Source organism: Xiphophorus maculatus, chromosome 17 (genome assembly GCF_002775205.1).
Source record: "Xiphophorus maculatus strain JP 163 A chromosome 17, X_maculatus-5.0-male, whole genome shotgun sequence".
Taxonomy (NCBI): domain Eukaryota; kingdom Metazoa; phylum Chordata; class Actinopteri; order Cyprinodontiformes; family Poeciliidae; genus Xiphophorus; species Xiphophorus maculatus.
The window spans coordinates 8,570,171-8,791,097 of NC_036459.1; the positions used below are offsets into that span (position 1 = coordinate 8,570,171).

A 220,927-nucleotide genomic window follows, 5' to 3' on the forward strand; every position below is an offset into this window, starting at 1 on the left:
TTACTGCTCATGTCTTTTCTGCAAATAGTTTTCCTTCAAAAGTCTAAAACAAATATTAATAGGCTGATATCAGAATGTCATGGCAGGATGATCTAGAGTAAGGGTGCTATTCTACAAGAATCTTACTGTGTTCCAGGAAACCTGAAATTTGTGGTTGTCTTCTAAGCAAAGTGAGAATGTAAAAGCCTTTTTTCAGTCAGCTGACAAACCATGTAGTTATGGGAAAAATCCTGTGAATTAAACACACTTCCTGGCATCTCATTAAAATGAGTTTAGAAACAGTATGACAAAAAACTGAAATTTTTCCCATCTTAGTATCTCTTCATACCAGTAACCGATCCATGCCTGGCACAGTTCTTTTTTCTGTCTCCTTGACAACTCTGTGACTGACTGACGAGTTGCCTCCAGAGTGCGCCGTGCCTCTTACTGGGTGACAGCTGGAGTAGGCTTCAACCTTCCCATGACCAACAGTGGGACAAAGCCGGAGGAAAAACAGGTGACTTAAGCTCATGCTGAATCTTCCCTCTTTACGGCATGATTTGATTGCTAAACGCTGAGAACGTTCTGCTTGTCACCGTCTACATATTTTCCATGTTTAAAATTTCAGACTTTTTAAAAAATATACACACAATATTTTACATTTCAGGTAACTATTTTTTGCATTTTTATTTTAAATAAGGAACTTGGAAAAACAAGAGGGTGCAATGTTTAGAAAGGTTAAAAGGGAGGATGAAAACAAGATTGGAGGAAAAAATAAGAAGGAAGGAAATGGACATACATTGAATTCCATATTTTTCAAGATTATGCATAAACCCAGAGATAATGAATGTAAGATCAGCTTCTAGGTGTTTCATTTTTTCCTGTTGAGACTGAACAGAATGAGATAAGGTAGTAAAGGGTTAAACTGCCTCCTCGCTCTATCTGACTCCACCTTCTGGGGTGACTCAGCACAACAGGAAGCAGGAAGTGCTTACAGTCAGACTCGTACTTCTGTCAGTTTTTCCTTTTTCTTGATTTGTTTTTGCCTGTTTGTGAATCTTCATTTTCTCTGTAAGGGCTACTGCCTCTGACGTAGCTTCATCTCTTCTCCCTGCAGACAGCTAACACTTTGCAGCTGCTGCCTCTGACTCTCCTGTGTTTGATCACTTTCTACACCTTTGCCCTACTTTCTCTTTCAGGGTAAACAAGGAGTAGAGAGTCAGAATGGCAGGCAGGCTGTCTCTGCCCGAGGAGGACCTGACCTGTCCCATATGCTGCGCCATCTTCAGGGACCCGGTGGTCCTCAAGTGCACCCACAGCTTCTGTGCTCCCTGCCTGCAACAGTACTGGACTGGAAGGGGACGAAGACGGGACTGCCCACTGTGCAGAACCCAGAACCTGGACGACCCCGTGCCCAGTCTGACCCTGAAGAACCTGTGTGAGTCGTGTGTGCAGGAGGAGAGCCTCCCTGTGGAGGAGACAGGAGGGGAGTTGTACTGTGATCCAGGAGAGATGTGCCCTGCCCACAATGAGAAGCTCAAGCTGTATTGCTTGTTGGACAAAGAGCCCATCTGTGTGGTCTGCCACACCTCAAGGAAACACAAGCAGCACGACTGCTGTCCTATCAGCGAAGCAGTTCTGGATGTGAAGGTAAATACTGGCTTTAGGTTCCACTGCAAACATGTTTCCTCCTAATATTATAAGGTATTGCTTAAGGAACATTAGAAGCTTATTATTGCTATTTTAATTATTCATGCAGGAGAAAATGAAGACGGCTATTAGCTCACTGCAGGAGAAGAGGGAAGCATTTGACAAAATGAAGAAAAACTGTGAGGACACAGTCACACACATTCAGGTGCAGTACCTCATCTTCCCAGCTGAAGATATTCTCTCAGCACGATGCTGCCACCACCATGATATGATAATTTCATGCATTAACATGATATGATAATGCACATTTTTAGTTTTCCTCCATGTAAAGTTTTGCATATATCCTATCTGGGTTGTGGTAAATTACCAATGGGTTTCTTTAAATAACTACTTCTTGCAATTCTTCCTTAGAGGTCAGATTTCTACTTTTGATTAACAAAATTGGTTGTACTGGTGTCAGGCTAACTGTATATAGATATTTTTGATTTTTTTTGAAAAACAAAAAATCCAAAACTATATAGAAGCCCCAAATTACACTCAAGCTTGTGGTTGTAGAGTGAAAATGTAAAAAACCTTTTTAAGTACTTGTGCCGCTGTAGTGACGGAATATTTTCTTTCAGGTTCAGGCTCGATTCGTGGAAAGACGGACTCATGAAGAGTTTGAAAAACTCCACAACTTTCTTCGTGTGGAGGAGGAATCCCGGATGGAGATGCTGCGGAGGGAGGAAGAGCAGAAGACAGGACAGATGAGGCAGATGATGGAGGAAATCGAGAGAAGTATATCGTCCATGTCTGAAACTATCAGAGTTTTGGAGGAGGAGATGGCTCTGGAAGACCTCTCTGTCCTTCATGTAAGCTAGTTTATGATAAGAATGGGTGTGCAGGCATGCATGCGTATTGCTTACAAATCCTAAATGACTTTTTTTCTTTTTTCAGAAATGCAAACGTACACTTGCAAGGTAAAAAGAAACATTTTCTACTTAAATGTTTCCCTTTCTGTTATTGCACTACATTCGCATAAAAAAACAACAACTATTTCTAATTGTATCTTTTGCAGGGCAAATGTTCCAGTAGAAGAGCCAATCATGGCTCCAGCAGCACTAATAGATGTGGCCAAATACGTCGGCTCTTTAACATTCCAGGTGTGGGAGAAGATGCATAAAATCGCCAAGTACAGTGAGTCTATGCAGATGTATTAAACCATTCTGACACTACTCTTGGAAAAGCAGCTTCCTTTGGATATATTCCTGAGGTGGGACTATTACCTGAACTCTGCCATGTTCTCTTCAGCTCCAGTCACCCTGGATCCCAACACGGCGGCCCCATGGCTTGTCCTGTCAGATGACCTCACCACCGTCCATGACAGTGATGAGAAACAGAAGCTGCCCAACAATCCGGAGAGGTTCGACCCGGACACCGCCGTTCTAGGCCGAAACGGCCTGACCTCAGGCAAACACGCCTGGGAGGTGAACGTGGGAGACAACACGGCGTGGGTCGTCGGCGTTGCAAAAGAGTTCATCAAAAGGAAGGAGAAAGTGTCTTCAGTCCTGAACAATGGCTACCTGTGTGTGTACTTTTACCACAAAATGTACTTTGCCGGTACTTCTCCTTTGACTCGGCTGAATCTGAAAAGAAATCCGCAGAGGATCAGAGTGCAGCTGGATTGTGAAAAGGGCAAAGTGTCGTTCTATGACCCGCATAACAACACACACATCTACACCTTCAAACACACCATCACTGAGGCGGTGTTTCCTTACCTCTGGGTAGGCTGTCAGAAGTGCCCTTTGACGGTTGAACCAGTGGATGTTTTCCTGAAACTTGCTGATTTTTGTTAAGATCTCAACTTAGGTGACAGTTTCTTTAACTCTAACTTTTGTTGATCTAAACTGTCTGTCATCCAGCTTAATGTTTTCAGGGTAAATTTACTCAAAAAACTAATTTCGTAACAGTGTTTTCAAAGAAACGATGATTTGGATTTCTCTTTCTAACGATGGTGATAGTGTCATGTGGAAATAAATCACCTGAAAGATTACAGTTCATGTATGTATGACTGAAATGTAATTATGCTACCATTAGTCAGATGGGCTGCAAAATCATATTTGGGTTTGTGTTAACGCCAATCAAACTTCATTTGCAAATGCTAATCATATATTTATCAATAAAATTCTTAAAATAATACTGCTTTATTTGATGTTGCATTTACTTTTAAAGGGAAAACTGAATAAAGTTAGTAAATGTTTATTATTAAGGAGGTTGGAAATTTTTTACTTTATAATGACCAACAAATAAAATGCAAGTAAATTACCTATTCTGTGTCTAAATTTGGATAAATAAAAATTTTAATTATTTTTTATTTTATTTTCAAAATAATAAAAATAATCACATTTAAAAGAAAAATAAAAATGGGCCCTTTTTAAAGAAATTATCTCAGGCAGTGACCTAATTCTATGGCAGACATGCAATATGAACGTAGGAGGCGCATTTTCTTATATAAAAATCTCTTCTATAGAACATGCTGAGGTTTTAAGAGTCTATATTTAATGACTTTTTGCCGGCAATTTTGTGTTTTTATTCTGATTTCAACTCTAAAAACCAAACTCAAAATAAACTTAAGTGCCTTCCCAACAGTTTGATAACACAAAAAAGAAAAACAACGTGTATTTCCATGCTTTACTTTTACTTTATATTTTGAAACAAAAACAAACCCACAACTTGTTCTTTTTTTGTTGTTGTTTTTCATTACACGTACTGAAAAATTTAATTACCACAACGCGCAGATAATAATTTCTAATTTTCCACCGTTTCATATTATTTTGTAGACTTGTTTATTTTACGTCTTTTTTGTGAAAACGTTTTTCCATACTTGCCTGATTAGAATAAAGGTCGTCGTCATTAACCTTCTGGAAAGTTACCTCTCAACAGTAAAAACCTCGGGAGTTTTTTCTTAACAGAGACGCGCTGACTTCTCAATACTTCATCCACGACAAGGTGCTAACGGTAGGTTAATTAATTATTACCGCGTGTGTACCTTATTTAGCTATCTCCAGCAACAGCTCGTGCTACATTGTAGCTATTAGCTTAATTAGAAATTAGTGCAGCTCATACATTTATTTAGCTGATGCTACATTTATATTATTTCATGAGCTAACTCGAAGTCATTCACTGCAAAACAAGATAAAAATGTGTTTTATATTTATCCAAGAACTCTTCCTACATTATTCATCACATCTTTTAACTGTTTCCACTGTTTATTCCAAAATGAATTTCTCCAGTGTCAAATAGGAAATCCAAGATGACTGATGTTTCAAGTGGAAGAAGAAAGAAAAGAAAGTTGGCACCCAAAGCCCCAAAGGGCCCATCTGACAGTCCCAAAGCCATAATGCTCAATTCATCCCTTCTCCTCCTGGAAGTACCTGCAGATACCAACACCAGCCTCCCGGTGTGGGATGCCCTGAGATCCCTGAAAGTCGGCGTCACCTGGACGGTCAAACCTTATGGCATCAGTATCAACATAACACCTCTTACTGTGAAGCAGGAAGACATCACCGCTTCCTGTGAGAGAGAAAACACATCCAGCGTGGCGGAAACCTCCAGCCTTCAGCCACAGATCCAGAACACCTCCTGTGCATTGCTGACTTTCTTCCACAACTCCCTGCCAACACTGCCCCACACATATCAACCAAACCAGAGTCTTGTCAACCCGATTTCTGTGTCACTGCCTCTCATCATCACTCATTCTCCACAAGGATATCAGCCTGGCACCATGGCAACCATAAAGCTCCCACCTGCTGTCCAAGCACCTGCAAGTGTTTCCGGTGACCTAGATGTTGAACCCAAGAAACCTAATCTCTCATCATTTCACACAAAGGTCTCCCATGACATCCTCATCTGTGACAACTTCCTTCTGGGTACATGTGATGCAGGGGTAAAGTGTAAGATGCACCACACACCTTACCCATTTCACTGGCAGCTGCGGTCTATAAAGACCCACCAATGGATCGACCTATCACCTCGTGCTCAAGTCTTACTAGAGAGGAGCTACTGTTGTGCTGAACAGAGCAATGTTACCCTCATAGACAAGTGAGTTTTAGTTCATACTTCCATCCATCCATTTTCTGTACACCTTTATCCCTTAGAGGGGTCGGGAAGGGTGCTGGTGCCTTTCTCCAGCTAACATTCAACAACAGGTCGCCAGTCTGTCGCAGAGTTTTAGTTCAATTATCAATAATTAAGACATCAATTTATGGATTCTAATGAATGTGATTGTTTTGAATTTCCTTTTAGGCAAACATGCTGCGTCCTGGACTTTGATACAATGGACTTGGATGATCTCTCAGAGTATGATGCAGTTAGGCGACTTACTAACTCGGAGAGCATAGAAAAAAATCCTCACTTTCCGAGCAGGAGCAAAATCTACTGGTGTGAGGGCATCAACTACAAAGAGTACAGTGCGGTAACTTTTGCTTTATTTGTTTCATTAATTCTCATTTGATTTAAGTTTGCAGTGAATCAAAACCACATTGATACAGTAGACTTTCAAACAGTTAATGGCTGTCCAAAACAGCTGTGCATGAGGTAGGGAAACGTTGAGCTGCCATTCATTTACCTCTGAAGTCGCAACTTGGATGTGGGAATGATTCTTATTTTACAAGTAACTGGTAAAATAAACATGTATTTGTCACAGCTTGCTGTAGTTGAAGTGACAATTTGTGGATTGATCAATATGAGGAACCCACTTTGGAAGATAAAATCCTCATTAAAGGAGCTACAGCATAAGGTTAGCAGAGAAGGACACTAACCACTCAAGTTAGAAGACTGGCTTCCTGAAGATTGCGACATTAATTTCCATTCAGTATTTGTCTTTTTAAAGTCAGCTTTTCAAGATTTTGAATGCAATTTTATTCATTTACAGAGGGATATAAATTTGAAAGTCCTCAACAAGAAAATGAAAAGAAACATACTTAAAAAAAATTACACCAGGAGTAGAGTATATCCAGAAAACCCAAAGGGCCTAAAATAGAATCCTGAGGGATGTCATGTTGTAATCCAACTGCTGCTGAAAAGCACTGACTTATACATACGTACACAGATATGATTGGACGCTCTTAAGAGCAGAACATTTAAAGCATAGCATCAGGTTTTTCTGCTGTAGATTTTCACCACTGACCTGCTCCAGGTTTGAGTTACAGCTATTTCAACTACAGCTTAATTTCCCCGTCGCTGTGTGAATTACTGAACTTGAAGTATGCTCATGTTCCTCTCTTTCTAGGATTTGTCTGCCCTACTCCTGAAAAAGATGAGTGAAAAGGAGCTAAAATGTTTCTTCAACATCGGTGTGCAGAAGTACGAGGTGGACTTCACCAATATGACCCAGACCAGAATCATCTCTGGCTACCAGAGACAAATTTGTTGCAGGCCTGCCTACCGCTCACCAGAGTCCATGTATCCTCACCTAAAGTTTGTATTTTGGATCCTTCCCTTTCCGTCTACGGCATCTTTGTTTTTTCAGACACAGCATTACATTTGATTTAAAAATACCAGCAAAATACAAGCTAAAATGGAGATGAGTTTGGAAGTACTTTCTTATACGTGTCTTACTATATTTTACTGTTTCACAGATGTAGAAACAAATTAATGCAACAATTAGAGTTAAGAAGGAACCATAAATGTAGTAATTCTTCCTGTATACTTGCCATTCGTAAGTTTCCACTTAATTTTCCAAACACTAAATATTTCAGCACGAAATCTTTACAACCTTCTGCATGTTCCACAAATCCTAAAACACATTGCTTGGTCTCTGATTTGACAAAATGATAAATGATGATAAAAATGGCCTTCTTAAAACAATGTTTTTTGATCGGTAATGCTATTGAGTTTAAGGAAAAGTGCTTTTTCTCATAGATCCAGATTGTCTATGATACGAAAAAGTATTAATTGTTCCCAATAAGGAAATTTAAGTGTAAAAAAAAAGTTGATTTACTGATCAAAACTGGTTAAAGATCAGAGAATCCTCCTGGTGCTTAGCTCCGCTTGCCATCATGTCTGTTTTGAAAATTCCAGGAGCTGAAAGTAAGGAAATTTGACATATATTTATATTTTCCAAATCTTTTCTTGCTTTTAGGAGTGGAATCCAGTCTGACTTTGCTAATTGTGACCCCAACGCTGCTGCAGCTAACTTCACCATAGATCCTCTACAGGAGTTCAGCTCCTGGTACCCTCCGGTCTGGCTTCAAGGCTCAGAGGAGGATTACCGCCTGGTTGATGTTCCGGCCGGGACTCAGGCTTACCGGAGCATCAAAAAGTTCTTCCACGAAAACCTGCCAGAGACCAAGATCGACATCATCAGCCTCCAGCAGATCCAGAACCTGCTGCACTGGGACAAGTACCAAAGGTACTGATCAAAACTGTACTCAATTAATATTTAAATAAAAAAATAACAAACCTGCGTTGTCATCACAGACAGAAAACACACATGCAGAAACACAGCAAAGCCGAGGGACCTCTGGAGAGACATCTCTTCCATGGGACCAGGAAGGTCGCCTCAGAGAGCATCTGCCTCCACGGGTTTGACCCCCGAGTGGCCGGCCTCAACGGACACTCTCACGGGTTTGGCTCTTACTTCGCTACCAACGCGCTCATGTCCCACGAGTACACAGAAGCAAACGAGTCCGATGAGGTTGGTTACATGTTTCTGGCCAAAGTCCTGGTGGGAAGAGTTTGCTTGGGAAAACATTACTACCGGCGACCACCCAACACCAAGGTCAGTCTCTACGATGCCTGCGTCGACAACAAGCAAAGCCCTCGGATGTTTATAGTGTTTGACAACTGCCAGTGCTACCCATACTACCTGATCAAGTACAAAAAGTTATCTGAAGAGATTAATATTTATGACTGATGACAATTAAATCAGAGATAGTCTGTCAGAAAGTGTCCATGATAATATGCAGCATTTTGAAATGTTAGAAAATGTTCTGGTTAACATACAATATACAGTTCTGCAATGAAGTTTTCACCAAAAAGGATTGACAAAAAGCATCTTTAGAAACCTTTGATTTGTTTTTACAAGTTCTTTATTTTGTCTTCTTTAAAAGACCGTACATCAGTGGAAATAAGCACTTTTGAGTTTCCTTTTCAAATTCTCCAGAATCAAATTGAAATGTTTCTGAAAAGTTTTCAGTCAATAAAATTCTTTTTCACACATAATTAAATATAAAAACAGGAATTGAGCAATTGTTATATTTGCATTGGTTCTAATAAAACTGTATATCTGACTGCGTTTGTCAAATATTTCAGACTGGAAAATGTTTCACTAAACTCACTTTGCAGGAACAGAGAAACATGATTGTAAATTTTTATGGAAATCTATATTCTTCCAACAGTTTATTGCACAATCCACCATTTAGAGAGTTTGGACAAAAGGGATTTTTGAAATATTTGTAACAAACTATGTAGCACATGAGGAGTGTAAAAGGTGGAGAGTTCCAGTAGGCCATTTGAGACATTATTTCAGGAGAGAATAATACAATATAGACCTAACATTTTTTAAACAAATAATTAAAGTTTGAACTTCTTAAAAAGTCTTCTGTGGTCCACGATTAAAATTGTAAATATATGCTCAAATATAACTGTACACCCCAATAATATTAGCTAAATTAGTATTGTCTAATTAGCCATTTAAAGTAAACTTAAAATTCTGCTGAGCAGAGCGGTCAAATATGAAGTCGAGATGTATGTATATATTTGAGCCTGTATGTGTAGTTTCGATAATCTTTGTGGATTTGTGTGAAATTCTTATTTCTTTTTCAGAAATAAGTGAGGCACCTACACATGGCTGATTGCCATGTAGAGAGAAATTATATATGGGCAGTAGAAATTTTCATTTAACTTCTGTTTGGCTTTTCTAATTAATACAAAATAAAAAAAATCACAGTTTGTGCATCTGTTCACCAAAATAACAGCTCACCAGTGTTTTAACAGGAATAATAAAAAAAATATAGTCTTTATAGTCTATTCTGTTTAAAGGTGTAAATCAATCCCAAAAAAAACAACACAAAAACTATTCATGTGTATTGTATGTTTTAAAATGTGCAATGTTGCATTTAGGTGTTTGTGACGCCAAGACTAACATTTCAGTCACAAAAATAAAACATCCATGCGTAAAAATGCACTTTAGACACAATGGGGGGGGGAGATTAAAATAGGTGGTAATAATAAGGTTAATTATAATGTTTGAATTTGTAAACAATATAAAAGCAAACAAAAAATAACTGACCACTCTTCTATTTAGGGGATTAAACTTTGTACCTGCAGATGGCGCCAGAGGAAACATGATTAAATAGAGTAAAACAGAACCAGAAACGAAAGATCAGTTCATATATCTTTACATGAGGTTATAAGCATGACATCAGCTCTTCTTGTACATGGTGTCTCATAAGATGGAATGAGTTTTCTCCTGTAGCCTGTACATTTTTTACATATTAACAGCAGCTGAACACAGATGGCTCAAATCATATGAAACTACCCGTGTAAAGCTATTTTACAGCATGAAAAACAAAAAGAAAGACGAGTGAAACAGACCAGGTGGTTTGCTTGCAGGACACCCTCCCATTACTCACAGGCCAGCTTGTTGTCAAAGCTCGACAGACCAATGGCAAAAGCTTGAAGAGCACACATGGGATAGTTGTAGTCAAGGGTGAAGATGTCTTCGGCAACTCTTCCAAACTGCATAATGATGTAGTCAGCTGTGGTTAGAGGAAACAACGTGTTCAGTCGACGGTCACAAAAAACGACTCAACAGCGATGTCATGTATTGAAGTAAACACTCACGGTCGTTGTCGTGTACTATCTGGAAGTTTTTCACTGAAGCTTGTGTTACGCGACCGTGGAAGTTCAGAACATAAGACTGGGTGTCTTCGTTCCAAACGGGGGCCTTGTTGTGCAACTCAATCAGGTTTTCCATCACGTTGCTCTGCCACCTGTTCACCAGGCTCTCTTGTTCCTGCCACACAAACACAAACATGCTTCAGAGTCTTAGAAAATATGCATACCCCTCACTATCATAAATTAATAAATAATATCCTGTGCAACAATTTGTCTTTAGAAGACATCTAATCAGCAAATTGTTCTAGAATTGCACCGTTCATGGTTGCAGCCTGGTGGCAACGTAACAGAACTCCTTTAGGTAGTTCATTCTGATCTGTTCTTTTTGGTTGAGGCGTTGCTTTAATGGGCAGTTATTTCCTCAGTTTCGGATGCTGGATGAAAGAATTGTTGCTCTCACTTTTTTTTTTTACTTTCAGACAGTTGTCATAATGCATATCCATGGTAACAAGTGTTTTTAAAAGTGGGAGCAGCTGGTTCAAATGTTAAAAGCAGTATTATAAAACAACATCCTCAATTCAGTATGTATGACACAACTGCAAATTTAGTAAGATACTTTAGGTGGTCGTCCACCTAAAGTAACAGGTCAGGCGAGGAGAATTGAAGATGATTAACAACACAGCCAACACTTCAGAGTTCAGAGGAAATACTTTTTTCTGTTGGACTCACATTTTGAGGCCTTACAGGGATCCGCTCATGGTTCATGTTCATCCCTGGAAGGACAACGGTCATTTTCCGTGGCCCCTTGAATCCCAGCAGGTTGGTATCCTGACACAAAAAAAGATTGGAAAAAGAATGTGATAATTTCACCATAAAGGACACGCTCAACAGCATCTTGGTTTTTTGCCACTGGCTTACATAGCAGATTGCAGCCAGCTCCTGTCGTGTGTTGCTTTCTTCCAGCAGCGTCCCGAGGTTTTTGCCAGGATTGATGCCGTTGTCGTACACTGTGAATTTAGTGCCCGTGTAGTTGGACCTGATTAAGGAGAAAACACACACATATATATGCAACTTTTATGAATGTTTGCAGGTTTACTTCTTATATTTTAAAACTATTCCTGTTAAACCAACATGCCCACATTTAAAAAAAAAAATTTTTTGTAACATTGTCTTCATGTTCTGGTCTCATCCTCCCTCATTCATTTTATTGTTTAGACCTTCCCTACTTCTCCCTCTATGTTACAGCTTTTTCATCACACTTGTTTCAGATCAATACTAAAAGCAGTTGCATGTGGTGTAACGCTTTTATCATATCAGTCCACATAATATTTTCCCTAAAGTGTCAAGGATCATCAAGATGTTGTGATGCAGTGGTTCTAGCCTTGAAACTTTCCCGTGGCGGCCATTTTGCCCAGTTGCTCTTTTATTGTTAGATCATGAACTCTGACCTTAACTTTAGAGCTTTGGATGTTATTCTGGGATGTTTTGAGACTTCCTGGTAAAATTGTTTATGTGCTTTTGGAGCATTTAATTGTTGACTCAATTGCTAAAGGGTGATTTCACCTTTATAAGAAATCAGGACTGCAGTTGTGCATTCACAGAGAACAAACCTGAACAGAATGATTCCCAATTTTTTTAGAAATTTTTTTAAATTCATTCCCTCTTAATTCCAAATCAATAAGCAGCATCTTAAAATTAAATGGACTAAAAAAAACACATACCTGTCTTTCATCAATCTACATCTATTTGGCTATCTTAGAAACAATTTAAAACTATATACTCTATTTGTGAAAACTAAGAAAAAGAATGCGGCTCACCTCAGTTTGCCGATGAAGCTCTCTCCGTCTCGTGACAGATCCGTGGCATCCACTGAAATCAAGTAGTTGGATGTTTTGCTCTTCTTTCTCTTTCTTCCAGCCAACAAAAACGCCTGCAGAGACAAAGACATTGTAAGATTAAAAATAGGGACCCGACTTCATGAGTAACAGAAATAAGCAAATTTGTCTGGATTTCACCTTTCTTTCTTCGTCTCGCTCCATGTGCATATAGTAGGTGGGGTAGAGGCCGCGGTCCATGCCCTTCTTGTCCCGAGTAATCCTGCATTTAAAGATGACGCCACGAGGAGCCGGCAGCAGCACAAACTCCTCCAGGTTGGCAGCATCTGCAAGGACACTTTCTGCAGAAAGTGATCCGGGGATTACTGTCTCCTGGGATAAAAAGGGAGCAATGCAGCACTTAAATTTCCTGGAATTATCTGAATGAGATGGTAAGTGAGTGGTATAAGTTGGTGAAAAATTCACAGGAATGTTTTTGCCACTGGAAGCCGATGCGGGTCTGAGTGCGTCGGCGTTGGAGAACAGAGAACCCGTCCGTTCCTCATTTGCCTCGTCTCCGGGTTCGCTGGCTTCATCAAAGTTCATGCTTCCACACAGACCTGTTGAACGACATGAGGGAAAAAGCATCAGCACAAATCGGTAAAACGGGAATTCCTATTGGGAAGCTTTTTCACCCAAGACATGAAGGCAGAAAATGTGGTGAAAATCCTCCAGCACAAGATTTATTTTTAAATAAATCTCTGGAGAGGATTAAAGAAGACAGTTCGTTCTGCTCTTCGATATATAAAAAAATATTTCTATGTATTATGCAACACTTGGGAAATGACTGACTTGTTTCTCTGGAATGATCTACTGGGCATTTCTTCTTCCACAGAGAGATGGCTGCCTGCTCTTCTATGCAAAAAAAAATCTAAAAATTCAAATAATTACTGAATCATTTCAAATCACAAACAGGATGAATATGACTCAGCTCTGCTTACTCTGCAAATGCCAGAGTTTTTTGTTATGAGGCTTAACACTGGGAGCCAGGCAGTCATGCAGATGTAAAATGATTCCAGCAGACGGAAGGCCTCAGGCATCTGTCTGCTCATTCATAATTGGATTTATCAGCCAAGATGTAGCTCTTGGCTACTTCTAGACCCAACTTTAATTCACTGCTAGAAAGAAGTGGTGGTCCACTGGTGCTAAAGCATCTCAGGAAAGGACAGAAATTATAATACAGACAGATACAGCACTTGTAGCTCAGCGAATATTCTAACTCGCTATAGCATTACAAAGTGATAAATAAGTTTGCTCAATTCAGTTCAAAAATATCTTATTTATCCCAAAGGGAAATTAAATGTCATAATTTATATAATCAAAGAAGCTATAAAGAATCTTTGTGGATTTGGGCTGGAAGGGTCTGTAGTAGCAGTCTGTCTTCCAACAAATCTGAAGAATCCTCTGACTGCTGCTGTATGGCGGAGAAGCATTGGAGTCTGGGATACGATCTGGTTAATGGAAGACCTGGTTCAAGGATCACTTCTAAACACTGGCTATGAGTTCAGATTGAAACATCATACACAAAGAGCTAACAACGTAAAAAAATATATAATAGTTCAAATCTTTCAAAAAAGTAACCAACCAAACAAAATCCATTGTTTTACTGAGAAAACTGAATGAAAGGAGACCTTTTGGCACCAAGCTGACCTTCTTTCTGTAGCAGCTGGTGGATGTCTGTCTTGGGCTCCAGCAGAGTGGCGGTGTCGCCGTCTTGTTCCGTTTCTTCGGCTGCAGGACTCTGCAGCTGAGGCGGAGACTGATGGCGGGGCTGTGGCGACGAGGGCTTGCTCACTGACCGAACTTGGATTTTCGTTCCCAGATCGCCGGCTTCTGATCCCAGGAAGGCTGCCGGTCCATCAATACCTACAACAGGGGAACGTTATTATTATTCTGTTATCTTTACATCGAGAGACTCTATTCTCTGCTCTATTCTCTGCTTATAGAGAATAGAGGGAAACTCTATTCTCTGTTTTCCATTAATCATTGATTAATGGAAACTAGCATTAATCAATGATTAAAAGATAACTTTTCACTGGACTTCTTGATTCGATCAATTGGAATATATGTGTGATTATACAAATAAATTGAATTAATCTAACCAATAATCTCCAGGTCAAATACTAAAAAACGGTTCATTTATTTTTTTAATGCATCAAAACAGAAACTGGACAATCGTACTGGCATCAACAACCAGTACGAACATCACTTTATTTTGTATTTATTGATGAATGACAGGGTTATTTTGTAATCCTTTCATTTTATATTGGATTTAAAGAACCTGCAAGATTTATTTTCTTTTGACATTTGGAATCTGCATTCGTTGAATTACAATAAAACTAACGAAATTGAGTTTGGAATGTGGCGTAGTCCTTAGGAAAAAATAATCTGAATCATCAAGTCGGCGCATGTAAATATAAAATGGAAGCTAGCATAACTTTATGTCCTTAATGATTGAATAGCTTGAAAGAAGTTTATGTAATTTATGCTGCTTTTTATTTCAAAAAACGCTCTTATGCGACACTGACCACATAAAAACGTCATTTAAGAGATTCCTGCGTTTCATTCTCTCACCATCAAGGATGACATCGTTGCTGACGCTGAGTTGAGACTCCACCAGTGGGTCCTGCTCATCGCAGTGCAGCGTCCTGTTGCGGCGGTGCCGATTCTCGGTGTTGGGCTGGACCATCATGGGCTCCTGTCGTTTCCGCCGCTGCTTCTGCTCCAGCAGCGCCCGCTGTGAACGCAAGGCATCACGGAACCTCAGGCTTTCAGATAACGTTCAGCATGACCTTCCCCAAACAGCTGATCACGTGCTCATAAAAAAAAAAAAAAAACCAACTAATTATTCAATGTTTGATGTGAAGAGGTTGAATGCAGTTGTGGTGGAAAACATTACACAGTGGAAGGTAATTACATCTACATGCATGATGAGATGCAACCTGTGTCTCTCAGTAAGTGCTGCAAATAGCCTGCCTAATAAAAAAAAATTAAAACTGGTCTGCATTGCACCTGCTACTTGTCTGTGATGGAAAATAGAGATATTTAATGCAGAGTGCTCCTGAAAACTCCTTGTGGTTATGATGTACATACGGAACCTCTGCTCTCCTAACCCAACTGTGATCAGAGCAGCCAATGGGATTACGCAAGCAGATTAATTAGTGTGCCAAACGCACAACAACACATCCTGATGAGGGATGCTGTTCAGTGAGCTGGACGACACCAGGAAGCCTCGTGTCAGATTTGGCTAACCAAAAACAGGGCTTTCATAATTCATCAGTCAAAAACTAGACGACATCTGTTTAACCGTTTTTCCTTTTAGTGAACTAAAAAGGCATCAGTTACACATCTCACGTGTCCATTAGGGTAACAAAATTATAAAATTTAATAATAAAATTTCATTTAGAATAAATCTACAGAAGCATTTTATTAGTTTGTACAGACTTATAAAAATTATAGTTTTTTCAGCCACTGGCCACTATAGGCTGGGGGATTCAAGTTTATTTCGGCACTACGAACAATTCGATAGGATTTTAAAGGAAGTAAAAAGAAACTGCCAAATTTCACTGAGAACTACTAAAATATTGGAATCACCAATATTTCCTAAATACATTTTACACACCAGGTACCAACAAAGTTGTTCATAACGGTTTGTGATGTTTTGTTACTTTAGCACAGTTACATTCAAAAAATGTTTTTAAATGTGTGGAAGATCTTACCTCCTCATAAGATCCTCTTACTACAGAAAATGTCAAGGATTCTACAGTTTATTTAAGAAATCAATATGAAAATAAATCTCAAAAACTATTATTATAAATCAATCTGTCGCTGTGCTTGTTATTCAACAACAGTAAAGCGTTTTAAAGACGCGATGAAGACTCAGTAGTTTATTTTGCCATTCTGGAGCTATTTTGAACTAATCCATTGTGAGGTTCAATTCTTTTGTCATGACTCAGAACTGGGCATTTACAGATCAGGAAGTGACTTAAGGCGTTCACAGTCGTCCCTGTGCGAATCAAAACATCAGGAAAATGAAAGCACTGGACAGAGTTTAAAGCAGATACTGAGCATGAGTTTAGTTTTTTTTTTTTTTTTAAGTCCAATTCAAGGAACACACTTGCCTAAACTTTTCTGGATAAAAGAGGAGACTGTTCAAAACCCCACAATGAAACACTAAAGTAATGTTGGTAAAATTGCTGCCTGCAAAGCGCAGCCTTCTCCTGTTTGACACAGATAAGCAAAAACAAAGATTAAATGTACAAACCTGTTCCATTGTGCCAAACTTATTGATCCTTTAGAGCAAAAAATGACACAAAGTCCATTTTTTTCCAGAAGGTCAGACAATAAAGGAAGGAGACCAAATGAATGCTGGCTTTTCTTTGTCTCCTTTTCTGAAGCTCACAATCGAAAAGTTGATGGCCTCGTCTGCATAATGTGCTCCTCTGACAGAAAAGGCCTATCTCACTATGACAAGCAGCAGAGTGTGTCTGTGCAGTCACCGTTGCTAACTGAATGAGCGGTCATTAGGGTTGGAAGGAGGGGACAGATAAAGGGGGCTCTGAGTGAAAAATGCTTTCTTAGTTTTGTCTATATGAAAATGGATTCAGGACTTTTTCACATAACATGTATCTGACAAGTACCTATATATTTTTTTACATATCATTCATTTATCATAATTTTCATGTATTCACATTTAAGCAAAGCAGTTCATATGTTTCCTTATACAAGTCTGTAGACCAGAACTGGTCTGCAGTGGGTCAATGAAATGAAATCCTTCATTCGTTTTGAACTGTATGCTCAGGGCAAAGTCTGAGAAAGCAGAGAGCAGATTCCGTGTTAAATAAAATCTCTGAACTGTAACTTTACAGTTTGGTTTGTTATGACGACTTTTGCAGTGGCTCATAAGGGAAAGAAGAAAAAGGAATAGTTACATTTGTATGAAATGTTTGTGAAGGGACACAATGCATTGCCAGGAATGAGGAAGCATTAAAAGTTTAAAGAAACAAAGTGAAATATCTCAAAGTAAGAAAATTATTGTAAAGCATGATAATATGCTTTACCATATTCAATACAGTATTACAGAACACAGGAAGGCAATCTCTGCCAGTCGAAAACGTTGTTCTAAAGAGAACGTGCAGAGGATGAATCCAATCATTTTCCACACAGTAAAGAACTGAGTGAACTCTCTTAACATTCCCACAATCCCTAAATATGTAGGAAAAGGTTTTGTGATATTTGTGAAACAAAAGAAAATCTTTCCTTAGCCACCAAAAGCCGTGTTTTTATCTAACATTTCTTGCCAAACAACTGACACAGAAAACATTCCTTCAAAAGAAGAAGCTAACACACGACGGATAGGCTGCCACCAGTAATGCCACAGTGAGCAGAAAGCTCTGGTGGAGTTAGTCTGTGGGCAATAAAGTGTTTCAAGTGGGAAATGTGTCACTTTCTATTTGCCCTTTGTAACTACAGCATTTCTGCTGACGTTTAGGTAATGCATAAAACTGTAAATCAGTTATCCTAGCGAGACAGTTGTTTGAGAAATGAGAGCTCTGATCAAACCTGTTCACATCAGAGCACAGCTTTGTGAGTCACAATGCTGGTCAGAACCAGATCAGAAATCACAACGTCACACAACGTCAACCTGAATGCTGCCAGAATCTCTTTTTCTACTCAGCTAGAATCACAGCCACAATCAAAGCGACATACAATATGAGCTACACTGCAAGAAAACAACAAACAGAAATCATGTGACTGGTCAATCGTTGTTATTTTATGAAGAAAATTCCAGTTCTCACCTGTCTTTCCAGCTTCTGTTGCATTAAACTGCTGCCGTCATCGTCAATGCCGCTGTAGAAGAAAAGCAAACATGAAAGATTTACACATTTTTCAACAGAAAAAGAATTAATGTAATGTCCTACTTCAGCAGCTTTTTTTTTGCAAAGTAAGACTTACTTTTATTAATTAAGCATTATTTAAAATAACTGAGCAGAAAGACATTTATCATGTTCTGAAAAATCTAATCCTGAAAAGAGGAATCTGTATGAAGAGAAAGTGAGGACAACCTGCAATGTAGGAGCTGGTGTGCATTTACATTCAGCACCTTTCTAAAGGGACATGTTGCTAAGCTACAGTGGTGAGAGAGCAGAACAATAGTAGAAGTCACTATTGTCAACCCCAACTCTAAGACCTAAACAGACCCAAATCAAAACTCAGTCAAACTCACAAGAGTGATTCACAAATCAGGCTGATGTCCTATGACGCTCATTTCTCTTTCATCTGTTCCTGTTGAGTAAACCTTTAAATATCACACGTTCTTGTGGAGTGAAATGACTTTGTTCGTAGAGAGGGATCAAAGCCACATGTTCAAATACAGCATGATGTGTACTCATCAGATACACTGAATTTCCAACTATTTTTGTTATTTTCATATATTTCCTCCCGCTGCAGATTTCAGCTGATGACTGACATCACAGAAGGGCTCTGGATGGCCATTTCTGAACGCACAAAACAGACATGAGTGCTTTGATGAGGCTGTCTCCCTCAGCACAACGTGGAGCCTCGTCAGCACAGGCATGACTCATACAGTCATTATGCTACCCTTTGCCAAAATTGATCATCTTGCACAAGTGAGTGCCATGTATTGACTAATAAATCCCTCAGTGTTGTTACAGGTAAGCAGATGGGTCACCTGGGAGGTCCATCTGGCATCTGAGACGGAGGGAAGGGAGTGGAGACTGATAGTAGTTCTTAATTACACATATGAGAATACTATTTAAAGGGAAGGAGTCGGGATTAAGACCTGCAAGCAGACAAAGTAGTGAGATGTTGGCCAACTCATTAGCAAGTCATTACAACTGTCTGTGAAACTTGTTTCCTGTAGTAAAAACGAGTATTAACAAATTTCTGGGTTCCAAATGTGTAATTCGATATCTCTGAAGAGAATTTTAAGTGGTTTCTAATATTATATGCTCTGATACTTTTTCAGCTTTTGACCTACAAAACAGTAGAAGTGTCACGTAATAATAATTACTAAAGGTTAGATTTTAAAAAACACAGTTTTCACAACAAATTTAATTGCTCAATCCATTTAGGCCAACAAATTTTTCTCTTCTAACAATTACGGCAAAACATTATTTGGAGTAATTTCTCAAGTTATTTTGATTTCTGGAAAGAACCAAAAACGTTTAGCCATGTCTGCTCTGGATATCCATAATCCTAATTTCTTGTTTCATACTGAAAGCTGTTAAAGATAAAGGCTTATGTTAAAAGTTTGCCATGTGGATTGTGGTTTACCTGGATGTGGAGTTGGAAGAGAAGCTGGTAGAGCTGGAAGGTCTTCAGCGAAAAAGGGAAGAAAGGATTATGTGAAGAGAAAAATACACAAGTCAGTTCAACAACATAGTAAAATATAATTCTAGAGAAGTGAATAAAAGGCCAAATTCACAAAGTAATTGGCATTAAATGAGTCTAACTCTCCTAAAGGACACTACCTGGCAAACACTTAAATGTGTTGTGCGTATAATTAGAGGAAAATACTCTATGAGTATATTTATATCTGTCAAACAGAGCAAAGACCATTCCATTTTGAAAGACTAGGACTATTTGTGATAATCTGTGAAATCGATACGTCTGCTAAAACTGGTCATTTTGATGAAGGAGCAAAGGGGAAAAGGGAAAGGAGATAATGACTAAATACACAAAACAGTAAATATCATACGTTTTATCTTTAATTCAATCATTTAAAGACATACATCCTGTTACATGCCGTGGTGGCTGCATGTAGGATTTACCCCCCAATTCAGGTTGCTGCTGAGCTCCGGCGGGTTAAGCAGGCCCAGCTGGTTTCACGCTGCCTCTTGATTAGCAGAGTATGAGCCTAGCTGGGAAACTGACTTTCAGGGCCTCTTGGCCTATTGGGCAGCATGTGTGCTGCAGCTTTGTGGTGCTGTGATAGAGGATTTGTCTGCTAGAAACCCTGTTTTTTGTTGTTATTCTCCCCTTTCTTTTCTTTTAGGTTCTCATTTTCACCTTTGAGACTTCTTCCGATCCCACTTAAAGAATAAACCTTTAACTTTATCCTCCTGGTTTTGTCTCTTCATTTTTCCCTGGTTTATCTATTGTTACAGCCCCCCTCCAAAACCCCTAGACTTCGTTGGGGATGTAACACATTCTTTCACTGTTTTACAATTTTAAAAAAATATTAATTTAGAAATGTCTTTCCAAAAAGGCCAAGAAGCACAACCTTCCTCAGCATTGTTTTTATTACAAGTTAAACTGGTTGACATTTAGTAAAAATTTCTTATCCATACAAAGTCAGACGGAGCCTCATCAGCGCGGGAAGTGATCAATGTTTCATTAGTCTCTCACAGCTTGGGTGACAGGAGAAGGACAAGCAACTCTTGTACCTTCATCATGTGTCAGACCACGGTAACCTTGGAGATTGTAGCTCCATCAGCAGAACACCTCCAGCAGCATTGACAAAAACCTCAGGTCACATCTTGTACTTTACAGTAATTGGAGGCCTTTAGCACTTTGCTGTAAAGACTTACAGACTTGAGTTGTGAGGATGTGTCCAGAAATGAAACGCGTAACCAGGCAACCTGTAGCAAGACGACTTTTAATTAAATATTAAATGTAAACAAATGGCATTGAGAGTGAAGTCTGGAAATATATCTTTAACAAACTGGTAAATAAACATGTAATCTAAATAGGGGTGTGCAATTCACTGCACTGTCTAATAGACAAATAAATGCATAATTGATTTTCTTCAGAAATTTCTAGCAGTACTTGCACCCATTTCCATATGCTGTCACCACAGACTGTGACTGTGGACTAGAAAAATGTGATATAAAATCTTTCCCCACATGAAAAGCAAAGTAGTTTAATACAAGCAGTCTAAATTGCTGTGAACAAAGATGTCACATAATCTTTGCTGCATTACTAGCATCCACCATTTCTTTGAAGACACATTTAAAGGTCACTGAGGATGTTGTTAGTTACATGCCTGTTCAAACCAGCCAGCCAACAGCACACACACACACACACACACACACACACGCACACGCACACGCACACACACACACACACACCGACGACTGGACAGACACAAATCACCAACTCTAGTTACAACAAGCACAGTCACAAGCTGATGCTTTGAATAAGTAACGACATGGTGGCAGAAACACGAGCAAGAAGTACAAGAGCGAACTGCAAGGTGCTCTGACCACCTGCCAGCTGATTGGTCAGGAAGATAAGGCAACGCATGGATAAAACAATGCTTTAGCTCTGTTAAAGGCTACTTTGTATTCTAGTCGTCTGTTACAAAAGACAGAAAACAAATTAGTTGGACAGGAGAGTGGTTAGAATGTCACTTCTACCACATCTCTATAGAAACAGAAATTTCAAATGGAAAACAAAGCTAAGAGTCGCTCTTTTATCTGTCAGTATGAGCAGCTACCTGTACGACCAGCGGCTGTAGACCGGATGAGATTCTTCAGTCTTCATAGACTCCATGGTGGCAAATGTCTGAATGCTAATTCAGGTATTTTCCTCCAATGGTGAAGAAACTTTCCCTCAAACTTGTGGTTAAACTTTCTGCTCTGCCCAACCCGCATACACACACACACACACACACTCGACCTCCACGCTCCGAGATCTCTGGCAGATATTACAAAGAAACAGCAGCTCTGCTATCTTCCACCCATGGGAGTGACAGTTACCCAGCACTAAGGTAGACTGAGGTTGTGAGGCTTGTGCTGTTACCATGGCTTCACACTTCAGACAATGCACAAGAAGCCAAGACGGAATTTGTACAGAAGTGACAGCGCTAAATGTCAATGTACTGAAAAAAACCCATAAAAGATAGAAAGTGCCTCAGCAAAATTCTTTCAAGTATAGATGCCTATAAAAAGATAAAAACATAAATTAGCTTATAATTGTGAAGAGAAAGGAAAAGTATAGATACTGTTAGTTTCTGACAGATTCTAGTGCATCTATCAAAGAACAGATTCTGAGTCTGTCTGGCATCTTTTAAAAATGCTATATTTGAAAGTCGGGCTGGAACAATTAATTGCATGAATCATGATTAATTGATTACTGAAATATTTGTCAACTAATTTAGTGATCAAGTAATCATTAACTGGATTATAAAAACTCTGAAAACATGGAATTTGCTTAAAGTTCGACACATGACCAACCCATACTAGAGGAATGCTAAATTATTTGCATTTTAGGAAGCAAAACATTTATTTTCTTATTTAAATAAGGAATTGAAATTAGCATTTTTAATCCTTTACAAAATAAGCTTTGGTGGTTTAAAGAAAAATCTGCAGAAATTGATCATTTTTTATCCAGTCAATCGTCAGAATAAATTGATTAACTGCAGCACTATTGAAAAGTTGTGGCACTTTAAAACTACAAATGTCTCCAAAAAATGTTTCCCCTTTTAATATTTTTATAGCTCAACTGCCTGCAGAAGGTTTTCAGGTCGGTCATTGTGACGCTGGAAAAGTGCATGCATGGTTTTTAAAGGGAATGCAACTGACAGATTCCCCTTTTCTAAAAAACATGATGTATAACCATAATCTAGTTGCTAGGAAACCAGAGTCTCCCTATTTTGACATCTATTTACCAAAGTAAGAAAATGGGAGTACGTTGTGTGTGTTTGTCTAAAACTGTATATACATCTAGTGATGATAAGCGTGGGACTCTTTCACCAGAGGGAGTAATTATTGAGCTCCAAACAAACGATGGAAAGAAGCTGCAAGAGCTGATAGAAATACCGGTTCCCACGGGAACCCAGAAGCATCACCTTCCACCACCGACTCTCCAGCAGCGATCCTTTGCTGCGTTTCAGCGAAACCCAAGAAATGTAAGCTGCTGATTACCGACGGCGCTCTTTGCAAAGTCCTTCCTGGAACAGTGACTCACCGCGGCAGGGAACCAAAAATGTTTAACAAAATTTACATAGTTTTCCAGCAGTATGCATAAGAAAAATACCCCAAATTTACACAACTCCCCAGGCATTTGATAATGAGCTTCGTCGGTTAAATGTGTGTGGGGTTTGCATAAATAAACCACTCGACCACAAGTCATAGCTCCAGCTGCCGAGGTACACCACTGTTCGAGTTCAGATATTTCAAAATGATTTACACAGTGGTGCAGTTTAAATTTTGAGGATAAATGGAAGAAACTGTTCAGGATTCAATGCAGAGGCCTTTTTACTTCTTTTTTTTTTTCTTAAACTGCAATCTAACCAACAACACAAACAAACTATACCAACCTTCCACTTTCTTCTCTTGACTGATGTAAGAGATGCATAGGCATGCTGTTATGAAAACTGTCGCTCTTTAACCAGCTCATACCAGCATGCACAGCGTGGGATCTGTAACAGCAGAAAATCTGCCAAGTTTCTCAGCATTCAGCAGCTTAAACGCAAGAACCCCAGATTCAGAGTCAAATATTTCACACTGAATATCAGAGAACCATCGATGGCGCGCTTGTTTTGAGACTCTATGACTGGTATGCAAGAGTTGGAATGAAAAGCAACATCCATCCTCTTCTTCTGGAAATACTGAATCAGCAATTTGTGAATCATCACACAAGCTGACTAGTTTGGGTGAGTCCGCAGAGCGGTGTGACGCTCTGAGCGATCCAGCTGGTATGCTGATGGAATGCAAAAAACAGAAAATAATATCCAAGATGGTAGCCTCTGTATGTCAGGCATATAGCAAAAGTATTCCTGAAGAGATTCAATTACAAACTTGTTTGAATCCTAAACTGGACTGGCATTGCAACAGAAAACGATTTGAAATTACTTTGATTTCTATCAGGAAAATAAAAGATGTGAGACTTGTGCTCCACAGCTTTAATTGCATACAGCTCTCAAAACAAAACCAAGCTCTCATCACAAACTTTCTAACTCATCCCAAAACTTCCCTTCAATCTGATCAGGTTCATATTAGAACTGCACAATAATTTTAATCAAAACCATCACAGTATCAATCTGTGCATTATCATCACAACTGCAAAGGAGTCCTTGGATGCGATATTTATTAGATTTTAACATTTCAGATGCCTTGCATTCAAACTTGTCTAGCCAATAATATATTTAGCCAGTTGAATGAACTTTCAATGACCTTTATGCCCACATCTGATAGACTTCACCAACAGAGATGCCAAAAACTCAGCAAGAGTTTGTGGACATCGAAACAATGGAAAGGAAAGGGAGGAGGGAAAAAAATGTGGCTTAAATGTAAACAATATTATCAATGTAGTGTTTAGCAATCATATTGTGCAGCCTAATTAATCCTGATTAAATAATTTTAATATCAACCATACAAACTATCAAAACAAAATTGACCTAGATAATAATTTGTGAATTTAACAGCTTACTGTTGTTTACAACAAAGAAAAAAAAAACTAAGAAAAACCCTGCTGTACTCAGAGGCATGTTCAGACATGACAAGATTCTTTTCTCTCGAAATCAAAGCTATGCAGAACTTTGAGGATGTTTTCATATCATCTCTTGTAAAATGCATTTACACGCAGTAGGTAATCAGAAAGTGACTGAAATATGAAGCTGTGAATCAAAATTTCTTCCCAAAAATAAAAAATAGATCCTCTCTTTGGTTTAAACAGACTAGTAAGAACATTCTTGCTTTTTTACTTTTGTCAAGTAATTCAACAATCAAAACACAATGTACAGTAGGGTATGTACCACAATGTTTGCACTTTTTATAGTTCTTCCTTCATTTTGTACAATAACGAGGTTTGTTTTTCTTCTCTTCTTTCTTGTCAATAATGCTACAGGAGCGATTTTACGGGTAAATATTGCTACGGTTCACTCACTCGGCAAAAATATCCCTCTATTGACTACAACTATTGATTAAAATAAGATATATTCACACAGAAAAAAAAACGCGACTGTCTTAAAAAGCCAGTGACAGGATGTTAGATATTGCTGGTTACCGTTACAAGCTAACGTTAGCTGTTTCTGTCTCCACTATACGCGGTGCTGTTTATGGAAAAGTTGAAGGCGACTGTTAAGTTTTTTGTGCCGATGCAAATGTGTTACCAATACTCGGATTCAGATCTTACATTTGAAAACACGTCAGGCCTCCGAACACCAACCCGAAAGCAACATTATGAATTCTGCTCACCTTATACTGTAGTAACTCATGTTTGAGCACTGTTGCTAAGGGAAGACCATCCGGAGAAACTGCACTTTTTCTTGGACGCTGTTGTCGAGAGCAGTTACCCTGTCCTTAGTTACCGACCATAACAAGAACCTGCCTTCTTATTGGTCCGCGCTTTCTTTAGGTGGGATTTAATTGGATGACATTCTGAAGAGGGGCGCAACGTCACGCCTGGTTTCTTATTTTGATTTTATTATGAAATATTCGACAGACAAGTCAAAGGTGAGTCACGAACTCAAAAAACCGAAGATGTCTCCTAAGGAAATGATCATTTTAGCGTGAGTTGGGTTGTTGGAGGAACAAGTGCAGTTTTAAAAACTTCATCTCTGAAATGTTTACAAAATCGTTAGACTACAAGCATACATTAGAATAACCAAATAACAGCCAGATTAATAATTTGGGATCATTCAAAAATAAGTAACAATTTTATCCGTACTTTTGAAAACAATGAGTAGAATTTTATTCGTATCAAAACTGTATATTTCATACCGATTTTAATACTGTAGCTTTGCACAAGGTTGCACATTTAATAGCCGTTATAATGCATTTTAAATCAACAATGCCTTAAATAAAATATATATTTTATATAATTAAAATCATAATTAATTTAATAATGATACATTGCCTAAAATGGAAAATAAAGCTGTGTCTTTCACTTGTACCCCTTTATTTTATATTCTGTTCTGCAACAGTTGAATAAGATTAATGACAGTCACCGAAGAAAAATGTTCTTTAAAAAATTATGTATTATGAGTTATATTTGGAGTGGGCAAAATATTGGTATATTTGACAGTAAAATGTGAAAGTAAACATAGTTATATGTAGATAATAGATTTAATCAGTGCTGTGTGTATTTTGCAGTTTGTAAAATAAGAGTATGCTTTATCTTGATTTATTACAGTAATATACAACAGTAATCTATACAATAAATCAGAATGTATTAAAAAAATGACAAAAAAATTTATCAATGAATTAGTACATCTGAGTCAGAAAGGAGTCCCCTTTCTTTTAACATCAACATCAGCCCTTTTCTCCTCCTCCATGTCACCTTCACCCCATAGTCCCTCTGTGGTGTGTCAGCCACCAAGGTTTCAGGTGGGCCGCTGCATGGTGATGTACATGGCTGAGCAAACAGTAAAAATCTAGGGGAAGAAGAGGAACGGTTTACCTCTTCCCACATCCTTTCCGTAGTGTCCACATCAGGTGGTGGGCAAACACTGTTGACTTCTGTGGTTATCAACTTGGTGGAGGTAGGTATTGAAGCTCCCTCTGCTGGAATTCTGCATCTACTTGTCACTTCTTTAGATTGAATTCCAAGCTTATCCAAACTTCTACTGTGGGAGGCAGTGCCATCAGGACATGCTTCAGCATTCCTTTTTCCAGCTGTGACCAACTGCCTTTTTGGACTGTCTGAGTAAGCCGAATTTGCAGTCGTTTTGCTGTGGCAAACGGATGCAGGAGGCTGACTTTTGACTTTTGATACTGCACCTTTTGTTGTGGTTGTGGTCCTTGACTGTTTCTGAGACTGGTCCTTTAACCGAATGCAAAATGACAATGAGGGGTATTTGCGTGTGTTGTTTTTTCTGGACAACTGACTACATCGGTCAAGTAAACTTGAGGTTTTCTGCCCGTTTCTCCTCCCTCGTCTCTTTGGAGGTGCAGCTGCAGATGAGCAGTCAAACTGTGGGTTTACCTGAAATTTTGAAACACCAAGTTAAATGAATGATACAATAAGAGTTGCAGTAATCTTATACAGCTAGTACTAACGTGGCCATGGGTTCCACATCAAAATTCTGTGCCCAAACTCAAATTACCAGAGAACCAAGTTCACTATGAATTCATGGTGGATATTTCAGCAGTGATGAAGATTTAAATATGAAAACTTATTAAAAAAACGTGTCTAGATCTAAAATATCCCAGACTTTTCCATACCTGTGCAGGCAATGTAAAAACCCAGGCAGCTATAAATATCTTTTGTTTTATTTTGCCATCTCCAGGATCAATCTGCTTTTTATATTGATTTAACAAACCAAATCCCCTGTGGCCCCATATGATCATTTGTAGTTACACAAAATGAATTGTTTAACTACAAACTATGCAGAGAAAAAAAAAGTGATATTAGTGAGAGTTCATAACAAAGCAATTGACTTTGATTTGGATTCACTTTTTCCATCACAAAAAGTGCATCTTTTAAAAGAATAAACAACAGAACTTACCCACGAATTAAGATCTGAGCTGTTATGTGTTAGTGACTCCGGAATAAATCCCTTGGGGTTGACTGCAGCTCGGACTTCAGGCGCATGTTGAAGTTTGCTTCCTCCTACAGGCCGTTCGATAAATTGCAGGGCAGGCTTATCCGCCTTTATGGCTTTGCGGGGCATTAATATAAATCATTCCTGAACATCTGGAGGAAGATATGTCACAGAAAGTAAGCCCGAGTAAAAGTCCACACGGAAATACCGAAAGTTAACGTTTTAGAGTATCAATTAAGAAGTATACATTCAAATGTTTTCATTTCAAGCGCCTACTTTCTATAGTCTTCTTTCTGTCACGTTGTTCTTTGCGTAGGACATCGTCTTCATAATTAACATATGCAAATAAACCTCAGTTATACAATTTATCTGTCCTGCTCTTTTTTCTTGTTGTCTTGATAGGCATTGTTGTATTTCCCGGTTTTCTTCTTTTTCTTCCTCTGGTTCGATTAGAACGCCAACCTGCAGTTACATTACTGCCACCTAGCGATGGTATCCCCTGGCTCCTTATTGGTCAATATTTACCACGTGATCAAAGTGACGGAAGGAGGCAGCGCCCACAGCGCCAAAATTCAAAAACGTCTCTAAAACGAGCTGAAGATATGTAAATAACACTTCATTATATGGTTTTGTATCAGTTACAGTGGATTAATCAAAAACAACAAGTCTGAACGCAATGTTTCAGCTTCGACTCGGGGTTCAGCCAAGTGGGATCGCCTGAGACTTTGCAGTAATATGAAGGTTTGGATTCATTTTATGAAAATAGCCTATTTAATGCTCCGCTACCCTGGAAGTTGTGATAATCGGTGCTTTAAAAAGAGACATATCCTCCGAAAATTTAATTGTATGTGCATAAACTATTAACTAATGAACATAAACTTTAAATGTATTCCAATTAAACGGTAAAAAAATGTGAAATTAAGGAACGGCTGTTCTAGAAGGCGCAGGTCGCTAAGGAAACAGCGATTGCAACTGAGCAGTTATTGAGCGACTGAGTGAACATAGCGACAAAAGGGGTTTGAATTTCACACAAAAAACACATATGTTGTTTAATTATTGTGACTCCTAGCGTATTTACGAAAGTGCTTTTGTTTTTTGTTTTTTTGTTTTATTAATGTGGAACGGTTATTGAACTAAGCCCACTGACTACCTCGATGTTGTCAGTTTTCTTCCGGTAGTATTGAACGTTGATCTAGCGGTGATTTTAGGTAGGAGTAATATTAAAAAAATGAAATGTTTATTTTTAGAAAACATACTGATCGTGTTTTATGTATGTTTTTATTGACATGTCTAATTTACTGTGTGCTGCTTTTGCACAGCAATCCTGTGAAGGGTAATTTTAGCGATCTGACCATGAGACGGAGCCCAAGGAGACCCCTGATTCTGAAAAGAAGAAAACTTCCATTTCTGCAAAATGAACCAACTCAGGCTGACAAGCAAACCCAGCACTGTGCAGCAGGCACCGGGGAGCCGACTAAACCAGCAGCCAGCCAGTGCCTCCCTCATGGCATCCCCATCATGAATCACCCCTCCATGTCTGACACTCAGGTGGTTGTCATCCCTAAAGAGGCAGATCTGCAAAGCATCATCGGTGTGCTCACTGCAAAGGGCAAAGAGAGTGGCGTCCAAGGCCCAAACAAGTTCATCCTTCTCAGTGAGAGTGGCAGCAGGGGCAATGGATCTTTCTGCCAGGCTACTGTCAAAGAGGAGTCATCTCCTGCAGAAAGTACAGCTACACAACCAGTGAAGTCAGATACTATCCACAATATGCAAGATGCTAAACCTCTCACTGGAAATCAGTCAAGTATGTATGAATTAAGAGCTGTAGCTTCACCCTCATCAATAGCTCCCCCCCACCCCCCATTAATATTCCATTTTAAGGTGTCAATTACGTAAAGCATTCTCTCTCCTTTACGCATCAATGAACATAGGTGCAAGTTGCAGTCCTCTAGATGACAGCCTCACCAATATCCAGTGGCTGGGCAAAATGAATACCAGTGCCTTGGAGCCACACCTTGCAAATCAGACAATTGACAAGGAGAAGAAGCTTCAAGCACCGCAGATTTTACAGGTCAGCCTTGTTTCTGTTATTTACTTTTTCACTGTTGAAGTGCAAACCGAGCAATTGTTAGGAAACCTAGATGTAAAAGCACATAAGTCAAATGCCACAAAACACAAATGTGATTATCTTTGACTTGCTAAGGTTTTTAACTAAGCTTATAAGTTTATTTTTATTCATACTGGTCTTTAAAAGACTTCAAAATGTCTTACATTTTTAGAAACTTGCAAAAGCAACACATCTGTGTAATTAAAAATATTTTTACTATGACTTATACTATATAACTACAGGATCAAGGTCCAGATTATGGTGTTTGATTTGCAATTCATTTTAAATTTTGATTTTAGTTGCATTTCATTAGAGCTGCACAACATACCAAATTGCAAACATCGATCTGACATCGGTGAATGCAATATCGTCATCACAAAAAACAGTCTGGAAGTATATGAGTGTATTTTTAGTGGCTGAGAGGTTCAAGCTCACAAATTAGCCGCTAAGTATCTTCAATAAATGGACATAAACCTTTGCAAAAGGAATATCCTGCACAGACGAACAGCTTAAACTACTGATCTGGTCCTTTTACTAATAAGAAAAGCCAAGATCTTTTGGGATTTTTTGGGATTGCATTCTGAATTTCATCCTTTCACATTCTGGTTTTTCGCACAACATGTTCATTTTAAAACTTAGCAACAACAATCAATGTTTTTATTAAAGTCTTAACAATATGACAAAAATGGACTCAAATGTACATGTTTAAGTCTGGAATTATTATCCTTCAGTAGTTATTGGATCTGTCTATCACTCTCTTTGCCTTCTTCCAGACCCACAATACAAATTCAAACCCAGAAGGTTCTCATCAGCCCACGTTACAGAGACCGCCGTACTCCTACACGGCCATGATCCAGTTCGCCATCAACAGCAGGAAGAACCGAGGCATGACGCTGAAAGAAATTTACACATGGATCGAGGACCATTTCCCTTATTACAGAGAAGTGGCCAAACCAGGATGGAAGGTGATTCAGAAAACTAACAGAGTAAATTAGATTGGATCTCAAAGCAAAACTATGAAGGATTTCACTGGTTTTGTTCCTTTGCAGAATTCAATCCGCCACAATCTTTCTCTGCACGACATGTTCATCCGTGAGCGGTCGCCAGATGGTAAAACCTCTTTCTGGACAATTCGACCAGATATCAATCGATGCCTGACCCTTGATCAGGTTTACAGGGTGAGCATCGCTATTTTCACGTACATGTTGATTTTATTAAATACATAATGCTCTTTTTCTCATCTTCCTTTGCCTTTTTTCTTCTTTCCTCATAGTCCTCTGTGATTTTGTAATACGACTGCTGTCTGATTCGTTGAGTTTCTGTTCTTTCTGTAGCCTTGTTGTGATCCGGGGACCGTTTCTTCTCCTGTGCCGTTGCTTCCATGTCCCCACCAAGTAAGACCGATTCACCTCTTGTTGAAGAACTATTTTCATCCCACAGTTAGGCCGCAGAGGGCTAAACAGCATGGAAAGTCAAATGTTTAATATCTTCTGAGACCTGATTAACAACTTGTGTTTTTAGGTTCAAAGTATAGCTGCAGCTGAAGAACTGAGATCTTGTTTTATAGGCAGAAGAAAAAACTGAAGTCATCTGAACACTTCATGTTTTGTCTTGTTACCATGACATACCTCTATATTTTATTGTCCTAGACCAAAATTAAGTACTGTTTGATAGACATGTTGAAGGACAGATGGTTTTCAACATTTATTACCAATAAATCTCTGAAAAATGTGGCATGCATTTGAAAAAAGCCCTTTTAAAATGCAGAACTGTGTACTCTGGCTGCTCAGTAAAGAAATGCATGCCACACTTTTCAGATATGTTGTTCTGTCATAAAAAAAAATTCGAACACATTTCATAGATATTCGTAGTTGTGATGTGACAAACTGAAAAAGTTCAAGAGATCTTAAAGCTTTTGTGAGGCGCTGCATGCACCGATTGAAATGTTGAGTGTTTTTCTGTCAAACTAAAGCTGTATTGTCTAAAGTGATCCTCTGTGTTGCTTTCGCAGCATGAAAAGAAGAATATATCTGCTGTAAGAAAAGTGCCAGCTTCCACTGGTGAGTTCCACACAACTGAACAGAAATGTTTGTTTTTTAGTGTAACTGTATGTTTCTTAAAGTGTTTTTCTGTTTGTTTTCAGAGAGGAGGATAAAACCACTGCTGCCCCGTACAGACTCTTACTTGGTTCCTATCCAGCTGCCCATTGCCTCCTCTGCGTATCTGCCGTCGTTGTCTGGTTCTTATTGCCCATCTGGCTCCAAGCACAAACAAAATGCTTCACGCGGGACCAAGAGAGTCCGCATTGCCCCCAAGGTACACATTCAGTCAGGTGTAGCTACTGAAAAACTACTTCAAGTCATGCTGAACATAGATACTGGACCATATCACTTAAAAATAACATTTCAGGTTTTTAATGCCAAATTTGATCTCCAATTTTAAGTAATTGTTTTTTTCTTTGCTTTTTTTCTTAAAAAAATACAAATGATAGAATATATCTTTAAAAAACTGACTTTTATTTGAATAATTTCTTCTGGATTTTCCTTAATTCCTTCCCTTTTTTTCCTTACATTCACAGTAAACTATAGTTGAAACGTCTTCTACATAAAAAATGTGACATAGCTAATTTTTCACGTGAAAAGTTTGGGATTCTTCTACTGTTCTTGTCGTCTCCCAGGTGACGGAGGGCGACAGTCCAGCCGTGGCTCTGGCTCCTCATGTCGACCTGAAGGTCGAACCCGTAAATGTTCCGACAAAACGCGAGACACGTAAACCTCCTCCGAAGAGGCAGTCCAGCAGCTCCCGCCGTAAGCAGAGCCTGGTGAACTCTCTGCAGGACGAGCCCATCCTCCTCTGCCCCGACAACAGCTTCTTTGACTCTGGCGTCGTCTCGGACGCGTCCACCTCCCAGGACGTGAGAGAAGCTGACAGCACAGAGCAGCAGCAGCACTTCCAGGGCAGCCCTGAGCGGGAACTCTACTTCAAGACGCCCATAAAGAGTCATAGCCACTTGAGCTCCTCCACGCCGAGCAAGCCACCTCCCAACGTCACACTTGAACCCTGGAAGGTGACGCCCGTCGGCAAAGACAGCCAAAGCGTCCTGGACTTCAGTCCTATCCGCACGCCGGGCGGTCCCGTTGTCACGCCCCGACAGGAGTACACCACCTTCAGCTTCAGCAGCACTCCCTTCAAAGAGCTGCCGCTGTTCAGCTCCCCCAGGGAGCTGCTCACACCGGCCCCCTGCAGAGCCCCGTCGACAGATTCCCCCACCGAGGCGCAGCTGGCAGATGCGCCCGCCGCTTCGCCGTCCAACCGCTCCATCACGGAGGGCCTCATCCTGGACACCATGAATGACAGCCTGAGCAAGATTCTGGTGGACATCAGCTTCTCCGCGCTGGACGACGAAGACCTGGGCATCGCTAACATCAGCCTGTCAGAGTTCCTCGGTCAGTTCATGTAGCCCGAAGGCTAAAACGCTAGAAATCCGTTGTTGAACACTAAAGCACGCACGCACCAACTCAGCAAAACAGACATATTTCTCGTCTGGTCATGATCCACCTGTTGTGTGTTTTTGATGGTTATTGCTGGAGGTGTGTGATCAATCTCAGTTTGTGGTTAGTTTGATTTCTGTCTGAATATAATTTATTAATTTCACTCCAGCACAAATAACAAAGTAGGATATTCAGAAGGCTTCACCAAGGTCTCACATGATGCTTTAATTGGCAAAGAGACTGTACTCATTCATCTTCCACTTTGTATTTGCCTGGGTTTTTTTTGTAACTTTCTCATGTTTGCACTTGCTTTTACTGTTCTGTGTCAAATTCTTCTCTTGCATGTGGCTCTCCTCTTTTGTCTCATCTTTCAGCCGCTCTGCATCGCTGTCATTTATAGGAGCTGCATGAGAAGAGAAATATTTAAGTGTATACATATGTTGATTTGCACATTATAATATATGACTTACAGTTGTACAATAGATTATTTGATCACTTGGTAAACTCTGTTGTCGGGTCCCAAAGTCTTACTAGCAATTAAAAAAAAAAGTATTACAAGTAGCACTAACAGCAATAGGATTTTCTGATTGTAAAACTGTTTTCAAAAATCTTCACTGTAATTATTGGATGTGCCGTTGTCAACTGAAGGGCACTTTATCTGAACAGAGGAATTTTTGCGAACTGTTCTTTTTACCTCTTAAGGCAGAAAATACAGAATATTTAGTATATGTCTTCAGTAAGAAAGATTATTTGCAGTATCATCTTTGAGGCTGAGATGTGACCTATTTCTGTACCACTGAATAATGTGTGTTTTTAAGAACAGGTCCTTCTGTTGTCTCAGCTTTTTAATCTCAGCACTATGAATCCATCTGTTTATGAAGAAAGGTTGTTTTCTGAAGTAAGACTACAATAAATTCCTTAGATCCTCATAAAATTGAAGGATTTTTCTATTTAATTTTATTGCTGTAACTGTGTGGTCTTTATAACATGGCATTTGCAAGGTGTGGATGGATAACCTTTGTTTTAAATACAACTCTTTGTGTAACCTAAGCTTTATTTCATGTTGTAGAAATGTAAAACATTGCCATCTTGGGCAAGATGTTTTTTAAAGATACGCCATTGTTTTATTACTAATTCTAAGGTCAGCAAAGGTTTTTGTTTGGCTTACCGTGCTTATAAAATTCTGCAAATTTTTGATTTCAGCATAAACATTTTTTAAGATTTCTTAGGGGTTGTTGATGCTTTTTCAATGTTCTTCATACTGGAAGAAAATGTATCTTGGTAAAGCAGCAGACAAATGCACATATCTGTTACAAATATTCTTTTTAATGTTTTCTTGTACAAAAAGAAGTATTTTAGTTAGTTAGTTTGGACTCTCTCAGAAAGGTGTAATCCACAAAGATTGTCAGTGGAAACTTAAATGTCTTGACTGTCTTCAGTATGTCTGGACGTCTTGTTGAGCCACTTCCAGTAGGATCTGCAGCTGCTTACTGCAATAATCTGGGAAAATTAGACATATGCACCAGTCAGATCTTTTTTATTAAAGTCTGACATGCTAAACACTCTTATTTCAAGTCACATATATTCAAAGTTGAGTCACTGTGACCTACAAATGGCATAACTTACTGAAAATGTGCGTTAATCTATGTGGCACCCGAAAGCGATGGACAGTCATGTAGTAAACTGGAACTCCTGTTAGAGTGAGGGCACAGCTCCGCCCCGTGTTCCAGGGGTCCGAATAAAGCGAGAAACCCACAATGAAGAAGCAAACCACTGTGAAGGTGACCGCAATGACCAAAGGGACCTTAAGGTGGGTGAGCAAGCAGGATAGATGATCAGAGTCATGTAATGTGAAAGAAGAAAAGCTGAAAGACTCAGAAAAACACACTAACCTTGAAGGGCCTTGGGTGGTGGGGGAAGCGGTATCGATGGATGAGCATGCCCAAGGTTGCCAGGGCGATGAAGAACCAGCGTGAAAAAGAGGCAAAGTTGATGAGCTGGTAGATTTCCCCAGTGATTAACATCACCACCACCAATGGATACTGGAGACACACACAATGCAGCTTCAATCGCATGCTGCTACAGCGGCCATCACACAAACACTGTCAGCAACCCAGCTTTCTACAGCTTTCTGGGATGCACTTCTTTTTTCCAGACCCTTCACATGTTCCTACTCCAGTTTAGTACAAACCTTCACAATGGTTTAGTGAAATATCTTAGGTGCTGAGACACTAACATTGAGTCTGCCTTTGTTTTTAGAGAAAATAGATCAGAGGTCTTCTAGAGGGAGATTGTAAAGCCACACTGTAGCTGTGTGTTGATAGGAGGATAAAGCTGCCAGGCCAAGACAAGCATACAACACCAATGGTGATTCAGTTCTAAGTGCTCTGTCCAGGATGTGCAGATGGCGCAATGAAGCATGCATATTAATGCAAACTGTCTTTCTTTGTTGACAGGAAAGGAAAAAAGTTTTACTTATTTAAAAAATATATCCTTTTTGCTTCAGCAGATGCAGAATGAACTAATAAAAATTCCAAATCAGAGACACTTAAGTATTTGGAGGAGAAGGAGTTTTACAACTGGAGAGACTCAAGATGAGCTTACATTGTAACATGTTAATTGGAGCAAAGTGTTGTAAAACAACAGGAAATAAGTCAAAAAACATGTCACTAATAATAAGAAAAAATCAATCAAATCTCATTTTAAGCTTGACAAAAAACGACGTGTAAATAAATGTCACATTGTGTGTATATTGGCTGATGACGATTAATAAATTAAAATGAGATTCATTCTAAAAGCATCACACCAAGAAATATAACAAGACTTTTCAGAGTAAAAGAAATAGAAGAATGATAATAGGCAGTTGTTGCTGTTCATCATCTGTTATGGTGGAACAGTTTTGTGTGATTTGTGGTCTTTGGACGGTACTGACCAGGAGGAGCACTGCAGGTAAAGGTGTGTGTTGTCGGATATGAATCATGGAAAAGATCGGCGGCCAGTGGCCTTCTCTGGCACCCACAAACAGCATCCTGCAGCCACAAATCTCATAAGTTCAGAATTGCACAGAAAGCATTAAGAACAGCCAGCATTTGCTCTCATAATACCTGGGTGACCCGAAGAAGCCGCCATTGAGAGCTCCAAGGCAAGATAGAGCGACCAGAATGGGAATCACTGAGGCCAGGCCCTGAAGAGCACAGTTTGCAAACGTCTGCAGGCAAACAAACGTCACATCAGAACACAGCTGTGCTAACATATTCTCTCTACATTCTTCGTCTGTGGAACATTTTGCTCTTTGCTGACCACAGCCACTGCATCAGACAGCAGCAGCTCAGCGGGCGTCATCACGGTGTAGTAGGCCACATTTACAAGCACGTAAAACACTGTCACCGTCACCATGGAGCAGATTATTGCCAAAGGGATGTTTCTGAAAGCATATGATTCACACAGAACATATGAACGTTTACTTTTCAACTCACTCAAAGGAATTATCTCAATCTGAGGCAAATATACAAAATACCTATTTGGATTTATTACTTCTTCTGTGACAAAGTTCAGATAAAACCTAGGAGAAGGAGGAGAAACTGAACTTTACTCTGATACCCCTAAAGAAAAACTACTACAGTCAACCATTATTTGTGCACCACATAAATCTGGCCTTTAAAGCGACAAGAAGAAAACCATTGCTGGAAGAAACCCACCCATGTTTTCTCACAGGCCATGCAGCAAACATGCGGAAGACATTGCTTCGATCAAATGAGAGCAAAATTTTATTGTTTGTTATGTGTGGTGGAAAACTACTTTGGCACTTCACCCTCAACACATTCACTGCAGGTTGAAACATAGTGTTGGCAGTATCATGCTGTGGGAAAGTTTTTTTTTTCAGCAGGGGGAGTATATGCAGGGTTAATAGGAAAACAGATGGAGGAAATGCAGAGCAATCCTGAAAGAAACACATCACAGTTATGTGCTATTTTCTGTCAGTCCAACCCATAAAATCCCATCAAATATGTTAACATTTGTATATATAACTTGACAAAATATAAACTGTGCTGACTTACCATCCACCGTATGCATATAAACCATTATAGAAAGCCAGTGGAAGCCTGTCCAGAGTTATGGACTCCAACTCAAATCCATTCTGGAAATTTTCTGTCTTTCCTGCAAAGACCAGCTGAAAAGTTGAAATGTTCCCAGGAACTCCATCTTATTCAGTATTACTGCTTCCATCTTCATACCTTTTGCTAGAGCTATGACCCCAGGAATAATTATGAGTACCAGCGCAAACATCTTAATGAAGGTCAAGGTGACCTGAGTGCGGGAGGCCATGCTTACACTCCAGCAGTTAACGGCAACAACAAACGCTACAGAAACACAAATCACAAATTATGTCTCTACTGAATGGGAAATAATGATCCAAATATAAAGTAGACAAGAAGGCGTGGAATACCACTCACTCACTCACTCCGAGGATACTGACAAGTTTGATTAGCGCTGAAGGAGCAGGACAAGGTGCAAATAAAGGTTCAACAACGTAACGTCCAAAAGCTAGAGAGACATAGGACGCCACAGCTGGTCTGAAAAAAAAAAAAAAAAAGAGTACTTATACTTTAAAGGCGTCTGTTATTCTGATTTTTCTTCAGTTACCCCAAGAAAGCAAAAAAAAACTTATACCTTATAAAGAGGAACTCAACCCAGAGTCTTAAGAAGGCCGGTAGGGGCCCCAGTGTCTCCAGCAGATAAGTGTAGTGACCTCCGGATTTTGTGAAAGTGGTTCCTAGTTCAGCATAACATAAGGCCCCTGAGAGGAAACAGGAAAACAAAGATTCATATTTACTTGTAGTTCATTTAATCTTTTCTTTTTTTTTTTTTTTTTTTAGAAAGAATAGATTTTAAAATACTTGTGTTAGTTTATAAATCACTGAACGCTTCAGCACCAAAATATATGAAAGATCTGCTGATCTTTTACTCAAGCCTTCTGGTTCTGCTCTACCCTGGATCCCAGAACCAGAACCAAACATAGAGAAGCTGCATTCAGCTTCTATCCTCCACTAGTCTGGAACAAACCTCCAGAAAACTGCAAAACAGCTGAAACACTGAGCTCCTTTAAATCAGTGCTTAAAACCCACCTGTTTAGAGTTGCCTTTGACTAGTAGTAAGTGGAACATCGATCAGCATATTTCATATTTAATTTGATCATTTCAATGATGACATTTGACAAAATGCAATATTGATTGACTGTTAACCGATGACTGTATGGTGTTTTTGTGATGTAAAGAACTTTGAACTGCCTTGTTGCTGAAATGTTCTATATTGTAGATATTTTGATATCTTGCTCTGCTGCTTGTTTCCCTGCTATAAATGACTTTTGTCCCACTGAAAATATAAACTGCTGATTAATTCAGCTCCTTCAAAATTTCATATGACTTGTAAAATGCAGACAAAATTACTAGTGCAAAGGACAAGCAGGACAATATGACATTAGATATTATTTGGCATGCAAAGACGAACAATTTCGGATACAAAAAAATATTACAATACACCTTAACTTTCATGCAATAGTTTCCTTATAGGTATATTATTATAGATATAGAAGAGCATGGTCTTACCAAACAGGGACAGGATGCCACACAGCGCCCACACCAGCAGAGACAGCCCCACGCTGCCACTGTTCATCAACACTCCCTTCGGAGCGATAAAGATCCCACTGCCAACCACCGTCCCGATGATGAAGGACACAGCAGGCAGCAGCCCAATCTCCCTCCGAAGGCGCACCGCCTCCTCCTCCGTCTTCCCCTTATCTTGCTCTTTCTTTATCGGTGTCCTCTCCATTTTTGTGTGTGTCTGTAGGTCACTGAGCGAAACTGTAGTGGGAGCACACTGTGTAGGCCAGAACTTTTCCCACTCTCCCCCCCTCGTTCTTCTCTCATTGGCTCTTGGCTCACCCGCCCCGGGTGCAGAAAACAAAGCCGGCACTCTTCCAAGCTCCAGGAATTATTTAAAGCGGTTCAAGTGCTTGACACTTTTCTGTAGAGTAATGTTTGTCTGGGTAAATATGCTTTAACGTGGGTGTGCACTTTTGGACTCTGAGAAAAAAAGGTGTAAAAACAACTGCACATATAGCAGGAGAGCCAATTCTTACAGCATTCACACCGTGTGACATTTTCCTAATTCAAAAAAGTGTTTTAAAGCTGATTTCATTTATGCCATTACTTTCTTTCCCCTGACAAACTCTAAAAATACAATGCAGATTTCATGTCGAGGCCTCAGAACAGCTCAGCTGGTAAACAAAAACAAACAGAAGCCACGTGATTAGCTTGTTTTTGCCTCTTTTCACTCGATTGAACACTGTATGGATGTCAGCTTCATCTCATCAACAGGAGGCCCGCTTGTTAAAATTCCTGCACAGTATGAACCTAGAGGCTCCTTCAGAGGAGGGAATGCTATCTGCTATTTGAACATGAAAGCAACAAGAGTGAAAAAGACGATATACTGTCATGGTGGGATACATAGCTTAGCCGTTTTATTGAATTCAAAGTGATATAAAACAAAGTACTTATTCTGACAAAGGGAGTTTTCTGACCTTTCATTTGAAAACGTATAAGTCTTCAAGTATAATGTCAGACACTTGGCTTTCTGAAAGCATAGTGCACATTTAGCCCCCTATAATGTTAATACCCCTAAATAAAATCTAGTGCAACCAATAGAGAAGAATAAATGAAAAATCTCATTTGAAGTTTGAGAAAGTCATGCAACAAAGACAAGACCAAAGTTGAACCTATTGGGTTACATTTAAAATGCAAATGAGTTATTTTTTGGTCCATGTTCCTGCACTTTTGTCATTTTCCACTCCTTGCTGTGGCAGAGCAACATGAAACAAGATACCATTTGTATTTATTTCATTCTATTTTTTTAAAGTGCTATAAAATGAGAATTCAAAATGATTTAGTCACTTATTGTATTGCATCTTTAGAGAATTTTCTATCAAATTACTGTTACTCTTTCTCTCTTTGACCAGCAGATGGAGCTAAAGTCTCATCTAAGAAATGTTGCCATGTTCAGAATTGCCATGTTGCCATACACATATACAGTATATATATATATATATATATATATATATATATATATATATATATATATATATATAAAGCTGTAGTTCTGTGACCATGAAGCCTGGTGACATATTTGGTATCTCAGTGTGAAATCCCAGGACAGCTCTCAGTTGAGCCTCTCTTTTTCTCTTTTTACTTTGAAACAAGCAGACATCCTACAAAGTGAATGAAAATCCATCTCCACCTTGTGTTTCTTCAGATGTCTTGGCATGTCAAGGCCAAACCGGTCTTAACCTTTCCTTAGAGTCTATGTCTCCCATAAGCTAAACCTGCACGGAACATAACAAAAAGTGAATGAAATAGTATTCCCCATGAGGCATTCGCATGAAACTGAAGATGTAAAAGAAAAACTAAGCAACAGAAATATTTTAAAAAAGAACAGAAACAATAACACGATAAAACTGATTTTGATAAATTTTGTATTTTTTTGTTTTTTTAATTTAGTGTTTCGATTCAGAATTTTCCTTAAAATAGAGTTGATTATTATATTATTATATAGGAAAGTCATACTCCACGTAGCCGTCATAGAAACATCGCCCTTGGCAACCAGCTGAGGTCTTTGCATGCGCGGTACAAGATCTGGCAGCTTGAATCCCCCATTTACAAACCTATTATTATGAAAGGCCTGTTTATGTGTGTGTGCTGCTGTCCTGGGAATTAATTAACCTTCACACACAGATGCGCACATATACCACATAAGGGTGTAATATCCACGCATAAACAAGTGCATGTTTACTCAAAATACACACATCAGGTAGCGCACAGACCAAGGTGGGAACAAGTTGGGGAAGATAAGATGGATCATTTGAATTTTAAATAGACAAGAAAACAAAAAGAGTATCTAAACGAGATTACAAATTAACTTACAGGTTTAGTCAACACTCACTCGATTTGAACGATGTATTTAGCTGCTGCAAAGGAATCGACTAATTTACATAAGGCTCCTAAGGAGACTGGAAAAAGTCTGAAATTTGATATGAAGGCTTCATTTGATCCAGTAGAAGGATGAGATTTTGTACGCAAACTTTTATTGAGATCATTTGAAACTTCAGTCTGGAAATGTATGGTATTTGTACATGAAAAATGTGTGGAAAGTCCATTAGCCTTTCCCAATACAGATCCTCAAAGCTCAAAGCAGTAACTCTTTATACTTTAAAAATGGATTCTTGCAGTAGATTATGATCAGTAAAAGATGTTACTGGCAGAAGATAAGGTACTCCATTTGCATCTTGAGTTTGATTAAATATGCATTCAGAAGCTACTTTTATCTTTTCTTTTTACCTTGATATTTTTTTAAACTGTTTACAGCTATTCACACTTCATTATTTGCAGATTCACCTCTGTACTGAATTCTTTTGTGGAACTCAGAATTCCAAAATATTTATGGAAAATTAAACTATTCATGGATTTTTTTTTTTTCACAGAACATATCTAAAATATTCAACTGTGTGTATTCCTTCATGTGTATTAATGCATATTAATTGTACATTTGATGTTTGAACTACTAAAACAGGAAGTTATTTGACTGATTTTGCTAATAATTCCGCAAACTAATGTGAAGCTCTCTGATATCTACTTAACTACAAGGTGGACATGATTCAAATGAAACTGGAGAGATTTGTTTTCACAACAATTGTTCATTAGAGTTCATTATATAATTCTATCAAACTTATTCCATGCTAAAGTCACCCAAATTTGATTTTAGCCAGCCTATAACTGTTGATGGAACAGTCTTTAGCAGAGGTCTGTTCAGTATATATCAATATTTATAAAAATGACTAATCACATCCTCACTTTTTTTTTGTTTGAATATATAAAAAAAGCTGTCAGGGTTCACAATAAATAACTTTTCATTTGCATTTAGATCAGATCTGACCTTAGTGACCTTTACCATTGACTCTGACCCACCTGAGAAAGAAACACACACTAAAACCCACAGAGCCGTTCAACCATGACTCGTGCAGCAGGTTCCAGCAAGATCATTACATGAGATGAAAATCCAGTGAACTACACTTGATGTATAGTGGTGGTTGATACTACATGGATAAACCCAATCGACAGGTAACGGCAGAGTGCTCAAGCATGCAGTTTGATTGAGTGTCTTACGGCCCATTCTCAGATTACATGTCTGCTCCTGAGAGGAAGACATCCATTCATAGGAATGTGGAAGAGGCCAAATGCAACTATGATGCCATGGGGTTTTTCTCTACTCGGAGGATCTCAAAGCCTTTGGGATTTGAGGTATTAAGACTATTTGAAGTGTAAATAAACAATCCCGGCTCTGCAGCTTGATGATACAGACCCTACTGTCTGGAAGCCAAGACACACAAAAAACCCTGCTTTAAAAGAAAGCGGGCATGGAGGGGAGAGCAATGCGTCATGCTAGTCTGACTCAGGATCTCCCAGAAGACAATGTCTGCTGCTCTGAATTTTTTCTCTGTTTATTCTTTACTTCTTCCCTTTATTTTAGGGCATACAGACACATTCTAGATCTGTAGAGTCTTAGACATTCACAAACTGAATTTAAAAATGTTAAATAATTTTTAAATTCAATTATTTAAAAACTGTCTATTTGAAGCAAATTTAAAGGAGACCTAATTTGAGTGAAGCTGTAATTCTTGTTACTTTAAAGTAACAAGAGCAAAGTGACAAGGGTCAAAATAGTTATTCAGTTTGTTAATAGTGATGTTAAAACTAGCAATGATATATTTTTCCAAATATACTGTGATAGAACCTCACTAAGGCTTCAGCTGTGTAAGATTATTTTTAACAGGTCTCTGAATCTTCCCATGTGCATTACATTGTACATTGTAGAAAAACATATGCATTCACCCACAATTATTGGATTGTGATTATACCAGTGATTATTTACTGCTGTGAACACAATAGAAGTTTTTTGCAACATTTCTCTGTGAAGCAGTATCAGCATCTTTCAGTCACTGATTAAGCAACAATCTCCAGAATGTAACTGGAGTGGACTGCAATCAGTGTGCATCAAACATAATGAGTACAAACAGCAGTTAATCACATTCACAATCTGCAATTATTTCCAGGGAACATCCACCATCAATTATGCATTTACTTGTGTCAGTGTTTGCTCTGTTTTGAGCCACCGTCAGCCTGTTTAATCAGTCAAGACACTATAGTATGACACTGACAGCTGTTCAGGATCATTTTGTACTGACATATCGGTGGAGCCAACCCTAGCATTCAACAGGCGAGTGGCAGGGCATATCACAGGAACAATACAGACAGCATGAGCTCTCACAGTAAAATTGATGATGACGCAGTGTTATAAATAGAAAAAGAAAGATCATCAAAAATATTTCACAATTAAAAGGATACTTTCAGCAGCCACTCTTCTCAGTGTGCGCTTTAAGGCTTCTGTTATGCCACCACAACCTGCAAATATACAAAACCTTAAAACCCTTTCCATTACAGCGCTTTAGAACATCATTAGCTATGTACGGTCAACTTATCATAAAACACTTTTTTTTTTTTTAAAGAAATACAGCCTTCTTTTCATTTGGAGTTTTACATTTACTAGAGTTTCACAAATTCCTACGTATTCATTAACTGCATTTCAATGGACCGTATATACCTGCGCAATTTGATGTTCCAAGAATAAATGGAAACACGCCATTTTTGAAACACTTTTCATTTTAAAAAGTTTTTGCGCTAGGATGAAGTGATGTTTTTAGCCGTATCTATTTTTGCAAAACTACAACGGTAACACTTTTTTTTCCACATCATACAAGTCACATGATCAACAACCGGATGTTGCAATTAGCGCAAACCACGAAGAAGAAGAAGACAACAGGAAGTAGTTGGAGGATCTTGGCTCTTCGTGTTTTTAATTTCTTATCTGCGAACAAACCTGTTCACGGCTGCTTTTAATTGAGTCTCCTATTTATTGTAAACACCGCGATTGTTGTTAGCGGAACATTAACAAAGTTTTATGCACATTTGAAATAGAAACAGAGTTATTTACGGAAGGGAAACCCAGTCTTCTTGGTTCTGTAGCTTCTCATTTCCCCCACAGCTGTTAGTAATCATTTACCTGGTTTGCGTTCCAATAATTAACATTCCCAGCCTCTCTATTCAGCCGGTCGTTCCCTTGTCAGACCCTTCCGTTGTCAAGCCTCTTGCTTCAAGCATCTGCAGAACTTGCTGATGCAATCACACCTGGTTCTAAGTTTTCTGTGGATTTGTTGCTGCTGCTCTTCAACTCACACTGGTAAGTTTTGTTTTCGTACATCAAAACGAGTTTAGTGGAACAAACGGTCTGCCTTTCGGCAATTTGGTCTTCATCTAACCTAAATGTCAAAACAAAACCGAGCCAAATTTACATGTATTTGAGGGTATTTTTTTTCCTTATTTGGTCTTTGGCTCCATATTAAAAAATAAGTACCGTATTTTCTGGATTATAAGTCGCACCAGCCATAAAATGCATCATAAAGAAGGAAAAGACATATATAAGCCGCATTTTTGGGGGAAACTCACGGAAACTGTCGACCTTGACTTGGAAGTCTGCTGGCAGTTTTTGGGGACATAGAGAGGCGACTGGTTGCATGAAGCGATAATACCAAGAAGGTCCTCCTGCAAAGTCATTTATATTCATCTCCTTGGCAAATACCTGGGCGTGGAGACGCGACTGCGCTGTTGACCAGCCTCTCCCGGCAGCACGTTGTTCAAGCACCCATGTGCGAACTCCTTCCTCTAGCTGGAGCCACCTAGCTTTTAGCCCGCGATTGGCTTTGTTTGTTTTCTTCATTTCAGTAAGAGTAACCTCCGCTTTTCGCCAGTCCCTTATAAGTTTCTCGCTAACTCCAAACTTTCTTTCTGCTGCTCGATTACCGTTTTCGGATGCATATTTTACTACTTTCTGCTTGTAATCTACAGAATATGAGTTTCTTTTTGGTGCCATTTTTGTTAAGCCCTTCTCAGTTGTTTTTATTAGTTACTGTATATTATCAACACAGGCCTAGAGCGCCCTCTTGCGGTTTAGTGTGAAAATAACATGTGGTATGATATACCGCAATAATGTGTTAATAATTTCACACATAAGTCGCTCCAGAGTACAAGTCGCACCCCCGGCCAAACTATGAAAAAAAACTGCGATTTATAATCCGGAAAATACGGTAATGTAAATGAATTTTGTGAATGTTTATGTTGTTAGAAATTAACGATTCATTTGGCTTCTTTAACAACTTAAGAAACTGCTAAGTCAAAAATATACAACATGAGTGAAGATGGGTCTAATTGTACTTTACTGCTTTTACTAAATGTTGTCAGTCTTTAAAGTATTTCTCATAAGACTACTTAATTACTCTACAAGAGCATTTTAAAAGCAACTGTGAACCCACAGTGACTATTTCATTACAGCACAATAAATGGCTCATTCAGCAGATATTGATTTAGTCTAAGGGAAGCATTAATGGTAATGTATTAACCTACATTGTAATAAAATGTGGGGAGCTGCAAGAGTAAAATGTAGTAATAAAAACTGACTCAAAGTGTAAGCAGTGTTTTTAGAGAGGAAAGGTAAAGGTTAGGAAACCAAGAAATCCAAAGTTCATGCTTTTATTTTTTGAGAAGCTGAAATTGGTGGAAACAATCTAGTTACCCATTATGGGGATGTACTATACATATATATATATATATATATGAAAGCTTCACTCCATTGTCTTGCATACCTGATAGTGCATACCTATATTCTAAAGTTAACTGTACATGGGTTAATACTAGCATTATACTAGGTACTACCCTCTTCTCTATTCCCGTTTAACAATTAAACATGGAAGTTGGATGTTCTGCAGTTTGTTGTTCGTACATTATGAACTGAACTGGACAAGAAAGCTTTTAGAATAAGTAATAATTTAAGCTCCAACTTCAAATCCTTGATGCTTTAAAGTTTCAAAAAATGTGTTATTATTGCAGTTTATGTTGTCTGTGGACGAGTCTTTTCTGTGTGAAAACCCGCAGAAAAACCGTATTTTTGATTTTCAAAACTATGTGCTACTATATTTCTTTTCTGCATCCCTAAGAAAAGATTAAATTAGTCCCTCTTCCATTTCTTTTCAGTGTGTGTACGTGAACATTTTGTTGAATCTGTCTGTAAAAGGAAGAAAATAGAATCTTTATCCTTCCCACTAAAATCAAAAATTTAAATAAAATTGTAGCTGCATTATCTGCGTGTTAAGTACTATCCTCCTCAGTTTGGATGTGCCGAGTTGGACTGACTCCTTTTCGATTTCTGCTTAGATTACATGTAGAAAAACTGTCTACAAGTTTAAAACAAAATATTGCTGTAATGTAAATTCAGCAAAAATAATGACCTGAAACTACAAGTCAAGCAGTAACTTTCTCTAGCCAGACACAAACCATCATCTCTAGAGTGAAAATCTAAAAGTTATTTTCAATAGCTGCTATTTAGCATCTTTATGAGCACTCTCTCACTTGCTCTATTGATATTAGAATAAAAAGTGGATTTTGATAACATATCGAGCTCTTCTATGAGATTCAAATGGTGTTTTATAACTGAACCTCATCAAAGACATCGGATGTGTATTTTCCATTATTGCTCAATGAAGCTCTGCATCCTATCTTCCTCAAACATAGGTCAATTTTCCCAACCTCAGCCCTCCATCCTCGCATCCATTCCCCCCAGGCTTTGTATTCCTCTCATTTTGCATAGGCCAACTCATCAGTGGACAGCTTGTTGAGGAACCTGCTGGATAGGTCGAGGTGGCAGGAATACAGCTGCACTGAGAGTCTGATGGGTGATTGACTGTGGCACTTTATTACCTAAAGGGGCGTGCTCTGCTCATCTCTGTATGCTCAATCAATGTAAATCTGTCCAGCTAGGGAATTTATGTCCCCCATGATGAAGTGCTTTTCTTTACTGCTCTGCATTAATTTGTCAGGGCTATGATGTAGTCAGCGACACCATTTTCACCATCAAGAAGTGAGACATAAGTCATTCCAAATTACTTTGTCCAGTGTTTCTGTTGCCAATTGTTGTACTTGGAAGGTCTAATGCTGATCTTATTATGCCTTTCAAAAACGCTCGATTTATACCCAACTAACTATACACGCATACTTCCCCACACACACACCGGTGAAATTAATCTCTGTTTTATGTTAGTTCATAAATCTATCACCATGCTGTGCCAAGTTACTCTACTACTCCGCAAAACTCTAGCTGGCAAAATTCTGTAGAGAAAAAATGCAGTTGCAGTTGCTAGGATACAGCATCTCCCTGCCCACTGGGTACCTGGAGTGTCCATTGTAAAAATGTGAGTGTGTGTATAGTAATTTGACAGATTTGGTTTAATTTCGTGTGCTGAAACCCACCTGGTGTTAAATGTGTTAATTTAACAGCTTGCTATTTTCCTTTTCATATCTTTCCAAAAAAGACTGTGGAACATTGAGTGGAGGGCCCTGACATGTAGTCACTAAAGCAAGTTCTAGTTCTGCCTAGAGTTAAGTGAAATGTGATCAGAAACATTTCCTTGTGAATGATCTTTGCTGACTTGTGTTGATGTAGAAGACCAGCAGTGCTACTGCTGTACCTATAATCAGACTAAAGCTAAAGTTTGAGCTGAAGTAGCTGTGTGTTCAACATGCACCCAAAGGGTATCAAGATTATTCCTCCAATCAGTGGAGTATTTTCCATCAGTTTTCAAAAGACAACAAGTTGAGAGAAATGTCGTTTTAAATTATTTATGCTTTTCATTTTAATTCTGATCATTCTTCTACATGTGGGGAAAAAACATGAAACGTAAAAATTAACCATAAAATGTAGGTTGAACAATGTCACCCAAGGATTTTGTAAACATAAGGTCATTTATATAGCTGTATAAATAATTTATTTGAGCATGCTAGTATGAGTTGGCTTACTCCTGTAGCCCATTTTGTTTTAAGAAAATTGAGGTTGTAATTGAAGCAACAACTGAAATCCTGCATGTTTGTTTCTTTCATTTTGTCAATAAGAGCCCACAGAGAAACTCTACATCCTGATTGGGACTTTACCAACCACTGGGGAAGAAACAAGATGAAAAGGATTAAAGGCACAGCTGAGAGAGGATCAGGTATGACTTTACATTCAAATAAACATCAAATTTAATGATTTATGTTCTGTAATAATTCATAAATGTATGACAGCATAATCTTTTTTTTCCTGACGTGTTCTCAGTCTGCAAAAAAATCTGCCAATTAAAAATGCCAGATCAATATCTAATTAAATTGTGTTTCTTTTTAACCTCTGTACCAGTGGAGTTAATGAAGCATCTAAATATTAGTGTAAATAATCAGAGGTTCTTTCTTCATGACATTTTTCCAATCTTTGAAGGGTGAACGTGCAGCTATGGTTGACTTACGCTTTTAAAAGCATCATTGGTTTAAGATTTAAGGTGGATCTCTTCACCTCAGGACACTGAAGGCATCACCTATTTCGTTGACTAATCTGACCAGGTAATTATCTGACCAGTTGTGAGAACTCATAGAGCACCAATTTATAATTATTTTTTTTCAAATGTTAGTTGATCTTTTACTATTAAAAAAAGAAATTAAACAAGGTGTGGATGTCACAGAAAATCAGTTTATCTGGTAGATAAACAGATTTTTTTTTCCCTCTGTGGTGACCTTGCTCCCTCCATGTCTTCACCTTTCCTGAGGTCAAGACCAGGTACACAGCCTCAGTTTCTGTTTGTGAACAGTAAGGCTACCTTTTGTTCTGCTGCTGATCTCTGCAGAATGAACTGTAATAAAGGTTTTCCTGCAGCCAGAACAGTTTAAAGTGATCTTGCCTGAAGAAAGTGTGGGCAGAGGGAGGAGACGCATGTGGGCAGTTAATGTTGAATTCAGTAAGTGACCTCTTGAGTCATTCCCTGCCCATAAAGAACCAAGAGCAGTCTTCCTTTGCAATTTGCAGGCAATTATAATGATGTCACGCCTGAGATGAAGAAGTGATTTAATTACTTTATATTCTGAATTGAGGGCAACAGTTTAAGGCTAAAACTACACAAAGCCACATGTGAATAAACAAGAAAAAGATTTGACACAAGTTCTGCGTGGCTTCTATATCATATTGCAGGTATAGACAGCATATTTACATTCTGATGTAATTTGCAAGTTGTAATATTTTGGTGAGAGAGGTGGCCGAAGAGCACTCTGCTTGTTTCATGTTTCATTATTGAGTTACAATCGGTTTCCCTGCTGAAGAGAAATCATCACTTTTTTTGCTAACATGCTATTAATATCAGGTGATCAGTGGGATGAGAGAAGTTGGTCTTTACGTCAAACATGACGTTATTCTTTGTTCCCCCCCCCCCCCCACGAACAGTCAAGGCAAGTATATTTATTCTGATTTAGAAAATAAACCACTTGCTACAGCATGAGCATTTCTCTGGTAGATCTTTTGAGTTTGGTGCAGAAGACTCAGCAGGAAAATAGTGAGTCAGGTTTTGACTCAGGTTTGTTTCTATATATGATGTGTATTCTAAAGGGAGGATAGTGATCTGTGAAAGGAAGGTGACACACTCAAGTGTGAATGTGTGACAGACTTAGGAGGATGAGGAAGCATCATTTGTATTCATGTTTTATCTTTCTTTAAAGCACATTATTACATGTTTCTGTGTGTGCTAGAAACTACTTTACAACACCAGATTTAAGACGTTTTAGAGGAAAGCTGATTTTGTTGCTCAAGAAAAACTTCAAAAACCTTTTGTTATTATTAGGTTCAATTGGATTTCTATAAAGATTAAATGGTGAAAAAACAAATCAAAGTTGAGTAAATGAAGATGTGAGTTGAGAGGAACTTGACTAATTGTGATAGACTCTACATACTATAACACTCTTTAATGTGAAAGTGTAAATGTTTCAGTTCCTCACCTTAATGTAATTAAATAAGACTTGCAGAAGGCTGAGGTCCTTCCTCAAAGCAGCCTTTAACCACCTGGTGGTCGTACAGACTGACCATCCGTCATTGATCTGTTTCAGATCGATAGCAGTGTTGAACTTCATCGCTGTCTTCCTGACCAACGTCCTGCCACTGCACTCATTACTGAAAATATTCGCAACAGATTTAAAATGTGAACAGGTTGTCTTTCAGGAACTGAATTATTTAATATTAAACCAAATGGCCTGCTTTACTTTTTTTATATATATAATAAAAAAAATAAAATAAAATACAGCCCCATAGCATAAAATAATGATTCGCTTTTTGTTTGTGATGATTTACAATAATTTTCCAGCACATTCAGGGTCAGGTTGCCAAATTTGCCAAAATGCAGCAACTCTATGTGATTAACAAAGTTATGGAGAAAAACAACAATTACTTCATGTTCAATTTCAAATCTCCTTCAATCCACTCTTCTATTATTATGGGATGGACACATTTTGTTTTCTTGTAAAAACTGTTAAAATGCTTGTTCAACCTTATTGATAACCCGCAAAACTAAGTAATACACAGGAATGAAAAAGAGAATATATTTTCGTTTGGAGAGATTTTTATTTGATTCTCTTCCAGGCATATCTATGAAGATGCTCAAAACAGCAAGAAGTCATGAATAAACCATTGGGCAGCAAGGCATGAAAAGAAAATCGAAATGAGGACTTGAATATCTACAGGTGAGCAGAAACCTCTAGATCTTCTTCTATGGTACGCTCACAGAAGACTTTGAGCACAGAATATTGATCTTCCTAAAAACCACCATGTTTTGTTCTGGTTTCTTCAATGGGCTCAGCTGGTTAGATAGTTTCCTCTGGGACCGAATTTGTCTTTTCACTCATTCTTATGCTATATATGTTTTTGTTTTGCTGTTTTTGTTGGTAATACTGAATTGTTCTGCTGGCAGCTTTATGCTGATAGATTGTCAGTCAAATTGGTGGCAACAGCTGACCTTTGCTGCTCCATATGTTATTCTAGTTTTAATGAGAAGGAAGTCGATTTTTAGCTCATTTGTTTTCATATGATGAGCTGTGATCTCTGCACACAACTATGGAGATATGATGTGCAAACCAACAAGAAAATAAAAAAAATTGAAGACATGAATCCTTCATACAGATGCTTATTTAGATTAGCTTAATTTAAGCATTGAAACAAAAATATTTTTGTTTAAGTGTAACACTAGGTTACACTTAAAACATTTTAGAACTACTTAAAAAACATGTCATTTTTTTAGGGCTGTTTATAAATTCAATATAAAACATATGCAGAGAGTAAGAGACTGTCACTTTTTGCCAAATGTCCACATCTATTGTGAGCATGTGAGCAGTTTACTAACAAGATGCTGATAGCAGCTCACTAAATGGTTCACATTCTCATTAAAAACAGATTTTCTGATAGACACACTCCTAATGTAATGAATTTTGTAATTAAGTCATTACTCAGTATTTTTCCTTTGTTTTTTTCACTTCCTAGTGCTTTCAGTTGGCTTATTTCAAAGATTTATGTCTTGACCCTTCTTTGAAAACCATTCTCAATTGTCCCTTAGAAAAATAAAGAGACTCAATTTCAGAGGTTCAGTTAGAAAACGCCTTTCATCAGAATGCTGCTCAAAGTTCCTCGCAGCGCTCTCAATCATGTACTGGAAATCCTTTTGTTGAGTACATTTTGTATTTGTTAGCAAAGCTTTCTATCATGCTTTGTTTTACCACCAAGTTTCAACTAGAAATACAGCCTTTACTGCACTAAGGTAGCATAACATGTCTCCCCCTTTTCTGTAGTTTAGCTTCCTAATAACCAACCAAGCATTGGTACTTTTTGTTTGTTTAGATATTTTTTAGGGGGAGTTTCCAATCATCCAATAAGTATTCAGCTCTTGCAACCATGTCTCTAAATTATTAATGCCTTCTGCCTGTTTGGCCCCTCAGCAAAGCTTAGGCACTTGGCCCAGGAAATATAAAGAAAAGAACCTTCAGGAAGAAATGATACAATACTGCAGGATGGTAGCGGTTTTAAAATGAAAATCAATTGTATATCAGCTGAATTTGTAACGTCTTTCTGAATAAAAAATTATACACGTACAACTCAGAAATGTACCATCCAACTTTAGTAGGACAAAATGTTTCTTCCATATCATATTTCCATTCAGAAGCAGACATTTCTTCTCCAGTGGTTGCCATAGCAAAGTGTAATAAGGGTCTTCCTCCTCCCTGGAAGTTAGTTTACAGGTGAGAACAGGACACCTGCAGGGCTTTTGGTCGTTGATTTTAACTTAGCTTCTTTAGCCACAGTTGTCCTAATTCCTCATCTGATTGCAGGTATAACCACGGTGTCTCTTTGTGTATCAACAAACTCAACCTGCTGCCAAAGATTAAATTTTGTCTGATAAATGGTGAAACAGGAAACAAGCTCTGGAAGTAATAATTTCAGGATATGTTGAAGCTTCAAAAGGACATGTCCTTTAATGTGTGATTACTATAAAATACAAGCTAGACCAGTTATTTAAAAAATACAGATTACTATGACTGAATACTAAAACATACAGCTTTACTGCAGCTGCCAATTTCATACCTGGCATACCTGATATGATCTATCAGCACCACTGACAGGAATAACATAGATAACTGGTACTTTACGTATCATCATATACTGATATGTTGACCACATCACTGGATACGTTGCTGCAGTAAAGTTATTGAAGTGACAGTGCTTTACGGAAAAATAAAGATTTTTTTTACATTCATAAACAGAAATGTGAAAAGTGTTGTGCATTTTTATTCAGCCCCCTTTACTATGGTAGGCATGTGTTTATCAAGTACAAACTGACAAACACAGCATTTAAAATCTTGAATAAAGAGCAGTTTGGAGAGAGATGCAACCTTTGCTTTGGTAGTATCGCAGCCAGGCGGAGCAACCAGTTGCTTCTACAGCTCAGCTCAGCGGAGTTGTTCCACTGGCAGCACATTAGCTGCTCAACTGCTCAGCAGAGAGACATTGTGAAGCTACATTAAGAGCGAATAAGTGGTCCATTTCATGAGGGAGCTCCAAAATGTGCGAAAGCAACATGTAGAGCAGGAAGACTACATGCTCCAGCTGCCCCGACTTAGCAGAAAATTGCCATGCTCTACCTTTCTTTTAAACAGCCCAACTGTTAAATGTGAAAGAATGAGGGGAAAAGTAGCGATACATGGCCATGGCTTTCATTCAGTGTGTCCAGACAGATCGGGTGGGATGCTCACACTGCGCAGGATCTGTATGTGTGACCTGAGTGTGAGTCATGCGCAGCCATCACCACTCTGCAGCGCGGCTGCCGTGGTTGCATCGCTGCCATCTGTTTCTTTACACTTCCATTTCCAAAATAAGCAAAGCCCCTACTCTGAAGCCTTCTGTAATCCGTCCTTGTTTTACTGCATACATATTAATCAGAGGGGTGTTTCGGGGGGACGCCAGTGAGAAATGACTGTATTCATGGAGTGGGTGTTTGGGTGGCGGCTCATGGATGTGAGCAGCAGCAGGTTCCAGGGATGTGTTAAGCATGAGAAAGAGAGGCTGTGTTGCCCTTTTCTGCAGCATGCTCCCTCTACCTACAACCCAGGCTTCATTAGCAGCTGTCTGTCAGCAAGGCCGCTGGATGGTTGCCTGGCAACTGGGACCTCATTCGGCCAATCAGGACCGGGTGCAACAGGACTTCTCTCCTTGACACATAAAAGAGAGAAACAGACTTGTGCTCCACTTCAATTGATTTCGCTTCAGTGCTATTCTCTTCAAGGGCAAAAGAGATGCAGAGTCCTACAGCAGAGCCAGGGACTCAGTCGATATGAGCGAGCTGCTGAGGAGAACTTTCCCTTCCAAGTTGGCTCTTGTAACCTTCAGGAAATGACCCGCTCTGTCCCAAACGGAGCAGAGAAAGCTGTGGAGCCACCTGCTGCTCCAATCACCAAAGGAATGAGAAATGCAAGGCAATCCGGCAAGAAGACCCGTTAGAGGCTGCAGATTATTTGAGACTGAGGTGGAGATTCTCTGTCCAGCAGGACAACAATCCAAAACACACAGTGAACCACAGTGTGATGGTTTAGGTCAGAGTTGTGCAAATATGAGCCAAAATCAGCAAATGAAAGTACTGAAATGCCACTTTTTAAAATTGATTTAGGAAATTGAAAAAAAAATCTTTGTTGTGAATTATTTGTTGTATTTTTGTAAATTTTAATGAAACAAATAAAGTTTTTGCTGTTGGTCTAAAAAGGGACACAGAAATCACTGTAGACCCAAAATAAAAAGGCTCTGATATGTTTGTCTTATTTTTTTTTTTACCCTCCATTGGGTCTTTTGTGGGCTCTACTGTCCCTTATATGAAAGTAGGCTGACAGGAAAGGGGGAAAGACATGCAGCAAATATCGTCGGGTCCGGGAGTCGAACCCGCGTCGAGGACTCAAGGCCTCCAAACATGGGTCGCGCTGTCCCCTACCCACCACGGCACACTCATGTTTGTCTTATTAAGACATGCATTCAGTTTCCTAAATTGTTCTCAGGAAAAGGAAATATTTGTTGTTTGGGTTCTGATTGACATTCTGGTATGAAGCACATTTAATGAAAAAGTGAGCCCAAGTCTGGTTTTGAATAAAAGTCACTGGATATTTGTGGTTCTATTTACTTCTAAATTAAAATTAAAGCAAAATAAAGTAAATGAATGACTAATATTTTGCATTCCACCTAAATGTTATGAGATCAGACGATCAATGCATTAAATGATTCCAGTTTGGAGACGCCTGGTTTAGGTGAGAGCATTGACAGATTTGTTCTTCTTCCTCTGACTCACTGTAGGTGTTTCTCTTGATTCTTTTTAAACTTTGCTCAAATCTTTCTCTATACATCTATTCCCAGCGTGTTGCTCCGCTTCTTCTATGATACATTTAGGACATGAACAGTCGCTTTGCTGCATGAACAAATGTTCCAGTGTTCTAAGCGCTGCAGCATTAAAAATAGATTAGAGTTTGAACAGAAATGCGGTGGCATAAAAGACTGTAATTGCTTCTGGCAAACGCTACGCCGTGCCAGGAGGCCGCTGTTATCTCAAAGCTCCTTCGGTGTCTCTGCACTTCAAGCAGGAGCTGCCTCTTCTGATGCTGAGAAACACAATTCTTCTTCCTCCATCTTGTTAACCTGGCAGGAAAACAAAAGCTTGATTCCAGATGATCATCACTTCCCATGTAGCTTAGTCCTTAAAAATACAAGGAACATCAGTAGTATAAGACGGTTGGACTTCCGAAAGCATTTAGTGCTCAATATTGCCTAGATTCAGTACTGCAGAATTAATTAAACATTTTCTAATCACAATAAAAGCCACATTTGACACCCCAGAAAAGGGTTTTAAAGTCTATAAGTAAATTCATCCTTATTTACTTCAACCCCACACTGATTTTTTAAGCCTTTTTTTTCTTATAGAAAAAGTCAATTCTTTAATTATATGTTAAAATTGTTTAACACTCATTTAACCATAGTTACTCATAGTTGCCTTAAAATACTGTACTCTGCATGACTGTCCATTCTGGTTGTTATTTTTTTTAATGAGCTTAATATAACAAGAAAGTCCCTCTATTATCTCATTAAATAATTTTTGTTTTTTAGTTTTATGTTGAGCAAATCACCTTTATATTTTGATGGTATTCTAATATGGGAGCTCCAGCAAAAAACAAAACAAAACAAAAAATCAACAAAAAACACAAGATGTGCTAGTTTAGCATTTACGTTAATTGGAGCTTTAATGAGGGTTATAATTAACCATGACATAAAATAAAAAGTTGCAACTAAATTCTGAGTTATGTTGGCTCAGTTGGGAATTTTAGGCTCCAGATTCCTGAAGGTGGACCTGAAGAGTCTTTTGAATTCCTAACCCTGTTTTCTTACTTGACGGCAATCCTGAAAAACTATCTGGAGAAAGAAACAGGAATATATCCAAACAAAATTAGATTAACAAACTAAATTATCTAGAATAATATGCTGTAATGTGAATGTTTAATAAAGACACAGCAGGTTTTAATTGTAGGGATAAAGAGTTTTTAAATGAGTATCAGAAAAGATCTGAGTAAAACAGTAAATGGTTCAACCCATTCATTATCCCAAATGGATGTTTTGTTTTTATTTTTTGTCAGCTCATGATGTCAGACAAATATTTGTGTGATAAAATGCAGTATCTTCACTTCTGTGATGGTGGGCCAGGCAGATATGAGGAGGAGAGGAACTCCAGCCACCAGTAATCCCTCTAAGTTTTGTCTTTCTGCTGCATCTCGCCGTGCGACCAAAACTCATCTTGTTTATCAGTGTATCAAGCAGCGTGAGCTTGGCAGCCCGCTTTACTTTGGATTCCACACAGTCGCAGGTTTAAAAGAGTCAAAGCGATAGCAAGCCTCTGGCAGCCCTCAAACGGTAACAGACTGCTGCTCTGATATGTATTCAGGTTTCTATTTTCTGGGAGGGCCAACTAATAAGGATGGGTTTCAAACCCCTGCAGGAGTAGCACCAGGCGGCATATAGACAGAGGTGATGGGCTGTCAAATAGTGATGTCGGCAAAGACATGAAAACAAAGGAGAAAGCGTGCTATCAGATGCTGGAAATGTCAGGCTTGCGATGCACACTTGCTTTGATCTTCAGTGAAACAACCAGGAGCAGCAGAGCGACCTGTTAAACAACACTTCCATGTCTCTGCCTGGGTGTGATGGGAGCAGCTTCCCTTCTGCCACAGCCGACTGGTTGTTTAAGCTTTTTATACGGCCTTACAAAGCTACTCTGTTTATGTAGTCACATTCACATAGTTTGTTTAATTAAACAAACTTTTCTCATTTCTATCCCTGTGCTTTATTCTCAGCTCCCCCAGCTGCTCTGCATCAAGTTAATTAGTCACACCTGTTGTTTTTACAGTAATTACTTCCTCCTAGTTTGTGTGTAAACCCTCCATCTTCTCTCAGTCTCTCTCAGGCCCTCCTTTTCCCATGCCTTTTTTAATTTATGCCTTTCCTGGTTGTCTTCATTTTGCATTGCCATTATCAAAAACATCTTTCTTTTTCCTGTTAGCTTAAAAAAGAAAAGTCAAACGTGTTTTGTTAAAGAATAGCTTGAATATACACTGATAAGTATCCATAAACATGGAAGTCTTACTACATATTATAAATGAATGGATGGATGTCTGGACTTTGACTTGGCCATTGTTTGCTAAAAATTTGCACTTTGTGTTGAGCTGCGTGTTTAGCCTGTTAGAAGTTGAATCTCCATCCCAGTCATTTGCCTTTTGCAGCCTGCAATTGTTTTGTTTTTCAGGGTTTTAGCTTAATCTGTTTTTAATTCAATGCTCCCACTCAGCTGTACTGAATGGGAGCACACTGTGTGTGGGAATATTGTGTTCAGGGTTTATTTCGCCAACATACAAAGCTTTGCATGGGGGCCAAAAAAGTTTTCAGTTAGGAGCATCAGGGAAGCAGGTCTGTGGGATTTAATTAATGTAAAAAAACATTTATCGTTTTCGTCCACTTCACAACTATGCACCTGTTTGTTTTGGTTTATGGAAAAACTCTTAAAAAATACATTAAAGATTTTGGTTGTGAAAAGACCAAAATTTGGAAAGGTTCTCAAGTTATTTAGACTTGTAGATAACCTGAATTATTTTCTGAGTGTAAAGTTCCATAATTAGCCTGTATAGGTAATTATTACCCCCTGCCTCCTCTATAGACTGTTTTTAGTTTATTGATATTTGCATGATGAGGTGGGGGAACGGCGTGGAGTGTGCCACATTATAAGAAGGAGAAGACTGCACGGTGTTCTTCTATTTAAAGATCTGGTTTCATGAGTTCCACTTTATTCCTTTGATCGCTGCTGTTTGACCCGAGCTAATTTTAGCATCGTTTTTAGAGATAACAGTCAAATGAGCCGTCACAACAGACTGAGGTTTCCACGTCGGCCTGCACAGCCATCTTGGTGGAAAGAAAAGTCAATAAAGTATGTGACTCCTTAGCTTCAAGGCGTTCAGATATGAAAGCCTTTTCATATTCATCACTTGGCCACGTTGCACCCATTCATATGCAGAGGCTTACACACACTCCTGTGGGGAAATTAATATGGAACGACTCAGCGATATGGGAGTGTAGTAGCAGTCAGACACATGGTGGGTCAATATAGTGGGTGGGATGCAATATGAGCGGTAATCTGCATTATAACCAGGCAAGTGTATCACATTGTGGTCACTGTAATGGCTGCAAGGAATGAGCTCTGTTCATCTATGAATAATGAAATGATAATAAACAAATTGCTCTGCATTAAACTGTGACACAAATGAAGGATGCTCCTTTGCAATGAGGATCAAGTACAGTGCATGTTTTTACAAATACAGTGTTTCTTTCCTGGCTCATAATTTCTGTTAGCTTGAAACATGGAGCATTTTAACACATTGTACTGTAGTGGTTTTACTTATTTGTCAGATAAAACACAGCCCAGAGATAGAAAAATGAGGCAGAAGATAAAGTCAGTGGCTCATGGATGTTAATTTAGTTTCATTTGCAGAGAAATTTGAGAGGAACCAATTGAAATTCATTTTATCTCAAAATACAGCGAATCTTTTCCAAAAGACCGCAGAGCAATAATACACAACAGATTCAGCACCACGGACAGTGACATCAAGCCCCGGACAGTCGGCAATTATTTAGAGCCTCTGATTGATCCTGCTGCTGCTGCTGACACTTGAAGAAGTCATAAAGTTAGGATGCAAACTGTTCAAGCTAAAGATAGAAGAGGCGGTGATAAAATAAATCTGAGAGAATTCAATCACTGGGACGAAGCATTGATTTGTAGAGATTCTCAACAAGACAGGAATAGGGAGCTTCCTTCTTGTTTTTCTGGTGTGTTTCCTCGTTTACCAGTATATTTTAACAGTATATTTATCAAAAGTGCTGACATATGTGCCCTGTTTCTCATTTTTGCATCGACAGTACATGTGTAAAGTGTGGTGTGCGTTTCCACTGTTTGCTGCAGTTTACAGTGCTACAATTCCTATATGGCACATCTGAGGGCAGACTTTTGGCCTTAACTTCTTTGAAAAATACCTCAAGCTCAAATTGCTGCTCAAACATTTCCATCTCTTGCCACAGATTCTCAAATGGATTTGTGTCTTTGATGTAAAACATTCCACTGCAAGTTCTGACAGAAGGTGAACTCAGTTTTTGTCTCATCTGACCAGAAAGCCTTCTGCAATTTCCCTTGCAATTCATATTTTTTGGGCTACTTTATGTTCTGTCTCATACACATAAAACATGTAATAACACTAACACTGAATTTTTTGGTTGTAATGTGATAAACAGTGAAAATGTCCAAGGGATATGAGTGCACTTGCGAGGCATTATTGTATCTGCGTTGAACTCGACATCAGATTCTCACCTCGCCATTCATACCAGGAAATTATACGGAGAAAAACCGGGCTTTGTGTAAATATTTGAGAAGAAGAAATATCTCCACATCAATACTATTCTAAGAATCTTGACACAAGAGACTTAAATCAAAGATGCAGTCATAATGACATTCTATTTATTCTGATGTGTGGGAGTGTGTACTGTTTGGCCTTTTGCTCGCTCCGTCTTCATTGGAAAGTTCAGCTGACAGCCGAGAAGAAAGACATATCAAAGCACATCATTCATTAGAAGAATCTGAAGCTGAGTATTAAAGAGAAGTCAGATAGAAAGATCACCCACACTGGTGTGTTATCAGTTGCTGTACTGTATGAGTAAATGTAGCGTTTATGCTCTGTTCTCCATAAATCTCTACTATGCGGATCAGCACAATGCGGATCTCCGTGACATTCAAAACCACTTGAAGATCTTTAATAATTGATGAGCTGAAAAGTGGATTTTTTTTTCAGCTCTGAAACGGTCACAAGGCAGCGTGCTCCCAAGGGTCAAGATTATGCAGATTCACTATTTCTATTTTTAGAGAATAAAAATCTAAATTAAAATAACACATTTACATTTATTTTTTTAATGTATTCTCTCAATTATGTTTGTTCACAGTATTTCATGAAGTTGATTCTTAAAAGGTTTGTTTTTATTTTGCATACAAAGTGAGTCATATTTTTAGTCATCAGAAACCCTTGGGGGAAGAAATCGGCTCTTAATGCCAAGACTGAGTATAGACTCATCAGTTGGTGACACTTCAGCGTTTTATTGCCCGCAGGCCAGCACCAGAAGAGTGACTCAGATTTGCTGTCTAGGTTTTTATCTTTAGACTTTGCAGTGCAAATCATTTGCTTTGGCAGTATACACACAATAAACAGATGGTTAGAAATGAAGAGATAGATATTGTTTCTTTTAGTGGTGTTTGTCTGTTTTGAATGTGTGAGCGCTGCTCTTGCTTATCTTGCTTCACCTTTCTGCTCACAGTGCATATTGTATTCTAGAGGAGGTTATTTGAATCAAATTATCACAACAACTCTTCGCTTTTAATGCAAAGAACAGAAGGAAGCATTTACAAGAAAAGAAAGCACACAACCTGCAGCTAAATGGCATAACAGATTAAATGAACAAGAACAAATATGTTATTTGAAGGTACTGCAGTCAAATGTGACCATTATTGTCACAGACTGTTGAAAACACACCATTCCGACTGTAAAACATAAATAAAGGGTGAATATCGAGACAACACTGCTAAACATTTCATCAAAACTACAGGAATCTGGTTTAGATTAAATCATAATTCAGGTCAAAGACTCACAGCCGTAATAGTTAGAATAGCAGAAAATAAATCAAAACACGTTCTTTTAAAAAAAGAATTGCATAAGAAAATATCATCTTTTTTGTAAATACACTTTCAGAAGCAGCTATATATTATGTTTATATCTAAGAAAAAGAATTGAGTCAGATTTTAGGAGTATAAAAAAATACTACAAAGATCAGTTAATTAATAACAGATATGCTGTAAATGAGCAAAAGTAAATAAATGAAAATCACTCGTGAATGTGACTGAATTCATATGAAGTATTTGGAAACTTGGAGACCATCACGCAGCAGAAGAAGGTAAATAAAACCTCAGGTGTTTTGGGGGGAAAAACTAAGCCTTCTCCTAAATTTGCATTCATTCATGGGTGTCCTGTAAAAAATTACCTTTAAAAAGTAAAATAAAATCTTAAATTTATAGTCGAGCACTGGATATCATATGTGCCATTTGAAACATTGCTATATAGGAAATTGTTATTATTATTATTATTATTATTATTATTATTACTTTTGGTCTGTTTGGAATGAAGGAAGAATAGCTCAGCTGCAACTTTAAGATCCTCTTGCTCCCCCTCCGTCAGCTCCCATAATGGTCTTTTCCAGCTCCGCTTATCGCAGCAGAATTCGCAACGTGCCATAATTTCCTCGCCGGCGTGCATGCGTGTGTGCGCGCGCGTTTGACCCCGGAAATCAGATGTCATCGCTCGACGCGGCTAATTTTAGATGATTATTGCTTCTCCTTTGGTGTTTCTCTGTATGGACAATGCCAGCAGCGGCGGGGACCAGCCGCACCTCCTCTTCTACCACCGGATCCGCGGCGCCGCTGCCGCCGCTGCCTGCTCCCTCTGAGGAAGCCTCCTAGGATTGTCCGCTTCACGCTGTAGCTCGTAGGGACTGCAGTTGTGACTGATCCGCCGCCTGAGCCTCCGCTGATAGTAAAGGGATAAAATGTGAGTATGCACACTGTTGCAGCCGGTGTTGTGCTGACCTACATTGCCCCTGTTCTTGCAAGCTCAAGGTGATTTTCTGGTGCCCTCTTTGCTTCGCGAACTCTGGAGCCTGGCTCCGCTGGAGGTGTGGGATGCTCTAGAAGCAATCATTTTTCATATCTGCGGTTAATGGCATTGCAAGACACTGCAGGGGGGAAACAGAACCGGCGGCTGTCACACAGCAGAGAGACAGCGGAGAGAGTTAAAGGTGGGCGGGATGCAGACTGAGAGGCTGGCATGATGTAATGTGCTTGAGACAATGGCCAAGGATTCTCCCCAATTATCATTTCAGAGAGCGAGGCGGAGCTGTTGCAGCGGTGTAAAGATGTGATCAGCGCCGCAGTCAGGCCTATCTGTGTGTGTGTGTATTTGCGCGGCTAATGACAGCATGATGAGGAGGTGTCATGTGAGGCACAGCTGCCCCTCCTTTAAACCACATTATTACCGGCTATTATGGTGATTCAAAGCCAGAGAGAGCGGTGGAGTGGAGACTGAATTCAGCCACCTGTTTCTCGGTGGCCACGTTTGACTAAACAAATGCAGAAATGGAAGAACACACACCTGCAGGTGTTGGCATCTTGTTAGAAGGTTAATGGGAAATCTGCTCTTTGCTATTATTATTTTTGCAAGCGCACCACTCACGGAGTACATGGGATTTGTAGCAGCGTGGACGTTCCGTGTAAATGGCTCAAAGAGGCTTTATGTGAAGTCAAGATTGCACTCCCCTTACAATCTAAACTGCCTAATTTGTCTGGAGCGCAGAAAATGTTTATTGCCTTGAAGTAGAGAAGTGGCTACCTGTGGCTCGTGCTTTTACGACTTCTATACGTTTAGTGACTACTGCTCAGACTTTCAGAGCAAAGCTGGTTGGAAATGCTCTTGATGATTCAGTTTTGTTGGAATAAGTTCAAGGTTGGCCTTACTGGCCGTTTATGTTCACCTTATTCAGTCTCCATCGATTGATGCTTTGCATGACCTTGCTGTAGGGTTGAGATTGTGGCCAGCATTAAAGGCTACACATGGTCTCTTCATCCTTTCATGTGCATGTAGACTTACTTACAGATGAGCACACAATCAGTGAACATGCAGCCCTCATCAGTCCCACAGATGCTCCCCTGCAGGTAGATTTCAAGGTGCACTCAGAAGTAAAGCTGCAACAATTCAGCTTTTCCAGGCTGATAACCGTTTTCCTTTCAGATCAGACCTGATGATTTATTTTTTTCTTGTTAGATTTGTTCAGCATAACATACAAGAAAATGTTCTCTGATAGAGAAAAAAGACACTTTTCGTATTAATTCTTAAAAGTGTGTCTGTAACCTTTATCTAAATTTAAATAAATAAAAAAAGTGCATTAAGGATAGGCTGTTGGTTTACGTGTTTACAGTTTAAAAAAATAAATAGAATTTTCAGTTTAGATGCATTTAATAAATAGAGGAAAAACTGATTTTCCAACGATTGACCTGCACCAATCAGAACCGATCAATGGAAAATGATCAGATTTTGATCTCTGGCTTCTATTAAGAACAACAAAAAAAAGGGTCACACATAATGTTACTTCTCTCCCTTTTCCTGTCTCCGTTAGCAGCAGGTGGAAATTCACATCCATCCTCTTCCTCCCATCTATGTCATTCACATCTTACAACTCCACTCAGAATACCACTGACGACAATATGAAACACAGATTTAAGTAAATATACATATTAAAAGTCTGCTGAATGTAGTAAAGATAAAAAGAAATATTTCCTTTTGGCTTTTGAGAACTGATAAGTTGTTGTGGATTCCTAGATTTTCAATTCAGTGAACAGCAAAATGAAGAATTGTTGCTTTTATGTTTTAAAAAACAGTAGTGGGTCCAGTTAAACTTGTTGTTTAACTCTTGTTTTAAAGTTTTAATTACCAGGAACCTGAAGGGTTTTTTCCCCCTCCTATATGTTTCTGTTAGTAAATGAAATAAAATAGGAACGTTTTTTTTCAGCCAGCTGACCAGAAGTGGGAAGCAACATGTCAGTGAGGGGAAGCACACACATCTTTACCAGTCCAGTTACCTTTGGACGTAAATATTTCTGCACCTTTCTGGGCTGCTTCATTCAGTTTTTAACAGTGAATGTAATGGGGAATTTCACACTAACATGGAAACATGCTCCTATGACGAGCTGAATGTCATCTGTTTTCAGATTGCAGAGAATCATGATGAAACAGATGGCCAGGACATATGAAAGTTTGTATTTCTTTAGTAAATACAAATATATGTGTAAAAATGTTATTCATCTTTACACTTTTTCAGTATTTTTTGCCTTTGTGGTGTGCTTTTCCTTCTGGTGCTTCTACATCTTCTGTGCTTTTTTTTTTTTTTTGCTGACCCTGTCAGTTTTAAATGAAACGTGCCGAGCATCAAAATATGATTACATTACATTTCTTACTAGTTTGTAAAAAATAACCATTCTCTCTTCTGCTTCCATTATGAAACATACATAAAACATATAGGATGAAAGCAAAGTTCATCATCAGACATGTATTTTTTTTTTAAGTACAGTAACTTTATTTTTAATCTAATGCCAGTGAAATGTAGCGTAAAATAGTGAATAATTCAAAATGTAGCGGATATTCACAGCAGTTTTTTCCTAGTGGGACATGTTGAAGCAGTTCCCCCTGGGGTACTTTAAGGCTCAAACTACCCCTCCAAATATAATGTGGAGAACCAGCAAATCTTCTTAGATCCCCTCTTAAATAGCAAACATTCAAAATAAACCTCTCACTGTCCTGTTGTCACTTTAGGGTGGCAAACCTAGCAAGTCCTCCACCTAAGAGCAACAATCAATCCATTCAGGAACAGAATGTCATGATTCTATATAGGGAATCTAAAAAAAAATATTCCCAGGAGCTATCTGAAAAATGGATGCCCTATTTTGTTTATTTATATCTTTCCTTTCCAGTACATTTATCTATACGTATACACAAGTGGTAGAGAAATCTTTCTTTTTTTTTTCATATCTTCAGATGACCTTCTGATGTTTCTTGAACCACAATAACCAAAAACATGTATTCCAGGTGCAAACCCCCCCAAAAAACAAAAAATAAATACTAAGAGAATCTTACTTGAGGTTGCGTTTTTACTTGAGAAAATTCATAAATCATTCATTGTCCTTTGAGGTTCCTTTTTAGTTTTTGGGAAAAATGGCTTTCTGGCCTCAAACTGACCTCATGTTAAAAATATCGGAGAGGTATTATTTCTCTGTGTTATGTTTTTGCAGAGGGAGATTAAGTTGAAACCATATGGACTATCTGACTCTAAGACAGCATTATACAAAAAATATAGTTTATAATGTGAATTTTTGCACATTACATACACAATTGGGTATTATTTAGATGTTAACCTTTAAGACCAAATTAAATTTCTGCCTAATGGAAGGTAAAAAAAATCTTTATTTTAAATTTTTTTTTAAATGAGCATTTTTCACAAAAAGTGTGACATGCATTTGTATTCAACCTGTTACACTCTGATACTACTTAATTTCAATAAAATGTAATTCAATGTAACCATTAGTGTTCATAAGGGATATGTGAGCTTATTTGAATATCACCCTTCAAACACAAAAGACACCAAGCAATGGTGTTCGGAGAGTAATGTAGAATAAAAAAAATTCTACAAAAAAAAGATGTGAAAATTTTTCACTCTGTTCACATTTTGGTTCACTATTTTGTCCCACGGTCTGGAATACCAAAACGACAAAAGTACAAAGATGTGTTTGTTATTTTTCATAGAAGAAGATGGCATATTATTAGAACACCTCCGGCATGTGGCTGCTCTTTAGATAAGCACAGATAAGTCAGTGTTAATATCAGCCTGTAATCGTTCATTTGACAGTATTGTGATGCAGACATGAGCTTTTTCTTTGCTGAATCACTGTAGTGTGTTCCAGTGGGAGTTCTAAAACAAAATACACCTGAATAGTGTTTTTTTTTGTTGTTGTTTTTTTTGTCTTGGCAGACATGTCGGCCTTGTTGTCAGAGGCTTCCGTGGCGCAGGATGCCATATGAATGAGATTTCACAGCACCATGAGTTGTACCGTCCAATCTGGCCAGTTTCATTCACAAAAAATCTGCACAAGTCTTCTCCCACCTGTCAGCCTGACATGTATGCCAGGCTGGGAAGGAAAGACAAGCAGCAATTTTCCCATTACCCTTTGAGCTCACAAATGAAATCAATGGATGCACTTTTTGCTTGACTGTTTGCCAAGAAATTGGGCATTATTTAAAAGTGGAATTTCCCCGTAGTCTCTCCCCTTGATGCAGAGCTTGTAATCAGCTTGTACTGATGCAAGTTGAGCGGATTAATATCCAACAATTTCTCATCCTGTTGCGGGGATATTAACATTAATGATTGCATCATAAGATTTTCGCAAATGTTTTCTAAAGATAGACTTCAAATTTATAACAATTTGTCCTATAATTGGCATTTGGTTATATTTTCTGTAATTCTATTAAAATTTTAAATGACCATCCCCTTACTTAATCAATCTAAGCCATTAATTATGCCACTCTTTGTAATAAGAACCCCTTAAACACACTTGATTTATATTAGTCTTTCCAAAGTCAGCTCAACAAGCATGCAGCAGTGCAGCTTATCTCCAAAGCCACAGAGTCCTACATTCTGTTCTGCACACCCTCGCATGCTAGCACATCTTTTGATGTTCTCCAGGTGGTGAATTGTGCTGAATTTGCCTCACTTGGTTATAGAAAGCTCAAGAATATACAGCTGTTTTTTGTGCACCACTTATCTGCTCACACAATTGTCACATAAATGAGATGAACTGAAGTCGTTTTGGGAAATTAACCACATCACGCTGATTTGCTCCTGCTATTATTGGCTAAATTTACATCTGTTTTTCACTGGCTGCTTGAGTTTTATTTTAGGAAACGAAGTATCTCAGCTTGGTTTTTCAGAACATCTCTGAAAGGCATGACTATCTTGTAACTGCAGTTCTACTCTGAGTTGTTTGAAAGAGCAACATTTCAGGTTATCAATCAGCACTTTTCACAAGTAAAGTCCACTTTTACTATCACATCTGCAAGAAAGAGCATCAGTTGAAAAAGAAGCTATAAAACATTTGCTGTACAAGAATTTTAGGACATGAATATGCGAAACCATGCATTGTGTGCTACTTTTGTTCATAATGTAATGTCTGAGCAAGGAAAGAGAACAATTTAGCTATCATTCTCAGCATGCTTCTGTTAATCTTCTTCTTAGTTTCTCAGCCTACTCTCCTGAATCCATGTTTTAACCAGGCACCTTTAAGTTTCTAAATGAAAACGTCTCAACAGCACATAAGCCCTTTTTGTTTTTTCTGCAGCAAAGCACAACTTAGCAAAGCCTGAAGTAGGGCTGCAGCATATTGGAAAAACATATGACTAGATATCATTGTGAAATGCAAAGATGATATAGATTGAAATTCTTCTGTACTTCCAGCTCTGTCTGTGACCTTTAGCATGCAACAAGCTGAAAACTGTGCCAGGTGTGGGAAACTACCGCTGAGAGAATCCATCCAACAAGCTGAGTATCTTAACACTCAAAATGTGTTTATGACATGAATGTAATAGCTAAAAAATATTAAGCTTCCAAACAGCTGTTGTGCTAATAATATTGTGCATACTGATATTTCAATGACAATATATTCAGAATATTCTATGCAGCCCTGGTGTAAAATGAAGATGCACATATCAGAGACTTTGTGTTCAATTTCCAATCAAATATTACACATAATGCTAAATACCATCATAGTGAATAAAAAAACAGTTTAAAGTTACATTAGATTTGGATCAAAGTCACATTTTCAGTGCTTGCATGGGATTTTATTTAGGGGTATTAGAAAGAAGTGAGTTGACGACATATGCATGCTGTACTCTATATTTATACCTGCAATTAATGTAGAAAACCATGGCACCACTTCACGTGTATGGCATTGAAATTTGTAGGTGCTGAGTCAAAGTGTGCTTAGTAGTTTTCATTTAATCCCCAAACTTTCTTCTGGTGTCAGATTTCTGAGTTTTATAAGGCTGCAAGGCTAGAAAGTTTCTCTGGGTCTGCCGCTCTGATTGGGGAGGGGAACTCTCCTACGCCTTTGAATAATTCACTGATTGGCATATGGCATGCAGTGAAAATCCCAATAATTTTGCATGTTTATGCGTTTGCAGTTCTTTTTCCACCTTCAGCTCTTATGAGCCATTGAACATGACAAAGTCACACATGTTTATTGCTTGTCATGTGTCTGTAGGTGTGTCTAAGTTAGAATATCATTCAAATGTTAATGTATTTCAATAATTCAATACAAAAAGTAAAACCCCACTAGGTACATTAATTACATTCAGATAGATATATTTCTGCTAATCCTATGGCACAAAAGTCAGTTTCTTGAAAAATAAGATCTTACACAGTACCCAATAAAAAGACATAAATGTAAATGTACTGTTATGACCTTTTGACCTACACAAACAAGGGGAAGATGGCTGATTTAATAATTATCCAGAGTCTAATTCTGGAAGGTCTATAAGCTAGAAAAGGTCTTCACTAAATTAGGGGACTGTTCACCCAGGGCTGTCTTAAAGAACTTCACTGTAGAGTTAAGTGGAAGGAAAAGTACAGAACCAAACGACCCCTGGGGACCCATGTTTCATTAGAAACAATTTCTTAGAAAATAAGTATTTATTTTTGTGTATAGTTAATATAAGCTTCTCTATTGAGTTGAATTTGTGAAATAATTGTTTTTATTGATATTCTGGTTTATTGAATTCACCAGCATGTCCTTAATATTCAGTGTTTTAGTATAACCATTCAGTAAATGAGTCAAATGCTCTTACAAAATGGCATTTTTTGTAGAGGTTGTTCCTGAATCTTTGATTTAAGTAAATAAACTAAAAAATTTATAGGTTTTGAGGCTTTGAAAAAAAAAATCATCAGGATTCACTGCACTGAAAGGTTTGGAGTGACTGAGATCAAACCAAAAGGGGCACGAATGTGAATAAAGGAACCGTGTGAGCTAAGTTGTACATAAGCATCTGCACAACACTCTGATTTAAGTACACAAATATACCACTATTATTATATGCCGGGTGTTATTACGCATGCTGGTGCCTTAAATGCCTCCATTTGAAATTTACTAAAGCATGTCAGATTAAAAAGAAGTAATGTTTTACACCGTTTCAAGCACTGAGTCATGTACACGAATAAATCACTTTGTTCTACTTAAAATTCAAGAACCAATGTCCTAGACTCCCTGCCAACAAGTCTCCTCCCCAAGCGAAAGGCTTGCATGAGCAGCCGGTCCAGCTACAGCATGCAGACACAGTCTCTCTGGGCTAAACAGTAGCGGATGGTGTCTGAATGGGGAGCCATCGGGAGCCTGGCCCGTCGCCTTGAGAAGATATGGCAGAGCCCATCTTAATGCCAGAACACGCTGAGGCACAGAGCCGGCATTGTAACACGTCCACAGGGAACGAGGACGCTTCAATTGGATATTGAAATTTCACTAAATACACCTGGCTTAGGTCAAATCACAGGGAATAAGTAAGGCTAAATTCATCCAGCTCATTTGGACATTGAGGAACATGGTTGCCTGCGTGCTGAACGTCCGACTCGTCCAACTCGTCCAAAGAAAAAAAATGAGACATTTGAAATGTCCGTAAAGGAGAACTACACATTTTAAGAAGAAATTAAAGCATTATTGCTCTGGTGGAAACATATTTTAGGAAATGTACAAGCTTACTATTTATTATTTTGAGTAAAGCTGTCCCACCTCCTTACACAAACTGCCATCCAAGTCTTCATACCTCAATTTTAGAAATAAAGGACTTAAATCCTCAAGGGCTAGAAAAATATAATCATTATGACATTCAACGCGTTTTTTGCTTTGTCATGTTTTCCAGTGTTGTGTGGAGTTTCGAATCTGTGAACTCTGGTCAATATTCCACTTTGGAATGTTTTATGTCTGTTGATAAATAACTACCTCTGTTAAAGTCACATCTTTTCTACCACTGCTAACAGTTGTGTATCAGAAAAATTTGACACTGTGCCTTTAACCTGCTGGTGAGTGGCTCGTTAGTGTAACACCACTCAGCTGGGCAAAGTGGATGTAAAACTAAAATATTTTCCTCCTTAAATCCTTTCTCATTTTAGTGTATTAGCAAGTTCATAACATAAAAACATATCGATATGAGGATTTCCTTCATATAAGTAAATACGATCAAATATTAATTTATTTACTGTTTAGAACATATATTCATTTTGTTTTACATGAACCAATCTTTTACAGTTGTAAGCCAGCTAAACTAGCTCCACTTTATTAAGCAGAACATCCACTTGTTCTCTCTCCATGTTTTTTCTTAAACTGTTGAATTATTCATAATGTGTGTCATTTTGTGGCTCATTGCTTCATCTTATGATTATGACGTTCACTGATGCAAACATAGTTTTGTCTCACTCACCAACCCGCCGGTGAAAATGGCTCCCTGCGCATGGGAAGACCCTGCAGGGAGCTCGGAATATGGACTCCCATATCCGCTATAGCGTAGATGTAGTGTATTATGTAACATGATCTGAGCTGCCCCAATAAACAGCACAAGCGTGAAATCTAGGGCAGAATGCCCAGCATCCCAAGACGTCTCTGTGAGCTTTGAGATACCGATGTAATGCTGAGCCAAGCTCCAACTGTGTCGGGCCCAAGCAATTACGCACAGCAGTTTAAACAACAGCATGTGGATATTCTCACAAACTCACACACATATGTTTGCTTTACTCGGAACTGAATGTGCATACTTGTCTCCTGTCATGTGAGCTCTTTGTTGGGGTTGGGCACTCATGATGTTAACCATGTGAAAAAAGAACCAGAAAATCTCAAACAGTAGTAGAGTTTTTACCTTTTGTAAAAAAACAACAACACATTTTTGGCATAATTAATGGGAAAAAAAACAAATTGAAGTTACATTTCCTATGGAAGGTGCTTTAATCTTTGGTTAAACTCAACTCTTTATTCTCCTGACCAGAGCCAAGATGATGTGCGAAGTGATGCCCACCATCAGCGAGGACACGGCGCTGAGCCAGCGCGGCTCACAGAGCAGCGCCTCAGATCCAGACTCCCACTTCGAGCAGCTGATGGTCAACATGCTGGACGAAAGGGACCGACTCCTGGATACGCTGAGGGAGACCCAGGAGAGCCTGGGACTGGCTCAGCAGCATCTGCAGGACGTGATCTATGACCGAGACTCCCTGCAGCGCCAGCTCAGCTCTGCCCTGCCACAGGTAGGTCACAACGATGGAACAGAAGATTGAAGATTTTAAATTTGTTACTGAATGCTGTGCATGCATGAATGAGTCATTTATTTATTTTTATTACCAAATTCTTAATCTTATATAGGTATTTTAAAATGTTGTTTAAGAACATTTTTATTGATGAGTTTTATTTTTTGCGTTATTGGACTAGAGCATTCCCTTTGACTTCTACATGCTTCTGAGCTAATGGTGACCCTCTTTTTCAAGCCAATTCAGTTAGTTTATTAAAATGAAATAGTTGACATTCCAAAATATATGAGCATGTTATGTATAATATTATGTTTGAATGCTGCTGTGACTGCAGCAGTATAGTCCCTTATATTATATTATTTTTTATTCTCTGAGAAGCAAGATTCATTCTAAGCAGGGGCTAGGTTATTTGCTGTTTAAATGTTGCAATAATATTAGGATTATATCACTGCATATGAAGGGCATACTGTCATTTTTTAAATTCTCGTTGTCCTTTTTATGCCTTAAATAACATTTGAAAACAATCTTGATTTGGTAAATTGACCAATGCAGCGGCCATGGCTTCTACTTCGTGAGAATCATCCTTAATTCCATCTTTCCACATTGTCAGCCAAAGATATGTTTATACTCTTAAGATTTTCACCCCTCATTGCATCTCTTTACTGTTCACTTCTAAATGCTATGCAGGTCGGGCAGCAATGCTTTTTTTTGTTTTGGAAAACTGAAATCTGAATCAGTTCTGTGACTTTGGTTAGTCAGCACGTTTCTTCATCTGCAAGATGCCTAAAGTCAAAACTTTAGGCATCTTGACTTCTTACATAATATTTCCTTTGGGAAGTGGAGATTAGCACTTTTAAAAAGAGATCCAGAAAAAACCTTTAGTAAGAATTGTCATGTACTTAGTTTAGTACTCGTATTTTAATTTATTCTCATGTATTGGGTAAGATTTATTGCTATGTATGACTAAAATGTGGGTTTATTTAGAAATTAAATATGCCTTACTTGTATATAGAGCAAAAACATTGCATTAACAGAAGAAACATCAACACTTGATGTTTCTATATTGGGTGATCCCAGTGCGTTTAAGCTAGTAGTGTAGTCAATCTCTGAAGTTGTGAAGTTTGCTAACCCTTATATAACTAGACAGTTACAGACCTATCACTGTCTTGGTTGGTTGCTCAGGCTGTGAATCAAATCTGTGTATAGCATAGCGATAAGATGAAAATGTGTGTGCACTAAGTTCATTTTTGCACAATGTGAGGAAAGAGAAAGATCTTACATAATATTTCCTTTGGGAAGTGGAGATTAGCACTTTTAAAAAGAGATCCAGTAAGTCTTTTCACTCTGATTCCTGGACACTTGGGAGTTTTCTTGTAGACAGAGAATAGACTCTGTTCACTTTTGATGCATCACATTTAATCCACATGGTTTTAAAGATCCATGACCTCAAACAGTTAATCTGTTTAGCATGAAAAGTATATCTACCTGTGTTAAATTAACCCAGAGACACTGTTTTTATTTTGAAATAGCTTATTCAGATCTGCAGCATCGAAGAATTTACTACAGCTTAACACCCCAGCCAAGGTCCTCCATCCTGTCAAAGTGAAATAACATTTCCATTATCAGACAATTTCTCTGATCTCCTCTGGCAGTAAATCACTGTTGTGATGTATTGTTCGTCATAGTGTAATGACAGAGCTGACATACTGCTCAAGCGCCTCTCCTGGTGTCTGGCTTAAATTAGCTGTCAGTGAGATCCTGCTAGAAATGTCCTGGCACAAACCATTCTGTTAATTAATCTGCTGTTTTCTTATTGGCCTGTATAATCTCCATCTTAGTTAAATGGTTTGTGCTTCCATTTTTTTATACCTTGGTAATCATACAGAGGCTTTATGCCAGGGACATGTTTCAACAGAGTTTTCTGCTTTTTTTTTATTTAAATGTGATGGAAGCAGCCAACACTACTGCATGGGTGTTATGTGAATATCTTGATTTAGAATTAAACTCTAATGATTTTTGCTATGTGTGGAAATCACTAAAATGGATGTATATTGCACATTTTTAGTAGACTTGTTGTTGAATTAGAGCCCAGTAGATTGCTTTCCGGTCCTTCTCTTTTATTTGGTAGCAGGGGAGGTGATGAACGAGAAGAAGCAGATTTTTTGGAGGGGACAGAACCAGTCTCATTTAGGCAGTAGACAGCCTGCAAAGGTGCTTTTACTGATATCACTCCCTTGTTTCTAAAGTCTAGTGCTCTAGCATGATTAGATGTACCATAAACGTCCTTTTTTCCTGTCAGTCTCCCCACCTCGCCTTCATCTCTCTGTTTCTGCCGTCTTTGACTTTTCTGTTATGCCCTATGTCTCTTTCTTTTCATTTTCCAACAGAGGTCACGGCTCTCCAGCTCACTGTGACACTTTCGACTGATGGGAGTAACATTTGCCATCCCCACTAGACACTTCCAGGGACACTCCCCTCCCATCCTCAATTTCATGCATAACAATCCAGCAGTACCCATCCATTCCCCTCCTCATCTTCATGCTTTTATAGTTTCTGTTTTTGTTTTTACCAAGCTGAGGAATGGCAGAAGGCACCATTAGCTTTACAAGTCACTGCAATTATTGCAGAAGAGCTGTTGTGAATGTCTACTTAAAATTCAATCTCCATGCATAATCAACCCTTTAATTAAATGCACACTTTGGGTATGTTGAGAAAGCCGCAGTTGCAAATGCATCTGAAAGCAACACAGACACATTGCAAAACTATGTGAGATATTACATTGCAGCACCAGCTGAAACAAATTTGAACCCGTAACCTCCCATTTTCACAATTACTCTTCTTGGCTGTTGAGCCATATTTCTGCTCAAAATTGTAGTGCTTGTTTAAAAAAAAAAGAACAAGTTTATTGGTGTGTTATGAATCTTGTGATAGAAGGAATCAGTTATAAGGCCAATCAAATGCTGCTTTGTAATGATATTTAGTCGCATTGCCTTATGTAAGCATTGTTTAATAGCTAAAAAAATATATGGCTGCCATTCTGTACCCTACTCGGATAAGGAAGCATGTCCTAATGACACAAATCCACAATGTCTTTCTCTCTGGATTTTCTTTTTTCAACAATATTTCATAAAATCTGACACCCTAGTTGCCTTTATTGCATTCAGTAGCTAAACAGCTATCTAGTAATATACTAACCTAAACTTGAAAAATCTTCTGATTGATGTTACAGTGCGACCTTGGTTCAGTGTGAAACACAGCAGATGACCATAGCATCAGAGAAAATGCTAATATATCATCAAAGGCTAAATATAGCATTAAATTTGGATGAAATAATTTAAAATGAGCACTGAAAACTATTTGTGTGATGGCTAAAGGTTGTTTAAATGCTTGTGATGCCGCTTCTTTACCCATAGCTTGTTCCTTTTAATTATTTCGTTCTCACTTGTACTCGATGGACTCGGTTCTGACAAAGTAGAAGGAAAAGACACACAGAGCGTGTAGACAAACCGTTGCCTGGAGTACGATGGAACCCTCCTTCATCCCCCAGTGACCCCTGTCGTGTCACAGACGAGCGAGCTGGCGGACCAACAACATTCTCCGGAGCACTCATCTGTGCGTTACTGTAGAAAGGCCCCGCAGGCCACAGCCAGCTTCCCATGCTGGCTATTTCCTATTGCCAAACACAGTTCATGAAGACTTCTGCTGCAGCTAATCCTCTTCACTGCCACCAAGCTGCAGTCCTCCAGAAATACATGTCTTATCACCTATTGAACAGATGTTATAGAGCAGGAATACTGGCTCTTGTTGACCTGTAAATCCTACATGTACAGGCTCTGAGTTTGTCTTTGTGTGTGACCACATAAATGGTCAGCAGGTGTTCTGACAAGCCAAGACTGATATTTATATCTTAGGAGATGATGAAAACACAAACTTCGATCATAGCTGCAATTGGCTTTACTTGTGCATGGACTTCTAGTCTAGATTGTCACATTACAGCCACAAAATTCGATTAATTTTAGAACAGTTTTATGTGATGGACTGCTGACGTGGAAAGGAAAGAATAGACAAAAATATCAATAAGATATTATGAGAATTATGTTTGTAAGGTGATTTTTTATTTTTATTTTTTCCAAGGAACTGTCCCTTAAAGTTTTCGATTTGGACATCTTCTAAAATGCCGGCATTTTAGAAGATTTAAAACTCTTGTTTATGGAGATTCTCAGCACCTTCGGCATGACCTTACAGCCTCCAAATGTTAATCTGAGTGCTGTTATCTGGCCAGCCATGCAGTAATGAGACACCAGCCAACACCACTGCTGTAGTGAAAGCTAAGACTGGACCAAATTGCTGTATAGAACAGAGAATCGATCTGTGGTTTTCTCATTCATAGCTTGTGCACCTGCTGTAATACGCACCGGTCCTGTCTGTTTTCTGCACATATCTGCCATGATTGCTGATTAAATTTGGCAGCAAAATTGTAGTTTAATTCATTATACTTGCTTTTATAGTTGGCAAACATTTTAGAAAAAAAGATACAATACAATTCCTCAAAAGGATTTAATATAGGCCCTTTTATGCTTGCATCCAAAAATTAGCATTTATTATAACAGATTGTGATAATCTGTGGATCTCTCTGGTGGTGATTAGTGAATACAGAGTCTGTTCAGTGAAAGGAAGGAGGAAGAGCGTATGACGAAAGCTGTGTGTAGAAATAAAGATGACTAAGCTTGTCCAGAAGATGGATGGGGAGCTGGATCCATCCACCGTTTTCCCTTCATTTCTCTGCTCACAGTTTCTCTCACTGTTGCTTGTAACTGCAAACCCCGAGGGCTTCAGCAGCCAGTCAGCTGGTCTTCTACGCCGGAGCAGCACATGATTTTCCATGATTACTGTTATTGTTTGTGCCCCAGTTCACGGCGCCTGTAGGCTAGATGTGTGGTTGATGCGCCTCAGGACGAGAGGAGAAGCCTTGAAAAAGGAAAAGCAATGACGGCCAACTCCTCTAAAGTCAAGTGCTGACAGTCTTCAGAATACATCTAATAAATCTGAGACTGACGATGTCATGCAGAAAAACATAACATTTGTCTATTCACTGTGATCTTTTGTTCTATACACAGTGGCTTTGTTAAGGATTAATACTCTGAACTGTTTCTGCATTTCTCAAGTTACAACCACAACTGCTAATGTGCTTCATACAGATTTTACTTGACTTTCCTGTCTTATCAGTTTAGATGGACTTTTGTTGGTACTTCAGATGATGGATGAGTGCAATATGAGATGTTTAATGTTTTGATTTTTATTTAATAACCTTAACTTCAACTGTATTTCTGTTCTGTTTTCTATGTTGTTTCAACTTTATGATGTTGACTATTATCTAACAAACCTTTGACGTCATTGCAGAACAGCTGAATTTATACCCTTATATTTTTAATAATGTGTGCGCAGCTGGAGTATAAATATGAACTAAGTGATTTTAGGAAGCAGTTATTTACATTGAATTTTATTGGAGGTCATACAAATCCAAATTCAAGCCACTTTGAGATATTTCTTAAGAAAAACTAAAAACCAGATATTATAAGATTACAAATGTAAAAAGTTAACATTTTATTGATGCTTTTTCAATTCACTATGTTAACACTGTGATTAACACATTTGAACCATGTCTCTTGCTTGTAAATATTGATTTACAACCTGTCTATGTAGAACCTGTCTATTTTTTGTTTACCGCTTAATTTACCCAGAAAGCCTTGTTTCTCGTCTTCCCCTATAACTCCTGTCTGCCTTTAATCTTCGGCAGGGACATGGACAGGTTCTTGGCAAATAAACGCTATGCAGAGCCATACAGAGTGACTGTAATGGCTCCATCAGAGAAACTTGATCAATATTCTCCAAAGGTAAGGGTCAGATGAGAAGATGAAACAGGTCTAGTCCTGTGGGTGGGTCATTGCTGGTACCAGCGTCCAGCATATGGTTTTGGTCGACTGTTATCTGGGAAGAGACTGTTCATGGCCATATAGCAGATGTAATTACCTCGCTGATGATCAGCGCACTAGACTGTAATAGTGCTGTGAAGTGGCTAAGTAGCAGGAACATAGATCAGCCTAACAAGGCAGCAGCATCTGGGTGTTTATTTATTTCAGCTCTGTCTTGTGGCCTCAGATATTCAACACATAGCCTAAATTGTAGAAATCAGTTGGATATAAAACTACACATAAGAGGGAAGGAATCAATTTTGTAGGTTGAAACAAAACACAGGGGGCTATTTGAGACTAAAGCCAACAGCAGAGTAACACTAGACTACATTTATTCACACATAATCAGTGCACTTTGTGCATTTCTCTCCAGTTATATTATAATAAAAATGACCACAAAGATTTTAGTACCAAGACAAGATAAGTTTGACTATTTTGCACCTAACAGTTGTCGGATTTCTGGAAAACTGAATCTGCTTCAGTAGTGTTTTTAAAATGATTTTGAGAAATTTTTATGTAATGTTTCAGCATTAGGTATGGACCAGTATATTCTTCAAAAAACAATAGCTTCAGTGAGATCCTGCTAGATACCCTAAAATTGGATTAAACCTGAATATGACAGGATGTAATTGCTTTCTTTTGTAGTAGTAAATCTGTATTTATTTATATCATTGCAAAAATAATGGACCACAGTACACTTCTAAAAAATATATTTGCCTTTTGCTTAGTTATTTTGAAATATACACAAAGATAAAACATAGACCAAACACCAGCGACATTTTGTATTAGCCTTATAACTGGAATATAGTGCACAATATTTTCTTCTCCTCTTTCTAAGCAGCTGTGTTGCTTGTAAATGAGAGAAAAGTGAAAACCACAATAAAACACAGGATCTTTGCAGCACAGCTAGATAAAACTCTGGTCACTGTGGCATCATAGAAATAATGCGGTGTAAAGTTTTTGTGATTTCAAATCCTGGATGCCTAATGTTGGCCCATGCATAATGAGTCTTTGACAACTATTGCAGTATATGCGGTCAAACTTTGTGCCTCTTGCAATTTTATGAATCTAAATGTTTTATGGATTGATGATCAGTGCATTTGGTTTCAGTTAGTCTGTTTTTTCCCTCTTAAATCTTAAAATCTTAAAGCTCCACAGATGTAAGAGATAAACTGCATCCATCACCCTGTGATCTTTTAACATTTTAAGCAATGGCATGTGTCTGTTATACTCTGTTCAATTGGCTAAGCATTACATTAGCATATAAAATTCAACTTCTTAACGCTTTGAATTACCCAACAATTATTCCAAATGGTGCTTTATGACCCTTAACAACGATGATTACAATGACGATAAGTCTCCTAAAATATGAAACCCTTGGATTGACAGAGGTAGTTTTTCCTTTAACCATGGTTGTATTTGTTGTGTTGAAAAACCAAAAACACACTGTGGCTCTGCAGACACAGAACTCTTTATAGAACTAAGCTTCAAACAAGAGACAACTGGAAAGATATGACTGTGAACTAGAGAGGGCTGCTGCTAAGTAGGGAAGGACTTGGACTACATGGAAAGCAAAAAGAAAGATTAAATCAAATAAACGAGTAAACTAAAACTAAAATATTGGACTTTGACTGACAGCTGAAGAAGAAAGCTGACAAAATCAGAGGTGACCAAATAATAAAACAAATGTGGTGTCTAGTCACTGATGGGAACCTCAGTTAGCAACTTAATACAGTTTAGAAATTGCTCTCTCATCTGACCCTAACCTCTCAACTGCTCTGCTATAATTGTCATTGTGTTTCATCAAACCCCCATCTAACAACAGAAAGTCTCGTCCCTCTTGCTGTCCCTGGAGAGACCGTGTCTGGCTGATTGTTGTCTAATTTTAGGAGTTTGTATTTTTTTTTCAGCTTCATAAGCAGCCAGTTATTTGTTTGCCACCCTCGTCAGCTTTTATTAATATTCTCCAGCTGACATGCTAAGCATAGCCTGCCTTGTAAATTCCTCTTACAAGGATGTCGGGTGTCTTGTATTTCGTTTATCTCTCCTAAGCTGCTTAAGTTTGTGTCTCACATAGTACTAACAATTAATAATAAAAAAAAACAGTTGTTCTTAACTGCTACAGAGAACTCTTGAGTATTTGAAAGTTAAATGTGAATAGAGATGAAGAGAGATTAATAAGTTTGATAAAAGGCCATTAAAAAAAACCTTTGTGTTTTAATGAGTTTTTGGTTTATTTGCCTTTTTTAATTACTTTAGAAATAAAATACTATATGTCAATAAGTATGTTGTATGTGCATTAGTTCCCCAAAAAACCTGAATAACTGGAAACTACATTGCTGAGTTTGACGCACTCTGAACTCTTTGATGTCATCTCCTCCTGTGAGCAGAAGTGCACGTGTTTGAGCCTATATTTGTGTAGGTGGGAACAGAGCGGGGTGTTGCGTTTGCATCACTGCGGGAAAAAAACTTGGTTATGACTCAGAGCCTGAGGCAAGAAATTCTTAAACCTTCGTCCACATACACACATACATTATTCTGTCCTCACACACACACTCTTTTTGCTGGCTTTTCCTGAATGAATTAGAGGACTGGTCCCCCGAGATCTTCTAAAGTGAGCAGAAAGAAATGAGGTTAAGACCAATACTTAATGCTCCTTACTATGCTGACCTGGAAATGTAATTTTACCCGCAAAAGCCAAAGCCTGGTTAGTTAGATTCCAGCTGTGATAAATGCAGCGTGTTAACAAGATGTATACTTCAGCATCTCAAAATGTAAACCAGTAGTTCTCTCTGGTTGAGGATTACCTGGGATTCAGACATTAATTTCCAACAATGGCATGTCGAATTAAAAGGTTCTAATTTGATTTGGGTTATTTTAAAGCTTCCTCTGAGTCCTCAGCCAGGACTCTGGTATTGACTGGTTGTGTTTTTTTCTTTTTCTTTACAATGCAGCTGCTCCCCATTAATGGATACCTTTTAGCTTCTTGATGCTCCATTTGAAAGCCAGAAATAGAGCATGATGTCACCAGCTCTTGGCACCAACTAAGAAGCTTGTTGAAGCTCTCCTAAGAGAGCCAATCTCATGATAAGCTCACACTTATAGCACGCTTTAATACGCAGTGTGGCAAGTCTGAAAAAAAACAAACATCTGCCACATTACACATCTGTGAGCATTAAAATCATTTTGCTCATTGCCACTAATGACCTCTCTGTGATTAGCAGGGCTCTTCCAGGGATGCGTGTTGTCTGTATTTTTTGTGTCATCTCTTATCTAACAGATATTAAGAAAACACCGTGGTTAAGACCTGTTCATCCCTTGGTAGAAGAACATGTGAAAAAGCTGTTTAACAGCTCTAACAACAGCAGTAGTTAGTAGTATATCTTCCACAAAATTATTATTTTATTTGATATATCAATAGGAAGTGCATATTTTGCTTTAAAGCAGGCCTACACTTGAACAACCCCTCCTACAGTTGCAGGATCTTGCGCTTTATTGTGACTTTGGTGTGAAATCATATCTACTGATATAAAACTAAAATTTAAATGAACATTCCTTTAGGCCTTCTTCACACAAAACTTAATAAAATCACACCATGACCTTACATTTCCATCACAGATAGCTTTCAGTGTCTTGCAGAGGTTTTTCACACCCACTCCAGGCTGCCAGTTCTCCAACCAATTGTTCCATTTAATTCCAGTGCAGCTGCTATATGCATCCCATCATGCTGCTGTTGTGCCTGAATCCAAAACAATAGCCTCATTTGCAAAACATTTTTGTCATAAACCTGCAAAGACAAGTCACATATGTGCTCCCTCTGACCATTAATAAATCAGTAGGGGATACTATGATATCCTTTACAGCTGTGAGTTAAAACATTCAGCTGGATGCTAAATGTGAATGGAGGTGTTCTACGCCATCAACATCAGCACTACGAATAAAATCTGAGTCGTTCATCTCCTCATACTGTTCTATATAAAACAATAATGGCAAATGATTTTCTGAAAGCTATTCTGTTATCAAAGCAAAGGATTCTGACTTAGATTTAAATATCTAAATCTAAAAACGTTGCTTCAGAACGCCTTCAGCCTGAAAAGTCAGCTTGTCCCTATACAGTTTTATAACTATCAGTGTAATAAGTTGTATTTGTAACACCAACGTGGGATTAGGGCCACAAAAAAGGTTAAGATCAGTCATTGACCCTACCATCCATTCCACAGGACCAAATTAAGCAGTTCATATAGTTTATAATATCATTTTACAATGTCTTTCTGCCTGTTCTGTTCTTTAAAACTGCTTTTCTCTTATAAACATCATAATATTATTCTTTCCAGCCTGTCTCTGCACCTGTTATTGTCTCTGTTCCATCTCAGTGGATTTAGGCGTCTGCGGGGATATCTGTGTAGTTTGTGTTAGAGGAGAAGACAGTGTAAAGTTTAATTAACAACAAAATAGATGTATCTGTTTTACTAAAGATAGATGGGTGATCAGTGTAGTGATAATTAATATATATATAAAAAAAACAGACACATGATTAAACCTGATGAAGACCATATATAAGAAATAAATGTTGCCCAGAAGAAGTGATCCCTATGACTTTGATTTCTCATACTGCTTCCATTAAAATGGAACAAGTTGCTGAATGGAAGCACATACCAAATTCTGCCCTGGGCTATCTCCAAGGCAACATATGCATTCAGTTAGAGGGTTTTATATATAAAACATACAGCAGCGTTAACACATGACCTGGGAGGAAATTTTCTCTTGAACTCCAACATGTATGAAAGTGAGAACTAAAATCTTCAATGCCTTTGTAATGTTTTCCCTCGTCTTTAAATCTCTATTCTTTCATTGACTTGCTGGATGTTCGTCATTTCTCTGGCAGACATGGCAACAACTTACCTCTGACCTACAAAGAGCCCACATTCAGCCCACTGACATGACTCAGCTCCCCTGCTGGGCCATATGTCTGCCTGCGCCAACAGTGTGCATCACAGTATGGTGCATTTTCATGCATCTTTTCATCAAATGTCCTGCGTTGGCTAAAATAAACCTCCATTTCAGCAGCTGTGAGATACGACATGAATAAGAAATTTTCATTAAGAATTTTAGCATACAGTTGCATGTTTCAGGTTGCTGTTGTAGGTGCAGGTGCAGTTAAAATAGATTCTACTGCACAAATGCAGCATAGCCATTAATGCCACATGCAATTTTGAATGGAAATTGTGCAATTATCGATTCCCCAAAGGAGCACAGATATGAGTTTCTCTCTTGACAGCCACTTTATCTTGTGTAACAAGCTGATCTCTCCTAGAAGCACCTTGTATGTTTTGACTCCATGTTACTGTCACTGAAGCTACTGTGGTCTATAATCTACAAGGGGAAGCTTACAATCTGGTATAAAGCAGCCTTGTCAAACCTGTAGAAATTGGCAAATCACTCAACAGGTTCAGAAGGGCAATTTAACGTGTTAGACTCTTGGTTCTCAGGGGGGTTTCTGTTTGGTCTTTGGGAACTGTGTAAAGCAACATAACTAATATAAAACAGTTCAATTTCAATTTTTATTGTTTTTAGTCAAGCATTCGTTAGCTAAGTGGCTCTGTCTTTGTAATTCCAAAGTTAAAGTGTGGCATATCCCCAAGGAAATTCTGAAAGGTTAAACATGTTTTACTCTGAATTAGGTTGGTATTAGAGCAGTGAAATAGTTGCATTCCCCTTCTTCTGAGTTTTAATATAAACTGCTTTGATGCTGTCTGTTGAACTGTCCAAGTATAGGAATTAAAATAAATAAAACGATTACAAAAAGTTATGATATAGAACCTACCGGAAGCATCACTTATTCCTCTAACTAAGTTAACGCTCCTTTTACAGTTGCTAACAGGTGAGATGTTTGAAGGCTGCAATCTGACTGCAAGCTTTCTCCAAGGCAGATAGCCTGAGTAATTAACCTGCTAATTTGTTTTTACCACATAACAAATGTAGACTAATTTTCAAATGAACTGTCGACCTGGATAGAAGCCTTGAAGCCACTGGCTAATTTTCATTTCATCTAACATGAATGCAGAAACATTGGAATGTAAATGCTACTATTTTATCCCTCCTCTATTAGGGTTCCATGCTATAGGTGACAGTAGCTAATTTGCACTAAGAGTCAGCTAGTTGTTCTGGTTAACATCACCGTGTAGCCTGTGTTGGCAGTGTGATAATCACAGCCTCGCTTCTTTCAGAGGCAGGCCAAACCACCCACCGCCCAAGCAGCTACTTGTTTTATTCCCAGTGCTGAGGAGTCATTTACTGTCCGCCTCTTGTTGCCAGCTGCTACCCAGCCAGCTTCTTTCACAGGTATCCAATGGTTCACAGAACTGAGTGAACCCATTTCATTGCTGTCTAAAGGGTAGGCGGCAGCATGCCTAAATTCTAAGTTCCACAAAATGCCTGAAATGATTGAAATATCACAATTTATGAATTAGGTTGTCTTTCTAATTGTCTTAATTTTGTTGTGCTTTTTACCATCGTATTACCAACTGGTGCTTTATATTCATGTCAAACTGTTCTGACGTATCTACTTTTTGTTTCAGTGGCATAGGAAGACACAATGTCATTGGAAAAAGCAAATTTCAGGGATGGTTAGCCGATTTTTTTTAATATAGCTTGAATGCAATACTTGATAGAATATTATATTTTAAAATTTGGCCTTTTGGATGGACTTCCACTGACTCCAATGCTTTCACTTGATGCTCAGGTTGGTTGCCAAGATGCTAAAGGTAAAGAGTTCTGAGTACATTATGACGAACCAAAAAAAAGAAATGAAATTATCAATATTGCCACTCAGCTCTGCAATCACAATTACATATTTTTTAATGCTGCAAAGGAGTTTTATAGCAGCAATATGCACCAGTTGACTGTTAAATAACTGATTAGGTCATGGAGGTACAAATGATGTCTTGGTTCATCTCAGATATTTGCAGATTTTTTAGTTTAGTTGTCCTTTTTTGTCAATGTTAATTGTTATAAATCTGAATTATAATAGTGTGAAACCAGCAAACAAACAAAGTATACTGAACGTATTTTGGAGAGATCAGGACTCCATGGTGGGACCCCAGGATGCACATCATTTACTGGTAGTTAAAAGTCATAAACAGAAAAAACGTACAGTGCTTGGGGGTCCAATTTGAAGACTACTTATGTTCCCTATATTCTCATAAATAGAACTACCAAAGATTCCCAAAATGGGAATCTTCCTCTAGGTACCAGAGAGGGGCCAGTTTGGCCCTGTCCCTAGAGCTACCAGAGAGGGGCCAGTTTGGCCCTCCAAGAGAGGGTGTGAAGAGGCGCCTTTGTTATGTAAATAAGGCCATTACTGACGCACCACAAGAGGGGGGCACAGCTGAACTCTGCATTCCAAAAGAAGGGTCATTGAACACTTCTACCTTTGTATCCCAGAGATGGGTCGATTGACCTGAGGGGGCAAAAGGTCAAAAGTTGAAATGCTTTTGTGAGTTTGGCTCTCCTCCCTCCTCGCTGATGCTTCAGACAATGGCTACATATAAAATTGAAAGGATGCTAATTGGATTCATCAGCTTTTTGCATTTTGGACTCAGTGTATTTTGTCTCTCTTTCAAGACTACAGGGGGAGGTCGAAATTCTCTGGCATGCTAGTGTTAATCAATTTAAATTTCATGTTATTTCTTTATTTTATTTTATCTACAACTTCAAGTTGGTTATTACTGTGTCTTGTCTCTATTCTCTATGCTGCAAAAGCGAAGTAATTTTCCTGCTTATATAATATAAAGATTATATATATTATATTTAGCTTAGTTTTATTTTAGCAAAAAAGCACAATGAATTATTTTTAATATTTTAAATGGAGAATTAGAAATTTTACAGACAGGTACCAGATGTATTTGTGTCTAAGTCAAGAGGTCAAGAGGCTTTTTAGTTTGCAAGAAGCAGGATGGAGAAGAGGATACAGAAGATATACAGAAGATATACAAAAAAAATATACATATGCTGCGTGTGTGTGTGAGTGGCATTTCAGCCCTCATTCTGCGCACTGTCTGCACACATCTGGCACTGCCAGTTCATGGGCTTGCTGCATTTGCCACATGCGTATTTGAAGCAGTCAACGCATCTCCTATTTGTACTATTTTTAATGCATCGACGGTTGATTTGGCACTTCGCCCTTTTGCCTGGGCTGGGTGTGGCAGGAAGAAGGCGTGCTCCTTGCACGCCTTCTTCTCACTCACATGAGAGTTAGCCAACTCTTTTGCGAGCTCCACCAGGAAGTCCACCCATCTCTCCTGCACCCCAGTGCATGCCTGATACAGCACATGCGCATTCAGTGCTGCCATGTCAATCATGTTGTAGAACACGGCAACTGGCCACCTCCGTGTTCCTGCACACACGCTGTACTCCCGCACCATTTTGTCCATCACATCCACACCGCACTTTGCTTTGTTATATTGTTTGATGGTGTTTGGCTTTTTTCTGGTGGTATCCTCAGTCTCAACCACGCTGTGCATGCTGCTGAGAATGTAAACGACCTTCTTCCTTTTGGGCACATACACAGTCAACGTGGCATCAGAGGTTGAAAACACCTGAGTGGTGAATTCAGTGCGATCCTTCCGTTTAGTGGATTGTGGAATTTCCCTGCGACACTTGTTGACTGTGCCGAGGATGGTGGTTTTCCGGCTACGCAGTCGTTGCGCAAGTGACAGTGATGTGAAGAAATTGTCCGTGGTTACAGTTCTGCCCTTGTCCATGAACGGTTCCATCAGCCTCATCACTACAGTCTCGGACAGTCTCTCCCTGCTGGGACGACTGGGGTCCTTGCCAAGATATGGGAAGACATTGCAGATGTACTTTGATTTCAAGTCGCAAGCCACCCAAAACTTGATGTCAAACTTGTCCGGTTTTGTTGCTATGTATTGAAGGAAACAGCAGCGGGTTTTTGTGGGGAAAAGCTGTTCATCAACAGTGATGTGTCGACCAGGGCTGTAGGATGAGATGCAGTTAGCGGCAAACGATTCCCAAAGATCAGAGATTGCAGCGAATCTGTTGGTCTCCGCTCGCTCACGGCGTGTAAACATGTCATCAAAGCGTAGGTGTCGCATGATGTTTTGGAAGCGGTTTCGGGCCATAGTTGAAATGATCGTTGGGTTTCCCAGGTTTGCTGACCAGCTGTCACATAGTGATGGAACCTTGGTCACCCCCCGCAAGATAATGACTGAAATAAATGCCATTAGTTCCGGGAGATCCATGAACCAATCCTGCTGCTCCTGACGTGCATGTTGGGTGGTCCACTGTTGAATGGTACGAAGCATCTCCAGAGTAATAAAACAGAGGAAGTTCTGAAGGCGACTCCGGATGCTTCGACTGGCCTTAGCGCTTGGCTCTCTATCTTTGGCGTACGGCTCTATTGGAGTGAAATGGAGATGTGTCCCCACTTGTTCCTGCCGCCACACTGTACCATCCTTCGTGGTCTCTATCGGCTCACTCCCCGAGCGAGCTCTCTTTTTTGGTAGCGGGAGAGTCTCCTCATCTGCAAGAAAAACAATTTCAAATCAACTTTTTGTTTCTTTCTAAATAAAAAAATAGTCAGGAAAATAAAATAGGCAGGTTGAGAAAACTAACCTGAAGAGAGCTCAGAGTCCGAATCCGGTTGAGCGTCTAGGTCTTCTTTGTCTATGACTTCTTCATCTATATCTTCTCCTTCTGAATCCCAAGGCTTGGAATTCTGCATAAGTAATTCCAAAGCCTCTTCAGCATTCATCAGCTTCTGTGTCCTCTTCGCCATCTTGATTCTTGCAAACTAAAAAGCTGAGTGAATGTCCAGATATTTATACTCCACAGCACAACAGGCAGCATGCAAATTTGCATGTGCAAAGTCTCCCAGATCTGGCCCGCCTCTTACCCCTCCCCACACTCAGGAACCACCAGAAGTAGTTATTTTCAAAATTTCTATCCTGTTCCAAGGACAGTCAGCGTGAAAGTTGATGTAGTGAGTTTGGCTCTCCTCCCCCCTGCTGGTCCCTCAGGCTATGGTCACATCTACAGGGATGTTAATTAGACCATTCAGAGTCGTCAGTTTGGCCACATTTGGATGCTAATAACCCAGTTTGGCCCTCTCTCGGTATTTCTAGGAAGATACCCAATTTGGCCCCTCTTGGTAGAGATAGGAATTTCTCAAAATCCTGGTAGTCCTAGTGTTAAAGTAAAAATTAGGTTAGACCTGACCCAAATACTTTTTAAACCAGTTAGTTCTTGTAGGGATTTCATGTGTGCGTGTTTTTGCAGAAAATAAAATCTAGTAAATTGTGATTAAGTTATTTAAGTCACTTTGTCTTCAAACACTTGCTGCTTATTTGTCCATATTACAGTAAAGAGGAGGTAGTTCTGTTGTGTGAGAGAAACTGGAACTGCTCATACAAAACAGTGCTAACTGAATTACTCAGAATGTATCCATTTATAGTGAAAGGTTTCCATCGTTTCCAACAAAGGACCTTTTGACTGCGACAATCACGTTCCTGTGTGTCTGAAAGAACTGTTCTGTGCTTCTGTAGCATGTGGGAATCACAGGTCCTGTGCCTTATGGATTCTTCAAAATGTCTTCAGGGAATCTGAAATGTGATTTTACAGAACCTTTTCTTTAGAGGTTTTCTGTTTCTGGGAGCATAATAATTCCCTCCTCTCAAAATGCTCACAGAATTGAGATTAGCAGCAGCTCATTTTAATCTGCATGCCTTTTAACTCTGCCTTCATACGGAAATGTCTAATGCAACTAATTACCAACTTGATTGGCCAGTCTGAAGCAATCTTTCTCCATCTCTGACAGCATTACAGATGTAAAATGTAGATTGGTGCATACATGATCAGAGATCCCCTGCAGGATATATTAGCCTTTTCAACCATATTATAGGACATATACACACATTGCTGCCTGCTCCCTGCATTGATTGTAATTTCCCCAACAATTGCTGCAGCTGCTGTATAAATCTCTTGTGTTTATAGATGCTATATGTAAAAGACACGATGGTATTCGACATGACAGCCTCTCTCGGTGTCAACAGTTTCATAGCCAAACCCAAATCTGCAACTTGCATCGGGTTTTCTATAAGCCAATCACCTCTACTCTTCATAAAGAAGACATTTAGTTTCACCTCTGACTCTCCTCTGAGCAAAATAAGTGCTATTGATATGTTGTGAAGATTGCCGTCATAAAGCCTCAAGAGGCTGCAGTTATTTATTTCACATGAAAACTACAAGCTTGCCTTCTAATGAGTTCTGTATTCTAAAGGTTATCAGGGAGGTTATTGTTTTCCTTTTCATAAAGAGCAAAATAAAAAGGCACAAATGCTTGAACGTTGGCTTGATCCAAGAAGAAGAAAGAAAAAGAAAAGCTGGTGCTATGCAATGCACTGGTAATATATAATGTTGGCCAGAGGTTTGTATTTACTAATCACTGGCAAAAACCCTGTATTCATTTCCAGTTTTTCAGCAGAGTGAACACATTTTTAAAGACCAAGAAAAAAGGAAGAATGAGTTTGGCAGCTAGAGACTTGATGCCAGTGAACTCGAGGGTATTTGCGACGAATGTGCTTTAAATGATTCAGAGGTCAGACTTTTATTGCCCGGCACTCAGACAAGCCAGGCTGTAATTCACTCTTTAACCTCCTTCCACTTGCTCGTTGTGTCGCACATTTGTACTTGACAGTACTCATTTAAGTAGCTAGCTTTAATGCTCATACTTAACCCTGAAATATGCAGTGAGGAATCCACTCATACAAGCTTATTGTTAAAAATGAATAAGCACCATGCCAACCAAGGTTTCTCTGGTGAAGATGGATAAACAAAAAAAATCAGTCGTTTTTATTGCAGTAGTAAAATGTTCCACTGTAAATGTAAAAAAAAAAAAAACTTCTTTGAACACAATTATTGGTGGAGATATTTTATCTTTTGTGGAATTTCTTCTCTTAGAGTAAAATATTTTATTTTACAGAAGAGAAAATTAAAGATATATGTGACTAAATAATTGTTCATGAAATAGAGCTTATTTTTTAAGTGTCTTCTCACTTCTGTCTCCAAAACAAAATCCTTAATCTCATCCAGATTCCAAAAATATATTTGACGTACTTTTTCTAAAGAGGGCAGCAAAACACATTTTTTGGAGATCTTGAAGTTCAGAGTCAAATCCTGGAAAAATGAGTTAAAGACGGAACGTTAAATTCAGACTGATACTGTTTTACCAAGCCTACCTAGCTGTGATTTAAAACTGAAACAAGAAAGTCTTAAAGTGAAGTAATTATGTGAAAACCAGCCATCTCAATGTTGGTCCATTTCTTTTCAGGTTGTAAATCTTCTTCCTCTCTTCTTTTGACTTTTGTTCTTTCAGAATTGTCTAAAAATAGTTGCATCCCACACACAGACGGCTTTGAACTGACTTCATGTCTTAAAGCTTAAAAGTCTTTTTTTTGTCAAAGTCATTCTCTCATGTATTATTTCTGGAGGCTATACAGAAAGATGTGGGGTTTTTGGACATTGCTGTAGCAGAGCTCTCGTTTTGCCTCCCCATCAGCTCTCTGGGCTTGTTGTGTTTTCTCACTTATTCTCTCCAGTTGAAAGGAAGGTCCCATTGTAACATGCAAGACAAAAGTGAGTTATGTCATTTTAGTCTTACAGTTGGCAATTTGTTTAGGTCTTGGTGCGACCAAAGTCGAACAGAGGCTGAACATATTCTCTAATTAAATATGGGTCTCCATACTGTGTGGAGATGAGTCATAGTGAAAGCATAAGTTGATCTAATCCACTGTGGCTTTTATATCTGATGTCATGTTCAGCCTTAAGACCAAATTTAAAAAATACAGCTCTGGAGTGGCTGAGGTGAAGTCATTTAACTTTCAGCTCTTAGTCTGGATACAGTTCAGATTAGCAGAGTTTTATTTTCAAACTTAGGTAAAGGCTAATCAAAAAATGCGCTATTTGAAATTCAAATCCCTTTTTATCCTAGCTGTTAAACATGACAGTAAAAAACAGCTCTTTTTGGAGAAGTAACGAGATGAACATATGGTTATCTTAATCAGTCAGATTGCTCAATGATTCAATAGTGATACTTTTAGTAATTTCCTAGCAACAGATCTTATGAATGATCCCTTAAGAGCATTTATTAAACCCATAGAAAATCTTCCTCTTCATTAGAATAATGTTGTTTTTTTTAATGAAATCTATACCCTTACATCTTAAAAATGTCAGATCTGCACCTTTGTAGAATTTGATATGCATGGATTCATGAATATTGAAATGAAACCTGCCTTTGACACAGTTTGCATTGCTGCAGTTGCTCACCGTCTGCTTCTCCTGGATTCTTCCACTGGACTGCATTTACAATTTTTTCTTTCCAGTTGTGTTTGTGCTTTTAATTTACTGAAGAGCACAAGCACTTATTGCGTCAATAGACTAGGCAGAGAAATGTGTTAAAAAATGTAAGCAAAAAATCCAGAAGAGAAAGCCTCCCTGAACAAAAGTAGCGATAGAAAGGTATTTGGCTTCATACGGTGAACACCAAGCATTTAATGAGTGAGGTGAATGAAGTCAGAAGACATTTTGTTTGAGGGCAGAAGATTTGAGACAAACCTGCACCCAGTAAATTAAAAACAGTAAATTAAAAGCTGAGCCTGATCTACATGGAAATAAACACCATTGGACAATGACAGCCTCTGAGTCAAACTAATAAAAAACAGTTTGTGCTCTGACCACGATGGCATTTATATTAAAAACCAATGCAGTGGTTTTGCAAATCTCGCTTATATACACATACGTCTTTGCATCAGGAGACGTTATATATCAATGAAAACTAACATAAAAAGTATAAAGTATGCATTTTCTTACTTAAACTTGTTGTCGCCTTGGTAATCCAGCTGTTGACTCCATGCTTAAGCTTTCTCCCAAAGCATAATCAATGTTTTCTCTGTACTTTGTTCTGAACCCAGAAGCCAGACATAACACTTCACATTCTGATTGTTTTTCTGTCGCCAATAATTTGCCAGACGCTTATTCAACCGTTTCCACATCAAAAAGTTTTTGTTTTTATCCTTTTTTATCCTATCTACCACAACACTGACAAATTAACAATTAACCATTCTACCATCTCCCACAATGATAGCCAGTTGTGAAAGGCCAATTTTGACTTGGCTTTTATCATTTTGGCCTTTTAAAAACAGTATCTATAGGTTTTCATTTTATTTCACTTCCATTCATTTTCCATTTGTCATTCACAGCATATTAAATAGTCTTCAGTAAAACAAGACATTCTCTGAAATCTTTAATACAATAGGTGTTTGTTTCCACTATACACTTTACAATTATTGTAGCGGCATATTTTGAGAAAGATTTGAGGGGCAAAAAAGGAGACAAAACAATAATTCAGTTTGTAAAGCAAATACAAACTGAATATATATTTGCTTGTTTTGGGACTTAAACTGCTATGAAGGAGGTCTGCATAGCTCCATGAGGAATTCATTCCTAAATATTTGATTGGCATCATTTGCAGATTTTTTTCTCCTACTGCACCAAGCCATAACCCCTCCCACCAATTTAAATGAGTTTAAACAGACTGTAATATCACCAATACCACCAAAATCACTGACAACAAAGTATGAGTATAGCCTGACCTGTAAATTACATAATGCAACTATGACACAGCTTTAACCAGCTTTTCTTTCCTCACTCTGCTTTGCCTTTATCCTTTTCACCTCTCCTCCAGCTCTTTTTCACACATGTACCTATTAAGCACTCTCTTCGGTGCATTTGCTTGAAAGCATGCTCACTACTTACACACCCAAAAAACGAGAAAACAAACTGCCTTCCTCTAAGACCTTTGTGATGTTCTGTTTCAAGCCGATTTGTTTACCAGTGCTCAATTTCTGTCTTGCAAATACACACACCTTTTTATCTCTTTTACACACTTATGTCCATAATCAAACAGTACAACGTTTCTTTCTCATGTGGATTGTGGTTAAGGACAAAAAAAGGAACTGGGAGGCAGCAAACGGCACCGGTTTCTACAGCATGACCTCCACTTTAGTGATGAAGGAGTTGCTTTTGGAGGCCTGTGCTGCCTGAACAGCACTAGCATAGCGGCTCGCTATTGGATGAGCATGTGTAACTGGTCAAGGCGCTGTGGTCTCCCTGGAGCCTCCTGCCAAGAAGTAATGTCACCATCTCTGTTTAGACATTTCTCATCTCTGCCTTTAACAAGGGCAAAGCACAAACACACTAGGCTGTCTTTGTCTCTGTCACACACACACACGCACACACACACACACGCACGCACGCACGCACACACACACACACACACACACACAGACAGTATATTCTCACTGATGTGGCTGTCTTGGCAGCAGTGTGGATATGCTTACGTTGCATGTAAGAACACTGGAAGGAGTGTTTTCTCTTGAATGTGCTTGATTTTCCTTTTTCCAACATGACTCTTAAGAAATTCTCATTTCTGCTTCCCCTATTAAAGATTAGTGGATCAGTATCACTTACTGCCTCCCAGATACGGCTTGAATTCCAAAAAAAAAGTTTAAAATAGTCAGTAGCACGACTTCAGTCAGTCGATATTAAGAGGTTAATGGTTAGACCAAATGGCACCATGTCGGACTTGGAAACTGAATTTATTTGTCTGAACTATTTGTCAGAAAACGGTGGCAGGCTGCGGTGCCAGAGCATCAGTGACGTGCGAGCGATGAGGTTCATGACTCATCTCTGCCTCACCAACATGTATTTGAATAAACATTGAAAAATCCAACTACCCTTCCTTTTCTAATTCTTTTTAAGATTACACCAATAATATTTCCTAGAGCCTGAGTTTATTGGGAAAAATCATCACATCACTCTGTAGTCAAAAAGACAGATGTTTGGGTTGAGATGCCATGTGGTACGAACAGGATGCGTCATATCCAGATTTTAAAACTTGCAAATATGCACCAATTAAAACATGAAAGGAGGAATTGAAGCAGATTTGGTCTCATTATTGTTACCATTTCCTTCAGCTTTGCCATCTATGGCTGCATCCATCATGGCTTAGAGGTTATCCAAGTCATATTTTGATCAATACTTTAGTTTAAAGAATACACACATTTTTAAAAGCATTTATATTTTTAAAACTACCAAGGCGAAAGATAATTTATATTTTCAGTTATCTTGTATTATTCCAGCATTATCAAATACAAATTATTTTGGTAATCCTAGCTGACCTAATACAGGAAACGTTTGGTCTGATTTACTGTCAGGCACTGAGAAACCATTGTCTTTTAATGCAGTGTATGAAAATATCTGTTTTAACTACATGTGATGAATTGGCCTGCCATAAAGTCGACCTCTTTAGCACCACTGAAACTCTTCTGCATCCCCGGTGTCCTTGCAGTTCAGTTAGTGAATAATAGGGACACCTAAACAGAAAGGATTAATCACTTTTACAACCCACAAATTTTTACTTTCTTAATAAAACATGACATTTTCTATTGAACTGTGTAACCATAACCTATAAACCATATAAAATTTTGTCTCCTACTAAGATTTTATTTCTGTTTTAGTGAGACTTGTACTGTTCTAAACAGTTGTTTTTCCAGTGCTGTTCAATATCCCCACAACCAACTAGAAATGTTAGATATTACAATATTATACATATATAGCTTGTAAATGTTGTAAAAAGCGAAACTTGATCTTTGTGCTGACATTGGTCATTTTACAAATTCATCTCATTATTACAGATACATTATGCATGCAATCCACAACTCTTCACTTTAGCTCTTTTCAGTCATTTAATCTTTCATGTGAACTCTGGATCCTAAGAGTCTGGAAGGCTCAGGTATCCATGTCAACACCGTTTTTAAATGCCAAATAGTCTAAAGTATGTGAAGCAGTGTATCAGTGAAAAGGCTGACATTTCTGAGAAGAGATGGTAGAATAAAGGATCTTCCACACTGTGGGAACATTGCTGTTTTTGTTGTTGCTGATTAGAGAAATTCTCATAGTTAGAGTTTCAGTAACATGTGAACGGATCCAAGAAAGTGCAGATTTGTTAATGTGCTTAATGAGAATCATCATGTGACAGAACTGTAGCATCATGAGGTACAGAAGTCATGCATATCACATCTGAGCAAACGTCAAAATTAATCCCTCTGGTCAAAAGCTCATTGTGCTGTTTATATAAATATCCTTTTTATTATATTATAATTCTTTCCAGGAATATTGTTTAGTGCTGCTTATCAGCATTTATGTAATTTTCTTTAAAAAAGAAAAAATAAACAGTGCTTCAGGGGTTTTTGTTTAGTTTTATTAAACAATTCTCATTCAAGATTGTTCTAACCATTAAACCAAGATTCCAACAGCTTTTCTCGCTGAGTTGTTTGTCTTCATGTGATATCAGACTAAATCCTGTTGAGGCCAGGACTTCCTCTCTTTAATCTAATTGTATGTCATTTTACTTTAAAACTAATAACATTTTTTGTTACAAGACCACATGAAAGGTTTACTTTCAGATTACGTCACCAGTCAGAAATGTTAAAAAAATAAAAATTCAGTGTACTAAAGTGAACAAGATTTCATTTACTGTGAAAGAACATATACACATGGAGTGGTTTGTAAAAAGTCATTTGGATGTTGACCTAGACTTTGGTCCTGTCTAACTTATTTTAAATCAGTGGTTTTCCTCCAGAAATGTTTGTTCAAAGCTGCGTCACTGAATATAAACCTTGTTGAAACTTCTCCACAGCTTTACTCCCAATGTGTCTGGAATGTGTTGGTCTTCATGACGTTGTTTTTACAGTGATGTTCTTTAACAAAAAGCTGGAATTGTACTGACATTAAATCATTATAGGTCCAGAAAGGTTCAGAGGTTGCGTGACAAACTGACACAGAAACGACACACGCCTGGTTTCGGCCCTTAGTTATTTAGGTGTGTGCTTTGCTTCTGGTTCCTTCCTCTCTATTTCTTCCCATTTTCCCACTCCCGCCGTCCCCTGTGGACGGGCTGCTCATGTCCAACTTCACAAACAAGCACTTACAAGACAAGAACTGATCGTAGAGGGAGAAGATGACAGATTGGGAGCCTTTCTTAAGAAAACTAAAGTGCAAAGTTTAAAGCTGTAAAAAAAAAAACTTCAGTAATTTGTTGTTCAAAGTAAACTGAAACCTTTTTTCCTATTTTATTTGTAGAATCTGTAACATCAGTTCAGCTGATTCCTTCAGTGCTGGATGGATGCCATTAGTGATAACACCATTTGTTTTTGTTTCAAGCATGGTTTCAAAGAACAAATGTGGATGATATGGTGCAGAATAATCAAGACATGGCTCAATCAGGAGCTGGAGGAGTTTAGAGGAGTGGAATATTTGACACATAGAAACAGTGACAGCTCTACATCTGCAGGCCTCATCATATCTTCATATACTTCTGTATAGAAAATAGATGCTAAACTTTGCCAGTCTTACATTTAAGCCTTACATTTATCGCACATTTATTCAGATTATTTTATTCAAGTTAAGACTTTAAAATCTTTTTATAATTTAATATTTTTGAACATTTGTTTTCTTTTTTTCTCTCTTTCTCTCCATTCACTTCATCCTTCCTGTGGATCTACGTTATTTCTCATCAAAGGTAAATAACTTTTCACCTTCTATCATTCCTGTTAAGTGTTGAGCCTCTAAGCTTCAATCATTCCTGTTTCCTTCTCTTCTTAAAAAAAATAAAAAGTATTATAAAACAATTTACACAAATGACCTGCATACAGCACCGTCTACAATTATTGGCATTTCTGGCCAAGATGGATAAAAGAAAAATCAGTTAATCTCTAATTAGTTAACTGTACTATAACTGATGTATTTTTGTAGTTCTCTAACTGTGATTGTTGGATTTTTTTTTTCTCTTTGTGATGGCAAATTATGGCAAAAACGATACACCCACAAATATAAAAGTCAAGAGCATCTTCTGGTCAGGATTATTGGAGATGCTGTGATTTTCAGCTCCTGATAGGATGTCGGTAACTCTGATAGCTATTTAAACTTACTAAGTTTAGATGACACCATATAGCATTTCATTCATTAACATGTTGACCTGTTTGATATACTAGGCAGGACCATAGATGTATAACTTAATTTTATGTGTGTGTCACGTTTCAAGCTTTGGAAGACATCCTCAAGGCAGCGAGCAGCAAGAGTGAAACTTAGAAATAAAACAGCAGTTGAAAATCTGAAGTCATCAACTGTGATATTTGCTTTAAACTGTTCCTATAACAGCTGCAACCAACCTAAAACCATAAGCTTCATGATAACATTCAGTTATCATGAAGCTCAGATCTTTGACTGTTTATAATTAGCAATCTCTTAATTCTGCTTTTGTCTGCTGCTGCAATCTGAGCAAATTTGTTAAATTTGTTTCTTGTTGTGCAATTCCGCCATCTGGTGACCAAAAGGGGCATCACAGTCAAAAGAAGTCAAATGGAAAAATTAAGAAAAAAATATTTATACCAAGGCAAAGGTATAAATATAAATCAATACCTACACATAGCTTACTAATTAGGAAGCAATTTTATACTGTATCTTTTGGCTGTTTGTAAAGAGCTGATATTTGTTCCTATTGAATCAATAAAAAGTAGAAAAAAAATTACAGCTTGACAGAAACTGAAATATCTATAATTCCCCAAGCTAATAGCAAATACAAGAGAACCTTAGTCCATGGAAGTAAAATATGAAGCAAGTAAGGAGTTGTCAAAGTTTTATAAAAGGATGCTTTGGAGAGGGCTCAATTGACTTAAAAGTTTTCATTTGTTTAAAAATTAAAATTAGACAGTTGGATTGGCAACATTAAGGTCCTTTTACATAATTCTCAGCCCTTAGCTTCTTGATTCTAAGAGATTATCCAGTGTTTCTGTTGAGCATGGAGAGAGTAAAGACATACTTTCTAGCAGGTTGCGTTTTGAAAATTTACAGGTACATTTAGAAACACAGGAGCAGAAGCTGCACATGAAACTAGACCCACAAATATACATATAGTGTTTAGTGGCATTAGTGCCACGTTTTAAAGTATGTTGTCCCAGAAAAACTGCTGCAATGCCTGGTTTGTGATATTCTGATTTAATACAACAGGAAAAACTACATGTACTCATTTTATTACATTTTGACATATTTACAGTGGCTGCAATTTATTTATTTATTTATTTAATTCTTGTGCTGTCTTTCCCCCCTCAAAGTGTCTTAATGACATTAACTTTAGGACAATGAGATGAACAATCTGCATTCAACTTGCTCTTAATTTTGATCATCTTCCTTCTTTCTTTGGAGATCACAAATCCCCGAAACATGAGGGAAAACTTCTGTGTTAATCATTAGCAATGATGACCTTGCCATCACATTCTCCAGATTACATAAAGTTGCTGTAAAAACTTGCCCAGCAGGTGGTGGTGTTGAACAAGACATCTGCTCAGATACTCTGCACAACTAACTTTCATTTATGATTCTCATGCGATAAAAGGAGCTGTTTTATTCCCCAACATACTGCCGCTCTCCGTCTGTGTCTCCTCAAGCATTTATCAAGCAGATCTGTTGATCTCGTCAAAGGGAAACAGTCTGTGATAATTCTTGAGAGTAATTCTCTTGACACTTTCGGCTGCAGAAAATGAATTGCCTCTCCGCTACTGTGCAAATCAAAGCCATAAATCACAGGTCATTTGTGTGAGCGGACTCTTTGTGAATTCATAACCATAGTTATCAGGTTAACGGCAACAGCCACTGTCAATAAGAAGGGAAACAGATGCCTCTCTGCATCTATTGTTTGGAGGTGTGATTGTTTTTGAAACTGCAGGAAAATGCTGATGGGTAGAAGGGGCTCCAACGATGTTTTGTGCTTTAGAATAAGATTGTTTGGACTGTCAGGATTGCTAATTAACGCTGGTAATTACCTGTAGGACAGGGCTGAAGATATAGAACTTACACAGGACGAATGGTCCATTTAGAAACACTGGATTCCCTCTTTGTCTAACAGTGAGGACAGGTTTGTTTCCTATCCTTCAGCTCTGATGTGATTATTTCTGCAGCATTTATCTTCCCTCCTAATGATGTCTGTGTAATTTAAGGACAGACTTTTAATTAAACGCGGATGTGAGACTTTGGTTTTGCTTGTGTGAATTCTTCTCACAAAGTTCTCATAAAAGTTGCTTTTATTCCCGCCCTCATCAAACACACCCCCTAAATATTACAAGAGCTCAGTTTAAACCCTTTTTTTCATCATCTTCGGAACTTTAACCTTGTTTTCTTTGCGCTCCTATTGCATTACTTAACGAGTTTCAGAGACACGACTGATGCAGAAGTGGCATCGTATGTCCCAAAAGCGAGGTTTGCCATTAAGTGTGAGCAGCAGCGGTGGCAGCAGGATTCTCCACCAGGCTGGGGGCGGTAATGAGAGAGTTATGAGATTGTTCCTTCCTCCTGCGTGGCAGGAGAAGACTGATGAGCTTGAACTTGCAAATAAAGTAAAAACAATCAGGGGAAAAACGGGTGGGAGCGAGAAAAGACGCACATCTAGCAAATAAAAAGAAAAGCGCTCGTAAATGCTGGGAAGATTGATCGTGTCAATATCGAGGTCATTTGTGTGGCGCGGTTTGTTCCTATTACAGCCCCTCAGCTTCCAGGTAGATACAAAAATCTCCACTAGTGGCTCAAATGTGTTTCTTTTACTTAGTTTGAACCTCTAATAAATCAGGATTTATGGCATTCAGGATTAAAATGTGTTTTGAGAGAAGATGTCAATGACTTCAGTGATGTTTGCAGTCCAGGTGTTTGGTCTTATTTGGATTGAATTAAATTACAAAAAATGACAGCACATTAAACAATGTTATATGTGAAAAATGGAGTAACCATTGTTTTGTGCAGGTTTTATAGACACAGGCTAATTTGCAAACCTACATCTTGGTTGGACCTTTATTAAAAGCAAAAATAATTTTGGCATCTATAAACAAGAAAAACATGAGAATTAATATCAGAGAATGACAATTCTCCACAATAAGGTAGGTTAGTATACATCAGTGTTCAGATTAAATAAACAGTTAGAGCCGTTTTTCAACAGTTGAGAGCACTTTCCCAGAAAATAACCAAGTAAAGGCAATTTTAAAATAAAATCACAATGAATAAATGAAAACTAATTTTAAAATTGAACAATTTTTAAGTGGTAAAAGAAATTTATTTGAGGCTCATTTTCAGCACTTGAATTTCTAAATGTACTTTTGTAAAATTCTACATTAAATGTATTTAAATAAGTAAATCAGCGCCTCCTCTGCAGGTCTCGTTTGCAGAACTGAAGTGCCCTACGGCCTGCAGGAGTGATGTGTGGATGCTGCTTGGGAGTTTAGTTGGATTCAGTTTCTAGTATCTGAGAACAATTATACCTCCTCATCATGAACAGTGTTGTGTTATAGTTAGTTATTTTTGCTCAAGACAGCATGTGGGAGGTATCATCCGCCCCCTCAGAGCTCTGAGCGCTGTCAGCACACTGCATGTTTGTGCATTTATAAATGCTCATTAAAGCTCTATAATGTCTCCAGTTAACCTGCCAACCAACTTGTCATCACTGTGGTTATTCCCAGAAGTGCTGCAGACAGGGCTTTCAGGTATGGAGAGCTATGCTGAGGAATGAACTCAAACTTAATATGTAAGATGGGTCGGCTCCCTCAGAGCAGCCTGACTGGCTGCAGCACCGGCTCTCAGATCCCTGAAGGCTACCGGCTTATCTGTGTGAAGCTTCATTCAGGCAGAATCAAAGATTTAAATTTGTGTGTGATCTTAACCAGATATATAACCAAATTAGAGTCTGTGTTCATTCCAAGAATGTTTTTCCATTCAGGTATTAATTAAAATCATTTTTTTTCTTATCAACCAGCTTGAAATAGTATATAAAGTGGTGTATTTATTTAGTTTCTTGCCATATTTGGGTCAGCAGAAGGAGTCAACTTGAGAAATCTGTAAATTATAACATCTTGCAAGACCAATTTCAGGGCTTGAATATAAACTGATCTTTATGGATGGAAAAATAATACTTTATTTACATATTTCTGAAGAAAAAAACAACACATGGTTCTATGTATGCAGACTTTAGACTTGTACATAATGCTCTCAAGCTTTTTTTCTCTTAAGTCCTCCCCTATAAATAAATCAAAGTGGCTTTTAAAAGCATAATTTTTTTTTCAAACCTTTTGGGTGTATTTTGGATGAAAATTTAAGTAAACAACAGCAGACAAGCTTTTTAAACTGTCATTAAGCTGTCATTGCAAAAGTGCATTTAGCTAAAACAACTAAGTCAAACATCCTTTTTGCAGGTTTTAATAGCACTCAGCATGTGGCTGTAATATAACTGGTGCAGTAATTACTTTTCTCAATTTGCTTTTAAATTTGACAAGATTCATGATTTAGTTTTATTTTTTACATCCACCTTCATCACACCAAATGGCATATTTTATTTAATGTAATTTAATTTTGATTCAGGTGAGGTCAATGGGACCAAAATTCAGAAATTTCTGAACCTTTTTGACACAGCTGTCTTTGTACTGCAATCACCTGAAACACAATCACTGCACTCAGGTGAAATCCATTCCACTCATAGTACCAATTGGCTGGACCTCTGATGAATTAGTCATTTTTAACAGGTTGAATATTTTAGCAATTATTTATTTGATGTTCTTTTTTTTATTAATTGTGTGGAAATCAGTATTCATTGCGACAATAATGTGGGGGTTTTTTTGTTGTAAAATTTAAAAAAGCCAAATTATGTTGTTGATTATGAATAGGTTTTAAAAAGAATAAAACATCCAACGATGTGAATACTTTTTATAGGCACTGTATAATATTTAGGCCCTCTTTAATCAGATCCACTTTGCAACTAAAAAGAAAAAACTGATGAAAGAGCCAATTTATGTACATCCACTCTGCAGCGGTGACTCAGAATCTTTCTCCATGCTGAAGATAACTTAACATCCTCCAGATATTACAAGTCAGCACATACTCATGAATAACTACATTTAAAAAAGTGATATGACAGCTTATTCTCTCGACTCAGCATGTTTCTTTGGAACTGCTAAGCGACACCTCATGCTTGGTCTGGAAAGTCAAGAGCCGCCCGCTTCCAGTGCCATGTAATTTTACTCAGACATGATTGAAAACCTTCTACAACACTTTCACTGCCAAACTCACTATGAGTTAGAGTACTTTCCAGGAGATTGTCCCTGTATGTATGTTTGTGATTTTAAGCATAAGTGAGCCACTAGCACAGTGGGTAGTCTTAGAAATCTAAATACAGCCCTATTAAACTAAATATAAGTGCTTCAAGAGTACTGAAGCCAATTTAAAACAGACACGATGTGTTTGTTCAATACTTGCCAACATTTTTTTTTAATCGTTGGCTAGAAACCTTTTTATTCCAGTTTTCTTTTTTTAGTGGGGCTGTTTGAGTCTCCCTGGGAAACATTTAAGCATTATGAGTCAGATCCATTTGATATTTGTAGTCAGATATGAAAGGAGTGAGGTTTGCAGGTTTGTGTCAACCAGGGACCATGAAGCCTGATAAAACCTTAAATTACCCTAAACACTAAATATAGCAGTGAGTTTGATTCCCTGTGGCCCATTTTGAGTGATTTTAAATCCTGTCAAAACTTGTCTCCATCTAAGCTATATCATAAAAGAAGGTTGTTTACAAATGACCACCAACTGTCAAAATCTGTTTGTTGAGCCCAGATTTCAATGAGAACATGTCATCAGTGGTTCAAGCTTCTACTGGAGTTGATGGAAACAACTTGACTGTTGGGAATATTAGGATTTCCCACAGGCAACAAGCAAATCCATGACATCCAGTCAGCGACTGAAATACATAAATATTTATCTTTCTTTTCATGGCGCAATGGTTATATTGAAACTGTAAATGGCATCAGATTCATATAAACATCTCCTTAGAAGTGAAAATTTACAACTTACATTGAAGCTATACTAATATAAGCTTGTAAATGTGCATTTACTACAAAATGCAACATTATGGAGGAGCCAGCAAAGATCATTCCTGGACTTTGGTATTTCTTTAAAGGGACTTCAAACTACAGCAACTGCATGTAGAAAAGATTCCAGCAGTTTCCAAACTATAAACTTTAAACCCTGAAACCATAGCTAACTACAACAACAAAGTGTATCAGCTGAATTGTGCTAAATCTTAGCAGGAAATGTTATTTCTCACTATTTCTTTCTGTTGTATTTGGAGAATAGAATCCCTTTGCCTATATCTCTGATTTTAGTTTCATGTGTTTTTCTCATTTTAATCATCTAAATTGGCTTCTTAATTTTTTCCTGCTTGTCTTTGTCCTTCCCCATTGGCACACATGCTTACAAACTCTGGGTCAATTCACCTCTCTGGTAATTTAAATTTCCATTTCATGCCCATTGGCATTTCACCTCAACTTTCTTTCTAATTTAATTATTTATGGATTTGCTTATTTATTGCCAAACCTTGATAATAATATAAGTTAGGATATTTACTGTGATTTTATTCACATTTTGAGTTATTTATAACTTCAATCAGCTTGTTACGTTTTATCATAATGTATGGCTTATATTTGCTTGCTTATTAGGTGAGCTGATGTTATTTCCATGATCCATCACAATTATGTTTCTCATTTTATTCTAATTTATCAGTGAATTTAAGTCCTGATATATAGATAAACATTTTGTAGAGTAGAAAGTTTTATGAAGGATTATTCACAAATTAGTGCACCACTCACAAAAGCCAAAGTCAAAAAAGTTTATCCATTTTCTATAGTCACCAGTTACAGTGTTTTGTGGTCAAATACCTTTTTATTACAGGAAACCACATGTGTTTAGTTTGAAAAACTTCTAAAGTGTTGTCTTTTTTTCTCAAGCAGTATTTTATTGCATTTGGTGGATTTTATTGACTGCAGCAGATATTTTGTTCACTCAGACTGTATCCTTGACGATACCTCCCCAATGTTTCAGCTGTGACAGGGGAGGCATGGCATCCATTACAGCTGTCTGCCCACACATCCCTTCCGACACGATCAATATGCATCTGCTGCTCTGCTTCAGGCATTTGTTTCCAGAAGCCTGTACTTCAGGGAAGGTCTATTACCGAAAGCTGTGCATATAGTGGAAGTTTTTCCTTTGGTTTATTGCAGTAACCATAGCTGACTAAAGGAAAGAGAGTTGGTGTTGCGGAATGACGTTCCTTCAGGAAAATGTTGTTTTACCACAAAGAATTTTGATGCCAAAAACAATTTGGCATACTAATTGGCATGAATAATATTCTTGACATCATTAACAGTTTGTCCAATTTAGAGCAGAACATGAAACCCAATTAGGAATATGTATGTCTGTTAGTGAAAGGTGATGATGTTCCAGAGCCTGGAAGGATTTTCTGCGAGAGACTGAACTACGATGCAAGTTATTTGCAAAGAAAACAAAGATTCCCACTGAAAAATCAACACAATTAGTTTCTACTGCTGTCTCTGTAAATTCTCTGAGTTTTTTGTCTCTTTCTCTGATCTGACACCAGCTAAAGGAGGTTGTTGAGTCACCGTTTGGTTGCGCTGACAGTGAAACTCTCTTGTGATCTCGAGGAACTACAGTTCATGACTGCACAGCCTCATCACCTAAAGTACAACGTCTCCAGTCAGCTTGTTAGCACGCTGTGTTCAACACTGTGTGCAATCTACGTTGACAACAAAGTATTCTAATTGTAACATGTCACATTTTCCACTGAATAACTTGGATTCCTAGGGGCTTTTAAACCGTGCAGGAGAGAGTGGCGCTGTGCTTTTTTTAAACAAATATCATCTTGTGGTGAACTAAACTTCAGTAATGAAGTTTAGAAAAGTAAAAGACAGAATAAAGGGAAGTACAGTGTCTCTTTGTGCTTTGTTGAATTTGGGGATGATATAAAAATGAATTAGGGTTATGAAAGAAAATAACTCCAACTTGTGTTTTCTTGGAAGATGAAGCTGCGATTGCTGAGTCTCTAAGTGTTGCTGTACTCTGTGTGTCGTTTGCTGCCCATTTGCAGCTTAAGTGGTTTCTTGACCAAACAGGCTCCTAGCTAAACGCTCTGAGAAACACTTACATGCAGCATGGAAGAAATTAACACATGATCCAGATAAGCAGCATTTCCTCAGGTGACCGCAGTCAAGCGTCATGCTTATATGTAGCCTCACCTCATTGTTCTGGGTCACTGCAGAGAGTTATTAAAAAGAAAGCATTGACCGTATTTTGTTTTGATAAAAACACCACTCTTCTCCCAATTTACTATCACTTTCTCTGTCAGAGGAATAGCAGGTTGGCTATACAGATTAGCCCCACAAATGGCTCAAACACAGGCTTTTCAATCAAAAGGTTGAAAGGCTCATGTGCGGATTTTTTTTCTTTAAGGATTTAAATGGAAGGAGAGATGTAGGCATGCGTGACGTAACCAATATGAATTTTAATGAATGAAAACACATTCGTATTTGCACAAACTTCTCTGATTGGACCAGATGAAGAGGAACGTTTAGATGGAACATTTCTACTCAGAATTTGCATTCACTTTTTAAAATAGGACTATATTTTATTTTGCATAATGCTACATTAATGGTGTCAGTCTTTTTTGCCAAATGTAATTTATTATCTGTGAGGTTTTGGCAGCTCTGGGAATCATAAAACACAAAGCAGTGAGAGCCAGAGGAAACACTGAGAGGATTGAAAGCCTCCAACCAATGAGTGACTAAGCCACGCCCACTGCACATCTGTATAATTACGTCATAGACCAGTACACTGTAAGCACAAAGAACCTCATGTAGTTGATGTGCAAGAGGACATGTTTTCTTATAAACTGCACCTGAAAAGCTTTCAAAGCATAACAAGGTTGTTTTTTACATTTATAGGCAATACATCTGGATGTTTTTCATTTTTCTAAATTGAACCATAAAACTATCATTGCCTCTTAAATACACAAAAAAAACAGTTTATTTGACAAAAAATAATTGATGTTTTCTCAGATTTATCAACCTTTATCTTAAGTTGATAAACAAAGATAAACACGAAATCGCCATCAAATTAGAACGGTATGCAGTTTAGAATATTGTAGCTGCTGTAAATATTTGACCTTTCACCTGACTTTAGTCAATTCTTCTCCTTCTTTCAAAGAAAATGAAATCATTTCCTGACTTTTTTTTATATACATTCTTTTTATGTACAGTTTTTAGTCCTATCTTCTTTTTTCCCCTAACTTTGCAAATTGTGATCCGTCCTTTAAGTTCTTGACAGTTGTTACTGAGCTGACCTTGCTGCCCTGAGGATGCCTCTGAGTGTACTGTCCTCAGATTTCATAAGCCAATCAGAAAGTCAGCGTTAGGCCCATCTGCGGCCTGTCTCCTGGCGTTCTCCTGGCGTCAACAGATCCCAACATTGCTCTCTGCTAAATGACTCAAAAAATCGGTGCAGTGATTTTTAACATTGTTAAAGTGAGAGCAACCCTTCCTCTTGTGGTTCAAGCTGTTTCATGAACAGATTTTAGCTCATTATTTTGCATGTGAGTGAATGTGTGGAATTTTCTGTAAATGTTTTTACACCTTGCAAATAGTGTAAAAGGGTTATGCACCTTTAGGTGCATTTGAAAAGCAGTGTGGATGAACTTATGAGAGTGACTTCATCTAAACTTTTGCTTCTCCACTATAAAATGTTGTTAAGGCACTAAATCAAGACCATCTCTTTGAAGTCTAATCCAAAGAGTTCAGGGCTAGCTTCAAGTTCAAACCACTCAATCTGAGCTGTGTCTAACAACACGAAATCAAGCAACAGCATGAACTGAAGGGTTTTTCCTTTCCTTTCCTGACTAAAGTGGATTTCATAACTCGATCACAACTAATTTGATCAAATAGTTAAATCCCTCCTCATCAGCATTTAATATGAATACTTGAGTTACTTTGAATACTTAATTAAAGCAAAGAAAATAATGTAATTTACTGCAGACATACACATGTATAATAGTGCAGATTCCTCATATTCAAGAAAACTTAATTACTGCACAACGTTCAAGGATTTTTAAAGTGGGACTGCACGTGGTCAGTGAACTTCCCCTAAAATGGTTAAACATTTGACTTTGACTAGAATCGGAAAGTGTCTTAACAAAACAAAAATAAATGTAAACATTTAGGATGGAGGCCAGTGAATGGTTTGAAGACATTTTACACTCTCAAAATATAAATGATGAGAATTCAGTCACTTTGAAATCCATATTTTATTCAACGCAACAAAATGTGTCAATCTTAATGTAATTTCAACCTTACTCATACAAAAAACATGTAACACAAAAACACATTTATAGTTTGTGTTTTATGAAAAGTTTGAAACAGAACTGGCCCAAGCCATAAGCAAACAGGACAATTGAGTTCTTAAAAATGTAGGATTTATACAGCAGCACAAATACAAGTGCAAAGATAACAAACTATCAGCATTCATAGTTTATCTGTGAACACATGCCACTGCTTTTGGAATTAAGAAGTGGATCATGGTTAAGTTGTGTTGGAGGTCCTTACCAAACTAAAAATTTAAAGCACCCGTTCCCTCATGCAAAATATGTATTGGCTCAAAACAAACAGAAATGTGACCCAGGAGTGTCTTCTTCGTCATACCTTAATACTGACTTAAAAATATTATTCTACTTTACCAAATAATGGAAAATACCCCCCAAACAAACTGGATTTTATTTGTTCTGTAACAACAGTACAGCTTTACAGTGCATAAACAAGGAACGTGTGTTCTCCTAATTTGAGCACCCTGTGTTGTGTCAGCTGAGAGCGGCTGTGATGCTCTGACTGATTATTGGTGAAGCCTGAGGAGGGGGGAGGCGATAATCCGCGCACAGACTGAGCCATCCGCGCCGCCAGCAGAGCAGCTTGCAGCGGGCGTGGAGAGAGCATGGCTCCGCTCAGTCCTTCTCTCCATTCAACCCGCTAGAAGCCCACCGAGATTAATCACCTGCTGGTGGAGGGGGCGAGGTGTAAAGACCAAGGGATTTCCTCGCAGCCACCTTCATGATCGGGGGGTTGGTTCCCTCTGAGGAGCGTTGCGCATCTCACCGGAGCTCTCCACCTTGTAATGTCGGGAGCGCAGCGTCGGGTCAGCAGCTGATCCGAGTCATTTTCTCGGATTGTTCTTCGAGTTTCCTTCGAACGATTTCTCAGTTCGCCTGATCAGAATAAAGGAGGGGAAACGGATAAGTTTTGGATTGTTTTCTTCGTGAAGGAATTATGATTTTCTCCGATGTGAGTACGGGGACAAACTCCCCGAAGGTCCATCCACCGAATGGGACGAGATTTTACACGTTTCAGGTATTTGAGCCGCTCGTTCCTGTGTCCCTGTGGTGTTCGTGCGTTAAATTGTTTCTTCTTTCTGGTTACGCTCATTTAGCTATATATATATATATATATATATATATATATATATATATATATATATATATATATAATGAAAATTGTGTATTCTAGTTTTAATATGGTATTATGCAAGACTTTGTTGCAGAATTGCAATTGGTGCTTTTTCTTGATTGCGGGATTTCACTTGATTCCCCTTCAGGGAAGCCGGAAACATTGATTGCCTTTGAATTCACCAATGTAAAACAGGAAATGATTGAGTGTTCAGTGTATTGTTTACAGATGTGTTAAGATGGAAAAGTACAATGGGATGCCTCATTGCCGTTTTAGAAATGAAACACTCATTACAATGAAAATAATGATCATCTGCAGCTTAAGGACGAATCTTTGTGTGGTTTATTCTAACATTCACCTTTATCCATCTTTACTGCTGGTCCTGTTTTGGATTCTGTTCAGTTTTCCTGTTTTCATAGGAAAATAAGGACACCCCATGCAGAGCCCCACATTGATTTGTGTTTGGACCCCCTGTGCATATTTTAGCTCAGCCAGTGAATGCATGGCAATGAAGCTGTGTTGGGATATTGATTGTCTGCCTTACTCGTGTGAGCAGGACAGTACTTTTTGCTTCATTGTGTCGATGGAGCAAAAAAAGTGTCCTCAATATATACCAGTCAGGCATAACATTATGACCACCTGTTTTGGGCCACCTTTTGCTGTTAAAACAACTATTGAGGGATGGACTTCACTAGAACCCGGAATGTGTGCTGTGGTATCTGCACCAAGTATATTGCACGTTTAGGCCTCTATGGATTGAACTTGTTTTCCCAGCACATCAGAGTCCGGGTTGGAGAGTTGGGGAATTTGGAAACCTAGTCAATACCTCAAAGTCGTTGTGCTTCTTAAAATATGCATGAACCATTTTTGCTTTGTGCAGGTCGTATAATCCATTTGAATGAGACCAGAGCCAATGTGGAGCACTGTCTCCATGAAAGAGTCAAGATGCTTGATTTAAAAGAAATAATGAGTCAGTAGATTATTGCTCTATGGACCAGTTCAGATCTTCACATGCCAGTTATAGGTGTTTTCAGTGGTGGACAGGGGTCAGCATATATATCCCACCCACTGAGAGGTGTAATGATGGAAGGATAATCAGTGGTTGTTATAATGTGTTTTTTTAATCTATGCTAGTATGAAAGTGATACAGGCCTGTTCTGCAAGCTACTTTAGAAACAACAACAAAACAATATATTGAAGCAGGTTTTTGTTGTGTTTTAATCTGAGCTTAAAATTTAAGGAAGTGAGCTTTTCACAAGGCTTTGTCTTATTGCTCAGACAATAAATAGTTTCTAATGTCTGTCTGCATTTGGGTGTCTCTTGAACAGCTCTTAGGTTGAAGTCAAGTGAGGAACAGAGACTTCCTGAATTCCTGTAAACTTATTTGACATTTCTCAATCAAAGGAATCTTGTAGTTTCAGTAAATACCTCTAAGGTAAACATCAGTGAAAGCAACATTTTCTGCTGCCATTGATGTTCTTAATGTTCAAAGTTGGTAATAAGGTCTTGTCCACAAAACATTGTTTAATTAAATTTTTCTGTAAGTAAGATAGCTGTTCAAACAGTAAGTAATTTTAAGAATACACAATTTCTTGACTAGTTTGCAGTTATAAGTCTGTTTATAATTCAATGAATCAAACTTTGAGCTCCCCCCATCTCCACCATAGTCGAGACAAACTAGCATTTCTTTAGTAAACATCTCCCTGGAAGTGTTTGTGTCCTCTTCTGATATTTTATCTTACTGTTTTGCCACATTATTGCACACAGTTTTACTTCAGCTGCAACAGATACAGGTTGAATCTAGTGATTGGTTTTAAACCATAAATAAATGTAACATTTTACTTGCTGGCTTGTGGTTAAAGAAACAGCTCTGAAGGAATGCACTGAGTTGAGGGATTGCGCATATGATACACCTCAGCAATTTACCTGCATCACAATGGATGCATCTTGCTGAAGTCTGCTGTAAGAAAACCAATCACTGGACTTTAGTTGTGATGTTTTATTTGAGCCGCTGTGGCTTTTTGGTAGAACAAGTTGAGCACAGAATCTTATATTGTCAGCAACCAACTGAGCAGATGCTGTTGTGGATAGTTTGATAAATATGGGTTATCAACCCTGTGTGTGTTGACCTTTACAGTATTAGTAAAATGTTTGGATAATTCATTCAGTCCTGATCTTATTCTCTTGTTTCTTTGGGAACCACAGTTGTATACTAAATATGTTAGAACTGCATTTCTGAACCACAACTTACGTACATTTACAGTTTCATCACTGACTAGTTGGGAAAAGAAATAAGGCATGCTCTATTCAGACCTCTCTTATGTCTGAATTGGTCTGGGTAAAGAGTGACATTCACTCAAATCCTGGATGTGAGAGAAGGCTTGTTCTCAAAGCTCTGAAGGCACTGGGCCATATTAGCTGGCTCAGAGCAGAGTCTTAACTTCTTAGTTTCTTTGATGTGACACTAGTTCAGTGTTCAGAGACGCTGCTGCCTTATGAAGTCCAAGAGATTCAGTACATCTGCTGCAAGTTTTTCCTTTAAAGCAGGAAGTGTTCATGTTATCATATCGCCAAAGAAACTCTAAAGAGAATAGTTGTTGCTATAGGATAGCTTCCTTGATATTCATAGTTTTCTGAAGACGGTTGGTGGAGTTCTAGCTTTTAGCTTTTATTATATGGAGAAAAATCTAAATGAAAACTGTTCAATGTTATTTTCTATGTTTTTTAACATTACTGTGCATCAGTCAAATAAAGGGTGATTGCATCTCAAAACATTTTCTATAAATACTCTACATATTAGCCTGCCTGCCAGCAACACAATTACAGTGAAAATGTAATTTGAAAGAAAACAAAAGCAAAATCTTTCCATTATGTGAGGAACTTTCGCTATCTTCTCTAATTACAGCCGAGGCAAAGTCAAATCAAAGTTAGGAGCCGACTTCAGCTCAGATTGTCAGATGCATATTAATCGGCAGTATGACTGTAACCTTCTATAAAGATTCATTAGATGAATAAAAGTATATGTCTATATTTATCTGCACTGCAGTAAAACATGACTGCCCAGTCATTCTGGACTATCAAACCAGGATGTATTTGAGAAAGAGTCTTTTTGCAGTCATATATTGTAAACCCAACTATATCCTAACCCATTTAACATTAAAACTGTGCATTTTTTCCTTCCTTCAACTGTTGATGTGAAGCAGTTGACAGAAAAGATAAATGGGGTTCCTGACCATGATGATTAAAATGTGCTGCTTCTCATTTATTTTGGTAATTCACTCCACATGGTGAGATTTATACTGAGGCCTACGCTGAACTGATGGAACATAATTCAGGAAGAACAGAGCTGCTTGTTCAGTGTTTTTGTTCTGCTGGGGAATGTCACTGGCACCAACAGTGTTGGTTTTTACAACTTTGTATAATGAAGATCAGTGACTGTTTTAGTGATGCAATAATATAATAAAAAAGGCAACGTTTTATTGTCCCACTCATCTAGAGGGGATGCTGTATATTACAATCGTCATGAGCTTGTGACCATTTTTTCTCCCTTGCTAGTTGGCGAGAATTCAAATCTGAATCAAAATAGTATCAGGATTTTTCACTGTAGTTTTTTAAAAATTATTTTTGCAAAACATACCGTGCACTGTAAGTGACCCTTCTCTGTTCAGTGCATGCCAATGCTTAATCTAGGAAATTCCCCCGCTGCATTGCATAGTGATGGACTAAATGTGAGGGCCTGCCCTCTTCTTTGATCCCCACGCCTGTACGAAGCAGAACGTAGCGACGCTTGCTCATCACATGACATCAGAATGCTGCTGTAGGTTGTTCTGCAGATGAGAAGCCGACTTCTGTAATCTTTCCCGCTGGAATTTTATCTAGAGCTTTTCTTTTTCCGTCATTTTTGATCCACAACAAGAGAGTACACTACATGTAACCATTTCCATAGCTAAAAATACACAATAATAAGAAAAAAAGGCATTCAGGACTAATTGGGACATATCACACAGAGCCATGCAAAGTTTACACACAACTATGGGGGAAGCTTAGCACCCGTCACCCCCATCCTCCCAGCTGTTTTGCAGCCAGCACCCTGCTGCACACTCTCCCCTCCCCACCATGTTGCCCTGCCTGCTGCACGCCGCATGTTTAAGGGCATATATGATGGATAACAAAAAGTTGGTTTGACTCATTTATACAAAAACTGCAAACTGTTTCTTTTCATACTGCACATTCAAATCAGAGATTTTGTTTTATTTTGTGGGATTTTTGTTTACAGATGCACATCTTTATTTTGAGTCTTTACCTTTCAATATTTTTTTTTCTCTAGACTGATCGTTTTTATTTATTTTTATTGTTTTGAGTACGCTTCTGCTTTATGGCCTATTTTCTTGGTCTTTTTTTAATCAACCCTTGTGCATTTAAAATCTGACCGGGGCAGATGGGGAAGACTTTGACCCACTTTGATGGATTCATCTCCGATTAAAAGGATAAGCGTGCTTTCGAAAGCAAGAGCCCCCTGCATGTATACCAGGGGATGCTGTGGTGGGTTAGTGTCTGCATGAGGACAGAAAGACAGCATCCTTTTCACATTAGCTGTGGTGTTTTTATTTGAAATTGTGTTTTACATAGTACATAAAATATCTATATACTGAAATTTGACATTCATGGTTGCTTTAATGGTCTAGTTTACTGCTGGAGCAATCTGTCGTCACCATGGCATGACCAGGTGTGTCCTTGTCCATCTATCTTGGGTTGTTTCCTCCTTTGAAGCCATGAATTCAATTCATAATCCTGGGTAAATTGTTCTTTTTACAGTGGCTGAGGAGTTTTGTCAAAAAGTTTTCCGTTTCCAGCAGAATGCAGTGGTGCAGTTCTAGACGTTAAATCATCATGCATGTAAGGAGATGTTGATCTGTTTGAGAGCGAGCACAGAATAGAAGTTCCTGAGCTGGTATCTGGTGAACCTTCATAGATGTGTGTAAATACACACTCCTGGTCCCAGAAAGAGTTGAACAGGGTACACACAGGCTAGACCTCTCACTTCAGGAGACTCTAGGAAAGCAAAAACCTCCAACATTAGTGCAATTATGATGTAATTTTCTGCCTGGATCACTGCAGAGGCATGGTTACGCTCAGGTCTGGGTCTTTTTCACTCTGTGGCTTGACAGAATGTATATGTAAAACCTGAACTTGAACCAAAGCTAATTACTGTATGCTGGTGTTTTTGAGAATGTGATACTGTAGATAAAACTGAAGTAGACCGAAGGGAAATAACACCAGCATGCTATGTTGAGAGGAATTACTCAGAACAGATACATAGAGGAAATTGATATAATAATTCCTAATACAGTAATGATCATCCACCCTCATTTCATGTTTCACCACTGATGTTGTATGCTTTCCACGAGATTCAACACACACACGCACCTTACACACCAAACCTAATTTTAATGTCTGTTTTTAAAAAATCCCCACCTTTTTTTTCTTTAACTGAAACTAAGTCAGAAAGATTTTTTTTGTTAGATCAGTCAGAATTACCAACATGTTGCATTTACTAAATGCCACAAATAATGAGAATCTTTCAGATGTAGTTATTAATGTTCAACATAAGAAATCTGCATATCTTTCCCAGTAATTGGTAGTGATGGCTTTAACTCTAAGTTACAGTAGAGTTCCTGATATCAAACCATGTTCATATTAGAATGAGTAAAGTTTAGATCTACATCTGATGAGATGAGGCTTGAATATTACTGTTTACAGATAATAGACAAATCTTCAATTTGGTTTTTCATGTTTTTTAAACAGCCAATGTAATATCGTTTCAAACTGTTATGGGAAACTTTTGATTGTAGGGTTTATAAATGCATTGTGGTGTAGACAGAGACCTTTCCATACTGTAGTTTTAGAAAAAAAAGAACACTCCCTGGGAAAGAAGGGGGCTGCTTACTTATGTCATCCTCACATTTATTTCGCCTTGTTTTTCTTATTTTCTGTAGAATAGTCCCACTACATGTGCAGTAACTGAGGTCATTGATTTCCAGTTTTTCTTTTTCTCTTTTTTTCTCCATGTGGAAAATGGCTGTCCCCTGTCCATGGTGCTGAAACTGAAGCAGTCGTCCATAAGGCACTCCTCTATTTCCCTTTAAATCGTCTGGCTCAAACAGCCTGTCTAATTCAAGCAGTGGGTGTGTGGATGCAGACAACCTCTGTCTCATTGGAACATACATTTCAATTTATATCAGTTTATATATTAAGGGGCAGCATTTTATAGTTTGTTTCCACTTTACCGTCAGAGTAACTCATTCATTGAAAAGCTCAGGAAATGTTAGTCTTTAAAAAGCGTTTCTCTGACCCACGCAGTGTGCTGTTAGTGTCCCTCATAGCCATGCTAATAAAACAGTTCAGTGCAGAGACCTTTTTTAATATTCAAGTGGCAATAAAATCTTTACATTAAGTTACACCTCTAACTGTGGTTTTCTTATTTTACTGCTGCTGTTTCTGTTAGTAGCTTTGTCAGATTGTGTGTGTTGATATAAGAAGGTAGTGGACTCAAACATCAGACTAATTCCTGTCAAACTGAAGGAAACTCTAGTAATAAATTGGTTGTAAACAGTAGTTCATGTAGCCTGAAAAAAACTCAGAATAACTCTGCTATATTTAACACGTAATTTACTGTTCACTACATATGATCCTTTTTCCCCTTTTTCAGCTGTCGCATTTAAAATCTTTGAGCTCTGCTGATCTTTACCATCCTTCATTCAAAGACATGCAACTTCACACACATCCTGAAGTTTACAAGTCTGCATTTATTTGTTGGTAGGAAAAACTGTAGTGTTGCCGAATAATTGGAAAGTGTTTAAAAGGCGGGGAATTTTACATTTAATGGCTCCTGAACACATTGTGAACAAAAAGTTGGGAGAATAATCCTTTCTGAGAAGCATAAAGGCAAAGCAGTTACTTTAACAACCGATATTCATTTTAATGAAACAGACATCACTTTATACAATGCGTCCTGGTAAAGTTAGTTATCAAGAATAAATGAGACCTGAAGATGTGGAGTAAATTGAAGCGCCTTGTTGCTGAAATGCGCTGTACAAATAAACTTGACGTGACTTGGCAGTGGAGGGAGATGATTTAACATGTTGATTTAAAATAAAACTGTAGAAATGAATGATGGGAATTAAATACTAAATATAAAACTACTATTGTCATTACAAGTCATATAACTAATTTCCTGAAAAAATGCCTGTTGGAGTCAGATATGAAATTTGCCCATTCTGACTAATGGAAAAGCTGCTTTATTGGACAAAAATATTTAAGGGGAAAAATACTGCATAAACCTACAAAGAGATGGATTATTTTACCTAGTTTTTTTTATTTTGTACTGTGGAAGTATTTTATTTTAAGAAAGTTTCTGATTCTACCTGAATCACCAACTTAAATGTTTCTGAGTATGACTTATGGCAATAAAAACATGTTTAGCTCACCTTCTCAGTCGTTATAACCTGCCTCCTGGCTTTGTGTATCTATTTCTGGTTTAAAGTGTGAAGTCTTTAGTCTGGGCCAAGGATAACATCCAATTTTATACATCCAGCTGCTACAAAGCCATATCCTGCTCCCTGCTGGAAATATAATTGCCGTGTCAAGCCAGCACACTATAAGTTAAAAAACGCAGAGGACTGCTGTTGCTTATTTTTCTGTAATGTTATGCACCAGATCTGCTACCAAAACCTTTTACTCAATAGGCAAAAGCACAGCAGTGCCTGGGCAGCTAACACAGACATCTGTGCATTTACACACTTGTTCCTGTTGTCAAGATTTAGGAATTTCTTTGGCTGTAAAAAGTAACCAGACAGAACAAAGAAAACCTACAGAAAAGCATGCAAACTGCACAGAAACCTTCAAAGAATACATTTATGATGAAGACATTGCCATTGTAGCACATCTTCGCTAACCAATTACCAATAAAACTTTGACCTGTTACTGGTATGAATGCCCATATTTTAAAAACTCAACAGTTTTATTCCAATTTACTTCTAGTGAAGGTATTTTGAGATTGTAGTGATTTGCTCAAATCTTTTGGTTTTGGTTAGAAGCTTTGCTGCAGGATTTTGAATCAGCTGAATTTTATCATGGGACTGTTTTGTACTTATTACAGTAATCAAATCTACTAGAAATAGAGACATGAATTAGTTTTTCTAAATCTGTTGAATATGATTCTAAGATTCAGACCTTGGTATATTATGGATGTGACACCTCCTTTTTTAAAAATCCTCACAGGGTTTAACCAACAAAAGATTCAAAGGAAGATGAGTGAGTTTTTTTCACATTATAGGATTCTAAAAGAAGAATTTGTTTTAGTAAATTCCTGGAAAATTCCTTGACATCAGTTTGGCATTGAAAGAGACGGTTAATGTCAGAAGAAAATGGATGAATACAACTGTGTGTCACCTGCGTAAGAATGATGGGAGATGTCTTGATGTCTAATAATAGATCTGAGGGGAGTCGTATATAAATTAAACAGAAAAGGACCAAGAAGATTCAGGAGCAATGGATGTTTTACATGAATAGAAAGCTGGGTTTATTAGACTGTTTTTTTCATGAAGAGCAGCATAATTAAGAGGGAAAATATTCAGAGAAATAATTGTTTCCTTAGAAACTCTTCTCAACTGACTGTTAATTTTACCTGTTAGATGCATCAGTGGAAAAAACCCCAACGAATTAAGCGACTTATTTTATCTGACATTGAATTTAAATGTAAAGTAAAAAATTTTTTTTCTTTTGTAAAATTAAGCTTAAAGTTTAGTGTGAAGACCATTAAATCAGAACAACATTGTCATAAGTGGCTACATGTAATGAATGACGTCTAGACTTTAATGGAGTGACTGTGGACATATTCTCCTCTGTCCTGTGAGATGTGAACTAAAGAAAACTCTGGCCACTCTGAAACTTTCAATGACATTTTATTAGACTGACTTTCTAAGTTAGGAGCGATATACATTTTTATTTCCTTTTATGATTTTGAAAAGTTAAATTTTTAAAACCTTGCTATACCTTGCTCCAGGCCATGCCTATTTAAGCGTTATGTCATTTTCCAGTTCATGACAGGTTTGAGCTTAATGGGAGCGCTGGGGTCAAGTGTGACAGAATCTACATTTCAATTTTCTTTACAATTCCTGATGAGAACATGTTAAGTTGCACAAAATTCGAGACCAAACTTCAGCTTTAAAAGAGAACAAACACAGCTTTAATTAACATTTGCAAATGGAGAAAACATACAAAGCTCACATCTCAGTGAGAATCGGATGAGTTCTGACTTGGGGCTGAACGTCCCCTCATTTACATAGGATACATCACACATTGCTTAGTCACACCCCCTGGCTCAAGTGTCAGGTAAAAATCTATACGTTACTTATCTGTAAGTTTCAGTGGAGCAGAGTTGCATACACATTCACAGCTCAACGTAAGGCGTTTCTCCAAGAAGGCCCCTCTGCTGATGGCTAAACAGATACTAGAAACTGAATTTCTACAATCTACGCTTATCACCTTAGCCATGTCTTCACATTTCTAACTGCTGAACACCCTGGTCTTCACTTATTTGAGGAGGGTCAGAAAAGCATACATTCTGTTGAGCTGCAACTGAGTGCAAACCTTTAATAAAAACATCATAAAGTGTACATTCAAATTTATTTAAACTTGTCTACTAAATTTTTCCTTCACAAACATTCAAATATTCAGCCAGAATTATGACACGAGCTTGCTGTTTGCTAGAAAAAGTGTGTGTGCTTTATCTGCAACCTTCTAAGGGGCATTTTGTGTTAAAAAAATATTGTATGAAGCGAGACTGGCTAATAATAATAATTATTATTAAATGACCAGAACTTTAGTTTTTTCTAACAGATGTGCTGTCTGACTGTAAATCACAGCTCTCTTTTTTTCATCTCTTATGAATCCTATTTTATTCAGAGTTTGATTGATGCTGCAGGCCACAAATATTGAGCTTCTCTCTGTGTCAGTTTAGCTTTAGTGCCTCTGTCTGAAAAGTATGATCCAAACATATGATCAACTGCCTCTTGTTACTTTGCTCTTTGGACTAAAAACCTAATCATTACCAATTAAATTGTCACTTTCTTGAAAGGATGCAGTTGCTTTTCTTCCTGAAGATCTCAGTTTATGATTATTGCAATAATCAATCTGTTCTAAAGCAAGTTACAATAAATGAAGGAAAGGAAACGTTTTTTTCTAGCTTTCCTTGGCTTGGGGCCTTTTGCATTAATCTAATATCCCTGATACCAACACAGAGCGCGCCACTGACTCATGTCAGCTTTGTGATCTATGCTAAGTTGAGCTGACAGCTTGCCAGCCGTGGCGTTGCTCGGGTCAGGCCCTGCAGGCCATTCCAGTTCTCACTGGAGGAAGGAGCACCACCTGCCACATGAGAATCCCTTCGTGCAAAGACCTCAGCATCCACCCTTGGTTGCTGTGGAGACGACAGCCGTGATTCATCCCCTCTCAAGCTGGTGGAGGAGTTTTGCCACACCCATGGGTGTCTGGAAGGGGAGAGAAGGCAAGGAGGGCTCACAGGAAAAGTGGGAAAGAATAATGTGTAAGATTGATCTGATCTAACTATAGATTTTATACTTGGATGGAAAACCTATGTTGAACAGGCATGTTGTTTGATTATTATTTTTTGCTTCATACTTGTTTCACATTAAATTAAAAAGCAATTTACTTATTCTTCATTTCCATTTTCTGTGTTTTGATCGTTTTCGGATAGATTGTTCAGGTATTTTCTTCAGTTATTGCTAGGATTGTTACTGCAGGCTTTGGTCATGTCATTAACAGATTGCTGTGGGTGCCCAAGAAAAGCACAATTATTCCTTAGGTTGCTAAATTATTACAGCTGGGAGTCGACTGTAACACAGATCATTATTCACTCTGCCAGGAGGCCTGGCCTGAGGAAAAGTTGCATAACTAGCATGCAGGCATGCATGCTCAAGCTGGCGATTGTAATTATACTGTCTGTAGAATTGCCAAACCGCAATGGTAGTGTCTTTATACTGTTGACATTCCAAACTGATATAAATATAATGTATGGGTAGGGAGGACTTGGGGAATAACCAATAGCCTGGTGAACTTTGGTGATTTCAAGTGTATAATTTTCTGTTATTCTGCCTTATACAATTCAGCAAAAACTAAGATATATGTGGTTTGTGTAACAAAAAGTTTTACAATATTAATGTAGCAGAACAGTGTCTTCTAGCATTCATAGAAGATGGTGTGTTTTTAACAGGAATCTACTGTCACAGTCAAATCATTTTTATTGCTCACAATGAAACACAGAGGTTCCTCACCCTCTGGAGGCTTGTCAGTGTTACGTTAAACTAAGTATTTCTTTTATTAAAGGTAAATTAGCTTGGAAGAATTATACCAGTGTTGTTTTTTTTATGTTGTTTTTTAATTTTAAGTGATTTATCACTTTGTTTTATTCCGAAAATCAATACGACCTTCAGTTTAATGAAATAAACTCCGTGCTGGAAAGCTTGTAGATTTATGGGGAAGTAAAAGTACAACACTTGGGCCTCGTTAACAGCATTTCAGACGCTGCAATATTTGTTTCACTTGATGGCAACAGATGTTTGTCTCGGCTGGACTTTTTGTAGAACAGTTTGATTCCTGGTTCCTCCTGCAACAAGTTGCACAATGACCTGAGTTTTGATGTAGAAATGTGGGTATAATTGGGTGAATGTGGATCCAGTGTGAAGTCATTTCATTATGACTTGGAAAGTCCATTTGCCATTTACTTTAGGTAACAGGTTAAGAAATTTCTTTATAATATAACTTGTCTCATAAAAATATTTATTACTTAATCATAGCCAACAAGACATATGCAGTTTTTCATAAAGTAACATTTTGTTTTTCTCCCCTCCAGGGGGTCTTTTTGTGGGCTCTAGTGTCCCTTATACGAAAGTAGGCTGACAGGAAAGGGGGAAGGAGAGGGAGCAAGCAAGACATGCGGCAAAGGTCCGGGAATCAAACTCGCGACGACCTCGTCGAGGACTCAAGGCCTCCAAACGTGGGTTGCGTTATCCCCTACGCCACCACAGCACGTCCCGTTTCCATTATGTTTTGATTGTACTTCTTGATGATTCAGCCTTTAACACATTTCATTTTAGTTCCAGTTATCATGAAGAAGTCATTCTTTTGGTTAATAAACTTTGCACTTTGCCGTGAACATCATAAGATTAAATACCTTCTGTTTTAACTCCCTTCTGTGCTCACTGTCTGGTAATGTCAGAGCATAACAGTTACACAGATGGGTAGAGAGCTGCAACAGCTAATACAGTCTCTTCTTGACTGTGAATGTCATTGTATAAAGTGAAAAACACTTATTGATTAGGAAAAACCCAATTTTAAATCTCGAAGTTCTGTAAAACCATGAGACAAGAAATAGAAACGGTTTTTCAAATCTTTCTGGATAAACTAGTTTGGATGTATCCTCGTTTTCTTTTGAATATTGAGTCATTTATTTGTTATTAGGGAGACTTATCAAGATTATCTATTGATCCAACCATTGTAATAAAGAAGCATTTTGCTTTTACCCATATTCCCCCAACAGATTGAACAAAACAGCTTCCAGCTTGTATCTGTGGCTCATTGTAGTTCATTTCTTTGTATAACAAATGGAGCTTCCTGTTTCACCAGCATGTTTTCTCCTTATTGGAGCTCAGGGTTGTGCTGCATAAGACCAAGTTTGATAAAATCATATTTTACTGCCACTTATTGGAATTCAAATGACAAGCAGCCTGACCCAGATCATCCTATGTCTGGGAGAGTCTACTGTATTATTGATGACCATGTTTACCAAAGTGCTGCCTCTTGAAAATCCTGAGATGTGTGCTGTGACAGCCTCAAAACATAAATCTGCTCTGAGCTTAGCTTGCGGTTACAATGCTTATTGTATGTTGTGTTCCTGCATTAGTGGCCAGGCTTTTAGTGTGTGACGAGAACAGGAAGCTCCTTTGCTTTGTTTCTGACCTTTTATAGGGAGCTTTGCTGTCTCTATGCTTGCAGCTGCAAAAGGCAGCAAATCCATATAATATAGGACAGGAAAACGCCAACATCTGTGCAAAAAAAAAAAAACTAACAAAAAAAACCCCACTATCTTAACATATAAAATAATCCTAATGTTTTTACTACTTTGTGCTTGTTTCACTTTCTTGAGACAGTGATTTGGGATTTGCTCCATTCAAACATTTACTGCTGAACTTTTAGTTTGACAAGCTAGCTGTAAAGGAGCTGTCAATGATATTTAGATATCTTTTTTCTTTTTCTTTTTTGGACAACACAATGGCTACTTGATACCAAACTAGAGATTATGTGTCACTTTAAAGTTTGTTTGCAGGCACAACGTAATCTGACAAAACCTCGTTGGTATTCTGCAAAGTATTCCGGAGTACTCCTGCAGTGAAGTTTTTGCTTGAAAGCAGTTTCAGATCTTCTTCCAGGACTTTAACCTCCCAGAGTGATGAGGTGAAATCCCTGACCATACATTGCACCTCATCTCTGAAAATTGTAGAAAACTGTAGAAGAAACTTTATTTACCTGTAAATTAACAGATGCTCATTATTTTAAAGAAATGTTGCACAGCATGAATTTCAGTCAGAATAGACCTCAGCCAACTGCTTGGTTTTGCACTTTCATCGAAGGACTCGTCGCTGTAACTGATACCTTTTCTCCCCTCTTTCACACATTTCCTCCTGAAAACCTTGCTGAAGGTCTTTAGTTGATAACTCTTCTAACAAGTACTGTCACTCTTTCTGTCTCTTCTGTAAAAAACACTTCTTTCCTTTGACACGCTGCACCTTGCAGTGAGTCAAAGACTTTTTGTGGATGCTTCAGTGTGGTATTGTTGAATTCTGGGTGTGTTAAACTGCATTTTTGCGTTCGTGTGTGTGTGTGTATGGAAGAGAGAGTTCTCCTCACTGCACTGTTGATGAGACTTGACACTAATGTATCATCGCTTTAACCTTGAAGAAGGATATTGTCTTGATTGGCTGATAGTGTGCTGTTTTTTTAAACCTAGTTAGTGCTTTTTTGTTTTCTGTTATCAATCATATTTGATTCATAATTATGTATTTTTGCAATGTCTTGTTTTCTTCCAATTTTAAAAACTAAACACCTTTTTAAATATTTCAAATGCTAGTTTCAAGTTACGAAACTTTGCAATGGTGCAAGACAACTGATTTTCATTCTAAAAAAAAAGAAAAGAAAGTATTTTACTTTTCCCTCTACAAACCTTTTTTGTAAAATTGCTCTGAAGAAATTGTGTTTTTGATGATGCTTCCCTGGGCAAGGTACTTTAGTTTTCTTTCTGTTGATTAGATGAAAATGCATAAGATCACTAAAATTATTCTACTTTAAGAATGACATATTCTTGCTCAAAAACAATTCATGATTATTTAATTAAATCATCATTCTGTATTTCTTGTGGCAGTTTTCCGCCAAAGCATTTCCAGTGATTATCCCAGACTGATTCCTTTCTGCTTTATTAAAACAACCTGCTGCTTTAAAACACAGTTGGAAATTAGATTTATGGTGGGAAATTGAAACTGCAGTTATAGCAGCAAAACAGTTGCTGGCATGATAGCCCAAGTTTGTCTTTTCCATAGTTGCTTCTTGTAGCAATACAAACAGAACCAGTGTTAAGTGAGGATTATCACCAGTCTACCAGTGAAACCCTTTTTTTTTTGTCTTGGGGTGGGGAAACATCTTTTGGAAATAGAAAAGTACAGATGATGGGATTTGCTTTAACACACTAATTAGCTAACAGGGTTACGGTGTTTCCCCTTTTAAAATGGGGAAACAAAAACCTCCCTTTATTTTGCTCAATCCCATTGCTGTTTAAATGCAGACAAGTATGTGTTTCATAATATAATCAAAGGCACGAGACATTTTATTTAATATACTCGGTTTGAGCAACTTCTGAAACAAGGTTACAACTGGATGTGAGCGGAGGAAACATCATTTTCTCCTTCACTAAAGCTAATGAATGTTAAAAGGAAAGCTTTTGATTTTCAGAATTGAAATGATGGGAATTAAGTTGGACGAATGGTTATTTAAAGCGCATTAGATGTATTTTAACACTTACCCAATTTTCAGAGGTTTCGCTACTTAAAATCTGATTTCAAACATTTGTCAGAGGCAACAGTCTGAAAAAAGTTTGATCATTATGAAAAAAGAACAAAACAATGAAGCATTCATGTTTGCTTCTGTTATGCCATTTGGGAATCAGTTTGTTTCTTGGTATTTTTGGATAACTTGTTAACCTTGCCCTAAGAAAGATCAGAGAACACTTGGTGTTTGAAGTAAAGAAGGCTTTCTTGAATGATAAAAAAAACAACAACATACGATTAATTTTACAAATGTTTTCTAGTAGTGTCCATTTCCGTTTTGAAATCCATTCAATCATTTGAACACATTTGATCTAATAGTGTCTGATTAACTATGTGGAGCTTTTACACTAAAAAGTGAGACTTCAACAGAGTTGGAGGCAAATAAGTGACAAATTGGGAAATATTAATGTAACTTGTAGTAGACTAAGTATTAAATATTATATCATTGAAAAGATTTGAAAACTTGTACTTCCTCACGAGGATACAGTGCTAAAGCAAAAAGTATTCATAGTTTGTTTTTCATATTTTTCATGTTGCAATCACCAACTTCAAAAAACTCATCAGTGTTTTATTTGATGGACCAAAGGAGCAGATATTTGTGAGGTTGATGAAGAAGGAAACATGGTTTTCTATTTATTTTGTAGTAACAACTTGTCTTTGTGTTCAGCATTGTAAGTCAATACTTTGTAGAACCACTTATTACTGTGATTCCAGCTGAAGACTGTTTTTTTTCTTTGCAAAATAGAGAAAGTTCAACTTTGACTATGCATTACTTCTTTCAATAATTACTTTTATTTTCCCACTCTTTCATAAAGGACAAAAATTGCTCATAACCCAGTTGTGTCCTTTCTTCTGTTCATGATGCTTTTAGTTTGCTAACAAATGTAGGACTTCAGAATCATATAGGGAATGCATTACACACAGGTCTGTTTTCTGTATAGTGTGCTTCCGAATACAGTTGTTTGCACTGGATTGTATTTAGGGGTATCAAAGTAAAGGAGTTAAACTGGAAAAAAGGAGAAAAGGGTTAAACTTATACTTTCTATGGTGCAAGTATTTCAATCAGCAGTGTTTAATGGGTGTATCATCACCGCCATCCTTTCGCCTGTGAAGCTGAACTGTCATATACCGGACTGCATGTATCTCATTATAGAAAGATGTGATGGAGCGGATGTGAACCCGACATGTGAGCTGAGATAAAACGTCTGGATGAATGGCAGGTTATTGGTATGTGGTCTTCTGTAGCTGAGTGGCCATCTCTGTATTAATTTCCATACAAATTCTTTTTTTTCCCTCACGTTGGCATTGTTTGTTCCCTGTGATGTTATCCGGTTGACAGGAAATAACATGTCATATGTTTTTCATATCAGGCATTCCACTTTTTCTGTGAGCTTCTCTTGATTTCTTCCCCTGTTCATGCTTTCTGCAGATCACAATGGCGTCCATGGGCAGCTTTTATTTTTGCACCCTGTCATGGCTGTTTTGCTCCCAGATGTTCAGTCCCATCCAGCTTCATTAGATCTCGTCGCTGCTCATTTGAACTTGACGGAAATGCTTCAAAGCAAAGGGAGGTTCACTGCTCCACTTCTGATGTGATGAGAAAAAACTCCACGTTTGAAGTGACTTTATTGTGACACCAGTGAAGTTGATCTTGAGGAGATCACGGGTTTGACGTCTCCCTGTTTTGTTCCACCATTAATTAACAATTTAAAGCCGACCTATCAGTTTGAATCCGTTTACCCCAAGAGTGATGGTTTTCCATTACACAGTTTGAGCTGTTTTATTGATGTAAAAGGTGTAATTTATAAACCAGATTTTTACTGCTGGAATTATTGAGCTTGTCTACGAGAACATTAATTTGTAGTATTGATAAATAGACATGCAGATCATAAGTTTTACTCTTGAAGGGTCTGATGAAAATCTGTTCATATTACAGAGCCAATAGTTAAATAGTTGATAGCTAAATATCATAATATAAGAAATTTGCTCATCATCATATTCTTTTTTGTTGTCTATTTACAAATCTAAAAAATCATGATATTGTCTGCAGCTAGCATAATGGAAATATGTAGATATGTCTTTAAAAACTTTTCTAAGCCATCAGTAGACGTATTTGTTATGATGTGATGTACCTGAGTTTACTTTCTGCAGCTGCATCAAGTAAATTTGTTAATTTCCTTATTCAAAATTCTGCATGTTATGTGATGTGTAATCAACATTGTGCAGATTGCAGCTCCCTCCCCCCTCCAAAAACTCACATATGTTTCAATTAAATATAGTTTCTAAAAAACATAAAACAGTTTTAAGGGTTAAAAAGAATTTGAATGAAGTTGAATTTCAATTAGTGAATTTAATTTCCATAATGTTGTACCTGTGAGTCATCAGCGCTTGTTATCTGCCAAAAATAGCTAAGACAACAGGGGCTGTTTATTTTCTGTGGTTGCTTTTATTTTATTTATTTATTTTTCTTAACATTTCTTTGTGTCTTTTAGAAAAGTTGCTTGATGAGTTTCTAACCTCCTTGCTGCATGTAATACTTTAGCAGCAAAGAGGTTAGAAACCTCTTTATGGCTCTTAAAGAGAGCAGTTATGATTTAGAATTTGTAAAGGCAAAGGAATCTGTTTGAAATGTAGAAAATGGTAGGGCCATCCCTCCTTTTATTAAGACTCGGAGCACGTTGGAAGGGATTCTCAGTCTGTTTCATTGCTCCTGTTGTTACTTCTTCTTTTTTTTCTACAATATCCCACCGAGCTGCTGTGTGACGTTTGATAGAAAATTGATTCTTTCCGGCCGTTCTACTATAAAGGCTTGACTGGACTGATGCTGTTGAACTGATTGCTGTAATCCTGTTTCCACATACAAGGGCACTCATTGTCTGGGTGGGTACATGTTTGACTGAGATCTTTCTTGCAGTACTGTAGTGACTGTTCCAGACTGGTATTTCATATTGATTGGTTCTTTATTGCTCTTTAAATGCCTTAAAAATAATTTTCTCCCCTTGCACATGTGCTTTGACAGAGTTCAGTATTTAATTTCTTTTAAAAGCTTAGTTGTTGGCAGTGTAAACAGTTTATAGCCAAATGTTTTATATCCCCCTCTGACCCCCTGATGGGATAACTGTAAACTCTTTGTACACGGTTGTGAAATTCTGGACAGAAAAGAAAAATTTCAAAATAATTTTTTATTCACTCAAACTTTGAATAAGATCATGCAAATACGTTTGAAGAACTGAAAAAATTAAAGATACAAACACAAAGCAGTAAGATGCTGTTGTTGGATCTTTTACATCAAATGAATTATATACCAGACCTTTGATGTAATGTGCTGCTTGATTGTTATACTCATTTTCTATCCTTACTATAAATAGCTTTTACTGCTACAGTCATTTGTAAGATTCCTCTATGCATGGTGTTATACAAGAATAAGGTGACTGTTTGTGTTTTGTAAAGGAGATATCCTAGAAAATGTTTCTGATATGTACAAGTTAACTCATTACTGTAGATGATGCATGCATAAATCACATTACTCTAGTATAAAGAAAGTAATTATCTATTTGTTTGCTAAAATATTTAGCAGCTGCAGCTCATTTCAAAACCACAAACGATGTTGTCTTTCTGTTCGTATTGTTGGAAGAATTGTTCGTTTTCCAGAAAATCCACTGGATTAACCAGAGATCTCAACTTTCCCTTTCTCACCCGTTATTTTACATGTCCAGGCAGCTGACCGAAACAAAACTACTAAACTATTTTCCACATTTGGGAATTATTCCATATGTGAAAAACCCATTGAGTGGAAGTGGTTCCACCCTCTGCACAACATTCTGAAGTTGATGCCGTCATTTAAAACTAACATTGGAAAGCAACAACCTGGCTGGCAAGCTTTCAAATCAAATACAATAAATTAAGGTATACATTTTTATTTTAGATTTGCTTATTATTCCTGTGAAATTGTGATATTTTTAGTCAACTTTATCCATACAATTAAAATCTAACATTTGCCCATCCTGAGTTCCCTGGAACTGCTGGGATTTCTTTATCGTTACCTGAAAAGGAAATTGTTGGACTTGCTTTCTATCCCGAGCCTCAGATGTTTTGTGTTCCTCTGTACCTCAAGAGGAAAACATGCCAACTGCAACTGTGACAGAAGCAACGAGTCTGCAGAGTTCCTATCTGTCTTTGAACACTGCGTCGCACAGCTGATCCAAACATCTCGGCCAACGAGGAACCGACCATCAAGTTGATGCACGACTTAACCATCTGTGCCTCTGCAGTCATGAACTTGCTCTCCTGTTTCCTGTTGTATCTCAACCCCAGCAGCTCCCTGTGACCTTTACCTTGCTGGTGAATGCAGACAGATTACACTGTAGCTTACAGGATTTCTGAATAGATGGCATTGTTTCCCCATGTTATCGATTCACTGACATTATTATCTCATGGCTTGGCAAGCATAGTGGCACACATGAGTACACGCACTGAGGCTCCACAATGGGAACTTCATTATGTGTCACTTCAATGTCAAGGAGGAACTGTCCTCTAAAGCAGTGGTTCTCAAACTTTTTTCAGTGATGTACCCCCTTAAAAATATATTTTTAGTCAAGTACCCCCTGACAAAACATTTTTGGAATAAAAAAGAGGTACAGTGCTGTAAAATCACTGTCTGATTTATTAAAGCCAAACAACTTATATCAGTGAACCTGACAAATACATCCATATTGCAAACATTGCTTGGTTAAACAAAAAAGAAAAACAGAAGACGGTGACCACCAGGAAGGTATAAAACCAGTCAAAACTGAAATATGCAAAATGCTGCTAATTTATATTGGTCTCTGTAATGGTACAAAATTAAATATATACATAAATAATAATTCAGTGCATGAACACACATTTATATTTTATCGAACTTTTTACAAACTAATTTTTCCCAAGACTTATTATGAGGAGCCTACTGATTTTTTAAAGATATTTTGAAAAGCTTCACGTACCCCCTGCAGTACCTCCACGTACCCCCAGGGGTACACGTACCCTATTTGAGAACCACTGCTCTAAAGCATTGGCCTCGGATCTGCATGAAAATGATTCATTTCACCATAACTATTGTTTTCTGTTTCCATTGTTACTGCTAAATGAGGATAGTAGGTGGATTTCTTTGGTGCACAGAAACAATATAAAATCAGTGACAAACGTCATTTACTATTTGATAAATAATAGTAAATCATTACTAAATTTGACTTACTATCACCTCACTGTCCCTAAATTTCTTAAAAGAAAATTTATTCTATGGTTAACGTGTGTTTAAGGAAATGCAGAAAATATTGCTGGAGTTTTGTTACCATAGCATATCACAGTAAAACTTCTTCCCTTCTAGCTGCTGCTGCACACTGCTGGTCAGCTTTCTGGAAAAAAAAAACACATTTCCTCTCTTACCTGACAGACAAGAACTGATAGCCATGGCATGAATACTAAAGGACCGCTACCAATAATTCCTAAGCTAACTATTTTATAACTACTTGCTAAACGTCAGACGCCATGTCCGCAAAGCAGCCAGCTGGCAGGCAGACTCACTAATTAACCTGAAGATTGTGGCTTTTCTGGTTCAGCCTTCCTGTTATCTGCTGTAAGTCTTACTGTCTCTCTCAGCCTGGATGAATCGTAGACATTTCTGTGTCTCATAGAAAATAGTCAGGTCATAATCAAATTATTTTTCTGACCACAGTAAATCTTCTGCATTGAAATCATTGCTGCCTTCCTGCTCCTGGTTTGAATCCTGACCGTTAGATGTTCTGAATGGAGTTTACATATTTTCTCCATGCCTGTGTAAGTTTTTCCAGCTACTCGCCAATGACCGCTGTACATGGTCAGTCATCCCGCAGCCCTTTAAGGATAACAGCCTTCAGACAGTGGATGGATGGATGGCTATAAATGTCTTGTTTTAATTAGCCCCATTTTTTATGTTCTGAAAAAATCTGAAGCAAAAAAAGCATTAAATGAATCTGCCAGTTTTAGAACATGGATAAGAAGATATAATACAGCCATAAAATATTTAAATCCATGACAATTTCTACCTAACGTCCGTTGTAGATGATGGCCTGAGAGCTTCTGTTCTACTTCCATGAGCATGTTACGTTTTGTTAGTTTTTCACATTAGCATTACCTGTGTTGTAGTTTCATTTATATGGAAATTGCAATTTTTTTTTAACTGTGGGGGTAAATAATAAAAAGGCATGTGGAGACATTTCTAACTTTCTGGTGGAATGCACCTGAATATTTCTATGTAAATCCCAAATACTGTCTAGAGAGTTATTCACCAGCTCTTTATCCTTTGAAACTCAATATTGTGCATGTTTTCACCGTGTACCTGCCGCAACACACGTGATTTAAAGGAATAAATTGCCTCATCACAGAGTTTTGAAGAAGCCTTATAATTACTCACTGATGAGAATTGGGCCTGTTGAAGCAGGAGATGTAAAAAATACTGAGCAGTGTGTCCTGTGAATCAGGATTGAGGAACACTGCGCTAGATGTTTCATTTATAAAACAAAATTAATTTGTTGCTGAAGTTGACCTGCCTGGATGTAACGCAGAGCAATAGTTCCTATTCCTGTACATCATTTAAGAGCTTTTGTTTTGGCGTAAATCAGCTGGAGCAAAAATAACTCTTCCTAAAATATCACTTCTTTTGATCATGCGCTAAGTTCAGGAGTAGGGGCTTAATTATTGACTTTCAGTGGAAGGAGTATCACTTTCTTTTCTCTTGTATCATGAAAATAATAATTTTTAGAACACTAGAATGAAGAGGTCGTATGCTTTGCTATGGTAACAATGTTGAGAAATGAAGACTTGTTTCCAGGGTGATGTGTTGCCCTATTGTTTGTGTAAAAATAGACAGAAACATGCTCTACCTTAAAAATAGCCTTGATTCAAAATGCATCGAGTCGTGTCATCCATGAACGCTGCTTCCTGATCGCGTAATCTTCTTATCGCCTTTTACTACAAAAATTCTCCTTAGCATGCTGTGATATTAAAGTATTAGTCAGATTAATCATGCGATTTTAATCACCGGTGTACATCATATGTTTGAAAGCCATCCTTTTTCTACTCAGATTTAATTTCTGTTAGAATTTCTGATATGTTGGTTGCAGATAAACCTTCTCATCCCAATTGTTTTACACAGTTCTGTTTTACTTGTGACTATTGTTGGTGATAATGTGTCAGTAGTTCAATCCAAAGACCCTTAGAAATGCATGTATGTCCATTTATGTCCTGTGCCTTTGCTTGTAATGCGTTTGGACAGCTCCTCAACCCACATTCTAGTTCTGATCAAATATTTTTGTCGTACCAGCCGACAGCCGTGTTAATGAAGGGGCCAAACACTGAGGGGGCAGTAAGGATATAAATGGCAGCTTTTGTGAGTTAGGATTCCCCGTCGGCTCAGAGCCAAAAGTGCAGCCAATCACGGCAACTGATATGGATGTAGAGGGAACAAAGGGATTTGATACAAAGAAAAATATTTTTTGATTTTACATTACACTATGTAGATCCATCTGGTTTCAACTAATGATTTCATTTATTTAGGGGGCAAATAAAACAGCCTCTGTCTATATGGAAAAAATAGTTGCCCCTCCTTTTTAAATTATAAATCCCAATGGCTACTAAACCTGTTGAATCAAAAAGATCACTTAAATAACTCTCTGACAACAAGAAATTTGAACAATCTCAAATTAGCACACTATCCCTAAGACTGAATTAAATAGGAGTTGAAAAACAAGTTGACAGATAGCAGTTATTAATAGTCCTCCTCATATGTCCTGTTCTCTAACAAACCCCTGAGCTCTTCTAAAACAGCAACATTTATCCTGAAAATAATCTACAAATAGACTACATTTGCTGTTCAATCAACTTCTGAAAGCTTTTTATTTTATCTAAGGTTGATATATCCATGTATCAACCTTAGTTAATGATTACCAGTCTTGGATATCTTACATATCTATTTTGTTTTAGATTTGTAAAAAGACAAAATAGACTTTTCCACTTTTTAATATTGCCCTACTTTCTACTTTATGAAATTGTTGTAACTTAACACAGTTAAAACAAAAGTTGAAGCAATATGAATACTCTTGTGAAGTACGACATATGAACTACTTTTATAAAAGTTCAGTGAAGCAGGCTTCCGGTTTTTATGTTTGCTAATAGTTTCCTGGCTTTAGGTGAGTGGTGAATTAGGAGCTTTACATCTTGTGTCTTCTGTGTTCTATGTTTGCAGACCTTCAGTGATTTTGCTGTCTGTTTGCTGTACAAATAGTGTAAAATAGTCTCAGATCGAAGTCAGATCTGGAATTTGATTGAAGTTGATGTTGATCCTGAGATTTTAACAGTAAGGGGAAGCCACAGTTGGTCTGTTCTTCTAACCATCTTACACTCTTTTTCCTTTCAGGTTTTTTGTGTCTATCAATTTTAGTGTATTAGTTAGACAGGAGTGGACCTGTGTCCTTGACACATTCACGAATTCAGTCTGTTTTTCATCAGACATCACTTTTTAGACTCATGTATTTCAAGTGGCACTGACACTATTTTGTGTAAGCATATTTACAGATATGAGATAAACAGATAATGCTCTAGGATATCACTAGAAAATCTATTCTTGACTCACAGGTACAGTGTAATTTGAAGTTGAAAATTAGCCTTTCAGCCACTGATTACCAGCTTCCACAAGAACTGTCTTTAGTGCCAACCTCCTGCCTCTATTCTTAGCCTTAACCAGCAGAAGACTGCATACATCAAGTCAGCCTGTCTGCTGGATTAATTGTCCTCAACAGAAACAATTGACAGAGACGCATGGTGTAGTCTGGTTTGTTTGAAAAAGATATGGCTATGGCAATTACTTAAACTTCTGGACTTTGGGATAAGATGTGCATAAAAGAACACTCAATGAAAAAGTTCTCTTGAGGTGTTTGTTAATTAAACAGGTCACATTTCACAAGCAAATTTAATTGAAATAGCTTTTGATTTTAGTACATGTGACCACTTAATGCTGCACATTCAAAGAATGATCGTTTGCAGTTCTTTATAATCCATAAAATGTTTAGAAAATCTGCTGTGCATGATAATTTGGAACAGTGCATTCTGAGTTTATTTGTGAAAAAAATACTGTTCTCATGGCGAGCTTTGTTCAGTAAAATTTGATTTATACTGTAATAGTTCATGACTTGAAAATTATACTGACCATCATTTGCATTGACCATTTAGGAAAATCTGAGAAAATATCACCAGCATAATAATTTGGAACACGGTGTATTTTTCAACTGAACAGCAGGCTGGACCTTTTGGTTCCAGGCTGCCCTGAGAGACGTAGCTGGCAGCACAAAAACTGTTTGGCTTTGAGGAGGATTTGGCATCCCGGAAGATTCCTGACACAAATCTGACAACGCCAGTGACCCCTGAGATTTCTCACACACATCTGGAAGCATTTTATCTCACTAGGGCTTCCTGGCGCAGTTCATCTTGATGTGACAGCTTCTAAGCTCAATCGAGAACACAGAGGAAGAAGCAGCACTATCATTGGTCACTTTCTCCATTATTTGTTTGTATAAGTTAGTGATTTTTAATATTTTACCTTCATTGTTTTTAATATAGAATATATAGGTAATTGTGAATCCTGTAGCCTGAATGAACTGCATCAGTATTCTACAGAAAATGAAGTTTCAGTTTAAATACCTTCTCCCTGTTTTTCCCATGACTGGTACTGATAACAGTTGAGTTTTCTTTCCTCAGTTAACACATCTACTTTGACGAGTGTTACGGTTGGTCATGATGGTTGCCTGACCTGGGAAAAACATTAGATCTGACTAGTCTAAGCTGTCTGGACTGATCAAGCTGAAAATGATCCAATTACAGTAAACAGATTCTAAGACATTATCTTAATTTAGTAAATATTGTGTGCACTGAGACATGTGATTGGGTGGTATTTCTTAAAATACTTTGATAATTGAAAAACATTCTAGTTCTAAATGTATTTATTTATTTTGCATGGAACTGGTAAGATCTGAATAGGACATTCGGATACATTTGCTGTGGTACTGATGAGTGAGTCAGAGAAGGATGTACTGAAGGCTGCAAACCCAAACTTGATGATATGCAGTTTCAAGTGCTCCAGTGTTTGTGATGTAATTCTTAAAAATATGTTATGTTTTAAATGGATTTGATGAGCTGATAAAGTTCTGCTTAAAATCCAAAAACTGTCTAAAAGTGCCATGTTTCCAGTGACAGATCAAGGTGTTCCCTCCAGCCCTCATTTCCTTCGTCCTTCTATTCTGAAGCATTTTTGCCATCTTTGCATTGAACCTTTACTCAACAGTGCACTCTTAGAAGCTCAAGTCTTCACCTAGCCTTTACGTGACCGACCCCGTTTCTACATTGAGAAGCACCTGGAGCACATCTTGCAATTTTTCATGTCCTGGAAGAATCCTGCGCTACCTTTTGCTCTGTGCATATATCTGTACCCCACTCTAAGAGTTCATGGGGGAAAAATCAAGTGCAAGAATGTTTTGGGTTTTTTTTGCATTTACCCTGGAAGGTATCACAACATATTTTAACTTTCTATAACCCTTTGGTGTCATAGGAGTATTGCCTCCATCTGCATGACTGCAGCCTTAAAATGCTTTGAGACTGAAAACAGCACTCTGTAGACATGCAGGACACATAAGGAAAGAGAGAGGGAGACTGCTGTGAGGCAATTCTTCCCTCTGCACCAATGCATTCTTGTGTGAGCGCTGGCCAACACTGCAGCAAAAAAACACCCATGGGGTTTCTTTGAGTCTGCAATGACCAAGGTGTGTATAGGATTTATTTGAATCTTCTGTTTTATTGGCGAGTCTAGGGCCAAATTGGACGGTGCTCATTGTTCCAAGAGAGTTCTTAATGCTTGATGGTTGTTGTGAAGTCGACTTTTAAAAAGTTTTTCACTTTTCTGTAATGGAAAGCATTAAGTATTTTTCAACGTGAACATTTTACAGTTCATAAGTACCAAAGTACAACAAATGGCATTATCTTGAGAATAGTTTAATCAAGGTGCGGTCGTTTGGGCTTGTTTGGATCCACTGGATGTTGTTTTTGTGTTTAAAAACTGAAGCAGCAGAAGTGGAGTGATATCGTCACTGTAGAATATGGCTCAGGAAGTACAAATACATCACTAGTACAACTATTGGCAACCCTTATAAAAATCTGTATGAAAGCCTTGAATATTTGTGGACATTTGGTCCCCACTTTTAACCCTCCTCACCCACCTAATGGAAAAAGTAAACTTGTGTCCTTGTCCAGCCTCAGTGCCACAGTTTAGTCATTTAAACTTTTCAACTATTGCTTCGACCGTAGATAGGAGCAAGTTTCGGCAAGTATATATTTTCTTTAGGCCTTACCTGAATGGCATGTTCTCTTGTCTTTCCCATTTTCAAGCATGACCAAGATAAATTAGCCTCTATATAGACTTAAAGGGCACCAAAAAATTTTTATTTCTAACATTTCCCAAATTTTAATGAAACGCATAAATTTAAAAAAAAAAAAAGTTAGATTCAGTTTGTAGGGATTCCTGGGAGGCCAAAAAGCAGACTTAATTTTTTGTTAGGTAAAGTCATTTCTGCTATAAATTAATTGTTACATTTAAAAGAAACAAACAGTATGCCAGATTTTTAATGTGTGAAAAACTGTTGAATGTTTTGAAACATTTATGCATTTATTCCCAGTTGGGTACCTTATTTTTTGGACCTGATTTAAATAATTTCATACACATTTTATTGACAATGCTTTCTTTATTCTTTTTAACAATAAAATTATGTGTAAATGACAGGAAACAATAAATTGTGGGTTCCTGTCATTTTAAGTGAGGGATGTGTTTGCTCATGTGTTGCTTTACTGTGAAGCAAGACAAATTAAGAGACACCGGGGCCACAGTAAGGCGACCAAGCAAAGCAAAACATCTGGCCATGGAGCCCCTGAGGAGCTCTGGGGCATTAGCCTCCCAAAGACAGCCGCCTCAGTGTGTGGACCAATCGCATCGGCTGCTTGGCATGTGTGCGTGTGTAGCTTCGCCATGCCTCTCCCAATCATCTCACCAGCTCTCACAATCAGTCTGGACCAGGCAAAGGAAATCTGCCCCATCATCGCCTCATTTTCAATTCACAGCATTCAGTTGCCACCTGCTGAGGCCAATCAGGCGTCTTCAGCTCGTTAATGAGCCAAGTGATCATTCAGTTGGTTATTGGTCAGATTTCCTGTATGCATTCAGCACGCGGTGCATGTTAATGCGCTCCACGTTGTCCGTGCAGCATGTCCATCCATGCATGGCTCTTACCTTATTAATCCTTCTTCTTCTGCTCTTTTAATTTCTGCTGTTGGAAGAACCAGGAGATGATTAAAGTCCAGACTGCCCTGCACACACAGTAAAACACTCAGTAGTAGAAATGATAACTGGATAAAACGATTTGTTAATTCTGATACAAAGTGAATGAATTGACTTGATTGAAGTGAGCTCTCTGAATATCTTTGTTTTTCCTGAATGAAGAGCTACTCTGAGGTGGTCTCCTATATCACACAGACCTTTTACTAAATGCCAGAGACTCACAACACCTCGCCCCATAACATTAATTCATTTTGAACAGTGCCACAGGCTGTTTGACTTTGCCTTTACCTGCAGAGAAAAGGAGGAGGACACATGTCAAAGCTTCTCATCTTCACTTCCAATCAAAAAGTACAGTCGTGGCTGTTGATTCCCATAAAGACGGTGACTGGAATAAATGTGTCACGTATCCATGTGTGCAGCATCTAACACAAAGTATCTGCATGACAAAACCTTGTTATTATGAGCGCCTTGACCTTTAAAAGCCAACACTGCTGCTAGAAGATATTTTATGTGATTCATGAGTATTATATGGGGCTCACTGAGGATATGAATGTTTTGTTTTTTTTTTTCTTTTAGTGCTGAGCTTGACCAATCCTCATTCTGAGCCAGCAGGATACCTGGGACATCATCTCCCCTCAACTGCATGAGTTTGATTTTCACTCATGTTCTTTTATTTCAGTTTGTAAGACTTTGCAGGAGCAAAGGCTGGAGGAGAGCGATAATGGTGACTGCACAGAAGCTGCTCAGATGATAGGTGATAAGTGATGGCAGGAGCAGAAAAAACAGACATGTTATCTACCTGATTGTTACTAAGACTCTTCAGTAGAATCTGACCATTTTTTATCACTTTCAGAGACTTTTGCAACTTCTGTCAGGATTATTTTTCTATTTTACTGCTAAACAGCAAATATCAATTAAGTCCAGTCACATTTACACTGTAGATACATTATAGAAAGAATGTAAGGTAAAAATACTTAACACATGATTCCATGTTACTGTTCATTTCTGCAGAACAGTTAGGATTTGAAATAATTACAGAAATATAAGTGTTTAGATTTATTAGATTTTATAAGATTGTGATATTATTATTTAATATTGCACAAGTGATATCTGTTGCAAATAGGTGAAAAATCTCAGGTTTGGGCATTAAGGTTGATGCATCTGATTGACTTTATTACTAGCATGCAGGGTATAATTGCATAATGCCTGAAATATAAGAGTCAATTAATAATTCCATCCAGTCAGTTTTTTGTCATTTTGTTATTGCACACAATCATGTGATAATAATTCTATGCAGCTGTAATTCTGGATAAATTACATAAAAAATCTATTTTATAAATTTTTAGAACTGAATGGAGAACCATTTCACATCAACAATAAAAGTAGATATTTTCATTATTCAATTATTTGCAAATAGGGATGAGATCATAAAAACGACTCACATCGATGTGATTTAGGTAAACCTTCAGTTTAAAAGCCACCAGAGTGCAGGCGCTTTGATTTTTCACTTTGCTATTTTAAAATGTCCTGTCATGCAGGTTGATGACTTATAAACTACATCTAATGCAAACTTTTATATGGGCTATAAAGTAGCATCAGAATTTATCATCCTGACACCTCTTTGGTCTCACCAGATGGTAGTAAATGTTAATAGCAAGGTATTAACTTTTATACCGTACATAAGAAGCACACCATCCCCCCTGAGAGCTTTCTGAACACAGCAGCAGTGAAGACAATTTCTGCACTGATTCAGGACTTTTATATACATGCAAGAAAACTCTTGATATCTCTACTTTACTGCTATGTTTTCAACCATCCTCATTCTATTTAAGGTGCATTCTTTTTAAGGACCTGCAATAAATAAATCTGAGGTTCAGGTCAGTGGATTCTGACGTCCCCTGGGGTTATGGTTGGCTTTTCAGTCTTAGAAAGCATCCATGAGAGGCAAAGAGGTGAACAGAGTGCAAAACAACCATTTTTTTCTGTTTGTGGTCATACAGCAGTGTACTATTAAGGATACAAACATCATATATATAAAGCTTTTCTGGTGTTTTTGTTGCATTGCAGTTAAAAGGAGCTGCTCTTTGTTGCCTTCCAGCTTCTGTGAAGAAGTGTTTTTCTGTCTGGATTATTTCAGCAGGAGTTAAAACCTCAGACGGTGTCCTCCTTTGATGCACCGAGGGTGTGTGTGTTCATCTTGGCTGTTACAAATGTTATCTGCGAGGACAGGGATTTAATCAACATTGCTCCAAACCCTGTCCTCCCTGTCTACTGTAATCTTTGCAAATCCCACCACTCGTCTGATGAATTTTCCAAACGTGGCATCGCGCCCTCACAAAACTGCTCTGTTCCTCAGCTGGTTATCTGCCCAAATAAAAGTGCCATTCTTGTCTGAAAGCCGCACTTTGATTTTACTTACCGTCTCTAGCTTTAGTTCCACCTTTCATGCTGAAAAGCCCCAGTTTCTATTCATTCCTGGTATCTTGTACTGATTAAACATGCATAGTTTTATATCTGTAGCAGGTTTTTTGCAAAATGACAAATGGGTGATGGTTTAATTTTTTGTGAATGCTATTTTTTTCTCTTTATGATCCACTGTAAAATGTGTCCCAACCATCTACCCTATCTAGATGAAGAAATGTGTTTTCATTACACAATGCTGCTGCCAACATAACCGCACAAATAAAAGCCAGCTAGAAGCATCTCAAGGCCTAGCATGTTGTAATAAATTGCATTGAAGTTTGTGACCATGTGAAAATTTGAAAAGTTGATAAAGTTTTATTTGTCAGCTATTAAGTTTTTTGAAATTTCAACATTTTCATGCTTGGTATCGGTAATCTTAGTGATGCTGAATTTGATGCTTTACTTTATGCGGCTTCTTATTTCCATTTTTGGACATATGAGTGGATACAAAAAAAGCAAAATCTGTCTTTGAGGATATTGTTTTGCAAACATTAGTTAGGTAACCAAATACAAGGACTGTGACAGTAACAAGGACAGTTACCTGCTTTTAGTAAAAGGATGTCTACGAATGCTCTATATGCAACTTTTTGTTGCCAAGACATTGACGGAACAAGAAAAAGTCTACCTAAGAATCACAGCGTTGTCTTCTAATAAATCATTAGTTGCACCATCTGCACCAAAACATGAATTCTGTTCTTGCCTTAGCCTGAATAAGAAAACGTAGAATCCGCAGCCGTGTGAATCATCATCTCTTCCTGAAAACGCTCAGCATAGCAGCCAAGAAGCCGTTGGTGCCGTTTTGTCGCTGGAAAGAAATGGGTGCTATTGGAGCATTTTTCTCTCTGTGTGCAATAAGTGATGGATGGTGTGACATTTCAGGGAATGCTTGTTTGTGTGTTTCACAGAGATATGCAGCTTTGCAGCGTGCATGGGTGACTTATGTTATTTAAACTAAATGAGAAGAGTGTGACAGAATGTTACATGTGGAAAACAGAGAATGAAAACTCACTGGATAATAAAATGCTCTTCCCCTCCACTGACCTTATTAACATGGGCACTGCTGCACTGTGCATCTCATTGGCATCAATTTATCAGCATGCCAAGTACACTGGAGCTAAATGTGTCAAGTTGAGAGTGTCGCAGAACAAATGTCTCTTCAGTACTTTCTTTCATTCTCACTTCACATTCATTGCATAAATGTCCACGTGATTCATAAAACCAGGTTATCTGTGCAGAAAAAGTTTGATAGCTTCAGTGTCGTTCTGGAGAATTAGCATAATTTAGAAGCAGCTTTTGTGTATTATTTGTGGAGGGAGAAAAACTCCAAAGGAAAATAATAAACCAAAAATAATTAGGCAGGTGTTACTCATACAATAAGTACAACTAGGTATACAAAAGTTTGAAATGTTTTATATTACCAGATGTTTTGTAATTTCATTAGTTTTTATATTGATATTTATCAAGGATCTAGCCACTAAAAATGCAACAAAAACTTTTATTTCTAGACATATGAAGAAATAAAAGTGCAGGAATATATTTTGTCATCTTTTTTTACTTTTGTTTTCCTGTTGAAAATGCATCTTTTCTTCCAAGTTTCCTCTGAAATGTGTTGCTCAATACTCAAAGTGTAAAGGTTTGCAATAATAACGGAACAGCATTTTTTTCCGTTATTAAATGGTTCCAGTGTCTAGATGTTGCTGATCGGTTCCATCGCAGCTCATAGCCAGTGTTGTTAAAGCACGCCTACAAAAAGACTTTCATGAGTGGCCTTGACTTTAAGAGCTTTGAACTTAAATGTGCTGTTTTTCCATATGAATTTGAACCAAGCGTAACTTATGTTGCTATCATTAAACCTCTTTCCCTTCAGGAGAGTATTCTCCTGTCAAATGAGAAAGTTGCTGGGCAAGGTTGGCTTCTTTATGCAGAAAAGAGTTAGATTTGTATTGAAGGGAGATGTTGGTGACGAGTGTCAGTGTATCTGCTCATACATCCTTCAGGCTGCTGTTCGTGTATTTCAGTGTGGGGACACATTTCTGACAATTCTCTTCAGATTATAGATAGAAGTGCTGAAACTGATGTAGGTTTGATCTGATTTAGCCTTGGAAAGTGAGGAACATTTTCATTTTTTTTTTCTTTTATGAAAATTTCTGGTTTCAAATGTGCATAAATGCAAGACAAACTCATTTAAATTAATTCTGTAAATAAATTTTGAATGCTAGTAGATGGTGCAATGTAATTCAAATAAGTATCTCAAACTTCAGTTTCAATTTTCTGTGTGTATCATGAATAAAGTTTTCAAATGTCTTGTTCCACTTTGGTGAAGGTTATCACCTTCTTTTTTATGAAGATGAAAAACTATTTCAAATTCAATTGTACCTTTTTACTGCTGTTTGAAGCATTAAACAGTCTTTTGGGTGTTTTTCTGTGTCCAGAGATAGTTCATTCTCTGCTTTGATATTGTTCTTCAGTTTTAGCCATGAACAATTTCAAAGCTAGTTTTGGAAAATGAGGGTGAAACAATAATGGTGGTGATGCATTAGATTGTTTAAGGACTTTCTTTAAACCTCTTTCATTTTGGTTTGTGTTGTTGCTTTGAGAGAAGGCTGTGGAGTGTTTATCTTAACGGGTCTGAATCACTGCGTAAATTAAGGTAGCATCTTCTAAAACAGATTCATGACTTGTCCTCGAGGCGTCTTCACAGAACAGAGGAAAAACTCTTACCTTATCAGCTAAATGTTGTTGTAGATTTACCGACATCACGCAATAAACCCCGGTGCTCTCTGCGTTCAGCCAGGCCTCTTCTTAAAGAATCTTTCATCAAATGAAAAAATAAACTACACTTATTTTATTGTGTGTAAAATAAGATTTATCTGCAAGGTGGATTTTTAGAGGCTGAATTTGAACTTTAAAGCACATAAAGACACATCAACGCTGGATGTACATACATTAGCCTCTGGCTTCTTTATCTCTGCTAACTCTTGACTGCATTCTCTCTGGATCCGGCCGTCGTCTGAAGTTGTGATGAAGTTGCAACCTGTCAGAAAAAAGGAATAGTGCTTCCAAATGCTCTAATTGTAAAATGTTGGAGGTTCTTTTGGACAAAGTGACAGCTGGTTGTATCCAGTGAGTGGACAGCAGGGCGGAGGAAAGGCAAATACTGTGTTTCAGAGGAGGACAGAGTGATGAAAGCATTCAGGGTGCTGGTGCAAAATTTGTCGCCTACCTTCAAAATCTTACCATGAACAAAAAGAGCTTCACTGTCAGGACATATAACCCTTTTGAATATTTGAAGTTGAGGAATTGAGGCTGCTGCTGAGCTAGATTGAGCGCAGTGGTCATACCTCAAGGTCTCCAAGGATCCGGAGAGTCCGACCAGGAGCCTCTGTGACCGATCCGTCTTTATCAGCCAGACTGAGGGCAGGAATTAAGCTGGCTGTGTTTCTCAGTGGATCACTGTTGTTGCTGCTCAGCAGGTTTCTAACATCCTCCCCTTAAATCATTCATCTAAAGGCGTTTAAAAGATTCCATGTTTTGAAGTTTTGTCAAAGATTAAGTCTAAATGTTCATCTAATGTTTAAATTGAATAAAACTGAATGCTTGGTCAGCCAATAGATGTTTTGTCAGTGTGTCATGTCTATGCATTAAAACTAGATTCAGTAAATTAGAATGTCATTGAGAAGTTTGTGTATATCAGGATCTACAGATTTTGCACACAGACTGATATTTTTAAGCCTTTATTTTGGTTAATTATGGTAATTTTTCTGCTTAAAGCTAATAAAGCACGATATTTAGAAATGTTCGCCCCAAATTATGTTGAATGCTTAAAGATTGTCTTAAAAAGGGACTTTTATTCTAATATAAAAAAGCCTCATGTGACTTTAAATGCTTTTGCCTGGTGACTAAAAACAGAAAAAAAACTTTTATGGGCAATTCCAAAAGAAATTGTGCTGAGTAATAATTTTACTTTGGAAAGCACTCAGAACTGTCTTGTTGCTGAAATGCTCTAAACAAATGAACTTGAATGAAATTTTAGCAAAATGCATTCAAGCTGCTTGTTGTGAGACAAAATGTGAAGCAATGCAAAGGATATTCTTATTGTCTTTTTGTTATATAAACCTAATCAAACGTAAAAGGAAATGCTAAACGGGGTTAAAAAAAAAGTACATACATTAGGCTGTGGATGAAATTATATTTTAACAATATTTGTACCAGTTTAGGAATATATGATTAAAATGTCAGTTGTAAATAAATTACACCCCAATAGAATTAAATATATATTTTACTTTAACTTTTTTTGTGCCTTTTAAAAAAAATTTTAATGAGTAAAACCAGAGTAAAAATAGTTTTGCCCCTCCTCTATCAGCAACCTGAGGGGTGATTACACATCTCTAGGTTTTTATTTGAAGCATGTGAATATTTATGTAACATGATCTTATTGATATTTTGTCTACTGTAGCTCAGCATCTCCCCAGCATGTGTACACATTTGTTTACTGGGGGAGGTGGTATTGATAGCAGCATGCTCTTCTCATTGTTTATTTATAACCAGCCATGTTTCCTCTCCTCCTTTTAGTCTCAGACTGTAAATATCCTGCTTGATTAAAAATTGAAGACATGTTGTGAACCCTTCTGCTGCCCATGGTATTTCTGAAAAGCTCAAATATCATCTGTTGGTTCACTTTATGAGAATATAGTTTCTCAAATCATAATTATTTTCCAGCTGCTTGCAAGGAGTTCTTTGGTGTGTATTGTGCTTTTTGTTAATCATCTTTATTTGCCTCATTCTAGGATGACTTATCAGATTTACTCATGTAAATTTCTGTCCAAACACTTGAGGATTGACTGCTAAAAAATGGCAGGCTCATCATTGCATGGATGACATGCTCTCTGAGACTCACCCAGTGAATCAGCAGGCTGTCAGTCACAACCGCCACCTCTGCACTCCTGAGAAAGATGCACTGTTAGCAGGGTATGTTTTTAGCTCGGAATCATGACTTTCTTGCAGAGGCACACCTACACTTCCGATAGGAGAAAAAAAAAAACACAGCAACTATCCGATGCTGTTGTAATTTAGGCCAACAGTCGCCCACTCAGAGAGGAAGTCTTGGCCACCGATTCATTTAGAGTTCAGCTGTCAGACACTATACTCGCACATTTTCATGCACACATATTGCAGCGCTGTGCACTCTGCACAGGTAATGAGAAGTGGGGAAAAGAGACAGGGGGCTTTATTGGTCTGGTGGGTCTTGGATAAAATAGTGAAAGTGAGGCCTAAAGGAAGGCTCAGACCATTAAGATTTCTGGATCAAAAATTTGGGGGAAAAAGCAAGCCTCAATCATTAAACTAAAATACATTGTAATCATTGTTTAATTTTTTTAATTTGTTAAAAATCAGATTGGCTTTTGTTGAAAACCACATTGAAGTTTTCTACTTTATTTTTTTTTTTTTAGCACAAATAAGTGTTTCTATCTTCTACTTTCCTGCTGCTTCAAAATCATAGATGCACTAACAATGCTGTGCATGTGCAGCTTCACTTTTGCTCTTTTTCTCCTTCAATCTTCCTGCTCTCAAAATGTAGAAAATGTACCATCACTCCAGTCATTTTGCTGTTTTTTTTTTTTTTTACACCAATATGCTTTCATGTTGTTTACCAAAGACGTGCCTGTGGGCTGCTGGGTGGGTTTACTGCAAATAAAAGCTCCAGGTCTTATTTTTTTCCCTCTCCTTTAGGAAGAATTAGGCAAAAATAAATATCTGAGTGGAAATAAGCCACAACCATTTCAAAATAGTTCAACCTTTTCCATAGTTAGATTATATTTTTCATATTAAAACTTCTTGAAAAATAGTAAAAATGTTTATTTACCACAGTTTTATGAAAGCAAAATCTGGCTGCATGCCAGAACATACAGATGCTGCTATTTTAAAGCATTTGTTTCTAAATGACTTCATAATATTATTAATATATGATGTTGTGTTGCATCGTTGATGAAACTCAGTTGTTATTCCAAACGTATACGTGTTTATAACCTAAATATCTCTGTCAAATGATGTTTCAGCAGAGTCTATAATCTGTCAAGCATCCTGACAGGGTGGCCTTTGGGAGGATAACAGTCTACAAAACATTTCCTTCCCCCTGAGGTCACAGCCTTTTATTCAACTTGGCTCTGAGAGGAGAGACCGTTCGGAGACAACATTTTTAATGGCGTGCTGCACCGAGAGTTTACGGCTGTCTGATGCTGAGGAAGGAGATGCTATTGGAGCACCAGAGAGGGGATATTCTGATCCGACGCAAACTGTGCAATTTGCAGAGGGTCTTTCTCTTAAGAGGAGGTGACTGTGATTAGCTGCACTCCTGTGAGAGGGAGATTTATGAGCTCTAAGCTTCTTTTTTGCCTGACCTGCTGCACACATTTACAAGTTAGAGAAACATCCAAAGAGGCTTAAAAAAAAAAAAAAGTGCTGCGTAACTCCCAGGATTTATTAGAAGGTATTTCTCAAGATGGTTTAGAGAAGCATGAAATTATGATAATCAGCTCTGGGATGTGAATTTTTTTCTTTTTCAGATTCCAAATCTGATTTCATGGAATATGTAAAACAGGAAATGTGAGTTATGTATGTCGGGCCAAAACTAAAATAACACAAATTCTCCGTCTTCAAAACACCTCATTGTTTTCTGTGCGTGAATTTTAGGTCAGCTCCCTGCAGAGATGACTTGGTTACCACGCCAACACGTTTTTGCCCCTGTCTCCTGTTGCTATGGTAACAGCTCAGATCCTGGTTGACCTTAGCTTTCTCCACAGATACACTCGGTCATTAACTGAGCAGGCATTTATTGTACCAATAATGAGCTTCTTTGTCCCCAACAGTCTGACCCCGAACTTCAGTGGGCTGAGTAGAATGAACTTTTCATTGGTCCTGATCATCTGAACAGGATGCACTGTGGCCTGGTTTTGTTTCTGTTGCTTTGGGAGCAGTAGCACTGTACAGCTTCTGTAACTAAGTTCACTGTTTTTTAGTGTATTCAGCAAAAACCGTGGCTGCAAAGTGGGCACAAATGATGAGGCCTCTGCCTCTGTGCTTGGTATTTATTATGAGGTGTTTGTGCTGATGCAATGCTTCTGTTGTGCTTGGTTTTCTCTAAATGTAACTGTGTGCATTAGAGGCTAACATCTGCACTTTTTCCTCTTATACAAAGCAAACATTTGGTTAACCGTTAGGTTGGTCAGAGTAAACTTTGTAAACCTAACTAACTTTGTTCAACTGTTCAAACAATCTGCACTTGTTTCATGTGCTGCTGTGCTATAGTTAACTGGTAATTTAGGTCTGTGGACTCTGAATGTAGGTCATGTCCAGCCTGACCTGATGATGGATTTTCTAGCATGCCTTCTAACAAAGAAAGAAACTGAGAACTGTACGGTATGGCTATTTGTGTGAAGGAGTAATTACTTGGAAAGAAGAGTCAATTTTCTTCTCTCTCCAGCATTTCTATTTTACACCTTTGAATCTTCCAGATTATTATATTGCTACATTTTACTTTTAGTCAATAGCTGTGATAAGCAAGATGTGGTCAGCATTCTTTAGAAATTGATTTTTGTTCGAGTTTCTAAAGAGGCATTGCTGTGAGTTGTAAAATGGTTGCTTAAAACAGAAGGAGTGAATGGAAGCAGCTGGAAGTCACTTACTATACAGAACAGTCTGTGTTTAGTCCTGAAATTTTAACCAAGCTACAATAATGTAACTTAAAATGTTGCTCTGATATCATTCCTAATGGACGTGGTACATGGCAGAATGTAAAATACTGACATTTAGTCAGTATTTTAAGCAACTTGCTTTTAAAACTTACAAAGTTTATATGTTTTCCTTTTTCTTGGCTCAGACACTGAGTAGAGGGGGAAAGAAGGCTTCCAGCTGCACCCATTTTGTTGTGGGTAAAACCATGGATGTGAGAAGTTGGTGAGAGTGCAATAAAATTTGTCCTGATAACTTTGGGGCTGAAATCAAAATAAAAATTAAAACAATGTAGTAAACCAAAAATGTAAGTGTTGTCTTAAGTTTTTACCACATTACCTTTTGCAAGTATGTAAATGCAATAATTGCATTTACATCTCTGAGAGCAAATCTGTTCAATAATTTTCATTTTGATATTAGGTTTAAAGTTTGTAAGAAGGATTGTGTTATGTATAGCTTGCTTGCACTCACAGGAGACATTTGAAAAGCAAAACCCACAAATTTTGACAGTAGAACCTTCAGATTTTGTCACCACTGGTTCTGTGGCCATGTTGACTCCATGACAGCATCTCTGGGACAAACTATCCTCCATCCCTCCGCCACGCGTCGCTTTATATCCTTCAAGCCATTAGTCAGCTTGAGGCTCGTCTCATATTCACGTGGAACACTATTTGTAGTCGTAGGAGAGGTTTACCCTCTTCAGTTTCACATTACTGACCTTTTCGGTTGTTGGATACTCATTCATTTGTCATGTTCTATTTGGAAGTCGCAATAGAGTTTCAGTAATTGTGTACAAAAACAGCATAACTATAGCTATAGGAAGCCAAATTATCACTGCCAAAATTACTTAACTGCTTTGAACGAAAAGGAAAATATTTCATTGGGAGTCCTTCATGTCACTGCTATTAAGATTTGTGGGTTTTCTGGCACCAAAAATACTTTTACTATAAACACTTTCTAAAGTTATATAAAAATTCCCACATGATTCTTTATCTATTACATAAGACTATTTTTTAAAACTGTTTGCTGTTTGAAACAAACATATTTTAATGTCTTAAGGACAAAAACAAAGTCATGTAAACATGTACAAGCAAGCCTTTCTTTCTTCTGTGGTTTTTTACAACATTTAATCATTTTACGGCGCAGAGAATCCTCCTCCTGCTGTACAAGTTAAGTTCTGGTTCCTGTCATATAAGGTTACTCATTGACCTAGAAGCCTTACTTCTGGTCAGATCCACTTCAGTTAAAACAGTTCAAAAGAAACTTTCATGTCATTTCCATAGAGGATTTGTCTAAAGCAAAGAGACATAATATGAGTGCACTACCTGGAATCTGCGCAGCACCGAGTTGTTGTCCTTGACTCCTGAGGGACAGATTAGAAACGGATTCATAACATGCAAGACTTGTAAACAAAACATGGTTTTATTTTTTTATGGAACAAAGTAATTGCATTTTTGCACGCTGATACAAAGATACAAAATATTTTCAATTAATTATGTTATTGATCATATTTCTTTTGGAGCTTCAAACTAATATTGATCTTTCAGATTAATTTGACAGAAATGTCAAATAAAGCTAAAAACAAAGTTCATAAAACTGACAATCTTTTGCCATTTATTCTTTCTTTGAAAGATGTTTTAATTCGTTTTTGGTGTTTTTTTATTCAAATAATTGCAGCACATGTATTTCTGCATTTAGGCTTTGGTTCATCGGTTTATGTTTTAAGCAGACTTCCATCTTAAGCTAAGTGTTTATAATGTAAATCAATTTCATATGCCTTTTTGTAGAATGTGAGAACAAGAGAGTAATTTAATTTAATTAAATTAGTTAAAAATACCAGTTGCAAGTGACTTTTTTCTTTAAACATTTTCCTGCTGGTTTGAATTAAATCCACAATTTGTCCCTTTGGAAAGTTAACCACAAATCAAAAGTAAAAACTTAACTTTAAATATGTTGCACCGACAGTTATGAATTATTACCTAATTTGTAGAAACCTATCAACTTTACTTTGTGATGATATAAAATATTCTCAGTTCTGCTAATTTAGTTTGATCTCACGAATAGCATACCAATGAGAATAACCTAGATACTATAAAATACCACAAAGATGTGGACTGACAACACATTTGCAGGATTTTCAAGCACTATGCACTAAATTACAGAGTTTATATGTTTTCCTTTTAAGGAATTCTCAGTTGAAGTATGCATCTAAATCTTTAATGATTAGCTTTCTGTGAACCAGCAGGAAACCAAAAGTACACTCGAAAAGCTCTTGAGAAAATATGCCTTCTAGCATTCAAATGAAAAGCATAGAACCTGTCTGGAGGAAGTTGTTAGTAAAAGCGTGTCTCACTAAACTGCTGCCTCCTCAACTCTGACAGAGATTAGCAGCAGGAAGAGAGACGAGGTTCCCTCTGCAAACACGATCAGTGGGGTTTCATTTTGTTTGGGTTCTTCTAAGTCATCTCGGTCACTGCTTATGTTGTAGTGCAGAATTTTCTGCTGCATTTTTCTGTTGGCTTATAGTGTGTGTGCATCAGTTTGAGCAGTAATAGCAGGCTGCAGTGTTAAGTAGATGGGCAGTTTTGCTCTCATTATCTTGGAGATTGAGTCATATAAGCTGTTCTAAAGTTGTGACAAGTACTTCATCCCTTATACCTGCATATTGTGATTGACTGCAAACATGTTAGCTGGAAATTCAAAACTTTCCGTCTTTCAAAGTCAAATTCTTTCTTTATCTTTTAATCTTCACGCAATCTATTTGAAACAAAAAAGCTGCTTTATAACTGATTCGATCATTTCCAGCTTACTGATGGATTTCTTCTGATCCTGACCCATCTCGTCCTTTTCTCTGTGGTTCTGCAGGAGTTTGCTGCGCTGACCAAGGAGCTGAACGCCTGCAGGGAGCAGCTGCTGGAGAAGGAGGAGGAGATCTCTGAACTCAAAGCTGAGAGGAACAACACCAGGGTATCTAAAGCTCGAATCTTACATCAAACTTACATTGTGCTGGATCGGTCAGTTCCTCTCCAGCTGCTTGTACTACGAAGCTTCTTGTGAGGAAACAATGTTTTAACACACGTCTTAAAAACAGAAGCAATGAATCTGCATCAATTTGGTTTTCTTCCATTAGTTTTGTTGTTAACGATGAAGTTGGGTTTTGTTTTTTGTTCTGGCGAAGCAAATATTTTTCTTTATGCATTTTTCTTTTTGATTGGTGCACATTTTGGCTAATAAGCAGCTCTTGTAGCAGTTTAAATTTGTCCAGGTGGGTTGGTCTGCTTTCAGAAGCTCAGAATGAAAGCAAGAAAGAAAATACAGATATGACTATTCTTTGTCAAACTAAGTCCCCTGAAATATTCTAATATGAAAATGCAAAGTGTGCAGATAAAGAGAATAATGGATCATTAACATGGCCTGTACTGGCCCCAGTAAAGACATGGGAGACATTTGTGATGTAGGTCACAGTAAATACAATCACAAAGTTTAATAAATGTCTTCTTACTACTCCCAGTATCTATGTATTTGCAAAAGATACAAATAAAGTTGGGATCCTTTCATGTGGACAAAATAGCAGCAGGGGAATAAAACAATATAGACTTATTTTATTTTTGATATTTAGTAATGTTAAAAATGTGGATGCATAGTGCTTGAAAATTGTCAAATCCAACCAATAGACCTGTATTTCCATGACAAACGAATGTCTTTAGCATGGAGATGGAGGAATACATTAACAACTTGACCTACATTATTAATATTAATTGTCAAAAAGTGGTATTTCTAATACACAGCCTTGAGGGACACAATTTGTGACAGGTAACCAGAAGAAAGACGAAATTACTCACGGAAAGATTTTTTCCCACATTCCTGATATTTTATGATGTTTCACTTCCTGCTCCAGAATTTTGAATATGATCCTCAGAAAAAAAGGAGGCTGACTGCATATTTTGATGAACAGAAATGGAAGTTAGTCTGCAAAAGTACTGAACCAAGCATCTATACTGATATTCTGCCTGGGAATTTTCCACTTCCTCCACATATGAGTACTCAGCAGTAGAATTAAGTGGTGATAATATGCAGAGTCCTCCAACTCAAATACTCTCATGGGAAATTGAACCAACTTGTAAATGTTTGGGGAGCCAAAGTTGTGCATGTTCACTTTTAAAAAACATTCTCCTCTTAAAAGCTGTAAGCACACTCTGCTGTTGCCAGATAAGACCGGTTTACTTTTCTGCACTGATTTAGTTTTCACTTTTTTTTTTATTCTGCTAAAGGACTATTTTAGCACATCTCACTGAGAAATCATGAAAAGAGGTGCAAAGAAACAGAAAACGTCATTTTCACACTCACTTAATTATCGCCTCTGACTCTCTGAAGAGCAATTTTCAAAGCAAGCTTTAATTAAACGTGGTTTTGTCACTGAAGGTGTTTTACATTTCATAATTAAGTTTTGTAAAGCATGTGCAGACAGGTAGTGGACTGAGGGGCTGCAGTGTTGTCTGTGGAGACATGTAAACTTTATTGACTGTTAGGATAAGTGTCCCAATCGAATGACATGCACGTACAGTTAGACTCGAGAGGGTCTGGAGACATGAAGCATGTCCAATAAATAATAAAGCAACGGTTGAAAAAATCTGCCGAACAGGATTAGAGTGTGTTCTAATTCTGGAAGAAGCTCAGTGTAAACACTTCATGACTGATTCAGCTGTGTTTGTTCTGTTGACGTTGCAGGAATACGGAGTACATGATGACTGCTGCTCCAGCTCTGAGAGAGATAATTCAGATAGAGAAGCGTTTTAAATTTGCCCTTTTTGAGACCCTTATGTTTCTCAGAAACATGAGAATGACCACTTTAACCTCCTGAGACCCTGCATCCTCATATGAGGACATTACATTTTTGTAAACACAGATGTAAATAATAACATTGATTGAATGGTCTTATCGTCACACAGATAGACCCAATGTCCTCGTCTGAGGACATTGGGTTTTGAGATAACCACTTATTGTAGAAAGCTGAAATTTCATTTTTAGGCCAATTGGGTCCTTATGATCCCAAATGACAAGGAGAAATGTATATGCAAAAACAGACCCATTGTCCTCATATGAGGGCATTGGTTTTGACATAGTTCAAGAGCACATAGAAAGCTAAAATTTAATTTCAACTAAAATTAGGTCATACTAATCCCAAATAGTAAGGAGACATAAAAAATGCACATCAAACAAAAGCCCGGGTCTCAGGAGGTTAATTTTTTCTAATGGTAAAATATAATTGGTTGCATTTTTAAAACTATAATCGAATGTATACTACTTCCAGAGCATTTATTTTAATGATGTAGTAGAAAACCAAGTTGACAGTCCAACCCTGTGTGAGTTCAAAACTGCTTTCATTTGCAATAAAAGTTTCCTCTCTTAGCCACAGTAGAAACTCATGTCAAATTAGAAATATTTAAAATATTCTTGATGTACTAATTATGAAAAGTTCACCACTGGGACTCCTGCATTTACCTGATGATGGAATCAGTCAAACTCTCTTTTACCTTCTACACTTTCTGCTTTCTTTTGTGTCTCACCAGAAACGAAAAAAAAAAATTCTGACCTTTGCATAAAAATCCCTGTTTTTGCAGGTGACAATCTTGAATCAGTTATTTTGTATTGTTTACCCTATTGGAGCTGTTAACAGGGTGACAGACATACAGTAGATGTTTGGTTGTTATTAAGGTGTGACCCAGTTGATTTCATTTTTGACTAATTCTGCTTTTTAAGCCCAAATACTATAAAGAATGTGTTGAAGGTTCTATGTTGGTGCCAGTGATTTTAAATATGACTCAAAATGAAATAATTTCATTATTTCCCTTGAATTGCTTCCTAATCCTTATTTGACTTTTACAATGGGAAACATTTTTGTTTTTATGATATATTCACTACATGCATATACAACAAAGAGCAATATTAATGTAACACTTTCATAAAGAACGTGGTGAAGCTTGAAAGTGTCTTTTAAGGTTTATGTTTTAATATATATTTTAGTCTGTATATGTGATCAGCACAACTAGTGCTCAAAGACTCGCTTAGGGAAGCGTGTCTGGTAAGATTTTTTTGGTCATCTGTTCAGCCAGCTGTTTGAAGCTTTTCCCTGTTTTTAACAAATAATCTGTGCATGTGATTTTCCCAGTTACTTCTGGAACATCTGGAATGCCTGGTGTCCAGACACGAGCGGTCACTCCGAATGACGGTGGTCAAGCGTCAAGCTCAGTCCCCCTCAGGGGTCTCCAGTGAGGTTGAAGTCCTCAAAGCACTTAAGTCCCTGTTTGAACACCATAAAGCACTCGACGAGAAGGTACATCTGTCACCAGCCGTGTATTATTTTCACTTCTGTTGGAGGAAAAAAAACCTATATTTTTGTATATTTGTAAATGAATGCAGAATACTGTGAAACAATATGGGTTCCTTATATATTTTAATCGAATTAATATGTTGATTACTGTTTTAAACATTGCTGTGAGGCTATTTAACTTGAGCATTTGTTGGCACTGTTTGTTTTCCATAGTTAGATTGCTGCTTTTACCCTCTATTCCCCCTTTGTGATCCACAGGGAGGCTAGCTTTCAGCCTGACCCCTAAATGCTCTCATCTGTTAAGGCTTGATGTTTTGGGTGGTAAAATTGTCTTGTGACACTGGGCATATTCCCAATGTCAAAGTTTTTAATTCAGGGTTAACTCCTCTGAGATAGTTGAAAAGATCAGAACAAGAAGGGATATTGAAACAAAATGTACTTTTAGAATCAGTCAGGGCTCCTTTTGCGACTTCAAAACCACATTTAAGCATTATCGTACAGACATAAGCAGAGAAAAAAATTATTTATCTCTTGCCATGTTAATCGAAGCTTACCTAGATTGAAATTTAAATAATCAATTTAAATGAACATTGACTTAAATATTGTTTTCTATTTTAAAATTTTCAGGTCAGAGAGAGACTACGAGTGTCACTGGAGAGAGTCTCTGCCTTGGAGGAGGAGCTCACAGCAACCAATCAGGAGGTAACATACTGTGAGCTTATATGAAATAATAGCTCTGCTAATATTTAAACATACTTACTTAAATACACTTTCATTTATTTGCTGAATGTTTGAATGGGTAATGAGCCCCAGGCCAGTGTATTTACTTCAGTTAAGACTTTCTGCTGGTTAATTTTCTTTAGTACAAGAAATGCTAGAAATAGAAATGAGAATGAAATGAGAAATGATGAGAATGAAATATGCATTTTGTCATATTCCACAAGTCAATGCATCACTGGGATTTAAGGTGAAAGACAAACACAAGTATCTGTGAAGTGGACAGTAAAAGTTTTAATTTGTTTTTACATCTCAAAAGCTGCAAAATGCAATATGCTTCAATCAGATACCACTAAAATAAAATCCGGTGCAGCCAGTTGCAGAAAGCATTTAATTTCACTATAACTCTGTGTTTTGTGAAGGCCTTAGAAGTTTGTTTGAGCACAAACGCCAATATATTTTTTGTGCCTCGCCAATTTTTACAGGAATGTACTGTATATCCCTGCTATAAACATTTTTTCACTGAAACTCAGAACCTGTAGAAGATTACTCACTGTTTTTAGATCAAAGTTGCTGACGAGCTTCGTGTTCCAGACCAGCAGCCTTCCTCTCAGGCTGCACACTGGCTGCCAGTTCCCAGTCTGTCACCAGTCACGACACAAAGAGGAGGAACACTTGGACTTTTTGTGGTTGTCACATCCTGACAGAGTTTTGGTTGGAAGGCACAAAGAGGAGAATATAAACGAAAAACGGCAATGAATGTCGATGCCAACTGTGGTCAAAGAGATGTGTGCTAATGAGTGTGCAGGTGTGTCTTTAGTGAATGCTGAAAAAGTATGGAGACCATAATCTTAGTTGGAATGAAAAGTGTTTTCGAGGAGATAGTGTGAGCTCAAGTGTGTGTGAAATCAACGATTCTTTTATAAAGAAGTGAAAGTTATTTGACAAGCGTGTAGTTTTTAAAGTTGTTTTTCTTTTTTCCTAGAAGAAACTTGATTTTAACGGAGCATTTGAGGCACTGACAGACACGACGGTAGGAAATGTAGCACCATTAGAAATTCTCACACCACTGAGCCAAGGTTAGAAAGCCTCTGCAGTACACCCGCGAGCTTCCCCCTTATATGCGGTTAACAGCAACCGCCAGCTGTGGGCAGATGAGTGATCGGGCCTAGAGGCAGCAGACAGACGCTTAAACTGGCGTTGCTGAATAGAAATGTCTCACTTCAGGGGCTCCAGGGAAGCGTGAGCAAGCAAACTGGTAATTGATTTTGGATGGAAGTCTTGTATGAGTCCCATTTCCCTGCGGGCATTTTCACAACACTGCCGTGCCTGATGAAATCAGCACCCTTTGACCTTGTGCAGTCACAGGTGCTTAAGTGGCCACACACTGATTACTGCAAGGGATTCTAATTTGCTGCTATCAAATCAAATGTTATACTGGATTTGTTGGAATCTATTTTAAGATACAATTAAAGTAGTGAGTTTAACAGTTGAAAAGTTACACTACATGTTTAAAATTGTTTTTGTTTGTTAAAGTGAAACTTAATGTCACACAAAAGATGCTAGTATTCTTTCTAGGATTCTCATTGATCTTAGTTGACAAAATAAAGGCGGATATTGTCTTCTGCTCACAGACAGAGAGCTGAAACTTTATTAACTTAAAATTTTGTTGCAAAGCTAGTCAGCTCTCTTTTATGCTGTACACAGATGAAACAAGGAACCTTGCAGGTCTGTATCCTGCAAAGCATATATTTGCATTTTTAAGGAAAAATATTGCGCAATATTTTCCCAAAGCCTGTTTGTTTAATTGTTTTTTTGGATCTTTCTGAGTGGACAGAGACCCTTAAATTTTATGTTAATATCGATATCTTATTTTGGACTTTTATTGACTTTTTTTTTTATTCCAAAAATCTTCAATTTCATCTTTAAAGTTTCTTACAGATAAAATGTACTGAGCAGTTGGTTACAAATACCCTAAAAAACCTGGCATTTTAGGAAAAATGAATGCATTATTTTTCCAGTAACGAGTTTATTTGTTTGGGTCATCTGCATCAGACCTGAACATTTTGTGGTCTCCTTTTTAATATGATGAAGAATTGAAAAGCCATTGATTAATAATAAATCTAAGCAGTAGGTAACACTGCTTGGGGGGAAAAAAAAATCTGTATTTTAACCTCAACATGAAACCAGATCCTGCAGAGGATTCAACACGTTTGAAGTCATATAATTTGGTTAGTCCCATTAGAGATGAGCACTGCAAGCACAAATACCATCTGAATATGGAAATTGTTGAATATCAGAATATTTAGCCTTCATTTTCAAAAGGTGTTGTTGAAAACAAGGCGGCCATTTATCAAAACGGTCATATCGTATGTGAAGTCCAAGTTTGATATTGGAATATTTAAACATGAGTGCCCATCCATATATGTAATCAGATTTATTTCCACTGTGCTACCTTTAAAATAACCCAAATATAGCACAGGAAATCAGAGCAGAAATGGCTTTATTTTGACTTCAAGGAAAATGTTTTTGTATCAGGAAAGAAATTGGGGTTATTTTTTCCCATTTGTGACTGATTGTAATTTAAGTAGACTGCACCAAACCTCCATGCTACTAGATGGATTCAATCTTCTTCAATTCAGTAAATTGCTTTGCAGAAAATCAAAATCACCCTTCACTCCTTCTAATAATTCGATTTCTCCTTCATCACGCTACTTCGGACATTTCTCATAACATAAAATTGTTGTAAAAACAGACAAGAACGTCATATTGTCCCTTTCTTTTGTTCTTACTATTTTCTCCCTTTCCTCTTAATGGAGATGGATCAACAACATCAAAAAGAACTAAAAGGCAGCATGTTCATTTTAACTTGTCGTTTCTGTTATTTTAGAGCTGGAGATGGAGTATGTGCGTCTCTCCATTCATTATTTGTTGGGCTTTCATGTCAGGGGTGGTGTTGGTGTTTGATCTCTGAGGTGGAGAAATTGCAGACGATCTCGGGATAGTCGAGGACACATCCAGAGACGCGGTTCTGACCTCATTAAAATTAATGAACAGAAATGCTCTGTAGTGTTTTAACCCTCATTGTACGAAAGCAAAGAGGTCGTTCCACAGACTTATTTATGCTCCTGAGTCAGTGGCAGAAGTCGGTGTCTTTTAGCTGGATCATGTAAACAATTCTGTTGTCATTTATGCCCTTGATTATCCTTTAAAGGAAAAATATATAACACAAAACATGACCTTGTTTCTCTAATATTACACTGTAGCGTTCATTGTGCTTTTACGCAAGATGACGTGTTTAAAACAAAACATTAGTGTTGCTGGGAAATCCTCAAAGAAAAGCCAGAGAAAACAGAGTTAAGGTTAAAGCCCGATGAAAGCTTCTGAGAACTGAGAGCACAGATCCAGCCTGATGGAGCATTAACATTCTCCCAGCACATCTCATGGATTGTTGTTGGAGCTGCTTATTTGCTTGCAGAGGGATTATAGTTAAATAATCTGAGCCTTTTGTAGCTGAAGTGCTTTTGTGACCTTTACTGTAAGGAGGATGCTGGGGGTTAAAGCAGAGCAAGAAGCACAAGCAGGAAATGATCAGAGAAACGGACAACTTATGCAACACGGCAAATTACTTTGATCCTTCCATCATTTCTTCTCTTCTCTAATCATCTTCCTTTCTTTCATTCCTTCAAATATATCCTTCATATCCTTCAATATTTTATCCTTCCTTTCTTTCACCCGTTTTTTGTTTCTCCTATCTTTTTCACTATTTTTCTTAGTTTCTTCAATCATTCTCTTCTTAAAGTTTTCCTACTATCAGTCTCTGACTTCTCACTGCTGAAGTTTTCCTCCTCATTTATAAAATTCAATAAAAGAAATTGAAGAAATTCCTCTCCTGTGTAAACCATAGAAAGATTCCTTGCTGTTAAATGGTAAGATTTTAAAAGATACAATGCAGCAGAAACTCCTCAGACTTTTAGACTTTAGTACAGACACAGGTAGTAATGAACCAGGAAATCCAGCTGTGTTCAACTTCAGCACTAACTCAACTCCTCCTCCCTCAAAGGAAGTTTTTCTGTTTACCTTGAGAAGACTGTCGTCCAAAATGTAGCCTTACATTGTTGTTATTAGGAGAATTAAATGAAATCACAAGGAAAAACTCTTTTAAAAAGCTGAACTAAAGTAAATACTAATGCAGAGGACTCTGGACTCGGGTATTTACTTCAGCTCTGGTTTTAGAGATCCAAGGAGATGCATTCAGTTTGAGGTAATTTTAAAGGATTTTGTTTGAAAAATAAAGAAGCACTTTGTATATACAGAAGATATGTGCAGGAGTCGCTTAAGAGATAAAAATTGTGTCACTAAGGAACTGAATGTAAACATTATTGCTGGTCATATCCATGGTGATGTGTTGATTTTAGCTGCTGAAGATCAGAGTTACTGTGATTTTATGAGACTTCCAACTTCATTGTTCTGTAAATTCCTCTGCAGTGACCTGCTGTAATGTACATGTTCTACTAGCTGATTGTGTAAAGTCACATTATTATATCTGTCATTTTAAACATTGTGCACCATTGGCTCTGTGAGTAATGAATATTTTCAATTTATACCTGTGTTTATGATCGTGCAGATTGTGGCCTTACGAGAGCAAAATGCTCACCTTCAGAGGAAAGTTGCGTCCGGTGAAGGAGGCGATGACCTTCTGGAGGGCAGTGAAGCGCAACAAAAGCTCCACGGCAAGGTGAGCGTCGCCGGATCTCAGGTTTCTGACTCTAAATAAAAATAAACAGTACTGTGAGACATTTATTTAAAGGGAATAAAGAAAATTTCAAAATCCAACAATGTCATGCAAATATATTTCCTTAAGAGACAAATTTGTCTTTCTTTTAAGAAAGGCTGGTTATCTTCTTTCAGGGAGCTGACAGGAACGTCTTTGTGCACCAAGCAGTCGATGAAAACTATTGACACTCGTCCAAATTCTGCTGCATTCATTAAGACGACTATGAACTAAATTTAGGCAGTTTTCGAGCTGTAACTTGACTTTGGCATAATTCATTTGACATCTTGGTCAATGAAATCCACTTGGAAGTCATGATCATCCTTCCCTCCTTTACTGAATGTACTGTCAATTTGGAATAATAACTTCAAAACTCATGGAACTGCGTCTTGTTTCACTAAACCACACTGTTTTTGCTTTATATTGGCATCAGAACTTCAAACCTCATATCTGATGCTAAAAATATTTACATGCAGACAGGCAGCTGGATAGTTGGTTAGTTCAATGGGAAGGCTGTTACTTGGCTGGTCCTCTGCAGGCTGCAGCTTGGGGGAGGAGAATAGGCGGCTGTGGAGAGTAGAGATGAAGAGTGCGCATGCTGAGACGAGAGGTAATGAGAAGACGGTTATCATCTGCTCTGTTCTGTGGAGATAAAATAAAGGAATATAAACAGAGGCTGTTTTCTGCATGTTAATGTTTAGCTGCGTGTTTCTCATATGATACGACGAAGGCAAAGTTTTAACCTTGCGGTGGTGGAGAGGTTTAATCATTCAGCGTCACTGCAGTCACAAGGACTGACAGAGACGCTGCTGCAAACACCATTAGCTGAGAGTGACAGCCTGTCCTGTGATGTAAAATATACATGGCTGTGGCCTTAATGCGGCAGGTAGGAAGAGGTCAAGGGCAGGAAAGGTCACGCTTTCTTTTATTTTTAGAAATCATTAATACTTTTCTGTTCTCACTCATAATTCCTTAAGTGTTTATCTTATTTTATCTACCAAATCTTTATTGCTATGAGGTAAAAATAAACTTTTGTGAGAGATAGACACGTATAGAAGTTTCAGCCGATGGATGGGAAATTTTATATACATTCTGCTAGTATTGAACCAAAATCACCTTTATCTGAAGACGTAATCTCTAAAATTTGACTTTACTTTGTAAACTAACTAAACTTTGTAAAGACTGCATGCTGCGGCTATGCACTAAAACACCTAAACATTTGCTAAATAAAAAAGAGACAGTGGTTCATTTTGGAGATAAATCAGTCATCTTCCATTTCTGTTTTCTGTTTCTGGTGCTATGCTAATGAGTCAACTTTTAAACAGCTTTCAATTTAAATAAATCAGAAATTCTCCAAAAGTTCATGGTTAGGTTAAAGCATAAAAATTCTCAAATAAAGTGTGAACCTTTTCTTATTTGTCCTCAAGATGCTTAATTATCTCTACTCATTCTTAAAGAAAAACAGTTTCTTCAGCTTCACAGCATAGGTTGAAAAGTGTCAGTTATATGGGAGGTGTTTCTTTCTTATGTTGACCTTATACCTGTTGTATCTCCCTCTAGCGTCTGTCGAACGGCTCTCTGGAGTCGGCCCGCGAGGCAAGCCAGGTGGTGGAGCTGCAGGATCTGCTGGAGAAGCAGAATTACGAGCTGGCCCAGATGAAGGAGCGCATGTCCTCTCTGTCCTCCAGGGTGTCCGAGGTGGAGCAGGAACTGGAAACTGCCCGCAAAGACCTCATCAAGTCAGAGGAGATGAACAACAAGTACCAGAGAGACATCAAAGAAGTAAAAGCACATGCACATTCATACGCACTGTATGCACACATTGAAAAGAGGGAACCATGCATATTTCTAAGTTGGGGAGAAAAAAGACATGAAAGAACCCTTGCAGTGGTGTGAAAAAGCTGGCATATCAAATCAAATGTGTCCATGCCCTGAATAAATGGACATTTTTCTCACTATTTAAAATCAAATCAAACTAAACTTTCTCTCTGTTAGCCCAGTTAGAAAATGTATTTTTCTAAACGCTAGAATACATAGTTTGCTGAAATTTTGGCCCATTCCTCATGGACTGATCTGATGTAGCATTTTAAGGTGCTTAAATGTTGCAAATGTTGCTTTATAAGCCACAAGTTTGTCATAAAGTATTTTCAAAATGGTTTAAAGCCACTTTGAATGTTCACATCTATGCTAAAATGCTTTACAATAATTTTCTCTCATGGTATTTAGCAAATATAAGTAAGTTTGGCCATTTTTTATGGATGTTTGACAATGAGAAAGTTTATGTATTCATCTGGTTTTAATCTCAATCTATAACAAATATCTGCGTATCTTCTTAAAAATGCTGTAAAAATTTCTACATTTCTAATATGTTAATTGCTGTCTTGCAAATATTTAGCACACTGCAAGATACAGCAGAGAATATGAAGAAAATAATTCTCCAATAGCTGACAGCACAATAGCACAGCTGTGTACTTGTCCACTGTGCCTATGTATATAGGTTGATACCCCTTTGAACCACAGCTGAAATTACTATTGATTGCTAACAATGCAGGCTGAGGCATTTATTGCAGCCTTATTAGAAAGATGGCTTGTTATCACCGTTATCTGTCGTTTCTGAGAGCTGCGATATCTATCCGCCCTTGCAGGATGACTATTTCTTATTGCTTAGTTGGGAAAACAATGTAAGCTTTTTTGTCTCCTGCAGTTCTTTGTGCAGGAAATTAACTCTCATAGTCTTTGTGGTAGTGCCGTCACTGTGAAGCAGAACTCTGTTGCTGTTAAGTTCAAATCTGTGTCTCTGTCTTTAAAAATATTCCTTCTCTTTGGAGTCTGACTGGCTTTGTGCTGTGCTCATGCAGAAGTCAGTTTTTGCTTTTTGAGATTGAACCTGTAGTTTCTCAACTCATTTTGTGCAGCTTTAGAGAATTCTGCACAAGTGTTCTTTTTTTTATCATTATTTTACTCTATGAAAGTATATTTTGTTGTGTATTTCCATGCATTTATACATGCAGTAAACATAAGCAACAACTAAAGTTCTGATCTAACACAGAAGTAAAAAATAAACACCAGAATCTTGACTGTTCTAACTGATAATTGTGCACAAGGTCATGTGCCAGAAGGAGGACATGGAGGAACGCATCGTCACGCTGGAGAAGCGCTACCTGAGCGCACAGCGAGAAGCCACGTCTGTGCACGACATCAACGACAAGCTGGAGAATGAGTTGGCCAATAAAGAAGCATTCCTTAGACAGGTAGGTAAAAACTGCTGAGGATCTAAAAAGGCTTGAAGGTTAATAACTCAAAGATCTCTGTAGACTCTGAAGCCAGTTTACTATGAGGTACTCCTGGTTTTGTGTGTCTTAGATTTTCCCCTGAGGTTGGACCATTAAAAAGTTTCTTGACATTGTGTAAGATCATTACAGAGCAATCTGGAGCAGTGCACGTGTCTGATAACAGGTCTGATCACTACAGACGTTTTCTAAGTCACAAATCATCTAAGTGTTAAAGTACTTGGGTTTGGATTCCCTTTTGTGTTTCTTCAACCTAATGAAACATAGATGGGAAAAAGGAATAACATTTCCTGTTTTTTGCTGGAAATGCTGGTTTGCAATAGTTAAACATTTTCAGAGGTCTCATCAAAAAATAGCTTTTTTTATACTTGTGAATGCACAGTACTGGATCAGCTGACTCACTTTTTCCAGTGTTTCCTGTATGCTTGACTGCTCATTATTCTGCCTTTAGGTAGTAATGTGCAAACTCTATGCAGAAGCTCAAATTAGTTTTACTTCACTCCATTTTAATCACATTTAGTTATATAATTACTGAGAATATCTATATCAAATTTAATCATGACAAAGCATCTGAAAACTTTAATAGTTTAGGTTTTAGTTTTGGGTTTTAGCAGCATTATAGACATCAGAACTTAGGTAACATATAGCTTCAGTATTTTGAGCTCCTGCTCCAACACTCCATCACAGGCTGTGCAGTGAGTCCATTTGTCCTGTTGGCAGCAGATGAAGCTCAGGATACCCAGTGATGTTTGAAGATAAGGTTTTGAGGGAATGCAGACTTGGCCATGGGTCCAGAAAGATGAAGCTATGAGAGGATATGGCAAGCAAAATGGCCAAAAATACTCGCAGAAGCTCATGTTGGGGGGCAAGTTACAAACCAAAAGCAGACTGCCATGATTCCCCAGTGTGACCTCAAAACTGATGGGACTCCAAACTGAAAATATCAGAAAACAACACATTCTTGGCTCACTCCAGTCAAATGATTGCATATTGAGCTGCCAGGCTTGATGCTTATGGGATCAAAGCATCTGTCACTGAAAGCAAAGGCTGCCATCCGAGTCAAAGTCATGCTGCTCAGCGCTCCATAAAGAGCAAGGACAAAAGTCTTGACACACATCAGGGAGATATGTCACTCATTAACACTGAGCTTCATTTGTGTATTTATGAAAAACATCTTATAAAAAGGCTTAGTCATGGTAAGTATCTGCTAGTTATAAACTGTAATTGGCACATGCAGAGTTGCTGCTCTTTTCAGAACTTCAGTAACCTTTTTTCCAACAAAGGATGATTTTTTGTTGTTGTTTTGTTTAGCAGCAATGCAGTGCTGGTGATAAAGTGAAAAGAAAAGGGAGATTAAAGTTTTTGTGTTTGTTTGTTTCACCTTTTGTTGGCCAGAACATTAGGAAAATACAAATGGTCTTAATGGAAATAAATAGACAGGACAGTAGACAGTGAATGGAAACAAAATGGCTTCAATGTCAATTGAAAACCAACTTTTCAAATAACAAATTTTTGGTCTCTTAAAATGTTATTATGTTTGAACTGAGGTCTGGAGTTTCACATTATTCTTTCTAGACGCACAGTGCAGAAGTATTCATACCCCTTAATCTTTGTCACATTACAATCACAAACGTGCATCTATGTGCTTTACAATTTATGTGATCAACTAAAATAAAGTAGCTGTTAAGTGAAAGAAGACAGATACACGTTTGTTTATTTGTTGTTTACAAAGTATCACATCAGACAAGTCGGGGGTTAAAATTGTGAAATTTCTTACAATAGATCAAATCCTACTCATGTGTTAGAATGGTCTAGTCAAAGTCCTGACCTACAGAAACGTGAAAATTAGTGGCAAACCTTGGATATTAATGCATAGATGCTCTTCTATATGGCCAAAAGCTTTTGAGCTGTAATTGTAATTTTTAAAAACTGTTAAAGGACATTTATCGTTTGTGGTTGTAATGTGACAAAATGTGAACATTTTCAAAGAACAATAAATTCCTCGTCAAGGCTGTGCAGACCCAACGGATCAACCAGGACTTGGCATGTGCTGCTAATAAACACCGACTGAATCAAACGACGGTGCTTATGTGAATCCTGGTGTTGCTGTTTGTGTACAGATGGAGGAGAAGAATCGGCAGCTGCAGGAGAGGCTGGAGCTTGCGGAGCAGAAGCTGCAGCAAACCATGAGGAAGGCGGAGACGCTGCCAGAGGTGGAGGCAGAACTTGCCCAGAGGATAGCCGCCCTCACCAAGGTAGGAATGCAAACTTGTACGCACATTCCCACATACACCCTGACCTCTAGATGCTCCTGTGCTCCCGTGTGTCACGCCATGACATTTCAACGTATTCCTTCTCCTCTTCCTCGGCCGGATAGTCTGTCTCCAGCTCCTCCTCCTCCCCTGATGATTATCACTTTATTATGGAAGCTAAGCTTGAAGACATGAACTCCATTCTTAGGAAGGTAGACCCACGGGGAATTCCAGCTCCTGTAGTGAACATTGTTTAGTAGCAGTCGGTTACTGGGATTCTGCTTTGGCTGTTCGGCCACCAGTGGGACAACTGCATGGCACGCCTAGCTGGAGCTCTTACTTTGCTGTGCTGGAGAGGCTTTCTTCCTCTTTTATGCAGTCCTTTTCATTGTGGTTGTGATCTTGTCCCTTTTCACTCTTCCTTTCAGATTGCTCTCCCTAGTTATGCTTTTTAAACTATATCTGTTTCTCACTTTCTGGTTCAGGGCTTTGCTTTTGTAGCCGTCTCTGCCTTTTTTTTCTGCTGCCCTTTCTGCTCTCAAACAGGCACATTATTGTGGCCCTTCTTTCTGTCCCCTCTATGTTTTAATCCATCTGTAGGCGGAGGAGCGTCACGGGAGCATTGAGGAGCGAATGAGGCACTTGGAGTGCCAGTTGGAGGAGAAAAACCAGGAGCTGCTCAGGGTGAGTCAGTGCGGAGGAGTCGTGCCAGGCAACATTAACCAGGCAGCCAGTTTGATGTGACAACAACCGATGACACATTTTTTGGATTTATCACTGCTGAAGCCTGACCAAATGTGTGGTTCACACACTCTGCTGAAAGAGTAGTGCTCACAAATCATCCAGCCATGTCAAATTTATTTTAGGATTCAAATCTTCACAGCATTCCTGTTACACTGTCACAATTTGCTGCATCATACAGAAATGCCAGACAGTTTAAAATGGATCTTTTTGCTCCTTTTAACACCATTTGAATATGTGAAAACTGAACATATATAGAGTGCTATCCACTTTTTTCTCACCCATAGTACATATTTGTAAAAGAAATCTTTAAAATATTTTATTGTGGAAGAACAATTCCCTCAGTCAGATAAACATTTATCTAGTAAGAGAAACAAACCATCTTAAGAAGAAGTAATGATTTTTAGAACAATTTTTTTAGTTTTCTGAAAGTCAGCCGGATTTATATTATATTATTGTGACAGTAGGATAGAAAAGGACACTTGTTGATATGTAGACAATGTCTAATGGTTGCTATGGTGACTTTGCAAAGCCAAGATACAACTCTCCAAAAACAAATTAAATAAATAAAAATAAGAAACAACTTTCCAACAGTGAACTGTTTTACTACATTTACTGATCTCCAGTTTCATTGTGGGTTGTTGTTGAACCTTGTGGTGAAACAAACTTCACTTCTTTTTTTTAACCTTGAGAATATAAAATTAGGGATTGCTACAAAAAAAAGTCAAATTTTCAAGAAAATGAGAGGAGTTCCATAAATTGGACCGAATGTTATTTTGTTGTTTAGTAGATTTTCTCTAGACCATTAATCTTCATGGAATGCCTATAAATTTATCCACATCTGGATATAATAAGGTTTGTTGGTCTAACCAGAATATAAGGCAAACAAGTAGTTTGGTTAGAACATCACACAAGTTGAATTAGTTTATTTAGCTTTAATCAAACTTTAAAGGCTAATGTCATTGTTGCTGTCCTTTCTTTTAGTTTTAAAAATCACAATATGGGTATTTTAATGATTTGACCTTTTTAAATGTGGCTTTGATAATTAAATGTCTCCATGACACCTACTGCTCAGATACAATTGACATGGAGTGAAAATTAAACACAGAGATCTGCATATGACATTCTGGGATATAATTTTTTTTTGTTTTAAAAAAGAGCACAAAACAAGCATTTCCATGGACCTTGAATGTAAAATGATTTCTAGAAAAAGTATTAAAAATACAATCTTCACATCAAAATTTACAGGCAAAAGAATAAATACATCTATTCCTGCTGACACAAAAGTATAAAGTCATTTTTTTTTAAACTGGGTTTAAAAAATAACCCAGTTCATTTAAATGATTAATTCATTGACTCTTCATTTGTCTCCTACTAAGTGAAACTTGCCAGCAAACTGCAACCTTTTGGGTTTTTTTGTTTTCCACATGATATTCAGCTACTAATATTATTTAAAAAATATGTAATATAAGTTAGAAGAGGTCAGAACAATGTGACTAGTCGGATTTTTCACAAGGGTTACTAAAGTGCAAGAGGTTTTAGATATTTTTAAGTTTTTTTTTATGAAACTTACTAAAACAATCACAGTGACTTTTTTAGCACTATATTATGAAATGTACAAGTGACTCAGCTCAGTTTGGTCATTGCTGTATTTTACCCTCTAGGCACGACAAAGAGAAAAGATGAACGAAGAGCACAACAAGCGACTTTCGGACACAGTGGATCGACTCCTCACTGAATCGAACGAGCGCCTGCAGCTTCACCTGAAGGAGAGAATGGCAGCTCTGGAAGAGAAGGTCTGCAGATGGATGACAGCGCAGTGTCGACTCGTTCATATCGGTTCTCAGTGACTGATTGTTGCTGTTTGTTCTCATCTTTGCAGAACATGTTAATTCAGGACTCGGATGGATACAGAAAACAGTATGAAGAGTCTATACATGAAAAAGTATGTTGCACGTTTAAAGTAGTTGTCTTGATTTTAATCAGAAAAAATAAGCTTAGCAACAATAACAGTGAAATAGAAAGTTGTCTTGTAAGACTTTTGCATCATAGACTTTTTTTATGTTCAGATGTTTGACTAATTTAACGTAGTTTTCTATAGTTCCTAAGGCACATAAAAAACATTCTAGCTCATTGATAATGATGATAATTTGTTTTGTCCAGTCTCAGCTGGCAGAGGAGATTGAGAAGCTGAGATCGGAGCTCGACCAATACAGACTGAGGACAGGCTCCCTCACAGAACCCACGCTGTCTCGGTAGGTTGCTAGTGTGAATCCCTTTGTGTTGGGCCTGCTACATACACATGCTGCTCTGTCATTTCTCTTACAGTGAAACATAAACATGTGATCCAAAGTGTTGCATGTTGTGGCTGAAAGCCCAAATTATGATGTCTTTGGTTTAGGCACATTAAAAAATAGTTATAAATATGTCGCTGCCGTTGACTATTGTAAGTAAACATGCAGAAGGAGCATTTTGTCACAGTTTGTATAGGATGTGTTTATTGTAACATGCAATAATAGGTTAAAGATGCAGTTAAAGTGTGAAGATATTAAATTATATATTATTTGTGTTTATAGGAAGCATCTGATTCACTCTTACACCACAGTTGGCATTGCTGCTTTCACTGATTTTCTGGTATTCCTACAGATATTTATTTTATGCACCATAAACTTTAAATATTAGAACACTGGTGTGTTTACATCAGCAATGCTAATCTAAGCCATAGACAATTTAAAGGCACAGACCATGAACATTCATTCTGCTTGAGGGAAGTTGTGATTGGTTTGCTGCCTGCTTAACTGAACATTTTCCGTTTCTCATCCTTCATTTCCCACCTCACTTTAAACTCAAGCTGTCTTTGTTTTAGGGTAAGAATGCTGCGAAGTTGATGCTTGACTTAAATGTGCATTTTAGGCCTCATCTTGACACATCAGCTGAGCTTCGTTTCTCGTTGGGATCTCTGGCGGAAACCCAGTCGGACCATTACCGCTCAGCCAAAGTCATCCGCCGGCCGAGAAGGGGGCGAGTAGGTTTGCGGGAAACAAAGGTGAGGCGCATTCACTGCAGTTCACCTGCAACTGTTTGCTTTAGGTTAAAAAAAACTCCCATCAAAGTAAAATATACAGCACTCTGAAGGAAGCGGTTCATGTAACGAGTCAAATAAAAGTAACAGCCTTCTACATAAATTGGGTTGGCAAGATGAGCCAATTACAGGAACGTTTTCAAGTTTAGCTGTGATACCATTTTTTAGTGATTATTTAAATGGGGCCAAGTAATTTGACATGTCATCTATTAAAATGCAAGCAAAGCATTTTTTTTATTTATACTTGTTCATCTGAGCAATACGACAGAACAGTAGGGTCTTTGTAGGTGAAAGAAAAAAATATGTTTCCATGGAAGAGTAAAAGCTCCTTAACTTTTAAATTTTACATAATCCCAAGAAAAAACTTGACATTCTGTCATAAATTAGAAAGAAATAACTGAAAAACTAAGATTCTCTGGCATTATGAAATCAGAAATTTCTTAGTAAAGAGATTTTTCTGATAAAATTTGACATTGTTTTTCTTACAAATTTCTGACCTTAGTGTATGAGAATATTTTAACGTTAATAGTATAATTTTATGCCTTTATTAATTTTTCTTGCAAACTGACAACTTTTGAGTTTTTAGTGGAAGTTTAAACCTGTCACCAATTGTCTTTTATCTACAGCGGTCATAAAGATGCCTCTCTCATTTAATATCAAAAGCCTTTTCTTTGAAGGAAATAAACCCGAAGCTGCCAGTGGTGTGAATCATTTTAAGCTTAACTCACTTAATCTTTTCCCAAGAATATGCATTTTTTGTTGTTGGAAATTATTTTGTGTCCATGTCCAGGCAAAATCGCTTGGCGAGCACGAATGGCGGTCTCAGCAGCTTGGAGTTCTGGGAGGCCACCACTTTGAGAGCGACACCGAGATGTCGGACATCGACGACGACGACAGGGAGACGTTGTTTAGCTCCATGGACCTTCTCTCCCCCAGCGGCCACTCCGATGCACAAACTCTGGCCATGATGCTCCAAGAGCAGCTGGATGCCATCAACAAGGAGATTCGGTACCTCACACACACCAATATCCAAGCTTAGCTCAAGAATTCTTTTCAAATTCTGCTCCATTATTTTCAGAGTACGTTTCTAACTTCCTTTATTTGCTTCACTGCTTCGCCATTCAAAGAACAGATCAGAATTTTAGCTTTCTTTGCCTCAGTATTCAACTCTGCTTCAGTATGCACTTGATAACAAAAACTCTTTTCTTTTTTTTAAGTGCATCATACATTTTATATTTGTATGTAACTAATCATCTTTTGTTCTATCCCTAAAAACAATACCAGAAATTTCATGTCTTCCTAACAATATTTTTTGGGAAGTGATCTGCCTCTTAGTTCCTAGTTCTGTAGTAAAAAATGTGCTGATCAGTATTCATCGCCTGCAGCACAACTTCACTTTATTTCAAGGAGTGTCAAATAAGCTTGTTGCTGATTTGCATTCACCCCAACAGAAGCAGATCAACATTCCTTCTGCAGCCACTTGATTTTAGTCTGACTCAATGTTAGGATCATGAATCCTCTGAGTTTTCCTCTTAGCTAATTACAGAATTAGATCCTGGATATACTTAAAATGGATTATCTTACGTTTAGCCCTTAATTAGTTCGCCTTCAGTCTGAAGGTATTCCGGGGCTTTTGTGCAGATTTTTCGAAGCACACCCTGAAGACCAGAACATAACAGTAAATTCTGGAACAATCGCTCTCTTGGCATTGAGCCCTCTAAATGTGCACAATTTACCACAACAGGGACTGTTATGACCAACTAAAATCCTCATGTGACTGCTTTAAGTTCTCTGCTACAAAACATTTACAACACAATAAATGCCCTCCAAATCATTCTTCGTTCAGGCTGATCCAGGAAGAGAAGGAGTCAACAGAGCTGCGAGCGGAGGAGATTGAGAACCGCGTGGCCAGCGTCAGCCTGGAAGGTCTTAACCTGGCTCGTATGCACCACCATGGAACCTCCATCACTGCCTCAGCCACTGCCTCCTCCCTGGCCTCATCTTCCCCACCCAGTGGCCACTCCACCCCTAAACTAGACCCCAGAAGCCCAGCACGGGACATGGAGCGCATGGGAGTGATGACTCTGGTAAGATGCAAACTGTCGCACCCAACCCCTTCCTATCACACGTATGCCTAGATACAAAACTTTTTATGTTTGATGTCTAATCTTGGTGGTTTGAAAGTGATTCAGCAACAAAAATGACCCAATTTACTCATAGCCAAGTATATTGACAAAAATGTGATTTTAGCTGAAGTTTCCTGTCTTTATAGATACTCCTCATGAAATTACACAAGATGTGAGTAAATTTAGTTGCTCTGACCTTCAATAACTTTAAGAAAACTGTATGAAGAAGTTTGGAGGACTTTTAAAAAACTTTTGTGAGGCTAAGTAGCAGCTTGAACGCAAAACATTTTTCTTCTCCCAAGACTGAAGTTTAATTAGATGCTGCAGATAGTTCATGCAGTGATAATAGTATGTAGTTGATCTCATTAAAAATCCACTCACATCCTCCTTAAAACTGATGAATGTGATTTAAACAAATATTCTGCATGTGGAAAGCTGTTGGCAAAGTCCTGATCACTTTCTACTAAAATATTTGACCATCAGCTGAGTGAGGTACATTTATATTCCAACAAAAACAGTAACTGTAGCAGTTACTTGTACCATTGCTGCTAAAAAGAGTCCCTCAGTACTTACATAGGTACTAAAGAATGTTGTTGGTGAAACCACTCAGCGTATAGGGTGATTTAAAAATTTTTTTAAAAGATGCAATTTTTGAGTTTACAACTGGCCGGTCACATATCAGGAACAACCATAATGAAAATCAGACAATTTCAAACATTTTTTGTTTGCAGTTCCTTTAGGAAGAGACAATGGCATGTTCTGCACATCAGTCTGCCTACTGACTGAAGGTTCTAACAGTCCAGATGAGACCAAAAGGAATAAATAGTTCTAAAAATAAGAATTTAATGCAAATCCACCACAGCTACACAAGGTTATGATGTGTAAATGCATTTCTTTTAAAGGCTTTGATGAGGTTGATCAAATGACTGGTTTGGCAAAGGCTCATAGGTTTCTACCACTGCATGATGTTTATATTCAGTGCCAACCTTTTTATATGCCGTTTACTGTTTCATCCTTGTTTTCACACATGCATACTGACACATCAATATTAACATCCTTTTTTTATCTCTCCATTCTGCAGCCCAGTGATTTGAGGAAACACAGGAGAAAGGTACAGGCAGCAGCACATTTGATAAACCTATTTACACTCAGGTCTCATAGTTTAATGGCGGCTGTAATGGCACCATGAAGGAACTGTTGGCTTGCTTGCAGTCAGGTATTCCTGATTCATGTTGCTCCCCTTTGTCCCCGTCCCTCAGATAGCAGCCGTGGAGGAGGATGGCCGAGAGGACAAGGCCACCATCAAATGCGAGACGTCGCCTCCTCCGACGCCGCGCACTGTACGAATGACGCACACACTGCCAGCCTCCTCGCACAACGATGCACGAGGGTACGTTTTCTGCTCAAATATTTATAAATAAGACTTGTAAATCTTTCTTTCTCACTAGCATTGTCCATTTTAATTTGTGCCCTCAGGATTGTGGCTTCTCTGGAGGCTGAAGCCAGTGCCCTAAGTAGCGTAGCCAGCAGCCAAGACTCCCTGCACAAACAGCCGAAGAAGAAAGGGATCAAATCCTCCATCGGACGCTTGTTCGGCAAAAAGGAAAAAGGCAGACTGGCACATCTAGCACACAGACAGGTCATGGTAGATCCACAAGGTCAGTGGTGCTTTCAGAATTTTGGGTACAATTTAAAAATTATTAAAGTTGTTTCAAGCTTTATAACCTAGAAGAAAAAATGTGAATAATATAAGAAATGGTGAAGCAAAATATTTAAGTGCTACAGTTTTTGATAGTGCTAAGGTTTTTTTGGGGGGGCGGTCATACAGAACAGTTTGAACCTGTGTTTAGAAATTATGAAATAGACAGAAGAAAATCACTATTTTCATGAATAAATATATGTACAAAACTAGAAAATGAAAAGCCTTACTTTTATGTCTTGTGGTCCTTCTTTGTCACTTTACTGAATGTTCTTTAAATGTCGACATCACAATTAAATAAGCCACAACTGAATTGCATGGCAAACTTTTTAAATTATACTAACTGTGCAGAAAATTGAAGTCAGCTTTTGTCTTTAACACATTGCTTAATGGGCACCATGTGAGGCTAAAAAGAATGATTAAAGCTATTAATCACTCTCACAGACAGTAAATGTCTTGCACAGGAAATGAGACGACATATCTTTGTTTGCCTACATAAAATCGTAATTTTGTGCGTGACATTAAACAAGACAACACAAGTGGGCTCTTAGTGTTGCTTATGTTAATGCCTGCTAAAAATGCAGCAGTGTCAGAATATTTCATCATGTACACATCACAAAAAACAAAATAAATCACATGTATTAGAAGGTCTAGTTCTATTATGGGATTCAGAGGAAGAAACTAGATGGTAACAGTAGTTTGATAAATTTCTTGTTGCCGTTTATGTATTGAAATGTTAAAATTTATTGTTTCTCCTGTTTTTATCAGCCACAATGATGGACCTAGATGCGTCGGGCCAGGACATGGGGGTGGGCAAGTTGGGAACTCAGGCTGAGAAGGACCGCAGATTGAAAAAGAAGTAAGATCATGAGTTGCTTTGACCACCGTTTTAATTAGAAATGTGTTTAAATGTGAGCAACGTTAGCACACACTCTCTTCTTAAAATACACTTCTTGCTACTGTACAGTCAAATCCATTCTTTAAAACACAGCCTTTGTTTACCTGATCCTCTAGCACTCACTTCACTGTATGAAATAGTAAATCTGATGCTGAGAACAGAGTCAATAGACAGCAGAAGCCGGATCAGTGTCCAGGAGCGGATATCAGTGTTGCTGTATTCAAACACAGAGTCAGACTATTGATCCAGCCTGAAAAGCCAATTAATCCCATAGAGGTGCTCTGTCAATTTGGAAGCTATAGGCGGCTTTCCCAACCCAGCACTCATAGATTACACTTCAGCGTGTACACTGTATGCAGTATGTGTGTGTTGGTGTGTGGGGGTGTGTGTGCATTTGCCATGCTCCGGTGCCAAATGATGAATGTCATTTGCTCGAAGTGCACATTGAGTTGTCATGACAAATAACTTTGCCTCCCATGTAGTTGGTCAATATAAAGTGGTTGTTGTATGACAAATGTGCTGTTTTCCTTCCACCGCACCGACTTCTCCATAGCGGCGTCCGGGACCCGGGCCTCGCCACCACCCTGCATCTTGGTGCCTCCTCCACACTGCATGCCATTATAAGCTGCCTGCACTTTCTTTCCATTTCAGCATCTTGATCGATCAAACTAAACGCTGTGATGTCATTGTGGACTAGTTGTGTATTTTTCCTTCAAAAAGTACCTGAATGTAACTGAGCATTTGAATGTAAGGCCATGGAAGTTGGGTTTGGGGGTGTTCTTGTTGTTTCTCATTCCCTCTGCTGCACGAGATGTGTAGAAGACGACATTTTCTTTCACTGGTCTACAGATGCTCCTGTTAAACGAATGTCCTCCATAGTGAGACGTGTTGGCGTGAGTGCGTGTGTGTGCATGTGTGTTTTTAAAGTCATTTTGTTAATTGCCTTTTATCTCATTAACATTTGTGTACTTTTGTCTCCCCGTCGCTCTTTCTCCCCCTCTTTCTCTCTGACCCTTCCTCTTCCTTTCATCATCCTCTGACTCTAACAAAGCGGGTAAGTTGTTGTGAGGATGTCTAACTGACCTCCTGGATATGACCATTGTTTGAGCCATTTTTGCGCTGTCTGCCATCTCTCCTGTCTGTCCAACCATGACCTGAAAGAACCGATGCCAAAGCTGACGTCTCTTATCTATCTACCCTTTCTTTGTGGCTGTTAACGAAGCCATTGCTTTCTTTCTGTTTTCATTTACCATCTGAAGATGTTTCTTCCTCCCCCATCCCCCTTTCAACAGCTCAATGGCAGCTGCGCATACGGCAGGATAGAGGTTGTGCCGCCGCTAAAACTGGGGCTTAATTTTCACACCCAAACTCTCTTCTCTCCTTTTATGTGTCTCTGTCTTTCTCTGTGTGTGACGTAACCAGCTACAGTATCTGGTTATGGGTGTGTTTAAGGTTTTTTTTTCTTCTTTTTTTTCAGTTTTTGATTTATCATAACTTTTTCCTGACTTCCCTCTCCCCAGCTATGTTCAGTGGATGTATTTCACCATGCATTAGACGCAGGCTGAACATAAAACATCAACTATCTCCCCCATTTGCCAAATAGATTAAGACGGTGAATGTACTTGGTTGTATTTGGATGAACACATTTCTTCTACCATCCGTAGGCTTTTTGTTTGCTGTGTATAGTGCCTTGCAGAAGCATTCATGCAACTTGAACTTTTTTGCATTTTTATAATTCTACAACCTCAACTTCAAATGCATATTATTCAGATTTAATATGATGGACAGAAAAATTATACATATTTAGCATTTTTCTCACTAAAAAAAGCTTAAAATGGAAAATACTTTTTGTCATTTAGTTATATATTCAGAAGTGTTCAACTGTTAGTTGTGTCATTCTTTAAATACGCTGCATTTGAGTGAAAAACCTCCATATGTAGAACATTTTAAATAAAATCCCCCATTCTGTGGGGCCCAGGGTATCTGCAGGGGTTAAGGACCACAACTGCCCACAAATAGATGGAATCCGCAAAATACTTGAAACCCTCTCTAAGAATGTTTGTAACTGCACACGTATTATAACTAATATGCCTTACTATTTATTAATATTCACAGATGGAAATGCAAACTACCACAGAAGGTAACATCCACAGTGTCTCTTTTCTCTGCCAATCAGTGCCAAAAAAAATGAATGAGGCTCCTGGATTGGCAGATTGATATAATCAAGTATGAATTGGTAATTAATTACATATATGTCTGATAAGTTATTTAAATACTAGTTCAGGTGGCATATTGGAACATTTACATTCCACACTGCAATTAAATGCGATTAAATTTTGTTCATTTTTCTTGGAATCAGTTCATTAAAATGAACATGTTGAAGTACCAGCTCTAGTGTAAATCCAGCTGGCCTCAGATGTTTGCTGGTAGGCAACATTTTGAAGACAAAGCGACACACCAGATAACGTGGAGCAGAGGTTTAAAGCAGGAGCGTCTGATAGAGCGCTGTGGTGAAAATGGAAAACATCCATCCATATCCACTTAAATACAAATGCATGCCGCACCTTTTAGATTCTTGTGTAAAAAAAATGGAGAGATTATAGTTACTATGCACTACTTTGTGTTAGACTAACACATTTTGAAGTTTGTAGCTTAAAAATGACAAATTGTGAAAAAGTTTAAGGGGTGTGAATACTTTTGCAAGCCCACTGTATGTTGTGATAAGGCACCTTTTCACTGTACTAAGGCCTTTAATGCTTTGGTGCTACATAAATCATGTTTATTTATTTGCCCACTCCTTCAATTTGTCAAGCCCTTTGACAACACACCTAAGGAATGGCTTGTTGAGTTTTTTGTTATGAAATGTGTTCACAAAACAGAATAATGATTTATTTCTGTGTGTAGGTATGGGGATGTGTTTGTAAGGCGCTTTTGGCTGTTAAACAACCCTCCATCTCAGTGTGGGAGGATTCAGTAATAGCCGTGTGCATGACAAACTAAAGGGATCTATTCACTGCTTCTGGTCAATAAGGTGCAATTTACATCACGCTGACTAGGTCGGCTCCAAGTGAGGCAAAGCGAAACCTTACTCAGCTCTCTCAGGATGCACTTCACCACCTGCTAAACAAAACCATGGAGCGCAGCCCAGAAAATCAGAGCAAAAGTTGCACATAAAATACCCTGCTGCATAATTCAAACACTGCATCAAAAATATCTTTGTACGAGTACAAAAACAAAAAATCTGTATCAGCAGAATAAAGTGTGAGTGGTTGAACTGGGAGTTTGGAAATCCTGCTTAGATTTGTGGTGTGTTGTCTCCACTGAGCAGTGAAGTGTCATCCAAATAGATGTTTGGTTTGATGCTCCACACGTGCTGTTAGCCTCTTTTCAAGAAAACACTCAAATGGGTTATGGTATCTTAATATATGATCTTGTAAATATGTTCATCTCTTTTTTACTTTTTCATATTTTTCATGTTACAACAAACATTAGTGTATTTTGTGGGTGGATTTTGTACAATCAGCACATAGTGGTGCATAAGTGAAAGGTTTATTTACTCCAGTTTTTTGTAAGATGTTCAAAGCTAGGGACTTTGTTTATGACTTCATATACCATCTACCCATTACGTAAAATCTCAATAAAATACATTGAAGTTTGAAATTGTAACATGTCAAAAACATGAAGAGTTCAATGTGTAGGAAATACCACTGAGCAGTAGAATTTTAATGCCTGTGTGTAAAAGTGTGTATCTCTGAGTGTGTGGCTAGATTCATGTGCCTTCTCCACTCTGGAAGCACAGAGATAAATGATAAAGTGTTGCCCTTTTCAGCATGCTTGGTGTACAGGCTGGTCTCGGAGATAAAACGAGCGGGAGCGCTCACCTCTCATGCACTGCAAACACAGAGGAAGAAAAAACTCCATGCACACAAGATAGAACAAAAGCACAGTAGTGTTACTGGAGAGATTTGGGAAAAGTGTGTGAGGATGCAAGCATCTTTAATAAGACGTGTCAGACTGCTTGGCTGTATGTTCGAGACGTACAAGTTCACATGTTCACTCGAGGTCTCCTCTGCCCTCAGGCACGAGCTTTTGGAGGAGGCAAGGAGGAAAGGATTACCGTTCGCGCAGTGGGACGGCCCCACAGTTGTAGCCTGGCTGGAGGTACATGCCGTTTTCTGTTACAGGTAGAATCAGACCTGAACCTTTTCAACACTTTACAGCTTTATTTACTGTGAGGCAGCTTCCAGGATTGTGTTCAAGGTCCCAGGGGTATGGGTAAAAACATAACGGTAGAAATTTCCTCCAGGAAAAGACCTGGGTATGGAGAAAATTAATATTTCTTTGATTGACTCTCAAGTATCAAAGTGTTGAGTTAACATATTTTAAGTCTTAAGGAAATGAGGGCCAAGTGTATTTTTCTGTGTTAGCCTCTTTTAATGTATCAGTCGCCTTACAGACTTTTTGATTGCTATATTTCAACAGACTCATGGTTCACAGACATAAAAAAACAAAGACATGATGCACAACACCGTATACAAAAAGATTCTTATAAAAGACTTGCATACCAATGTTTCCACAAAGCCGACTGGTATCGTAGCACACTTTTAGCAAGGCTTTTTTTTGTTTTGAAAACGCGTTTTCAACTTATCTGTGCAAAAAAAAAAAGAAAAGCCAACAACTTATTGACAACGTCTAACTGTTGAAATTCCGACTTCTGCATTTTTCTGTTCAAACCCCTGAGTCCCTATAGAAAGAGTGACTCTTGCACTGAGTGGGTGTGATTTCCTTCCAATAATTTGATATTAAAACAAAACAGCGATTTAAATATATTAGTTTAATTCATGGCATTCCTTAAAATAAAAATAACTGTTGTACAGTGCAAAGACACAGCCTGGTGAAGACATCTCTCCACTTCTCCCATCATTCTGTTCCACATAAGGATAGAGTCAACTGGGATTATGGAGGCTGGCGGTTATATTTGTGAGCCGCTGATGGTCAACATTTATTGCAAGCATTCCACATTTTGACAGTTGTAATGCCAGATAACATGGTCTAAATCTCACCACTCAGTTATTGTTATGATAAGATGGAAAAGCAATAGACTGACGCAACATGTTATTTAAAGGACATGTTTCAGCAGGAATAAATATAAATAAAAATATGTGAAAGACATGATGATCATAGAGTATGAAGTGCTGGAAAAGAGACAATATTCAAAATAATCTGCTAAAATTTAAACAGCAGTAATATATCAACTAATGCTTGAACAGCTCATGTCTATATGAGCATGGTAAATGGGGTTAATAAATCACTTGTTAATGAAACAGTTAAGTGAAAGCATAGTGACATTCAATAATTTCCTCATCGCCCTCCCTGTTTTCTCTGCAGTTGTGGTTGGGAATGCCAGCCTGGTACGTGGCGGCGTGCCGTGCCAACGTGAAGAGCGGCGCCATCATGTCGGCGCTTTCCGACACCGAGATCCAGAGGGAGATTGGAATCAGTAACCCACTGCACAGGCTCAAACTTCGTCTGGCCATCCAGGAGATGGTCTCCCTCACCAGCCCCTCGGCCCCGCCCACCACCAGAACCGTGAGTCACGGTCACAAACATTTGTGGAAAGTTGCAACTGGCTTGAAGAAAGAAATAATTCATAATTTCTGGAAAATAATTTAAGATTTCTTTGAAAAAAAAGAGAGTCAAACAGTAGCTACTGGGTTATCTTTTTATAATCTGTATTTTTTGTGAGCTTTATCACTTTTATTGCATGTTTTAAAATCTAAGTATGTTTTAAGCCTTTCAAAGTTGCAGGAAGTTTTAGAAAAAGTTGCAATTTCTACCACCAAAGCTTTTCTGATTAATGTCTAGATTTAAACATTGGTGAAATTCAGACATGTTGCTTTTATAGCTCCCTCTAGTGGGTTAATATGCTTCCAACATTTCCACAGCCAGCGTGTCTCTTGACAGACTGAGGTTGAAATCTCAGAAAAATAAAACGGAGCATTCTGACTGTAATATGTCAGTGTTCAAACCTGAATGAGCTACAGACAACTCTAAACATGTCATAGAAGATATTCCATTTAATTTTTTGTTTTAGTTTTACTTTCCAAATGGGCAGGCATCAGTTTGAACCCATCAAGCAGAAAATGATGGCACAGGTTGTGCATTCCTAATACTAACAGGGTCCGTTTTAAAGGTTCACATACACAAAATCTCAAAGTTAGCATTTTGCATGCAACCCCCGTAACTAAAATGCTTGATCACTTTTTGACTCTTCCCTCCTCCCCAATTGTTTAGTTACAGTGATGGTACTCATCCCCCAGGTTCCTCTCTCCTTTCCCATCTTTTTGCCCATTTTGCTCCAGATTTCCTCAAATTTTACTACACTTCCCCAGTCTGATACTATTCATATGTGGCGTCTTGGATTCTATTTTATAGGTCATTTCTGAACAAAAACGAAAGTGAACAATCAGGGTCAGACTGAAACAGTCGCCTTAGACTGAACACACTGATTTGAACTAAAAACTTTGGTTTTTAGTGCAATTGAGATTTTCAACAGCACCACAGTTCCACTGGTAGATTCAGCAAAATCTTATTTTTAGAGAAGCACTTGTTTTTGTTGGCCTCCTTCTGAATGCAGTTAAAGATTGTCTTACTGAGGAAGTGGATGGTGAGGGATGAGTAACGTGGCATATTTCTCTTTTCATGCAATAACGTTTCTTTTGCATGGCATTGTCTTTATTTACATTACTTGATTATATGCCAGCATTGAGATGTTCTGTGCTGTACTGTGTTTTTTGTTTTTTTTTGTTCTTTGCATATTTTCTTTGACCCCTGGTGGGTTTCATCATCTGACCATGATGCTATAACACTATTGGCTTACAGTGGTGCTGCTCTTCTTCTTTAACACTGCTTGCCCCTCCTGCTGGACCTCTACTGCCACTCTGTCTCTTGGGCTTCGCCCGTTGTAGCCGTCAGGCAACGTATGGGTGACCCATGAGGAGATGGAGACCCTGGCAGCACCTTCCAAAACGGTCAGTCCCTGTGTCAGCCACTTCTTTCCTGCATCAGTGTGCTACAGTTAACATCTCAGCGTAGCTTAAAGGCTGCCATTGATGGTGATCGACAGTTAAAATCTCTCCTAAACTCTTTGTATTAATAATTTCCTTGAAAATTTGAATAATATTTTTACCATAAATATGCTGAGTTCATTTTCAAGAAAAGGCCATATATACTGGGTAATATAGAAGGCAGTTTCTCTTATGTATAAACCCCCCCACAAAAACTAGTTTATTCAAATTGTGTTTCCAACCCTAAATGACCTTGATCTATCATTTTCTATCCAGTTTTAATTAATATTAAGAACAGTTCAATACAAATGGAGTGTCTGTCATAAAACTGTACAGCAGATGAACAGTATGCAGATGCATCATTCTTCATCGATATGAATGTCGATATTTCAGCTAATAGCTCTGTGTGAATGAGCCTGTTGGCACTAAAAACGCAGCTCGAGTCAAACTGTGACTGATCATCTGCCTTACATCAAAGTTAAGAAGTGGCCTAACTAACTAATATTCCAGTAATATTGGATATTGTTTATCTGAACTGCCGAAACTTGACTGTACAATTACTTCTACACAGTTGTGATGTAAGGTAATGGCAAGATGAGCTTAAAAGGAGAATCTGGACACATTTATAATCCTGCCTTTGGAAAGGCAGATTTTTAGGGAAGGAACTGGTCAAATCTGTTTGACTTTGCCTGTTGTCCGAGCATAAAGCAATGTTTTTAAAGCAACTACAATTTTTTTTTTTACTCTGTCCCGAAAATGGCCTAATTTGTGTTCTTTTTTTTTTGTATTGTTGTGTCAGAAGTCAGATTCTGAAGAGGGGAGCTGGGCGCAGGTAAGGCCAAAAGCTTTTCATCCGGTATCTAAAAGTCATTCAACACAACTACAGAAAGCTACATCTTTTATTTACCTTTTTCTCGTTTCGTCTCAGACCCTGGCTTATGGGGACATGAACCATGAGTGGATAGGAAACGAGTGGCTGCCCAGTCTCGGACTACCTCAGTACCGCAGCTACTTCATGGAGTGCCTGGTGGACGCCCGCATGTTGGACCACCTCACCAAGAAGGACCTGAGGGTGCACCTCAAAATGGTGGACAGCTTCCACAGGTACTTCACTTGTACTAGTAAAAAAGTAGAATTTCCTTAATGACTCTTACTGTGCTTATGTTATCAGTTGTATGGTTTCTTACAAAGGATTCCAGCCCCTTTTTTCACATTTTCCACTGACAGTCCATTTTTTTTAATTTAGTTCGGGGGAAGTAAAATACATGTCAGTTTGTTAAGCTAAACATGGCCTTGGACTGTCTATATCAAAAGTTGTGGTTTTGGTATGAAAAAGGTTCAAAACGTTTTTAGCAAAAAGTGCAACAACTTTCACTGTGTGTGTTTTTTCTGAAATTAGAACAAGTTTACAGTATGGAATCATGTGTCTGAAGAAGCTCAACTATGACAGAAAGGAGCTGGAGAGACGCAGGGAACACAGTCAGCATGAAATAAGAGGCAAGAATAACAATCTTCAGGCCATTTCTGTCATGATGTTGAATTTTTTTTTTTTACTAAAATTAATGTTTGCTTCTGCAGATGTACTGGTGTGGAGTAACGAGCGGGTCATCCGCTGGGTGCAGAGTATAGGCCTGCGGGACTATGCTAACATCCTGCTTGAGAGCGGCGTGCATGGAGCTCTGGTTGCCCTTGACGACAACTTTGACTACAGCAGCCTGGCTCTGCTTCTCCAGATCCCCAACCAAAACACTCAGGTACTGCAGATGATTTTATCCACCTGTCTTAGAGAGTGAATGTTAATTACATTAAATATCTACCAACAAATATGGAAAAGAGTTGATTTTTAAAGCTCTAGGTTTAAAAATATGAACCGTTATCTTTGTCGGCACTTTGAAACTTAAAGCACACACGTACTGGTGTTGGCCTTCAGAAGCTGGCGGATCAAAATCAGAACATGCTGATCTGCCAACTGTCATTCTGGCACATTGCCCTGTCAATTTTCACTCTGCTCATCTAAATGGGTAATTTTTACATGTGGCATGGCTATCGTAATGTGACGGCTGCCTCTGTTGCCTCACTGCTGAAAATAGCTGGACTTGTGAAAATTGGCACGTGATGTAATTTCTTTTTTTACTCATCGTCCTTCAGGCACGTCAGATTTTGGAGCGAGAGTACAATAATCTGCTGGCTCTGGGCACTGACAGGAGACTGGATGAGGTGAGCTGGAAGTGTCACCCACAAACAGAAACATAAAGCAGTGCAAAACTATTCACACAACGTGAACTTTTCACCAGCACAAAGTCAGTACTAATTTATGTTTTAGTACAATTCTGGGAAGAAGAACAAAAAGGTTACACGGCTTCCCATACTGCTTGTATGTTAATTAGCTTTTTGGGGCTATAACATGTTCTGCTGTGTTTTCTAGCTATTGAGACCCATTAAAAACAGTTTGATTAATAAGATTCATCTGTATGGTCTAATAAGTAGCAAATGTGCTGGTTTCCTTATGTTTTTCAGTTGTTGTAGAGGTTAGTTTGACATTTAGAGTAGCATTAGCACCCTCTAGTGTTTCACAAAAGTAATCACTGAACTTCTTAATATTACTTCAATGTTTTGTTGGGATTTTAAGTGATAGTCCAAACTAGTCCATACTTGGGAAGTGAAAGCATGAACTACAAGGGATGAATAACTACAGTTTATTAGGAGTTCTTAAGTAATTTTAGCAGTTAGTTATAAGGTTGTTTTTTTCACATAAACCTCACAAAGAAAATTTGATGTCTTGTATATTCTGAGAACATGTTTTTGCTTTCTCTGTTGGTCAGTGCGATGACAAAGACTTCCGGGGTCCCTCCTGGCGGAGACAGTTTCCTCCGCGGGACGTCCACGGCATCAGTATGATGCCTGGGTCAGCAGAAACGCTTCCAGCAGGGTTCCGTCTCACTGCGACGTCCGGTCATTCCAGAAGACTGCCCCCTGATGGTAAGAGTCATCAATTTTCTTCTGTCGGCTTGACTTAGTCCATAGAATGCTCTAAATCTGGATATTTGAGTGAAGCAGCAGAGTTTAAAAAAGCAGCTTTATCACAGCAACCCACCTGAGGAGGAGTTTGAGCTGCTGCTTTCTCAGGAGCATTCTGACTGTCTCTTGTTCTCTCCGACGGCTGCTCTGCAGTACTCTTTGAGGTGCTGGATGACAGTCCTGACGACATGTATTTGGACTGGTTTCAAGGTCAGCTATGTCCCCAAAAAGTTCTGGGCTTGTCAGCCCCGCGTCCGTACTAATTCTACATGATCCTTCTCATATTCACCCAACTTCTGCCAACCACTGTCCTGCTGTTTCTCTCCTTCAAATAGTGATTTTCATCTACTTTAACCTTTAAGTACAACCCTTAGGATTCAGGCTTTATAGAGTGTTTTACAGAGGTTTAAAACTTTCACTGGAAGAACAACAAAAGGTATACGCAAGTTATGTTTAACTGGAGGGTTTCTAATATAACTGTCACTCTTCAATTCTTCATGGTAAGAAGACATTGGCTAAAATGGGTCTTCATTAAAGGACAGTGCTGGTCTGCTGCAGCTTGAGCAATCTACAGAAATGTTTCAAATGTCTCTTTTCCAATCTGGACAGATTTAAATAAGAGAAAAAGAAAATATTTTGTTTTGGTCAACCCTGATTTCCAGTAGAACAATTTGTGTGAAATGAACTTTACAAAACTGAAACAAGTTCCAAATAAAGAAATTGTGAGAATTTCTTTTAGTCTAAACTCATAAATTTGAACACAAATTTGAGCTTAACCGTCTAATATGATTTGACATTCAAATGTGATATTTAATATTGTTTTAGTGATCAAAGTTTGAAGGTTAATGTTTTAAAAACAGCTCCAGCGCAATAGATAGTATATGGTAAATCTTTTCTAAATGGTTCTGATTTGTCCAGAAATTCACATCCCACTAAAACATTGCTTGCTGGTGCCAAGTTCAAATTTCTGCATGAATTGCTTGAAAACAGCCTTGTTAAGTAGTTTGTGTATAGTAGTGGGTCCAGTACGGTCCTTTAAGTGGATACAGATTGCATTAGAAGCAGTCCCTTTAATGGCCTTCTGTTCTACTTGACTAGGAATAGATCAATTTCTGGCCAGTGTCCTCTAACTATTTGTTCCCTATGACACTGAAACAGCTTTCCTGTGTTCCTTCATCTCTAATCTCTGTGCTTGCTGGTCTGTGACGCTCACAAAATACTAAAAATGACTCATTTGTGGTTTCCACTCAAAACAAAACCTTCCCTGGTGTGATTCATGGCTTTCAGGTTGACTGGAAATGAAAATGCTACTTGTCTATCTAGAGTTGGAGATCTGAAGTAGCACATTTGTTTGTGTCTCACTGTGTCCACCTGCAGTCGGACCGTCTGCGGTGCAGCGGCTGGACAGCTCAACGGTGAGAACCTACTCCTGCTGAGAGGAGGAAGCGGGGGACCTTAAACTGTACGCTGTATGTAACACAACACAGTGTCTCGCTCAGTTAAATACACAGGTTTTACTCTTTAAAAAGTTTCCATAAGGATATTTAATTAGCTTGGCAAATAGAGGACATGTTTTTGCCAGGTAACAGCAGGACGAGAAACAAACCTGTAGCACATCCTTTAATGTCTGTCCTGAAAGGATTATTTATAGACCCACCCTTGCAAACACATTTCTGAAAGATAGTTTTAATAGTTCTTCAAAAAGTGAAACCCAGACCTGATGCATATTCTGCAGGATTCTGTCACTTAAGATTTGAGGTACGTCTGGATCCTCCACTGTAGTGCTGTGAAAGCTAATGCATTATTGTGCCAGTGCTTCCCTGTGTGGAAGGAATACAGAGTTCAGTGAGTGCATTGGGTTTAAATCCAGTTCCTTATGTTGAACTGCTGCCAGTCTCCTAATTAAGGTGATGCAAGCACTTGCAATTACACACAGAAGATAGTTCAAGGTTGATGAGGCAAAAACTAAATGTAGTCTTATAGAAAAAACATTTTAGTTTTCAAAAGGTTGTTGCTTTTTACACTAAAGAGAAAACTGTATTTAAAGATGTTCCACTAATATTCTGCATTGCATCATAAGCTTTTCTGCCTTAAATTAAGCAAGTGCCAAGAAAACTCGCTCCCTGCCTGTAAGCCAACCCACTTGCCAAATTAAACCAGCATTGTAGAACCATCAAGTGACAATGCCGCCGTTATCTAAAATGGAGCACTACTTAGCCAAGAAAGTCCCATGGGAATCGGTAGCAGCTCAACATAAAACCTCTCTGCTTAAGTGCTAGGCTAATAGTAGCATGTTGACTTTCTGCTCTGGGGAAAGACATGGAGCTGCTGCTCGACTTGAATGTCATAAAGGTTCAAAACACTTAAAGGCTGAATTACCTCTTTAGCATTTCAGAAAGTTCTGTATCCATTCATTTTCAAAACATTCGAAGAGTCATGCATTTAAAAGCTGACCATGCAAACTTCTGACAAAAATCACTGATAGTACATCACCAACAAATACAGAATTAAAATAACTGCTGCTTACAACCCAGTAGTAATTCTTCATCTGCAAATGAGCCTGTTCTAGGAACCAACTTCTGCTCAGAACGCATGCATGAGGGGATTTCAAGAAATTCAGAGCAGCTAGTGTTGCATCACAGGATATTCTAACTGAAATGAAGCACAGTTGGGTTTATGTGGGTCCTGAAGGTATTTCTTTGCTTACTGTTTGACGTGTTCAGATATGATCTGACACCACGAACCTTTCCTTTCCAGCTACAGTTCTGAACCAACAGGCCGATCTGCCGAGAAACAATCCGATGACACACACTGCCAAGAAGCCCTGCTCTCCTCTGTGACCCTGTCCTCCATGACTTGTAACGCAGGCGCCCGACGCCGGTGCTAAACTGTCCTGCAGGATGCCTCGTCACCATTTCTACCTTTTACATGTAAAGTAACTTGTCAGAGCATAATGTACTGTGTATTTCTTCTACAGGAGATGTGTAGGCTATCTGTAAATTATAAATATGCCATTTTTATTATATATACACAAAACATCTATGTATAAAAAAAAAGATATTAAGGGTTTGTGCAAAAAAAAAATGTCCCTGCCACCTCATTTAGTGGACCATAGATGAATATATGCTGCTCTTTAAACTCTCCATTAGACTCTTGTTCCTCTAGATCATTTTGTACATATGGTTTTATTTTTTCATTGTGCTAATGAAAATGTACGATTAACCTGTGCTGGAACATAGAAGGGAAGAAACTTGATGTTGTGCCAAGCTGCCCTCTAGTGGTGGGCTACTCTAACAACATGGGATGGAGCTTTTCAGGAGGATTTGTCGGCACACTGGAACAACAGAAGCATCTTCATACATCCGCATCAACTCAGACTATTTAGAAGCCAAGGACAAAACAAGACGCTCTCTGAAGGTGCACAACTTCCACTCGGAGAGCATAAAAGCATCCCAGACGTCACTTGTTACTGTATGTTTCGTCAGGCAGCACATCAACACACTTACAGCCGAGCTGGCCTTTCTACCCTGCCCCTCCTGTTAACAGAACAGATGAATTAACTGAAAGACGGACTGCTTTAGCTCAGTGTGTGTAGAGTGTTTATGACCATGTTGAAGTGAGGTGACTTAACGATTAAAAGAAAAAAACCTGTTGCTTGCTGTGACTTCCATTTGGGTGTAAATGTTCTTCGTTTCAGTCAGTTGTCAGGGTAACCTATTGTACAGCCCCGTTTGTCTTTGCGTTATTTCGGACGGACAGCAAACGTCTTACTTGTTTTCACATTTGCACGAATGAGAATTCATTTTGTTTCCAATTTTTCTGTTTTAATTTATTAGTTCTTGTACTTCGGTCAAAACTAAGTGGTGAGCAAACAAGTTTTCATTGTCAATAAAAAAAACGGTTAGTGAGCTGTTTGCATCAGTTTTCATTAAAAGTATTTATACATTTACAAAGATTAGTGCAGTACAGTTTTATATACAAAATGTCACTGACTTAAGATTCGACTACAGTTACTTAAAGAATCCCAACTAATATAACTGTTTTTTTTGCATACCAGGAAATATTAGACTGACTTTTGTACAGTGACTTTCAACATGTCTGACATGTAATAAAGCTCATTGGTTCCTTATGTTAACTGTTTAAAAAATATGTTCAATAACAAAGTGAGTACATCCAATTAAATCTAGACCAACCGTTGATCCTGAAAAAGTGTGTTTAAATTTAGTCTCATTTCAGAGGTTGTTGCGTCCATGAGATTTATCTGCTTTGCAACTAATGAAGCTCTGAGGAATAAGCAGGATGAATGTTCAAGTATTATTAAAAGAGCCAAATGCCTAAAAGCACACACTGTTAAGTATATTAAGGCTCATCAGTCATATTAGTTGGGGTTCTTACTGAAATAATTTCTCTAAAATATTCTGATTGCTTTAGCTACACCATGCAGACGGAGTAACGTGGTTCTCAAGCCTCCGATGTGTTCAATCTGCATGTCGTCTCCAGACTTTTTCTACTTGCCTCTCAATGACTTTAAACACATCTGGGTCCTCAATGGTTGGCGTAATCTGTGAAGAGAAATATTTAAAAAGTTCAAATCTGAAACAGCCTTCAGTAAAACTGCCATTTATGAATATGTTTACAGAAGGTTCTGTACGAGGAAATTTGTTCCTCCTAACATTTGATAAATGAATGATTATTGTAAAGTGCTGAGGTCATCACATCCCACCTTGTAGGGTTTGCCGTTGACCAGGGCGGCCAGAGAAGAGCGGGGGATTTTTCCGGAACGCGTCTTCGGTAACCCGTGGACGAAGAGCACATTCCTGAAGGCGGCTACAGGTCCAATGGTGTCTCTCACCAGCTTCACCACCTCCTTTGTGATTTCTTCCTCAGTTTTCTGCACATCTGACACAAAAAACGATGCAAAAACCCAAATTATTTTATAAAAATGAATCAGAAAAAAGAGGCAGGCATTTGTATTCTGTCTCCCTGAACCAAAAAGATGCATTGAAGTTTATGTAATATGATAATAAGCAAAGACATACTTTGTAAGGCACTTCATTGCTCTTACCTTTTTTAAGTACACACAGTGCCAAAGGAACATGGCCCTTCAGAGAGTCCTCCAGACCTACCACAGCGCAGTCCCCCACTGCAGAGTGCAGCAGCACCGACTGGAACACAAACACGTCCTTGTAATTGGGGGAAAATAATTAAATTAAAGCATATTCATCAGAATCCTCTCTGCAATGGTTCTCCCACTTCCTCTAATGCTCCAGCAGACAGCCTGTGACCCGCCACGTTGATGACATCATCAGACCGAGACATGATGTAAAGGAAGCCCTCCTCATCCAAAAATCCAGCGTCCATGGTGTCATAGTAACCCTGGAAAAGAAAGATTACACAAGAGGAAATCTAATCACGTTATATTTTAGATCAAAAAGTAGCAAAATTTCACTGAAACATCTTGCATACTCTAAATGCTGCAATTAGATCAGGTAATTCTGCAATATCAAGTTTAAACACTAGATGTCTACCTTTCTCTACTAAAAAAAAAAATTCTCCTCTGAAAACCAAAACCAACCACAGAGTAACACAACATTAAGTTGTGAAGATAAGTTTTAGAAGCAACAAAGTACTTACTGGAAACTTGGAGAAGTAAAGCTCCTTGAAGAGACAGTAGTTTTGCCACAGGCACAGTGCAGCTCCAGGTGGTAGAGGCAGTCTGAGGGGAAGAGTGCAGAATAAGATTATCTATTAAAAATATCCCATCTTAGAAGAAGCTTGAGATTAATTCGAATACCAAGGCTTGTGGCATTTTTAATTCAGTGCAGCCGAGCTCTGCTAGACCTTACCTGACCCAGTAACAGGCACCCAAACAAACAAAAAGCGCAGAAAGGAAAGGTCAGGAAGTCATTGTTTACCAAGAGATGACCAGTAATCCCTCCTCTTAGTCAGTTTCCTCCATGTACTCAACCCTAGAGGTAGCGTTAACTCCAGAGAAGAACTTCTGGAGTTTTGTTCTCATTCTTATTTTAAATCAAAACTATTTGGAAGCCCAGTTGTACATAAACTAAATTGGAATAAATATCCCAAAGCAGCTGTACAGGAACAAAGTGAAAACTAATCAATTTTGGAATAGGAGGCATTTAGAATACACTTATTGTATCTTTCTAATAAAAGACAAAGAGCTGTAACACACTCAGATGTGTGTTACAGCACACATCTGAGAAGAAACGTCCAGATTTTCTCCTAAGACCAGCAGGAACAATAACACAGCTGCTCCCGTCTGTCTTAAGAGCTCACACTCTGTCACTCCATGCACAGCATATTGGAAATCCCCCCTCAGCAGCACTCGGTCATTACGAGCGTTTTTAAAAACTGCAAGGGAGTGGAGTGGAGGGTGATAACTGATGGAGAGCAGGCTGGCACTGGGAGCGGCACAAAAAAGCTCTTCTACGTTCAGTGAAGTTCACTTAGCAACCGTTTCATAAAAACATATCCATTAGCAGCACTTTGCTCCCAGAAACACCAGAATTTGGAGTCTGACAAATGCTGCCCGACTGAGTTCATAAGTGTAAAATACTCCTGTGTGAACATGTTGTATAATGGATGTGTGTACGATTAAAAAACAAAACAAAATAAGCAGCTCGCAGGTCAGCTTGGCTTACCTGACCACAATATTTCCCAGAGTTTTTGGCTTCAACTCCTGCATGTCATCGTCAATCACAGTGACTAAAAAACAGCAAACAGGAAGGCTGTATGAACACTGACAAACTGAACATGTTGAAGATGAAAAAAAATGACTACAAGTTATCATCGTTAAGATAGTGACTACAGGGTTCCAACATGTCTAAAGCCAAAACCTCACACTAAAGGTTCCAGAGCTCCCAATCCTTTTGAAACCTTTGCTCTTATTAATCTATAAGTTAGTAAGAGTGTAAATTAAAAATGATAATGATAATAATAATGATAATGGCAGAAATGTCAACAATAATCAGGTTTAAAATCTGAAACAGACCGTCTGGATGGATGTGCAGATAAAAGGTGACAAAGGATGAAAGATGGAAGGATAAATAGATGGAATTATTCATGGACAAAGACTGATGGAAGGATGGACTTGGTGAGATACAGAGTGACTGATGAACGTACAGAAAAAGGGATGGATGGATGGTTGGATGAGCAAAGACTAACAGATGGATGCTGTACTACACCGACGGATACAGAAAAGGACAGATGGAGGGATCAAAGGATGATTCATGGATGAATGGATGGACTGATGGCAGATGGAGAGAAAGAAGGATGATAGATGTACAGAAAAGGATTCAGAGAAGGAAAAAAAAGAAACAGATCCATTGAATGATGGACAGGCAAAGGGACAAATAATAAAATGAATAAACTGATATTCACTTAAATAGATGGACAGAGAGGCGGCAGAATTAGAGGGATGAATTGACAATAAATAGTTGGAAGAACATTGGGATGTATAGACTGAGCATGGACAGATCTGTAAGAAGTTCATTCTCAAAAATTCTCTCACCATTGTAACCTGGAACTGGTTTCCCAGCCTGGCCTGCAGGTGGCGTGAGCGAGTTACCCAGGCCGATACAGGAGGATGTGATGGCTGAGCCAGTTTCTACAAAGAAAACAAAAAAAAAGTGTTTAATTAAGAATCAGAACTCGCCTTCAATTTGAATTTCGAAAACAGCTCATTAGTTTTAATGTCAAGCTGATAGAAGGAAAAATGTGTTGTGTTGCTTCTGTGAGCAGCGTTAACCCACATAACAGAACTATGACAGCTCCTGTGGGCTCTCCCCGACTCCGCCACAGAACTGTGCTCCAGTTACAGCAGAGAGCCGGATGGCGGGCCTGCGCGCCCACCCAACAGAGGAATAACAGAATCAGCCCAGCTCAGCATGGGAGATTACATCAGACACAGCAGATGAGTGCGCCAGCATCAGCATCTGTCTTTGGTGTTAAATGCAAAACCCCAGATCTGTGAAGAGACATTCCTTCCTTCTTTCCTTCGTTTCAATGTCTCTGCATAAAGTTTACAGCATAAACATTCGTAAGCGGCTGATTCAATAAATCCGTCTGCTACAGAAAGCATATGTGGTGTAAATTCAGTGCTACAATTTATTATTGATTTTATAAAGCTTATGTAACAGCAAATAATCCTTCTGCATCATGTATTCCACTAGAATAAATATAAAGTAGTCATGCTGGACTGTTCTCTGCAAGGGCAAAAGCTAATGGGAAAACATTTTAAGCCACCAGATCGCCATGCAAAGGTCATTTCAGTCAATAGCACAATAATGCATAAAATATGAGCCACAAACCTACAATTAAATACTGAAGCATCGGCAATAAAAGGATTATAACAGGGTGTAGCATGTTGTGAAAAAGTATTTCCCCTATAATTTTGCTTTTTCTGTTACTCCTAAAGGTTTAGTGCAACATCATTTATATCAAAGATAATCCGGGTAAACACTGACCAAAAACAACTCACAAGAACTCAAATTTTGACAAAGACATAGTGATGATCCTTAAGTGAAAGGAAGTGAAATATTCAGTGAACTGGCAAGACAAAAACAGAAGTTTTAGGACGGCTTGTGTCCTGTTACATCCAGGGTAAAACTAACAGCATTTCAGGAAAGAAGCCTTTTGACAGTCAAACATGGTGGTGGTGGTGTGATGATCTGGGGCTGCTCCTTTACTGTGTTGCTGTAGTTAAGGCGTGTCAAACTCCAGTCCTCAAAGGCCGCTGTTCTGCAGTTTTTAAATGTGCCACTGGTACCAAACACTGGAATGAAATGGCTTAATTAATGGTTGTGGTTCCTCCTTGTGTAGATCAGTTCTCCAGAGCCTTGATAATGACCTAATTATTCTATTCAGGTTTGGTGCAGCAGAGGCCCATCGAAAAGTTGCAGGACAGTGGCCCTGGAGGACTGGAGTTTGACACCTGTGCTGTAGTTGAAAGAACCATGAGTTCTGTTCTCTGACAGAAAATCCTGAAGAACCATCAGTTTGTGGCTTTAGACTGGGATGCATTTGAGTTATGCAACTCCACCTCTGATTGGCTCAAATACCTAAATTAAATAAATATGGATGCCATTTGTCCTTGACAAGTGGACCAAAACACTCATGGAGCATTTACATTTTTCTGCCAGTGGTGGTTAGTTATCAGGTTTAAAAGGCAAATTAAACCACCTGAGGCCAAGATAGTTGGAGCTTATGATTTCATCATTACCTGCTTTTCGCATTCATACCAACTACTGTTGTCTGTTATTTAATATTATGTTTGATAAACATTAAAGTTAGTTTAAGGAAAGTCTGGGAACAGGAGAACAAATCATTTGAAACTGTTGGGACATTTTCGACGTCATAGTATAGCATGTCGTTTTTTTGGACATTTTCGACGTCATAGTATAGCATGTCGTTTTTTAGGACATTTTCGACGTCATAGTATAGCATGTCGTTTTTTTGACATTTTCGACGTCATAGTATAGCATGTCGTTTTTTTGGACATTTTCGACGTCATAGTATAGCATGTAGTTTTTTTGGACATTTTCGACGTCATAGTATAGCATGTCGTTTTTTTGGACATTTTCGACGTCATAGAATAGCATGTCGTTTTTTTGAACATTTTCGACGTCATAGTATAGCATGTCGTATTTTTGGACATTTTCGACGTCATAGTATAGCATGTCGTATTTTTGGACATTTTCGACGTCATAGTATAGCATGTCGTTTTTTTGGACATTTTCGACGTCATAGTATAGCATGTCGTTTTTTTGGACATTTTCGACGTCATAGTATAGCATGTCGTTTTTTTGGACATTTTCGACGTCATAGTATAGCATGTCGTTTTTTGGACATTTTCGACGTCATAGTATAGCATGTCGTTTTTTTGGACATTTTCGACGTCATAGTATAGCATGTCGTTTTTTTGACATTTTCGACGTCATAGTATAGCATGTCGTTTTTTTGACATTTTCGACGTCATAGTATAGCATGTCGTTTTTTTGGACATTTTCGACGTCATAGAATAGCAGGTCGTTTTTTTGGACATTTTCGACGTCATAGTATAGCATGTCGTTTTTTTGGACATTTTCGACGTCATAGTATAGCATGTCGTTTTTTTGGACATTTTCGACGTCATAGTATAGCATGTCGTTTTTTTGAACATTTTCGACGTCATAGTATAGCATGTCGTTTTTTTGAACATTTTCGACATCATAGTATAGCATGTCGTTTTTTTGGACATTTTCGACGTCATAGTATAGCATGTCATTTTTTGGACATTTCGGATGTCATAGTATAGCATGTCGTTTTTTTGGACATTTTCGACGTCATAGTATAGCATGTCGTTTTTTTGACATTTTCGACGTCATAGTATAGCATGTCGTTTTTTTGACATTTTCGACGTCATAGTATAGCATGTCGTTTTTTTGACATTTTCGACATCATAGTATAGCATGTCGTTTTTTTGGACATTTTCGACGTCATAGTATAGCATGTCGTTTTTTTGGACATTTTCGACGTCATAGTATAGCATGTCGTTTTTTTGGACATTTTCGACGTCATAGTATAGCATGTCGTTTTTTTGGACATTTTCGACGTCATAGAATAGCATGTCGTTTTTTTGACATTTTCGACATCATAGTATAGCATGTCGTTTTTTTGAACATTTTCGACGTCATAGTATGGCATGTCGTATTTTTGGACATTTTCGACGTCATAGTATGGCATGTCGTATTTTTGGACATTTTCGACGTCATAGTATAGCATGTCGTTTTTTTGGACATTTTCGACGTCATAGTATAGCATGTCGTTTTTTTGGACATTTTCGACGTCATAGTATAGCATGTCGTTTTTTGGACATTTTCGACGTCATAGTATAGCATGTCGTTTTTTTGGACATTTTCGACGTCATAGTATAGCATGTCGTTTTTTGGACATTTTCGACGTCATAGTATAGCATGTCGTTTTTTGGACATTTTCGACGTCATAGTATAGCATGTCGTTTTTTTGACATTTTCGACATCATAGTATAGCATGTCGTTTTTTTGGACATTTTCGACGTCATAGTATAGCATGTCGTTTTTTTGGACATTTTCGACGTCATAGTATAGCATGTCGTTTTTTTGGACATTTTCGACATCATAGTATAGCATGTCGTTTTTTTTTTACATTTTCGACGTCATAGTATAGCATGTCGGGTTTTTTTACATTTTCGACGTCATAGTATAGCATGTCGTTTTTTTTTACATTTTCGACGTCATAGTATAGCATGTCGTTTTTTTTTACATTTTCGACGTCATAGTATAGCATGTCGTTTTTTTGAACATTTTCGACGTCATAGTATAGCATGTCGTTTTTTTGACATTTTCGACGTCATAGTATAGCATGTCGTTTTTTTGACATTTTCGACATCGTAGTATAGCATGTCGTTTTTTTGACATTTTCGACATCATAGTATAGCATGTCGTTTTTTTGGACATTTTCGACGTCATAGTATAGCATGTAGTTTTTTTGGACATTTTCGACGTCATAGTATAGCATGTAGTTTTTTTGGACATTTTCGACGTCATAGTATAGCATGTCATTTTTTTGGACATTTTCGACGTCATAGAATAGCATGTCGTTTTTTTGACATTTTCGACATCATAGTATAGCATGTCGTTTTTTTGACATTTTCGACGTCATAGTATAGCATGTCGTATTTTTGGACATTTTCGACGTCATAGTATAGCATGTCGTATTTTTGGACATTTTCGACGTCATAGTATAGCATGTCGTTTTTTTGGACATTTTCGACGTCATAGTATAGCATATCGTTTTTTTGGACATTTTCGACGTCATAGTATAGCATGTCGTTTTTTTTTACATTTTCGACGTCATAGTATAGCATGTCGTTTTTTTGACATTTTCGACATCATAGTATAGTATGTCGTTTTTTTGGACATTTTCGACGTCATAGTATAGCATGTCGTTTTTTTGACATTTTCGACGTCATAGTATAGCATGTCGTTTTTTTGGACATTTTCGACGTCATAGTATAGCATGTCGTTTTTTGACATTTTCGACGTCATAGTATAGCATGTCGTTTTTTGACATTTTCGACATCATAGTATAGCATGTCGTTTTTTTGACATTTTCGACGTCATAGTATAGCATGTCGTTTTTTTGGACATTTTCGACGTCATAGTATAGCATGTCGTTTTTTTGGACATTTTCGACGTCATAGTATAGCATGTCGTTTTTTTGACATTTTCGACGTCATAGTATAGCATGTCGTTTTTTTGACATTTTCGACGTCATAGTATAGCATGTCGTTTTTTGGACATTTTCGACGTCATAGTATAGCATGTCGTTTTTTTGGACATTTTCGACGTCATAGTATAGCATGTCGTTTTTTTGGACATTTTCGACGTCATAGTATAGCATGTCGTTTTTTTGGACATTTTCGACGTCATAGTATAGCATGTCGTTTTTTTGGACATTTTCGACGTCATAGTATAGCATGTCGTTTTTTTGGACATTTTCGACGTCATAGTATAGCATGTCGTTTTTTGGACATTTTCGACGTCATAGTATAGCATGTCGTTTTTTTGGACATTTTCGACGTCATAGTATAGCATGTCGTTTTTTTGGACATTTTCGACGTCATAGTATAGCATGTCGTTTTTTTGGACATTTTCGACGTCATAGTATAGCATGTCGTTTTTTTGGACATTTTCGACGTCATAGTATAGCATGTCGTTTTTTTGGACATTTTCGACGTCATAGTATAGCATGTCGTTTTTTTGGACATTTTCGACGTCATAGTATAGCATGTCGTTTTTTTGGACATTTTCGACGTCATAGTATAGAATGTCGTTTTTTTGACATTTTCGACGTCATAGTATAGCATGTCGTTTTTTTGACATTTTCGACGTCATAGTATAGCATGTCGTTTTTTTGACATTTTCGACGTCATAGTATAGCATGTCGTTTTTTTGACATTTTCGACGTCATAGTATAGCATGTCGTTTTTTTGGACATTTTCGACGTCATAGTATAGCATGTCGTTTTTTTGACATTTTCGACGTCATAGTATAGCATGTCGTTTTTTTGACATTTTCGACGTCATAGTATAGCATGTCGTTTTTTTGGACATTTTCGACGTCATAGTATAGCATGTCGTTTTTTTGGACATTTTCGACGTCATAGTATAGCATGTCGTTTTTTTGGACATTTTCGACGTCATAGTATAGCATGTCGTTTTTTTGACATTTTCGACATCATAGTATAGCATGTCGTTTTTTTGAACATTTTCGACGTCATAGTATAGCATGTCGTTTTTTTGGACATTTTCGACGTCATAGTATAGCATGTCGTTTTTTTGGACATTTTCGACGTCATAGTATAGCATGTCGTTTTTTTGGACATTTTCGACGTCATAGTATAGCATGTCGTTTTTTTGGACATTTTCGACGTCATAGTATAGCATGTCGTTTTTTTGGACATTTTCGACGTCATAGTATAGCATGTCGTTTTTTTGGACATTTTCGACGTCATAGTATAGCATGTCGTTTTTTTGGACATTTTCGACGTCATAGTATAGCATGTCGTTTTTTTGACATTTTCGACGTCATAGTATAGCATGTCGTTTTTTTGACATTTTCGACATCATAGTATAGCATGTCGTTTTTTTGGACATTTTCGACGTCATAGTATAGCATGTCGTTTTTTTGGACATTTTCGACGTCATAGTATAGCATGTCGTTTTTTTGGACATTTTCGACGTCATAGTATAGCATGTCGTTTTTTTGGACATTTTCGACGTCATAGTATAGCATGTCGTTTTTTTGGACATTTTCGACATCATAGTATAGCATGTCGTTTTTTTGGACATTTTCGACGTCATAGTATAGCATGTCGTTTTTTTGGACATTTTCGACGTCATAGTATAGCATGTCGTTTTTTTGGACATTTTCGACGTCATAGTATAGCATGTCGTTTTTTTGGACATTTTCGACGTCATAGTATAGCATGTCGTTTTTTTGGACATTTTCGACATCATAGTATAGCATGTCGTTTTTTTGGACATTTTCGACGTCATAGTATAGCATGTCGTTTTTTTGGACATTTTCGACGTCATAGTATAGCATGTCGTTTTTTTTGGACATTTTCGACGTCATAGTATATAGCATGTCGTTTTTTTGGACATTTTCGACGTCATAGTATAGCATGTCGTTTTTTTGGACATTTTCGACGTCATAGTATAGCATGTCGTTTTTTTTGGACATTTTCGACGTCATAGTATAGCATGTCGTTTTTTTGGACATTTTCGACGTCATAGTATAGCATGTCGTTTTTTGGACATTTTCGACGTCATAGTATAGCATGTCGTTTTTTTGGACATTTTCGACATCATAGTATAGCATGTCGTTTTTTTGGACATTTTCGACGTCATAGTATAGCATGTCGTTTTTTTGGACATTTTCGACAGTCATAGTATAGCATGTCGGTTTTTTTTACATTTTCGACGTCATAGTATAGCATGTCGGTTTTTTTTGACATTTTCGACGTCATAGTATAGCATGTCGTTTTTTTTGACATTTTCGACGTCATAGTATAGCATGTCGTTTTTTTGGACATTTTCGACGTCATAGTATAGCATGTCGTTTTTTTGGACATTTTCGACGTCATAGTATAGCATGTCGTTTTTTTTTACATTTTGGACGTCATAGTATAGCATGTCGTTTTTTTGGACATTTTGGACGTCATAGTATAGCATGTCGTTTTTTTTTACATTTTCGACGTCATAGTATAGCATGTCGGTTTTTTTTGACATTTTCGACGTCATAGTATAGCATGTCGTTTTTTTGGACATTTTGGACGTCATAGTATAGCATGTCGTTTTTTTTTACATTTTGGACGTCATAGTATAGCATGTCGTTTTTTTTGGACATTTTGGACGTCATAGTATAGCATGTCGTTTTTTTTTACATTTTCGACGTCATAGTATAGCATGTCGGTTTTTTTGACATTTTCGACGTCATAGTATAGCATGTCGTTTTTTTTACATTTTCGACGTCATAGTATAGCATGTCGTTTTTTTGGACATTTTCGACGTCATAGTATAGCATGTCGTTTTTTTGGACATTTTCGACGTCATAGTATAGCATGTCGTTTTTTTGGACATTTTCGACGTCATAGTATAGCATGTCGTTTTTTTGGACATTTTCGACGTCATAGTATAGCATGTCGTTTTTTTGGACATTTTCGACATCATAGTATAGCATGTCGTTTTTTTGGACATTTTCGACGTCATAGTATAGCATGTCGTTTTTTTGGACATTTTCGACATCATAGTATAGCATGTCGTTTTTTTTTACATTTTCGACGTCATAGTATAGCATGTCGTTTTTTTTTACATTTTCGACGTCATAGTATAGCATGTCGTTTTTTTGGACATTTTCGACGTCATAGTATAGCATGTCGTTTTTTTTTACATTTTGGACGTCATAGTATAGCATGTCGTTTTTTTGGACATTTTGGACGTCATAGTATAGCATGTCGTTTTTTTTACATTTTCGACGTCATAGTATAGCATGTCGTTTTTTTTGACATTTTCGACGTCATAGTATAGCATGTCGTTTTTTTGACATTTTCGACGTCATAGTATAGCATGTCGTTTTTTTTGGACATTTTGGACGTCATAGTATAGCATGTCGTTTTTTTGGACATTTTGACGTCATAGTATAGCATGTCGTTTTTTTTTACATTTTCGACGTCATAGTATAGCATGTCGTTTTTTTTTTACATTTTCGACGTCATAGTATAGCATGTCGTTTTTTTGACATTTTCGACGTCATAGTATAGCATGTCGTTTTTTTGGACATTTTCGACGTCATAGTATAGCATGTCGTTTTTTGACATTTTCGACATCATAGTATAGCATGTCGTTTTTTTGAACATTTTCGACGTCATAGTATAGATGATAGCATGTTCGTCTTTTTTGGACATTTTCGACGTCATAGTATAGCATGTCGTTTTTTTGGACATTTTCGACATCATAGTATAGCATGCCGTTTTTTTGGACATTTCGACGTCATAGTATAGCATGTCGTTTTTTTGGACATTTTCGACGTCATAGTATAGCATGTCGTTTTTTTGGACATTTTCGACGTCATAGTATAGCATGTCGTTTTTTTGGACATTTTCGACGTCATAGTATAGCATGTCGTTTTTTTGGACATTTTCGACGTCATAGTATAGCATGTCGTTTTTTTGGACATTTTCGACGTCATAGTATAGCATGTCGTTTTTTTGGACATTTTCGACGTCATAGTATAGCATGTCGTTTTTTTGGACATTTTCGACGTCATAGTATAGCATGTCGTTTTTTTGGACATTTTCGACGTCATAGTATAGCATGTCGTTTTTTTGGACATTTTCGACGTCATAGTATAGAATGTCGTTTTTTTGACATTTTCGACGTCATAGTATAGCATGTCGTTTTTTTGACATTTTCGACATCATAGTATAGCATGTCGTTTTTTTGGACATTTTCGACGTCATAGTATAGCATGTCGTTTTTTTGACATTTTCGACGTCATAGTATAGCATGTCGTTTTTTTGGACATTTTCGACGTCATAGTATAGCATGTCGTTTTTTTGACATTTTCGACGTCATAGTATAGCATGTCGTTTTTTTGACATTTTCGACATCATAGTATAGCATGTCGTTTTTTTGGACATTTTCGACGTCATAGTATAGCATGTAGTTTTTTTGGACATTTTCGACGTCATAGTATAGCATGTCGTTTTTTTGGACATTTTCGACGTCATAGAATAGCATGTCGTTTTTTTGACATTTTCGACATCATAGTATAGCATGTCGTTTTTTTGAACATTTTCGACGTCATAGTATAGCATGTCGTATTTTTGGACATTTTCGACGTCATAGTATAGCATGTCGTTTTTTTGGACATTTTCGACGTCATAGTATAGCATGTCGTTTTTTTGGACATTTTCAACGTCATAGTATAGCATGTCGTTTTTTTGGACATTTTCGACGTCATAGTATAGCATGTCGTTTTTTTTGGACATTTTCGACGTCATAGTATATAGCATGTCGTTTTTTTGGACATTTTCGACGTCATAGTATAGCATGTCGTTTTTTTGGACATTTTCGACGTCATAGTATAGCATGTCGTTTTTTTGACATTTTCGACGTCATAGTATAGCATGTCGTTTTTTTGACATTTTCGACATCATAGTATAGCATGTCGTTTTTTTGGACATTTTCGACGTCATAGTATAGCATGTCGTTTTTTTGGACATTTTCGACGTCATAGTATAGCATGTCGTTTTTTTTGGACATTTTCGACGTCATAGTATAGCATGTCGTTTTTTTGGACATTTTCGACGTCATAGTATAGCATGTCGTTTTTTTGGACATTTTCGACATCATAGTATAGCATGTCGTTTTTTTGGACATTTTCGACGTCATAGTATAGCATGTCGTTTTTTTGGACATTTTCGACGTCATAGTATAGCATGTCGTTTTTTTGGACATTTTCGACGTCATAGTATAGCATGTCGTTTTTTTGGACATTTTCGACGTCATAGTATAGCATGTCGTTTTTTTGGACATTTTCGACATCATAGTATAGCATGTCGTTTTTTTGGACATTTTCGACGTCATAGTATAGCATGTCGTTTTTTGGACATTTTCGACATCATAGTATAGCATGTCGGTTTTTTTTACATTTTCGACGTCATAGTATAGCATGTCGGGTTTTTTTACATTTTCGACGTCATAGTATAGCATGTCGGTTTTTTTTGACATTTTCGACGTCATAGTATAGCATGTCGTTTTTTTTACATTTTCGACGTCATAGTATAGCATGTCGTTTTTTTGGACATTTTCGACGTCATTGTCGAAAATGTAAAAAAACGACTATGTCGTTTTTTTGGACATTTTCGACGTCATAGTATAGCATGTCGTTTTTTTGACATTTTCGACGTCATAGTATAGCATGTCGTTTTTTTGACATTTTCGACATCATAGTATAGCATGTCGTTTTTTTGGACATTTTCGACGTCATAGTATAGCATGTCGTTTTTTTGGACATTTTCGACATCATAGTATAGCATGTCGGTTTTTTTTACATTTTCGACGTCATAGTATAGCATGTCGGTTTTTTTTGACATTTTCGACGTCATAGTATAGCATGTCGTTTTTTTTTACATTTTCGACGTCATAGTATAGCATGTCGTTTTTTTGGACATTTTCGACGTCATAGTATAGCATGTCGTTTTTTTGGACATTTTCGACGTCATAGTATAGCATGTCGTTTTTTTTTACATTTTGGACGTCATAGTATAGCATGTCGTTTTTTTGGACATTTTGGACGTCATAGTATAGCATGTCGTTTTTTTTTACATTTTCGACGTCATAGTATAGCATGTCGGTTTTTTTTGACATTTTCGACGTCATAGTATAGCATGTCGTTTTTTTGGACATTTTGGACGTCATAGTATAGCATGTCGTTTTTTTTTACATTTTGGACGTCATAGTATAGCATGTCGTTTTTTTGGACATTTTGGACGTCATAGTATAGCATGTCGTTTTTTTTTACATTTTCGACGTCATAGTATAGCATGTCGGTTTTTTTGACATTTTCGACGTCATAGTATAGCATGTCGTTTTTTTTTACATTTTCGACGTCATAGTATAGCATGTCGTTTTTTTGGACATTTTCGACGTCATAGTATAGCATGTCGTTTTTTGGACATTTTCGACGTCATAGTATAGCATGTCGTTTTTTTGGACATTTTCGACGTCATAGTATAGCATGTCGTTTTTTTGGACATTTTCGACGTCATAGTATAGCATGTCGTTTTTTTGGACATTTTCGACATCATAGTATAGCATGTCGTTTTTTTGGACATTTTCGACGTCATAGTATAGCATGTCGTTTTTTTGGACATTTTCGACATCATAGTATAGCATGTCGTTTTTTTTTACATTTTCGACGTCATAGTATAGCATGTGGTTTTTTTTTACATTTTCGACGTCATAGTATAGCATGTCGTTTTTTTGGACATTTTCGACGTCATAGTATAGCATGTCGTTTTTTTTTACATTTTGGACGTCATAGTATAGCATGTCGTTTTTTTGGACATTTTGGACGTCATAGTATAGCATGTCGTTTTTTTTTACATTTTCGACGTCATAGTATAGCATGTCGGTTTTTTTTGACATTTTCGACGTCATAGTATAGCATGTCGTTTTTTTGGACATTTTGGACGTCATAGTATAGCATGTCGGTTTTTTTTTACATTTTGGACGTCATAGTATAGCATGTCGTTTTTTTGGACATTTTGGACGTCATAGTATAGCATGTCGTTTTTTTTTACATTTTCGACGTCATAGTATAGCATGTCGTTTTTTTTTACATTTTCGACGTCATAGTATAGCATGTCGTTTTTTTTTACATTTTCGACGTCATAGTATAGCATGTCGTTTTTTTGGACATTTTCGACGTCATAGTATAGCATGTCGGGTTTTTTTGACATTTTCGACGTCATACTATAGCATGTCGTTTTTTTTTACATTTTCAACGTCATAGTATAGTATGTCATTTTTGGGTTGCTTCCACATGAGACCTGGTGAGTCTTTTTACTAACAAGACAGAAGAGGAGGGAATGTATGATCTTCTAATTGATCCGATTGTAACATCCGTTTGAAATATTTCAACCAGACAGCAGTTCTTAAAGTCCCACATCATAATTAGTAGGAGCATTTAGATTCACTCTTTTCTCATCCCTTATGGAGACATTTTGTTAAAGCAAAGATGCCCTAATTCAATCGCAAACATATTGGCTCAATTACTGGAGTTTTGGCTGATTAAAGTAGGCATCTTTTAAAAACTCTCTTGAATTGCACGTTGACTGGAGTTTGACCCAACCACTGAAAGGAGGTGACATGAGCAGAAGGTGTTAAACTGTCTAAAACAGACGATATTCGAGATAAACTAATAAACTTCAAACCTAGAAAAAATATGGACTTTACATTGTAAGGTGAAAGCAGCCAGACTAAACTGACTGTGCAGCTTTTAGGGATAAAATCACACAGAAAGTACGAAGGCATTGACATAATGCTGACATAAGACTAGCACCAAAAAGATTAGTACTTTAAGACTGTTGATAAAATAGTAAAGGAACATATGATTTAATAATCATTATGCAAACTTTAATTTGCTTGGTAATGTGCATTTGAGTCGAGTCGTTTTCTCACACATTCTGTCTCGAGTCAAACTTTAGTCTTCCCATCTTCCTCCAGCTTCACACCCTTTCCTCTTGTACACAAACAAATCAATCTTCCTTTCGCCTTGTTGAAGATTGCTTTGGCCAGTGTGAAGCCTTTTGTGTGTGATGAATGAGCGGAGAGGAGTAGAGAATGTTGGATGACACCGGGGAATAACAGAAAAAGGCAACACAGTGGCATGTTGTGACGCAGAGGAGTCGCTTTGAACAGTCGTGCTCAGTGTGAGGAGCTTTTGAAGGGAACAGCTGCAGAAAAAGTTCTCAGAAGGGAGGAAAATTGTTTTGATCTGGTGTCTCCCTTTTTCCTTACATCCACACTTTTCACTAAGAATATACAAAAAGCTCAAACAACCTAACCAGCTCTATCTATTCAGCTTACATGTAAGACTGGAAGCTAGCGAGGACTAATGTCACGGTCTAGTATGGTTCCAGGGTATAAATGCTGAAAAATCTATAAAAAGTAATGCATTGATGGTAATATTTCTAAACTGATTGCATCAGTCTTGCAGCAGTCAGCTGTCCTGAGCTTCAGACTTGACACTTCTCCTCCCACAGCAACATTAGACTGAGATTATTACAGATTATGATGATTTACATTGAATGAAAACAAAATGCAAAACAGTGGAAGTAAAATGTTGGATTATTAAAGTATGATTAAGTGTTTAAAATTACTGGGATGTAAGAGAAGACTTGTAGTAGAGGTAACGCGTAAAAAAGAAAAAAAAAAGTAATGTTTGTAATTTGCAACAAGGTAGTGGACACAGCATGGATGTGGTAAAAAGAATCCTCCAATCAGATGACACCCAAGACTGAAATGTTTGGCTTTTGTGGAAAACTGACACACAGTGGTGGCAGCATCATGCTGCAGGGATGCTTCCTTCAGCACAAACAGGAAACCGGGTCAATGGTGGTGAAAAGATGGAACAACTTAATAACCCAGCGATCCTAGAAGAAACACTTCTTTAAAAACGTAATTAATGATAAATTATCTCATGTTTCTTAAAGTTTGAACTCTGTCCATGCATTGTAATTTGAATCTATTCTTGGAATGTCTGCAGGGAAACCAAATGTCATCAGCAGGAGAACCAAACAAAACAGAAAACGCCACCAGGAAAGGCTCCGAGGTTCTCTCTGCACATCATCCATATGCAGGGCAGTGCTTCAGGCTGTCTGTGTGATGTGTGGTTGCTGGGGTAACTTAGTGAGGAGCTTACAGAGAGAGAACTGACCTAAGGTCAGCGTAAAAAGACAGATGTGGTGTGGGCGACGTCACCCATAAGAGACAACACACATTGTTTTGCTCTTAATTTACTTTATCAACCAAATGATGAGAAAACTATTTACTCATTCAGATATTGTTTTCATTTACATGAATATTTATTCACTAAAATATGCAGGATAACTGTCAATATTTCTAAAGTTAATTATTACAAAGCTGTAAAAATGTTCCTCTCATATGACTCCAGTTAAAATGATCTAATTTAATTGACCGACTGAGTTCAGCTTGAGTCAGGAGAAATGACAGTTTCTCATAAAATATTTTAAAACCAGACTCCTGGTTAATAACTGTAAATGTCCATAAAGGGGATATTTTATGAATTCAGTCATAACTTCATGGCCCCCATGCAGGTGAACAGACAAACCAAATGGTGCTGAAGGGAAGTTTAAAGCTGAAGTTCCTTATTCAGATTTTTATAGCAGAGAGAAATTGCTCTAGTGTTTCCATATCTAAGGAAAATAAGGCAGAAACACCAGAAATGTAGAACTACTGAGCAAAAACTGATTAAAAGACTAAATGGCAAAACAGAAAAAAAACTTCAGAAATTTTAACTTTTGTAGCTTTGACCTCATCTTGAAGCCGTGCTGCATTGCTAACGCCATCTTGGACGTAAACAGGAACAAGTTGAGATTCTGTTTGTGCAGTTATTTCCTGCAATACATTTTGAATGTGAATCCAGACCAACTCACACATGTAATTCAGTAAACTGACACGGTCGCAAAATTCAAGATTTTTCCGTGTTTTACCAAAATCTTTAAAAAGCAATGTGAGCAACCTCTTCTACTAGCTCTCTGATGTATTGGAAAAATAAAAACCTGACTTTGATTCAAAAGTCAAACAGGTTCAGTTTGATCAATATTTTGTGCATATTGTCTCCTACATCTAATTTACTACGGTCATTCCTTTTGATCTTGATCAGTTCTTCTAAAATCAGTTTTTCCTTATACTCCACCATCCCTTTCATAGAGGCTGAAAACCTGCCCTTGGTAGACCTTCTGAGATGCGCCAATATGTACACGCCTGTGCCAGCTCAGTACGGCTGAAGAGGGAAATACTGATCAAGATGACCTCTCTGAGAAGGTCAAGCTGACTTAAGACAAAACATAAAAAGAAACAGAAGCAGAGGAAAAGTCAAAAGAACACACACCTAAAACATCACAAGTGCATCCGTCGCCCCCCTTTCATGCAAGCAGCCTAAACCTGCAGACTGGAAATACACATTTGTTGCCAGGCAACAGTCGTGACATCAGCAACCTTCATCCCCAGCCCTCTCCACCCCCTTCCAATGCCACTTGGGTCTTAAAATAGCTCGCGGATTATCATCAACATTCAAAACGTCAGACACATTCTCATATGCACAGAGCAGGAAGGTGAGCTAAGCTGCTACTGGCATCAGGTGGGTCAGAAATAAACAGGTGAGGAGCTCTCTGGGTTGGTTTGAGAGGGGAGGGGGAGGTCGACTCGTAGCATCTTCGACGGTGTGAGAGGGGAGGAACATGAACACAACTGGACTCGTATAAAATGAGGCGATGGGAGACAATGGGGAAAAAGATGAGATCCATCTCAGCTGATGAATCAGGATGAATCAGCATGAAACACGAATAAGTTCCATGAACATGGAGAGAAACTCGCCAATCTGTTCTGCTCTCGCCAAATACAGCAGACTAAATGGTAAAATTGGTCAAATTAGTCATCTCCGCACAATAGGATTGTACTGTTAAATATTTCCAATGAGACGTTAATTTAGCGTGACAAAAGAAATTTCATCCTGGAGGTGAAAGACGACAGAAAACCCTTCTCTAGAGGAGACGCTGTGTGGGAAGTAGCCTCCTGTTTGGGGCAACGTTGGAACAAACTGCATGTTTTGTGTCAGCTGAACTTTCATTCTTCAAACCAAGGCTTTCCCCAGAAGGTAGAATCAGCAAAACACTTCGACAAGAAATTCCGTGGTGCTCAAGGAGGAACTGTAGACTGAACAAACAAAATCTTGAGAAAGGATTCATCTGAAGAAATTTAAGTCCATCATCTAGGGTCCTGTCCACTTAAAGTTCTTGGTCACATCTGAAATAAACAGAAGCGTATACATGTTCTACATTTGTGGCACCGTGAATTAGCCTTATGGCTGCCTGAAGAGGAACTAATAAATATGATCATTTTGATTAACACAATAGCACTGCAAAAGTCCATATCATCCACCCCTAATATGCATCTTTTCTAAAGAACATCAACTAAAAAGGCTTCAACCACTGAAACCAGCACACCTCCACCTGCAATAAACATAAAACAATATTCAACTAGTGTCAAACTGATAACAGTACTATAATAAGGTTTGAAAAAGGTCAGAGCTCAATTACACATGCAAGGCAACTCTGAATAAGGAAGATTAGGGCAGCACCTTTAAAATTCAGCACAGGAAGCATATAATCTTTTAAAGGTTACTCAAATAACACGGAATATTTGAAAACTGTTTCACAGATAATAGCTGCTTTATTGCCCCTCATATCTGAAGTCACACAGTGTCTGACACAGAAAGCGAGAGATGGAAAGCAGCCCGCTTTGGATTGCAGCTCTGGCTGCAGGCTGCCAGCTACAGAGTTTAGCAGAGGTTGAGCAATCATATTGGATTTACACATCGAGGCAGAAATCAAGAGGGCACCACAGGTTTTTCTCTAAACTCTATAAATCAGCTGGTATGAATGACCACAAAACGTGACAGGGTTTTGTTTTAAGGGTGACCGTGAAAGAACAGAACAGAAGGGCCGTGTAATAAACATGTCAGTATTTCATAGAATGAAATGTTATCTTAAAGATTGCCTACAAGGAGAAAAATGACAACTTTTATCCACTTACAGGTTGGGCTAGGTTTTAATCCAGCCAAACGAAGCTGCAGTCACATTCAATATAAAAATTAAGGAACAGGCACAGTGTACAGCGTTTATAAATAGAGCAGACAGATAAAGCACAAAGCAATAAAACCAAAAAAAAAAAAAAAGCCATAAATCTGTGTCTGCTGTGTGCTCCGTTACCTGCAATAGCTCTCAAACTGCTGTATGAATAGTAAATGCTTCAAACATCTTATGCAAGACATATTCTGCTTATTTTAACCCACATGAGCCTCAGCATCATCAGAGCTTCTGCAAGGTGATTTACCAACAACCTGCAGCCTACATATGACTAATGAGGGCTTATAAGCTCTCAGCAGTTCACTGCCAACATGCAGAATTACTTAAACTTATTCTACCTGCCAAACTGAGGCTGACTGCTCTCACTTAAAGTCAAATTACAGGTAGATTAGGCTGATCCCTTGCATAATAATGCAGCATCAAAGCATTCATCAATCCTAATAGTAATAAAAATAAGCCTAACTGGATCGAGGATTTATGAATAAACAATATAATAGGAGTTAAAAGGTAATCAGAAACAAAGTAAAGACTATAGCATAAACTTTATGTGCAGTAAAACTATTTAAATTATTATAACTTAGAGCTACAGTTTGTGAAAAGTCCAAAGCTGCACATTTGGATCATCAATAATTATGCTTCTTTTTTTTTTAGATTTCCTCTCTGTCCGGTGCGAAATGAAATTACTTCCAAAATATTTAGTCTGACTTAATGTCTAGCATATAAAAATTAATAAAATAAAAGCTAGCGTCTGGTTTCAAAAGTAACTTTTATCACTAAGAACAGTGGTGCATACATGCTGTTCGTCTAGTTAGCATTCCCTTAGCCTCTCCCACTGTGGTGCAGCAGAGCCATAGACTGGCAGGGCATGCAGACCAGCTTTTGATCTAAGGAGAAGTTCAGGTAACTGAAGTTCAGGTAACTGTGCTGTGAAGCAAAGTAATGACACAAGACAAACATCTCTTCTAGGAATATCTGCAACCAACGGCAGTCAAGTCAGACAGAAAACAAAAGTGGCAACATTTTTTGTAAAACTCAAATAATGTTCAAATACTAAACTAAAAGCAAATTAATTAAATTAGCAATATTTCATATCATAAAATTAACTACCAAGCTTAAATGTACAGTAGGTGTAAATGCTGCAAATATACTGGAATGCTGAAATCAGTTTGCCAATTTATATTCATAAAAACTATTCTGGTTCATTTGTCTCCAAACCAGATGTAAAAGTGAAAGATATTATCTACAATATCCTTCACAAAGTGAAAATAGTGCTTCGATTCACTAGGACATAGTCTGAGTTTGCAGACTGAACATAAATCCAGTCTTGATTAATATATAAATATATTTTAATTCATGAGTCTAATCCATCAAAAGCATGAATGGTAGTTCCTAGCACTGCAGAGGCTTATAAAATAAAAAAAACATTGAGTTCCTTAACCATGACTTTCAAAGAGCCAAAAAACATCTTCAGTTTTAACACCTGGTGGAAGTTCCACGTTTGTGAAGATAGAAACTTTACCGCTCGTCTGTCTGCACCTTCATGAATTTATGCCTAAATTGTTCCTTCCTTTCATTGCTCCTACTTTGGTTCTGAGCAGTTTAACAGACTTAAATAATAAACTCTGGTTCTCAAACGTTGCCATCAAAGATTTAGCCTCTGAGGCACGCATAAAGAAAAGAGGCGGCTCTAGCTCTACGCTTGTTGCTTTAATACACTGGCTGTACCTTCAACAATAGATCAATTTGATGAATCACATTTCTGTATTATTCCAATACTGAAATCTACACAATCCAATCGATCCTGGACAGACTAATTGGTCAAGTGGGCTAATCTGCACCCTAATCTGAAGAGCATAGCACGCACAAACGCTCAAGGTCGATGGCTTTTGAGCAATCCAATAGCAGCATTGATTCCATATTTAACACAGATATGTCATCTCGTCCAGCATCGATCCTACATTTGCACCGCCAGGATATTTCAAAACAAAGAGGCATCCAATTGTGCTCATATGCGGTCCCTAACACATTTATCACAGCTCTGTGGCACTCGGGATAAAAGCAATCACACAGTGGGAGGTGAAGGGCTGTGACATTAGTATGCTCCCTGCATTCAACAATCCATTCCATGACAAACCACTTTTCAAATTCAAGAATCAATAATAAAGATGGCCCCTAAAACTGCAGGACTGTCTGGCCATCATGCAGAAACGCACGCCTCTGCAAACTTTTACAATTTGCTGAGACTGATCAGAGATGTGGGGCGTAAGAGAGGCATGGCTTTTATTAAAACTGCAATGATGAAATCCAGCACTAAAATATTGGCTATGCAAAATTTAATTTTTGAGCAGAAATCCGGATAAGTGCCAATTGCCACCATGGCATTGGTGAAAGATCCATAAAATCTAGTCTTAGGAAAATGAGAACACAGCAGCTCAAACTTCACACATTAGAGCCTTAATTTAAATTCTAGTCCATTAACGTCTTTTCCTTCCTTCCTTTCATAATTGATGACCGACCATCTTCAGTCACAAGTAACGCCCAGAGAAGGCAGAACTCCAAAATGACACAGACATTCTTGAATTTTTATCTGAGGAAAATGAATGATTTCTCACCCGTCTGCCACCAGTGATCCAGAACCGGAACGCCAAAGTTCTTCTTTGCCCACTCCAGTGTCTCAACATCACACCGCTCTCCTGCCAAGAATAACGTCTGCAACCTATGAAGAATCAGGATAAATTGTTTTCCTTCAAAAAGCTAACACAATTAACTGTCATATAGACGTAAAGCATGCCAGAAATGTTTTTAGTGTCTGCAGTTATTGTTTTGTAAACACACATTTGATGATTGACGGATGTGGAAATGTGCTCCTAAAGAAAGTATCTTTAATTTTAACGGGCACAGTTTCTGTTATGTGCAATATTCATGGAGCTACGCCGCTCTCTGCTTACATTTCTATTGAGGAAGCAAATCAATACTGGTCGAAAATAAATTTCAAATCTCAAAGTAAATATACAAACTGTTGCAGCACAGTCCAACAAATCTCTTAGAGGGATTAGTCCTGAAATAAGAGGCTGATCTTTGGAGCACTTTTTTTTTCCCCTGATAGCATTTTATTAGCATCTACCACCTTTAACAACAAACTTCAGCTTTTAACAGTGTGAAACAACTGATCCAAAAACTACCACCAAGATAAATAGTAGCCATTACCAGCATCGTTAATTCAGCCTCACAGTCACAACCCAAATTCAACTTTAAATCACATAGGCTAGCAATCCATGAATCTTTGTATTTACCAAAAAGCATCGGTTTGGTTTGCTTACTTGTTTACAAAAGTGTCTCTCCATAATACTTCATTTTTTCCTTGAAAATTCTGCTAAAAGCTTGTCTGGTCATGCTATATTTTTGGACAACCTAATTACTGCCACGTCTGACATGTTAACAAGGGATGCAGCTCAATCACAGTAAAAAGGCTCAGGAGGAACCCTGGGTCCATATTAATAAGCTGAAGAAAGAACAAGTGAGCTGCATCAAATCAGGGTTTGAACTCTAGCATGAAATTATGTTTGGTAATAAAGCTTCAAGGCTTTTCTCAAAGGTTGTACAACTCCCTACACATTTTATATTAGAAACAGAACTACCAACCCTCCTTTCAAAGTTTAGATGTGTGGATAAATTTGAAAAATCATATAAATGGACCTCTTATTGTAGCAAATTTGGTAGTTACCGTAGAAACAAAACATTTGTTTCCTTATTTCACTAAGATTGTTAAATTCTAGTAAAACACCTATTATTGGAAATAATAAGTGGAAATTTAGTAAATCACAGAAAAGAAAAATTATGTTGCAGTGATGCCTTTATAATTCTACCACTACGTCACACAGATGTTTTATTTTGAGCCGAAGAAAAACAGTCGTCTTGCACAAACAACTTAGTACATTAAAAAATTATTAAACCTAAATGACTTTTAGCATGAAGTTAAAACTGAACGACAGCACAAATAATCTGTCTGCAGTTTAAAAAGGTGCAGTTCGTTCAGCGCCTTCAACAGAGGATCCAACACACACTGCTGCATTTAGTGACTGAGTCACTGAGGCCAAAGGTCGCCAAGATTCAGAATTGCTTCACGATTGTGTGCCGAGAGGCATTTCAGACTGCTGAGCAAGAATGAAGTGATAAACTGACAAATCAACCCTCAGGTCCAAGTTTTCTGCTCCACAACAAACATTTGACAAATGTGATCATCTCAGCAAGTATCTGAATCACTGGGCCAAACTAATGAAAAGAAAAAAAACTGTATTTAACTCCCTGCTACAGACAGCGTCACATGAAGAGCAAAACGAGCTGAGGCTGTGAAGCTGCCGGCACATTGTTGCTCCTCTTACCATGCATGCTTAGACACATAAAAACACACTTATGTGGGCATATTGATGGCATAATGTGAAAATCCTGAATCATCAATTGTTTGCAAATGGGTTGTAAAATCTACACTGTACTGCATCAGGACTTTTTTTGATGCACTGCTGGCTTTTGTGAAGCACTTTGTGATTTTATATCCTGAAAGGTAGCATATAAATCAAGCTGTCCTTAGTGTGCTGCCACGCAGCTATCTGCAGTTTCAGTTCCACTGAATCGTTTTAACCCAGACTAAAACTTGTGAGAGAAGGCGTCATTAAAAAAAGTATTTAGAGAACAAACACAGACCACACAACCCCTCTTTCAGCATTTTTAAAAACTACATTTGCTAAAAACAATTATGCAGTTATCAACTAATAGGACTGCCAGCAATAAATTATCTGCCAATCATCTATTCATATCATCTGATCATTACATGACGCAATGATATCTACCTGGTCAAAGGGTATTTCTTCCCGACTGCAGCGCTGGGGTCCTGCTGCCGAATGGCCCGGATTGCGGTGGGTGCGGTAAACATGGAGGAAGCTCCGTACTCCGATAGAACACGGAAGAACGCGCCAGGATCTGGAGTCCCAACAGGCTTCCCCTACAATCAGGAACATAAAATAAAATGCGTCTGTCTACAACCCAAAATACCAACAAGTTCAAATATAGCACAGACATGGAAACAATATCTGTATGCAGAATAAAACACCTTACATTATATTAAAGCTTGGGCTTGAATGAACTGGTGCTATACAACTAACTGAATTGAACTGCAATGATATTGTTCATGTTTGAGCGGCATAGTCAAAGTCCAGACCTGTAAATATAGTTATGTTATGTAAACTGACATTTGTGTTTGTGTGCAGCAGAGAATTCATGAAAACGTTTTAAACAAAAGACCCACAAGGAAAGAAAAATAATCAGGGAAGCTGGTCAATTAGCTGCCAAATCACTGAGGGTGTCTAATCAGAACTGAAAGAAACGGAAAAACCTCAGAATAGTCTGCACATCAAAACAGACATAACTGTATAAAACTCAAAGAAGCTTATTCCAAATGAATACCAAGCAAAGAAATTAATGTCAAGTAAAAGAACATTGATCAAAAAATCCTTTGTAGCTTTTTAACAAGATGAAATTTCACCTATAGGGTGGGAAAGCATGAATCACACAAAGGTGTCACATTTGTTAGATTAAAGAGAGAAAAGCAGCAAATAAAGGAAGAGTGCCCTAAAAACAAACATGACAGGCATTCTGTAAAACATTTTGAATCCTGAATGCCTCAAACTTCCACATTTCGATCGCTAAGCAGAAATTGACAACATTTTGGGGGATTTTCAACATGTTTGCTTTCACTGCAACTACAACAGGAAGCCATTGGGGGTCTGTTTACAGCTCTACGTCTTCGGACTGAGAAGTGAACACCATGTTTTTTGTCTTTTTTTTTGCAAAAACAGCAAAGACTTAGTCAAATTTCAATTGAAAACGGACAGTCACAAATGACAAGCATCTCAACAGCATGCCATCACTACAAGGGGATTTTCAACACATTTTGAGAACAAATTTCTGAAAATCATCTTTCCTTCTACTTCATAACTGTAGACTACATTGTCCTGATCAGCATTCCTCACATATGTACATGCTACTGTAATAAGTTTGCATGTTTTGCAGGCCAAACTTATTTTGCACCATATCTGCACTCTGTACAGAAGCCCGTCTTGTTCTAAAAGGGACATACCTCATATAAAATGGTGCTGTTACCATGGAGTAAAGGAGCATAGCAGATGTAGGAATGGCCGACCACCCAGCCCAAATCAGAGGCAGCCCACCAAACCTGTATCAAATGAATATACAGTATGTATGTAATATCATACATCACAGAACCAGAGCTAAATTATCACTCTTTAAATTGCATTAAAAAAAGGGACGAAAAAATTTCAATAAGGCCTTAGAAGCTTGAAGGCACTGAAAATGTAAATCAAATATCAGACATCTAAATGATGAATGTAGCTGAAAATAGAAAGTTAAAAAGCTATTGTGTATCTCACTGTAATCAAATCATCCCTGAAGTGAAAATTCATCCATCTCTTTGCTGATTGCTTACTCTTTTTTCTCCCCCATAAGAATAGCAATAACTCAGGAGAGAACACTTTATCAACTTACATCTCCGGGACTGAGTCCATAAATATTTGACATGGTCCATTTCAGCATAACAGCATACCCTGCAGTGTCTCTCAAAACGCCCTGGGGAATGAGATAAGAAAGACATTAAAGCAGTGACAGGTATTTCACAAAGCAGGGTTCTAATATCAGTTAAAACCCAGCCAGGCAGTGTGGAGTGGGATTATATTTTGTTTTTGAAAGAATCCTTCTGAAACACAGCAGCGTTAGGCTCCATCTTAGTCAGCCGCACCATCAGAGCATGTTGCAGTGATCTGGAAAAAGTTGCCAATTTCAGCTCCATTAAGGAGAAGCCCATGAGGCTCTTTTATTACCTTTTAGTGAAAAATAAATTATGCTATTGCAGGGCGTCAATGATTTTTCGTTTGAATCAACTCCTGCTGCTGTGGAAATGTTCTGTCGTATTTATGTCAGACTGATGGATTTTATATCGGCTGCAGATTGTTTCACAGCATTGAAGATCTGATGAGTCACACACAGGCTCCATAAATAACAGCTACTTAGGACAAACTCAAAAAGTAAATCTCCCAACTTCTCTCAACAGATGAGATTCATTGCTAATCAGTTTCTGAAAGAATAACTAATGGTTAAAATATTCATTTATGCCAATTATTATAGAGTAACTTTTTTTTTTGCTAAAAGGCTCTGGAATATAATCATCAGATCACAGCAGGATAACTCAGGTTGTTATTCTGATCTTCTTGAATATTTTTGCACAGTTTTCCAGATAAACAACATTTCAGACAAAGTGAAAAGCTTCCTGGTTTGAAAAGCTTCTTTAAATTAATTAATTTGTTGTCTCCCACCTGAAAACTGAAACCATAAATACACAAAGAAAAAGCTGCATTTAACACCCAAGCACAGCAAAACATTACCGTATACTTTTATACGACTATTGCATTTGCCAATATGTAAAAGCTTAAAATCACATAACCATATCTTTAAATTCCCAAGAATACAAATTCATAGTGTGACTGAAAAAAGATAACTTTCATTGCTTCATATCAACATCTTTCCATCATAGGAAAAGAAAAACAACAATGTCCTGAAATCTTGGACATATAAATGGAAAGTTTACCAAACTACTGGGTAGAGATTTTTTGCAAATGAAAATTCGTGAATGTCTGAAAACTCATGTTTTTCAAGGGCAAGTCATTGATTTTATGCTGTCATCTGTATATGAGAGGCATAGTAACGCTGCATCAAAGTTTGCTCTGTCTGACGTTTTTCCAAAAGCCTTTTAATTCTGCTCAAGATTTTTTTTTGTTTTGTTCAGAAACTAAGTTTTTAAATCAAGGTAAAGATTTTTTCTTTCTCAGTCATTTGACAAACAAGATGCAATCCTACTTCAAATCAATAATAAACCAATAACTGATAGCCAGTACCTTTGGTGTTCCTGTGGTCCCAGATGTATAGAGAACGTACAAAGGATGGTTGGAGGGCAAAGGAACACAGTCATGTGGACGAGAAGCGGCCATTTCCTGGTCCCAGTCCAGACTCAGCTCCGGATCGAGGGAAACTTTGTCCTGAAACAAAGAAAAACATTTAAAAGTGAAACGTTTTAAAAGCATTTCGCTAATAAAAATAGTTTGATCTGTGTGTATATTTTTCTCCTTTTATGAACAAGATCAGTACACACCTTAACTTTGAGTTAGCATGTTAGCAACATATCTAAAATTGTGATATTTACAAAAATCTATTAAAAATTTCTAAAGAAATAGCCCCATTGTTTGTATTTAAAAGTGATGAACATTACCTAAATGAACTATTTAAGCATTCATACAAGTCATTGTCAAATTCAGCCTAATTTAACCAGCATGACATTACATTTTCTTCTGCAGTGCCTGTATACATGTTCAATGAAAGCCAGTCTGCTTCCAAACTGGATTCCTGCCAACCTGCAAATAACATCTTGTAGCGTCTGCTGGAAGTCATACTCAGTATTCTCAAATGTCATATACAAACTACATGTTTTTGTTTTGATTATAAATCAGAATTTACATTAAAAGTATTTTTAAAATGAGCCACATTTAAGTCAGCTTGCTTGAAACGCAAGTCTGTGAAATGCAAGCCTTTTGTGTATTTTAGAAACCTGCATGTTCCGTCATCCTGCAGATTTCTGCCGCGTTAGTCAGACTGCCTCACCATGTTGGGCCTGCTGTACATGAGGACTTTAGAGGGTCTGTGAGAGCTCATCTCCAAGGCCTTCTTCACCAGCGGGATGTACTCAACTCTTCTGCCTGGCTCGATGCCGAACGAGGCCGTCACCAACATCTTGGGCTACAAAAGCACCAATCATGAGAAAATGTTGAAAAAGAATAACTAATTGGAGTGTTCTCAGCAGGCAAAATAGAATGCAGTTCACACAAGGGCTTCCTGGCAGTTGTGTAATCAAGTGCAAGCCTGCCGCACACCGGGGGCCTTCCTACATGAGCAAAGGCATTTCCTGTAGCCTTTCAAATTAAGAGGGTTGAAGCATATACATGTGAAAAACAAAATAACAAAAAAGCATTTGTTTTAAAAATGTAGCTGTTTGTTTGCTTTGTGTCACTGTCTTCAATTTTTCAATCGTTGCAAAACGATTTTGCATCGTTTCAATGCAAAATAAAAACTGCGTTTTTGATTTTTCGGTTTGAGTGTTTTGTGCAAAAATGCCAACACACCTCCACTATATTTGTGTAACTGAACTCGCTTTATTAATTCCAGGCTAACTATAGTTTGTCAGATGTTAATTTAAACCATTGTTTTTTGTTTTATTTTGATGGTGCACTTATAAAATAGTACACAATAATTCTCTTAGGAAGTTGCAGAGAAAGCACACAATTTTACAGTTTTTAGTTTAAGCTTTTAGCTTGTTTCTGGATGGATGTTTGATCATTCCTAATTGGCTGAATTGGTCAAGTACATTTTAACTAGTAGGTTTTCCAGCACAAAAACAACCGGAGTTTTCAGAAGGCCAGTTTAATGATAGCTTAAAGTTAGCTCACTGTTAGCATGTTTTCTTCATCCCAACACAAGTTTTGATGTTTGCTTTGGGATTCATCATGTTGAAACACAAACCAAATATGAATTTTAATGTAACTCTCTATTTTCATCAACCCATCCACTTATCTTAATGCACCATTATCACTCTGCGAAACATATGTCTTGTCACAAATAGCTTAAGGTTTGTCTTGTCCAACATTAAAACTTTTCTCCAGAAGACACCTGAAGGTGCCGCCTCTGCAGCAGAGGTTACTACCCTAAAAGATTCTGACATATTCATTTATGGGCCATTTTAGGACAGATGGTTACACATTTGGAAGCACAACAGGGGGTTCCAAGATGATAATGAGCCATGAATGTCACCAAAATCATCAAACTGGTTTAGAATAATTAAATCAGATTAATAAGTTACAAGTATGGCCTGTTTTAAAAGCTGCAAACTCAACCGTATTGAGATATATACAGTATGCTTAGAAATTCACTCTGTGCCAGCAATCCAATAAATTTCAACGAGGGAAATGATTGGACCCGAGGTTTGTTGATAGAGAAAATCCCTTTTTTTTCCAGTAATGTGGTTGGGGATGTTTAACCAAACATTAGTATCAGTCGAAGAGTGAATCATGGTGGCACTGAAATGATGCACAGATGTGTGTAAAGTAAACATGATGTGGCTATCCTTGGGTAATGATTAATCATATTGAACTAAAAGTAGCAGTACATTTATCTTTTAATAATTTACAGAACACACACAGAGACAGAGACACAGATATGGATGCATATCACCCCATTAGACAAAAAGTAATCAAAGGCACATATCAGCTGCTTCCTAAGAACAAAAGTACAGACGTAGTAAAAAAATATGCAGGGTGAAAAGCAGAGAATCCTTACTTTGGCATGATCAATGCGGACTGACAGCTCCTTGGAAGCAAAGCCACCGAAGATTAGGCTGTGTGGAGCACCAATCCGTGCACAGGCCAGCATGGTGAACATGGCCTGGGGCACCATGGGCATGTAGATGACAACGAGGTCTCCTTTCTGAACCCCATTTTTCACAAGAACTCCTGCTAATCTGGACACCTGGATCAGAGGAAGTGATGCAGAAGGCTGAATGTAAACTCGACATTAAATAAAGCAGTCGTGTTAAAACACAGGATGTTTTTGTGCTACCAAAAAGTTCATTTTTAAAATCAAAATGATTGCCGTCATGAACTGTCATAGCCATCTTTTGCCTTCACAAAACCAAACACAGTTTGCTTACAAACCTTAAAATCAAACTTTATGAATATGTTTCATCTTATAGGTGGCTAATTCTGCTGTTCAGTTCTTTGTTTGATTTGCTAACACACACCTGGCCCTGCAGTTCTCTGAAGGTGATGATCTTCTTAGTTCCAGTCACTGGACTGTCATAAATGATGGCTGGCTGCTCTCCGCGGCCACTCTCAACATGACGGTCCACAGCGTTGTAGCACATGTTTAACTTTCCGCCTACAAACCTGGCAGAAAGTCACACTTTTAAACATCACAGAGACACATGCATTGCATTCACATCTAAACAAATACCTTTAACTTGTCGATTTTTTTAGAATATTGAAGATATGTGTAGGTTTGGTTTAGTATCTTGAAAATGACTCCAAGACGTTTAGTCAAGATCAGAGTTGCTATCTAGTATGTGAAATAGATTTGATCTTAGCTGCACTTTAGCACCTTTTAATTGTATTCAAAAATGTGCACTCTTGATTATACTTAAAAGGATGTGAAGAGAACAACAAACTCATTTGACAAAGGTCTCTATTTGCAGATTACAGATAACCAATGTCCTCAATCAGACAGACCATTATGCTGCTTTGAATACAGTTAAACTGCAAGAAGGGAGAATAATTTATATTTGTGAATGTCACTGAGATCCAGTTTTCAGTATATTTTTCTTCTAGATCAGATGGTATAACTGACAGCTCCCAAATAAAATAAACTCACTTTGTTCATCTGCGTCAGGAGAGAACAGTGTAGGCTGAGTGTTTTCTTGAAGGCTATTGCTGTCTTCTTTTATTACATACTGTAGATTGCTCTATGCATTGTATATGGGCTGTGATTACATTAAAAGGGAATTTCTCTGATTTTTAACTAACAATTTTGCAGTTGCAATCAACTTTTTGCCTTATAATATAACAAAGAGAAAAATAAGGGCTATGAAAAAGCTAAATTAAATTTAAATGTGATGCTAAATATAATTTTGTTTTTTAAAAAAAGACTGAAAATATTAGACACCATAAACACTAAAGTAGACACCATAAAACATCAAAACAGATTTTTGTTCATTTACATGTTAAAACTAATGGTTGCTTTTAACATATTCATTGTTAAATTTGCTCACATTTGTTTAAACCTTTTTATCATAATTACAGTACAATGAATGTCTTTGGAATATAAAAAAAATCTACTATGCAACAGGTAGATTTTTTTGGCACTTCAGACATACCATAAAAAACCCTCCGTGCAGCAGGACAGCTGACAGATGATATTCTAGTTGCGTGACTTTTATTTGTTAAATAAGGGTTTCCTCTGACATCAATATTTTGTTTTTAATTCATGAATTTTTGTTCTACTTTTATTTTCTGAATAGCCCTCGCATAGCACTTGAATGGCGTATTCACATTATGGCATATTTGGCGCTCCATAAACTGAGTTTTGTTTTTTGTTTTGTTTTGTTTTGTGAGTAATTTGCGTTTTGGATGCCGTTTATTATCTTTTACCTTAATTGAGGAAATATGATGAGGTTGTTTAAATTAGTTCTTTTAGTCAGTTTGATATGCGATGTAGTTTTTATGTACATAAATGTAGCAAAACCATTTGCTGAAAACCTACCAGTTTGGAAACACCGGGTCCTCTACATGCAGAGTTTTGCTCCACGGCTCAAACCAGTTTATATTCTGAGCCATCTCACCCCAGAAAGTTTCCGGGTGGTCCCTTGCCAAAGCGAAAGCTCGGCTGTATGCGCAGTCAGATGCATGGTTCCTGCAGCGCCGTGTTCCGACAAAAGCGTGTTCTCTTGCAGCTGCATGCCGTCCTGTCGCGCTAAAGCCTCCGTCTAGCTGTTGTTTTGCTGCACAGTAAGACCAGAGTTTCCTCTCGGGGATCCGCTTGCTGCGAGGAGGAGCGCAGGGCTTCAGGCGCACCAAGTACTTCATTTGGGAATGCATAGTTTCTGCTGACTTAAACAGTACTGTGACACGATGTTCCTCGTTGCAGGTAACAAACCCAGCTGCTCAATTCAACACGGAACGAGTTCACCTGGGGCCCCTAAAGGCAGAGAATACTTCATTAGAAATCCTACTACATTGCCTTCAAGGAACGCGAACTATGAACTGGATGTTGTTGACGCAGGAGGAGCTTTGCACTACAAGAAAAAAAAAAAAAAAGTTGCATAACCAAAGCTGCAATGTGACATGCGAGTAGCCTGTCGTGCTCTTCAAAAACTATATTCTCAGCTATTTCTTAGGTTTATTTACCAAAAATAATTAGCGTAACATTTCTCCAAGAGAAAATATTACAAATGTGGCCTACAAACCAGTTAACATGATCTTATGTGACTCTACAACCAGAAACGTCATTATACTTTCCTGAGATTATTTTGTGATAGATTAATGAGAGTATTCTATAATTACGTCTAGTAATAATCTTAGTATTTTACACAGCATTAAGAAAAAAAAGGCTAAGTTTTTGTAACATAAAAGTTTGGTCAATGTAACATACAATTTAACTTAGAAAGATATTTATCATAGGAAAGAATAAAAAAGCTCAAATATCATGGTTGCTTTACTTTCTTAAAACACCTTTTTAAGTTTTAGTTTTTATCAGGGACCTAAACTGTGACGATTTTCTCCCAGTATACCTTGCAACGTTCTGTTATTTTATTTGGAAATATCTTCTGCTTTATAGGTTTTGAAAATTTCGTTTCTTCTGCTCAACTCATTTTCAACACTTATATGATGCCGAAATATGAAATTTCACCTCATATGAAGCATATTTAAGGTTTTAAGTCAAAGTAGCACTAATTTGTTTAGGGGCTTCAAACGGGGGATGAATAAAGAACATTAATTCTCAGTCAGCTCTAATGTCTGTACTAATATCTCATGTGCAGCAGCAGTTTCTCTCTAACCTCCCGTGTTTTTTGTGCGCAGTTCTTCCATCGCAAACACCATCCAAGCTTCTGGTAAAATACCCATAATCCAGTTGACCCTCCCTGGACATGACCTCTGCACTGAATCCCTTGGAATTGAGTAACTCAACCATCTGATATTTCACATCATCTGTTTCTATTTATACATGTTGAACAAAGTTTCCATCAGACGCATGGTTCACTCTCCGGGGAAGTGGTTGCCTTGCAGCCACTGTGTTCATTAAACTTATTGCTTTGATGGAAATTTAAACTGCGACAGGAAATAACTTCAAAACAAATATTTCCACTTTAATGTGCATCCCACTTGCACACTTAAATGGTGAAATTTCAATCTGTTTTTTTCTTTTTAATAAAATAGCTATTTATTTCCATTTTTCCCTACATCAGTGTTCCTTCAAACAGTTTCTGTTTGTACAAATAACTGGCAGGACACGTCACATTCTGACACAAAGCACTAATTACAGTAACCGCATTTTTACCAGGCTTATCAGGATCAAACTGAGGTTTGAATGGCTTTTTATAGCTGCCCTTTTTGTCCTCCTTTCTGATTTCAACACTTGAGTTTAAATTCTAAAAGGCCGAGAAAAGACAAACTCTGTCCAAAGCTGTTGGAGGCAGGTTTCCAATTTCATCTGCAAACTGATGATCTCCATTTCTTCCCTGCTGAGTGTCTGAATATGGAATTATATTAAAATTAGCTTTGAGATAAAGATTGCTTCTTTTTAATTGAAACACAATAATTCCCAGTTGTCACAGTTTTAGGGAAGAACAGTAGCATCAACTTATGGCTCAAATGTTAAAGAAGTAAAAGTATGCACACCCCTTGAACGTTTTGCCATAAACACAAACTTACATGTTTTTTGTCAGATTAGACTGTGACATACAAAGTCAAAGTGCATAATATGTGAAAAGACATTGATATGTGTTTTTTGTGTGTGGTTTGTTTTACAAATAAAGCATATTTTCATGTACTCTAATCTACTGAAATACAATTCTGTTCCACCAAATG

General features: G+C 37.9%; 8 protein-coding genes across 21 annotated transcripts; 4 read left to right on the forward strand and 4 right to left on the reverse strand.

Annotated features, from left to right (window-relative positions):
- The first annotated feature begins 949 nt into the window (after positions 1-949).
- On the forward strand, positions 950-3,807 carry LOC102238383 (tripartite motif-containing protein 35-like). Of its 2 annotated transcripts, XM_023349807.1 has the most exons (7): positions 950-1,050; positions 1,179-1,629; positions 1,739-1,834; positions 2,250-2,480; positions 2,566-2,588; positions 2,687-2,805; positions 2,920-3,464. In XM_023349807.1, the coding sequence occupies exons 2-7, from the start codon at positions 1,204-1,206 to the stop codon at positions 3,462-3,464; spliced, it is 1,440 nt and encodes a 479-aa protein (XP_023205575.1). In that variant the 5' UTR covers positions 950-1,050; positions 1,179-1,203. The 2 variants fall into 2 exon arrangements, with proteins under 2 accessions (XP_023205575.1, XP_005800076.1); XM_005800019.3 differs by lacking the exon at positions 950-1,050 and having other exon boundaries at positions 1,204-1,629; positions 2,920-3,807.
- A 2,135-nt stretch (positions 3,808-5,942) lies between these two features.
- Positions 5,943-9,903, forward strand: parp11 (poly(ADP-ribose) polymerase family member 11). The gene is made up of 4 exons (XM_023350303.1): positions 5,943-6,082; positions 6,899-7,086; positions 7,751-8,020; positions 8,089-9,903. The coding sequence occupies exons 1-4, from the start codon at positions 5,945-5,947 to the stop codon at positions 8,522-8,524; spliced, it is 1,032 nt and encodes a 343-aa protein (XP_023206071.1). The 5' UTR covers positions 5,943-5,944; the 3' UTR covers positions 8,525-9,903.
- Positions 9,904-9,994: 91 nt separating this feature from the next.
- Positions 9,995-25,582, reverse strand: tulp3 (tubby like protein 3). 2 transcript variants are annotated; one of them, XM_023350301.1, is made up of 12 exons: positions 25,487-25,582; positions 19,620-19,661; positions 18,122-18,173; positions 14,898-15,060; positions 13,974-14,189; positions 12,750-12,883; positions 12,465-12,656; positions 12,267-12,379; positions 11,368-11,485; positions 11,179-11,277; positions 10,456-10,627; positions 9,995-10,370 (listed from the first exon to the last, which is right to left on the reverse strand). In XM_023350301.1, the coding sequence occupies exons 1-12, from the start codon at positions 25,504-25,506 to the stop codon at positions 10,237-10,239; spliced, it is 1,455 nt and encodes a 484-aa protein (XP_023206069.1). In that variant the 5' UTR covers positions 25,507-25,582; the 3' UTR covers positions 9,995-10,236. The 2 variants fall into 2 exon arrangements, with proteins under 2 accessions (XP_023206069.1, XP_005800074.2); XM_005800017.3 differs by lacking the exon at positions 25,487-25,582 and adding an exon at positions 21,784-21,839.
- Positions 21,848-34,601, forward strand: foxm1 (forkhead box M1). Of its 2 annotated transcripts, none has more exons than XM_014469102.2 (9): positions 21,848-23,943; positions 29,094-29,578; positions 29,706-29,845; positions 30,655-30,846; positions 30,931-31,059; positions 31,216-31,275; positions 31,893-31,941; positions 32,025-32,197; positions 32,559-34,601. In XM_014469102.2, the coding sequence occupies exons 2-9, from the start codon at positions 29,128-29,130 to the stop codon at positions 33,339-33,341; spliced, it is 1,977 nt and encodes a 658-aa protein (XP_014324588.1). In that variant the 5' UTR covers positions 21,848-23,943; positions 29,094-29,127; the 3' UTR covers positions 33,342-34,601. The 2 variants fall into 2 exon arrangements, with proteins under 2 accessions (XP_014324588.1, XP_023206068.1); XM_023350300.1 differs by lacking the exon at positions 21,848-23,943 and adding an exon at positions 28,354-28,515.
- Positions 26,282-28,210, reverse strand: rhno1 (RAD9-HUS1-RAD1 interacting nuclear orphan 1). Its single transcript, XM_014469089.2, has 3 exons — positions 28,051-28,210; positions 27,739-27,926; positions 26,282-27,215 (listed from the first exon to the last, which is right to left on the reverse strand). The coding sequence occupies exons 2-3, from the start codon at positions 27,901-27,903 to the stop codon at positions 26,487-26,489; spliced, it is 894 nt and encodes a 297-aa protein (XP_014324575.2). The 5' UTR covers positions 27,904-27,926; positions 28,051-28,210; the 3' UTR covers positions 26,282-26,486.
- Positions 34,602-34,678: 77 nt separating the features above from the next.
- Positions 34,679-39,276, reverse strand: LOC102237094 (cystine/glutamate transporter-like). Its single transcript, XM_005800014.2, has 12 exons — positions 38,979-39,276; positions 38,044-38,170; positions 37,831-37,946; positions 37,608-37,733; positions 37,431-37,530; positions 36,890-36,934; positions 36,673-36,796; positions 36,477-36,580; positions 36,305-36,401; positions 35,265-35,414; positions 34,999-35,176; positions 34,679-34,872 (listed from the first exon to the last, which is right to left on the reverse strand). The coding sequence occupies exons 1-12, from the start codon at positions 39,199-39,201 to the stop codon at positions 34,808-34,810; spliced, it is 1,455 nt and encodes a 484-aa protein (XP_005800071.1). The 5' UTR covers positions 39,202-39,276; the 3' UTR covers positions 34,679-34,807.
- A 22,539-nt stretch (positions 39,277-61,815) lies between these two features.
- ppfia2 (PTPRF interacting protein alpha 2) lies at positions 61,816-185,587 on the forward strand. 10 transcript variants are annotated; one of them, XM_023350345.1, is made up of 34 exons: positions 61,816-62,126; positions 67,633-67,715; positions 71,202-71,457; positions 148,550-148,651; positions 151,854-152,018; positions 152,643-152,717; positions 157,360-157,470; positions 159,067-159,288; positions 160,611-160,757; positions 162,917-163,051; positions 163,649-163,732; positions 165,454-165,585; positions 165,672-165,734; positions 165,953-166,044; positions 166,703-166,835; positions 167,662-167,879; positions 168,718-168,958; positions 170,079-170,108; positions 170,257-170,387; positions 170,474-170,655; positions 171,465-171,555; positions 172,646-172,648; positions 175,674-175,755; positions 176,983-177,183; positions 178,563-178,625; positions 179,461-179,493; positions 179,590-179,765; positions 180,061-180,158; positions 180,240-180,415; positions 180,810-180,878; positions 181,484-181,640; positions 181,833-181,889; positions 183,057-183,148; positions 184,437-185,587. In XM_023350345.1, exons 3-33 carry the CDS (start codon positions 71,209-71,211, stop codon positions 183,113-183,115), a joined length of 3,777 nt encoding a protein of 1,258 aa, XP_023206113.1. In that variant the 5' UTR covers positions 61,816-62,126; positions 67,633-67,715; positions 71,202-71,208; the 3' UTR covers positions 183,116-183,148; positions 184,437-185,587. The 10 variants fall into 10 exon arrangements, with proteins under 10 accessions (XP_023206113.1, XP_023206117.1, XP_023206118.1 ...); XM_023350349.1 differs by having other exon boundaries at positions 183,057-183,094; XM_023350350.1 differs by lacking the exon at positions 181,833-181,889.
- On the reverse strand, positions 185,494-219,118 carry acss3 (acyl-CoA synthetase short chain family member 3). 2 transcript variants are annotated; one of them, XM_023350356.1, is made up of 16 exons: positions 218,604-219,118; positions 217,090-217,234; positions 216,630-216,818; positions 214,902-215,036; positions 214,142-214,282; positions 212,739-212,819; positions 212,314-212,409; positions 211,028-211,179; positions 208,793-208,896; positions 189,211-189,306; positions 188,342-188,405; positions 187,314-187,395; positions 186,933-187,055; positions 186,745-186,844; positions 186,403-186,578; positions 185,494-186,241 (listed from the first exon to the last, which is right to left on the reverse strand). In XM_023350356.1, the coding sequence occupies exons 1-16, from the start codon at positions 218,936-218,938 to the stop codon at positions 186,158-186,160; spliced, it is 2,103 nt and encodes a 700-aa protein (XP_023206124.1). In that variant the 5' UTR covers positions 218,939-219,118; the 3' UTR covers positions 185,494-186,157. The 2 variants fall into 2 exon arrangements, with proteins under 2 accessions (XP_023206124.1, XP_023206126.1); XM_023350358.1 differs by lacking the exons at positions 216,630-216,818; positions 217,090-217,234; positions 218,604-219,118 and having other exon boundaries at positions 214,849-214,937.
- Positions 219,119-220,927: the final 1,809 nt, after the last annotated feature.

Coding starts and splice junctions, on each gene's coding strand:
- ppfia2 (XM_023350345.1), top strand. CDS start 71,209: ATGATGTGCGAAGTGATGCCCACCATCAGCGAGGACACGGCGCTGAGC. Junction 159,289..160,610: donor ACCAGAGAGACATCAAAGAA/GTAAAAGCACAT, acceptor ATTGTGCACAAG/GTCATGTGCCAGAAGGAGGA. Junction 177,184..178,562: donor CCCCGCCCACCACCAGAACC/GTGAGTCACGGT, acceptor CGCCCGTTGTAG/CCGTCAGGCAACGTATGGGT.
- LOC102237094 (XM_005800014.2), bottom strand. CDS start 39,201: ATGGAGAGGACACCGATAAAGAAAGAGCAAGATAAGGGGAAGACGGAG. Junction 37,531..37,607: donor GGTCATAGCTCTAGCAAAAG/GTATGAAGATGG, acceptor TGGTCTTTGCAG/GAAAGACAGAAAATTTCCAG. Junction 35,415..36,304: donor TACCTGCAGTGCTCCTCCTG/GTCAGTACCGTC, acceptor GTGTGTCTCCAG/TATCCATTGGTGGTGGTGAT.
- LOC102238383 (XM_023349807.1), top strand. CDS start 1,204: ATGGCAGGCAGGCTGTCTCTGCCCGAGGAGGACCTGACCTGTCCCATA. Junction 1,835..2,249: donor ACACAGTCACACACATTCAG/GTGCAGTACCTC, acceptor ATTTTCTTTCAG/GTTCAGGCTCGATTCGTGGA. Junction 2,589..2,686: donor TGCAAACGTACACTTGCAAG/GTAAAAAGAAAC, acceptor TATCTTTTGCAG/GGCAAATGTTCCAGTAGAAG.
- parp11 (XM_023350303.1), top strand. CDS start 5,945: ATGGACTTGGATGATCTCTCAGAGTATGATGCAGTTAGGCGACTTACT. Junction 6,083..6,898: donor ACTACAAAGAGTACAGTGCG/GTAACTTTTGCT, acceptor CTCTCTTTCTAG/GATTTGTCTGCCCTACTCCT. Junction 7,087..7,750: donor TCCATGTATCCTCACCTAAA/GTTTGTATTTTG, acceptor TCTTGCTTTTAG/GAGTGGAATCCAGTCTGACT.
- rhno1 (XM_014469089.2), bottom strand. CDS start 27,903: ATGCCCCGCAAAGCCATAAAGGCGGATAAGCCTGCCCTGCAATTTATC. Junction 27,216..27,738: donor GCTCAGATCTTAATTCGTGG/GTAAGTTCTGTT, acceptor TCAAAATTTCAG/GTAAACCCACAGTTTGACTG.
- acss3 (XM_023350356.1), bottom strand. CDS start 218,938: ATGCATTCCCAAATGAAGTACTTGGTGCGCCTGAAGCCCTGCGCTCCT. Junction 208,897..211,027: donor AAGAAATACCCTTTGACCAG/GTAGATATCATT, acceptor GATTCTTCATAG/GTTGCAGACGTTATTCTTGG. Junction 187,056..187,313: donor TTTACTTCTCCAAGTTTCCA/GTAAGTACTTTG, acceptor TTTCTTTTCCAG/GGTTACTATGACACCATGGA.
- foxm1 (XM_014469102.2), top strand. CDS start 29,128: ATGAGACGGAGCCCAAGGAGACCCCTGATTCTGAAAAGAAGAAAACTT. Junction 31,942..32,024: donor AAAAGTGCCAGCTTCCACTG/GTGAGTTCCACA, acceptor GTTTGTTTTCAG/AGAGGAGGATAAAACCACTG. Junction 32,198..32,558: donor GAGTCCGCATTGCCCCCAAG/GTACACATTCAG, acceptor GTCGTCTCCCAG/GTGACGGAGGGCGACAGTCC.
- tulp3 (XM_005800017.3), bottom strand. CDS start 21,839: ATGGAGTCTATGAAGACTGAAGAATCTCATCCGGTCTACAGCCGCTGG. Junction 19,662..21,783: donor TACAGCCGCTGGTCGTACAG/GTAGCTGCTCAT, acceptor TTTTCGCTGAAG/ACCTTCCAGCTCTACCAGCT. Junction 10,628..11,178: donor TCCCTGTAAGGCCTCAAAAT/GTGAGTCCAACA, acceptor TTTGTGTGGCAG/GAACAAGAGAGCCTGGTGAA.